Source organism: Phoca vitulina, unplaced genomic scaffold, assembly GCF_004348235.1.
Source record: "Phoca vitulina isolate PV1807 unplaced genomic scaffold, GSC_HSeal_1.0 scaffold2, whole genome shotgun sequence".
Taxonomy (NCBI): Eukaryota; Metazoa; Chordata; class Mammalia; order Carnivora; family Phocidae; genus Phoca; species Phoca vitulina.
This window is the reverse complement of record NW_022589705.1, coordinates 80,156,902-80,445,259: the sequence shown is the minus strand read 5'-3', so window position 1 is coordinate 80,445,259 and position 288,358 is coordinate 80,156,902. Positions and strand designations below refer to the sequence as shown.

The window sequence follows — 288,358 nt, the reverse complement described above, 5'->3', positions numbered from 1 at the left end:
TTTGCTCTCAGATTAATGTTCAAAAATCAGGCGATCAATATGAAGATACTAACTTTTTACTTAAATACTACTATTAACACCTCTGCTTCCTGAAAGGGTATTTTAACATCAGAAGAGAGGGAGGCTGTGACTATAGGATAAAGAGTAGTAACTTAAACTGGATAGGTTTTACTTTATGAAAAGTTCACACATTATCCTCATTTTTCTCAGTGTGTTGTAGGATTGTGAACCCTTTGTGGGGAGCGGTGTTTGGGAGCCCTCATGTTAGACAGTGACTATCTGGTCTCCAAACCCTGAGACTTCAGGACAGTGAAATAGGTTGTCTGGGAAACAAAACAAGCTAGAGGGTTGGGGGTCTTCTCCGAGTTTTCTAGGGCTGGAATAGAAAAGGCTAACTAACACCCTCTTGTGCCTCACCTACTTGCTTCCTCTGTTCCTTACGAACCACAGAAGAAGCGGGTGGAAGGCCCTGGCTCCCTGGGCCTGGAGGAATCGGGGAGCAGGCGCATGCAGAACTTTGCATTCAGTGGAGGACTCTACGGGGGCCTGCCCCCCACGCACAGTGAGGCCGGCTCCCAGCCGCACGGCATCCACGGGACAGCACTCATCGGTGGCTTGCCCATGCCATACCCGAACCTCGCCCCTGATGTGGACTTGACTCCCGTTGTGCCGTCAGCAGTGAACATGAACCCTGCACCAAACCCTGCGGTCTACAACCCCGAAGCCGTCAACGAACCCAAGAAAAAGAAATATGCAAAAGAGGCTTGGCCGGGCAAGAAGCCCACACCTTCCTTACTGATTTGATATTTTTGGTCATGGAGAAGGGTGGGATTGGGTGGGAATTGGGTGGAAGGGTGAGGGGGGAGCTAATGAACTAGGGAGAAAAACTTTCCATGTGTGCGGTCTCGTCTTTCAGAATGTCTCCTGGGGCCCTAACCGTGTACTATTAAAGCTGGGGAATATCCCATAAAGACCTGTCTTCAGAACACTTTGAGTGTAGAGCAGTGTTTCATATTTCCTGATAAGTAGGCTGCCCTGGCTCTTTCCCAGGCCTTCCATCACCTCCTTTTTCTTTTCTCCCTCGTTCTAGGAGCATTTTGATTTACAGGCGCGTTCCCTGGGAGGAGACTCCAGGCCCTCAGGTGGGATCTAGAGCCGTGGCGGTGGCAGCAGCATCACCAGCCTGTGGGGCCAGCAGCCTGATTTCTGTTGACTGTCCCTGTAAGTCCCAGATAGCGAAGGGGTTGCCGTGGATCCCAGGGCGATCAGAAGAGGGTTTAGAATTCTTCAGTTAAGCTAAGGTTTCAACTCAGAGATGTTTGCCTAGGTCACTGGTTTTGAGGTCTGATAGTTAGGCTTTTTTCTCTTTTGTCCTTTCTGTTGGAATGAGAACATTTTGATTTTCCTTCATCTGTGACCAGTGCCATAGACACAGATGGGTAGTTGGAAACTTACAGTATTGTTGGAACTTTACCTGTTTCTCTTGTCACATCTGAGTACCCTACTTGCCGAAGTTTCTCGTTTGATTCCAGAGTACTGTCCTCTACTCTCTAAAGTCTTGCTTTCCTTTTCAAGTGTGTTGTGAAGGCAATTTTTAAAGGATATGACCAGTTAGAGCAGCAATTCCAATTAAAAAGGAAAAGATTTTACTTTGCAAGTACCTGATGTCTTTAAGAGGACATTTTTAAATGTTGGTTCAGAGGCTCTCCCCTCCTTTACTGAGAGCTCTCATAACCCAGAGCTCCAGGACTGGGCCCAGCTAACAAACATAGGAGACGAAGGTAGCAAACAGTGATAGGAGCTTTGTACAGAGATTTGTACATTTGTGTAATAGGCCTTTTCACGCTTTATGTGTAGCTTTTTACCTGTAACCTTTATTACATTGTAAATTAAACGTAACTTTTGTCATTCGTGCCGTCTGTGACTCGGTTGCCATCCCGGATTCCCGCCGCCGTCAGGGCACGTTTGTCAGAGGTACAGTGGATGGACTTGGGAGGCGATGCTCTGGCCCCATTTTATTACCACAAATAAAGATGCCCCCTGCCGAATGTGGAAATTCTAATTAGAGATCCCAGTCCCCAGACTGAAGCCTCACTGAGCAAAGTGGGTTAAGAGGTGCCTGCTGCCCTTCATCGGGAGGCAGAACCGCACAACGGACGCGGGGCGCCAGGGCCTCGGGACACCGGTCCCTGGTGGGCATCGTTGCCTGGGCCTGGCGGCCTGCACTCTGGCTCCAGCCGCTTGCGTCGGGAGGTTTGTAGGGGATTTCAGCCAGAGTTTGGATCGAATGCGTGTGTCTTGCACACAGGACCTCATATGCAGGGATTGGCTTTGTGATGAAGATGCCAACTAGCTTCCAGATCCCTTGGGTTCAGAGTGCGGACTGGGGGCAGGAGCAGCCTGCGGAAGAACAGGGATCCTGTTAAGATCTCAGCTGTGTAAGAAGTTGACTTCTGTGAAAATGAGGGTCCCCATCTTACAAGGACACCTCCCTCGTACTGTAGTGAGGGTGACCGTTCGTGCTGGTCACAGCCCCTCAGCAAGCACCTGTCTACCCTGCCCACCATTTACGGCAAGTCATTTCATTTCCAAAGCCCTAAGGAGGGGCCTGTTTTTATCCCCACTTTAGAGGTGAGAAAACCGACAAAACAAACTTCCCTATGGTCCTACTATAGCAGAACTCTAGTCTGAATCCAGAGCCCGAGCGCGGGCTGACGCAGCCTCCGGGATGAGCGAAGGCGACAGATATGCTCGGCAGGCTGTAGCTCTGTTCATGGCTAGGTTTGTTTTGAAGTTAAAAAAAAAAAAAAAGTTTTCCAAACCAGATGACTCACTGAAGTTATGTTAAAGGGCTTAGATCTAGTTTAGGTAATAAACCCTTGGTGGCAAAAGAGCTACGCTGCATGATTTGGTTTCAGAATTGGAGTTGCGGGGGGAAACTTGCAGTGTAGTCTCAGAGAAGGCTCAGCAGAGAATATCCAAGCCTGCCAAGCTATACCTTTCCCTGTAAGGGCCCGTTTGACTTCAGTGGAAGCAGGACTGCTTAATCTGGTAGTTCCCTGACCTAAGGAGGTGTGTATGCGTGGAAACCTGGTCCCCCTGGCACCATCCTTCTGAGTCGTTCCAGTCAGGTGGTCGTGCCTCTCAGAGATGGGCAACTCGGAAAGGGGCTCGGTTGCCTCTCGCCCTTAACACAGCTCCAGACGGGCCACAGGTGGATAAGCCCCTCCTGTTCACCGCAGGACTGGCAGATGGTTACCACTCTAGTGAGCACGACGCTGCTGTGGGACTCAGCACCTCCCCGGCCTGGCACACGCACCCACCGAGGAGAAGCGACTGCAGGTTTCCCCAGAGTCCTGTGCTGGCTTGTGGGCCATCGGCTAAGGAGGGAGGGAATGACCCTTGTTCCCCTCCCCAGGGCGGGAGAGGGTGACGAACCCCGTGGAGAAGGACACCTGTTGACGGGAAGCGGCCCATTCCCCAGGTGTTCCCCGCTCAGAATCAGCTGTTTGGTGACAGCTTGCCGAAAATACGCCCATTATCTGCAAATCATAGAGTTCTAGAGTCCAAAGGACTTAGGAGATCCTGTCTGGATCCTTCATTTTGCTTGTGAGCAAACCATGGTAGTGGGGCCCCACTTCTTTCAACTAATACAGAAATGTGTGAGCTGGGCACACGGAAGTGTGCCACCCCGCCTGCAAGAGGCCTGCCTTCTGGAGGGAAACGCGCACTCTAGCGATGCTGTCACCTGCTGGGGGCTTTAGTGGAAGGATGGACAGGTAAAGACAGCTGAGATGGGCAAGGAGGTCAGGGAGGCCTCTAGGGAGATGACATTTGAGCAGAGCACTGAAGAAAAGTAGGGAATTGCCATACGGAGGAGCATGGATTCAAGCTTCTCAAGGCAGAGGAACCAGAAGGACCAGGGGATGGCCCACAGGGGGTGGAGGAATCAGAAAGGCAGAGGCCAGATCCCACCCTGTAAGCTTTGCTGGGGAATTGGAAAGTTTTGAGTTACCAGGAGACCACAGAAGGTGTTTTTTCCTCCTTACTTTAAAAAAGAAAAAGAGGGGCGCCTGGGTGGCTCAGTCGTTAAGCATCTGCCTTCGGCTCAGGTCATGATCCCAGGGTCCTGGGATCGAGCCCCGCATCGGGCTCCCTGCTTGACGGGAGGCCTGCTTCTCCCTCTCCCACTCCCCCTGCTTGTGTTCCCTCTCTCACTGTGTCTCTCTCTGTCAAATAAATAAAATCTTTAAAAAGAAAAAAAAAAAGAGGAAGAAAGAGGAAGGTGGAAGGGAGGGAGGGGAGGAAAGGAAGGCAGGAAGGAAGGTTGGCTTAGTAGAGACATGCTCATGTAGAAATACTAGAAAATCCAGAGCACGTGCATCTCGCCCCACCCCCACCCAGAGTCAGGGAGACTTCCTTGGGGGGGTTTCAGGAATCAGATGTTAGAAAATGCCCCTGGCGGGGGATGAATAAGGCTGTCCCTGGCCACAGGTGAGTCTCCCTGAAGCCAGGGAGACAGGCGTTCTAGTGCTCCCTCTCTCACAGTTTAGCAAACCTAGAATTAAGTCTAAATGTTGAGAGAATACGGAAGAAAAAGTTTCCAGTAATTCTGTCTTCGGAAGGGGGGGGGGCTCAGGGGAGAGGGTCCTGGAAAGCTTCAGAGGGGCGACCTTGGATGTTTTCAAGTGGCAGAGGGGAGGGCACGCAGGAGCGCGCAGGGACAGGGGCAGCCGCAGGAGCAAAGGGGGCCGGTGGATGAAAGTCCCCAGCATCCGATGGGGGTGGCGGGAAGGCTCTGGAGTGCTCACCTACTGAGTTCGGATGGCATCTGTCTCCGTGGAGTAAAACCATTGCCTGTTCCACTGGGGGAATTGGGTTCGGAGGCACCGCCCTCTGAACCGGGGCGGAGGTGCAGTTCCGGACTCGGCCAGCAGGCGGGGCCCCGCTCCCATTCTTGCAGCCGCTGTGGTGGCAGTGTGACCTCCCAGGGCGGCGGGCCGGTCGCCGAGGGGAAGAGGAGGGAAAGCGGTCTGGCTTTCTGTCCTGCAGCCTGCGGGCACTCGTTCTCCCAACAGCTCTGAGAGGAGGCCGGGAGAGCCCCATTTCACAGCTGGGGGGCTCGAGGCTCTGGGAGAGCACCCCGCCCAAGGCCACACTCTGGCACGTGGTAGAGCAGGGAGTCACACCTGCGCCTGACGTTCTGCACTCTGAAGGGCGCAGGGAAGCTCCTGACGTGGGTTGCTGCCCTGCCTGTGCCGGGGGTCTTTGAGAGACAGGAGCTTGGGCCCTTTCCGATTTTTCTCCCTCTCCACGTGGCCGGGACACGGGGGCGCAAGAGCACCCGGCTCCGGGGGTCCCATGCAGACCAGGTTGGACCACTGGCCGCTGACAAAATCCAAAGGCAGAGAGACATTGGTGGTGGGACAAGAAAGGGACTTATTTCAGTGAGGCTGACACTGGGAAGACAGGGGACTAGTGTCCTAAAGACTGTCTCCGAAGTGCTGAAAATACCTCCAGGTTTGTATTAGGAGAATGTGGGACACAGGCCGGAGGGTCCGAGCAGGGGGACAGTGAAGGTCAAGTGGGTCACTGTCTTGTCAGTCACGTGGGGTCTTGCTGCGGTCAGGGCCATCCCTATTGCTTGAGGGGGGAGTTGCGGTTCCCTTGGGGGACGCTGTGCCTGCAGGGTCTTCTGCCTAAGAGGTAAGCTGGAAGGAACTTAGTTAGAAAGTTTGGGGTCAAGATGGAGGTAGTGCAAGGCCCCTTTACCCCTTCCGTCTCCATCTCTGGTGCCCTTCGCGGGCTCGGCTATCTCCACGCCTAGGGCCCGAAGCACGCACACTGTTGCACCTTAGGCTGGGGGCAAGGTTACCCGTGCCCCGCAAGCGAGATGTGGGAGGAGCTCTCAGGAGAGACCCTCTGCTGCCCAGGTCTCCCGGCCGGCCTGCCTGCCTGCCTCGGCCCCCACCCGCCATGCCTCGGCCTTCCTGCACCAGCCAGGCCGCCACTGGGCACGGGAGCCCGTCTGCCCCCCTGCAGCTGTGCCCTCCTACTGACGGCCAAGGCCAAGGCCGCCCTCTCCTGGGCTCATTCCCGGCAGCATTCAGGCTCAGACCGCTCTAGACCTTCTCTTGATTCCATTTCCCCACCAGCTACTTCAGCTTCCTTCCGTTTCTCTGCTCCACTTTGCCGTCCCACTCCTGGAAAGAATGGTCTTATCTTGCTGTCTCAGCTTCCTCTCCTCCACTCGCTCTTGCATCCACCCCTGGCAGGCTTTTGCCCCAACACTCCATCAAAACCTCGCCTGCTTCCAACCTGGTCAGTCATGTCACAATCACTGCTCCGCCCAGAGTACTCCGGAGGCCCTTCATTACCTCCAGAGGAAGACCCACTCTTTCCACTGCAAGTCTGGCCCTACTCTGCACCCGCTCCCGTTACCTCTCTGTTTTCCTACCTCTCCCCGCCTTGCTGACTCTGCTGCAGCCACCTCGCGGGGGGAGGCGGGGGGCTGGCTGGTCCCCCAACCCTGCCCCTGTGGCTAGGACTCTTCCCAGATGTCAGCATGGCCCCCTCCCTCACTGCCTTCAAGTTGTGAAAGAGGAAAGCAGGCCGTGACCTCTAGGGGCTGGCCTGGCGCTCACAGCTGGGCCTTGGTGTTCTCCCGTCAAACAGTTTTACAGCAGGGGCGCCTGGGTGGCTCAGTCGTTAAGCGGCTGCCTTCGGCTCAGGTCATGATCCCAGCGTCCTGGGATCGAGCCCCGCATCGGGCTCCCTGCTCGGCGGAGAGCCTGCTTCTCCCTCTCCCTCTGTCTGCTGCTCTGCCTACTTGTGCTCTCTCTCTCTGTGTTAAACAAATAAATAAAAATCTTTAAAAAAAAAAAAAAAAACAGTTTTACAGCACATCAACATCAGACAAAGCCACGCTGCGTCGGTGATGAACACAAACAGCACCACTCTGTAATCATGTCTGAACCCAGACAAAACATGAACATTGCCCAAGCCCCAAGAAGGACCAACCATCTTTATGATGGGTTGACTTGTGGTTCCAAAAGGTATGTCCAACTGGAACCTCAGAATGTGACCTTCTTTGGAAAAAGAGTCTTTGCCGGGTAATTAAAGGATAAGGATTTCAATTATCTCTTGAAATGAGATAATTCTGGATTAGAATGGACTAAATCCAATGATGAATGTCCTTCTAAGGGACAGAAAGGAGGAGACAGACACACAGAGGGGGAGGCCGAGATTGGAATGATGTGTCTACAAGCTAAGGAATGCCAAGGATTGCCCGCAGCCCCCAGAAGCCAGGAGAGAGGCGTGGAACGGGTTCTCCCGCAGAGCCTCCAGAAGGAACCAACCCGGCCGACATCTTGATGTGGACCTTCCAGCCTCCGGTCTCCAGAACTGTGAAGGGCTACATTAGTGCCACTATAAGCCACCCAGTCTGTGGTGACGTTACAGCCAACCTAGGAAAGGAATGCAATCGCCCCCTGGCTAGTAGGAACTAAAGACATCTGTAACCTTGGCCTGGTCTCCCCTCCTTCTAGATAGAGTTTATTAGGATCCCCAGTGTAGAACTGGCCTGGCTTCCTGAAAGCATCCAATCTAGAATCAAGCCCTGCTTCCATCAGCCCTCCCAAATCCCCTACCCCAAGCTTGAATCCTACACCAAGGCCTTCCTGACTAACACCCTCTCACCGAGTCACCCGTAAGCCCTATGGAGCGTGCAGTCCCAGCTTGCTAACTGCCTTGTGTTCCTGGCGGTCTTTGGCTGGAGGGCATTGGCGAAGTCTTCACCCAAAGGCCATCATTTCCAGCTAAAATTGCGGCCTGCCCACCTCCCTCTTTCCTACCCCCTCCCCTTGCTCCGTTTCCCCACCTTGTCCCACACTAGGCCATCTTACTGACTTTCTCTTTACTGTTTGTGGTCTGTCTCCCCCCACCCCCCGCATGTGAATGTGAACTCCACTAGGGCGCAGGGATCGTTTGTCGGTTTTGTTTCTGGACCAATTCAAAATGGCGAGAACCTAGCCCTCCGTGGCCTCTCAGTAAAGATTTGTTGAGTGATTGAATCGGCGCTGGGCCAGGAGCAAGCCCAGGGAGCTCCTAACCAGTTTGGCCATCAAGAAAGCTTCCCTGGAAGGGCCCAGGAGGGCTGGGGCTGGGTGGGTAAACAGAGGTGATCCAGACGCAAGAGTGGGCTTTACGAGAGTATTCGGGCATGTGCAAAAAGCCTGGGGAAGCGAGGGGTTACTTCAAGACTGGGGGAGAGGGGCGCCTGGGTGGCTCAGTCGTTAAGCGTCTGCCTTCGGCTCAGGTCATGATCCCAGGGTCTTGGGATCGAGCCCCGCATCGGGCTCCCTGCTCCGTGGGAAGCCTGCTTCTCCCTCTCCTACTCCCCCGGCTTGTGTTCCCCCTCTCGCTGTGTCTCTCTCTGTCAAATAAATAAATAAAATCTTAAAAAAAAAAAAAAAAAAGACTAGGGGAGAATGAGCAATTCAAGGTGGCTGAAGAGGAGGTTCCGGAAGAATCAAGCAAGAGATGAGCCTGAGAGTTGTCAGGGGCCAGGTCATCGGGCGGCGGACAGTGCTGTGGAGCAGGTGAGGGAAGGCCAAGGGCGAGGCTGTCAGAGGGTGAAATGGCGTGAGCTGGGTCAGTGGCAGCAGGAAAGAAGGGGCAGGGTCCGGGGGAAGGGAGAAAGCCCAGGGTGAACTGGGTGTCTGCTCTGGGCATCTGGGTGTTCAGAGATGCCATTCACCGCAGAGGGGAACATACCCCTGGAGCTCAAGTTTGGGCTGGAGACTCCCAGGCTTGGCAGATGGACGCTGAGGCCTTGCAGCGCCGGATTCCGAAGACTTCTACGGGAGAGGCCATAGCAGGAAGGGCTTCAGGGAAGGGCGGAGGGAGGCCCACTTCCCTCCTCCTCTCTCTCTGGGGCCTCTAGAGCTTGCCTGGCCCCCTGGGTGGGGTCACTTGCTGGGACAGAGGTCTCCTGTCTCTGCTAATGAATAATGCATTGGAAGCAGGGCGGGGAGGTTCTGTGCTGCACCAGACAGAGGCAGCGGCTGCCACTCTGGAACCAGAGCCCCACCTGGAGGGGGAGAGGGTGGTCTGGCCCTGGGACTCTGGCCCCTGTTACTCTGGGAAAGCTCATTACTGGGGCTGATGTGGTCAGTCCCCAGAGGAAGTCCAGCCTCCAGCGGTCCACAGGCAGCAGGGCTGGGTTGGGCGGGGGCTGGCACACCCCTTCCCTGTCCCAGTGGCCCCAGCCACCTGCTCTTCCCCCCACCCCCACCAGAGCCAGAAGCAGCCCTGCCCATATGGGAGGGGCGGGTGCCCTAACCCAGAGCCCATGGGCTCCATCCCCCTCTCCCCATGCTGTCTCCTAAATGCCTTTCGGTCTGCCCACCCCCCCCCCCCCCCCCCCCCCCGGGGGGGGGGGGGGGGGGGGGGGCTTCCCTCCCCTCTCTGCGGAGCCCTGCAACCGGCCTCCTCAGAGCCCCTCCCTGCCTTCCACGCCCTCTTGCTCACCTCCACCAGAACCAGAATTGCTAAAGTGCAGGGCACTTCATTCAGTTCATCAGGGACTTGTTCCCAAAACCTTTGGGTTAAAGGCCAAACTCCTTTCTGGGGTTTCACAGGGCCTGTTCCCACTAGAAACTTCTTTCAGTTCCTCAGTGTACATCCTCCTCTTTATCTCTCACTCACCCTCAGCTCACCCATCACTTCCTCTGGGCAGCCTTCTCTGGTCCCCAGGCTGCGGAAGGGTCTGCTCACGTAACCCTCACCCACTGGGTTTTCCCTCACCTGGGAGCCAGAGAGCAGAGACTGGAGGCCTTGTTTAGCACAATTTCCCAGCAAACCCCCAGTGGGCCAGAAAGAGAGATGGCTATGGAGCCCTTCCACCTCCCTTCCCTCCCTGGATCCGTGGATCCTGCCCCATGGGGTGAGCAGATGTCAGTATGCTCCTTCCCAGCTAGAAGGAACAGCCTGAGTCCAGAGGCTGTGTCCCTTCGCTTGTGATGCCCCCCCGCCCCCCCCGCAGAAGGTGTCAGACCTGAACCCAGTGGCCTCCCACTGGTGCTGGGAGGAGACATCACCAACTGAAGTCCCATTTCCACAAGACTCCCAAAGCTTTGGGGAAGTAAGAGAATGAGGAGGCAGGGCACAGGTTCCTGTGGGAGAGGCACAAGAGAGGCTGAGGAAGGGAACTTCCCCTGCTCTGAGCAGCTTAGAGGGGTGGTTCGAGCCCTGGACCCTGGCTCAATCCTTTCCTGACTTCGGGACTTGGCGCACACTGCTTTACCTTTCTAGGTGGCAGTTTTCCCATCTGTAAAATGGAAAGAAGAAGATAATCTACACCTCTGGGCTTCTGGATGGCTCCTGGAGGGCAGCTGTTCACCAGAGAGACTAAGCCATGAGTAGAAGCTTAGAATTTTCAGCCTCTTTGGCCCCCACTTCTCCAGGGAGAGGAGAGGGGCTGGAAACAGACTTACTAACTGATCAGGCCTATGTGAAGCCTCCATAAAATCCCAATAGTACAGGGAGGTGGGTAAACACATCCACACCAGGAATGTGGTGCACCCCACACCCCACCCCAACTCCATGGAGACAGAAGCTCCCGCACTCGGGACCTTCTCACACCTTGCCCTATGTATCTCTTCATCTGGGTGTTCATCTGTATCCTTTATTACATCCTTTAATAAACTGGTAAGTGTAAGCAAGTGTTTCCCTGAGTTCTGTGAGTCACTCTAACAGATTAATCGAACCTAAGGAGTGGGTCGTTCTCCAATTGATAGCCAGTTGGTCAGAAGCATAGGTGATGACCTGGGCTTGCAACTGGCATCTGAAGTGAAGGAGGGGGCAGTCCTGTGGGACTGAGCCCTTAACTTGTGGGATCTGATGCTCTCTCTGGGTAGATAGAATTGAGTTGAATGGTAGGACACCCAGCTGGTGTCACAGAGAATTAGTTGGGATGAAGGAAATTTCTTGATAAGACGGGGTTTTTTCCTACACAGTTACCCAGGCAAGAAGGTGGTGTGCATTCTAGGCAGAGGGGATGTCATATACAAAGGTCCTGTGGTGGGGAGAAGTACAATACAATCTAGAAAAATGCTCCAGGTTTACCTTTTCAAGAATGTGAAGTAGAGGCATTGTATTTCCCTTTTCTTCTCCAAAATCACTCCCTACCCATATACACACACATACAGGATGAGAAGAACAAGAAATAGAAACTCTACCTTCTAGGAAGATATTTCTAGGAAGATACCTCAAACTATAATATTGTAGAAAAGCATCAAATGCTCTGTATTCCAGTATGGTTGGGATATTCTGTTTTATTTAAACAAAATATTCTGTTTTGAATAACAAAATTATTAAATAATTGTGTCTTTTCTCTAGTTCTAAGACTTGGCCTCCTTAGGCCAATAAAATTCCAATGTCTGGCCATAAGAATGAAAATCTTCCTAATGAACAACAACTATGAAAATAAGCCTCGGAAAGATGAGAAGGTAGCTGTCCTTTGTGCCCCGAAGCTGTAGAAACAGAAATACTATACTCCATCATATAAATGAGTTTAAGGATCAGACATGATAGGGGTCAAAACAAGAACTTTCATAAAAGTTATCCATCTTGTTTTCCTGTCCAATATGGGGGTTTGTTTTTGTTCGTTAAAAACACGTTACCTTTATTAATATAAATCTGTCCTGGGAAGGGTTGTTTGCACAAGAGAGTCTTTTTTTTTTTTTTTTTTAAGATTTATTTATTTATTTTGAAGAGAGAAGAGAGAGAGCACAAGTGGGGGAGGGGCAGAAGAGGAGGAAGCACAGAGCCCAACTGGGGGTGGGTGGGGGAACTCAATCCCAGGACCCCAAGATCATGACCTGAGATGAAATCAAGAGTTGGGTGGCTCAGTTGGTTGGGCGTCTGCCTTTGGCTCTGGTCGGTCGTGGGCCTGCATTAGACTCCCTGTTCAGCAGGGTGTCTGCCTCTCCCTCTGCCCCTCCCCACACTCATGCTTGCGCGCGCTTTCTCTCTCTCTCTCTCTGAAGTAAATAAATAAAATCTTAAAAAAAAAAAGTTTCAGCAGCTTATCCGACTGAGCCACCCAGGCGCCCCTGCACAGGAGAATCTTGAAAGATGACCATTTCAGGTTGTACAACACTCTGTGGAAGTAATTCTTAAGTCCAAAAATAAGCCTGTGATGGTAACTGGCTATCTTCATTGATAATTTGATCTGTGATAATTATGTTACAATTGTCATTTCTTTTTTTTTTTTAAAGATTTTATTTATTTATTTATTTGACAGAGAGCGAGAGAGAGAGAGAGAGAGGGAACACAAGCAGGGGGGGTGGGAGAAGGAAAAGCAGGCTTCCCGCGGAGCAGGGAGCCCGATGCGGGGCTCGATCCCAGGACCCTGGGATCATGACCTGAGCCGAAGGCAGACGCTTAACGACTGAGCCACCCAGGCGCCCACAATTGTCATTTCTTAGTTACTTTTAAGCCTTTTTTTTGGAGGGGTGGGTCAAAGCAGAAGACAATCCTTGGCAGCTCCCTCTTTCTCACATGATATGTAATGCCCATGAAGAACAGGATGACTCAAAAATACTATTTTTTTTTTAAGAAATTATTTTTAAGTAATCTCTACATCCAATGTGGGGCTCAAGTTCACAACCCCAAGTTCCAGAGTCATACCCTCCACTGACTAAGTCAGCCAGGCACTCCTCAAAAATACAATTTTAAAGAAGTTCTTGCAAATTAAAAATATAAAAGCAGAAACTATTAGAAGTAGAAGAATGGTTAGAAGATGAAGTCTGTGAAATTTCCTAAAAATCTCCTAGAATATAGAACAAGAGGGCAGGAGATAAAGAAATGGTTCAGAAGATACAACATATATTTAAAGGAGCTCCTGAAAGACAGAAAAACAGAAAACAAATAAACAGAAAAGCAAGGAAGTTTCTAGAACTGAGAAAAAATATCCACGGGTGCCCAGAAGCAAGAATGGAAGATCCACAGATGGCTGAGCATGTGCAATGAACATCAGGGACTGAGAGAAGGCTCCCAACCTTCATACTTAAGGGGACTAGAATAAGAATGACATTGGACTTCCTAATAGCAAACATGTTACTACAAGACATAGGAACCATGCTTCCACATTTGGGGGGAACATTGCTTACAACCTGCACCTTAATACCAGCCAGATCACTGCTGAAGGATAAACAATGCTGCACATTGGATTTAGGCTTGCTTAGAAACAGAGATAGCTTTTTTTTAAGATTGCGATAAAATCCATATAACGTAAAATTCATCATCTTTTTTTTTTTTAAGATTTTATTTATTTATTTGACAGAGAGAGAGACACAGTGAAAGAGGGAACACAAGCAGGGGGAGTGGGGGAGGGAGAAGCAGGCTTCCCACGGAGCAGGGAGCCCGATGCGGGGCTCGATCCCAGGACCCTGGGATCATGACCTGAGCCGAAGGCAGATGCTTAACAACTGAGCCATCCAGGCGCCCCTAAAATTCATCATCTTAACCATCTAAAAATTTTATTTATCTATCTACCTACCTACCTACATGTCTATCTATCTATTTATTTATTTATTTAGAGCATGTGTGTATGGTGGGGAGGGACAGAGGGAGAGGGAGAAGGGTGAATCTTAAGCAGGCTCCACGCTCAGTGTGGAGCCCAATGCCGGGCTCAATCTCATGACCCTGAGATCATGACCTGAGCCGAAATCAAGAGTCAGATGCTTAACAGACTGGGCCACCAGTCATGCCTAAAAAAATTTTTTAAGAGTAATCTCTACATCCAACATGGGCCTTGAACTCATGGCCCCAAGATCAAGAGACACATGCTCTTTCAACTGAGCCAGCCACGCACTGCCCATCTCAACCATTTTTTTTTTAAAGATTTTATTTATTTATTTGTTTACTTGAGAGAGAGCAGGGGAGGGGCAGAGGGAGAGGGACAAGCCTACTCTGCACTGGGTGTGGAGCCCCACGTGGGGGCTCAGATCCCAGGACCCGGAGATCAGGACCTGAGCCAAAATCAAGAGTCAGACGCTGAACCGACTGAGCCACCCAGGCGCCCCTCCACCATTTTTAACTACACGCTTCAGCAGTGTTAAGTACATTCACACTGTTGTATAGTCAATCCCCAGAACTTTTTCATCTTGCAAAACTGAAACTCGATCCTCTTTAAACAACAACTCGGGGCGCCTGGGTGGCTCTGTCGTTGGATGTCTGCCTTCGGCTCAGGTCATGATCCCAGGGTCCTGGGATCGAGCCCCGCATCGGGCTCCCTGCTCCGCGGGAAGCCTGCTTCTCCCTCTCCCACTCCCCCTGCCTGTGTTCCCTCTCTGGCTGTCTCTCTCTCTCTGTCAAATAAATAAAAGTAAAATCTTTAAGAAAAAAATAAACAACAACTCTTTATTTTCCCTTCCTGCAGCTCCTGGCAGCCACCATTGTACCTTCTTCCCTTATGAAGTGGACTGCTCTAGGTACCTCCTAGAAGTGGAATCGTACCTTACTTGCCTTTTAGTGACTGACTTATTTCACCGAGCATAATGTCCTCAAGGTTCATGCATGTTGAAGCATGTGTCAGGATTTCATCCTTTTTATGGCTGAATAATATTCCACTGTACATTTGTCCATTTATCTGTGGATGGACACTTGGGTTCCTTCCACCTCCTGGTTATTATGAATAATGCTGCCATGAGCATCGGTGTGCAAATATCTAGTTGAGTCCCTGCTTTCAATGCTTTTGGATATATACCTAGAAGTGGGGTTGCTGGATCATATGGTAACTCTATTTTTAATATTTTGAGAAAGAGACCACTTTTCATTTAACTTCTGCTGAAAGGAGACAGCAGACCCAGGCTGCTCTCCTCAAACCCAGAAAGCCTGATGTCCTTTCCTCTGCTCACCAGCCGAGCAGGTGTTGCAGTCCCTTTTTAGGGAGGAGTGAAGCCTCTGACTTAATGAGCAGGTGGCTTGGTTTCCATAGGGTCCCAGTTAGGAAGTACAGGGCCAGAAAGCTCTCTGGGCTCAAACCCACTTCCCCAGGCTGGAGGTCAATGGTTTCACTTTCTGGTCTGTTCTTTCCCATGCTCGCCCCCAACCTGAGACCTAGCCAGTTCCCAGGCCTGAGGAGCTCCTGCCCAGCCCCCCTCAGCAGCCCCTCTCCCTCCCCTCTTCCCCTCTTCCTCTCTCCTCCAGTCTCCTCGCCTCCCCTCCCCTCCCCTCCCTTAACCTCTCAATCTTCTGTCCCCTCCTGTCCCCTTCCATCTCCCTTCCCCTTATTCCCTCCCCTCCCTTCTCCTTTCTCCCTTCCCCTCCCCATCTCTGTCCCCTCCTTTCTCCTCTCCTCTCCTTCCCCATCCTTTTTTCTCTGCCCCTCACCTCTCTCACCTCTCTCACACCCTGCCTCTCCTCATCGTCCTCCCCACACTGGAGGTTGTGAAATTTCCTTTGCGCACCGCCCCCCCCCCCCCCCCCCCTTATAAGATCTAGAAGGCAAGGCTTGAAGTACTTTCTCATCACACTGAGCACGACAGCCCTTCAAAGCTTCACAACCAGCCCCTCGGTCCTCGTTGAGGACATAGGGAGAGTGAACATGCCTTTCCAGAAGTGAACATGTCTGTCCCTCCACCCTCATGGAAATCTGCAACGGTGGGGGGGAGCCTCCCTCCAGGATGGCCTCCACCGTGGTCTCAGGGAATCCTTGGCAGGGAGCTGTTTATATTATCCTTACAAAGCATGTTCTAGAAAATCTAGAAAACTGGGAAAAGACAACAGATCGCCCTTCACGTCCCCGGGGTTGCCAGTGCCGTGAGTGATTCTGGTTTCATTTGTGAGTTTTGGGCACTTGTCTCTGCTGACCTGGAGCGTGACAGCTTCCAAGCCTGAGCCTACAAGCGGGTGTGTAACTGTGCGGTGGGCGCCCCAAAGCCCACAGGCGCCTTGGACTTGGGAAGGGGCCACCTCAGAGCGGCCAGGGGGCCTGTGCCAAGGGGCAGAAGCCCACGGCACCAAAAGCCCCTGACTGCTATCGTGTTTTCCACCAGCGCCCCCCTTGGCCAACGGGCCATGCTGGTGGACATAAGTGGACAGCCGGACGCTGTCACAACCCCCGACAGATGCTGCACTCCCCTCCTGGGAAGGACCCCGCCCCTGGAAAGGCCGTGTGGGACCAGGTGCAAGAGTGTTTGGTGCCAGCAAAGCAGGCAGGGACCCAGCCCCCACGCCCCACCCCCAGTCACCTTGAGTCACCCTACTGCTGTGACCACCGGAAGCCTGGAGCCATTCATCCTCCGACACGGAAAACTGTGAAACTTATAGAAATGAGGAACTCCAGTTCTGGGTTGTGGCAGGCCTCTCCTCTGGCCTCCTTCCCCATTTCCCCCGGCCTGCCCGCCCCTCCCCCCCCCACCTCTCCACACCCCACTCAACTCCTGAGGAGCCAGAGATCCAGGCTGGTGCTCCGGGGCTGGGAAAAGTGCAAAGGGCTGGGGCCAAGGCTACCTCAGGCCAGGCCCAGCTTCCAATCCCAGTTCCTCCATTTGCATGCTGTGTAACAGCAAGGAGGACTGTTTCCCACTCAGAATCTCATTTTCCTAAACTAGAAAGCAGGGAATTAAGAGAAGTAAATGAGATGAGACCCTCAGAAAGCAATAATAAGAACGGATGTTGAGCACCTGGCACGTGCCCTGTGCCCATCACACTATCATTTCCACCAAGACCCTGCTCCAGCGAGTGCCCATTGTACAGAGGGGACCGAGGCTCAGAGAGGTTAAGGAGCTTGCCCAAGGTCACACAGCTAAGAAGTGGTGGAGACAGGCTTTGAGCCCAGGTCTATTTTCAAAGCTCATCTTTTTATTCTTCATCCTCTGCTGCATGCAATTCAAGGCCAAACTAAACCAAGCAGAAATCTGTCAGACTTACTTGGTCCGCTGAAACCCCTGGGGAAGAGATGAGTAACTGCCATGGTCTCCTCCAGCCTGCCTCAGAAGCCTTTGCCTCCCCAGGGCACCTGGCTGCTCAGTGGAAGAGCATGCAGCTCTTGATCTCGGGGTTGTGGGTCTGAGCACCACACTGGGTGTAGAGATTACTTAAATGAATAAATAAAAACTTAAAAAGAGGATTCCTAGCTTCCCCCACTTTCTTGTCGCATGATATCAGGCAATACTTTTCTGAGCCTCTTCTGAGCCTCAGTTTCCTCACCTGTAAAGTGGGAATGATAATGTCTGTCTTGCTTACTTGTAGAGAGGATTAAGTGAGTGTATGTTTGTACTGAGCCTGCTCAGAGTAGGTGCCCACAGAATCACACCTGCCAATGTTTCTGGAAACATAGAAATGCCCCCTCTGTCCCATCCCCTCTGCTTAGCATACCCTCCTCCTGGGCTTGTAGCCCCATGGCCCCTGGCATACCTCTGTGCCACTCTTCTCAGCTCTTGCAAGCATCCTTCCTCCTTTTCTTATTGGGTCCATTGGAGGCTCAGCAACATTTCAACATGACTGAAATACGCCCTCAGAAGATATAAACGCCAGATACCATTTGACCCAGAAATTACACTTCAGGGATCTCTCTCAAGGAAGCATTCTCCATGCATTCATTCAGTGAGTCATTAACAACAGCCATTTATTGAGCATCTATTGTTTGCCAAGCCCTGTGATATGTGATTGCTACACTGGGGAGCAAAGCAGACTGGTAGTCCAACCTCTGACCACCAGAAGCCAACTGTCTTTTTTTTTCAGTAAGTTCTGGATTAAAAAAAATTTTTTTTAATTTTATTTTGAGTAGGCTCCACACCCAAAGTGGGGCTTGAACTCACGACTCTGATTAACAGTGGCATGCTGTACCCACTGAGCCAGCCAGCAAACTCCAGAAGCCAACTGTCTAATTGCTGAGGAGACATTAAATAAACAATTACACATATAAATATATAACCGCAAAACTGTAACAGCAAGGAAATGTTTCAATATGTCGGTTGTAGAAGGCTTTTGCCTGCTAATTTGGTAGGTCCACTTCTGCGCCCAGGAATCTGGGAAAAGATAAAGGTCAAGGGCAGGGGAGGGTTTTAAATTTTTCTGTTGAGTGTTACCACTCAGGAGCTTCTCCCTGAAGGTCAGGGCTGGACCTGATGTCAGCTGGGTCATGGGGTGGGCAGTGGTGTCTGTAATGTTTATGCAAAGAAAGAAAAAGACAAAAATAGGGGGCGCCTGGGTGGCTCAGTCGTTAAGCGTCTGCCTTTGGCTCAGGTCATGATCCCAGGGTCCTGGATTGAGCCCCACATCGGGCTCCCTGCTCAGCGGGGAGCCTGCTTATCCCTCTGCCCCTCCTCCCCCCCCCACCCCCGCTTGCGCTTGCACTTTCTCTCTCTCGCTCTCTCTCAAATAAATAAATAAAATCTTAAAAAAATAAAAATAAAAGGAACCAGGCTTCTGGGAGAAATGGCCGCGTGTAGGGCTGGGGCAGAAAAAAGACAAGATGAGTCTGAAACATCTTGTAGCATCAGACAGTAAGGAAGTGCTCAGAAAGCAGAACAAGGAGGGCATGGCAAAGGGACCCAGGCACCAGGCCGAAGGAACTCCCAAAGCTGGAACAATTTGAGCAACAACAGAAATAACGTAGTATTAGATTATAAGTCAAAGTGTAAATACCCATGAGTCCATACTGACATAAACAAATAGTTGAATAAATAAATAAGTGGGGGAGAAGAGACACATCTTTCTTACAGAGGACTCCCAAGTAATTTATTTGGATGTTCCTCACTCCAGGAAGTGGGGCTTAGCTTCCCCCAAGGGTGGGATGCACTTAGCAACTTGTTTCCAAAGAATGGAGTACGGACAGTGGAAAATAGCAACTTTCCAGTGGAGAAACCCGGAAACACTGCCTTAGCTAAGCCATCACGGTTAACATCACAGTAAAAAGTCCTGTGCCCATGTCATGTGCCCCCTTGGAGAGGCCATGAGAAGGACATATCACCTTGGTAGTATCCTCCCAGAAAACCCATAGCCCCAGTCTAGTCATGAGGAAAATATCGGAAAAAATTCCAGTTGAGGGGCATTCTGCAAAATGCCTGACCAGTTCTCCTCAAGATTGTCAAGCTTAGAAGAAGAACCAGGAAAGGTTGAGAATGGGTCACTGACAGGAGATATGTGGATTAAATGCAGTAGGGAATCCTGGTTGAGATTCTGGAACAGAAAAAGGACATCAGAGAAAAAGCAGATAAAATCCAAATAAAGTCTACAATTTAGTTAACATTAATGTAGCAATGCTGGTTTCTTAGTTTTGACAAATGTGCCCAGGTAATGTGAGATGGTAGCATTAGGGGAATTTGAAACTAGCTGAGGGATATATGGGAAATCTATTTTTTGCAACTTTAGTGTAAATTTTAAAAAGTTTAAAATCTGCACACAAACAATAAAGAGTAGAAAGAAAAACAGCCAAGTGTTAGTAATAAGTATGTTGGAATGTCCTGTTTAATTTGTCAAGTGTCTTTAATTAGGGTTTATTCCTCTTATTTTAAACTTTTATTATTTCTTTTTTTTAAAAAAAGATTTATTTATTTTAGAGAGAGAGAGAGCGCGCGAGAGCAGGGAGAGGGGCAGGGAGGGGGAGGGGCAGGGGGAGAGGGAGAGAGAGCATCTCAGGCAGGTACACACCCCCCACCCCCCCCCCCCCCCCCTCAGGCGGAGCTGGATGCCATACCGGGACATCATGACCTCAGCCCAAACCAAGAGTCGGAGGCTCGACCGACTGAGCCACCCAGGCACCCCAAACTTTTATTATTTCTGATTAGAAGTCTATTACTTTTACAGTGACACAAAGTGAAATAAAGAATTTTGCGCAATACCTAAATGATCTCATTTAATCCTCACAACCAGGTAAGAAAATATTTCTTTGCCCCATTTTACAGATGAGGAAACTGAAACTCAGAAGTCAGTGATTTGTTTAAAGTTAGATACCAAGCAAGAGGGCTCTCGCCTAAGCAGATTTCTCTTTAGCCCAAGGAAGAAATTTTAACTAGAAATGTCCTAAGAGTCCTGGAAAGGTGGTGAGCTCCCCATCGGTAGAGGACCGTGAGTGTCCGGGAGAGGGAGTCAGGAGACCTGACACTGCATCTCTCTCCGCAGACGCAAAGGGCAGGGCTGTGTCTCTTGTGAGACCCAGAACTACACCAGGCCGGCCGCGTTTCCTCCTTCTAACTGGGAGGACGGCGGGGGCAGGTCGGGGCCGGGGGTCGGCTGGGGCTTCTCCTTCATCTCATCAGCGCCACCCCCCCCCCCCCCGCCCGCACCATGGGATACATCACAGACAACCCGGGACGTGGGGACCAGCCTTCCTTTAGTCAGAGCCTCCAGGCGTCGGGCCCGGATCTAGACCTTCGACGTCGCGCCGCCAAGGTGAGAGGTAGGCACTGCGGCCCATTTTAGGGCTAAGGAAACCGAGGCGGTCAGAGGGCACGGGCGAGGTCGCCGCGCCCCGAGACGGAGAGGCCCCGCCCACGTAGGCGGAGCGACCCCGCCCACATCGGCGCGGCGCGGGCGGGGCGGCCGGGGCGGGGCTGCTGGAATCAGAGCGCGGGCTGCGGTCACTCGGTCGGCGTCCAGCGAGCCGCGAGGACCATGGAGCCGGTGTCGCTGCAGGACTTCGTTTGCGCCCTGGACCTCGCCTCCCTCCCGCGTGTGCTGCGGGTCTGCTCGGGGGTCTACTTCCAGGGTGAGTGAGGGGCCGCGACCCCGCGACCCCGCGACCCCCGCCCCCGCCAGGCTCTGGGTGGGTGGTGCGGCAGGGGCGCTGCCCGGGCGACGGAAACCGAGCCACGCTGCCACTGCCCAAGCCCAAGTGTGACTTGGGGCCACAGTCAACCTCTCTGGGCCTCGGCTTTTGCTTTCGTGGAATGGGAGAGCGCTGATTGCCCCGCAGGGTGATGATGAGAAGTCAATGAGCTTAGACACTCAGGTGGGTGGAACCGAGCCAAGCGCGGGTGAAACCGCTGTGCGCACGGACGGAAGTCTGACGGTGGGAAAGCGGAACATCGGGGCTCGTGCCTGGTCAGCCCTCCCCTCCGCGTGCCCTCCCACTCCTCCCCCTTGACGCCTATCTACGCGCCTTCCAGCCCCCTTCGCCCTCGGCTTTGCAACCTGATCTATCAGCTCTTCCGTTCTCAGCTTGAATCGCTGCTCCCTCCAGCGCCTTCCCCGCTCGCCCTGTGCTCCTGGCGCACCTGCACATCTGCCTACGTGCTTCCCAGGGATGGGTACATAGCAGGGGCTCAGTCGCTAGTTGCTGCCTGAAGGAGAAGAAGGGAGAGATGGACAGGCAGTGGAGGGGAGGGAAAGCTGCTCGGAGGGTGAGGCGCCGGAGGAAGAGGGAACTTGGAGACTGGTTGGAGGGGAGAGGCTACTTCCTTAGAAAGCAAACGAATGCCGGGGTGCCCTGCCCGATCTCTTCCCTCTTTCTCTTCCCTTGCTTTGCCACAGCAGCCTCCAGTGAAGTGTTCTGAGGCTCCAAGGGGGAGTTCCTACACCAAGGGGGAGACACATGGAGGGCCACACAGGTGGCAGGACGTGCCACCACACACTGGGTTTGGCCAGATCCACTTGGGAATCTGGCAGATGTGGGTTCAAATGCTGACTTCTCCTCGGGGGCTCCCTGCAGGCGCCTCTGCTGTTTGCGCTCCTGCTGACATCCTGTGACTGCGGCCTGTCGCAATGGCTGCTTCCTCATTCTGCCTGACCCTGGGCGTGGGAAGTGGTGGACATTTGGTGAGAGAAGGCCCTGGGCGGAGGCCAGGGGGTGGGAGCAATGGGAGCTAGCTGGGTGGTGAGGGGTTCCCGCTGTACAAACACCCTGGGCTGGGGTCCCCGTTCTGCCCCCTTTGACCTGATCATCTGAGGACCCCACCCAGCCTCACCCGGGCACAGCTCATTATTTAGGACAGGGAACCGGTCCTCCCTCGGAGGGCACTCGGGGGTCTTTACTGCAAAGCACATCTGCAGTCCGGTGCCCAGCACCCCAGCTGCTATTTGCACCAGCCCTGAGGGGCCGCCCCCTGAAACTGCAGACAGACCTACAGTTTATGAGACCATGTGCGTTTTCCTGGGATAAGGGGTGGGATTTTCATCAGCTTCTCAGGGCCATTGTGAAAGCCGTGCTGGGGATGCCTTGGAAGTGTGGGGGTGGGGTGGGGGGGTGTCAGGTGGTGGCCTCAGGGCTGACCTATGTGCGCTGTCCCATCCCGCGTCAGCAGACAGAGCCTGTCCACCCCGTGGGGGAGATCCTTCTATGTTCCGGACACTGCTTTAGACACCTTTAGAATCGTTGAGTGGGGCCGCTGTGCTTGTTGCTGGCAGCCCAGAGCCCTGCCTCCTGCGCCCACCCTGCCAGTGGCTCTCCGTTTTCACCCGTGCTGCCTTTAAACACAATTCACATGAAGAAGAACGCACCAGCGCGGGTGTCAGGCTGTGTGTGACCTCCAGGCAGTCACTGCACTTCTCTGGGCCCGACGTGGTAGCCCTACGTAGGCAGCTGGGACTTAGGGCTACTTCCTCGCCCAGGACCTCAACACACGCCTAGAGGCGAGGCCTGTGGCAGCTGCAGGGGTGCTGGGACGGACCAGCCCTGCCCCGCCTGTGAGCTCCGCTTGGGAGGCATGGGGAGGGGAGCAGGCCAGAGAAGTGTCTCACAGAGGCGTCTGCCCAGCGCTAAAAGAAGGCACAGGCAGGGTTCCTGCTGCCTGAGTCCAGCCGAGCCAGGGGCCTCCGGTGGGGAAAGACAGGGAGGGCCACCCCGGGCAGCAGGAACACGTGCAGAGCGGAGGCACAGTGCGGCCTGTGGGGGCGCAGGGCGCAGGCCAGCCAGCACTTGGCCCTTGCGGACCCCCCGGGAAACTGGATCTCTCTCTCTGCAGGCTCCATCTACGAGATCTGTGGGAATGAGTGCTGCCTCTCCACAGGGGACCTGATCAAGGTCACCCGGGTTTGCCTCCAGAAGGTGGTCTGCAAGAACCCAGGAACGGGCCAGACCATGGAAATCTCCCCCAACTTCCCTGGTAAGACAGGCAGCTCTGTGTCCCCCCGTCCCCCCCAGGACACTGGCCCCCTCCAGCCCAGCATGCGCTCCCACCCCTCTCGTTTGCACCTGGGCTCTCCCATCCCCCACGGCCCTGCCCCAAGGCCAGGGATGTCCTCTGAGTGGTCTCACGATGCCCTTACCCTGGGGTGGCTGCCCCCTCTCCGTATCCATCTCTCTGGTCGCATCTGCCTCTCTGGCTGGGACTTCCTTTGTTCTAGGTCTTTGTCTCCGCGCTCGTGTCTGTGTTTGCTCACGCATCCCCTCGCCACACATTTACTGACACGTGTGTGCTCAGGATGCCCCGGGCGCGGGCCTCTGCAGCGGGAGCTTCCCGGGTGGCAGCAAGAGGAGGGCAACAGTAGACGCGGAGTTTAGAGACGGTTCCTGGCAGGAGGAGCCTGCCTCAGGGGTCTGTGCAGGCTTCCTGGAGGAGGCGGCACCTGAGCGGGAGGAAGGACTCCCAGAGGGAGTAACACGGGGAGGAGCATGTGCGTATCTGGCGCTCCAGAAATGACAGAGCTCGGTTCCTGCGGGGGGTGCGTAGCGGGCCGTGGGCCGGGACGCTGAAGCCAACGGCCTGGATGCGAATCCCGTCTCTAGCGGGATGACCACCCGCTACTAGCCGTGGCCGGGTCCTGGCACCGCTCTGTGCCTCAGCGTACTCTTCCAGAGCAGGGCGGTCAGGCTTGAGGTGAGGGCTCAATGAGTTGCCAAGAATGAAGGGCTTAGAACAGGGCGTGGCCCAGAGCAGGTGTAGTCCGAGGGCTCCTTCCTGTATGCCTTCCTGTGATGGCCTGAATGGGACGGCTGAGGGCTTGGGTTCCCGTGGGGGGCAGGCGGTGGGGAGGCAGGCGGGAAGCCGATTGCCAGAGGGCTTTGGGGGGCCACGGGCACAGCTTGGTCTTGGAGAGCACCGAGGAGCCAGTGAGGGTTTTAAATATGCAAGTGGTGTGCTCTATTTTGTATTTTGAGGGTTTTTCCTTTTTATTCTGAAATGTGTTCAAGTTCACAGAAGGCTTGCTAAAACCACTGTACACCCTTCATCCAGAGTTACCAATTGTTTTCCAGTTCACCAACATTTTGTTACATTTCTTTCTCTCCCTCTCTCCACACACATGCACATACATGAACATATATTACTATATGTGTATGTGTATATATGTATTTTTTCCTGGGCCATTTGAGAATGAATTGCAGACATGATAACCCTTTTAAAGGTTACTCCTTATATTTACTAATATTACTCCTAAGTACAAGGACATTTGTTCATAAAACTATAGTTCAGTGATCAAATTCAGAAAATTTAATATTGAGGGGCGCCTGGGTGGCTCAGTTGGTTAAGCGACTGCCTTCGGCTCAGGTCATGATCCTGGAGTCCCTGGATCGAGTCCCGCATCGGGCTCCCTGCTCAGCGAGGAGCCTGCTTCTCCCTCTAACCCTACCCCCTCTCGTGTACTCTCTCTCTCTAATTCTCGCTCTCTCAAATAAATAAATAAATCTTTAAAAAAAAAAGAAAATTTAATATTGATATAATACTACTTTCTAACCTAGTCTATTCAAATTCCAACAGCTGCCCTAATAAATGTCCTTTATTAGTCGGTTTCCCCTTGATCCAGAAACCAATCCCAGATCACATCGGTTTCTTTCTTTTTTTTTTAATAGGAATTTCCTTCTCCTTTTTTTTTTTTTTTTTTTTAAGAGAGAGAGCGCGCGCGTGTGAGGCGGGTTGGGAGGAAGGAAAGGGGGAGAGAGAATCTTTAGCACGTACCACACCCAGTGCAGATGTGGGGTTTGATCTCAAGATCCTGAGTTCATGACCTGAGTCAAAATCTAGAGTCAGATGCTTAACTGACTGAGCCACCCAGAAGACCCCAGATTACATACCGATTTCCTAATCTCCTTCAGCCTTTGTCTTGACATCAACTTTTTGAAGAGTCTAGACCGGTGCTTTTGGATGTCCTTCAGTCTGGGTTTAGTGTGATGTTGCCTTGATTAGACTCGTGTTGGGCGTTTTGGGGCAGGAAAACTCTGGAAGCGATGTCTGGATGTGGACTGTTTTAGGCTGGTACAGTGGCAGGAGGAGCGTGAATGGGGACAGGGGGAGAAGTGGATGGGGGAAGAACAGTCGGGCCAACAGAATTGGCAGACAGGATGTGGGGTGAAGGGGGGTGGTCAGAGGTCATTTGGCTAGGAGCTCCTGGGTTTCTCATTTGGGAGAGAGGCGGACAATGGCGCTGCCCCAGCATGGGGTGATGGGTGTTGGATGTATGGGATTGGAGTGGCGGTGAGGAATATGGAAGCAAAGCTGGCAGAGTCGGAGGTAGGTATGGTTTAGGAGGTAGGCAGATGTGGCCATTGTCAGTGTCTTTTGGGAAGTCCATCCCTGCTCTGTGGACAATCCCTCTGTGTTCTTGCCTCTCCGAGTAACGAGGAACTGTCCCCATCTCTGCCTGTCACTGTCCCTTCACACATGGTCACTGGCTGCTTTTTGCCCCTCAGCCCTGCAGCCTGGATGTCCAGATGCTTGGCGCTTGTCTTTGGGGGATTCTGACTGGGTTCTCTCCGGCAGACCAGGGCCTGGTATGTGTGGCCCTGGACCCAGCAAGGTGCCATCCCACCTTGACACCCTCTCCTGTGCCCCACAGGCCGCTTCACCCCCCTCACCGGCCCTCAGAGCTACAGAACCTTGGAGGAGTTGCTCTCTGCTGCAACCCAGCGCTCCAGGAAGCTGCCCATTGGCTTCATGTCAACACACAGAATCAGCACAGAGGCCAGGGTGGTGCCCAGGGACCAGCCCCTCCTGCTCGAGGATGTGGAAGCATACCATGGGACCTACCAGGCCCGCTGTGTGCTAGACACCAAAACCCAGCAGTTCATTCTACACCTGCCCCTCTCCCAGAAGGGGCCCTTCTGGGAGTGGGAGCCTGGTGCCCCTCAGCCCCTGCTCCAGGCCCTGCAAGACCCAGCCCTGAGCGACCGCCTCTTCACCTGCCCCACCCTCCCCTGGCGGTCCCTGATCCTGAGGCCCCAGTATGAGCTCCAAGCCATCATGCACAGTGAGTCGTCCGGGCAGGTGGGGGAAGGTTGGCGGGGCGAGAGAGGGGCCCCTGGGAAGCTGCTCAGATGGAAGGTACCCCAGGGACCAGGTTGATTACCTAGTACATAACAGAATAAAGAGTCCCAAATAGTGGGAAGTTAGTAAAAGGAGACAGGAAAATGAGGGAACTTAAGAGTGAGTTATAAAACTCTTTATAAAATTAGGCAAAAGTTAGATTGTGTGCTTGCTAGTAACTAGGACAAAGCGGCAGTTACAGAGTAAAACCGGGACCATTTGCTCAGGAGAAACAGATTTTCCTGCCTCTGGGGAGGACGGGATTGTTCCTCAAGGTCCCCTCCTGTCTGCGTGACAAGGGCACTGGGTGAATCCCTAGCTGTTTCATGGGCTGTTTCTGAGGACAGCTGGTGGCCAGAGCAGAGCAGGGCTGGTGAAACAGGCAGAAGCCACCCAGGTCTGGCCGCTCAGAGGCTGAGCCGGAGCGGAGCCTAAACGGGTGCCCTGGGGGACAGAGTTTGAGGTCCCGCTCTCTGGCAGTTACCGGGGGAGCAGATGCTCACGGTTGCTGGTGGGCTCCAGAGCCAAGTGGGAATGCTTTATCCTGATTTTTAAAAATCTTTGAAAACCATTATGGAAAAATTCAAACATACACAAGCAGAGGGGAGTGTAACAGACCCCATCACCTGACATCACAGTCATTAACTCAGGACCTCTCTGTCCTGTTTCATCTCTCCCCACCCTGCCCGATTATTTCAAAACAAACCCCAGGTATCCTATCATTTCTCATATAAATACTTCAGTGTGTCTCTTTTAAAAATAATTTTTTTTAACAGACACACAGTACCATCATCACACCAAAAAAATTAACAGTAACTCCCAATACCACGATTCGGTGTTTGAACTTCCTCTGCTGTCTGATAAATTGTTCTCCAGTGTATTCACAGCAGGCCCCAGGTAAGAGCCCCAAGACTGCTGTTGATTGTTCGGCCTTTTGCACCTGTTACTCTGTAGGTTCACCTTTCTTATTTTTCTTATAATTAATCTGTCGAAGGGACTCGGCCATTTGTCCTGTAGGCTCTCTCACATTTTGGATTTTGTTGCCAGCATCCTTGTGATGGAGCCAGCGCGCGTCTGACCCCTGGATTTCCTGTTGTGTTGGGCCCAAGGCCACCCCCAGGGGAAAGCAGGTGTTCAGCATCACGGGTTGTACAGGCTAAGGGACGGGAAACCACCCCCGCCAGGGAGAGGATGCTGGCGACACTCGCTAAACCACGTCCCCAGGCGCCAGCCGAGGACCAGCCTTGCAGGCAGGCTTGTCCAGGGTTAGAAGCCTCAGGCCCGCTGTTCGCTCTTTTCCGCACATCTGTAGACAGGCCCCCAGAGGTTTGACCAGACCCAGGAGGCAGTTCTCGTGGCTGCATGAGGTGTGGGGCAAGGAGTCCCCCCGCCCCGGCTCTGTGTCTGTCCCCAGCCTAACTTACAGCACCAACCTTGCCCCGTGGTGTCGATCATATGCAAGGGATGGGCCAGCAGTTGTGATGTGAGTGGCTGTTGCTGATCCCTGCCTAGATCCCTGATTGCCCTAGGAACCTCAATAGTGATTTTAATCCTAGTGTTCCTTCTTCATCTAGTAGTCAGGAAACTACTACAACCCCCCCCCCCCCCCCCCCCCCCGGCTTTGGTTAGCTTGTACGAGAAATATGGGACATTGTGTTTATATATGTCAAGGTCCCAGGGCACCATTCTCCCTCCGCTCTGGCAGACCTGGCCGGGTTCTGCCTGTTTCACCAGCCCTGCTCTGCACGCTGTCTCCAGCCTGTTTGGAAGACCGTCCTAAGAAATGACCTATACTTTGTTTACTCGTTCTTTTTTAAAGATTTATTTGAGAGAGAGAGAGTGCAAGTTGGGGAGGGGCAGAGGGGGAGGGAGAGAATCTCAAGCAGACTCCTCGCTGAGCGCAGAGCCTCCCTCGGGGCTCGATCTCACATCCCTGCGATCACGACCTGAGCTGAAACCGCGAGTCGGATGCTTAACCGACTGAGCCACCCAGGTGCCCGTTTACTAGTTTTTAAAATGAATTGGCTCCCTAGCATTCTTCAAGTATGATTATTTAGGGTTTTTTTTTTTTTAAATCATCATTATGAACTCACAGATGAAATATTTTCAGTGTTCCAATCCACTGGAATTATTATTGATGCTCACATTATCTCTGCCTTGGCCCGTGGGAGCCTTTTCAGTTTGGCTCCTGAATCCTTTTGACACACACCTGCATGGTCTTGAATAGATTTTTCTTGCTTTCTGATATAAGAGGTTCCAGACTGTTACATATTTCTTACCCAGGAAGTTATCTCTTTCCCAGGGAGCCCTGGCATCTTGTGGGAAATGGCAGTAAGAGACCACAGTCTGGGGAACCAGGGCTTTTAGTGGTGGGTCGAGTGTGGGGGCTGCCCTGGATGATGAGGCAGTTCAGGTAATTCATAAAGTACTTTGAAGGAAAAAACCAGAACAGTATAATGAACCCCCATGTGCCTATCTCCCAGCTGCAACCAGACATCAGCTCACCTGGCACAGAGCAAAAATCCCAGCACTGTCACCTGAGGCACGTCACCACCCGAGCCTCAGTCTTCCTCTGTGAGGAAGGAGGCCACTCCCCCCTCCGTCTTCCGTGTGGTACGGCTCAAACGCAGTGGACACGCTTACAGAGCCACCTCCTGAGTTTATAAACCAGGTACTAACCAATGCCCAGAGAGGAAACAAGTTGCCAAGGTCGTTAACCAGTGTTTTTATTTTTATTTTTCTTAAAGATCCATTCATCTATTTTAGAGAGAGAGAGAGAGAGAAAGCGCAAGCGGGAGGGGCAGAGGGAGAGGCAGAGAGAGAATCCCAAGCAGACTTGGCTCTGAGTGAGGAGCTGGACTCGGGGCTCAATCTCACGACCCTGAGATCATGACCTGAGCCGAAATCAAGAGTTGGACATTTCACTGACTGAGCCACCCAAGTGCCCCTCTTGATGCCGTTTTATCTCTTTATTTAAAAATGCAGAAAGGAGGGGCGCCTGGGTGGCTCAGTCGGTTAAGCGTCTGCCTTCAGCTCAGGTCATGATCCCAGGGTCCTGGGATCGAGCCCGCCTCTCCTTCTGCCTGCCGCTCTCCCTGCTTGTGCGTGCACTTTCTCTCTCTGACAAATAAATAAATAAAATCTTAAAAAAAAAAACCCAAAACCACAAAAATGCAGAGAAGATTTAGAAAGGTAGCTTATAAAATGACATTCAAAATTCAATTAAAGTTTAAAAAGTGGTTGAAAGAGGGGCACCTGGGTGGCTCAGTTGGTTGAGCGACTGCCTTCGGCTCAGGTCATGATCCTGGAGTCCCTGGATGGAGTCCCGCATTGGGCTCCCTGCTCAGCGGGGAGTCTGCTTCTCCCTCTGACCCTCCTCCCTCTCACGCTCTCTCTCTATCATTCTCTCTCTCTCTCTCAATAAATAAATAAAAATCTTTAAGAAAAATAAAAAGTGGTTGAACGAATTAGATATCTGATGCTATTAACAAATTATCAGCTAACTATTATCTAGATGTGCTAATGGCATTGTGGTTATGTTTTTGTTTGTTTGTTTGTTTTTTTAAGATTTTATTTATTTGACAGAGAGAGACACAGCGAGAGAGGGAACACAAGCAGGGGAAGTGGGAGAGGGAGAAGCAGGTTTCCCACAGAGCAGGGAGCCCGATGCGGGGCTCGATCCCAGGACCCTGGGATCATGACCTGAGCCGAAGGCAGACGCTTAACAACTGAGCCACCCAGGTGCCCCCTGTGGTTATGTTTTTAACTTTATCCCTTCTCTTAGAGACACACACTGAAAGGTCAAGATGACATGTGATTGTCCTGATTCAAAATAACCCAGTGGAGGGGGACAGACAGGGTATGAATGAAAGAAGATGGGCCACGAACGAAATACCGAAGCTGGGTGGTAGGGGGTTCGCTATACTATTCTACTTTTGTAAATGTTTAAAAATTTCTATCATTGCTTTTGAAAATAGGTTAAGGAAAAGAGTGAGCAAGGAATCTGATGCCATAGGAAAATGCTGGCAGAACAGAACAGGGAAGAGGTCAGCCAGCCCAGATATCTTTGCTGGGGTGCAGGGACACCCCTGGGCTGGTGTGTGGGGTGCCCCCTGAGCCGACCTCCCCTACCCACAGTGCGCAGGACCGTTGTCAAGATCCCCTCCACGCTGGAGGTCGACGTGGAAGATGTCACCGTCTCCTCTCAGCACATCCACTTCATCCAACCACTGCTGCTGAGTGAGGTCCTGGCCCGAGGAGGCCCCTTCCCTCTGCCCACGGAGATCCTGGAAACTCCGGGGGGGCCCCCCATCTTCCTCGGCCCGTGGGTAGGCTCCTTACAGAAAGGCCAGCGGCTCTGCATCCATGGCCTGGCCTCACCACCCTGGCGGATCCTGGTCTCAACCAAGGGCCGGAAGGTGCCCAGACACTTCGTGGTCTCTGGGGCTTATCAGGGCAAGCTGCGGCGGCGGCCGAGAGAGTTCCTCACGGCCTGTGACCTCCTGGGTGCTCTCCAGCCAGGCCAACCGCTCCGGGTCGTGGCCACAAAGGACTGTGAGGGCGAATGGGTAGAAAGCCCCGGGTTCACCTCCCTGGCTGTGGGCGACAGGCTGGAGGTGTTGAGGTCTGGCCAGGCCCAGGGGGCTGGAGGCCAGGACATAGATGTCTTGGTGTGTCAGCGGCTGAGAGACCAGGCTGAGGAGGAGGCGGAGGAAGAGTATGAAGAAGTAGAAGATGAAGACCAGATTCTGCTGCCCCTCTACGTCTCCAGTAGTTTTGTGGAGGAGATGAGTGATAATCGGCGCTACAGCCTGGAAGATCTGATGGCCCAGTTTTCACTGCCCTGCGAAGTCAAGGTGGTGGCCAAGGAGAGCAGCCATCCTGCTGACCCTCTGCCCTCCTTCCCAGGCCTGCGGCTGGAGGAGAAAATCATGGAACCCTTCTTGGTGGTCAGCCTCGACTCCAACCCTGAGATGTGCTTCGAGATCCCTCCCCGGTGGCTGGACCTGACTGTTGTGGAGACCGAGGGGCAGCCTGGCCAGCCAGCCGGGCCCCCCCCGGTAGCCACGGTAGAGGAGGTGACAGATGCCTTCTACTACACCCTCCGGCGGTTACCAGCCTTCGAGAACCAACCTCCTCCTCCTAGGCCCCCCAAAAGTCAGGGCCTCGGTGGACAGAAGAAACAAAGCGGCCAGAACAAAAGAGCCCAGGTACCAATATGCCAAAGCGGGCGGGGAGGGGACCCCGCCGGGGTCGCTGCGGGTCCTGCCCCTTCCTTGTCCTGCCTCTCATCTCGCTCTCAGTTGTACAGAGATCCTGACAATCTGATGCTGGTGTGATGATTCATATTTTACGGGCGAGACAGTGAGGACTCGGAGAGCCGGAGACTTGCCCAGAGTCCCAGTCCAGAAGTGGGAGGCCTGAGGCGGAGCGTGAGCTTCCCCGGCTGTCCCCTCATTCGGGCTTCCTCAGCGCTCACCTGAAGCGTGTCCGCAGCCCCTCCCCCGCCTGCCCACAGTGGTCAGGATGGCCTCCCAAGCCCTTCCCTGGTCATCGATGGGCCTCGGCCCCATCCTCTGAACCTTCAGTGGCTCCCCATGGCCTGGGGGTAATGTCAGCCTCCTAGTGTGGCGTCCAGGGAGGGTCCTTTATAGGCTGACTTCAGTACCCCCCCCCGCCCCCCCCAAGCCAGACCCATCTTCCTCCACCCGCTCTGGTCCACACTCAGCCGCAGAGCAACTCCCACAGCTTCCTCCCGCCAAGATTCCTGCCTCAGCACTTGCCGCGTGCGCCTTTTGCCAGAATGTGCTTCCTCTTTGCACCGGGCACGGCTCAGCTCAGGCTTCCTCTGGCAGCGCCAGCCTCCCCCCGCCCCGTATTCGCACTGCCACGCGGTCCGCGGCCCGGGGCTGCGGGTAGGGGTGCGGGCGGGCGGGACAACACCTCGTCTCCGGTGTGCTGCCGGAGGTCTGGGAGGACAGGGACCCCGCCCGGTCCCAGGCGGGCAGACAGTGCCAGTGAGCGCTGAACTGACCCAAACCGAGTCACAGGCACGGGGAAGGACCCGCTTGGGGCGCAGTGCACTCGCTGTGCGGCCTGAGCTCTCCGTTTTCCCGCCGGTGACCTTGGGGCGAGGTCACTCGCTCACAGCGCGGCCTTGGCTGCGGCCACCCGGGGGTCTGCTCCACGGCGGGCACGTCACCGGCGTCGCCCCCCACAGCTCTCCAGATGTCCCTGTGAGCTGGGCGCTGAGAGATGGCGCTCCCCACAGCGGGGAGAACAAGAGGCACAGAGAGGGAGGGTAGCTGGCCTGAGGTCACACAGCCAGCAAACGGCCAGCTGGGGTCTGACGCTGGGTGTGACGGCCCAGCCACCGAGCTGCGGGCTCCGCTGACGACAGATGACCCGCGGCAAAAGTACGGTGTGAAGTGTAGCAAGCTCGCTGTCTGGGGACTTGGGGAAACTCGTATCTGGTACCGCGAGGGTAGGTGGTGGGATGGCAGCAGAAGTGAGAAAGATGAATCTGGAGCGGTTTCGGCCCCAGGAGGGGCTTGCATGTGGGGAGGAGGGGGGAGGGCAGTTGTTTTCTGACAGAACAGAGAACGGACGGGGACATCTGAAACACAGGCCTTCCTGACAGCCAGGGAGAGAACCTAGGACAAAAAATTGAGAGACCTCAGTCCCCGCTTTTGCTCCTGTTGGAAGGGACTTGGGGCCCAGGCCCTGCCCACTGCCCTTGATCCTGCAGCTTTCCTCTGCGCATCAGCATTCCCCACCGCTGAGCAGGGGCCCCGCATCCTTTGCTTTCCAAGGCGTAGTGTGTGAGAAAGAGCCCGAGCTTTAGAGGTCACGGACATGGTCCTGGTCTGAACCCTGGCCCAGCTCGCAGTGCTGTGTGAGGCATGACACGGCACACTCTCTCTGAGCCTGTTTCCTCGTGGGTGCATCGGGAACTCAAACAGCTCCTCGGAGGGTCCCCTGAGGGTACACGGACAGGTGTGCATATGGCCTAAGGTGGGAGTGCAACGAAAGTCCTCCTCCTTCTGGGGCCCCTCTCGGCTCTGGCACTCTGTCCTGAGATTTTGTGACTGCTTTTTGCCCCTTCAGCAGCAGACGTGAAGGACACTGACTGAATCCCCTCTGTGGAGAAACTCAGGGCACCCTGTCTCTAGCCCCCAGCCCTTTTGTCTCTCATCCTGGCCTGTCTCCCCTGCCAAGAACATTTCATGCGCTAGAAACAAAAACACTTGGGGTCCCAGGAAGCCCTACCCTGAACAGGAAGTCAAGAGGGGAGCAGCGGAAGTGATATTTGAAGGAAATTACATTTCATGGACTCCGCTGCCCCATTTCTTGGTACCCTGCTGACTTCTGCTTTTTCTCCTACTTAGTCTTCTCAAGTCTCAGAACTGCCGCAAGCCTCTCTGCTCCCCAAACCCAAGATGAAGACCCTGCCACAGAGTGCCAAGGACAGTTCACATATATACGGCAAGGTTTCTGCCCACATGAAGGGCCTCAGGCACACTAAGTCCATCATAAAAGATCCAGGTGAGTCCCTGTGAGCCCCTGTTCACCCCTGTCGTTGCTTCTCCCCTGCTTACTCTGCTCCTGCTTGTACCTCTGACAGCAGCAAGGCCCTGCCCTCGAACAGACCCTTCTGCAGTCCCAGTTGGACAGAGAGGCTTTTAAGGGATGGGCTTGGGGCGCCTGGGTGGCTCAGTTGGTTAAGGGTCTGCCTTCAGCTCAGGTCATGATCCCAGGGTGCTGGGATCGAGCCCCGTGTCCGGCTCCCTGCTCAGTGGGGAGTCTGTTTCTCCCTCTTCCTCTGCCCCTCCACCCGCTTGTGCTCTCTTCCTCTCTCTCCCTCCCTCAGATAAATAAAATCTTAAAAAAAGAGAGGGGGTCCCTACTGTCCCTCTTCCAGGGGCTCCAGAGTCCTGGCAAGGAAAATGAGTTCATCTCCAACATACTACCCTCCCCGAGGCATGCAAGGGGAATATTTACACAGTATTCAGACTGAATAATTTGTAGTTTCTGGTCTAGCAGGGACTTTAGAGCATCCTGACCAACTCCTTCCCTGTCCAGTGCCCTAAAAAGGGGAAGGAACCTGCTTAAGGCCAAAGATCATCATTGACTTGAACTCTTTTGTAGGTAACGATGAACATGATTATGAAGAAATACTTGAGACATTTCAGAACACCCTTTAGATGCTGGAGGAACCCTGCTTCCTAACTGCTGTTTCTCAGGGAATCTCTGATACCAGCCAGCCGTTACAAGCCTTTACAAGACCTCAGACAAGATCTCATGAAATCAGACTGTGGACAGGAAATGGCTTCGTGGGGACCAGCGTGAAAAGGGATGGCCATTGTACCAGTGCTTTGCTCAGGTTCTAGGTTCCTGCCACTGAGGGCTGGCTTGTTTGGGCCCAGCACCTTCTGCTTGACTCCCTCAGCCTCAGAGCTTTGGTATACAGAGAAGCCAACTGGGTTCTGTTCAGTCCTGAGTCCCCAACATCCGTGTCTCACTGGTTGGTGCAGAAAGGAATCCAAGACCACCAACCTTGGTGGTGGCAGCACAGTGTTTCCTGCCTCTTGGTAAAGGGAACTCGATCCGGAACACACTGCCCTGAGAGCCTTTTCTTCTGTTTGCCACCCCCTCGCCCTCCTCCTCCCCCACCAAACTCTAAGACCCTGAGAGAGCAGGACTGTGTCCTCTGTGTAGGACGCAGCACGATAGTTGCACGTGACGATCCAGGATTTTTTCACTCTAAAACCATAGAATAAAAATGACATCCGGGCATCTGGAAAAATGGGAAGATAACCATGTAGTAGGGTCTGTGTGCCAGACCCTTTATAAACATTCTCTAAATCTTCAACTCTCTGAATAGACAACAGCCTGATTTTAAAGGTCAGAAAACTAGCTTGAGTGATCAGGTGCTTCAGGAGGGCTGACCAGTCGTGGGCCTGGGTTAGCATCCCAGCTCACCACCTATCAGCTGTGACTATGAGCAAGTTCTTTTAAACGAAGCTTCATTTCCTTCATATGTAAAATAAAACTAACGGTTATCTACCTCACAGGATTGTTCTAAGGATCAAATGCGATAATCTTGGTGAAGTATTTAGTGCAGGGCCTGGCACGTACCGAACAGTACGAATGTTAGCATCATTCCTGCTGACCCAGATCACGTAGCTGTACCTGTCTCTACAGCCTGTGTTCTTTCCCCACCCCCACACCGTCTCCCAGGCCTGGAATCCTTCCGTGTCTGGAATATACTGAGCTCCTAGACTGGACATGGTGTGTGCGCACTGGTTGGTGAGCCTCCCCATCCAGCGTAACAGAGAGAAACCTGTGTCTATGCAGACACTAACTCGGCTTCCAAGGTCAGTCTCGGCCTGTTCCATGAGGTGAGACCACAGGCCTCACTTCCTGGAAGTGGTAGGGCTTTGGTTTCTAGACGGAGGCAGTCACAGAACCAAGCACCGTGGTCAGCAGAGGACAGGAGATAGACAAAACGGTGACCGCAGTCTCCGGCTGAGGCGGGAGTGGAGAGTGGCGGTCTGGAGCTCCTGGATTCGAGGGAGCACATCTGAGGATGTCCTTCCTTGGTCTGCGGACACTCCACTGGGCTGTCCAGACCCACTTCACCTCCTAGGCCTCCTGGCTTCCATACCCCCGCATGGCGCTCTCCAGGCGAGCACCGAGCAGCTAACACAAGCTGCTGGCCAGTTCCCATGCCTTCCTCCAGACTGGCTGAACCGCCCAGGAGGACCCTGAAGAGCGTGCTCCGGGACAAGCAATAAATAAGAAAAATACAGAAAAGAGTTCCTCTTTGGCACAGGACCCCGAGGGCCAAGCCCACATGCAGAATGCCAGTAGTTTTCACTTCCACGACTGCATTTAATTGTGGCCCCAAATGGGGCAAGATCACAAAAGGGGGACAGAGGGGGCTACCAGCTCCTACAGAAGGGGGTTTCCGAGTGGCCAAATGCTGCAATGAGAAGCAAGCAAGCAAATTCATATATAGGAAAGCAGGGCTGAAAAGGAAAGCATGTTTGAAAACCACAACTGAATGTTTTATCACAGCAATGGGGGTTGGCAGGGACCAAAGGTGAATGATGCCCGTGGGGTGCTTTTGTCTTAACTCTGGAATAAGCCACTGGGCGGTGGGGAGGGTGTTATAGTGGGGCTAGGGGATCCCCCTGAGCAGTGGCCTCCAAAGCGAGCACACACTCCTGGTAATATACAAGATGTACACTGGGAAACAGAAAAGAATTATTAGTCCATGCCTTCATATTTATTTTTCCTATCTTTTCTCATTTCTATTTTTTAATGTTTTGTGATGTAGAGAACATGCTAACACAGGAACAGATGTAAATAACTGCTAAACAAATGAACATAAACTGGAGATGCATACTCAAAAATGGATCGAGTTCTGAATTTCCCTCAAATGCATTTTCAAGTTTTTTTTTTTTAAGATTTTATTATTTATTTGACAGAGAGACACAGTGAGAGAGGGAACACAAGCGGGGGGGGGGGGGGAGGGGGGAGAGGGAGAAACAGGCTTCCCGCGGAGCAGGGAGCCCGATGTGGGGCTCGATCCCAGGACTCTGGGACCATGACCTGAGCCAAAGGCAGACACTCAACTGACCGAGCCACCCAGGCACCCCTCAAGTTTTTTTTTTTTTTTTTTTTTAAAGATTTTATTTATTTGACAGAGAGAAAGTGAGAGAGGGAACACAAGAGGGAGAAGCAGGCTTCCCGCTGAGCAGGGAGCCCGATGCGGGGCTCGATCCCAGGACCCTGGCATCATGATCTGAGCTGAAAGCAGACGCTTAACGACTGAGCCACCCAGGTGCCCCGTTTTTTTTTAAAGTAATCTCTACACCCAACGTGGGGCCCAAACTCATGACCCCAAGATCAAGAGTCACATGCTTCACCGACTGAGCCAGCCAGATAGCCCTCCCTCAACTGCATTGTTTTTTTTTTTAAAGATTTTATTTGTCAGAGAGCATGAGCACAAGCAGGGGGAGCGGCAGGCAGTGGGAGAAGCAGGCTCCCCACTGAGCAGGGAGCCTGAAGTGGGGCTCCATCCCAGGACCCTGGGATCATGACCTGAGCCGAAGGCAGACACTTAACCGACTGAGCCACCCAGGCGTCCTGCTCAACTGCATTTTTTAAATAAAAGATCTATTCAGGGATGCCTGGGTGGTGCAGTCAGTTAAGCGTCTCACTCTTGATGTTGGCTCAGGTCCTGATATCGGGGTCCTGGGATCAAGCCCTGTATCAGGCTCTGCGCTCAGTGGGGAGTCTGCTTGAGGATTTCTCTCCCTCTGCGCCTCCCCCTGCTCACACACATGCATGGACACTCTAAAATAAATAAATCTTAAAAAAACCACCCCAGATTTATTCATCCACATCAGACACTAATTCTTACCTTCTCTAGTTAAACCTGATAAAGTACTACTATTAACCAAGGAGTCTAATTTCCCACCAGTATACCTAGAGATTCTCCTGAGAACAAGCTGGATTCATTGCTTGGCCGTGACCCTGGGGGTTTCTGAGAACACGGGGTGTGTTGCTGTTCCTGCTGTCTTAACAAACGTGCGAGAATACCGTATACTTGACATCCCGGGTGGGCACGAACACCCGGAATGCAAGAGCCTCCTGCTCCGGCAGGGCAGAGGCTCCAGAAGGCTGGTTTCGTTCTGCCGAGGAGGACCTGCCTGTGCTCGGAAAACACAAAGCCCCTGGGAGGCCGTGTCAGTGCCAAGCTGGCAGGGAATGCCGCGCCGCCGAGCCGCCACTCGGTGCTCCCGGCGACACGGAACCAGCAAGTCCAGGGACACGACCTGGCGTTTTGTATTTCTAGTACTTGACCAATGGGCTGCCACAGGAGGTATTCGACAAATACTTGAATTAAGTAGTTTGTAATTGCTGAATCCTAAAAGAAAAAAAAAAAAAGACTTCTACCCAGAATCACTGCTATTGCCTCACCGGTTGGCGAGTGCTAGCCTGAGACCCAGAGATGTCAACCACTCATAAACGTGTCCTATCATGCATTCCAAATCCAAATGTATGGTTTTTAAAAAAAGATTTATTTATTTTGAGAGTGAGCAACCACGTGAGGCGGGGAGGAGCAGAGGGAGAGGGAGAGAGAGAAACCCAAGCAGACTCCGCACTGAGCAGAGCCCGACATGGGGGCTCAATCCCACGACCCGGAGATCATGACCTGAGCCGAGACTGCGTCAGACGCTTAACCAACTGTGCCGAGGTGCCCCTCGAATATGTATTTTTTAAAAATTTTATTTATTTGAGAGAGAGAGCACAAGACAGGGGAGGGTCAGAGGGAGAAGCAGATTCCCTGCTGAGCAGGGAACCCGATGTGGGACTCGATCCCGGGACTCCAGGATCCTGACCTGAGCCGAAGGCAGTCGCTTAACCAACTGAGCCACCCAGGTGCCCAAATATATGATTTTTTAACCTGTTTTTAAGGCAGTGCCTTTTTTTTTTTTTTAAATATTTTATTTATTTGACAGAGAGAGACACAGCGAGAGAGGGAACACAAGCAGGGGGAGTGGGAGAGGGAGAAGCAGGCTTCCCGCGGAGCAGGGAGCCCGGTGCGGGGCTCGATCCCAGGACCCTGGGATCATGACCTGAGCCGAAGGCAGACGCTTAACGACTGAGCCACCCAGGCGCCCCTAGCCAGTGCCTTTTCTTTCAGAAAATAATCAAGAATGGACAGACTTGCAGATAAACATCCTGGTTGACTGACTTTAACCATCAGTCTAGCTCCCTGGATAGGAACCATTCTGTAGGTACAGAAACAACAACCAGACTTGTTCACTTTTAGAAACCAGAGGGTGGGGCATTTTCCACATGGCTGCTACTAGGTTTCATTTTGAAACACGGTTAAAGCAGTTATAGAATTTTTATTTGCATGTTACACCTCATTAACTTACCTCAGAATTAGTTCTCTTCTTCAAGACGTGGCTTACATTCTGGAGTTGTCAAAAACATCTTTGAGGTAGTTTGCTCTCCCATAAGAAACAACTGATTACGGTGGCCAAAGGCTGTAAGCCTTTAGACAGTCTCATCTTTTTTTTTTTTAAAGATTTTATTTATTTGAGAGAGAGAGTGAGAAAGAGCGCGCGAGAGAGTGTACACACAAGAGCAGGGGGAGCGGCAGAGGGAAAAAGGAAAGGGAGAGGCAGGCTCCCTGTGGAGCAGGGAGCCCAACTCAGGGCTCGATCCCAGGCCCCTGGGATCATGACCTGAGCCGAAGGCAGACGCTTAACTGGCTGAGCCACCCAGGCGCCCTTAGACAAGTCTCATTCTTGAGGTAAAACGGTAGGTTATCAATTCAGTTGTGACCACATATTGCTAGAGTCAAGATTAAGGTCCACTTTCTATCTACCAATGGCAATGCTAGATGCTTTGCAAACATTGTTTTACTCAATTTTCACAACACATCTATGAGGAAATGATACAGTTGTCCTCATAAAGAGGGAAATGGGAGGCCCTCAGAGCTGACATAGCCTGCTCAAGATCCTAACTAAAAGGGGAAAGCCAGGATTTCAAACCCAAGTCAAGCTATGCTACACGCCTTAGATGATAAAAGCAGTAATTATACCAGCTTAGGAAGAAAAGTAACATTTTCACACATTCTACAATAGAGCTTTTATTAAACATAGGGATGTACTTTTTGGTATGAAATCGAAAGAACATCTTTCTCCCCTCTGCCCTCATGAGGCCACCACTCTAGAACTTCATAAAAACACACTTTTGGCAGCAGTCATGACAAGGTGAAGGAAAGTGCAATCCTGAAGATAACACCATATAACCAACTAAAGGGGGGGAACAGAACCAGGAAGAGGTTAGTGGGTTTCTTGGCTAGCTCCCTGCTGAAGGCCCTAGTCCTGCTCATCTTCTCTCCACAGGGAACATGATAGGAGCAGAAGCTCCTGACTATTCTTTAAGTAATAACCGCCCAACTCCCTCAATAGCAGAGTTCTCCCACTTCCCTCTGTCCTAATGTTGTAAACACCTAATTTGTAACTTTTTTTTTTTTAAAGAGTTTATTTATCTGATGGGGGGGGAGAGAGAGAGAGAGAGAGAAAGCGCGCGCGCAAGAGCGTAAGCAGGGGGAGGGGCAGAGGGAGAAGCAGGCTCCCCGCTGAGCAGGAAGCCTGACTTGGGGCTCGATCCCAAGACCCCGGGATCATGACCTGAGCCGAAGGCAGACGCTTAACTGACTGAGGACCCAGGCGCCCCGATTTGTAACTTCTTTAAGAAAGTCCACTCAGGTTTACATTCTTGTCAAGTGCCCAAAATTGAGCTTCAAAACACAAAAATAACAACAAACAAAAAACCAAAGAGCAGTAAGTTTCAAAAGGATGTTAAATGAGACCCTTTCTAGATGAAACCCTAGAAATCAATTGGCCAAACAGATGCATAGCTGGAGACAACAGTTTATGAAAACAGATCCAGCTGGAAAATGCCTTGGGTACTCAATTAGATCCAGTTAGTCTGCATCTGTGGATTTAAAATGATCATCGTCCACAGTGGAATAGATGTGTCCCTCGTTGCTAAGAAAATCCACAGCTTGCCTAGAAAGAAACGGAAAAAAAAAGGCTCATTTTCAAACTGATGCAGAAGAAAGGAAACAGACTTTTGGATATGGCCAAACATAGATTTTGCTCACTTCCCACTCTCTACTTTGCTAAGAAGTCACAGCCATTTCGCTCACAGAGGGCTCGTACAGGGCGAAGTGCCATAAAAACTGCAGAAGTGAGATCGTGCATGGAGACTATGGCTATTAGAGCTGCCTTGGACCCCGGTCCCAAACTGTGTAAAGGCCAGAAAATAGAGCCTAACTCAAACGCCAGTCATCTAAAAATGCAGTCCAGCTTGCACATGGAACTCCTAGCATAAACAGCTATTTTTCAAAGTTTCTTCTCCTTACCCACCCACCAACCCTCTGGGAAGTAAAGCTCTAGGACGTAAAGGAAAGGAATGCAGGACAGAAATGGGAGGACACCTTCAAACCCTTCAAGACCTTCAGGATCAGTGTAACATATTTAATAATGTTTACTAACAGTAATTTAATAACAGTTAACATATTTATTTATTTTTTATTTTATTATTTTTAATAACAGTAATAATTTATAGAGCAACTACTACGTGACAGTGTTTCTGTACCTCATCATCACTGGATCTCTGGGAATTAATCCTCTGGATAGGATTAATATCTTCATTTTATAAAACACGAAATTAGACCTGAGCTTTTCTTTTCTGTGTAAACCTAGAATATCAACTGATTTATTTACAGTAACAAGTAACTATCAAAAGCACCAAAATACTCAGCTTGTTTGATTGGCTCATCAGAATCAGGAAGCTGCTCGTCTACCATGGAATCGGAAGGAGGTCGGAAGGACCGATAGGGTTTCAGCTCCAGACAACCAAATGCACATCTCCACAGTGGAAACAGTAACACCAATGGGACTGTCCATCTGAGGGCCAGGAGCTAAGGATCTCACTCCTCCACACTGAATTCCACAAGAGGTCAAATTTTATCTGGTCAATTTTGTTCAAAATTACATCCCCTGCACATAACGGGATCACTATTTGTTAAATGAACGACTGAATCAGTGATGTGACGGGTAGCATCATCTTTGTGAGTTCTTTTTCTATCTTCCATGACCAAACAACTTCCCTTCCGTCAATAAAGATGGCAGCTGACAGTTTTATTTTTATTTGTAATTCACTTCTCATTACCAGGAAACCCTGCTAAGGTAAAATGGGTACAATTCTGGAGCCCCAGCTGATGGAAACCAAATACTCACTTTATTGAGGCTACAGTCATGTGTTGGAGCTGGTTCTTGAGATCATGAAAGTTTAATCCTTCAGGTCTTGGACAAGCCTTAATCAAATTCAGCACCTGAAGATTCAAATGAGAAAGATTTGAGCAACTACTCTAAATCAACTCCCTTATGTAAACATGAGTGTCCCCCCTCCCCCCGCTTTTTTTAAGATTTTATTTATTTACTTGACAGAGACACAACGAGAGAGGGAACACAGCAGGGGGAGTGGGAGGGGGAGAAGCAGGCTTCCCGCCGAGCAGGGAGCCCAATGTGGGGCTCGATCTCAGGACCCCGGGACCATGACCCAAGCCAAAGGCAGCCGCTTAATGACTGAGCCACCCAGGCGCCCCTAAACCTGAGTCCCTTGATAAGAAAGAAATGAGTCAGGTCCTTAGCCTTAGAATCATTAAGGAAGTAACAAATTTAAGACTGTCTGTGCCTTAAATTTCTGAAGCCACTCAGTGTTTACCTGGTTTTGGGCCACAGTGAGGCCATTTGCTGGCATGGAGCTATTCCCACCAAAGTTCCCTGTTTCACCCATTCCTGGACTGCTGATAGGTGCTCTCCCTGCTGGGGGCTGAATTAAGAAAGAAGTTCACAGCATCAGAAAAATTACCAAGTTAAACACAGTCCTTGTTATTGTGTTATAGCCTATCAATAAGCGCTCACAAAAATAATTTAAGCCGTTTTCCCAATAACAATTGCTTACATTGGAAGGAGCAACTATCATCATTAATGAGTATTTCTAAGGAAGATAAAATGATTCTCTGAAGCATATATTATCAAACAGAGAGAGAGATACCTCCTAGCTCCTTGTTTTTGTGCTGTTGAGGGGAATCAAAGGAAAACTAGCACCAAGAAGAAAATCACCTGGAGATTTGCTATAATGGTATCTATCCTTGGTGCTTTATTATTCAAACATGCACTCGCTCACTCATTTATTTATTTATTTTTGGGAATTCTTACCTTGTTCCTGATTTTATTATTATTAAAAAGTTTTATTATTGAAATATAGTTGACACACAACGTTATATACATTAGTTTCAGGTATATAACATAGTGATTCAACAATTCTATACATTACCGGATGCTCACCATAAGTGTTCACCCATTTCACTCACCCCCCCACTCAGGCATTTACTGTCACCTAGGCATGAAGCATGACAAGGAGAGAAAAAAAAACAGTTCCCATCACTCTTTGTTCTTTTTTTATTACCAAACTTTTAACAACAGACTATAATCACTGTTTCCATTTCCTTTCTTCTTAGTCACTCCCCAGCCCACTATATTTGCACTCTCACTGAATATACCTCTGAAATTGTTCTCACCGAAGTCACCAATGACTTTTCAACCAATATACCCAACAGTCTCTTTCAGTCCTAACGCTACCTCTCAGAAAGACACGCTGACCACACTCCTCTTTAAATGTACCCACCACTCCCTAGGTTTCTTGATGGCATGTTCTTCTGGTTCTCCACTTACTTCTCAAACTCTACCTTCTCAGTATCCCTTACCAGCTTTTCTCTCTACCTATCTCCCAAAAGACTGATAGCTCCCCCAGGATTCCATCCCAGACCTCCTCCTGGGCCACAAATTCTTGTTCCCAGCCATGGACTGGATACGTCCACCTCTCTCTCTCACACACTCCGAAGTAAGATTACGACCCTCCCCAAACCTGCTTGCCCTGCTCTATCCCACCTCAGTGAGTAAAGCTAACCCAATCCTGCAGACTTCAGTCATCTGTGAGTCCATTCACTCACCTCCCACAGTCTGTCACCACAGCCTATCACACAAGCTTCAGCGTATCTCAAGTCCCTCTTCCTCCCCCTGGCCTCCCGATGGCATCTCAGCTGCTAGTCTCTTCCACTCCAGTCAACCTCCCTCTTTGCTACCACGTTAACAGCTTCGGATCCTGTGCCTCCTCTGGCTGGAAAGCTTTCAGGTGGCTCCCCCTGCCGGTGAAAAGATAAACCTAGACATTCAAGACCTACCACAACTAGATGTCAAAATCTGTCTGATTCTTGACTGTTCCTTCTCGACACACTTTACTCCCCAGCTGCACCTGGACTTCTTGCCAACTACAAACATGCCTCTGCCTCCAACATGTTCCCTGTCTAGAGTGCTCCTCCCCTCATCTGCCTGGTAAACACTGACTTCTCATCCTTCAAAGTCCAACTTAATCTCCACTGCCTTTGCAGAGCTTCCCAACACGCCCCAAGCCACGTCAGCCATGTTCTTCCTCCTTGGCTCTCACAGCAGCCATCACACTGTTCACCTGGCACTTTCCGCCACAAGCTCCTCCATTTTCACAGTGCCTGGTGCAGTATGTGCTCAGTCAATGTTTCATCCACTGGACTGAATAAATAAGGATGACAGAACATCAAACGTGTTAAGTATTCATAACAGATATAAGAGCACTGTGGAAGCTCGTTAGGAGAAATCCCATCCTGTCAGGAGACGCATTCATTCAATAAATGCTCATTAAATGTCTACTGCTTTGAGGTAATAAACAAAAATCAATTGTGGTCCCTGTTTTCAAGCCAGACGCCTTCATGTTGCCTGCTGGTAAAACAGAAGTCTCACATTTTATGATCCAGTAATACTGAACTGAATGCTATTTCTTTTTTTTTTTTTTTTTTTAAGACTTTATTTATTTGCGAGAGAGAGAATGAGAGACAGAGAGCATGAAAGGGAGGAGGGTCACAGAGAGAAGCAGACTCCCCGCTGAGCAGGGAGCCCGATGTGGGACTCGATCCCGGGACTTCAGGATCATGACCTGAGCCGCAGGCAGTCGCTCAACCAACTGAGCCACCCAGGCACCCCCATGAATGCTATTTCTTACCCAGATACTCCGCTGAAAGGGCATCATGCCCTGCTTCAGGTAACCCCACCTCACGTATCTTTCAGGACTTGGTTTAGGCATCACCTCCTCCAAAGGGTCTTTCTTGATGTCCAGGTCAGGACAGGAAACCCTTCACTGTGGTTCCACAACACCCTCTCCTTGCCACTTATCCTGTTTTTACTGCTTAAGTGATCTGAATCTCCACTGCTCAAACACAAACTCTGTGGGAAAGGGGTGTTTTATTTACTCCTCAATATAACTGTCTATACTTCCAGTTTCTACTCCCTAACCACCCATTTATTTATTTATGAAATATGTGATACATACATATATATGTCATTAAGTATGGTAATAAAATAAACACCCTAAACTTTCTATCCAATTCCGTTCTTTTTAACCCACTTCCCTCATCCTCTACTGAAGCCTCCCTTTTGAAGATCCAAGTTTCCAAATCCAGTAGTAGACGTCTCTCATCACCTGCCTTGACTTCAAGGCAGCATTCTACAGTTGATCACCTCCTCCCTCCTAAAATATTCTTTTCAGAATATTTCACAGAATCACATTTCCTGGTTTCCTCCTGCCAACTGGCAACTTTTTTGACTTCCACTGGCTCCTGTTTTACTCCAGACTTCTAAAGGTTACTGTGTCCCAGAGCTCAGGTCTCTGACCTCTTAACTCCCCAGTTATCTCATCTCATCTGAGGCTTTAAATATCACCTACACGATGACTCCCAAAGTTCCACCTCTAGCCCCGACCTCTCCCTTGGATCCCACCTCTACATATTCAACCATCCATTCTGTTCTCCACTTGGATATCTACCTGGCACCTCATACTTGGTAAGTCCAAACAGAACTCTGGATTTACCCTCCAAATGTGCTAGCTTCACTCAGTTGCTCAAGCCCCAAACCTAGAAGTCGTTTTTGAATCCTCCCTTTTTATATCCTATATTTGTAACCCACCAAGAAGTCCTGTGAACTCTACCTTCAAAATACATCAGAATCCAACCACTCCTTATCCCAGCTACTGCTACCACTCCCAGATTAATTCTGTTGCTATTCCTGGTGCCTCATCATCTACACTCCATACAGCAGCCCAGCCCAAGCGAATTTTTTAAAAGACATATCAGACCATGTCACTCCCTAGCTGAAACCTTCTAAGGGCCTAGAATAATGACTGGTACATACCAGGCTCAATAAATATTTCTCAAAGGAAGGAATAAATTAATGGATTTCTCTCTGTATCCCCGGTGCTTACCCAATTGTTTGGCACGGAATAGGATGCAATAGCATTCTTAGTGGCTCACGAGTTCTCTAGCCTCTCCTATTCTGTAACCAATAATCCTCCACCTGGGCACCAGAATCATCTAAGGACCTTTTTTTTTTTTTTTAAGTAGGCTCCATACCCAACATGGGGCTTGACTTCACAATCCCAAGATCAAGAGTCACATCCTCTACCATACCAACTGAGCCAGCCAGGTACCCCAATCTAAGGACATTCTAATACAAGAATAAAAAACTCTCTGTGTGGCCCTAGATGGACTGGCCAAATGGAATTTACACAGCAGAAAATAATGTTGAGAAATTTCAATATGAAGCAGGGAAGATAACTTCAGGGACAAAATAATGGTGCCTAATTTTTCCTATTTAGCCAACAGGTTAGAAGAAAAGCAGTAAAATGCTGTCCCCGTTGGAATATTTCTCTAAATATAATTCTGGAGCCAAGCACTCAGCCTACAATTATGTGTCTACACTTGAAGGTTGTCTCAGGCCTCGATCTTCCAAGTCAGTGGGGTTAGAGGAACCTGTAATTCTGAGAGAAACAAGAGTGCTTCCTTTGGAATAAAATAACATGGCAAAGCTCATGAAGAAAATGTTCTGAGGACTGAGTGAGGCCTTTCTTCTGGCTCAACCTTCAAACGTCAAGAAAATCAAAGCCAGAGAAGCCAGAAGCTGTCTATGTTTTTCCAGAGAAGAGGAAAAACTCTGAGAGTGAAGTTGCTCACCTGGCTGTTAGATTTGCTCAGGATCATGTGTGCATTGACAACTTCCAGAATATGTGTGGTGAACTCATTCATATCCTCCAGAGGCATGATCTTAAAGGCTACAAGGCTTTTTTTGTTCTAATAAAATAAAGAGAAAAATGTGAATAAAAGACGAGCACATTCAAATCAACCTTAGCTTAAAACACTGTGGCACTTGTCTTGGTTATAATATTTTGCCAATATGGAAAAAATGTGTTATATACTTAAAATTTTTAACTCAAGGTTAATCCTAATATAGTCATTAATGGGAGAAAAAAACAAAATCAGCTAAGAGTTGTTCAATAACTTGCCCAAGGTTACACAACAAGCAGAGTATAGTCTCCTGACTCCGAATCCAGTGTCCTCCCTTTTACCCCTAGTGGATGTCACTGATGGCGATTATAGATAGAGATCCTGTTCTTTCTCTACCATTCTATTAATTGTGTGTTTTCTCTTTCTTTCTTTTTTTTTAAAGATTTTCCACTGAATGTGGGGCTTGAACTCAACCTGGATATCAAGAGTTGCATGCTCTTCTGACTGAGCCAGCCAGGCACCCCTCCGTTAGTTCTATATTAAGCTAAAAACCCATTATTTCTCTTTGAAGAGAATAATGAAGTAATTTCAACCTAATTCCCATTTAACAGAAACACTTGGTTTCTGTTTCTAAGATTGGTTCAATCTTAAGTATCCTAAACTGAGGCATGAATCCAGAAATTGCTTTATGCAAATACATATGTTATATATTTTTTAGAAGATTTTATTTATTTATTAGAGAGTGAGCATATTTTCTGACTTTACCTGAAAAGATCTCAGATGGCCAGCTACTTTCACATATGTCTCTGGAGGAACCACTATGTTTTCACTGCTGGCATCCTAAAAGATAAATAGAAACATATCACATGAAGGTTTTAAGGATGTTGAGGAAATTTTAAAACAGCTAAAAAACAAAACAAAACAAAAAAACTGCTAAATTATGTACAGAAAGAGGGCATTATAAAGTAAGAGCACTAAAGGATCCTCATGTGGCACTAACTAGTTTGCCTGCCTTTTAGAATTTACCTTTTTAGAAAATCAGGCATTAGAATAAAAAGACCTCTAAAGATAATTTCTAGTTCCAAAGTTCTGTTATGTACATCATCGAAAAAGCAAACAATTATGCACTCTTGCTCAATGCTGTTGGGCACACAACTTTCTGGTGGATATACTCATCAGCATAGCAATAATACATTTAGGAATTTAAGGAAAAAAGAACATGCATTAAGATTTAGCTTCTTTCTTTCTTTACTTACTTATTTTTAAAGATTTTATTTATTTGACAGGGAGAGAGCATGCGTGCACGCACAAGCAGGGGGAGCGGCAGAGGGCAGAGGGAGAAGCAGGCTCCCCACTGCACAGGGAACCCAATGCGGGGCTCAATTCCAGGACCCTGAGAGCATGACCTGAGCTGGAGGCAGACGCTTAACCGACTGGGCCTGTCCCACAACTTGTGCTTTTTTAAGTGAAAATAGTATACAAAGTGCTTATGATCCAAATTTTCTATAATGATAAAATATAAAAAAACAAGTGATCTTTTACCTAATTAAATATAAAAAGAATAAGGGCACCTGGGTGGCTCAGTCATTAAGGGTCTGCCTTTGGCTCAGGTCATGATCCCAGGGTCCTCTCTCAGTCTCTGTCAAATAAATAAATAAAATCTTTAAAAAGGATAAAAAGTATAGGTTTCCTTTTAGTTTATTTTCTCCATGTTTATACAGATACATACATGTTGCTTTGCAAAAATGGGGTCATACCATGTATACCATCTTGTAACATGCTCTTTTCCTCTCAAGTTTATGGTAAACACTTTGTAACAGTATATCCATTTCTATATCACCTTATATCATAAATATATCATGGTTTAATAGTGCCCTATTGCTTGCATTTTGAAATTTTTTAAAAATAATTCTTTTCTTTTTAAAGCTTTTATTTATTTATTTGAGAGTGAGAGAGAGAGAGAGAGAGAGAGAGGGAGAGAACACAAGGGTGAGGGGCAGAGGGAGAAGCAGACTCCCTGCTGAGCAGGGAGCCAATGTGGGGCTCGATCCTAGGACTCCAGGATCATGACCTGAGCCGAAGACAGACACTTAACTGACTGGGCCACCCAGGCGCCCCTGAAATTTTTTTTTTTTTTAAAGATTTTATTTATTCATTTGACAGAGAGAGACACAGTGAGAGAGGGAACACAAGCAGGGGGAGTGGGAGAGGGAGTAGCAGGCTTCCTGCTGAGCAGGGAGCCAGATGAGGGGCTCGATCCCAGGACCCTGAGATCATGACCTGAGCCGAAGGCAGACGCTTAACGACTGAGCCACCCAGGCACCCCATGAAAAAAATTTTTTTTTTTAAAAAGATTTATTTGAGAGAGAGTGCACGCAAATGGGGGAGGGGCAAAGGGAGAGGGAAGCAGACTCCCCGCTGAGTGCAAAGCACAACTCAGGGCCCAGTCTCACAACCCTGAGATCATGACCTGAGCCTAAACCAAAAGTCTGACACTTAACCAACTGAGCCACCTAGGTGCCCCTGAAACTGTTTTTAATTTTTCATTATTATAGACAATGCTATGATCAACACTCTTACAACTGAATCTTTGTATATACATCTTTAATTATTTTCTTAATGTAAACCTCTAGCAGAGAAGTGCTAGATCAGCATTTTTATGATGGACGATTTTGATCACCAGCTGACTTTTGAGGTAGGTTATACCAATTTATACTCAAACCATCAAGGTAGGATGGCATCCATTTCCCTTGACTAACAATGACAAATCATTCAACAAATATTTAATTAAGTGCCTACTAAGTGCTAGAGGCACTGTGTTAGCTACTACTCTTACCAGAAGTGGACACTGTCATTCTTTTTTTTTCTATGCTAATTTAATAAATTAAAAATGGCAGGGCTCCTGGGTGGCTCAGTCGGTTAAGCGTCTCACTCTTAATTTACGCTCAGGTCATGATCACAGGGTTGTGAAATCGAGCCCTGCGTGGAGCCTGCTTAAGATTTTCGCTCTCCCTCTGCCTCTGTCCCACCACCCCTTCCTTCTCTTAAAAAAAAAAAAAATCCCTCTTCCACAGAGTTTGCATTCTAATGTCTCCTGTCACTTGCCTTTTAACTTTGCTTATACTATAGTGAAGTTTGGAACATTGTACATTTTTATGAATTCAAATGTATTAACCTTTCATTTTAGGGTTTCTGCCTTTGATGTCCTGTTTATAAATTATTTTTATACTAAGAAATTAAAAAGACCGAAAAAGTCCAACATCTCCAGAGTCCCAAAATAGCCCCACCCTAATTCAAAAATAACTGCTTACATCTGTGTCAACCCACTGGCGAACATCCATGGGTGCAGCCGTCATGTCATCTATTTTGTACACGATGTTGGTTGGGGCCTTTTCTGCATGTCTGATTATACCCACAATAGTGACCTAGAGCAGAAGAAAAAAGAAAAGGTTGGTTTTCCTGGAAACTAAAACAACATTTATGTATTTTTAAATAAATAATTTTTATTTCATTCTTCACATGATGAAGGGACTCTTCCACAAACTATTTTACTTACCTGTGAGATCTCAACATTCCCAATTTTGAACATTTCATCAACCAGAGTGGCAGAAAGCAGCTGAGATATGGTACAGGGTACAATGTGCTGGGCTCGGACCCTCTGAAAAGAAAATGTATAAATTCAATTAAGAAAATAATAATTACCACCCATTAACACATTTCATGTGCCAAGCACTTTACATACATCATAACATTGAATCTTCAGAATGAATCTCATCACCCTTGCTTCACAGAGATAGAAACCAAGATCATATAGCTAACAAATACCACACTTTAGAATTCAAACTAGGTGTGTCTGACTCCAAAGCTCCTGATCAATGGGTAAGTTTGTGTAGCACTATGGTTTCACTAAAATGAGCAGGCCAGAGTGGGGACAACATAAGGAAGGATGACCTGCTTCCGGGACAAAACTTACACTCCAGTTTTAGGACAAAGGCAAGCCAGAGCTGGCTGTTTAGTTCACCAATGACATGAGATGGTATTTGGAAAGGGTTTGAGAAATGGCCAGTAGAGACAGAACTTTGGAGTTGTTCTAAGTCTCATGATAAAATATAACAAAGTTCGAGGTATAGCTTTCTTAAGGACAGGTGCTCTGACAATCGGATGAAAGTCCTGGGGAAAATGGGATAAGGGCTTGGCCACACTGGACATCTTAAAGGGAAAGGACACGACATGTTGGGCAGAAGAATGTCCAATGAGGACATTGAAATCCCATTCAAAAGCAGCCTAACAACACTGTAAACTCTTATTGTCACCTACCACTGGCCAGGGCTTGTCTCATGCATAAAGATGAGAAAAATGGAATAGGATTTACTCTCAACACACTCCTACCTAATGGAGGCACAAATGTAAATAACAAACCGGTCTTGATATACTATAGAATGAGATGCACTACATGGGATCCCAGAAAAACGTACTGGCACTTTCAAGAGTTAGCATTCGGGCTCTACCCTGAAGTATGAAAACGTCGACAGTAAAAAAACAATAAGGGATGGGCATTTCAGGCTAAGGGTAAATATGCACTCTCACAAACTCATTTAGGAAATAAGTACATGGAAGAAAATGCACGATGGATTAAAGATTAGAGTTCTTCTTGTCGGAAATCAACAACCTAATAGCTATCTACATGTAAGACATAATAGACTCTTGGCACTCATGGGTTTAGCAGTTTCAGCTTTGTCCTGAAGGTCTATGATACTTGCAACATTTCCTCCTGCTGAAACCTCATTCTGAATGGTGAGTATTGCCAGGACGGTAAAAAGGAAGCACTGCCAACTAGCAGCACACATCACAAAAGGCGGCAGTGAAGCTTGAGGGTTAAGATATGGCTCTGTCACTCAGGAGCAGTGTGTTCTTGGTCATGTTTTTCAACTCATTTCTTAGTTTTCTTATCTGTAAAACTAGGAATGATAAAATCATGAAAAGTAAGTATATGGTGAAGCACCTAGAATAATACCTGGCGCATCGTAAGCACTCAAAAAATGTTAGCAAACGTTATTTGGTCAACTAGTGTTCCTCACCGTTTAGATCTGTAATGGCTTTTACTAAGGATGTGGGGTATCAACAACGCTTTTCAATTTTACCTTATGGAATTGGTAAAGTTCATATAGGTGAAGTCACATGCAACACTGGTATCAATAGATTTAAAATTTGCTGAGGTCCCATGTTTTAGCTCTCACTACGATATATTCTGTTTCCACCTATCACTGGTGAGCTTTTCATTGTATTTTCCGTGTAAGAAAACTAAGAACCACTATTGGGAACAGGAACAAGAACATGGGCTTTGGTGCCTCGCAGTCCTACAGACCTGTGTTCAATCCCAGCTCCATAGCTCTGGACATGCCACCACCTCTTCTGTCAAATGAGAATATCCACCTTCCAAATTGTAAACAAAACATATAATGGATATAAAAGTGCTAATGCTGGTTTCTACATGTAGTATGTATTCAACAAATACTATTACTCCTCAGATAAAAAAAAAGTTACATACGGGTAATGATTGAGGTATTAGCAATACTTTCAAATTCATCTCAAATCACAGGTATTTCTTGTTTTTTAAGCACCTATTATTATTCCAAGGAGTTCCTGGTTTGTTCCAAAGAGATTCACAGAGAGTGTGCCAGCATAAGTATATTTAATTTTTTTTTTTTTTTTTTAAGATTTTATTTATTTATTTGACAGACAGAGAGATAGTGAGAGAGGGAACACAAGCAGGGGGAGTGGGAGAGGGAGAAGCAGGCCTCCCGCGGAGCAGGGAGCCCGATGCGGGGCTCGATCCCAGAACCCTGGGATCATGACCTGAGCCGAAGGCAGACGCTTAACGACTGAGCCACCCAGGCACCCCATTAGTATATTTAATTTTTAAAAAATTCTTTTCTAGCTGACTATGAATCACAGGTTACTCTGACAGTATTGTATGAAACCACCATTTTTATGGGTAAAAAGCTGTCACTACTGAAAATTTCACATGGTTCAAGAAAATGTAACAGGCTTACGGTAGATAGGAAACCGTTTAGATAGGGTGTTTATCTAATTTACTGTGGAAAAGGCACTAGATTTAGAAACAAAAAGATCTGGGTTGAGTCTCTAGCTTACAACCATCATCACTCTCTGAAAAGCTGTCTTAATAGGGTGCCCAAGCTAGGGATCCTGAGAGAAAAATTCTATCTACTGGAATGAAGAGAACAGTTAAGCTCAGAAAAGATGAAAACCAATGATCTTTTGTTTTCTCCTTCACAACCTGAAGGAAGACAAAGAGTACTAAAGTCCCCCCGGTCTTCCTGGGAAAAAGGAAACTGCAAAAGAGAAGCTGCTCACCAGATTTTGGATTTGCTCAGCATCCTGTATGCATTATCTAGTTCCACTTACTTACTAGCTATAGAAGCTTAGGCAGTCCCTTCACCTCCCAGACCCTCTGTTGTACAATGGGATAAACAATAAATACCTTATGGGATTATATGAAATAATTTGTATGAAAAATATAAAGCAATGTCCAAATATATGGGAATTATCAATTCTTTCCCATTGACACACACCCCTGAATTAACAGTTTAGGTAAAAGCTAATCAACCTGTACAAAAAAAACAGAACCTGCTAATACTGAATCTTAACACCACATCTGAATGACACCTAACGAGTAGCCAAATCAACCTTGTATTTAAAGGATGCAATCAATAGCAGTTGTTAAATGCAAACTCTTTTCTGAAAGAGTGAATAACAAGCATTTGGACAGCTTTTTACAGATCACTTTCCTATATATTACATCACCTTAATATCAATTCTCAGAACCAGTGATGTACGTAGTACGGTACCATTATCAGATGAGAAAAACCAAGGGCCACAAGGTTCAAGTTGCTGTACTAAAGATACTGCCACTTAAAAGTTGATTCCAGACACTATCTATCCTGGCTCCAACACTCATGTTCTTTTTAACAAAAATATCTGGGACCAGGGGTGTCTGGCTGGCTCAGTCAGAAGAGCATGTGACTTGATATCAGGGTTCTGAGTCCGAGCCCCACGTTGGGTGTAGAGATTACTTAAATGAAAACTTAAAAAAATCTGACACCATTTATTGAAAGTGACTACAGGGCGTGCACTTTATATATACTATATATTAGAATATTAAGTCTCACAACAGCCTTGTAAGGTATGCATTATTAATCCCATTTAGTAGTAACCCCATTTGATTCCCGATGTTACTAAATTTGTCCAATGAAACCCTGTGTGTCAGAGCAATGGTACAACATCGATCTACCGGACTTCGAAGACCATGCTCTTTCCACCGCTTTTTATCACCTCATTACATTTAATTAAAAAAAAAAAAAAAAAAGATTTCGAATACATGAAGAATGCAAATACGCTAGTAACATAGTCCAGTTTTCCCACAAGACTGATTCATTAGCTATATTGGTAAATTTCAAAATAAAGCCAATTCAACGGTGGAAGTTAAAGTAGGAGAAATTTCATTTTTTAATCTTACAGCACTTAATTCTAAGATTCGGTAAGGCAATAATTGGCAATTATCCAATCAGTTCGTGTTTGACATGTTTCGCCGCATAAATTTTCTCTCAGGGGCGAGTTAGGAACTTCAGGACAGAATGAAATAAAACGAAATACTCTTTCAACCTACTGATTTCTTTTCAACCTGCGAAGGTGTCGGCGATCCAAAGCCCCCGGGCGACTGCGTGTAGCCGCCCGCTCCGCCAAAGGAGGAGCTGCTGTAGCTTTCAGATCCACCTGGTTTTAAACAACAGTATCAATGCCTGTGCTGCCTTCCAAGCTTCTGAACAACCCACAGGCCCCCTCAGACTTCACCCCACCGCCAACCACTCCCAGCATCGCCCTAATCTTCCCCACCACCTTGCCCTGGCCCCCCGCCCCTTCGCCACCCCTTCCCTCCCCCACTCACACCGTCACACGCCTCTCCGACCCCCGCCCTCCTGCTAAATCCTCCTTGCGACTCTCATCCTTACTAAACCACATCTTGGTCCCGACTCCCTCAGGAAAGAAGTCCAGAAGACGCCTGTCTGGTGAGTTCGTCTGACTCCTCAGAACCCTGCTGCGGCCGCAGTGTTAAGTCCACTTCCCGCTGGTGCCACAAACTCCTTCCCGCGAACGACGGAACCAATCAGCGTCCAGAACGCTTCTTGCCTCAGCCAGTCAATGCTCACGAACTCTACGCTTTTTCCTGTCTTACCTGGCCAAGCTTATGAAAACGCGCATTCTGCATCCGAGGGGGCCGGAAGCCTCTGCGGCCATTTTTACTAAGGGCAAAACAAGCTGCGCAAGCGGAAGCAAGGAGCGGCGAGAGGCTGATAGGGCGTGTCTCAAGAAAACAACCAATCAAAATGATAATTCCGAATCTCAGGTCGCATAATCCCACCCCCGTCAGTGAGCGACATTTTACAGCACTTCCTTTGTTTGGCGTCCTCCTGTTCCCGCCAAACTCTCACCAATCAGACGACGCCTTAATCTACACCGCTGCGGCAGAATTCTTGCTTCGGCGACTCCGCCTCGCCATCGTGCGGCGCTTGCGCATCTGGGGCCTCACCATGCTGTCTTCACTGCACGTCGTGGGATTGAAAAAAAAGAAAAAAGCCAGGTTTTCTTCTTGTATGAGCATTCCCTCGTCCTGATTTTCCCCAGTAAGGCTGTAAGGAACATACACCCTCTTCCCCAGGACATCCTTTCAAAAGATCTGAGGATCGCATCGCGCCCCTGCCCCCCTCCTCTCCCCAGTCTAATAGGGTTCTGCATCCCTGATTATTTAAACTTCTTCACGTAACATTGTTCTGTCCTCCTGTAGAGAGAACACGTCTGTCATCTCCTTCCTCTACATATCGCTAGGTTGTTAGGCTCCCCCACACCTCACTTATTTTGATAAAAAGTATTTATTGCTGCCTTTTTTGTTCCCGGTTCTGTGCTGGCCACTGGGATTCAACGGTAAATAAGATAGACATGGTCCCTGGGTTCCTGGGCCATTTTATTTTTCTCAAACTGTAGGCACTGTCTTAAATACTTTACATTTAGTAACTCAGTCCTGTGAGGTCGGTGAACACCGTTACTGTCCCGGTTTTACAAAGGAGGCAGCCAAGGCAAAGAGAGGCTAAGTGGTGGAAGTCTGCATTCAAGCCCAGGAAGTCTGATTTCATTAACCAGTGTAGTCACTGTACCTTCTTGAACATCCCAGAACTGGGGCACAAACTCAAGTTGACAACTGGGGTCAGGCAGGAAAATTGTAAATGTAGTGGGCTGGATAATAGAGGGAATTTTTTTTTTTAATTTTATTTTACTTTTTTCTCCACAGTGAGAAAAACAACCACACAAATACAATGGTAAATAGCAACTGACAACAAATATGGGTCCAGTGTTGTCGTCTATATATTTTTAGCAGACTCCAGAAATTTTGATTTTTGTGTAAAAATTTCGGAATTTTTCGTGTTTTTAAGTAAATTTAAAGTTTTAAAAACAGCATGTGGGCCAGAGAAAAGGTATCTGTGGGACAGACGTTGCCTGTCTGCCACCTCTTATCTATGTAAATTTTGTAAGCCTCCAAATCATCACTGAAGAATAAACAAGATACAGCTGAGGACAGAAATCTGAAGCATACCATGTTATATTAAGCATAAGGTGATTGAAATTTACATAGTCTAACAAATAAGACCATATTTCTGATATATAGGATAAAATGTTTGAAATTAAGAGTATTCTGGGAAATTTAAGATGTGGATTCACTTGGAGTAATTGGGTTCATTTGGGGTTCAATTAGTTATAAATTCAGCTGAGAAGATCATACATTTAAGGGATATGGGGCGCCTCAGTGGCTCAGTGGGTTAAGTGCCTTTGGCTCAGGTCGTGATGCTCAGTGGGAAGCCTGCTTTTCCCTCTCCCTCTGCCTGCCTCTCTGCCTGCTTGTGTTCTCTCTCTCTCTCTCATTTATTTATTTATTTGACAGATAGAGACACAGCAAGAGAGGGAACACAAGCAGGGCAAGTGGGAGACGGAGTAGCAGGCTTCCTGCTAAGCAGGGAGCCCAATGTGGGGCTCGATCCCAGGACCCTGGGATCATGACCTGAGCCGAAGGCAGTGCCTTAACGACTGAGCCACCCAGGTGCCCCAATAAAATCTTTAATAAATAAATTTAAAAAATAAAAAAATAAAGGAAATGATGACATGGCAGGTATAAAGGGTGTGACCAAAATTAAGGAGAGGTGGCAAGAAGCTGCAGCCCACACTGACCTCTCTTTTCCATGGGGATTTGTGTCACTCTGCTTGCGTCAGCTCCTAGGGAGATCTTTTACTTGTGATCACACCTTCAGAGTCGGAGCTGACTCTGCTTCCTGCTAAAGATCCCCCTGGGAGTTGACGTATTTTCTTTCTTTTTTTTTTCTTAAGATTTTTTAATTTATTCATTTGAAACACAGAGATACAGAGAGAGAGAAAGAGCGTGAGCAAGGGGGGAGAGGCAGAGGGAAAGGGCGAAGCAGGCTCCCTGCTGAGACAGGAGCCCGATGTGGGGCTCGATCCCAGGACCCTGGGATCATGACCCAAGCCAAAGGCAGATGCTTAACCATCAGAGTGACCCAGGCACCCCTAGTAAGTATTTTCTTATATAGGCCTGCAAAGGCTGAAGCTACCTGGTATCCAGGATGGGAGTGCTGGTAGCTCTATGTATATGTTTGTTTGAGGTTTTAATCAAGTTTTCAAGGAGTAAAAGAGAAAAAAAAACACAAAAGAATATAAATGAAATGAAAATGTCTTAGTTAAAATACTGCAAAATGCAAAACATCAAAATAAGATTTTTTTCACATCTTTTCAAGAGCTTGATGATCCCATATATTGAGCAGAATTCTCAATCAGCACTAAAATAATGGGCATTTGCCTTTTTTCTTTTAAAAAAAATTTTTTTAAATTAACATATAATGTATTATTTGTTTCAGGGGTACAGGTCTGTGATTCATCAGTCTTACACAATTCACAGTGCTCACCATAGAACATAACCCTTCCCAATGTCCATCACCCAGCCACCCCATCCCTCCCACCCCCCTCCACTCCAGCAACTCTCAGTTTGTTTCCTGAGATTAAGAGTCTCTTATTCCTTGTCTCCCTCTCTGGTTTCATCTTGTTTCATTTTTCCCTCCCTTCCCCTATGATCCTCTGGGCATTTGCCTTTTGTTTGTGTGTTTTTTGTTTTGTTTTGTTTTTATTTTTTTTCCATAGCCCAGTAGTTATACTCTCTCTCTTTTTAAAAAATTTTAAAATATTTTATTTATTTGTTTGCAGAGAGAGAGAGCGTGCACAAGCAGGGGGAGTGGAAGGGCAGAGGGAGAAGCAGGCTCCCTGCTGAGCAAGGAGCCCGATGCAGGACTGGATCCCAGGACCCTGGGATCATGACCTGAGCCAAAGGCAGCTGCTTAACTGACTGAGCCACCCAGGCGTCCCTTGTGTGTGTGTTTGTGTGCATATTAATGATTTCATCTCTCAAGGTTTACTTTTGTCAAGGTGAAGTCTTCCTTTTCCCTCTCCAGGTTACTAGGGAAATCTATCCACAGCAAGACTGAGGAGAAGTCATCCTTTAAAAACAACTTGGTGTTGGGGTGCCTGGGTGGCTCAGTCAGTTAAGCATCTGACTCTTGATTTTGGCTCAGGTTGTGATCTTGGGGTTGTGAGATTGAGCCCAGCATCAAGCCCTGAGTCGGGCTCAGTGTGGAGTCGGCTTGGGATTCTCTCTCTCCCTCTGCCCCTTCCCTCCTCAAATAAATGAAATTAAAAAAAAAAATAATAAATAATAACTAAACAAAAGCTGGTGTCACATCCATTTGGATGGCTACTATTTAAAAAATAGAAAACCCCAAGTATTGGCGAGGACATGGAGAAATTGGAAGCCTTGTGCACTGTTAGTGGGAATGTGAAATGGTGCAGCCACTTTGGAAAACAGTATGGCAGTGCCTCAAAAAGTGAAAAATAAAATTACCATATGATCCAGCAGTTCCATTTCTGGGTAGATATCCCAGAAACAAGGAGACCCCAAGGAACTGAAAGAGACTCAAACAGATACTTGTGCACCCATATTCATAGCAGCATTATTCACAATGGCCCAAAGGTGGAAGCAACCCACGTATCCATTGACAGATGAATGGATAAACTAAATGTGTTATGGACATACAATGGAATATTATTCAGCCTTAAAAAGGAAGGAAATTCTGACACCTGCTACAACACAGATGAACTTTGAGCACATTCTACTATGTGAAATAAGCCAGTCACTAAAGGACAAATATTATACGACTCCACTTATATGAGGGGCCTAGAATAGTCTAATACATAGAGACAGAGGAATAGTGGTTTCCAGGAGCTGGGGGAAGGAGGAATTGGGAATTACTGTTTAATGGGTACAGAGTCTCAGCTGGGGAAGATGAAAAAGTTCTGCAGATGGATAGAGGTGAGGGTTGTACCACAATGTGAATGTTCTTAATGCCACTGAACCGTTCATTTAAAAACGGTTATAATGGTAAATATTCTGTTGTTTTTTGACCACAAGTTAAAAAAAAAAAGCCCGCCCTGGTGTTTATTTATTTTGGGAGGGGGCTAATCAGCTTTTATTTATTTAAAAAAAAATTTAAATTTGAATTAAATGTAATTAACATATAGTGTATTATTAGTTTCAGAGGTAGAATCTAGTGATTCATCAGTTGCATACAACATCCAGTGCTCATTCCATCAAGTGCCCTCCCTCATGCCCATCCCCCATTACCCCATCCCCCCACGCACCACCCCTCCAGCCACCCTCCATCGTTCCCTACAGTTAAGAGTCTCTTATGGTTTGTCTCCCTCTCTGTTTTCATCTTATTTTATTTTTCCTTCCTTTGCTCATCTGTTTTGTTTCTTAAAGTCCACATGTGAGTAAAATCATATGATACTTGTCTTTCTCTGACTGACTTATTTTGCTTAGCGTAATACCTTCTAGTTCCATCCACGTCATTGCAAATGGCAAGATTTCATTCCTTTTGATGTCTGAGTAATATTCCATTGTGTATATATACCACATCTTTTTTTTTTTTTTTTAAGATTTCATTTATTTATTTGTCAGAGAGAGAGCGCACGTGAGGGAGAGAGAGTGAGCACAAGCAGAGGGAGCGGCAGGCAGAGGGAAAAGCAGACTCCCTGCTGAGCAAGGAGCCCGATGTGGGACTTGATCCCAGGACCCCAGGATCACGACCCGAGCTGAAGGCAGACACTTCACCGACTGAGCCACCCAGATGTCGCTATATCACATCTTCTTTATCCATTTATCTGTCAATGGACATCTGGGCTCTTTCCATATGTTGTCTGTTGTTGCTATAAACCTTGGGGTGCAAGTGCCTCTTTGAATCACTATGATTGTGTCCTTTGGATAAATACATCATAGTGCAATTGCTGGGTCATAGGGTAGCTCTATTTTCAACTTTTTGAGGAACCTCCATACTGTTTTCCAGAGTGGCTGTACCAGTTTGCATTCCCACCAACAGTGTAGGAAAGTTCCCCTTTCTCCACATCCTCGCCAACATCTGTCGTTTCCTGACTTGTTAATTTTAGCCATTCTGACTGGTGTGAGGTGGTATCTCATTGTGGTTTTGATTTGTATTTACCTGAGGTTGACCACTCTGGTGTTTATTGAGCACATACCACGTGCCAGGTACATGTATTACCTCTGCTAAATGCTTAATATACATTATCTCTTCATTTTTTAAAAAAGTTTTATTTATTTAGGTAATCTCTACACTCCATGTGGGGCTCAAATTCACGACCCTCAGGTCGAAAGTTACATGCTCTTCCAACTGAGCCAACCAGGCTCCCCTCTCCTGATGTTTTTGACTTTCCATTTCAACCTCTAATGTCATTTTGCCTCCACTTTATAAATGTACATATTTTAATCAGAACTGTCCCAGCATTGATGAATTTTCATTTAGACTTAATTTCCTGTTCAATTTTCTCTACAGTGAGATTTACCCATTTCTGATTTTTTCCATTTTTAATTTTACTAAAATAATTTTTGTGTGAATCAGTTCTTTCCTGGACAAATTTTATAAGGAGTGCTTAATTCATCATTCAAATTTGATCCATACCAAATGTTACTAATTTTTCACATCTGCCACCGTAGTTTTATGGGTGCTCATTATTTCTATCAAGTACAATTTGATTCAGGGGACTTTTTGAAGTTTTCAATGTTATATACAACATCTGATTCTCTTTTTTTTTTTTTTTTGGTCTAAGACAATTTTACTGGGTAGAATAGCCGTTTTCAGTTTTATATTGTACTGATTATTTCTAATAGTAATAATCAATATGAATTGGATAATACTGATAGAATTCTTTCTTTTTTTAAAAGATTTTATTTGTGGGCACCTGGGTGGCTCAGTTGGTTAAGCGACTGCCTTCGGCTCTGGTCATGATCCTGGAGTCCCGGGATCGAGTTCCGCATCGGGCTCCCTGTTCTGCAGGGAGTCTGCTTCTCCCTCTGACCCTGCCCCCTCTCATGTGCTCTCTCTCATTCTCTCTCTCTCAAATAAATAAATAAAATCTTTAAAAAAAAAAAAAGATTTTATTTGTAAGTTATCTCTAACTCCAAGATGGGGCTCAAACCCACAACCCTGAGATTAAGAGTCATATGCTCTACTGACTGAGTCAACCCGGAGCCCCCTATCGAATTATTTCAATATCCGACAGGCTTTTATATGTGAGAGAATACCCATAACTATTTCATGCTCAATCTATTCAAGTCTTATAGCTAATAAAACTTGAAATCAATCTTTGGAGTATTTAAACATTGTTTACAAACTTTATTAAATAACCTTAAAATTTTAAACTGCAATTAAATAAGTTTTGGTATGGCTGATTCTTATGAGTACTTCAAATATATATTTTAAAGATTTATTTATTTATTTGAGAGAGAGAGTGAACACTGTGCAGGGGAGGAGCAGAGGGAGAGGGAGAAGCAGACTCCCTGCTGAGCAGGGAGCCCGATGTGGGAATCGATCTCAGGAATCTGGAATCATAACCTGAGCCAAAGGCAGACACTTAACCGACTGAGCCACCCAGGTGCCCCCTTCAAATATGTTAAAAACAGACCAAACATACAAAAATGATGTTTTATTGTGAAGCTAATGTTTAAGCTTCAGGACTCCTTACCTGTTCACCTTCTTCCAGGGCCCCTTCTTTTTTCTAGATACATGCTTACTCTCATACCTTACTCAGCATTTTTCTTCTTACATAGGGACACACAAATTATATTTTACTTATTTTTTTAAATTAACTTTTTTTTGTTTTTTAAGTAATGTCTACACTCAACATGGGGTTCGGAATCAAGACCTGAGATCAAGAGTTCCACCCTCTTCTAACTGAATCAGCCAGGTTCCCTGGGGCATACAAATTGAATAAGCTTTAGGTCCCACAAAGTCTGGATCCTCCTGCCCCCTGCTTCCTTGGATCACTGCTTTATTTATTTTTTCATCCTCCTAGAGTTTCTGTAAGACTATATTTATTCCTCTCTGGGCTTTCAAAAATCCCATCAGACTGAAAAGAAAAAGAAATGTCATCTTAGTCCAGTGGAAGTTATTGGATCTGGGTCCTTCATCAATTGATTCTTGGTCAGGACTCAAGACTTGTTTGTGCAGTCCAAGGGGACTGTCAGCAGGCCATACACGAGCTTCTCTTCATTATGTCTCTAAGACTTTTGAAGTCATACTTCCGCAGAGGTTTGAGTGTTTTGCAACCTGATGTCCTTCCTCAAAATCATGGGCTTTCAGTCTCACTTGGGCACCATCCTACAACTCATTGTCCTGTTGGAGAACACTGATGGGGACTTCCGCATTTTTGAAATTCATGTATTCCTACTAATACGTTATTTTGTTATATTCACAGGGCCACTTGAAGGCTTCACTTCTAGAATAAGAATGAATTGAGTTCTGTGGAGTTAGCAGGACTTGGGGATGGTTGGCTAATTGGTTCTTGTTGTCCTCACCTACTTAGTCATTCTGCCCACGGTTCCCTTTGTCCAAACGATCTGACTCCTCACAGGCCTGTGAGTTACTTCCCTTATCCAGGTGGGAACAAGTGCACATGTAAACTTTATAAATGGACATCTAATTAATAAAAGAAGCAAAGTACCCGTATGGGTTAACTTATTAAGATTAATAAGTTATGGGATGCTAGGCTGGCTCAGTCGGTGGACCACGTGGCTCTTGATCTCAGGGTTGTGAGTTCAAGCCCCATGTTGGGTGTCGAGCTTACTTAAAAGAGAAAAAAAAAGTAAAAAGTTAAACGTATCCTATATCCTATAATAGTCACCATTCTTGTACGTTTCAACCAGTTTTTGTGCTCTTTTTCTATTTGGAACTTTCCTATTTGGGTTGTCATCATGAACTCATGGCCTTTCACAGATTCAACTTTTCCAGTAGCTTTGACAGCAACAGTAATAAAATAATCATCACATTGTTATGGATGTCACAGTTGTCGCATCTTGGCCAGTGAAAGGTTGGTTCCTTTGTCCTGTCAGCGCCGCTAATGTTATTTATAGCCTTCTGGCTTGCTGACAACAGGAGAGCGTGTTCCCATGCTATGCAGCCTGATTTTTTTTTCTTTCCGCAAGCTATGGACTCAGTGCCCCTCCTCTGGGTGGAGAAGGGCACGCATGAACCTTTTGAGAGTTGTCTGTGGGTAGGGGTGGGGTGGGGGGCTGCTGCTTTTGGGGCCCTCTCAGTAATCACTCAGCAATGACAATGGTAATTTTTTGTTAAGATTTTACTTATCATTTGAGAGAGAGAAATAGGGAGCACAAGCACGGGAAGCGGCAGAGGAAGAGGAAGAAGCAGGCTCCCTGCCGAGCAGGGAGCCCAACGCGGGACTTGATCCCAGGAGCCTGGGATCATGACCTGAGCTGAAGGGAGACGCTTAACTGATTGAGCCACTCAGGTGCCCTGACAATACTTATTTTTTAAGGTTAGGAGTTTGCATTAATTTTTCAATTTAACGTGGAGTGCTACTGTACCTTACATTTGTTACACCGGCAGATAATTTGTGGGTGGTTTTGTTTGTTTGTTGTAATCTTGGGGCAAGGGGCATCAGATTGGCAAAGACACAGAATCTGGGTGTGCCTCTGGGTCAAAAGGGCAGGATCTAAAGGTCCTGCTTTAGTCACCTAATCTTCACAACAACCAAATGAGGTAAGCATTCTTGGTATCTTCATTTTACAGATGAGGAAACCTAGCCTCCCAACCTTTTCCGTACCACAGGCACATGTACAAAATAATGCTTGTATGGCACCCTGGATTAAATACATGAGGCTGGCAGGGGCCAAAGGTATGGGGTGACCACTAGTCCCAGTTTGCCCAGGACTTCCCCAGTTTTAAAACCAAAAGTACCTTGTCCTGGAACCCCTTCCAGTCCCAGTCAAACCAAGATGGTTAGTCATCCTTGTGGAGGTGTCTGGCCAGGGGTCTCCAGCTGCCCCACGCCCAGCCTGCCTGGCTGACCTATGGATGAATACCTCCTTGCTCTTGTAACCTTTTAGTGGTACACTGGTGTGCCTGCCCATTTCAGGTGAGCCTGAGCAATCAGCCTGAGGTCACAGAGCTAGTAAAGAGAGGAACCAGGATTGAACTCAGCCCTGCATGACTCCCGAGCCTAACTCTTAACCACGATGCTTTGTCCTTCTGTGTCTCCTTTACGCCCATCCCCTCAGCCTTGTCAGTACTGCTTCATCCTCAAATACTCAACACTTTGAAACCAACAGAAGTAAAAGGGGCTTCTATTCACTTTTCTCAAAAATATTTGCAACTTTGAAGAGTGCCTCAGGAAGAGGAAGTATGCCCAAGAAGACAGATGGTAAGAGAGGTACCTACAAAGGGGTCAACAGTGCCTCATCTGGATGTCCTGCTAAGAACCTGACTTTTCCCTTTGGCCTTGGGGAGCCACTGAAGGTTTTGGAGCAGAGGAGTTACATGATCACTTCTAGGTTTTAAGAGATCTCACTGGCAGAGTGAGGGAGCAAGGACAGGCCAGGGGAGGCCAAGACTGGAGGCAGGGTGATCTGTTAGGAGGCTGGGAAAACAACCAAGATAGCAATGCTGTGGGCCTGCATGAGGGCAGGGAGTGAGAGAGGCAGAGTTAAGGCAGACGCTATAGGAAAGGAAAGGGTTTAAGAGGTCTGCAATTTATTAATTTGTTTTTCATTCAGTCTTAATTACTCCACCATTCATTTATTTAACATATTTATTTAGTGCCTATTAAGTGCCAAGAGCTATGCTAACCTCGAACTGACTCTAGTTTTGAATCTGGGTGATGAGAAACAGATCAGGAATTCAAGAGCAGAAGCAAGGCTCTTCAGTGAAGATTTGGCCATGCTGAGTTTGTCACGTATGGCCAACTTCAGAATTTCTCTCCGGGATCTTTAAGAATTGACCATCACAAAAAGCTCAGCTCAGAGCAGACACAAATTATATGCATACTTGGAGGCTTCTCATGTTTCATTATCAGATATTCATTCTTTTGGGTCAGTCACTGACGCTGCAAAGGGAAAACTGAAGGAATTATTCTATGATCTTTTCATGTTCTTGCTCCAAAGCCTTCAGTGATCCCCCATGACCTACAGGAAAAAGTTTGAGATCCTTTAGAATGGCATCCAAACTGGGCACCATCAAAGTTATAATTTCACGTTAATCTGTATGAATTTTACTAAGGCCTATTTCTCTCAGTGAACTGTAAACTATTATTTTTAAGATTTTTATTTATTTATTTATTTGAGAGAGAGCAGGATGCCTGGGTGGCTCAGTTGGTTAAGCGTCTGCCTTCGGCTCGAGTCATGATCCCAAGGTCCTGGGATCGAGTCCCACATTGGGCTCCTTGCTCAGCGGGGAGCCTGCTTCTCCCTCTGCCCGCAGCTCCCCCTGCTGGTCCTTTCTCTCTCTCTCTCTCTCTCTCTCTCTCTCTCTCTCTGACAAATAAATAAATAAAATCTTAAAAAATAATAAATAAATAAATCCTGGATTTAAATACATTTTAGGGGCCCCTGGGTGGCTCAGTCGTTAAGCGTCTGCCTTCGGCTCAGGTCGTGATCCCAGCGTCCTGGGATCGAGCCCCGCATCAGGCTCCCTGCTCCATAGGAAGCCTGCTTCTCCCTCTCCCACTCCCCCTGCTTGTGTTCCCTCTCACGCTGTGTCTCTCTCTGTCAAATAAATAAATAAAATCTTAAAAAAAAATAAAAAAAAATAAATTAATAAATACATTTTTAAAAAGAGAGAGAGCAGGCGGAGGGGCAGAGGGAGAGAGGCAAGCAGACTCCCTGCTGAGCAGGGAACCCAACACCGGCAGCCGCTTAACCAACTGAGCCACACAGGCGCCCCAGACTGTAAACTATTCTTGTACATTGTTGTATCATCAGCACTTGGCACTCAAATGAGTAAACAAAGGAATGTGTTTGCTCTAGAGTAAATGGACTGTCAACATTTGTGGGTTCTATCATGGCCTCACTCTTTTTTTTTTTTTAATTTTAAATTTTTAAAGAAATATCATTTTATTACCTTACATAAATACAGTAATAGTAATTCTTAATTCTAACAATGCATCCTTGATTTAATGAATAAAAAAGGTTGATTTTTATTTTTTATAATACATATTTTATTTAAATTTAATTAACATATACTGTATTATTAGTTTCACTAGCATCAATTAATTAACATATAATGTATTATTAGTTTCACATTAGTGTCAATTAATTAACATATAATGTATTATTAGGTCAGTGATTCATCAGTTGCATATTAACACCCAGTGCTCATTACATCATGTGCCCTCCTTAATGTCCATCATCCAGTTACCCCATCCCCCGACCCCCTCCCCTCCAGCAACCCTCAGTTTGTTTCCTATAATTAAGAGTCTCTTATGGTTTTTCTCCCTCTCTGATTTCATCTTGTTTTATTTTTCCCTCTCTTCCCCTATGATCCTCTGTTTTGTTTCTTAAATTCCACATATGAATGAGATCATATGATAATTGTCTCTCTGACTGATTTATTTCACTTAGCATAACACCCTCTAATTCCATCCACGTTGTTGCAAATGGCAAGATTTCATTGCCATTTTGATGGCTGAGTAATATTCCATACCACATCTTCTCGATCCATTCATCTGTCGATGGATGTCTGGGCTCTTCCCATAGTTTGGCTATTGTGGACATTGCTGTTATAAACATTGGGGTGCAGCTGCCCCTTCAGATCACTACATTTGTAACTTTGGGGTAAATCCCTAGCAATACAATTGCTGGGTCATAGGGTAGCTCTATTTTCAACTTTTTGAGGAACCTCCATACTGTTTTCCAGAGTGGCTGCACCAGCTTGCATTCCCACCAACAATGTAAGAGGGTTCCCCTTTCTCCACATCCTCACCCACATCTGTCATTTACTGAGTGGTTAATCTTGACCATTCTGACTGGTGTGAGGTGGTATCTCATTGTGGTTTTGATTTGTATTTCCCTGATGTTGAGTGATGTTGAGCACTTTTTCATGTGTCTGTTATCATGGCCTCACTATTGACCTTCTTGGACTCTGTGGACTTGAACCCCAAGACAACCACAGATACAGCCTGGCTTTCCAGAGGCTCTGAGGCCTGAACAAAGGGCATCAGTCACCTGAGGGCTGCCCCCACACCCCCAAGGGCTTTGCTACCAGGCTGTTTGCTTTATAGGCACTGCTGAGGTGAGCTTTTACACATCAGCTTTTCTCTAAGAGCAATGGGGATTTTCTGGAGATCACAGTTGCCCAGAATAAAAAAAAATGCTTTGGCCAATATGAAGAAGTGGAGCTGTTTTGTACTTAAGAAGGCAAAATCCTAACCTTTCAGATTTCTCTGCCTCACTTACCTCTTCCAGCAAACCTAGGTCCAGCAGGGGCTGAGTGAGGGCTGAAATCCCCCCTGGCTCCACCCTGAGCCCTGGTTGTGTCTGTCTGTGTCTGTCTGGGAGGGAGGCATCTTTTTCTAATTCACACAAAGGCCTGGAGGGGTGCCCCTTTCTACTTACACAGACACCTTATGGGCTAGCCGGGGGTGACAGTGATGAGGGCCTTCTGGGGACATTGACCAAAATGAAGCCTCTGTTGGGGCACCTGGGTGGCTCAGTCAGTTAAGCATCTGACTTGGGCCTAGGTCATTATCTCAAGGTCCTGGGATCGAGTCCTGCATGGGGCTCCCTGCTTAGCGGGGAGCCTGCTTATCCCTCTGCCTCTGCCCCTCCCCCTACTCATGCTTATATGCACATGCTCTCTCTCTCTCTCAAATAAAATAAGAATCTTTAAAATAAACAAACAAATAAATAAAAATAAAAGAAGCCTCTGCCTCCAGCAAAAAGCTGAGTGGGACTCTAGCAGCCCCTGAGATGGGTTTATAAGGAACTTCTAGGCCCCCTCAGAGCTCTCCCCCTTGTTCCAGTTTCAAGCCTAGTCATTACCAGCTCCCTGCTCAGCCCTGGGGAGCCGCCTACCCCAACCCCTTGCCTGCCCTCCTTCCCCACCCGTTCCATGGGTTACCTTCCAAGCGTGCTTGCATGTGGCCTAGATACTGCTCAGCGGTTCTGAATCAGGCCATAGGCTCAGGTGCAAGAAGTCACACTGCCTTATTTTTGTTAAGTCAACAGCAGTTGGTCTCTGAGCCCTCTTCCTTCTGCCCTGGCAGAAAGTTCGCTCTTGGCGGTTATGATGATGCCCTCTTCCTCCTTGGGATGACCCGGGGCCCTGGACACAGGCTAGACTTTACTCTTTGTTTGTGGCCCCTCTTAAAAAATTCAACCCATAAATTTGAAGTACTGATTGACTTCATTAAGTGACTCATGAATCTGGCAGCATTCCATCGACCAAGGAGCTCAGAGGAGGTGTACAAAATGGAAGGTTTTTATAGGAAGGAGGGTACGGCAAGGAAGTTAATAGCCAAAGAAAAGAAAGGATTATTTCAGGCAAGGTCATTTTCCCTTAGCAGGAAAGGAAAGAGCGGGAGGTCTGATCACACAGATTACCTCGTCTTCCTTTGTCAGGAGGGATAGAGAGGGCCATGTGACAGAGGACCTCATTGACGCTAACCAGAAAAATCCTGACTGACCGCTTAAGACTACATTTCTGGGGGGTGCCTGGGTGGCTCAGACAGTTAAGCGTCTGCCTTCAGCTCAGGTCATGATCCCAGGGTCCTGGGATCGAGCCCCACATTGGGCTCCCTGCTGAGCTGGGAGCCTGCTTCTCCCTCTCCCTCTGCCTGCCACTCCCCCTGCTTGTACTCCCTCTCTCTCTGTGTCAAATAAAAAATAAAAAATCTAAAAAAAAAAAAAGACTACATTTCTGGGGGAGGTTAAAACGCAGTTAGGTTGGGTATTGAGTCCCAGTTTGATGACTTGGCTCCGTTTTGGGCCTGTGGGGTTTTTTGTTGTTGTTGTTGTTGTTCTTTTTAAAAAAGATTTAATTTATTTATTTAGAAAAGTATGAGCAGGAGGAGGGGCAGGGGGAGAGGGAGAGAGAGAATCCTCAAGCAGACTCTGCGCTGAGCCCGACGCAGGGCTCGATCCCACGACCCTGAGATCATGACCTGAGCCGAAGTCAAGAGTCAGATGCTGAACCGACTGAGCCAGCCAGGTGCCCCTGTGGTTTTCCTTTTGAAAGCCCGCTGGCTGAGCTTGTACAGTTCCAAGGAGCCTGAGGTTCTGCTGCATCTCTGGCCCCTGGGCTTTGCCAGGCCGGGAGCCTTGCTGATTTATTTGTGTAATGTCCTCCTCTTCTGCTGAACGTAAGCTCTATGGGAGCTGAGGCTTTGTTTTGTTCAACACTGTGTCCCAAGGGCCCGGAAGCTCATAGACATCCAATATTGATTGAACCCAAGTAAATGTCCAAGGACCTCCTGTCTGAAGATCTGCTCCTTCCTGGAAACAGCCTGGACACGTTTGGCACCCAGCAGTCCGTGTCTGCTGTTCTGGCTGGGCCGGTCTCCCCTCTCTGAGAGGTGCTTCTCCTCCCCACGCCACTCTCCCATCCAGGAGGGCAGAGGACAAAAGCCCGGAGGTGGCTGTCTTCAAGAAGCTGTGGCCTTCCCCCTGGCCACATGCTCCCCCAAGGAAAGGGATCTTTGCTACCTGCGTGGAGCAGGGTTTAAAAAAATACAGCAAGAGGGGCGCCTGGGTGCTTAGTCGTTAAGCGTCTGCCTTCGGCTCAGGTCGTGGTCCCAGGGTCCTGGGATCGAGCCCCGCATCGGGCTCCCTGCTTGGCGGGAAGCCTGCTTCTCCCTCTCCCACTCCTCCTGCTTGTGTTCCTTCTCTCGCTTTGTCTCTCTGTCAAATAAATAAATAAAAATCTTAAAAAAAAAAAAAAACAGCAAGAATACAAATTAACACCTCAGCCAATGCCTCAAGCCACCGTCTGTTTCATTCTTCCTACTACTACTTACTAATTCCCCAGTGTAGACCCTCACTGCTTTTCACCAGCACTTCTCTGCTTCAGCCTCCTTGCTGGTCTCCCCCCAAATCCACCTTCCACAGAACCAGTGCAGTCTTCCTAAAATGTTAATTGGGCTGTGTCTCTCCCCTAGTTAAGACACTTCCGTGGCTCCCCACAACTCTCAGCTTGGCAACCGAGCATGGCCTGGCTCCCCCTGCTTCCCTGGCTCAGGATCCCAAACTCCCAAATCACCCAACACTGCTCCCTCAAATGTTTCAGCATCTCTGTCTTAGCCGATGTTGCTCCTTCTGCCTGGGACACCTTCTGCCCTATTTCCTCCTTCTCCGCCCTGTTTCCCCCTTCTCCTGGCTACCTGCTGCTTATACATCAAGATCAACCATACGGTTTATATGCCTTGGGATGCGGTGTCACAGGAGTGACACAAGACCACCAGAGAAGTCTCCTTGCCGACAAAGCAAACCTGAATGACATCAAACCTCTAGGTCTAGCCACCGGTTAACAGGAGATACGCGGGACAGATGAACACGTGAAATGACCACCACCAAGAAGCAACCAGCCAAATCCTCCTGAATGTGGGAAATGTAATAGGATAAACAACCAGGTTCCTTGAAAAGGAGAAAAGAACAAGGGGAAAGTGGGGAGTGAGGGGGGATACAGAGTAAGAGAAACTTAACAGACATCAACCAATTGGAATGTGTGGACCTGAAGTAGGAAAGCTGCAGGGACTCTGCTATTTGGGCCCCATTTACTCATGTTCCATAAATTGCCTCTGAATAAGCCAAAGAAGCTATGTTCCCACTTCAAAGGGGAAGCAAGAAAGTTAATCATTCTCTGAGTTTTGTCCTAGGTCCCAAACACCTAATTACACTTAAGAAGAGCCAGATCCCAAACCTATTCCAGAACAATAGCTTCAAACAAACCTCAGCTGACGCTGGCCTCAATACCCCCTACCTTCAGCAATTTCTGGAATCACACTATTTTTGTTCACCTGATATTTGCCTGTGATTGACCCTTCCCTGGATTCCTGGAGGAACGTGTACTCTAGACCCTTTTCTAATAAAAACCCCTAGCCCCAAGCAGCGACGAGACTCAGTCTCCATTCCTTTCCGAGTCTCCCAGACACACCTGTCTGCTATTCTCTGTCACTTCACGATTCAATAAACTGTTTTTACTTTCTCTGGCTTACATTTGATTTCTATCCTGTGTGAAGCCAAGGACCCTTTTGGCTGGTCTGGTGGGGAACCCTCCCCTGGGTTCTCAGACTCCGCCTGCCTGCGTCAGACCTGGTTTGGATCCTGATTTGAATGAACCAATTGTAAAAAAATATGAGACAATCGGGACTTTCAACATTGACCAAGTATCTACCTGGTGATCGTGAGGAGTTTCTATTTTATCATTTTGTTAGGGAAAAAAAAAAGGAGTCCTTATCTTCTAGAGCATTTGTGGGCAAAACCATATGATCTTTGGAATTTGCCTTAGAATAATCCAGTACAGTTGGGATGGGGGTACAAAGGAAGTAGACTGGCCATAAGTTCCCAATCACTGTAACTGGAGGGTGTGGGTGCTGAGGGTTCATGATCTATTCTACTTCCGTTTCTGTTTGGCAATTTCAATAGTAAAAGAAGAGATTAGGCCCATTGTCTCCCTTTCCTCAAGGGTTAGATTCCTCCTCTGGGCTGGTCAAGCCACGCAACACGCTAAACCGCAGTCCCTTGGTTTCCCTGGCCCCTCTTGGAGGCAGGGGCTGCCCCGGGTCCCCTCCGCCTCCTGGGGACATGGTTCCCGGCATAGAGGCATGTGTGACCTAGTCTTGGTTGGCCTGGGGTAGAGCACGTGGAGCTCCAGCTAGCAGTAAGTCCCTTTGACGGCCAAGGCCACAGTCATTTCAGCCAGGCCTGTTTGTTCTGTGGGGGTGGGGCAACGTAAAAGCTCGAGGAAAGTAGATGGTATTTGCCACTCAGTGACTGGGGCCGGGCGAGGTTCCGGACGATCCAGTTGCAGGTGGGACAGACGTGCTCTAAGGAACAGGCAGGGCGAGTGCTGCTTTCCGCAGAGTTCAAAGGCTGGGCCGATGCGTCTCCTTGGGCCAGCCCCGCTCACACCCAGACAGGCCAAGGGAGAGAAGCCGGGGGAGGCAGTGCTTCGGATCACTGGGCACACGGGGCACCAAGCCGGGAGGTTCTGCTCAAGCCCATGGCCACGAGCGCACCCAGATAGGAAACCTGCAGTGTGGGCCACAGCTCCCGGAGAAGCGCGTGGCTCCCAGGAAGTGAGCCCCAAAGATGAGGCTGCTCAAGCTGCTCCTTTTCCTGGCCCCCTGGGGAGTCGCCCGAGCTGAAGCAGGTAGGCGCAGGGGCAATTGCCTTTGTTTTGTACTATGAACTTGGGGATCCTGGAAGCGGCTCCCGCTTGGAGAGAGCTGAAAGTGCTGCTAAAAATAGCAAGGCAGGAAGCTAGGGCAGGGAGGCCCCAGGAGAGAGAGTGAGTGAGTGAGTGAGTGAGTGGCGGGGGTGCTCTTTGAGCCTGAAGATCTTAAGTGGAGGCCAGAGCTGGCCAGGGCAGGGACACTGACTTTGCGAAGACATGTGGGTACGTGCGAAGAGCCAGCCATCTGGTAGAGGAAGAAGGCGACCGGCAGATTCACGACTTCATCCAACAAACATTGGTCAAGGGCCTTCTGCATATCACGCACTATCCTGGGAACCGGGAATGTGGCAGAAAAGAAAGGAAACAAAGCCCCAGTCCTAGGGCAGCATTCCTTCAACTAGGGAGAAGCAGACCAAACGGACACTTGAACAAGTAAATGCATGATATTCCAGGAGTAATAAGTGTTGGGGAGAATAATAAAGCAGAAGAAAGGGGTGGGAGTGGGGATGGGGGGACTTACGGTGTGGCCAGGGAGTGACATTTGAGTAGAGACCTGAGGCAGTGAGGGAGGGAACTGTATGGGCATCCAGGAGAACATTCCAGCAAGAGAGCACGGAAAGCACACAGGCCCTGCGCCTGACGCTCAGGGGATGCATGTGAGGACAAGCCTGGGGCCAGAGTGGCTGGAGCAGAGCAGGCAAGGTGAGTGGGAGAGATGAAGTTGGGGACCATGGGGGTGGGGCTGGGGGGCTGGCACCAGCTCGCATATAAACATGTAGATGGTGTAAGGACTCAGGGTGGAATGGGACATCATTAGAGGGCTTTAGGCAGAGCCTTAGGGTGATCTGACTCGTGTTAAGTTTTAAAAAGGGCCCCTGGGCTGCGCATTGAGAAGAGACCATAGCGGATAAAGGCAGGTTGACCAACTTGTCTCAGTGTGCCCGAGACTTGCCTCATCTGAGCACCTGAAGTTTAGTGACCTGGGCGCACTGGGGTGGTTGGTCACCATGATAAAGGAGAAACAGCCAGACCCGTGGGCAGGCTGTTGCCATCCTCCAGTGAGAGGAGATGGAGGCTCGGCAGGATGGTAGGACGGGGCTGGCTGGAGACGGTCTGATTCTGGCCAAGACTTGCTGGCAGATGTGGGGGTGACAGGAGGACTCCAGGGTGACTCCAGGGTCTTTGCCTCCAGCTGGGAGGACGGAGTTGTCATTGGCTAAGGTGCAGGAGGAGGGGACGGCGGTTTGATTAGGGATGTGTCCAGTTGGAGATGCCTATTAGATTTCCATGCAGTGGAAGAGGAGTCAGTGGGCAGGCTGGACCTCTGGTTCTCCTGAGGATCCGAGGTTGCCCTTTCCTGGAGTCCTGGGATGGGACCTGACAGGGGATCCAACACCCTTTCTGTAGCTGCAGGAATGAGGCTGAAAAAGGGAGGGACAGGCTCAGGTCTCTGCTCGTTGCTTGTTCTGTGGGGCTCAGTGCTCCCAGGCTGGAGCCCGAAGGGTTGGTGGCCTCAAGGTGCTCCCCTGGACACTACCCAGGAGCAGCTGGGAGCCCATGGCACAACCAGGCATCTTGAGGCCGGCGAGGAGGAGCCTGGGGGCAGGAGACCAGAGCTAAATGCCCAAGAGGGACTGGGCTCCAAATGCTGTGACCCAAATGTGGAAATATTGCTGGGACGAGCCCTGAGAGTGTGTCGTTCCCTATGAGAGTGACCTGCCTGGCAGAAGGCTGAGTGGAAGTCCTCCTTCTACCCGGGAGGCAGACCCTAGTCCCCTTTGGAAATAATCCCTTTGTCAAGTAGGGATTATTGAGGTCGCTGAGCAGTAAAACACCTTACCCAAGGTTACACAGGTAGTAAGGTCTGAGTCGGGACATGAACCCAGGCTACTTCACCCTGCTTATAAAATAATGCTGTCAAAACAAACCAAGGGACACTGAAGGAAAGAACCAAGAAGAGCAAAAATTTATTTTTTGGGATTTATGATGGGCCAGACTGGGGCTAGTTGCTTGACATCTGCTGTCCTTTCAAAACCCACTTGAAAAATGAAAGAAGAAAAACCTCATTTGGTTTTTATAGTCCCTGTAAAGCAGGTACTATTCCTCTTATACCCATTTTGCCGATGAGGCAAGTGAAAGTCCCCAGGAAGCACAACACTTGCCCAAGGCCGCACAGCTAGGAAGTGGCGCGACCAAGTCTCTTCTCAGCTGCCTTACCCAGTATGCCCTTCGAAGGGTCCTCTTGGGATGGTGGGTTTTATAGGTACTATTTTTTATCTCTTTTCTCCAAACTCTCTGGAATGTATACATCTATACTTTAAAAAGAAATTAAATTTTATTTATTTTCTTTTTTTAAATTTAAATTCAATTAATTAACATATAGTGTATCATTAGTTTCAGAGGTAGAGGTCAGTGATTCATCAGGTGCACGTAACACCCGGTGCTCATGACATCACGTGCCCTCCTTCGTGCCCATCCAGCAGCGCCCCCATACCCCCACACCCCTCCCCTCCAGCCACCCTCAGTTGGTTTCCTATGATTAAGAGTCTCTTGTGGTTTGTCTCCCTCTCTGATTTCATCTTGATAAAAACAAAATTAAATTTTAAAAGAATTCCACAGCACCTGTAGGTTTTTTCAGACTCCGAGTCTTTCCTGAAGTGCAGGAGAAGGTTGAGACACCCGATCAGAGAGCAGTCATACCTGCTGTGCCTGAACTGTGACGTGTCTACTTCCACGGTCCTTAGCCAAGAGCCTGGGTGGGGTAGCAGCCTGCTGGCTCCCTCCCCTCCCACATATGCCCCGTGCAGCGCCGGGTTGTCCTTCAGCTTCTAACTCAGAGAAATGGACAATCCCTGTCCGCGGGGGTTAGCATGGTGGGCAAACATTTCCCTCAAGAATAAGCCTGTGGGGGGCGCCTGGGTGGCTCAGTTGGTTAAGCGACTGCCTTCGGCTCAGGTCACGATCCTGGAGTCCCGGGATCGAGTCCCACATCGGGCTCCCTGCTCAGCAGGGAGTCTGCTTCTCCCTCTGACCCTCCTCCCTCTCATGCTCTCTGTCTCTCATTCTCTCTCTCGCAAATAAATAAAAATCTTAAAAAAAAAAAAAAAAAGAATAAGCCTGTGGGGCTGTCGTGAAGAGAGGGCAGTCTACGTCCTTAACACAGGGCGTCAGTAGATGTTGGCTTGAACCAGGGAACCCTCTGTGTTTCGGAGGGCCTCAGCTTACAGAGGAGGTTATTGCTTAGGGTCAAAAGCAAAGGACTAAAATAGCGACCAAGATCGTCCTGCGGTGCGGGTTACACACAATCATAGAGGAAAGTCAGGAACCACTGAGCGTTAGAACTGGCAGGACCTTCAGATAACTTTGCGCAGTACTCTCATTTTAGGGTTAGGAAACAGAGGCTCCAGAAGAGGAGAAAAACCGAGGCCCGAGGGGCAGAGGGGCCCAGGGAATAAGCACTCAGGCTGGCTTGTCGGCCACGCGGCCGGGTGCTGCAGGTGAGATCGCTCCTCTCGTCCACACATCCACCCCTTTGCCACTGGCCCCAGGATTCCCATTTTACAGATGAGGAAACAGACTCAGCTGGGGAAATCTCTCATTCAAGTTGCCATTGCCAGTGTGGAGGAGCCCAGATTCAAAACCAGATTTCCCTTAGTCCACGTTCCATGCATGCCCTTTCCAAAACAATCTGCTGCCTTCAGCCAGAAAACCTGGGTCCTACCTTTTAACATCTATGTGACTTTGAGCCTCTATGTCACTCTCTATAAAATAAGATAGGAGAGTTTAAACATGATAGTTAAGCGAGATCACACACATACGTTGTAATGTGCTGTAAAAGTTTAAAGGACCATGTTTTTTTTTTTTTTTAATATCCAAGGTCAGGGGCGCCTGGGTGGCTCAGTCGGTTAAGCGTCTGCCTTCGGCTCAGGTCATGATCCCAGGGTCCTGGGATCGAGCCCCATGTTGGGCTCAGCGGGGAGCCTGCTTCTCCCTCGCCTCCCTGCTCTTGCTCTCTGTCACTGTCTCTGTCTTTCTCTCGCAAATAAATAAATAAATCTTTTTTAAAAAATAAAGTTTAAAAGTAAGTAAATAAATATCCAAGGTCACACTGCCAGCTAGCAACAGAGTAAAGTGCATCGTGATCTTTTCTGTTCTGACACGATGTGAATCATAGGTCTGCCACTGATTAGCTCACTTTCCTCATCTGTAAAATGGTACAATACTAGAATATATGTCATCATTTTGTCATGAGTAGAGTGTCATGGGTAGGGTGCTTGGCACAGCATCTGGCATTCAGTAGGTGCTAAAGAAATGGCAGGTGTCTTCCTGCCTGCCTTTTCTTGTTTCCAACCATAAGCAAGCTCAGTTTAAGACCTTCTTCGATTCTAGGAATTATTTTTGCAAGTCTCCCTCCTCCCATCAGGAATCATAGTTAAAGGATCTCATATTATATGACTTTAATAAAGTTTTAAATACATCATTGCTTTTAAAATAAATTATTGATTTTGATGGCATTGTTTTTCCTGAACTTGGGAGCCAGTGCATTTTTTTCCAGCCCCCAAACATGTCCATGGGTCTTACAAAGCTACAAGGCTCTGGGCCTTATATTTGTTGTCCCCTAGTGGACAAGGGGGTCTGGTGACCCGTTTGGTGATGGAGGAGGAAGACCAGGAGTGTTTTTCCTGCCCAGGGATGGGGATCAGAACTGAGCTCTCAAAATTTAAACTGGAGGGTGGACTGTGCCCACCAGCTCCAGGAGGGGACAGGATCTGTCTTCACATTGTTCTCAAATCCTGGCCCCCGGATCTGCACTTTATCTGCAGAGGACAGCAGCTGAGGGGACGCTGGGGTGACAGGGGAAGGTTGCAGCCACTCCCCCCTCATCCCTTCTCCCTCCATGGTGAAAGGGGACTTGCAGGACCCCCCAGGGATCAAATTCAGCCTACCTGCTGCTTTGCAATGCTGAGTGCCTTGGCATTATCTCCTGTTATCTCAATTAACCCTCACATCGACCCTAAGAGGTAGGGGGCGCTGTTGTCCCCCTTTACATCTGAGTAAACTGAGGCACAGAATTGCTCACGTTCCCACAGCTAGTGGGCAGTGGAGCTGGAATTTCAACCCAGGTCTGTGCTCTCAACTACTCACTGTAATTGATACCAAATTTATTCATATTCTCAATAATTAGTGAATAATAATGACAGCTAAGATTGGTATACCTTTTCTTAAAACTGAAGGAACACATGAATCCCTTCTTACTGTAAAAGATTCAAGCAGCATGAATATATAAAGACTCTTAATTTTTTAAGATTTTATTTATTTATTTGACAGAGAGAGACACAGCGAGAGAGGGAACACAAGCAGGGGGAGTGGGAGAGGGAGAAGCAGGCCTCCTGCGGAGCAGGGAGCCCGATGCAGGGCTTGATCCCAGGACCCTGGGACCATGACCTGAGCCGAAGGCAGAGGCTTAACAACTGAGCCACCCAGGCGCCCCAACACTCTTAATTTTAATGAGACCCCTGTGCACAGGAAAATCTGAGGAAGTCTAGTCTGAGAGAGAAGTGTTGAAGTGCCCGATGCCCCACACCTTCCCAGTCTCTCCTGCCCCAGGGGTAGCTGCCAGGGACAGTGGTGTATTGGGATTCTTCTCTACAGCCCTTTCTCTTCACTATCTTATTTGCTGCTCTCGGACAGCCGGCCAGATGTCAAACACCCATAGGCTCAGCAAGGCTAACGGGCTTGCCAGAATCCTCATCCAACACATGAGAGAGCCTGGACTAGAAGCCAGATAACCCACCTCCCTCAGGGTCCTTATACTCACCCCCTCCTCCATGACATTTTAGAGCTTAATTCCTCACAGTCTGTGACTAATTCCATAGAAGCCTGTGGCTCCCACTGTTTTATGGGCAACATAGGTGTTTTATAAAAGCCATCTTCTGGAGGCTCTGAGTCAACATTGTGTCTCATCTTTGGAGCCAGAGAGGGCTGGGTTTGAACCTCAGTTTCCGCACCTGTGAAATGGGCATAAGAATCCCACCTCACAGAATGGCTGCAAGGATGGAATGAAATAAGCATATATAGGGCACCTCGCTAACATTCTTTGAGGGCTTACTAGTCCCACCATCCTCCCCACAGCCTTGCTCATTCACTGAATATATATATTTGGGCATCTTCCACATCCCAGGCACTGTTCTAGGTGGTGAGGACGCAGAGATGAACAGGATAGGCTGCACACTCTCAGGGAACTGACATTGTAGACAGGGAAGATGGATGATAAGCAAGTCAACAAGATCATTTCATCACGTGAGAGCGCTCTAAAGAAAATAAAACTGAGGGAGGTGATAGCTAGTGACCAGATTTTGGCGGGGGGGGGGGGGGGGGGGGGGGGGGGTGGAACTTGAGAAAACGTAGTCAAGGAAGCCTTCTCTGAGGTGGTGACCTTTGGGCTGAGACCTGAATGAGGACAGAGAAAGCAGCCATTCGATCAATGACCTGGGGAGGATTGGGGAAGGCACCAGAGGAACCAGGAAAGAGGCCGTGCGAGGCGAATGAGTGCGGTGGGTTGGTCTGTGTGAGGTCTGTGTAATCTGCCTCCACAATGAAGACACCAGAGCCCAAGGAGGTGGAGCCCCCTGCTCTCTGCGCCATTCTTTCCACTATCCTGGCCTCTCTTGGAGTCAGGCCGCTGGGGCACACGCATGCGTAGACACACACACACACACACACACACACACACACACACACACCACTAGGAATCCGGGGGAGGCTGGAAGGAGTTTCAGTTCTATACTCTGACTAGACTGGAGCTTGTGGGAAGAGAGAAACCGACAGCTGACATGTGAGCCCGTCAGCGGACAAGGAGTTTCTGGAGTGAAGCAATGTTCCCTGAGTTCTTAGAGGGCTGACATCAAAGGGACAGAACTGCTCCCTCTTTATGGTTAGTTGAAGAAGAGCCTGCTGGAGGCAGGGGAATGGTCTCTGCGTGGTCTTCAGAGGAAGCCAGAGGACCGCACTCCAGAGAGAAGGGCTAAGGAAGGGCCTCTCACCCTATCTGACCTGGCCAGCCCGGCCTCAGGCTTGGAAGCAGGTGCGACCCCCTTCCAGTCTCCGGGCAGGGGCTCAGGAGAGCCCACCAACTCTGCCCATGTACCAGTTGAAATGGGGCAATTAGTTTCTTTGGCTTGGGATTTTGTCTCTGTAGGAGTAATTTCACATATATTGATCACAATTTGTATGACAAGTTTGAATTTCCCCAATTATAAACAAAGACTCTCAGTTTGGGTAAAAGAGAAACATGCCCGTAGAGACTGTCTACAAAAAGACATATCAAAAATAAAAAGGCAACAGTTTGGGGCACCTGGCTGGCTCAGTCTGTAGAACATCTGATTCTTGATCACAGGGTCATGAGTTCAAACCCTACATTGGGCATGGAGTCTACTTAAAAAAAAGAAAAGAAAAAAGGGTACTGGTTTTACCTCCTTAGCAATCACACCTTCCTGGGAGAAAATAGAGAGCCACAGGACCTTAACCATTTACTGTGTGATCTCAGGCATGTTGACCTCTTAGCCTTAGTTTCCTTATCTGCAAAATGGGGATAATGATCAGTACAGCTGACCCTTGAATGACGCAGATGTGAACTACGAAGGTCCACTCGTACACAGATTTTTTGATACGGTAAGGTAATGTATTTTCTCTTCCTTATGATTTTTCTTTTTTTAAAGATTTTATTTATTTATTGGGGGGGAGATATCACAAGCAGGGGGGAGGGTGGGAGAGGGAGAAGCAGGCTCCCCACTGAGCAGGGAGCCCGACTTGGGACTTGATCCCAGGACCCCAGAATCATGACCTGAGCTGAAGGCAGACGCTTAACCGGCTGAGCCACTCAGGCGCCCCCTTATGATTTACCTTTATCTTTTTTTTTTAAAGATTTTATTTATTTATTTGACAGAGAGAGAGAGACAGTGAGAGAGGGAACACAAGCAGGGGGAGTGGGAGAGGGAGAAGCAGGCTTCCTGCGGAGCAGAGAGCCCGATGCATCATGACCTGAGCCGAAGGCAGATGCTTAATGACTGAGCCACCCAGGCGCCCCCCCCTTATGATTTTTCTTAATAATGTTTTTTCTCTAGCTTACTTTATTGTACAAACACAGCATATAATACATATAACATACAACATATGTGTTAATCGACTGTTTATGTTATCAGTAAAGGCTTCTGGTCAACAGCAGGCCATTAGTAGTTAAGTTTTGGGGGAGTCATAAGTTATGCACAGATTTTTTTTTTCATCCAACAAGAAGCCATAACTTTATTAATGATAGAAACAGCACAAATTTCAAACCAAGCTGCAGTTATTCTTTTGAAACACCACAAAAAGTCCTCGTTTTCAGATGGTTACGTTGTTAATTCCATAATAGCATTTACAATATCATTACTGTTGTTCTTCAGGGCTCGGACTGCCTTTGCTCTTGATGCATTTGCTTGTGACGTGACCAATTCTATGTCCTTACCCTCTTCACCGGTTTCATCAACCTCTTCTTCTTCACTCTCCTCTTGCACAGTTGGAGTCTGTGTGTTTTCTTGAATGTTTGAGACAGCTTCACCTTGAACTTTGAGTTTCTCAGCAGCTGCTAGTTGTGCTTGCTGAGATAAATCCTCGATCTTGGCTTCCCCAAAAACTATGTAGGTATCTGAAGCTGGGCTCTTGTAGACATCTGGTTTTGTGATGACAAAGAGGATATTCTTAGATTTCCGGATAGTGACTCTTGTAACCACTGTCACCTGTCGAAGACCCAGTTTGGACATAGCCTTCCGTGCCTTCTTTTCACTCCGGCTCTGTTTTGCTTTACTGACTGGTTCTTCATCGATTCCAGCGGCTGCTGCCAGCTGGGCCTGTTGCGTGGTTGCCTGTGTGGAATCCTGTTCCTCAAGCTCTGGTACTGAGTCATCACTGTCAGATCCTGTTCCAGACCCCGTCTCAGCCTGGGGCCACATGTGGCAGCTCCCGCTCTGTAGTGGGGATGGTTTCTGTGGCTTCACCAGGCATTTCTGAAGGGAATAAAAAGGAGGCCTGAATTGACTGGGATCCCTTCTGCTGCCCAACCCAGAGTCAGATATTCTTAAAAACTTGTGAGGGGAACGCGGAACCAAGATGGCGGCAGAAAGAGAGCGAACCGGTTATGCACAGATTTTTGACTGTGTGGGTGTTGGTGCCCCTAACCTGCATTGTCCGAGGGTCAACTGGGCCTCCAGGGCTGTGGTGACCGTGTAATGACCTTGGGAGGGATCATGACTGACTTAATCAGTCATTTACACCTTAGTGTAAACAAGCTTCTGATCCTTTCCTGGGACCAGGTTTAGATAAGGAGAGGTGAGGGGGAGTCTTGGAGAGAGGATCAGGGGCTGGACTTTACCTTCAGGCCTCTCCTAGAGCCACAAGGAATGTCCTGTGGCTTGGGTGGTGCCGTGGCTATCTACCCTGAAAGCAAGCCTGGGAAGCCGGGGGCTTCCAGGCCCGGGCCGGGTTTCCTGGGCTGGGAGCGGGGCTGGGGGGATTGACTGTTGGCACTGAGTGACACAGGAAATGGAGGAGGAAGTGATGGAGGGTGAGGAAATCCCAGGCTTCACCCTTGTCTTAGCCAAAAACAGAGGATTTAGGGCAGAGGCCAAATCTGTTCAATAAGCATCGTTGAAACTACTTATCCGAGGCCCTGTGCTGGGTACGGATGACAAATCCACCCCATGTGGCCTGTTTCTTTGCTGGAATTCCTTTCTCTCGATCACACCAAGAGATTTTTTTTTTTTTTTTAAGATTTTATTTTTAAGTAATCTTTACACCCAACATGGGGCTTGAACTCACAACCCTGAGATCAAGAGTCACATGCTCGGGGCGCCTGGGTGGCTCAGTTGGTTAAGCGACTGCCTTCGGCTCAGGTCATGATCCTGGAGTCCTGGGATCGAGTCCTGCATCGGGCTCCCTGCTCGGCAGGGAGTCTGCTTCTCCCTCTGACCCCCCCCCCCCATGTGCTTTCTCTCTCTCTCATTCTCTCTCTCTCAGATAGATAAATAAAATCTTAAAAATAATAATAATAAAAAAAAATTAAAAAAAAAAAAGAGTCACATGCTCCTCAGACTGAGCCAGCCGGGTGCCCCTCGTGCCAAGAGATTTTTGGCATTTCGGCCAGCCTTGGCTGGAAGCTGAGACCAGGTTTCAGTGGACCGCTTCGGCAAACAGGACCACTCCCAGCTGCATCCAGAATCACCAACCACTACACACACGCGAGTTTCAGCCCAATCTGTAGTTGGGTCCCTCCTTTTCTTGAACTCCATCTTCACACATACTCCCCAGGTTTTTGTTGGTATTAATGCACAAGATCTTACAGTGTAATTCGTGTTGTAAGGCTCCTCTCAGGTCAGATTTTTTTATGTATTTCCCTGGAGCCTGAGAAGATCTGCCTCTAGTTCTGGGCTCAGCGAGGTAAAGCAACTCACCCAAGGTCACACAGCTTGTAGGTGGCTCCAGAGCCTGAGTGCTTCACCCTGGTACTCCCCAAACTTTGCTTTCAAACAAGCACTCCGCTTAGAACTCCCAAAGGATTCTTTGAGGGTCCTGAAGCCCACCCCCTCCCCCACCCCCGCCGCTGGGTCCCCTGAGGTGGGGAAATGGAGAGGGTCAAGGGTCACGGGTCAAGGTTCACAGGTCAGGGACAGAGCCAAGCTTTCTCTCTGCTCCTCTCAGGGCCTCCCTGGGCAAAGTCAGACCTGTGACTCTTTCTCTCCGAACCCTGGCTTCTGAGGAAACTGTTTCACGTTTGCAGCCTGCTCTCTCCCAGCCGGGCCTCCCCCCAGGGCTTCCTCCCCATCCAGGCTCGGGGAGGTCCCAGCATCAAAGAGGGTCTCCTTTCCCCTGCAGGGAAGTTCTGGCACATCTCTGACCTGCACCTTGACCCTGACTACAAGGTCTCCGAAGACCCATTCCAGGTGTGCCCATCAGCTGGCTCCCAGCCGGTGCCCAGCGCAGGCCCCTGGGGCGACTACCTCTGCGACTCTCCCTGGGTCCTCATCAACTCCTCCATCTACGCCATGAAGGTGATCGAGCCGGAGCCAGACTTCATCCTCTGGACGGGGTGAGAGCAACCACAAAAGCCACCCTTCACCGGGCCGCTGCTGGGTGCCAGCTGCAGACCTGGCACCCTCCCCACGTAGCTCCCTTGGTCCTCACACCAGCCTTGATTCAGAGAGGATGGACCTGAAGCTCGAGGGACACAGCCTGCCCAAGAAACTGTGGGCCTGGCTGGTCCCACGGTCCGTGCCCTTGCCTCAGTGTCTCCTAGCCTTGGCAGAACGCAGCTCTCTCTGAGGCTGGGGACACAGTCATGGCACATCTGGGTATGTGGACAACTCCTGGATTTTATTATTTTTTTTTAAGATTTATTTATGTATTTATTTGAGAGAGAGAGAGAGAGGGAGGGAGAGCAGGAGGAGGGGCAGAGGCAGAGGGAGAACCCCCAGCAGACTCCCCGCTGAGTGCAGAGCCCGACAAGGGGTTCGATCCCATGACCCTGAGATCATGACCTGAACCGAAGTCAAGAGTCAGAGGCTTAACAGATTGTGCCACCCAGATGCCCCAAGAACTCCCAGATTTTAAGGCAGGGGGATGAACACTGGGGCCACTCCCACCGGGGTTTAGCGATCCACATGCGGGGAGGGAAGAAGGTAGGGGGGCTGAAAGTGGTCCTGGCTGCCCTGGCCCCGGGGGTTCTCACTGGTCACAGCACCGCTCTGCCTGAGGATAGCTTGTGGGCTGGGTGATTTCTACTCAGCCAGACTCTGTTTCTGCATCTCATCCAAGGATGCAGCTGCGAGTCCTCCAACTTCCCTCAGAACTGGCTGTCCTTGCCCCTCGTGGTCCACCCTTCACTCACTGGCTCCTTTCTCCCTCCCTTGCTGGGCAGCCTGTCTTGTGCTCAGCCCTGGGTAGACGCTGGGGAACCGAGATGATACAAACCCAGACTGGCCTTCAAGGAGCTCCCCGTCTTGTGGGCGATGCAGACCACCCCACTGACCACTGTATCCCAGCAGGGAGAGAGGGTCACTGGGGGATGTGGGAGCTTTCCAGGGAACCTGACTCCATCTCACAGGAAGTGGTAATCAGGGGGCTGGTGAGGAAGGCTGGCTGGCGCGCTGACTTCCTGCTCACTGGACACTTGTAGAGGGCAGGATCAGGCCCATGATGCCCCCAGCTGGCCCTCAGTGTGGCGTGGGAGTGACCGGGAACGACCCTCAGATGGACCCTGCAATTGGCAGGAATCAGAGATGTGACACAACAGCTCGGGAATCCGTCTCAGAAGAGAGTGAGCTTTAGGCTCTGACCCTGAACTCTTGCTCCCAAGGGGGATCGTGCTCAGGGAGCCTCTGGATTTTCTGAGGAGGAACATTCTGAAAGACGGGATCCCTCTGGGAAAGGCGACTGCTTTGGGAAATTCAGGATCCTGTAACAGAAACATGATGTTTCTGGGAAATCTCTGGGACCTTGCAGAGACAGAGGACATTGACTGAGATGACCTCTGGGACCTTTTATAATTCAGTTTCTAAAAAGTTTGACTTTTCAGGGCGAGTTCAGTCCCTTAGGGGTAACCTGTAGAAACTGGAAGTGCTTTCTAAAAGAAAGAATTAGATCCTTCAAACTAGCAAAAAAGCGGGGGGGCGGGGGGTGGATTTTGTTTTGAGATCAAGAGTCAGATGCTTCACTGACTGAGCCATCCATGCGCCCCTTTTCTAAGTTGGATCCAGAAATTTAGGTTAGCTGAACAGGGGACTAAACGGTCCTAGGGCTGGTCCAGGATCTGCTGTAGAGATGAACTGTAAACACTGATGCCAGCTCCCAACTCCTTAGGACCCTTGGGGAACGGAGCAGGACTCAGAGATGGCTTTTCCACCCCAAACTCCCTGGGGACTTGCAGATGGGACTCGCGCCCCCAAGCTTCCCTCTTTACATAATAATACTACTTACAACCTAGCAGCTACTATTCTGCCTTTTATTTAATTTAATTTTTATTTATTTTTTAAAAGAGGAGAAGAATTTTATTGGAGCTCAAGTTAGGACAGCTGCCCGGGAAATACGCTCTTTACAAGGAAGAGAGTGGTCCCATTCGTCTGCATTTTATATATATAATTTCCCCCGCTTTATTAAAATCTCACAAATACTGTAGGAGTAGGTACCATTCTTATCCCTACTTTACGGATGAGGTAGTGGAGGCTCAGAGAGGTTAAGCAGCCAGCCCGGGGACCCACAGCAGGTCCCCGGCAGGGCCCGGGTTTGAACTCTGTTCTGCGTGACTCCCGCCTCCAGCCTGGCCCTTCCCTCGCAGGGGCTGCTGGGGGCCAGCTCCACGGCCTGTCTCCTCATGGCTGAGCTGTCCCTTCCTTTTCTCGGGGCCCTTCCTGAGCTGCCCACACGGAACCGGCTCGGTGGTGTTTTGCAGTGATGATACACCTCACGTGCCCAATGAGAGACTGGGAGAAGCAGCGGTGCTGGGAATCGTGGGGCGCCTGACCAGGCTCATCAGAGAGGTCTTTCCAGGTAAGCCCCCTGCCGTCGGGGGTCTCCCCCCCACCCCGCCCCCGCAGCATTGCCTGAAGCCCAGGGGGTGGGACAGCAACGGCAGCTAGAGGTGGAGAGAGGACCGTCCACCACGGAGGACGCCGGCTGCTGGCCAGGTCTCACAGTGACCGATCGCGGAACGTGAGCCATCCCTGGCCTGTGTTGCCACGCAGAATCCTATGGACGGAAACGCCTGACGTGTCACTGCTTTCTGCCCGAGCCTGTTTTACAGCGACTCACAGCCCCTTCTCGGGGCACCTACAGTTATTTATAGGCATCGTTCCCGGCTGGTCTCATGGGGACTCGTACGTAGCCCTATGTCCTGCTGTGGCCCCAGAGCTGCCATCCACCTCCCTTAAACCATCCTGGCTTCCCGGGGCCTCTGGGAGATGCTGATTTCCAGCCCAGGTACTGTTCTCGGTGCTTCCAAGGTCTTCTGAGCCCAGGAGAGCAGGCAGAGCCTGTGAGTGGTTGTGGCGGTAGTCCCATGGGACGTGACAGGGAGAATGGGATCTGCATGCCCCATCTAGCGCCCCTGAAAATGTCTTTAGGCAGGCTGTGCCGAACACAAGGTGCCAGGGACCGAATCAGGTCCTCAGGCTGTCAGCTGGGGACCTGTCAGAGCAGCCCGCTAGCCCCTACCCCCACCTCCTTCGGGTTCTGGAACAGGTGCATCCTCTAAAGGTCTTAGACATGGATCCGCAGGCCCTGGATATGGACTGATGATAATAAAAATAAATACTAGCACAGTAGTAACCACATGTATCTCTGTACTGAGTGCTAAGCGTCAGGCGCTGCTCTAAGAATCTGATATGCTGTAGCTCATTCTCTGTTGTGATGCTCCTGGAGAGAAATGCTATTACTATTTCCATTTTACTGGTGAGAAATGTGAGCCCGGGGGTCAAGCAAACTGGTCAAGGTCATGTGGCAAGGGCGGGGACACAAATCCTGGTTTGAGCACCACTGTGACCCACCACCCCCGCCACCACTCCAGGGGGGGCCCTCAGCTGCTGTCACCATCCCACATCTGACCTCGAGGCATCTGGCCTCCCTCAACGTGAATCATTTTATGCACCGTTGTCTGGACGTGTAGATAAGGCATGGATGGCTCAAAGCTAGTCAGTTCCTAGGGAGGGATTCAAACTCAGATCTGACTCTGAGCACTCTCCTCTGCTCCGCAGGGGCTTCTGGAATAAAAGTGAAATAATGGACAAGAAAATGATTTAAAGGGGCGCCTGGGTGGCTCAGTCGGTCAAGCGTCTGCCTTCGGCTCAGGTCATGATCCCGGGGTCCTGGGATCGAGTCCCGCATCGGACTCCCTGCTCACTGGGGAGTCTGCTTCTCCCTTTCCCTCTCCCTCTGCTTGCCGCTCTGCCTACTTGTGCTCTTTCTCTCTCTATCAAATAAATAAATAAAATATTTAAAAAAAAAAAGAAAATGCTTTACAACTATGAGTTCACATACAAATGTAAATTAGAAGATCCTCTCGTTTATAACACACTTGCACATTTATTGAATTTCCTAATATCCAAGGTGCCATCGACTGTTAGATGCATTATTATCTTATGTATTGCTAAGGAAAAAAGTGCTGTTAGAGTATGACGGTGCTCTCTTGTGGCCTCAATGAGAAGTCACAGCCCACCTGTAGAGATGTTAAAATAAGAATATATTAGAACTGAAAGGAGACATTATCTTAATTGAGAATTATAGCAACACAGGTCAAGTAGAACACTCTCCATTTTATAGATAAACAAGCCGAAGCACAGAGACGTCAGGCAAATCGCTGGAGAGGAGGAAGGGACCGAAGCTCGAGATTTTGGGTCCACAACATGTGTCATGTGTTCTTCCTGCCATGTGCCACCTGCGTTCCCCATCAGAGTCACTGTGAACGCTGGCCCATTTTCTCCAGCACGGCTGAGCGGCGAACGCAGGTGAACGCAGAGCCTGCTCCCAGCTCAGGCTCTGCCAGTTTTCCGGCTGGGCAATGCCCTGGAGACTCCGTTTCCTGTCTGCACAAAATGAGGAAAATCATGGTGCCTGACCGAATGGTTTTTGTGAGGATTAAGTAATCCACTCACTCATCTAGTCAACAAATATTTACTGAGTCTCTACTAGGAGTGAGATACCATTCTAGGAGGAGGGAACTTGGCCGTGAACTAGATGTCAGGTCGTGCCCGCATGTTTATGCTCGTAAGGGGCTTCTCACAGTGCCCGGCACAAAGAAGCAGCAAAAAAGGGGAAAGATTCCCTCCCTTCTCATCTGTCCTTGGAATTCCAGGGGTTTGTGTTTTTCTAAATGGATCCTTTTTTTTTTTTTTTAAGATTTATTTATTTATTTTAGGGGGGGAGGGGCAGAGGGAGAGGGAGAGACTCTCAAGCAGACTCCCCGCTGACTGCGACCCCAAGATCATGACTTGAGCCGAATCAAGAGTCAGACTCTTAACCGACTGAGCCACCCAGGCGCCCCTCTAAGAGGATTCTTAATGGCTGCTGGCATTTATATTAAAGAGGTGGTTTTTCCAGGCAGTGACAGAGGTGGTTTCTGGGTTGGCAAACAGTTCCTGATGGGATTCCGACCTCCTCCTTCTGCGGAGCTTTCAGCCCTCCCAGATCTTGTGGGCTCTCCAGGGCAAAAAGTTGGTGAAAACATCTTCCCCATTGGGAATTAGAGGCGCCCGCCTCCCTCATTGGTTCAAGGTCACTCACTTGCTGGGGAATGCCAAGCTCCTGTAAGGGCAAAACCCTACCCTGAGCTCAGAGGAGTTTTTGTTTCTTGTCAAACATTTATTGAGGAACTACTGCTCGTCAGACACAGACGTAAAGGAAATGATCTGATGGGCTCCCTCCCGCTGAGGGGTCATTCACAAGCCACACTTCCTTCTCTGACCCCGACTCCTACCCTGATCCCCACTTCCACAGCAAGAGGCTCTTCCCTTTTTTGTGACAATCCTCCCACCTCTAATTACTTAATACTTGTCAACCCTACTGCACTTCGAGGCCCCTGGGACTGGGACTGGGTGCCTGGTTCCGGGGTCTATGTGTTGGCCCACACGAGGTGTCAATAAACACCTGTTGAATCACGGAATGCGTGAAACTCCTAAGGCTCCCACGGTGAACCAGACCCCTTCCCCAACTGTAACTGCACCTGGAATGGACGAGAACGCGAAGCACTGCATTACCAAGGGACTCAGAAGGGATGGGAAGGTTATGTAGATCTAGCTTTCTTCTTCCCGTCCTCTGCTGCTTCCTTCCCACCAGGAAACTCTCTGCTGGGAATGGGGTTAGGAACTGGGATCGGAGAACTCACTGCTCTTCCTTCCCAGGTCTGAGCAATGTGCTGCCAGAATCTCCTGAATGTTGTTTTCTGTTTATCTCTGTATTTCGCTCATCCGTGCTACGGCTCTTCCCCATGGGCTCCAACGGCCAGGGGCAGCCTGAAAAGTACCAACTCCACTGAGCACTTTCACATAAATATGTTTATATGTTTCTTTTTCATCCCAGATACCAAAGTCTACGCTGCTTTGGGAAATCATGACTTTCACCCCAAAAACCAGTTCCCAGCAGGGAGCAACAACATCTATGATCAGGTAGCAGAACTGTGGAGACCCTGGCTCAGTAACGAATCCATCGCTCTCTTCAAAGAAGGTACCAGCACCATTTGCAAGTATAAGTACTTCCTTGTCTGCCGAGGTCTGATCGAATTTTGTCCCCACCACGACCCCAGGAAATAGGTACTGATTTTATCCCCATTTTACAGATAAGGAGACAGAGGCTTGAAGATGTCGAGTCCCTTGGCCAAGATCAGCCAGCTTAGAGGGGCCGACTTGAGAGCAGAATCCAGGGCCGACTGCGCTGCCCATGCTCTCAACGGCTGTAACGAGGATCCTAAGTGACCATTTCCTGAGTATTTACTGGGTGCCAGGCACTCCACTCGGCACATTCCAAGACTCCTCATGGAAATAAGGAAGGGGCAGGGTTTCCCACCCTTGGCACTGCTGACATCTTGGGCCAGATAATTCATCGTGGGGGCTGCCCTATGCATTGTAGGATGTTCAGTAGCATCCACGGATGCTGGATACGAGTAACACCCTCCATCGCCATAACCCAAAATGTCTCCAGACGCTGCCAAACGTTCCCTGGGGGACAAAATCAGCGGCTGAGAACCACTGATCCAGAGACACAGCCAGCCCAAGGTGACCCTGGCTACTCTCTTCCCTGTCCTCAGTCCCAGCGGGTCAAACCCAACCAGAAACCCGTTGATTTAGTCCACAGAGATCAGCTTCTGGGACAGAGAGTTGAGTGAACAGGGTTGCCAGTGGATCTGGAGGGGCAGACGCATCTTATCGTTCTTCACATTATAGAAAGGGAGAAACTGAAGCACAGAGCGCTGAAGGCAAACTGTTCCCAAGCTGCACAGCTAATAAGTGCTGGAGCCAGGGCTTGAGCCGAGGCAGCGGGCCTCCGGAGCCTCCGCTCTTCTCACCATGCCCCTCCTACGGGAAAGACGGGAAGGGAGGACACGAGGGCTGGAGAAGGGGGGAGATGGAGGGCCCCAGAGCCGTGTTCGCCCGAGGCAGGGACCCTTCAGATTCTCCCTGGCTGTGACACCTTAGGTGCCTTCTATTCTGAGAAGTTGCCGGGACTGAGTGGGGCTGGGCGAATCGTGGTCCTCAACACCAATCTGTACTACAGCAACAATGAGCAGACGGCTGGCATGGCGGACCCCGGCCAGCAGTTCCGGTGGCTGGAAGATGTGCTGACCCGGGCGTCCCAAGCTAAGGAGATGGTAAGGGCTCCCACCTCCACCTGCTACCTCTCTGGGGTCACTTCCTGAACAAGTCTCCCACCTCTGCACAAACTCAGCCACTCACTCAAGGGGCCCATAGTGATATCGCTGAGGGTCCTTCATCAGCCTGGCGCCTGCAGGCTCATCCTCACGGCAGCCTGGGAAAAAGAGAAGGGTACTCCAGGTGGCAGGCTTAGCCCGCGCGAAGGCACGAGGTGGGAAACCTGGTAAAATCATTGCTGGGGCCTCAGGGTGCTGGCATCTGCCTGGGGGCGGGCTTTGGGGGGACCTTGGAGCCTGTCTGCTTGCCTCTGGCGAGAGGGGCAGGTGTTGCGAGGTGGCAGTGAGGGGTCGGGGGGGCACCCCTGAGCCCCTCCTGGGCACCCTTTCCTTGCAGGTGTACATTATTGGCCACGTGCCGTCGGGCTTCTTCGAGAAGACGCGGAACAAAGCGTGGTTCCGGGAGGGCTTCAATGAGGAGTACCTGAAGGTGGTCCGGAAGCACCATCGAGTCATCGCAGGGCAGTTCTTCGGGCACCACCACACCGACAGCTTCCGGATGTTCTATGATGATGCAGGTACTCGCCGCGGAGGACAGCTGCCCGCCCACCCCCCTCCTCCTCTTGCCAGCCTCTCTCTCAGTCCCACGGTCTCTCTCCTGAAAGGTGCTCCCATCAGTGTCATGTTCCTTACCCCTGGAGTCACCCCATGGAAAACCACCTTACCTGGAGTGGTCAACGGGGCGAACAATCCAGGCATCCGGGTATTTGAATACGACCGAGCCACACTGAGCCTGCAGGTCAGGAGCCCTGGGTCTGCTGGGGCCGGAGGGGGAGGATGGGGAGGGACCTGAATGTATCACGGCCTTGCCTAACTCCTTCCAGCTAATCCACCCTCTTCTAGAGCTCAGGTTCCCTTGAGCCACTCCAAATCTGCAACCAAGTCAGGTCAATTCTTTGTCCCCAAATCTCCCTTCACCCTAGATCACAGCCTCCTACCTGGCCTCCCTACCTCTAGCCCTGCCCTGCTGTAGCTCATCTACTACATACTACAGAAGGCACTAATCTTTTTAAAGCACTTGTCTCTCTCCTGCTCAAAAACCTTCAATGGCTCCCCAGTACCCACAAGATAAGCTGGATCTCTTTGGCCTGGTGTTCAAGGCCTCCTGCAGTGTGACCTCATGCCCATTGCCCACCTCATGCCTACACCGACTAGGCCTCAGCCAAAGCAGGCCCCTAACTCATCGAGCAACCCCTCATTTCCTGGGATGGGCTTGTGATTGCTGAAATGGCAAAGAAATAGTATTCCTTAATTTATTCAACAAAATGTACTAAGCATCTACCATGAGCCGGGCCCTGTGTTGAGCTCAGGAGTTACGTAAGTGAACAGTGACTAAGTCACCGCTGTCCTGGAGCTTATGTTCTTACAGGAGACACACAATAAATAATAAGGAACATTAAGTATGATGTGGAGAGAAGCACTAAGGACAAAGCAGAGTGAGGGGGCAGGTGTGCCCGTTGTCGGGTGTGTGTGCACGCGCACGTGCATGCTGTGAGGTGGGTGGGACAGAAGTGTCACTGATAGGGTGACATGTGAATTCTGAGTAAACTGAGGGAGGGAGCCACTCGGGTATCCGGGGAAGGCGGAGGACAGAGCAAGTCAGATGTCCTGCGTGGGACTGTGCTTGGTGTGTCAGGCGAGAGTGAGGAGGTCGTGGCTGCAGAGGAAGGACAAGGGGAGGGTGGGAGGGACGAGGTCAGATCCCGTCAGCCGTGATTAGGACTCTGGATCTGGAGGGTTTGGGGCAGAATTAAATATTCTGACTTACAATATTACAAAATCACCCCGCCAGCTATGCAGAGAACAAGCTGTAGGGGGCAAGGGCAGAAATGGGGGGTGGGGGGAGGGTGAGTTAGGAGGTGACCACAATAACCACCGAGGGGCGCCGGTGGCATGGGCCAGGGGGTGGCAGTGGGGCAGCGAGACGCCCCAGATCCTGGATGTCTGCTGAAGGCAGAGAAGGCAGGATTTGCTGGTGGGCTGGATGAAGGTGTGAGAGAAAGAGACGAGCCAAGCTTTGGCCTCAGCGCCTGGAGGGGTGAAGCTGCCCTTTACTGAACTGGGATCACTGTGGGACGAGCAGGTTTCAGCGGGAAGATCAGAAGTCTGGTTTGGGACCTGTTAACTTGGCGAGGTCTAAGTGGCATCCCAGTGAAAATGCCCAGGACGAGGCAGCTGGGTATCAAGTTGGAGGCCCAGAAGAGGAGGGTATAGAGATTTAATTGGGTGATTGAGAGAGGACACTTAAAATCAGGGACTGGATGGGATGACCTAGGTCCTTGTGTACACAGAGAAGAGGTCTGAGGTCTTTCAAGAGTGTGGCCTGTTGTCCACATGGGCACTCAGAGGGCCTTAGCAGAGGAGTCACCAGCTGGTTCCCCATGCCCTCCACCCCCAACGTGCCTTCTCAGGAAAGGAGGCAGACAGGCCTGGGTTTGAATCCTGGCTCCACCCCTCATGAGATTTTTGACCTCTTCCTGCCTCTGCTCATCTGTAAAATGGGAGGAACAGTCCCTCACAGCGTTTGGAGAGCATGGAATGAAATAAGGTAACGTGCCCCGGGGGGAAGCTGCCCTCCATACATGGCAGCTCCTCTTAGCCCACGGCTGGTGACCTGAGGCAGGCCCACAAATTTAAGTGGAAAGCATCGGACAGATAAGCCTTTCCAGATTCTAGTTCTGAAGATGCATCTGATCCTAGGAGTCCTGGGTGTATCTCAAACCCTCCTCAACCACAATTCCATAACCTCTTTCAGCCAGGCACTCCCTGACACTTCTTTAAGTTGCTTTTTATCTATGAATTCTGTAAATATTTACTGAGCTTCTCTGCGTACCTGGGACAGAAAATGAGTAGGCCACGGGGTTAACAACCTGGATTCCAGGGGCACCTGGGTGGCTTGGTTGTTAAGCGTCTGCCTTGGGCTCCGGTCATGATCCCGGGGTCCTGGGATCGAACCCCGCATCGGGCTCCCTGCTCCGCGGGAAGCCTGCTTCTCCCTCTCCCACTCCCCCTGCTTGTGTTCCTTCTCTCTCTCTGTCAAACAAACAAACAAACAAAAAAACCAACCTGGATTCCAAACCTGCCTCTGCCACTAAACACCTGTAGGACTCTGGACAAATGAATTAACTAACCTCTTTAGGACTCAGTTTCCTCATCTGTGAAATGGGGGTAGTAAGTGCAGTTACCGCATCAGCATACCAGGCATACCCCGCAAGTGGGAAATGCTCACCAGCAGCAGTGACTGTTAGAGCTATAAAGAATCGGGGGGGGGGGGGGGCATGGGGTGGGGTAGGGTTGGGGGGGTGGAAGCTGCCAGCACCTCACGGCCTGCCCTCCTCACGCCCTCTCTCCAGGACATGGTGACCTACTTCGTGAACCTGAGCCAGGCGAACGCGCGGGGGACCCCGCTCTGGGAGCTCGAGTACCGGCTCACCGAGGCCTACGGGGTGCCCGACGCAGGCGCCCGCTCCATGCACGCGGCGCTGGGCCGCATCGCCGACGACCCCGGCGCGCTGCAGCGCTACTACGTCTACAACTCGGTCGGCTACGACCGCGAGGCCTGCGGCCCGGCCTGCCGCGCCGAGCACGTGTGCGCGCTGCGCGAGGTGGCCTTCGACGCGTACGCCGCCTGCCTGCGCGCCCCCGGCGCCGCGCCCGCGCCCCGGCTCGCGCTCCTGCTCGCGGCGCTGCTGGGCCTGCGCGCGCTGCTCCTCGCGCCCTGACCCGAGGGCGCCCGTCGGCCGCTCCCCCGCGGGGCCACCGCGCCACACGTGTCCGGCGGCCGCAGCGGGACCTGGCGTGGAGCAGCCGCGTCAGGAATGGAAGCGCCCAAGACCTCCCCCTACCCCAGCACATTTTTTTTCCAAGTTAAATCCAAAAAACAATGCTCCTGGAGCATCTTATTCTGTGCATTTTTCCTTTTCATATGTAAACAATGCTTCTGGCAACTCCCGTACAGAGTTACTGAACAGTTATTGAACGTCCCCCCACCCCCGGGCCCCCCTGCATTTGGATAATCGGAGTAAAATGAGCCCCCGGGAAGATGCGCCTTAGGGATCCCGTGCCCTCGTTCTCCCCGGCCCTCGCTCGAACTCGAGGCACACTCTGCGAAGTCCCGCAATCGGGGATCAGAACGGGCCTTTTTGTTTTGCCACAACGCGGACGTGAGGGGTCGCGGTCCAAGCCCGGGCGCTACTCCCCGGGCCATTTCCGTCGTCTGCGGCCTTCTTTTGCCTCAATTGCAACGCGAGGCAATTAGAAGTCGGCCGAGCTAAGGAAGGGCGGTGTGGCCGGGCCGGGCCGTCTTCGGGCCTGGCGGTCCTCGGGGCTCAGCGGGGCTGCGTGCGGGTAAGGGCCACGGCCGGGGGCGGCCTTCTGGGGCGCAGACGGCCAGGGGTGGGGAGCACGGGCGCCCCCAGCCGCGGGGGCGCGGGGGCCGCGGGGCCTTGCTCCGCCCCGGACAGGGCGGGACGGGGAAGTCCCGCCCAGGAGGTCCGGGCCCTGGGCGGCCCCTAGGGCTGCGCCTGCCTCCTTCCTGCTGCGGCGACCCCGGGCGGGGGGGGCGGGTCGGAGCCTGGAGGAGAGGAGGGGGCGAGGCGGGCGGGTCATGCCTCGGTTGCCCCGCGCCGCGCTCTTCTGGGACGTGGTCCTGGGCTTTTTGGGCACCGCCGCCTTCCTGATCGACCTGGGCGCCGACCTGTGGGCCGCGGGCCAGTATGTGCTCAGCGGCCGCTACCTGTGGGCCGCGCTGGTGCTGGCGCTGCTGGGCCTCGCCTCGGTGGCGCTGCAGCTCTTCAGCTGGGTCTGGTTGCGCGCCGACCCCGCCGGCTTGCACGCGCCGCAGCCCCCCGGCCGCTGCCTGGCGCTGCTGCATCTCTTGCAGCTGGGCTACCTGTACAGGTGAGCACCACGCCCTCGGGAAGAGGGAAACGGAACGGAGCCCAGCGGCACCTGCGGCCGGGCTACTAGCACCGGGGAGAGCCCTGACACCGGGAAGGGGGTGCGAAGGAGAGGATCGGGGGCCCAGGAGAGCAAGCTAAGCCCTTGTGGGCACTTGTGCTGACAGGTGAGCTCCGCCCCCGCCCCGCCCCAAAGAAAGAGAGGCCGGCTGAGAGCCCTCAGAGCCCATCTAGCCCTACCCTCCCTGGCACTGGGGAAGAAACTGAAGCCCAGAGAAGAAGAGGAGGCACAGGATTTGGAGTCAGACCTGTCTGGGCTCCCGTGCTAGCTAATTTACCATCTGTGGCCTCATTCCTGCGTTCTCTAGGCCTCAGTTTCCTCCTCTGTGAAAAGGCGGCAGGAACGTAGAGACCGGTCTGGCTGGCGGGCCTGTTGTGGGGAGTGAAGGCAAGAGCGAGTGTGCCTCGCTTGGTGCTTGGCTGTTGGTGGACTCTAGCGTAATGGCAGACCGGTGATGTGTTTCATACAAAAAATGTTCCTTTTTGCTGTGGGTGGAGCCTTGGGCAAGTCACTTGAGCCCTCTGGGTCTCAGTTTACTCATTGTTCTGGTGGGGATGGTTGTTGCGCCTGCCTCTGTTTGGTAGGGATTAAACGAAATTAAACGAAATAAGACCAGTAAGTTGCTTTGGCTCAGAGTAAGCCTTCAACAAATTACCGGGGTCACCCAGGAGCTTCAGCAGCCCTGACCCCCAGAGCAGAGCTTGTTCCCTCAACCCCTCCTCCCCTCCCCACCCTCTCGTCCCCAGAGCAAGCAAGAGCACAGCGATGGGGTCTGACTCATCCGTGTCCCCTGAGCCAGCCAGGGCTGGGCACAGGCTGGGTTCCAGAAAATCTGTGCGGGCTATACTCCTTCTCAGAACTGGCAGGGCCCTCTAGAGATGAAGAAACTGAAACCAAGGGATCAGAGTCAAGCGATGGAGTCAGGACACCATGTGGTCTGGGTTGGGATGGGGTGGCTGGAGCCAGGATCTGCTCTTGAATCCATTTTGCAGATTCTCTCCAGATCTTGCTTTGACAAAGCTGCATTGAGCCTCTAGGAGTGGACAAGAGGAGCTTTGAATGTTGCAGTTTTCCGTGAGGGACTGCACGGGCCTCGATAAAATGCCGAATGGGCAGGAAGGAGGGCAGAGGCTCCTGCTGAGGGAGAGCCCCAACCTGGGCCTGCCCCCCTGCTCCTTTAGTGTGTTGTCAAGTCCATCCAGGGGAAGTGACAGTAAATTTCTGATGAATGAATTGGCACTGAGTGAATGGGCTCACCTCCCAATAGCCAACTAAGAACAGTTCCGGGTGGGGGAGATCAGGGTGCATCTTCCAGTGCCCCCCTCATGCCAATGGGTCACCCGGGCCTGTCTGTCCAACCTCTGGGCTCCCTTAACTCTGTGTCTGCCTCCATGCCCACCACTCTGGACAGTCCTCTTAAATGGATCTTCCTTCCGGTCTTACCGCTTTTCCCCTTCCACTTCTCCACGGCCAGAGAGATCTTTCTACAGCACAATCTGACCTATCCTGCCTGTGCTCAGAAGCTCTCAATGGCCCCCTCCTCCCCCACAGGGTCCTAAGAAAATCTTAGGCTTGCTAAAATTTGAGAACTACCACCTGGGGCAGTTTCATAGTATGCCTTTGAAATTCACACAGCTTTGGGTCCGAATCCTGTTTCTACCATTTATTAGCTCTTTGGTCTTGTTTCCCCATGTGTCAAATGGGGGTGTTGTAAGGAGTAAATGGAACAGGGTTTGTGATGACCCCGGGACATCCTGGCCAGCCCGGGCGGTGGTAGTTGGTACCCATCCCCATTTTACGATGAAGAACGAGTTCGGCGAGGTTAAGTCACTCGTGCCCAGGGCCCCACAGCATGTCAGTGATGAGCTCGGACTGGAGCCCGCCCGCACCCAGGCCCGGGGCGAGGGGAGGTGGAGCGCAGCGGACACTAACCCGGCCCCTCGGGGCATCCATACCCCGCCTGCCTAGGTGTGTGCAGGGGCTGCGGCAGGGGCTCCTCGTGTGGCAGCAGGAGGCACCCTCCGAGTTTGACCTGGCTTATGCCGACTTCCTAACCCTGGACATCAGCATGCTGCGGCTCTTCGAGACCTTCTTGGAGACGACACCACAGCTCACGCTGGTGCTGGCCATCGTGTTGCAGAGCGGCTGGGCCGAGCCCTACCAGTGTGAGTGACGGGCCAGTGGCCAGGCCCCCTTTATGGCGTGGGGGGGCTTCCGACGAAGTGCAGGAGTGTTTTCACTCTTCGATCAAGGCTGCTTAGAAAACAGGAGGATGTCCCTTAGGCAGCTCTGCGTTCAATTTGGAAGTTGCTCCTTGGCCTTCCGAGTGAGGACGGGTGGTAGCGCGGGCAGCCGTGCTGGCTGGTGCTCCTTCTTCTCTCCACCTGACGCGAGAGGCAAGAGGTGCAGGGAGAAGTGATCTGCACCGGGGCACACAGCACTCGCTGGGCACATACTTCTGTTTGTCTGTTTGCAGCCGCAAACAGGTGTCTAGGGTCAGGGCTTCCTGGGGACGGTCTCCACTGTGTGTGTAGGGGAGGCAGGGAGCGAGGGAAGAGACAGATTTCCCTAACTTTTTATTTCGCGAACATTTAGTTAGCTGCTATCATGTGCCAGGTACTGGGCTGCTGGGGACCCCAAGGGAGCAGAATGTTTCGTACCCTGGAGGAGCTCAGAGACAAGGCAATAGAGAATGACTGTGTGCTAAGACCCCAAACAGAAGGGGGTGAGGTGTTACAGGTCCCCTGGCGGGGGGGTGACTCTAGGGGAAATTCTGGCTGGAGCTCACAGGGCACGTGCTCCTGGCCTACCCGATATTGTGGGCTAAGCTTGTCCAGGTCAGCGAATGCAGCACGCTAGGCAAACGGCAAGGATATCAGCCCCGCTGAGACCTAGTGTGGGCTAGTTAGAAAGGACGTTGCCCCAGATCTGCTTCCAGGGTGGGGGTGGCTTCCTGGTCCACAACAGGCTCCCAGTAAACATCTGCTGACGGACCGCAGTGGGAAAGGGCCGGGGAGTGAGCATTCTAGAGACATTCCAGTGCTGCCTTCACCCCGCCCTGGAGATCCTGGTGCTTCTAGTCCGGGAGGTGGGAGAGGATCTCCACTGTAAACTTCGAGTGTTGAAAAATCAAGACGAAGGCCCAGTCTGAGCCAGGACGTTCTATCTGTGTGGCAGGGCCCAGCCCTCCCGGCCTGGAGGGTAGCTTCCGCCACAGGCCGGTTGCCACCCCTGGGATTTCCTGCTTCCATTTCTGAGACTACACACAGGGAGCCGGTATTACTGATTTTCAGTGCCAAGAAAGGTTCTTCTGGGAAAGGATGGGTTACAGGGCCCTGAACGGTGCTCCGGGTGTGGCCAGGGGCCCGGGGCGCCAGATGCTGGGTGACAAGGGTGCAGATCAGGGTATGTAAGTCGCACAGCCCAACCCCCCCCCCCAATCCTGGAAGAATCTCATCGTGGTAGCACCTGAAAAGTTATGCCTTGCGGCGAAGGGCAGACTCCCTATCTGAAGCCTGGCTCTATTTTCGATTGTGTGAACAGATGTTCTCCAGTGCACTTCCCCTTCAGCTCTCGGGGGCTCTGACCCCCGCCTCGGGGTGGTACCCGTGCCTTCTAGGGAGGGCCAGGCAGGCTGCCCGCACGGCTCACCTGTGCCCGCTTCCTCTCCACAGGGGTCGGCATCTGCACGTCTTTCGTGGGCATCTCGTGGGCGCTGCTTGACTACCACCGGGCCTTGCGCACCTGCCTGCCCCCCAGGTCGCGCCTGGGGCTGGGCTCCTCTGTGTTCTACTTCCTGTGGAACCTGCTGCTGCTGTGGCCCCGCGTGCTGGCCGTGGCCCTCTTCTCTGCCCTCTTCCCCCACTACGTGGCCCTGCACTTCCTGGGCCTGTGGCTGGTGCTGCTGTCGTGGGTCTGGCTGCAGGGCACGGACTTCATGCCAGACTCCGGCTCAGAGTGGCTGTACCGGGCCACCGTGGCCACCATTCTGTACTTCTCCTGGTTCAACGTGGCCGAGGGCCGCACCCGAGGCCGCGCCACCATCCACCTGCTGTTCCTCCTGAGTGACAGCGTCCTCGTGGTGGCCACCTGGTTGACCCACGTCACCTGGCTGCCCAGCGGGATCCCGCTGCAGGTGTTGGTGCCGGCGAGCGGCGTCTGCTTCCTCCTGGGCCTGGCGCTGCGGCTCGTGTACTACCGCTGGCTGCACCCGAGCTGCCGCTGGGAGCCCGACCAGGTGGATGGGGCCCAGGGTGTCCGCTCCCTCGAGGGCCGTCCGCTGCCTCACAACAGGCGCTTGACCCACTTGGCTCGGAACTTTTTCCCCAGGGTTAGGGATGAGGCTGCTTTGCCACAGAAGGGAGAGGTGAATGGGGTCCTTTGAGGCGAGGCCCGAGCCGGCAGGCACAGAACAGATGGAATCAACTGGTAGAATGCAGAAGATAAGCTAATGATGCTGCTACGGGCCTGGATTCCCTCAGGAAGCGCTTGATGCCCGATGGGCCAGGCGCTGGAGACCAGAGTTGAGTAAAGACACAGGCCTGCCTTCGAGGATGAGAACGAGATGAGAACAGCAGGGCCCTGGAGAGTCAAGGGCTCCAGTTACATACAAGACACTTTGGGAGGAAAGAAGAGACCCCCTTCCCCACCCGACCCCACCCCCACCAACCAGTAGAGCTGGTACCCCAAAGCTCCTAGAGATGGTATTTTCACCTCCCTGGCCACCTCTAAAATAACAGGTGGAGGTGCTGTCCCACGGCTTGGCTCCCCGATCCTGGGCTAGAAGGCCCCGGATCCCCAGGATGTGTTCAGAATTCTTCTTCTCTGCCTCGCCTGTCATTGTGTTCATCCAACAAATGTTTACTGAGAGCATTCTCTGTGGCAGGAATATTCTCTCCTTGGAGGCTGGAACAAGATCAGCTGCCACCTGAGCTTTATCCCTTACCCTCTCCAGCTACCCCTGAGTGGGCTGTCATGCTGGAAGCCGGGGATGTCCAGCTAGTGGCCCCCGTCAGCCTCCCCAAGGCCTCAGTGCAGCCGGCCCAGCCTCTGGCCCTGCTCTCAAGCGGCCACCTTTCAACCAAGTGCTTGTGAGCCTGTGGTCTGGGCCATGGCTCAGCCCGTTGAGTACTTTTCTACTTTAGGCAGTACACTTTCTACCTCAGAGTCTATGTGAGAGGAAGAGAAGGTGTGTGCATATGTGTCTTTGCAAGTGAAGGACACGTATCTGTTGTTTTTGTTTAACAGTATTATTAGATTATTATTAAAACCTCATGAAACCCTCCAACCTAGTTGTGTCATTAATCTGCAGAGTTCAAAGACACCTGGAAAGAAGGGTCAGGGACATGAAGTCCACCCTTAAAATTGGTATGGGCCCTGGGACCAGAGAAGAGGGCTGGTTCTCAACCTTGTTTTCCAAGTTTTGGGAGCTGGTAAGCCATTGAGGGGTTGGTCGTCACCTGGTGGGCATCAGAACCCAGATCTGGGCCCACTCTCATGTGTGCTGCTAACCGGCTTTGCTGCTAGGCCTGGCAGGAGCCACAAATGCCTCTGGTACCAGGAAGTGAATCCCAGAGCCCGGGTGAAGAAAGGTACATGTGCTGGGAGCTCAGGGAGGGTGTAAGCGAAGAGGCGACTTAGGGGATGTGGATGGGGGCCACGATGCCAGGGGGGTGGAACTTTTGTTGCTCTGGAAGATCTGTGGTATGCGGAAACCAGGGAACAGGAAAAGGGCACTGGAGACAGAAGGAAAAGGTGCAATCCTCCCTGTGAGGGGGCCAGGATCGTCTCCGTTCTATTACTCATTTTAGTGGAGACACAATAAACAGGATAAGCAGAACTGTTTGAGATAGTGTAAAAGATAAAGTAGGGAAGGGCCCAGGGAGAGGGTGAATGCGTGTTGTGGGTGGGAGTTCCAGTTCTGTATGGCATGGCTCAGGAAGGCCTCCCTAGGAACTGATTCAGCCCTCGAGGAGGGAGGGCGAGAACCATGCAGATGCACTCTACCCCGGAACCAAATCAGCAGGGCCTGGCGGGGCTTGCGGGAGGGCTTGCACAGCTATGCTGGCCTGGAGCCAAGGATGACAGGTGGGGGAGGGGGGTGGAGGGAGCCCTGGGGAGATGATGCTGGTGCTTTTTGACACACAGAGAAAGGTAAGGCCGGAAGGATCTCCAGGATCATCCCATCCAGTGATTTCCAGACTTGAATTTCACGGACCAGTAAAATGGCCAACATGGCTGCTGACTTAATTTTAACAAAAAAAAGGCAGTAAAGCTGGAGTGGAGGGGGGGTGGGAGGGATGGGTGGCTGGGTGATGGACACTGGGGAGGGTATGTGCTATGGTGAGCCCTGTGAATTGTATTAAGATTGATGAATCACAGAACTGTACCCCTGAAACAAATAATACATTTAAAAAAAAAAGGAAGTAAAAACTACCAACTATTATCATCATCATCTCCTACTAGGATATAATGGCCTTAGAGAAAGGATCATTCCTTTTTCTTTTTTTTTTTTGATTGAGGTATAATATACAGTATTATAAAAGGACCATTCTTTTAACTGAATACATTTAAACACACATAAACACACCCATAAGTGAAATCATTATAGTTTCTCCCAAGTCACTGAGAATATCAAGGGTTGAGACCCCAGAGGGTGGGCTTAGTGCCCAACCCAGCCTCGGACATAGGTCCTAAGGGTTTCCCTAAAACAAATATTGGTGCTGTTGACTTTAACAAGCTTCCTGTCATACGTAGAGATTAGGTTCAGGGGAGATGGCATGTATGCTCAAACAGAAGACACAGTGTTTTAGGCAATTCCCTACTTTCCCAGAGAAAAATCCCAAAGATGTGTGCTTTTAATGTTTTGGACAAACGCTCGTCTGTAATCGCTAAATGAAATTGTCAAATGATGATAATATGTAATTAAATTGAAACAACATACAAGGTATACCACCTAAAATCTGTGGAATGAAGCAGTCGCTTCTTCATTTGTATATAAAGTTTATAGAATTAAGAGTTTTTAAAAGATGGCAGTGACATTATTTGCAATTAGAAATTTCAAGATTCCCATCAAGAATTTCTTTTAAAGGTCAAGAAACTTGTTTTTGAAGAATAAAACCATCCTGGATTACTAATTTTTACCTGCCAGCAAAAGGTTTTTGAGAAATGCGCAGATGTTATACTTACTATAGGGGAGATGGAGATGTTTACTCATAGGGCTTGAAAAGCAAATACTCCAGTATTTGTACTCATGACCAAGTTAAAGATGTAACAACTAACAAGTTTGCTTCAGCTATGATGTGGTTCGAAATATGTACCTTCCAACGAAAAAATTTAATGCCTAGAATACAAGGCAACCCCCTTTTCTAAGGAGGAATTAATTTGGAGAAAAATACATCTTAGAGTACTTGGAAGCTAGACCCGAATTCTGTCCTCCTTCATTGGAATAAAAGGCAAAGGGATTCTCGACTGTTTTCCAGACCAGTGAGGGACAGTCAGACCCAATCGGAAGAAATGAGCAGAAGTAGCTGACGTGACAGGAAATCAGGCCAAATCAAGCGAGGTTTGATATCAGTTTGTCAGTTTTATTGCTTTTGCATTTTAAGCTCATCACAGCAAGGTAGTGATTTCTCTTTAATAATTAAATTTCAGCACATTTGACAGCAAATGAGACCTCTTATCATTCCAGTCCTAAACTTTAAAAGGCAATAGATTTTAGAAACAATTAAGAAATAAACTTTCCCTTGCGAGTTATTTTAAAATATTTTTTTATTTCCCCATGTATATTTGTTTATACCAAATGGTTAGTCTTAATTTTTGATGAAATTAATGACCGGGTTATTGAAGGGTGCCATCTTTCTAATGAGCTCTAAAGATTTTTTTACAAAGCCCTACTTAGGAGCCTACTTAGCTGGGCAACTGGGCTGATCCTACTCAGAAAAGACACAGGAGCAAACTGTATAGAAAATAAAAACTTTATTTTTTCAAGTTTATAAGATAGTTCCCATTACATATAACATTATGGTCAAGGACTCTACACAGCCACGAATGCCCGCAGTCACATAAATATATCCGATCCACTCAATGCCTTTTCCTGCTAAATGAGGCATCTGAAGTCCAGAGGGTCACGTTTTGAGTAGAAGTTGTCCTTAATGAGATGGCTCCCGTCAGTGCATGAGGGACTAGCCATGGAGCCTTGCTTGCTGGAGCTGTCTAAGTCAGAGGAGAGGAAGGGACAGAGGGCCTGCAAATTGGGGATGGGACAGAACTACATTTTCTCTCATAGTTAAAGATATTTTAGAATCCCAGAATTCAGATTTGGCTTCTTTGTAAGTGTGAACATCTGGGGACTTCCAAGTTTTGGATGAAAAAGGAAGCCAATTTAGTGGTAAGAAGTCGAAACCTGCTTAAAGAAGGGCCCTAACTGTCCCTCTTGTACAGGAGTGAGGAGAGGAAGGCCCCAGCTCACCACCCTGGGCTTGGACCACCGTCCTCCCAGGAAGAGGAAGACTGTGGCCCTGCCCCTCTCCCCGTCCCCCTCGGTTCAGTGGCCCTGACACCCATTCAAGGTAGTGAACATCTAGATGCTCCATATGCTGCCGCTGGAGTTTGCCAATCAGATTCTACTTGGAGCTTGAAAAGTGAGTTTGTATAAACTGCGAACAAGCTGTGGCCCAAGTCTCCTGGGACACCAGCTTTGCCCCTCAACTTGCAGAGCAGACGACAGGAACATCCCAAACGAAATAAAAGCCCAAACAGGCATCGAAGTCTGGAACAGGCATCTATTCTCCTGGACACCACCAGCTGCCCTAGGGGCACCGGACAGGGTGATGCTAAGGCACAGTCAGTTTTACATTCGGAAGTCAAGCCACCTCTTAAACCCAGGACACATCTGACGACTCCAGATCCCACACCAGAGACAGTCCTCACCATGAAACGTGCAGACCCGTCTTACAGAACCCACAGTGCCCGGCTGGGGGACAGACTCATCATGTGGCTGATTTCATGGGGACACTTTCTAGTAAAGAGGGCTTCCCCTTGAAGAAATGACCCACGGTATCCTTTTGTCCTCAGCTTCCAAGAGCTCTTGGTGCTCCCCACTTATTTTCCTTTCCAGATCTTTGTGCTGGAACACAGGGTAAAAGAACGCTGTGTTCCTTGGATAACTCATTTTGGCAAAGAGGAATCGAGAAGCTCTCATTTTCTGTCTGTCCTATAATGAGGGCAGCAACAACCAGAAGAAAGCAGAAGTGCTCTGCTGGGTAGAGTTTCCTCACCTCTCTTCACCAATTTCAAGTTCCTTTTGCAAAGACCCAAGCTGGGGAGTCAGGGCCGGGTTGGGGGAGTGAGGGAAATGCCGTTGAAAGAGGAGTCCAACTCATAGGGATAAAGAGCTTCTCCCAAAGGGCAGGGAGAGGGAAGTGTTTGTGTGTGGCCCTGTGTGCGTGACGGGGTACCACTCCACAGCCTCACAAGCCTGAAGTACAGCACCAACCCGGTGGCCTATGTCCAGTGCAGGGAACCAACAGTTATACTGCCAGTATGGGGAGACCTTAGGGCCTGCAAGAAAGGCCCGTCATAGAGCTTTCTAAGATCAATTATCAAGCAAGGCAAAGCAGCATGTGGACAACTATGCCGAACACAGACCATGGAAGGCTGGCCTCCAACTGCACGCCCCATCTCTTCCCCACCTGCCAGAGGCGGCAGGGTCAGAGAGGCAGCTAAGTCATGAGCACTGACTTCGGCTCCTTCCCAAAAACCGCTTCCCTAAAATTGTGAGTAATGGAGCACTTTCTCAATCGGTTCGGGAGGCACGTGTCTATCAGTTTTTCTCTGCTGCCATTTGGGTGGTCTGGCGTCGGAAGGAGCCTGGCCCCTTTGTGCCGCAACATTTCTGGAAATGGATACCCAGAATCTCTGGGGGCGAGCAATTACAGCTGGGGTTGGTCAAGGGATGCCTCCTACTGAGGACCCAGACTGCACACCTGAGGTGCTTATATGATCACCTCTCCAGGCAGCCGGGGAGAGGCTCAACCTCCTCAGCTCTAAGAAGTTAATCCTGCCTGAGCAGACGCCCACGTTTGTCTTGGAGGGATGGAGCATCCACAACACAGCTGGGCTGTAAGGCTGGGGTTAGTTGCCTGGCACCCACCAATCTTCCTAGAGGTCAGGGTGAGAGATGTTCCTGCATTTAGCCCAGGATTCAATTTTCAGGCATGGGGTGGGGTCCCAGCACCCTCATTTAAATCAGCAAAGTCTTTCTGGCCTTCTGGTTTCCCATTTTAGAATGGGATTTGAGAAGCAGGAAGGGTGTTCCATGGGAAAAGTAGGTTTTGATCATAGCAATCTGTTCTTCAGTTTCAGGAAGAGATTTGGGTAAATATATGCCCAAAATACCTTTCTTGGCTTAAGGGCTTCAAAGGAAGTCAAATGTAGTTACGAGTCTGTTCTTAGATTTGATTTAACTTGTTGGGTCCAAAGCCGAGGGACTGGCCAGAGCTGCATGGAGGCGGATGTGAGGTACAGAGGGCAGGAAAGGGGCAAGAGTTTAGTACTGATGACTAAGAAGGAGGAGAAGGCTGTAGGGGTGAGCATCTGCTGGGGAAGGGTGCTTCTCTGCAGGAGGAAAAGGTGGAATCTTCTTGTTTCAAGAGCCAAAGAAGCAGAAATTCCTAAGAAGCCTTAGTCCTTTCCCTCCAGTTGGGAGGTAAGCCCTCTGGGACATAGTCTTTGAATAAAAGTCTAGCTGAAGGCTTAGAATTTACGTCTTAAGAGAGGGAGTTTCTAGGGCTGTGCCATTTGGTTGAAGGGGGACAGGGATTGGAAAGGGGACTAAGGCTTCTAGGATGGGAAATACCAAAGTCTAAAGTCAATCAGTGTCCAGTGCCCCACAGTTCAGCAAACTAGGAGATGGAAGCACGGGAAGGAAACCACCCTAGAGAGCAGACCGCTGAGGAAGCTAGAGGTGCTACTGTCACAGAGAGGTATTTTAGATATTTTAACTGCTATTTTCCAAGGAAACTTTACACACCCCTTTCTTGCTAGAAAAAGAAAGGAGGGAAAACCTGCTTCAGAGACCAGACCCTTAACTATAAAAATAACATATACATTCCCTGGGAATATGTTCTAGAGCTAAGGAGATTACAAAGACTGCAAGAGATGGTATCACAAAAGTCTGCCACATCTATCCTGTTCCCTCAAGTTCAGAGCAGTTCTCAAACTGGGCACAAACTAAGAGTGCAACTCTGCTCCAAGAACTTCCTTTTCTTTTCTTCATTTTTTGAAACAAAATAAAACAAAACAAAAAACAGAAGAATTAAAAGCACTGTAGCTGCGGTGAGTCTATTGTTCTCTCAATCCAACTGTCTCCTGCCTCCACAGGGCTGCAGCTCACTCTTAGCAAAAATAAGCTTCGTCCCTTGCAGCTGTTGGTTCTGATTGTGTTCTCGCCAGCATTCCATGGAGAAAGAGAGAGACACACACACAGAGACAGAGACAGAAACGGAGACAGAGACAGAGAGAGAGTTCCCAGATGGTTCCGGTCTCTAGCTCCCTTCAGGAGTGAAAAGGAGCTCACGGGGAAGGGTCTTCATTCCAGTTCTCAGAGAAAATCAAGCTCCAAAGCCTGGTGGAGGGACACCAGGTCTCCATGGTTGGTGATTCTCCAGAAAGGCATGTTGTGCTGGAAGAGAGGGGGATAGTTGATAGCTGTTTAACCCAACCTCTTTTGGGAGCTGACACTTACCTATATACCTCTTCCTCTCCCCGAGATACTTGGTAACACTCTCTACTCCTGCCCACCTTATAGGGCTGTTATTAAGGATCAAGTAAGTCATAGGTATAAGGACTTTGTACCCTATAGGACACTTTACAAATGTGAGAGATTTTTATCAGGTCTTCTGTGGTAACTGTGCTTTTATGATATATACTTGTTCTAGCCATTATACAGGGTCTTCAGGATCAAATAAAATGACCCACATAAGAAATTACTATTAATATATTACATTTTCTTACAGATGGTCAGTTTTCTATACGTTTCAGACAAAGTTTCTGTAAGTTTCTACAAAGCCTAAATCTTGTTCACCACTAAGATGCAGAATACACAGATCTAAGAAATAATAATCCCATTTACCATGTTGTCAAAATCATGTCCAGAATACTGTGTGCTGTTGTAGAAGCCACATTTTAAAGAAGGGATTTGAAAAATCCAAGTGTTGGAAACCATGTTCTATGAAGCCGAAGGGGATTAGCTTTACTGATCGTTTTGCTCACACTCCTTGCAAGTTACCCGAAATACTGAAGTCTTACAACAGTTCTTTTGGCAATAAGCTCAGTGTTTCTCGAGCATGCTGCTCACCCATAATATTTAAAAGTCTTTTAATACACAGAACAGGAAACAGACTTGTTACATCATACTCAGGACTTGGACCAGGATATGAAAGTTAGAGATACAAGTTTGAGTTCAGTGGAAGGAGGACCATCCTAACAGCTTGGATGACGCCACAGTAGAACACGACACACAGGAAGCAGTCGCCCCATCCTTGGGTTTATTCAAGCAAGGACTAGGAAGTCTTCTGGGAAAGGGGCTGCAGAAAAGGTCCCTCACAGGGTAGAGGCTGAACTGGATAGAGCTCTAAGGCATCTTCCAATGGGTATATTCTGTGGTAGATGATTACAGGCATCAGTTTAGTGGCCCCAACTCCGCTAATGACTTAATTGTTCTCTATCTTCCCGACTCCCTTCTTCAAACCAAGCAGCACTGTTGCCTCCATCCACTAGTGTCTTCTTCCCCCCCACCCCCGCCCAGACGGCAACAAGCACTTCAGAATCAAAGCCTCAAAGATAACACATGAAAAAAAATAAAGGTCCTTGAATTGCTACATAAAATAGTACATGAAAACATAATGAGGTAATAATGCCACCCGATTACCAATCTCACAGTTTATTAGTAGTTGAATATTTACATTAACTGAAGAAATCAGGACAGCTGGTCCTGGCTGGCAACCCTCCACCTCCGAACGTAAGAAATAGAGTTGCTGGAAGGAAACTAGGGCAGAGGAAAAGAACTTCTGTAGATCCATTTAATAAACGCAGATGAGGAAACTCAAAGAGGAGAAGTAAACGGTCCAAAGTCACACAGCTAATCAATGGAGGAGAGCTGACCCAATTTAATTTTAGATTCCACAGTCAAGACTCTTTCATCTACTGTTTCCTGTAGTGAGATGAGGTGGCCTGGAGTTGGGACCTGCACAGTGAGGAGGTTAACAGCAGAACAATCTTTTCTGGGCTCGAAAGCAGGAAGGACTTCATCTAAACAACTTTCACTTGATTGTACTGGCTTTTTGAGAATCTAAAGCCTGGAAAAATCAGACTGATTTGCCTTTTTGTAGTGAAGTCTCATGCTCTTGGGAAGGCACTGCCCTCTAAGATGAAGATGGCAGATAGGGCCTGTATCAGGTTTAATGATGGGGGTCCCTACAGCAGGGCTCAAAGATTTTAAGATTTCTGAGTGGCAGGGAGGAAGGGGAAAGGAAGGATCTAACAACTTATAGGGAAAACTCTATTTGGGGGAAAAATGAACATCTTTCTTTAAAGAAAAACAGGACAGAGAAAACACTATAAATGCACAAGATTGCTAAGATTTCTGACTTTTACCATTTTTCTAATTGTTTGCTGCATTCCCACATGGACTATTCTCTTTACCATGGTTACCTGTTTGGCTGCAATTTCTTCATCTCGTCCATCTCCAATCACTACATATGTGACTTTCTTTCCAAACCTAGACACAATTCTCTCAAAGCAGCTCTCCTTACCTGATGAGAAAAAGAAATTTCCCATTAGGACATTCTCCCCACCTTTTTTCAACACCAAAGAAAAGGGCTGCTGCTGGTTCACCTGCCTAGGCTTAGAAAAAACAAGTGACAGCCCATGTAGTTTGGTGGGGAGTGGGGGTGGCAGGTAGAGATCCAGCAGGCCCGCTGCCCAAAAAATGTGAGTGCTCTTCAGGTTCTTATTTTAATAAGTGTGGGGAATTTTTTGTTTTGTTTTTTAAGTAGGCTCCACACCCAGGGAGGGCTTGAACTCACAACCCTGAGATCAAGACCTGAGCTGAGATCAAGAGTTGGACACTTATGGGGCGCCTGGGTGGCTCAGTTGGTTAAGCGGCTGCCTTTGGTTCAGGTCATGATCCCAGGGTCCTGGGATCGAGCCCTGTATCGGGCTCCTTGTTCTACAAGAGGCCTGCTTCTCCCTCTCCCACTCCCCCTGCTTGTGTTCTGTCTCTTGCTGTGTCTCTGTCAAATAAATAAATAAAATCTGTAAAAAAGAAAAAGAGTTGGACGCTTAACTGATGGAGTCACCCAGGCGCCCCTTAGTGTGGGGAATTTTTATAAATAGGAAGCAAAGGGGCCTAGGCAGTGTGAGAGCTGGGATACCACCTCCCTCTTCCATATCTCCTGTACTTTATAGCTTACAGAGATATTCTTTAATGAACTCTCAGAATAATCCAGTGAGATGGGTACCATTCCCTATTGTAAAGATGAAAATGGGATTGAAAGAATTAGTTACTTGTCCCAGATCAAAAACAAGCTAGTAGCTACACTCTGGGCTCCAGGCTCCAATCTAATCACTTCTCAGCCTTTTGGCTAAGATCAAGTGCAGGCTCCAATCTAGGGTCAGGCTATCTTGCCATGATGAAAGGATGATTTCAGAGGGTAACTGTTTTACTGTAGGAAAAAAGAGTGGAAGCATAAGGTCCTGATTTCGTGTTAACAAGAAACAGGCAAACAGCCATTTTCCTCCAATTCTTCATTTTCCAGAAACAGTCCTAGGCTTGGGTCTTAGGTCTTTCAGTGGGGGGAACAGCCCCAGAGTACCAATGACTATGGCAGTAAACCTGTCACATCCAGAATGTCTATTATACGCCGTAACTGCAACTGAGATAGTGTATCTCTGAAGTTGACCTTGGGAAAGGGTGATTTCAATCCACTGCAGGCAGTTGAGAAACATGGCAGTGTATCAAAATTCAAATCGCATCTGGAACACACCAGAAACATGCACAGATGATAACTGCTGTGGGAAAGACATTTTATTTGCATAAATAAAAGGGAAATTATTTCCCTTGCTCTTTCTTCACCACTTATGCTTTATTTCCCTGTTTCTACCACCTTCCTCAGTTAAACAAGGTCCTAACTCTGCTTCCTTCTTCATCCTGCTCCATTAACCTTCTCATCCTTTCTTCTTGCCAGATCCAGTGACTTAGCATCAGGGTTCCTGTGTGAATAAGAAAAACGTGCCTCTTCCTCAAGGCACTTGACTGCCATCTGCTGGAAAATTGTTGTATCAATATATAAATACATGAATGAGACAACTACACCATAATTGACAAGAACCTAGCTACCCATACTCAGAAGTCCCACTTGACACGCCTGAGCAACTGCAAGTCTCTGAAATCCCTAGCCCAACTGGCACCTCAGCCCAGATGAGCTAGTCACCTGGACCAAACACCTAGGCCACTTTGGGCTTCAGTCTCCTGCTTGTAATAAAAAGCTTGGCTCAGGTGCACTTAGCACAGATCCCTTTCAGTGCTAACATTTTACAATAGCATCATCATGCCCAACATTCAAATCAGGCAATGCAGTCAATGTCTGCAGAATAAATGTATATTAATCTCATAAATGATTCAGTAGATGACTGTAGTCCATGTCTTGAGCCCCAATTCATATATTAAATAGTTCAACTAATAAATTCTTACTATGTTCAAAGTGTTGAAGAGTTGTTTGTCTAATTCCACGGCAAATATTACATCCTTATAATCTAAGCCAACCTCTGCCAGGCCCAATCTACTTTATGATCTGTCTATAGAAAAGAACCTTAAGTCAGTCAGGTTTTAGACCTTTTTCCTCAGACTTCATAAAGGGAATGCCTCATATTTATTTATTTTTAAAAAATATTTTATTCATTCATTTGACAGAGAGAGAGAGTGAGAGAGCACAGGCAAGGGGAGCGGCAGAGGGAGAGGGAGATGAGCAGGGAGCCCGATGCAGGGCATGATCCTAGGACCCCGAGATCATGACCCGAGCTGAAGGCAGACACCTAACTGACTGAGCCACCCAGGTGCCCCAGGAATGTCTCATATTTAGAGGACAAGGACATAAAAAGCTTTTCATTGTCATGGCATGTAATGATCAATGATGAAATACATTTAGGAATGTCTCCTCTAAGAGGATTAAGAGACAGGGAGAATTATTAACAGCTCACAGTGAAGAAGTAGCTACATAAAAAAATGACTCCCATATTGTTGGTAAATATATTTCCTCCATTTTACACTCTCAAAACAATCCTGAAGATGAGCTTTCCATTCAGGAGGATATGGCCAATGATCACTCAGCTTACCAAATGTCAAACAACTGAATCTGTAACTGTAAGACCAACTAATAAGCGTTTGGAGAATATTCGGTTTCTGGGCTTCCCCTATCAAAAACACTTCTGACATTTTCAGAAACAATTTTGAGAATTCTTTTTAATGTCCAAGATAACAGAGTGGCCACCAAGAACCGTAACTCTGAAATCAAATATTTCTTCTCCTTGCTCCCATTTCACAGTTCTATCAAAGAAAGCCTCAAGTCTCTCACTGTAGTTACCAAGGTGCCAAGAACCTATAGCTTTGCAAATTAGCTCTGGATGAAATGAGATTGAGAAAAATTACCAAATAAACACACGTACTGTTGAAGGGAATAAAATCATTCCCATTAGTTTGATGAGCCTTTGGGTGTCAGGGCTCACTATAACACGCACTACAGAAAATCTACCTTTCAGGTGTGGAAGGCTTAGTGCGTGCTCTCAGTTATGAAATGCACAGTGAAGCAGCGGCAGCGAGAGCAAAACATGAAGGGGGGTGGGTTCCTCCAACCCCTTGTAAATGAAAGTAATTCAAAATACAGAAAAAGGAGAATAAAAATAAATTCCTGTATACCTACCGCCAACTCACTTTTGTCAAATCGTAATATTTTATAGTTGCTTTAGATAAAAAAATAAGAATGAGATACCACAGATTTATTTGATTTCCTGTGTACCCCTACCTGTTGACCCTTCCTTTCTCTCTGAGTATATATATCCATAAACAATATATGGTATATGGTTGTGAACATTTTTGACCTTTAGATAAATGATACACACTGTACGTATCTATCTGCACTGTTTTTTTTGTGTTGAACACTGTTTTTCATATTAATCCTTATGGATGTATGTAGTTTTAGTTCATTCACTTTTAACTGCCATATAGCATTCCATTGTTCGGATACATCTATCAATTTTCTTTTCACGGACAGGTTTACAGAGAGGCTGTTTCCAATTACATTCTACAGAATGTAATTCTATGAACAATGCGGCATCAAAAAAATCCTCACACATCTCTCCTTGTGCACATGAGAATTACTCAAGGGCAGGGGTGGGCCAACTTTCTGTGTAAAGTCAGGTAGTAAACATTCCAGGCTTTGCGGGTTATATGATCTCTGTTGCAACTACTGGACTCTGCTACTACAGCGTGAAAGTAGCTATGGAAACAATCTGACATGGCTATGTTTCAATTAAAATTTTATAAAAACAGGCAGTGGGCAGAATCTGGCACATCGGTTATAGTCTGCAGACCCCTGCACTGAAGTGTATTTATCTAAAAGTGGAGTTGCTTGATCATAGGGTTATGCACACCTCAAACTACTAGACATTGACAAACTATTCTCCAAAAAGGGCTATATCCAGGGGTGCATGGCTGAGTCAGCTGGTAGAGCATGCAACTTTTTTTTTTTTTTTAAAGATTTTATTTATTTATTTGACATAGAGAGAGACACAGCGAGAACACAAACAGGGGGAGTGGGAGGGGAGAAGCAGGCTTCCCGCGGAGCAGGGAGCACAATGTGGAGTTCGATTCCAGGACCCCGGGATCATGACAGGAGCCAAAGGCAACCACTGAATGACTGAGCCACCCAGGCGCCCCGAGTATGCAACTCTTGATCTTGGGGTTGTGGGTTTGAGCCCCACGTTGGGTGTAGAGATTACTTAAAAATAAAATCTTAAAAAAAGGGCTACTTCCATCTGCAGAGTAAGTGTTCCCATTTCCTTGACAAACTTTGGCACTGTTAGACTTAAATTTCTGTCAATCTGATAAATAGGAAATGCAACACACTTTAATCTCCATATCCTTAATTGCTGAGGTTAAGGAACTTTCCACATGCTTACTGGTGACCTGATTTTCCTCTTCTGAAAATTGACTGTTCCAAGGTTTCTGCCTACTTTTCTTTTCTTTTTTTTTTTTTTTTTTAAGATTTTATTTATTTGACAGAGAGAGCACAAGCAGAGGGAGAGAGAGGGAGAAGCAGGCTCCGTGCTGAGCAAGGAGCCCGATGTGGGACTCGATCCCAGAACCCTGGGATCATGACCTGGGCCGAAGGCAGCCGCTTAACCGACTGAGCCACCCAGGTGTCCCTCTGCCTACTTTTCTAATATGTTGTTTGCTGCTTAATAATTTACAGTTCTTTACAGATTTTGTATATGAATTAACAAGCAAAAGAATTGCAAATATCTTCTCCCAGTCTGGTTTTGTCACTTTATATTTTCACTCGATATAAAGCTTCATCCAATTAAAATGATCATTTTTTTTGTTTTTTTCAAAACTGTATTTTGGGCCTTTTAAATAAGATTCTCTTCCACCTTAAGGCCATACAGATACTCTTCTGTATTTTCTTCTAAAAATTAAAGTTTTGCTTATCATGTTAAGTTTTATTTTATCCACCTGGAACTTATTTCTGCAAATAGCAAAAAGAAGGAATACAATTCTGCTTTTCTCCTCATATGGATAAACCAGTTACCCTCATACCGGTGAGTGACGGCAATTTCCATGAGAACAGAGGCTTTTGTCACTGCTCTATTCCTAGCGCCTTGTCAATGTCAGACACACAGGAGGCACCACTATTGTTCTTCCTCATCTAGTAAATCATCACCACCTGCATATAAACTTGATAGAATTTCTCTTAGGTTCAAAAATTCTCTTGAGCCCATATAACCCTCCAGTTACTACCTCATTTCTTTGTTCTTTACAATTGATCTAAAGTGTTGTCATATGGTTGCCTTCTCCAGCTCTTCTCTTCCCATTCTCTCTTAAACCCATTCCAATTAGATATCACCCCCATCACTCTGTTCAAACTGCACATCAAGTTTATTAATGGCCTCCATGTAGCAACCTTATTTGACCCAACAGCAACATCTGATTGAGTCGAACACTCTCCCTTTGTCTTCTTCTAAGACACCATTCTCCCAGTTTTCTTCCTACCTCACACATACCTCTCCTTCTGAAACTTCTGCTGGTTCCACCTTAAGATCCAAACATTTAAATATTAGAGGGACTCAGGGCTTAGTTCATAGACCTCTATTCTTCTGTCTGCATTCATTCCAATGACTTATGCAGTCATTTTTAATAACCACACGTACACAAAGAACTCCCAATTATTTATCTCCAGCCAGTACCTCTCCCTTGACTTCCAGACTCAGATATCCAACTGCCTACCTGACATCTCCGCTTGGATGTCTAATAATTATTTCAAACCTAGCATCTAAAACTAGACCCTTAATCTTTCTTACCACAGCCTTCTCCATCTCAGTAAATGGCATCTTCATCCTTTCAGCTGCTTAGGCCAAAATCCTGGGACACTTCCTTAACTTCTTTTTCTTTCACACCCCATATCCAAATTATTAGCAAAGCGTGTCAAAATAATGCCTTCATAATATATCCGATATTTATCATAGACATATCTATCATCATGTATGACTACTTCCCCATCTCCATTGCTACTACCTTGGTTCAAGCCACCCAGGATCTCATGCTGGATTGTTACAATAACCTCCTAATTTGACTCCCAGCTAGCCTCCTCAAGATCCTACACAGCAGCCAGCCTGATGTATTTATTTTTTTTTTGAAGATTTTATTTATTTATTTGACAGAGAGAGACATAGCGAGAGAGGGAACACGAGCAGGGGGAATGGGAGAGGCAGAAGCAAGCTTCCCACCAAGCAGGGAGCCCGATGCGGGGCTCGATCCCAGAACCCTGGGATCATGACCTGAGCCGAAGGCAGATGCTTAACGACTGAGCCACCCAGGCGCCCCCAACCTGATGCATTTAATGGGTAAGTCAGATCTTGTCAGTCTTCTGCTCAAAACCTTAAGATAGCATTTCATTGGAATAACAGCTAAAGTCTTTAAAATAATCTACAAGGCCCTGCAAGATCTCCCCACCCTCTCCTTTGATCTCTTGTGACTTTACTTCCCAACATTCTTCCTCCCCTGCTCTTCCCTGCACATGCCTCCAACCTCTTGCACTGGCTGTTCCCTCTCGTTGGCATGCTCTTTCTCCAGGTAAATGCTAATGGCTAACTCCTCCACCTGTTAGGTCTTGCTTAAAAGGTTAACGAAAGAAAGAGAAAGAGAGAGAAAGAAAGAAAGAGAGGGAGAAAAGAAAAAAAAAAAGGTAGCTTTGCCTTGAGGTCTTCCCTAACTACCCTATTTGAAACATGGCCTTCTTTTCCTAATTGATTTTTAGCTATAGCACTTACCACCATTTGACATATGTGGTTTGTTTTCCTTAACTTACTTGTTTACTGACTGTTTCTTCCTACTAGAGGCAAGGATTCCTTTGATCACTGCTGCATACCCAGTACCTAGAAGAATGCCTCGCACATAAAGGTGACCAATAAATATTTGGTGAATGAATGAAAAAAAATATATGTCAACAGGACCTGGTGGGCTTATGACCTCCACACGTCCTGGGGTGTGTGTATGGGTGTGTGTGTATATATATGTATGTATGTATGTGTGTGTGTGTGTGTATATATATAATTAGACCTACTTTTTATGGAGAAAGCTGATCAACAGACATGTAGTAGATTATTAAATAATGAATAACCACAGTTCATCTTCAAACTCTAGGACCCTCTCCTTTGCTTGGTATAACAGTGAAGTAGGAACTGTAAGAGTCTGGAGAGGTGAGGAGAGGGTTGTCATATTCCTCTTTTTCTGACCATGTTCAGCACACAAGAAGCAGAGTGACACACTGCTGCCATCTTAGTGGAACAAGTTGGTTTTGTATAAATCTGGTGCCAATTAATTAATTAATTATTTCAGCAAATATTTATTGAGTACCTACTGTTTCCCATACTTGGTACTGAATATAGGGGTTAAACAGTACCTTCATTTACATAGTCCCATTTGAGTTTCACAATCTCTCTGGAAGTTTCTCATTTTATATGAGAAAATGGAGGCTCAAGAGATAATTTGCCTAAAGTGAGAACTAGTAAGTGGGGGAGACAGGACTTGAATTCTAGTCCTTTTTTTCCTTTTTAAAGGTTTTTATTTATTCATGAGAGAGAGAGAGGGCGAGAGAGCACAAGCAGGGGGAGCGGCAGAGTGAGAGGGAGAAGCAGGCCCTGATGCGGGGCTCCATGCGGGGCTCGATCCTAGCACCCTGGGATCAGGGCCTGAGCTGAAGGCAGATGCTTAACTGACTAAGCCACCCGGGTGCCCTGAATTCTAGTCCTTATTCCTGTTTTTTTTTCCTTTTCAAAAAATTATACTAAAAACCATAAAATCTGCCATCTTAACCATTTTTAAATGTACATTTCAGCAGTGTTAAGTATACTCACATTGTTGTTCTAGAACTTTTCATGGTGCAAAGCTGAAATTCTATACCCATTAAACAACAATTCCCTATTTCCCTTTCCTCCAAGCCTTTGTTAATCACCATTCTACTTTCTGTTTCTATGAGTTTGACTAAGAAACACACAGGATTTGCCTTTTTGTGACTGGCTTACTTCATTAGCATAACATCTTCAAGGCTGATACATGTGGTAGTATATGACAAGATTTTCTTCCCTTTTATGGCACAATGATATCCCACTGTATGTATGTATATACCGTATCTTGTTTATCCATTCATTTGATGGACATCTGAGTTGCTTCCACCTCTTGGCTATCGTGAATAACGCTACTATGAACATGGGTGTGCAAATATTTTTTTGAGATCCTGCTTTCAATCCTTTTGGATATATACCCAGAAGTGGGTTTACTGATCATATAATAGTTCTTTTTTAAATTTTTTGAGAAACCACCATACTGTTTTCCATAGTAGTCCTACCATTTTATGTTCCCACCAACAGTGCAGAAGGGCTCCAATTTATCCACATCCTTGTCAACACTTGTTATTCATTTTCTTTTTTTATTTTTAAGTAAACTCTACGCCCAACGTGGGGCTTGAACTTACGTCCCATCAATGTGGAGAGTTGCACGCTCCACTGACTGAGTCAGCCAGGTACCCCAACTATTTTTTTTTTAAAGATTTTATTTATTTATTTGACAGAGAGAGATGGCGAGAGAGGGAACACAAGCAGGGGCAGAGGGAGAGGGAGAAGCAGGCTTCCCACTGTGCAGGGAGCCAGACGTGGGGCTCCATCCCAGAACCCTGGGATCACGACCTGAGCCGAAGGCAGCCACTTAACTGACTGAGCCACCCAGGTGCCCCTATTTTTTCTTTTTTTGACAGCAGCCATCTGAATGGGTGTGAGGGATTTAACCAGTTTTAAGTACATAGCTTAGTCTTTGATTTTTAATTTAGTGCTTTTTCTATTAGACTATATTGCACCACTCTCTCTGTAGAAAAGAAAAATAAATCTGGAATGAGGCAAAAGTAGATTTCCAAGCTATATATTATGTTCTTTCAATTATTATAAAAGGAAAGAGCATGATAAACTTTAAGTCCTACAAACCTGGATTTGAATCCGGTTTATGTAACTTACTAGCTGTGGAGCCTTGAGGAAGCTACAGAACTGTTAAGCCTGAACTGGCCCATCACTAATACTAGGAAAAGACTGCTGTGAGGATTAGAGATATACATAAAGTGTCTAATTAAGGGATTGGTAAATAATTAAGCATATCATAATTATGAAGTATTATGTAAGGCAAGTGACAAGAAAGAGAATAGAAACCATACCAATTTTGGTAGCACTATAGATGTTTTCAATAGGAAATATTTCTCCTAGCCCATATAGGAGAACCTTGGCCAGAGCTGGAACCAGCTGAGTTGTAGTGATCAGAACATTCACACAATTCTTTCTAGAAAGGAGAAAAAAGAAAAAGAAAAGGAAAAGGTGAAACTAAACCAACCTGAGAGCAAGAATTCAAATGGGTCTTCTCTTTAGAATCTAATTATTAAAAACTAACCTCAAAGGGCCTGATTTTTGTTCAGTGCCATGTTCAGTTGTTGCTCTAATTACCTCAGATTTATTTATTTCCCATATTAAAGGACACAGATTATATATATATATAGAGAGAGAGAGAGAGTGTATATATATATATATATATATATACACACACACACAGTGGGCACAGAGCAGCAACTTGATTCTTGCCCCATTTCCCTTATGACCATTCTAGCTCACTGCACTTGTTAGCAAATAAACCACCAACCCATGTCACTGATAGCACACTCTAGAAAACCAGCAATGAAGACTTTCAGTCACAGTGCTATTTCATCTGAATGCAACTCAGCTCTTAAATAAGATATGATTTAAGTCCTCTCTGCCTCTCACACAATAGCAACACAGATTCCAGAATACACCTTAATTTCACATGTCCTTTACCTTTACGGACATCTACCCCTTGGTGTCAGTTTTACTGTTTGCTCTACTAGGTTGTAGATCTGGAATTCCTACTTTGAGGGAGGAAGGAATAGGGTACTGGTGTAGACTGTATTTGACTATATTTATTTCCCATTCTAAGCTTCAAAAGCTGAAATCTCCTTAAACTGCTTAATTTTTCCTTTTCTTCTGAATCCTGCCTTCCTGAGTGGGCTTTGACACATTTCTTTAGAGCTTCCTGTACTTAGGGTATGTGATGTGTCTCCTACAGGGTTTCTTTGATGTGACCAAGCCCATTCCTGGGCTGGATATTATGGGTTACTGAGCTTTAATTCTGTGAGCGAAAAGTAAGGGGAAAGAAAAAGGCTTTCATATATAAATATTCTCTGAAAATTCGAACACGTGCTGTCAGCATAGAATGACCTCGCCTCCCACCAAACCTAAATGTTTGCTTGCATCCTTTCAACTCCTCTCACCCCTATCCCAAACCGGTGTTACAGAGTGGCCTATCCTGGACTGGGGTAGAATTGAGTGCATATAGGAGAGGATGAGACCTAAAAGTACCATTCCCATACCTGGACTGGATGAGAAGTAAGGACTTTAATGCAGTTCCTAACCAGGAATCTGTTAAAACTTCAATTTCTGCTCTTAGTCTCTGCAGTGCTTCCTTTCTCTGGGGACTGAGCAGACCTTTGGGAATAAAAGTAGACACATTTATCAGTTGACAACATATCCTTGCTGACACTAAGGAAGCAACTTCTAAATTCAATTTAGAAATAGTGTGAGTCACTGAAATATTCTAATGAGCTAACAGGTTTCTCTTCTTGGTAAAACCCTGGAGTAGTCTACTTAATTAAAATGCCTTTTTGACTTTCTTCATCAGAATGTTTTGCTAGGGGGGCCACAACCACCAGCACAAAATCAGCTGAAAGAAACACTGTGATGAGATTCTGCCAAAGCTTACTCTTTTATCACCAGCCAGTAACATAACTGGCAGACTGGTGGACCACACTTTGAGCAGCACTGCTGTAGATGTGACATCAAGAATCAAAGGGGGAGAAATGAGGGTTACAGCTGGAAGAGTCTGCAGCATTTCCAATCTCTCTAAAGAAACCGAAGCCCAGGGAGGAAAGGGGGCTGCCTAAGATCACACAGCAAGTTAGTGGCTTTTGGCTTCCGAAGCCTTTGCTCTGCCATACCCTGCTCCCATGGGGACCGTGCTCTCACCCGTTCGTAACACATTGACCTGAGATTCCAGGTTGAATGACCAACTTCATGAACATCATTTATTTGTACTGTACTTGCTGCTGAAACAACTCCAGCTAAGAGGAGACTGAAACACTGCTCAAGATCAGACAAGCATAGAACAAAACAGAATTCATCGGATGGGAACATGTTATCAGACATTTGAATTATAATATATAATATTCAAATAATAAATCTGGCCCTGTATTTTCTGTAGTGAAGGTAAAAGAGAAATCCTATCTTCTATTACAAATATTTCACAAAAACAGAAGGCATTTCTGTGAGGAGATTGGTATATAATTTGTTTTCAGATTGAAGGTTTCACAATGCAAGCCTAGAATTACATGACTCTCAAGGTCTCTGATAAAACAACAACAAAACCAGCACCTATATGTCATGTGTGGCATACACATAAGTACACATGTCACATACTTAATTAATAATACGATGTGGCACTTCTGTTAATTCCTATTTTACAAAATACAGGTGGACCTTACTTTTAATATATTCCCCAGAGTAGGCTCAGGGGATTCTCACAGAGGGTTATATCACTTCCTTCAGGAAACCAGGTCCTGGCACTCAATGAACAGAAAAAGGATCAGATACTCAGGTTGTATATGAAAACTAACAAAAGAAAGGCTAATGTGTGGAGACAGTAAAAGCAAAAAGATGGGAGTTGCCAAAATAAAGTACTGGCTCTGAATCATGAGAAAAAAATAGGCCATAAAAAGGGGAATCTAAAAAAAGCAAATTAAATTCCCAAAGCCCAGATGCCTGTGCTTTTTATCTGGTACTGGGGGCTCTAACAGAAATGAACCAAATTATCTTAAAGCCCTATTTTTACTTTCTGCACCACAATGTAAGGCAGCATGGTGCGGCAGGAATTGTTTCTTGATCTGGGATAATATACCTCTAGACAGTCTCTCGAATCCCTGAAACTTCATGCAACATTTTGTATTAGATCTTTGAGGGTGATGCTTCACAGCTTAAAAATTTTTTCTCATAAGGATACATCACTAAAACAGGAACTGCGTCAAGGCGCTTGGCTGTCTCAGTCAGTAAGCATGCGACTCTTGATCTCTGGCTCGTGAGTTCAAGCCCCATACTGGGCACAGGGCTTACTTTAAAAATAAATAAATAAAAATAAAAACATCTTTCATACTTTAAAAAAAAGTGTCCTGCATGAATGTAAAGTACACTGGATCAAGAGTTAGGGGATTGGATTCCAGCTGTGACCGTGGGTAAACTGTCCTCAGCACCCTCATGATAAACGAGCTTTCTCAAATGCAAAATGAGGGATTCAGATTAGATTTCTAATGTCTCTTCTAATTTGAACAATCTATGCTTAATTTATTAATTTTAAATAACAGAATTTTAGGCATAGTGACATCTGATATTTCAGATATTTCTGGGCAGAATTTCCAAGGTCCAACACATGGCTACTGCCAACCTTTAATTCTGGACCAAGTTTTCCACCCATTATAAATCTAGTCACTAGTTCTACCTCACTTGTTCTGATAGTTACATAAATCAGTCAAAAAACATGGCAACCTATTAACTAGTATTGACAATAGTTGTGACTCCAGAATAAAACATGTCATCAAACATAATCTTTGGAACACATTTCTTTAAAAAGGTATTTGTCTAAAAAGAACAAGAGAACTCTGCAAAGTTATGCTAAGAGAAGTCCATGAGAGATGCAGAGCTTCCTCCTCAAAGAGTTTCAATCAAACCTCAGTTTTTTTATACAAAGTTAAAATGTTATTGCAGCCCCAATTCCTAAGCAGTTGCCAGGGAGTTCTAAGGAATCCCTGGAAAAGAACACAGGAAATAAGAGGGAAACAGAATATCAGACTGGCTGTATGCCACACTTACCACCCACGTTGCTTTTATGCTTATCATAGATTTCTCTCACTTTTCGGTAGCGGAAAGCCAGCTTTCTCATCCAGTCCACACCTCCCTGGACACCCACAGAGGAACCATGGCTGCCACCGCCTCCTGACCCACTGAAACCATCTGTTGAGAAACTGTAGTTGCTGCAGAGAGAGAGGATGATGAAAATTAATATCTATACTGTATGGGCTTTTGTGCTGAATCCCATCTGGGACTCTCTGTCCTATTCCTGGCATCTGACATCAAGTCTAAAGGCTTTGAGAACCTTCTCCTTTAATCTCTGTGTGTCAGAGTCTATCTTCCATTAGTTGTCTACCTCACTCCTATTACTGCCATCAAAGAAAGGAGGGAGAGAAAGGAAAGAGAGGTAGAGCACATTCAAGCACTAGCATCCCCTAGAGGTTGTCTTGGGAATAGAGCATCTTTTCATTAATGAGAGAGTATCTTATAATGAAAAAAACAAAAACAAAAACCAGAATATCACATTTTCATGTACACACACACACACGATGGCAACTATGCAAAGTGGAGAAACATGTGAAGAAATAATGGAAGGAAATAACCCCAAATATTAATAATTGCAAGGTATAATGGAGATGTTCTTCAGAGATATGTTAGCTGGTTTATTAAGTTCATGGGTCATATGTCCATGGGTCATAAAATGTCCACAAATTCTTTAATACTCCTCTCTTCTAATTCTTCTCCCTGTGGGTATGGATTGCATTTATTTATTTATTTATTTATTTATTTATTATTTTTTTTTTTTTAAAGATTTTATTTATTTATTTGACAGAGAGAGACAAAGCGAGAGCAGGAACACAAGCAGGGAGAGTGGGACAGGGAGAAGCAGGCTTCCTGCTGAGCAGGGAGCCCGATGCGGGGCTCGATCCCAGGACCCTGGGATCATGACCTGAGCCGAAGGCAGACGCTTAACGACTGAGCCACTCAGGCGCCCCTATGGATTGCATTTAAATGTAAGCAGGATGTGGAAGAAGTGATGGTGTCAGACCAGAGAGACAGGCTTCTCTTGTCCTCTCGGAGCATTTGCTCTGAAAGAAGTCAGCTGTCACATGAGAACACTCGAACTGCCCCATGGAGAGGCATATATAGTGAGGAACTGATCAGTCACATGTGAGAGGCTACAAGCAGGTCCCCCAGCTCCCATCAAGCCTTCAGATGATTTAAGCTCCAGCCAATATCTTGATTTTAATCTCAGAGACCCTGATTCAAAACTACCTCGCTAAGTCACTTTCAAGTTCCTGTCCTACAGAAATTATGAGATGATAAATGTTTATTGCTTTAAGCTACTAAGTTTTGGGGTAATTTGTTACACAGCCATACAAATAAGTAATACAGTTAAACAGGCTGGGAGAGATGAACACTTCCTAAGTAAAGATATAAAAAAGTGACTGACAGAATTAGAGACAACTTGGTTCAATCAAAAATCAAAACTGAGTTCAATAAGTATGAGATTCTATTTTTAAGAAAATAAAGCTGTCAAGACATTTAGGTAATTACTGGTTAGCCTCATGTATAAGAGGAAAAAAACACTAGGCTTCAGGGTGGATCATAAACTGCTTCGGACCAGGCCCTTTCCTAGAAGGTCCGGTAAGATCTTGTTAGAATGGTATGCTCCACGGCTGTGCAAGCAACATGCACGACCGGACGCTGCTCCTCACGCAGGGCCTCGTAATCTTTCTCAGTACTACAGGATTAGGTCCTTCCTGAGTGATATGCCCAGTTCTGCTCTATGTTTGAGAATTCATGGATGAAACAATTTTAGGGTAGACACAGGGAAGAACCTATGAAAGGGACAAACACGAAAACAAATTAACATGAAAAAAATGTGACAGTCTTTTTTTCTGAAAGTCTTTAAATAGAAGCTAGATAAATTTTTGGATTATTCGCTAAGACTACTGGGCGAGAAGACAGTAGCCAAGACAGAAATGAGGAGATGGAGCAAACATTTGCCACCGAGATCCCCTTAGTGTAGCGTTCATTGATACAAGGTTTAAGGTTGTCTCCGATAGGGTCATTCCTGACACCAACAGACCCCCACAATTAGTTTTCCCTGGTAAAATTCCTGATGCTTATTTGTATCTAAAACTAACCAGTCTGGAAGCACACTCCTGACTGAAAATCTGGTCAAAGAGAAACCAGTGTATCCTTTACTTTGAAATGCTTTTTCCTCATCCGGTCATTGCCACCCACTCTTGAAGGCCATACTCAAAATTCTACTGCACTAAGAAGGCCGCTCCAATGCTGGCAGCCACAGCCACCACAGTTACTTTCTTTTCTGTGCTCTGTCACATTCTCTACTGTCACCTCTGCACACTGCAGTCCATCATTACCTCTGTTTGTCTCGGTCTCCGCTAACAGACTGTGAGATCTTTTACTTGTCTTTGTTTTCCTCTGAACCTAGACAGTGTCTCATGCCTAACAGATATACTGATGTTTAAGACATCACTGTGTCTATCACCTCAAGTCCTGGCCATTGTCATCAGAAGCCACATCTTCCACGTGCACCTGGTCACACTCCTGTTAAAAAACAAAACCACACACTATTTCAGTCCAGGGAGTAGAAGTGCTACCACCACCATGACATATTGTAAAAAGACCAAAAATAATGGCAGATGATGAAAATCCTTACAGTCTCTTATGTGTGGAGGATCACTCTCACCCCCCTGCTGTCCAACTTCTTTCAAGGCCTAATTCATGTCCCATGGTCTCATGAAATCTTCCTTACCCAGCCCGACCCTCAGGTATACTCTTCTCTCAGTAGTCATGGGTATAACCCAACAGCTCATGGGTATAAACACAAACTCCCTTACACTGTCAGGGATGTCTACGTCCTACACTAGACTGTGAAGTTCTGGTATAAACTGCAGCCCTCCTGTGGCACAACCGATATCCTACAGCTCCCTTGTACCCCTCCAGTATAGTCCTTACGTAGCATGTGCTCTTACGTAGCATGTACCCAATACATTTTTGCAGATGAAACAGATAGATGCTGGTAGAGTATGGTATCAAAATGGAGAATGACTGAAACAGAAATCTGTAAATCCAAACTTAGGAATTAGAAGTGGTCACCTAAGTTAATCTCCTCATGTTCTAAAAGTGAGGTGAAATGAATGACCCACGGTCACACAACTAGTGAGTGATAGAAAGAAACTAGAAAGTGCCTGGGCCTTCCAATTTGAATCCAAGGTTCTTTCCACCAAGCCCATGCTACTACGAACTAAATGCCACCCACTACCTAAATCTGAGAGATTCACTCCTCTGACACCACCTAAGGCAATGTTGTGAGGTCCGCCTACATCAGAATCCCCTGGAGAAGTTTTTTAAAAATGCGTATTCTTGGGTCCACCCCAGACCTACTTGAATCAGAATTTCTGGGTGTGAAGTCCTAGAATCTTCATTTTTAACAAGCTCCCCAGGTGATTCTTATGCCCCCTAAAGTTGAGAACCACTGACCTGGGGGCAGGAACATATTCAGGTCAAATTCTTCACAGAACTTTCAGTCCTGAGTGAGGTCTATGTCTAGAAAATCATTACAAATACAATTTGGCAATAATTATTGGCACAAAGTAGGTTTTCAATAAATGTTTGCTGAGTAAAAACTATGATGTCCTAATGTATCAACATGTGAAGTTGAGGAAGAGTAAAGCATTGTGGAGGTTAGACAAAGGTACTGGAGTTTAGAGACCTGGTAATTCAATTTGTTGGAGAACTGTCCATTGAGAAGAACTAGACTATATTTAAAAAGAAATAGGATTACTTTGTGTTTATAAAATGCTATCTTATTTTTAATTAATTTTATTTATTTTAAGTTATCTTTACACCCCATGTGGGGCTGGAACTCACAACCCTGAGATCAAGAGTCGCATGCTCTTCCGACTGAGCCAGCCAGGTGCCCCACTATTTTATTTTTTAACTTATAATTTTCACTGTTTTTAAAAACTAGGTTATATAAGTAGTACACAGTTTGAAACTCAAAAGGGCATGAAGTGACAAGTCTGCTCCTTCCCACCTCTGTGTCCCAGCAGCATATCCCCTTCCCCAGACAGAACTGTTACTAGTTTCTTGTGTAGGATAACTGCTTAACTGAGACCCAAAATGGGGAGGTAACTTTCCTAACCTGGAACTCACACTCTGGTCTTCTGACTTCCCAGTCTTGTGCTCTTGCCACTACACCATGGTCACCTCAAAGGTGAACTCAAATGTCAAAGCCAAAAAATTCACCAAGAAGCTCTCAGTGTTCCTGGTTTTCCTTGTATCTAACTATACAATGATTCTGGACATCAAGGTTAACCTATACATGGATAATAAGCATGTATAAATTATAATGAGTTAGAGCAGCCATTTATAGATCTGACAAATCAAGAGATTATATTTTAAGAAGGTAAAATCGAAAAATAGTCAAAATATAATTAAGAGTACAAAGAGTCAAACCCACCTTATTATACGTTATTTAAGACAGATGAATAAATAGGAATGTTGGTTTACACTTCACTGTTTCGTCTGAAGGGCTGGCATTTCCCCTAGAGCTAGATCACTTCCAAATAGGCTAACAAAAATCAAATTTTTAAACCAATAAAATTGAGGGCCAGTACCAAGACCGGTGACCTAGCTAAGGTACTGTTCTTATAGGACTACATAAGTGGCCAGCTGGCCTCTCCACAACCACCCCTTCTCACCACATTTCCTCTAAATACAATAAGCATAGGCTAGATAAATAGGTATTGAACAAACAAAATGTTTCACTGAAGCACAGAAACAATTTAAAATGCTTACCTCTAAGTCATTGAAAAATAGATGTGTATCAGCCACTTCAAAAATCATCTCTTCCATTGTTAAACCTGAGCCAATCACTACTGTTGGATCCTAGAAGACAATAAGAGAAAAATCTGTTTAATTTGGTACTAACAGCACAGGGTCCAATCTTATAAATATTTCGGAGTCATTCTGGGTCAAGGCCAAAACAACATAGGCCTGCAAAAGTGCTTCTAACTGTTACTTACGCAATTTCATTCAGTTAGAAGAATCTGGGATTGTGCAAAGTTAAAAATTTCAGGACTTAGTTTTTAGAAAACTAAACACACTTAAAAAAAAACAATTTGGGCGGAAATTCCCTGTTTTGTGAGAAATGCTAACTATTGCTAAAATATTACTAGTGTAGTACCCATTATCTCCCTTCAGCCTCCCCGCCATGCATGCGCGCGCACACACACGCACACACAGCATGACACCGGAAGTCAGTTATCTGACAATCTCAACAGCCCGGAAATAAGGGAAGAAGGCTGAAGAATCAAAATATTTGTAGGAAAACCAATGCATCTAGCTTTAAAGTGAACCATCAGGTCTTCACTTGGAGGATGTATGCTCTTATTTTATACACTTTTATAATCAGCTTATACAGTGTATGAGCTTATGTCAGCTTACCAGCCTAGATACTAAAAGCCTGTGGAAAGTACTTTTAACAGAAACATTAATACAATAAGAAATAAATGGGAATAGTAAGAAAGCAAAGGAGGTAGATATTTTTATAAAATTTATTCACAGAAACTGAAAAATAGAAGCCTGAAGATAATTTGGTATAGAAATATATAGCTTATCCCTCTATTAAAGCTGATGTTTAGGGCGCCTGGGTGGCTCAGATGGTTAAACGTCTGCCTTCGGCTCAGGTTATGATCTCAGGGTCCTGGGATCGAGTCCCACATCAGGCTCCCTGCTCTGTGGGAAGCCTGCTTCTCCCTCTGCCTTTCTCTCTCGCTCTGTCTCTCACGAATAAATAAATAAAATCTTTAAAAAAAAAAAAAAAAAAAAGCTGATGTTTAGGGGCGCCTGGATGGTGCAGTTGGTTTAAACGTTCAACTCTTGGTGTGGAGTCTGCTTGGGATTTTCTCTCCCTCTCCCCTTGCCCCTCCCCCATGCATGTGTGCTCTCTCACTCTCTCAAATAAATAGATCAATCTTAAACAAACAAAAAAAACCCCCAAAACCCTGGCGTTTATATTGATGACTAAATAAGTTAAATTCTGCTTGGTATATTTAGTGTAAGGAGGTATGTAATCTATGTAAGAAAAATATTTTAGACTTTATATATATTTTAAATTTACATATCTGGTATATACTCAGCTAAATAAAATGCTCAGTTTGGGCTGTTAAAAGTGACTTAAGGTTAACACATCAGTCTTTGGAATATATAATCCTGAGACTCCACTCTGTTTTGACCTTTATTCCCATATTTAGTCTTTATAAAATAGAACTCTTGAACAACTTCAGCTTACAGCACTGGTCCTAGGTCTGTCTCCAGCTTTATCAATACTGCCTGACATGTAGTCTGCTGTATAAGCCATCAGGTGAAGTTTTACATGGAAAGTGAAAGGCCAACAGGGTAAGATGGAGGTAGCAGAGAAAGTGAGTCAGGAGGAGGACAGTTACAAGAAAGGAAGAAAGACTCAAATTACCTTTCCATATTTCTGAGCATAGGATCCAGTAAGAAGAGAGTGAAAGATGATGATGGTTTCATCCAAGTCCCACAGAAATACCCGCTGAGGAAGGAAACAGAAAAAAAAATGAGTGAGCATCGTTTCTAAATATAATGGGATGGAACAAGAAATACGTAACAGAAAGAAAACTTAAAAATTCACAAATACATGAAAATTAAACAACACAATTTTAAACAACCAGTAGATCAAAGAAAAAATCCCAAGTAAAATTAGGGAATACCTTGAGATGAAGGAAAACAAAACACAACATACCAAAATTTATAGGCTGCAGTGAAGGCAGTACAAAGAGGGGAATTTATAGCTGTAAAATGCATGCCTTAAAAAAGAAGTAGGATCTCAATCAACAACATAACTGTACAATTTAAGGAACTGGAAAGAGCCAGCAGAAGGAAGGAAAGACTAAAGGTAATAATGGAGATAAATAAATCAGAGAGTAGAAAAATAATAGAGAAAAATCAATGAAACCAAAAGTTGGTTCTTTGAAAAGATCTACAAAATTGACAACCTTTAGTTAGATTAACTAAGAAAAAAAAGAAGACTCAAATTAGTAAAATCATAAATGAAAGTGGGGATGTTATCAATTTTACAGAAATAAAAAGAATGGTAAGACAATACTCTGAACAGCTGTATACTAACAAATAACCTAGATGGACATGGACAAATTCCTAGAAATACACAAAATGCCAAAACTGACTCAAGAAGAAATGGAAAATCTGAATAGACCTTTAATAGAGGTTGAAATCAGTAATCAAAAAGATACCAAGAAAGAAAAGCCCAGGACCAGATGGTTTCACTGTTAAATTCTACCAAACATTTAAAGAAGAATTAACACCAATCCTTCCTTAACTCTTCCAAAAAGTTGAAGATGAAGGAATACTTCCTAAATCATTCTATGAAGCCAGCATTACCCTGATACTGAAGTCAGATAAAGACATTACAAGAAAACTGCAGACCAATATTTCTTAAGAACATCAATGCAAAAAATCCTCCACAAAAATACTAGCAAACAAAATTCAAGCAGCATATTAAAAGCATTGTACATCATGACGCTGCGGGATTTGTTTAGAATGCAAGGATGGATCAACATACAAAAATTAATCAAAGTAATACGCTACCTTCAGAAAACAGGGGGGAAAAAAACCCAATGGTTATTTCAATTGATGCAGGAGAAGCATTTGACAAAATTCAACACACTTTCATGATAAAAATACTCAATAAACTAGGAGTAGAAGTGAATTTCCTCACATGATAAAGACTGTATATGAAAAACCCAGAATTAATATCTTACTCAATGGTGCAAGACTGAAAGCTTACATAAGTAACAGTTAGAAGCACTTTATCCTGGAGATCAGGAATAGGACAAGTATGCCTGTTTTTACCACTTCTATTCAACATAAGTACTAGAAATTCTAGCCAGAGTAATTTGGCAAGAATTGGGGGGAAAAAAGGTACCCAAATTGGAAAGGAAAAACTAAAATTATCTCTGTTCACAAATGACACGATCTTATATATAGAAAACTCTAAAGAATCCACAAAAAATTTGTTAGAGCTAATAAATAAATTCAGCAATGAGCTGTATTTCTATATACTTGCAATGACTAATCCTCAAAGAAATTTAAAAAACAATTCCATTTATAACAGCATCAAAAATAATAAAATAACTTGGGACACCTAGGTGGCTCAGTTGGTTAAGTGTCTGCCTTCGGCTCAGGTCATGATCTCAGGGTCCCGGGATCAAGTCCCACATCCGGCTCCTTGCTCAGTGGGGAGCCTGCTTCTCCCTCTGCCTGCTGCTCCCCCTGCTTGTGTTCCCTCTCTCTCTCTCTCTCTGACAAATAAATAAATAAAATCTTAAAAAATAATAAAATACTTAAGCATAAATTTAACTGAGGGGTGCCTGGGTGGCTCAGTAGGTTAAGCATCTGACTCTTGATTTTGGCTAAGGTCATGATCTCAGGGTCGTGAGCTCAAGCGCCACATCGGGCTCTGTGCTGGGCATGGAGCCTGCTTAAGATTCTCTCTCTCCCTCTGCCTCTCCCTCACTCTCTCTCTCTCTCAAAAAAAAAAAAAAAAAAGTAAATTTAACTGAGGAGGTGAAACACCTGTATACTGAAAACTAAAAAACACTGCTGAAGGAAATTAGATGGATCTAAATAAATGGAAAGACATCCCAAGTTCATGGATGAAAGATTTAACAATGTTAAAGTGACAATACTACCCAGATGACTTAAAATTCAATGCAATCCCTATCAAAATCCCAATAGTGCTTTTTAAAGAAGTAGAAAAACTCATCCTAAAATTCATATGGAATCTCATATTCCATGGCCTGAATGGCCAAAATAATCTTGAAAAAGAATGAAGTTGGAAGACTCACATTTCCTGATTTCAAAACCTATTACAAGGCTACAGTAATAATCAATACAATGTGGTACCTCCAAAAGGAAAGACACACAAACCAATGAAATTGACAAGATGACTCAGAAATAAACCCTTACATATATGGTCAATTTAAAAAAAAAAAAAGACTATTTATTTGAGAGAGAGAGAGCAGAGCAAGAGACAGAGCATAAATGGGGGGGAGGGGTAAAGGAAGAGGGAGAAGCAGACTCCCTGCTGAGCAGGGGGCCTGATGCGGAGCAGGGAGCCTGATGTGATTCAGGGCTCCCGATGTGATTCAGGGCCCCAATCCCAGAACCCTGGGATCATGACCTAAGCCAAAGGCACGCACTTAACCAACTGAGCCACCCAGATGCCCCCAAATACGGTCAATTTTTGACAAGGATGCTAAGACCATTCAATGGGGAAAGGAAAATATTTCCAACAAAAGGTGCTGGGAAAATTGGATGTCCATGTGCAAAAGAATGAAATTAGACCCTTACTTTACACGATATACAAAAATTAACTCGGGATGGGTGGCTCAGTTGTTAAGCATCTGCCTTCGGCGCAGGTCATGAGACCAGGGTCCTGGGATCGAGCCCCGCATCGGGCTCCCTGCTCCGTGGGAAGCCTGCTTCTCCCTCTCCCACTCCCCTGCTTGTGTTCCCTCTTTTGCTGTGCCTTTCTCTGTCAAAGAAATAAATAAAATCTTAAAAAAATAAAAGTCTCTTAAAAAAAATTAACTCAATATGAGAAAAAATTAATTCAATATGAGTCAAAGACCTAAATTTATGAGCTACAACAATAAAATTCTTAGAAGAAAACACTGGTAAATACCTTTATAACCTTGTATTTTTAACACTAAAAGCACAAGCAATAAAAGAAAAACAGGACTTCAACAAAATGTAAAACTTTTGTGCATCAAAGAATACTATCAAGAGAGTAAAAAGAACTCACGGAATGGGAGAAAATATTTGCGCATCATATATCTGATAAGTGATTAGTATCTAGAATATATAAAGAATTCCTAAAACTCAACAACAAAATACCAAAAACCCAATTAAAAACCGGGCATAGGATTTGAACAGCTACTTCTCCAAAGAAAATATACAGATGGCCAATAAATACATGAATAGATGTTCAACATTACTAGTCATTAAGGAAATGGAAATCAAAACCATTTCACATCCATTAGGATGGCTATTATTTAAAAAAAGGGGGGTAATAATAAGTGTTGGAAAGGACGTGGAGAAATGAGAACCCTCATGCATTGCTGGTGGAAATTGTAAAATGATGTAGCCACTATGGAAAACATTTTGTTGTTTCCTCAAAAAGTTGAACATAGAATTACCATATAATCTAGCAATTCTGCTCCTCAGTTTATACCCAAAATAACTGAAAAGAGAGACTCAAAGAAATACCTGGATAGCAATGTTCATAGCAGCATTATTCACAATAACTCAAAGGTGAAAAAACCACTAATGTCCATCAACAAATGAATGGGTAAACAAAACATGGTATATACATACAATGGGATATTATTCAGCCATAAAAAGAAATGAAGATCTTATACATAGATGAACCTTGAAAACATTACGTTAAGTGAAAGAAGCCTCACACAAAAGGTAGCTATTGTATCATTCCATTTATATGAGATACTCAGAATAGGCAAACTCCTAGAAACTGAAAGTAGAATAGAGGTTACCAGGGGCTAGTGGGAGGGGAGAATGGGGAGTTATTGCTTAATCGGTATAGAGTTTTTGTTTGGGATCATGAAAAAGTTCTGGAAATAGATAGTGGTAACAAACAACACTGTAAATGTACTTAATGTCACCAAACTGCACGCTTAAAAATTGGTTAAAATGGTAAATTTTATGTTATGTATATTTTACCACAATTTAAAAAAACTAAATGGGTTCTCAGTTTTTCCCAATAAATGTAAAAGGACTTTAGATTTTCTTTCTTTTTCGCTTTTTTTCTTGGTCATGAACAAAAGGAAAGAGAGTTCCCCAAACACAGCCTCAATTTACTTACGTCTTAATGCCTACCGATGAACTCATTTTTAAATACAGCATGCCCCTGCCCATTAAATGCTCATATTATAGAAAAATCTAATACAAAAACAAAAGCGTATAAAAATTCCATTATTATTAGCATTTTGTATGATTTTCTAATCTTTTTAATAATGAAGCCAAATGTATGCCCATAATAAATTCTTATAGTGCTTAACCACAAAATAAGTGCATACCAATCTCATTAATAAGTTACCAGATCTCGTCATGACAGCTTCACATAAAGCACTCTCATCTTCTCATGTTACTTTTAGATTTTTAAATGGAGAACACTATGACATTATTTGTGACACCCTGTGCTTTCTGAATATGAGGGAACTGTTCTTTCTGTCCTCCTCTGGAACACAGAGAACAGTTTGTTCTTTCTCTTAAAAAGTTACCTGGCTATCTAAATTCAAAAAAGCTTTTTCAATGCTTTGGTGAAAAGCATCTGAAAGTAATATGGTGAGTTATGGGCATGGAGAAATGTGTTTTTCCATTTCTCTCTTCACTTGGCCAATTTTCGTTTCTCTTGCCCAGGAATTGGGGGGGGGGCGGGGGCGGGGAGCAGAGCATTCAACAAAGAACTACAGTTTCTCCATGAGTTTCAGATATGTTATGTTCGATGAACTTAAAAAATGAGACAAAAAGCAGGTAACTCAAATGAGCTCCTTCCCATACTTCCAATTCACTGTCCTGGGAAGAGCTGGCATCAGCTTTCCTTTTGCCTCGGTTCTTGCCAGTCATGTTTTTTCTGGACTGGTCATCAGCATCTTTATTTGGTGTAGTTTGGGACAAAGATGGACTTGAAGAAGGGTCTCCTGGAATGAAAAGCAAGACATATATTGCCAGTAGTCACAGGCTATAAGAACCAGAGCTGGAAGAGGGTCAGCATGCTTTCTATCCTTAAGAATCATATTGCAGGGATAAAGGCTGGAAAATCAAACTTTACCTAATCAGTTTAGGAATACAGACCTAGGCATCAACATCGAGCATCAACAGCTCCTAACATCACAGAGAGAGTTACAATAGCATTTATATACCTGCCTCTCAATGGAAGAACACAGCTATAAAGTTGTTTTGCCAAAAAAAACTCCCAAAAAATCTGAACCTGTATCTGGTCAAGTTTCTACATCAGAGTTTTTCGACATGGCACAATTGACATTTTGGGCCAGATAATTTTCTGTTGAGTCGATGTCATGTGCATTATAGGATGTTTGGTTAAGCAGCATCCTTGGCCTCTATCCACTAGATGCCGGTAGCACTCCCCACCCACTGTGACAACCGAAATGTTTCCATACACTGCCAAATGTCTTAGGTGAATGCGGGAGAGGACATGGCACAAAAATCACCTTTAGTTGAAAACCACAACTCTACATCTATTTGCCAATTTAAAATGAAATACAGAAGGCAGCAGGAAATGCTGATCTACCCAATACAGAGATAATCAGCAAAATTCAGACTGGGAAATGGCATGAGATAAAACACTTTCTTCACAAATATAGTACATCAGAGAATAAAAAAAGAGGGGAATTTACAACTTAAAAGAGACAAAATATATATCCACCAATCCCAATGTACGGACCTTACTTTGATCCTAATTTAAATAAACTATATAAAAGGAAAATAAAACTTTTAACATTTATGAGAAAACTAGAAATAATACCTTTTAGTATTTTATGATATTAAGGAATTATTGTTGAATTATTTCAGATGGGATAATGGCATTGTGGTTGTGCTTGCAAGTATTTATCTTTTAGACATATGATGCCTGAATTCGGCGAGAGAACTAGATGAAGTATAGTTGAAATACGAGTTAATTGTTGAAGATGGACGATATACATAAGAGGTTCATTATACTATTCTGACAACTTCTAGGTTTGAAATTCCCTCTTATTAAAAAGTTAAAATTGTTATGAAGAACAGAGATATTTAGAGCTCTGAGTTCAAAACTAAGGCATCAACATGTGTAACTATTTCAAAGTTACATAAGTTTGAAGCAGTGACCATCTGTATGTCTATTTCCTTAGAAGACTAATGAAGGCAAGGTGCACAAAAAACTGCTTTAGTTGAGATAGAACACTGTTTTTAAAAATGCATCAGTACTAACAATAAACGGTCCTTCCTCCAGTTACATGATGTAACAGACAACCACCAAATTTTCCTGAATGATAGAGACAAATAAAAAGCATATATGTATGTTTATTTACTGAATGTGTGTATAAAGCCTTTATGTCAGGTTTTTTTTTTTTTTTTTTTTTAACCTGAACTTCACAACTCATCGATACATTTCAAACCAACCTAAATGTATAGGTTTAAACTTGTAGGTTAAACTTTATGTATTTCCTTGGTGGGGAAAGGACATAGCTTTCCTCAGGATCTCGGAGATCCATGACACAGAAAAAGTTAAGAACTACTGCTCTGAGGCCTCAGCAGGCATCCAAAATATGCACAGACTAAAATTGGAGTCCTTCAACTTTTACAAAATGTGCCAAGATTCTGAAATTCCCTGTGAAAAGCACATTAAAGCTAAAGGGCGGGGTGGGTGTCGCAGTCTTTTCATTCTTGGTACTTTTCTGTTCACAGCATCAGGTATTACATTCAGCCTGCCAATGACTCATCATATAGTCTGGTTCCAATGTTTAAATATTCCTCACCCGAGAGGGAAAGCCAATAGCACAGTAACAGTGACTTAGACCAGAACAAAATGATCTTTACTATTACATGTTGAATGAAGTGCCCTTAAGCCAAAGTTTTCAGAGCTACAGCGCTTACCCGAGGAAAGTCTCTGTGCTGTAGGTGCAGGTACCATGACACTAGGCTTCTCGGTCTGGTATGTGGCTGCCGCTAATGTGGTACTCTCAGTGTCACTGTTAGTCTGGCCTGTGCCTCCAAAGCTGGAGCTGGGGTAGCAGGTCTGGTACTGACTCTGACCAAGGATAGTATAGGTGGGATAGTCCTGTAGAGCAACATAATAAGGGAGGAAAACAAGACTCTTAGAAAGAGCAAAACGATGATTTCAACACAAGAGACTTTCATGTCTCTCTTATTCATAGTTATTTTCCTAAAACATTTATTTGATTTCTCATTTACCCATCTATAGCTTCCACCTAAACCAATGATTTTCAAAATGCATTCTGTGGAAACCTAAGAGTCAAGAGGAGAGACCTCAGGGGCTATCTTTGCCATGAGCAGGAGGCTGAGAGGGAAGGGTCCCACTCACTCTACACACAATGTCCCTTTTCTACTCTAATGGCTTTCTTTTTTTTTCTATTTTAGGTACTGAATTTCTGTATAAATTTCTGCACAGAATTCCTGAAGATTCTATTCTTTAAGAAGTTTATAAGCAACTGCACTAGATGCTAGTGCTTTCTAAGTACAGATGAGCTTAAACAAAAAAGCACATACCCTACATTAAGGTTTCCCAGTTTAAAAACTGAGTACTGGGGGCACCTGGGTGGCTCAGTCGTTAAGCGTCTGCCTTCGGCTCAGGTCATGATCCCAGGGTCCTGGGATCGAGCCCCGCATCAGGCTCCCTGCTCGGCGGGAAGCCTGCTTCTCCCTGTCCGGCTCCCCCTGCTTGTGTTCCCTCTCTCACTGTGTCTGTCTCTGTCAAATAAATAAATAAAATCTTAAAAAAAGAAAAAAACACAAAATACCCCTGAGTATTGGGGCTCCTGGGTGGCTCAGTCGGTTAAGCGTCTGCCTTCGGCTCAGATCATGATCCTGGAATCCTGGGATCAAGCCCTGCGTGGGGTTCCCTACTCAGAGGGGAGTCTGCTTCCCCTCTCCCCTTGCCCCTCCCCCCTCGTGCTCTCTCTCTCAAATAAATAAAATCTTTAAAATAAAATAAAATATTTGGAGGGAGGGGCGCCTGGGTAGCTCAGTCGGTTAAACGTCTCTGACTCTTGATCTCGGCTCAGGTCTTGATCTCAGCTCAGGTCTTGATCTCAGGGTCATGAGTTCAAGCCCCACTGTTTAAAAAAAAAGAAAATTGGAGGGAACTTCATGGGCACATACATGTCAAAACTTATCAAACTGTATGTACAATTTAAATTTATGCAGATTATTGTATGTCAATTATACCTTAATAAAGCTGTACAAAAAATGTGTATGATGTATAGCTCAAATACATACCTTGAAAAATTTCAACTTATACTGATGTTGGTAAGAAGTAGAAAGAAGCTCATCAACCAGACCAATTATAAAGAGTACTGAGCATCTATCATAAACCAAATACAACTCAGTCAGGGTGTGTGCTCATAAGCTGGAACATTTTAAAGAAAAGAGGTAAGTTGTACTGGCTGAACTCAAGGGAGTTAAAAGTCTAGCAGGAGAAGACAACAATATTTCCAATAAATTGGCAATAAATTATATGTCAAATGAGTGAAATACAGAGGAAGACAACTATCCCTGCAGACTGTGGTAGTCAGAGCTTTCTGAGATAGATAGACAGAGGGAATAAGAACATGAATAGGCCCTGAAAAGGTTTTATATTAAGGGACCAGAGATGTTGAGTCTGGTTGAAACAAAAGATCTTGCAGGCTTGAATGAGTCATGCAAGCCCATGAATGTGACTTGGGTATGGTGTATAGTTTGGCAATGGTGTATAGTTTGTGTGGGGGGCAGGTACTAGGGACTATCAAAATCAAAACAACAAAAACACAAAAAGATTCCGGGACAGGTGATTGACGGGATAAAAGTGGGCTTTTTTTTTTTTAAAGATTTTATTTATTTATTTGAGACAGAGAGAATGAGAGAGAGAGCACACGAGAAGGGGGAGGGTCAGAGGGAGAAGCAGGCTCCCTGCCGAGCAGGGAGCCCGATGCGGGACTCGATCCAGGGACTCCAGGATCATGACCTGAGCCAAAGGCAGTCGCTTAACCAACTGAGCCACCCAGGCGCCCTAAAAGTGGGCTTTTGAGAAAATTACTCAGATAGTGTTTTAAAATCTTTTCAAAAAAATATTTTTAGTAATCTCTAACCCTAACATGGGGCTTGAACTCATGACCCCGAGGATCAAGAGTCACACGCTCCACTGACTGAATCAGCCAGGCGCCCTCAGATGGTGTTTTAGGAAATGGTTAGGTATAGAGAAAAACTGGAGATGAGATGAACAGTTAACTGAAGTAATTCAGGATTAAAGGGGAAAAGCCAAAACATGGGAAATAATAGCAAAAATGGAAAAGAAAGAATTCTAGAAATGGCTGGATTAGGAATGGGTGAGGAAAAAAACTGAAAACAACTGGTTTGGTTTGAGGCCTAGCTTTATTTAAAAATGGTCTCATTGACAATTGAGAAGTCATAGGGAAAAGTGGTTTTACTTTTGGGGGCAACGAGACAAAAAAAGGAGGAATGAAAGCGTGGTTTTTGATATGATGAACTTAAGGATATAGCAAGACATTAAAGAAAAAAATGGCCATCAATCAGCAGGAAGCCTGTAGATATCATGAGGTCAGGACTAGAATGTTCATTTTGGAGGTAGTAAATGGACACTGTGAATGTGGTTAAACATTTCTGGGGATGAAGTAATAAGCATGTGGAAAACTACATACTGTCCATGAGAGAAAACAGGATCAAAAAGAAAACCTATGAAAGGGAAAGAGATAAATAGTACACTGACGAGTGCCAGGTGTATAGTAGAAACTCAGTAATTTGTGAACTATAAGAATGAACAAATGCAAAAACAAACATAAAAGATGAACCAGAACAGTAATGTTAATTACAGCCAGAAAAAGAGATTCACAGAGAAACGATTCATCGCTGCAGGGAAAACAACAAATAAAAACCTAAGAGCAAAAACAAAAAACCCTAAAACACTGAAGCTATTACCAGTGATCTAAACATAAAGAGTTAATAGAACAGTGATCAAGACCAGACCACAAAGAATTCACAAAGGAATAAGTGGCTAACTAAAAAAGTGGAAGGAACATTCATTCCACAAATATTTATTTTGTGTCTTTAATGTGAGAACCAGGCATTTTCTGAACTCTAGGAATATACAAGTGAACAAAATAGAAAAAGAAGTCCCTGTCCTCATGGAACTTACATTCTAGTGGGAACAGAGTAGGAGGTAGACACACAGAGTAGGTAAAGGAGCAGATATAGTCATATCATTCAGAGACTTAGCACAGTAATGAGAGAAACTGGATGGCAGCCTGAGAAACCATCCAGGGTCCTAGTTCTGGTTGTTTCTTAGATTGGAAAATTGACCATGGAGTGAAGAGAAGACCAAGCTTGATGAACCATATCAAATAGGATGAATGAAGTAGCACAGTACCTGGTTTGAGATGCTGGAAACTGCTGCTGCTGGAATATTGGCAATTGTAGATGAAGTGGATATCAGGCTGGCATTTGTGCTTGAAGCTATAGGATTAAGAGTGTTAAAAGATGTTAAAGATATCATGTAAAAGCCTAGAAGAAATGGAAAACATATTGTGCCTTATGCAAACAGATCTATAAGGAGATCAAGAACATCGTGCAAAGGAAACAAATACTGATTCTGCTCTTTTGCATGCCATACCTTACTCTAGTCTTGATTAGAAATAAAACAGTTCAAACATTTTTCTGTTTCAACTTGAGTTTTCAACTCTTCCTATTAAAGTCCGAGGAAGGGTACGTATACAATGCACTGGCTCATACTAATGATATCAATGGAATTAGAAGCTAAACCAAATCACTCCAGTCTATCTTCTGAGACCTTGAAAAATGACTCACCTGCAATGTGACCTACTGACCACCAACAGAAACAAGAGCTCTGGTAAATCCACATGTAAATCCTATACTGTGATATTTGTTGTCACTTGCCCCAAATTATGCCTTTCCTAATGCAACATAATTACTTTGAGAAATACAGCTGATCCCCCAAACGTGCTTGGAGTTGCTTCTTGGGCTCTACTCAAATCGTGGATTATTAATGTGGATCAACAAACATGATGATCTGGCATTTAATGATTTTGGAAAATCTTGGAAAATATTAAATATTATTCTGGTCAGGTAACAATGTACTCTGTAAGCTATTTAGGCTGCCTGTCTTGGGACAAGGAATTTGGGCCAATTTTTTCATACCCTCCCATCACAGATTCCACCACGGTTTTAGTGACTACTATTTGCTAAAGTGACTTTTTTCAGGTGGACAGTGTAACTGAGACTGTGAGGTACTGGTCTTGAACTCCTGTCCCTCGCTTATCATAAGCACATGTAGACATGGTTCTCACTGCTGTCACACATGCCATAAGGGTTCACCATCAGGCAGACCTGACTATCTGACTACCTATCCCATTAGCAATAAAGTCCTTTACAGGTAAAGTTCATAGGAAAACCTCCATTAAAAACAGAACAGATGAACAAATGAAGCAGAAACGTGAGAGTACTCATCAAAATCAGGGGAATTCTTATCCCTTTCCCCAAGGGTACTCTGCTTAGAAGAAAGTCTAGAAGAGATTAGAAGAGGAAGTCCAAGGAACAGCTATTGCTGCAACTCCAGCTTTCAAATGAACTTGGGACAAAGAAGAGTTAAGGTAATTTGTCTACTGTCATGGAACTAGTGGTAGTCATGATGGTGACTGGGATCTCCCAACTGGATGAGCTAGGGATCAGATTTCCTGACTATCCAGGGAGATTTTCTTTTCTACAATACTTCTTCCTCCAGGGGAACGAAAGGACTCTTCAGAGTTTACCTTCTTAAACACAACAACCAAATGAAATAGATTTTATAACCTCATAGATGGTATTTTCTTCCTACCAATATTCATTTTCTTCTCTACTATGGCTTAATCTATTTTCCCCCCTGACGGGGAAGTACAAGGAATTACTGTACAGTACATAGGCTTAGATGATTCTGTAAGTAGTTTTTAATCATTCTTGTGGGTAGAGATTTTGAGTGGCTTTCAGGTTTTATTACCAGTACATTTTGCTAGGCAACCATGCAATAAAACAGATAGAAGGACATAAGGTGATTTAAGGTGGGAAAGAAAATTAACAACTTACTTAATCTCTTAAATTTATCTCTACTAGAAAAGTCCATTTCTAGCTCAATTTTTCATTGGTCTTTATTCTAGCACATACTCCTCTTTTCCTATTTACCTTTAATTCTGTTCTACCTTCTTACTAACTTATAAACGGTTAGCAGTACAACCCATTCATATCTGATCTTCACATACATGGGGAAAAAGGTACTCTGACTGACAAAGTGGTTTTATAAATTTACCAATTTTCAGACCACTTATTGAATTGGGCTAGAGGTAAAAAGGCAGACCTTACAAACAACTGGGCATATACTCTTATTATCTCCACTAGGAAGTTTAATGACTTGATTGGCTAGTTGCTGATACTGATTTTTAATAAGTACCTTACTAAAGATCACAAACTACTTTCAGCAATAGTGACTTCTTTTATAGGAAATGTTGGCCTGCTGACCTAGAAAGTTTATAGCGTTCAGTAACACTTCTTTCTCCAACTCACTCAAATCATTTCTCATATGTGCCATAGTTCATTCATTCAGCAAACCACGGTCCACTATGCACCCAGAAACTGTTCCAGTCACTAAGGAATAGAGTAGTGAACAAGGCAAAGTCCCTGCCCTCATGGAGATTAGATTCCATTGACAGAGTTAGATGATAATTGAATAAATAATTTTTTAGGCTCTTGTAACCATCATTGAACCCAAGCTAAACTCACCTAAAAATGTACACACATCACTGTATGCCCTACCCTACACATAACTATGACTACAAAGTCACACATCTCAAAAAAGTACTTATCATTCTGTGCATATATATACACATATATATGTCTCAACAAATAATATTCAACTGCAGATTTAAAAAACAAAAGCAGCAGCAATAAAGTTGCAACAAAAAGTACAAACTTAGAGGATCAAATAAAACTCAAGTGTTCAATCCTATTGATATATATCTGAAGACTATTAGCTCTCCAAATGCCATGGCATGGCCAAATGTTTTTGGATAGTCTCCACTCCTGTTCTGACAATGGAGCTGTGACATAACAGAAAGACAAAGATTCTGAGAACCATGCCCCACTAGAGGTCCAATTAATAAATATGAAAAGAGGAGACTCAGTAGTTTCCTCATAGGTGTGTTGTGAAGAACCAGGCCCCACTAGAGGTCCAAATAATACAGTCAACATATATAGACAGCTTTAATCAGAAGACGGTGGTTATAGAACTGTGAGAGGCACAGACAAATTAAATGACACTGTCCCAAAGCCAGAGGGCTGACCTAAGGGTCAATGGTACATAAAAGTTGACACAAGATTTACTTTCTACCCATGTCTAATTTTATACATGTCTCTTTCTACCACCCTTGTTTCCTTGGCTTTCAAGTTATTCAAAATAAAGATGAGCTCTTTCTCACTTGAGCACCTTTGCAATGTTTCTCGCTCTGCCTGGATTGTTCTCCCTGGCCTGTCCCTCTTGCCCTCCCAACATGATGGCTCCTCCTCAGCATGTCTACTTCTTCAGAGGTACTCTCTTTGACCCCTCTATTAAAACTAACTCCTTTGGGCGCCTGAGTGGCTCAGTCAGTTAAGCTCTTGATTCTGGCTCAGGTCATGATCTCAGGGTCGTGCCATCAAGCCCCGCATCCAGCTCCACACTCAGCATACAGCCTGCTTAAGATTCTCTCTTTCCATCTCCCTCTGCCCCTCCCCACCACCCCCCATTTGCATGCTAATTAAAAAAATAATAAAATAAAATAAAACTCCTTGTTTTCCCAATCACAGCAATCTATTCTTTTTTTCTTTCAGAGAACTTTTCAAAATCTATTTAATTATTTACTTGCTTGTTTTCTGTTTCTTCCACTCGTCTGTAAGCTCCACAAAGGCAGAATCTTGCTATCTTATTCATTATCTTTAATATCTAGCAAAAACCTGACACAGAGTAGGTGATGCTCAATAAATACTTGTGGGATTCACGTCTATCTTGTAGACATGTATATTCCTGTATAACTTGTGGGATTCATGTATAGTATGTCAAGGTCATCAAAAACAAGAAAACCCTGAAAAACTGCATAGTCAAGAGGAACCTAAGTAGACATGACAATTAATGAAATGTGGTATCCTGGATGGGATCCTGGAACAAAAATGGACTTAGGTAATAATAATGTACCAATATGGGTTCATTAGTTGTAATATATGTTCCATTCTAATATAATATGTCAATAATAGGGAAAATTATTTGCAAGATTGGGGGATATATAACTCTCTGTACCATCCTCTCAATTTTTCTGTAAATCGAAAATTAATCTAAAAACTAAAGTTAAACAACAGAACAAAACAAAACTCCTGGTGAATGAAAGACTATCAAAAAAGACTATCATGTGCTACCAACAATATTAGAGTGCAAACACATTCATTAAAAGTCAAGACTAAGTTAAAATTAATTTTGAAATTTCTAAAATTAATTTCACCACTTGAATATTAACCATTTAAGCCATCTCAACTGAAGAAAATAATCAGAGACTGGGCCACATAGTTATACCCTAGGAAAAGACTAATATAAAGAAGCCAGATCTACTTAACCAAAGGGTTTTCATGAGCATTGTTGTATAAACTGAAGAAAGGGTTTTGATCACAGTTGATCAAGCCAGAAGTATAATTCTTTTTAGGTTGAAATCATACATTTTAAAAGAAACTGCAGTATGTTGACACACATTACATTAGCTTCAGGTGTACAACACAGTGATCTGACAACTCTAGACAACTCTATATGTTAATTGTAGAATGCTTTGGGGTATGATGAGGAGACACTGCTATTCTGACCACTTTTCAAAAATTGATAGAATTCTTCTTGTTTTTATTCTGTGGAAGGACTGGATAGTTACACAGGGGGAACAGAGCAGCCCTGAATAGCTAACAGTCACTATCCATGCTAAGTGAAATTAAAGGTGGGAGTGAGGAGAGTGATATTGATAGCAGACAACTCAGGTAATTTGACTCTGCCAATACTCGTATTTCATTTTAGCCAATTGTTTCAACTTGTATTCTACCATTTTTTTCTTCAGAATAAAGGCAAAAATTAATAACTTGATGGTTACCTTCTGCCTTAAATTCTACCCTCTGCCAAAGTTCTAATGAACAACAAAATGGGCCAAGAGGTTAACCAGAAAAAGGGAGGAAAAATAAACTTAGTTATCTGTCAGTAAAGGTTATCACTTATGGGAGAGTTGATATTGACATCATGATTTCAATACTGAAAATGATAAATATTGCACTCATGCTCTGAGGTCAGACCGCCCAGCTTACATCCTGACTTAATTATTTACTAACTGGTAAATGGATCAAGTAGAAGTAGTTCTTAATCATTTAAATGAAAACAAAACTGAGTAGCAAAATATTTTATTTAATATAATCTACATAAAAACACTTTTTCATCACCAAAGTTCGTATCTTACTAGTACCTCAGACCAGTTTTTGCTGTCCCATACTCACTCCTCTAGCACCCATTTTAAAAGGAATAAAATTTTAAAGCTGGGAGAACTCAGGAGAAAGGAGGCGGATGAGAAGCCAGGTACATGGACATTAATTTCCAATCTGGAGCAATGATGAATTGCCTGTGTTAGATTTGGAAGGGCAGGGAATTAATTCCATCGTGCCTTCTGAGTTTTTCTGTCTTCATTCCTAACAGTCCTGTCATAATTCTAACCTTTTAGAAGAACAACTCAGGAAGGCAAAGATGTTCAGAGTTCAAGCTTTAAGGCAATGCTTTTTATCATGAAATAGAAACAAGACTAAACTTTTTTTTTTTTTTTTAAAGATTTTATTTATTTATTTGACAGAGAGAGACACAGCGAAAGAGAGAACACAAGCAGAGGGAGTGGGAGAGGGAGAAGCAGGCTTCCCGCGGAGCGGGTAGCCCGATGCGGGACTCGATCCCAGGACCCTGGGATCATGACCTGAGCTGAAGGCAGACACTTAACCATCTGAGCCACCCAGGCGCCCCTAAACTTTTTGAGAAAGAAAAATGCTCTCACCAAGAAGCAGCAAGTGGGGGTGGAGGTATGACAACACGGTAGCAAACAAGCAGCACACAGCTCACTTCTGCCCTATGTGGACTTCATATAGAAGAAGTCAGCAAAGTTCTACCCCATGGAGTCTTCTGCTCATTTATAGGACAAAATGCCACTGAGAACAGACTAAAACAAAATCAGACAGGTTTTCTGGACACCAACATGCAAAAGGGAAGGCTTCAATTCTATGAAGCAGTTCACAGTTAAAAGGCTAAACTACTTACAAACCACAGTCCTGGGTTCTGGTTTGCCTAACACAAAAAGCATGCACAAATGCAAATCTCACCCCCTTCTATTTTACAGGACAGAGCTCCTGTATTACCCAATTTGTTTGGAGATACAGATAGGCTGAAAACAACAAAAACAACAATAATAAAACACACACAACCATGCCTATTTACCTTGAATGGGATAAGAATAATGTGCTGGGCTTGGCTGGCTTGTGGTTAACCCTGTAGTGCAGGTAAGAACACTGTGTTGACTTGGAGATGGAGTCTGAATTAAACCACTTTCAGGTTTCATACCTGGCCACAATGCACCTGAATCAGATAAATTGGACCAGTTACAAACAATACACTGGGACTGAGGAGCACGGTTATGCTTTCAAATATCAGCCAGTAGGTTTAAAACCTAAATCTTAGAACAAAAGTAAATTTGCTTGTAAGAGAAAATTACTGATTCTCCCACTCATAATATACCACAAGCAAATACAATTTCAAAGACTGGGGAGTGGGGCCACAGAAACAAAAATCTTGTCAAAAACCCCAATAATGATATATATATAAGTTCATTTCAATGGTTGAGGGAGACTGACCAGGGTTCAGAAAAAAAAAGCTACTGACACCCAACTGGAGTATTTATTGTAGATAGTGCCTGATGATCATGTACAGTGATAAATCATTTATCCATTGTCAAGGTGGGAGACATTCCACATAAGTTTAAAATTCACTTACCCATTAAACAAGCACCAAATCTTTCTAAAATGTATTAATTAAGTACTTTTCTGCTTTCTTAAGCTGGTTATTTTGTTACCTGTTTCTTCTGATTAGGAAAGACATACTTGCTTATTTTTATAAATTAAAAACATTACAGAAATATATAACTTAGAAAAAATAAAGTCATATATAATCCCAGCATCCAGACTTAAGCACTATTAACAGTTTGCAGAAGTCACTTAGATTTCTTCTATGTATTTACTAATCTTTTTTCTTTTTAATAAAGATGGGATGTTATACATACTGTTCATAATTTGCTTTTCCACATAATACCTGTGAAAGACATCTTTCCAAGTCAGAACATATAAATCTCTCATACTGATAAATATCATAGCTGTTCACTTTTATTTTATTTTTATCACAATGCTCCTGAATGACAATCTTTCTAAAATATATTTATATCCTTTCCTGCCTTCTTTGCAGGGAGGAAATAGTGAACGTACCTTTAGATTTTCTCAGAATGATTGTCACAAAGATGAATAGTGTGCTGTGCTATATATATTACAGAGACACCCCCAGAGGCTACTGGGATATTTAAAGACATTTGTTTAGTACTAAACAGAACTCAGTTATGGTTCTCTATCATTTTGGTTTTTTTCTCTGTGACTTGTCACTTGACAATCTCTTGCTTCTCACTTTATCTCCTTTTCATTTGCAGTAAACTAAGAAACCATAAATGAAGCTTTGATTCTACATGACAGCCTAAGGATGTTCATTATGGCGAATAGTTTTAGTGACAATTTTGGCTATGCAAAAATCTATCTATAAAAAATCTTACTGTCTGGTTGTTCACTGTGTTCTGAACAGCTATGGCTGGTGGATCAGTGCAGTTGAAGCTAATAATTAGGTCCAAGAAGGTTCATCAATCACATTCCAGGTCAGAAATCAATACCAAGGTCAGCCACAGCTTGAAATTCAATATTAACTCATTTCATTCACTTCTAATCTGATACTGAATTTATAGAAATATAATGCACTGATAATACAGCCCTCTGCTTCACCAGGGCACTGAGATATCTAGATGCAACTCAGATCTGTAAAATCTGTTGATTAGTAAATGTAAGGGAGATGTGAAAATCTCAAATTGACATGGGATGTGGTAATCGCCTTGTTCCAAACTCAAAACACACACAAAAAAGTCATATTCTTTTCTCACCTATTAAACACATGAAATAACTTATTTGAGGAGAATGAAGAATACCATCATCTCTAGCATGCATTAGGAGGGTTGGCCCCCATTCCATGCTTAGTTTATGATCATTAGCCACAGCTAAAGTCCTAACTAAACCTAAATTTCAACACTAAAAATATTGAAAGTGTTATTTTTTAAACATTTATGTGAAATTTGAATATCAGTGCCATGATTCTTCCTGGTTGAGTATCACATTTTTTAGCAAACAAATTGCCATTTCAATGTCACAATAACTTTCAGATTTATTGTAATCAGTGTGATTTTTTTTTTCTAAATAGGTTTTGAATCTGAGGTGTTGGATCTGTGAACACATTCAGATTACACTGTACGAAAATATAATCTTATTAATGAGAATAGTATTACCTGTAAATGTTTTGCCAGTCTCATTACTTAGTACATATTTAAGTTTCAAAATATACAATGTCTATGAACTGGCCCTTCTTTTAAGGTCAAAAACCAGGGCAAAATGTCCAAGGCAAGTAGGGAAATGGCTACTTATGGTAGTTTTGAATGTTTTGACCAGAAACATGAAGTTGATATTTAAAATACAATTATTTTACAAAGAATAGAAGAATAAAAGGCCATATGAATACCACCTCCGGCATCACGGTAGCCTTGCTCTGAAAGCATATAAACATCTTCCTTTAAAAGCGCCCTTCCCACAATTCCAAGTCACAGGCAGCATGACCAAATGATCTGACTGTAGAGCAATACTGCCCATAGTGAAGATGAAACCAAATCCTAGTTTCCCGACTCCTAATCCACTGCTCTTTTCCTATAACTACCAAGCTTATCAAGTAACTTTAAGCACCAAGGGCCTGATGTGGAACAACAGCTGGCCTAACAATGGCAAATGAAGCCTGTCTCTGAGCGCTTTCCTCTTACTGCCCCACACTGGGGTCTTATCACAAACTCTACCCAAGTTTCTCAGCACAAATACTTCACCTTTGGTTAGTCACTAACCAAACTAATCTGGAGCAGCTCAGTTTATAGCTATACATATCAGAGTAGTGGATCTTTAGAGAAAAATTAGTTTGGTTAGGAACTGAGGTACATGCCAATGCTCAGGAAAAAACATATGAAAGAATATCTTGGTTTGTTGATTCGATAGCTCACGGGAATGAGCTATTACAAATACTAAGTAATTTAATCTGAGTATTTTTCCTAATTATAAAGGGAGTAGATGTATGTTACAGAAAATGAAGAAAACATAGAAAGTAAAAGAAAAAAAATTGCATAGTCTCATTGCAAAAAAAAAAAATACAGGCAGTTCTTGCTTTTGTACGGGACTGTATTACCTGAAACCTGTGCATAAGGCAACTATGTCCTTGCCTTACATGGTTCTGTCATAACTGAGATCAAATCTGTAGTGCCCGTACTGGAACATTCACATTTTTCTTTCAAATTATTCTTTATGTACATATTTTTAAAAAATATTAACTTGGCATATTATATTGCTTTTAGTTTTACATAATGCTTTTTTAATAAACTTTTCTCAAGATGCTCAATATTCTTTAAGAGTGTGAATTTATAAGAATATGATTTCTAAGTTTTCCATTCTATAGATACATTGCAATTTAACACACACCTTTCAATTCAAAATGTAGCCTGCTTCCAATCTTTTGCTGTTATAAATAATGTTGTGATGAGTATCTTGGTTTGAAAATTTGTGGGTATCTCTAACTAGTTCCATAGGATAAATCCCTAGAAGTGAAATTGCTGGGGGAAATGGCATGAACATCCTTAAGGTTCTTAATAGTATTACCAAATCTCCATCTCACATTAGAGTTCTTTCAAAAGAAGCTGAACAGTGGCAGCTAAGGTAATCTTTTATGAGCTCCTAAAAATAAATGGGTGCCCCTTTCCTCCCACATGTTCACCGAGATCACTGGAAGTTAACCCTCGAATTCTCTTTCTGCCATTCCACTACATTTCTATGGAGCTCTTAAAAAGAATATGACCACTATTCCTTTACTTTTACAGACTGCTCACAGTATAAGCCTCCTAGATTTCCTCTAGTCTTTTCTTCTTTCATCAAGAGGAGGAACATTTTTTAATTTCAAACTCAACTCTGAGACACAGACTAAACTTATGAGCAGTTCTGGAATTAAACAGACCCGGGTTCAATTCTAAACCCAGGCATTTCCTAATTGTATGACCTCAGGCTAGTCACTTGATCCTTCTAAGCCTGTTTCCTCATCTATAAAAAGGGATAATGCTACTGCTTACTCCCTAGGATTGTTCTAAGATTAAATAAGAGAATAATGTAAAGTGTGAGGTATTTGTTCCCAGCATACTGCATGGTATATAAAGCATTTCATAAACATTAGATATTATTATAACGAGATTTCCCAAAGCCCTGTTTACATCTGAAATAAAACAACAGACTAGTTAATCTAGTTTTAGTGCTAACAGGCAGCACTAAGATAAAATTGCCAAATCTTCACAAGAAGAAATAGTATTTTATACTTGAGTGAACACACTTTTAAAAAAACAGCCATGTCTAGGGCGCCTGGGTGGCTCAGTTGGTTAAGCGACTGCCTTTGGCTCAGGTCATGATCCCAGAGTCCTGGGATCGAGTCCCACATCGGGCTCCCGGCTCAGCGGGGAGCCTGCTTCTCCCTCTGACCCTATCCCCTCTCATGCTGTTTCTCTCTCTCTCTCTCTCTCTCTCAAATAAATAAATAAATAAAAACCTTAAAAAAAAAAAACAAAAAAACAGCCATGTCTATAATTTCCTTAACAAAGTCTGAGAACATGCCACATCTATCATTCACATTACCCCAACCTAAGTCTCCCTCCAGTAAGCTTCATATATTACTTAAGAGTCAGATTTAGCTGATTCTCTTTCTTTGAAATACCGATAGAAAAATTTATGAAACAAGTCTCCCTCACTCCCAAATATTAAACAAAACCAGATTAATGAAATAGCCTGTTACTACCAATATTTCTTCACAATATAAACAGTTTCAAGTTTTTACCAAGGACCTATTATACAGAATTTTTTTTCTTTCTTTAATACAAGGGAAATGCAGTGATCATAAAAGATACCATAATATGCACATGGCACTATGTTAGGTATTCCATAATCTCAGATCAGAGATATAATAGAATTTTATTAAATACTGAACAGCAGGAATGACCAACAGTTCAACAATGTCATAAATGGCTCTGGGCTTGCTAATAATGAATTTCAATCAAAACAGAAGGTAAAAAACTGATATAAAAATACTTACTTTATACTTGCTAGCTTTTACTAGTCAGCTGTTGAAAAATTAGCTTTAACATATGCAAAAAGATATAAGCACAAACATATTCACAGAGAGTTCCATTTCCAAAAGGACTGCTCAGTCTTGGCTGGTTAAATATATAACAAATTTAAGATTTTAGTATACTGGCTGATACTGATGGGGAAACAAGAGCATTTCTGTTTGTTTTCTTCCATGAAGTTATCAACTACCACTATCATTAATACATAACCTCCCATTTTTGTTTCTAGTAGTTATCAGGAGCCAAGGCATGCTAACAAGCCTAGAACTAAGAAAGCTGTCACTAGCATAAAGGACTAGCCAAATGGGCCAGGTAAAGCAGGAATGTAGAAACCAAAAGCAGGCAACACTAATACATCCAGAATCTGTGGCGATCTGTTTAGAAGATCTGATTTCCAGCTAGTTTCAGTAAAGGCTACAGAGATATAATTTTATTAACATGCTGCATATGTGAAAATAATACAGTATTCTCTCAATTTTCTAACACTGGTTCTAGGACACCAGGAAAGGGACAATAAAGCACACTGCATATATCTATCAACTTACACACACACAGAGAAATCAGCACAGATATTAAGTGCTCAGAGTCTCAAACTGACTTCTGGTGAATCAATCTAATTCACAGTTCATGTCCAACATACCTAAAACCACAGAACAAACAAAGCACAAGATAAGGCTATATAAAATTGGGGATTCTCCTCATTCTAAGATCACTTGTTGGTTCAGCAGAGCAACAACTGATCAGTTTAGGGCAGAGGGAGGAAAAGAGGGAGAAATTGACCAAAAAAAAGGAGAGTACACTATAAGGCATACTCTATCTGGATATTTAGGTTACCAAGTTTTAACAGGAAAATGAATCACCTCAAAATATATTTATTATGCTTATCTAACCATGGTAACATGTTTTATATAAAGAAATAGTAATTCTTCAAAGAGTTTCCCAAACACTTAAAGATTCCAAGCTTTATAGTCAAGATTTAGTACCTTGGAAATGACTAAATTTTGGCAGATACACAAATGAGTATTGAAAGTTATGATTTTATTTAATATGCAGCAAACATACTATTGGAAAGTTACACACCCAACTTCTATCAAACTTGTAACTGAGTAGGTACTCTGTAAAGAACCACCCATCAACTTTCAGCTTCCTGATTAGGCATAGTTGATTTTTGGGGAAAGATCGAAGTTTCTGGGGGATAAAAATCAACACTCTTAGAAACTGCTTATAATAGAATGCCTTACCGAAAGGAGGTAGTCCATATGTTTGGGTTGCCTGAGGGTAGACAGCATAGGGTTGAGACTGCTGTAGTGTCTGGTACGGAGTCTGCCCAGGGTAAGCAGTTTCCGACACAGGAACTGAGAGGATATGTGCATAAGGTCTAGAAAAGTTCAAGAAAATAAAAACTTTCATGTGTGATTTATTTTTAATGAAAAATAGAGGAAATAGTTAATACCACTAAAAGCAAAATATCAGCAATGAGGAGACTAACCTTCCACATAAAATGTCTCTTACTACGGTCAGAAGGTAGAACTAATTTTTCCTTTCCAGATTCTACTATCACCTAAGAAACATCTTTATGGGAAATTCAGTAATTCCAAATATCCTCCCAAGGTCCAATTACTTTGCTACAACCATCTGTGATATACCACATGCAAACTTGTAGATAAACTTGTTTATCTACATGTAGAATGAACGCCTAATGTAACAGAAAAGTGGACAGATTGGGACTCAACAATTGGTTCTTATTCTCCACCTAGCCCTCTGGGCCAAACAAGTTCTAAGAGGGAGAGTAGGACTTGAGAGAGGGTTAGGCTGGTAGAGAAAAGGCAAGCGACCACTACACATCAAAGAACAGGGAGTAGGGGTGGGCCCCAATATCCCCAGATCAAGCCTACAAAACAGGAGCCAGATAACTAATAAAACCTGAGAAGTCCCAGACAGGACTCAGAATCTTCCCACTGATGTTTAAGCCAGAGTATACTGCCATGAGTTGCAGCCAACCACATCAGGTTTAGCTAGGGAATTTGAATTCAGCAGTAAAACTTCTGGGACTTTAGCTAGATGACCTGGTCATTTCATCCATGCAATAAAATGGTCCCACACTTTGTGCACTGAATTTTTAGATACCAGTTATTTTATTTGGTATTATGCTGCACTTACAATGCAAGCATTTTGTGTACCACATAAATATGAACAATAAAAATATTCGGAGAAAGGAATGTTTCAGAAGGGGAAAACATTTTTTTTTCAGCTTTGGGGAAAAGGAAAATGAAGTAAGGCTATAAAGAAGCAGTATGTGAGCTGAGCAAATAAGACGTGCAGAAATGGGAAAGAAAGGGTGTTCAAGGAAAAGAGAAAAACTCTGGCAAAGGTATAGAGGAAGGCAAACAAGGGCTTAAGCCTATAAGGAGCATAGATTATATTAAAGGACATATATAAAGTGAAGGGGAGTAGCAAAAGAAGGAAAGATAGCAAAGACCTCGAATACCAGGCTGAGTTCAGACCAATCTGAAACAATGTGAAATTGCTGAGCAAAGAGTGACAAGATCAGAGCTGTTCTTGAATAAAGATTAGTTTGACACTGCTTTGTAAAATGGGTTAGAAGGGGGAGAAAGTTGAAGTAGAGTTAAAAAATAGCTATAATGCAATGGTTCGTGTAAGTGCTAAAGACGTCTGAATTAAGATAGAATGCATAGCTAATAAGGTGTCCTGAACGCAACAGGTATGTAAATTATTTTTTGAATAGGCAGATGAATTTGGAATGCACCTCCATCTTCACATCTGTTCTTCTTAGCTAGATCTGAACCAAGAAATAGCTCAGGCTATAGCTGTTAATCAAGTCACATGGGAATAATTTAAAATCTTTGTGACGTCAAATGGATTGATCTCCAGATATGTTAAAGATCATAATATCCTTTTTTCCTGTAGTGTCTGTCTTTATAGCTCTAAGTATTTTCTTATTTCCTTCATAATGATCTCAAGAGAATAGGTTCAGTCATTTCACAGAAGAAAATCATATGAAAACGACTGGTCCAGATGCTATTAGTGTTAAATACCAGATTAGAATTTGGAGAACTCATTGAATTGACCTTTTAGTTATTTGTTAACTGATGAAAAATTCAAAAGGTATAAACAAGCACAAAAAGGAAAAAAAATGCCAGTTTTCTTTTTATAAACAGTCCCATAGGTATCAGTCACCTCTGTTACCAATTCCTTTATGTGTTCTGCCTATGTAAGCACCTGGGAATACATCCAACTTCAATAAACACACTCACATGTATCTAATGACGTATGTGCAGGCTTACTCTTTATCAACGCCCATTTGGTAGTCTGGCATACACCCAGTTCTGTACCTGCTCATCTTAGAGATGATTAGCTTGTGGATCTTAAATGCTGATCTTACCTGCTGAAGGCCCAAAACGTTGCCTCTTAGTGACTTCAACCCGCTAAGCCTAACTTCAAGCCTAATTCTACTTTGAGGACATTCCTAAAGCAAGAAACTGAACATAGATTAGGCTGAGAAGTCCCACTAGGAGGCTGGCTTGTGCTGTGTTTATTGATCTAGCAAGGTAGAGGAAAGAGAGAATGATCAGAGGTCAATCACTGATATGCTTTGATCACGAACAGTATTTTTCATTTTCAGTGGCCATTCATTTACAGCAAGCTCCTGGGTAACAGTGATCTATTCCAGGCAACCATCTACTTTTTAAAAGCATGTTACAAAGACTCTACATTTAGAGGGAATAAAAAAAGTAGAGTAGGGTCAGAAAACATGAGAGATGAAATGAAGTTAAATGTCCACTTAATAAGTTAAATATCAAATTAAATTTTGAAATGAACCTAGAGAAAAGGCATACAGATTTTTGAAATAATTATTGAACTTACTTTGCAGAATACATTTGTGAGGTATAATCATTGGATGAGCGAGGGATGTAATCGGTGCATGTCATAACTGAAAGAAAGATATCATCAGGTAAAAAGTTAGAACATTTCAAAAATGAAATGAGAAAATTGCATATCTCACTGTAGAGTCTTTCAAACTAAGTAACAGATTACAGCTTGGACATGAGAAATTTAGAACGACTAAGCAGTAGAAAATCCCTCTCTCTTACAGTAATGGGTTTAGAGACTTTTAGAGACAGTAAAAGAAGCCAGAATATGGAGGGTATGGAAAAGAGCTGAAGGTTAGTACCAGTTGATCTCTCTCTTTATCCATCACTGATCTAAAGCCACAGATGAAGTAACTTCCTAAATTTTCACTGTGCTCACAGGCAAACTTAAAAAGCAAGATCCATATCTAAGAAACCGCATTATACTTCTTCAGCTTATTCATTCTCTGGGTGCTTCCACTCATGTGAGTAAAAAGCCCTAAGAATGACTTGCAGGAAGACAGATTTGGGGGGGGTGGGGAGTATTCCATTTTATTAGAAAATTGTTGCTACTGCTGTGTACAAAAGATGCAAGTATGCTTCCATACCACTATTTTTTCAGCTTTGTGGTGAAGGCTTTCAAGTTTGGCAAAGCAAAGACAGATCTGAGGAACTGATGTGATGCTCTGATGAACCATCAAGTAGAGACTTTCATAACTAGTGTCCTCTTGACCCCTATGACTTCATCTAAAATAGCTGCTGTGAAGGCTTAACCCTCATGATTTTATCTGTAAATATTCAACTCAAGTCTGACAGGTAGCAGAATCCTATTCACTAGGCACTATTTCAGTCCATGCTGTAGACAGAGTTACATCAGAAAGAACTTGTACCAGACCCCTGAACTGTCCAAGTACTTCGTACTTCAACATCTGAAAAGGAGGCTGTTCTACTATTAATAAGGATTAAGAGTAAACCAACTAACTTTATGTCTAGCTGGGTTTCCTGAGTGAACTAAAAAGGGAATTCTGGTCAAGAGTACACAAGGGGCCAATTCATGGCCAATAGTAAGGCAAACTGACATCTTGTCCATTGCCATTGTTCAAGGTCTTTAAAAATAATTACTGGAAATTTGTAGACCACATTCATCCATAATAATTTTGACAAAAATGAAAGAGATCTCAATTAGTCTAAAGTTCTTCACATCCATCACAGAGAACATAACTTCATTTGAATACTGCATGATGGTTCCTTCCCTGCTGACAACTACTTTCAAAAACCCAAACCCTTTTCCTCCTCTGATTTAATTCTAGAAGAGATTGACAAAACATCCTGGGAGATTTAGGCTGATATTTACTTCTTTAAAGAATGAATGAGGCTTTATTTTTGCAGTACTTAGGAACCGTGAAAGGATTATAAACAGTCAAGGCATAATCTGCTATATTAGAACAGCAGCAGTGGAGATGAGGGGCAACCTTGAAATACATTCTGAAGGTAAAACAGGACATTCTGACGGATCTGTATGTAAGGAATGAGGAAAACAGGGGAATATGGGATAATTTCTATGTTTTCGGCTTGAGCAACTGGAAGAACAGTGAAACCACTTCCTAAGATGGGGCAGTTTGGGAAAAGAAGAGATTTGAGGGGGGCTAAGGGAATAAAAAGCTTTCCCACATTTTTTTAAAAGATTTTATTTATTTATTTGTCAGAGAGAGCGAGCGAGCACAAGCAGGGGGAGCAGCAGGCAGAGGGAGAGAGAGAAGCAGGCTCCCCGCTGAGCAAGGAGCCTGACGTGGGACGTGATCCCAGGACCCTGGCTGAAGGCAGACGCTTAACCAACTGAGCCACCCAGGTGTCCCAAAAGCTTTCCCACATTTTAAGTATGACTTTCCCTTCAGATATCTAAGTTGTGATGCCAAATAGGCAGTTGGATATACAAATGAAATCAGGGGAGAAGTCAAACTGGAAATATAAATTTGGAATTCATCAGCAATGTATACAATATTTAAAGTAATGTAGTGGATGAGAGGATGCAGAAAGAGAAAAGAATGCTGGACTAGAAATAAATCCTAAGGCCCAACATTCAGAGTTCAGGCAGAGGAAGAAGGACCAACAAAAGAGAAAGGTGGGAGGAAAAGTGGTGAGAGGCAGAATATGAGAAGAAACATCCACTAGATGTTCCACTACTCTCAGAATAACTGCAAGTTAACTAATGACCTTGAGAGGAGCAATTTCATTGTGAAGAGTGGTGACAGAAGCTAAATTTGAGAGGGCTGAAGAATGAATGGGAGGCAAGAAAACAAGAAAGGGCAACTCTTTCCAGAAGTTCCAATGGGTCATGGAACAAAGAAAAGGTCTATAACTAGTGGGGAACATGGAGCCAAAGGAGGATTTTGTTTGTGTTTTAAAATGGCAGATACAGGTGCCTGGGTGGCTCAACTGGTTAAGCGACTGCCTTTGGCTCAGGTCATGATCCCAGAATCCTGGGATCGAGTCCCATGTCGGGCTCCCTGCTCAGCGGGGAGTCTGCTTCTCCCTCTGACCCTACCCCCTCTTGTGCACTCTCTCTCTCAAATAAATAAAATCTTTAAAAAACAAACAAACAAATAAATAAATAAATAAAATGGCAGATACTCCTGTGCGCTTACATGGATCCTCAAAAGCCTTCCCTGTTCTTGAAGGAGGTTGGACCACAGGATTGCAGGCAAAAGAACCCCAACAATGAGGAATAGACGTTATTCCTGCATCACCACAAGCCAAAGAACAATCTAGTTAAAATTCTTAAAGGACGTTATACAATTTGCCCCAAGCTCTTATTGTGAGAAAACTGAAATCATTGCGACAATGAAGAATGGGGATCAAACATGTCTAAACCTGGATTCGGCAGATGTGAAAGAACTGATTCAAGAGTGGGAAAAACAGGTCAGCCAAAAGAAAAAGCAAAAGAAAGGAAACGATATCAAAAAAGCAAGAAAGTTTTAAAAGTTAAAAAATCTCAACATCCTCATCAAAAGACCACATAAGCAACCACTTTACCAACAAGTGTTTTGTGTTAAAAAGGTTCAATTATACTGAAATAATTGCAAAAGGGGATGGTGTCTTAATACATAAGCTTTTTTTTTTGACTAGAAAAGTTTAAGCATTGTTGTGAAAGCTAGAAAGTTGCTTTTAAAATCCAAATGTTAATAAAAAAAAAAAATGGCAGGTACTGTGTCATGTCTCTTTACTGACAGGAAGGATTAAGAAGAGAAGAAGAATGTGATGATGCAGGTGCAGTCTTAGTTACAACAATACCAAAGTCCTTGGGGAAGGTAAGAAAGGGTTAGCTATAGAGCCCAAATAAAAGGTCTTACTGTTGACAGGAGCAAGAATACTATTTCCGGGGGCACCTGGGTGGCTCAGTCGTTAAGCGTCTGCCTTCGGCTCAGGTCATGATCTCAGGGTCCTGGGATCGAGCCCCACGTCAGGCTCCCTGCTCAGCAGGAGGCCTGCTTCTCCCTCTCCCACTCCCCCTGCTTGTGTTCCTGCTCTCACTATGCCTCTCTCTGTCATATAAATAAATAAAATCTTTAAAAAAAAAAAAAAAGAATACTATTTCCGTCCTGGTAAGAATGAAGCAAGAAAACATGGGTACAAACACAGGTAGGCTTAATGATTTGGTGGTGGTGGGAGGATAAGGAGGTTTCTTGTCTGACAACTTCTATTTGCAATAGAGCCACTGGTTAAGAATGAGGAAAGGTAAGTGAGGATATAGGTACTTGGGAGAGGAAAGTAAGTGCTGTGAAATATCAAAAGGTAAAATTCATTAGGGAAATGTAGTAGGATTTCCAAGCATGCTGGGTGCCTAGTTGAGGCCTTGTGAGTAGTAAGTCAGCTAGGTATATAATTTATCCAGTAATGTTTAGCTATGTGAATGCACGAAAAGGGAAGATGGAGAGTATTAAATTAGGACTGGGGTTTAGCAAGGAGAGTACAAGAGGCAAAGTTATCGAAGGTACTTGTAAGGGAACAATTATAATAAACAGCCACAAGAATCCATGCGGAGTAAGAAGGGACATAAGGCAGACAGATATGATGACAGGTATTGGATAGGTCATCTACATGGATTTTGAAATCACCAAGAAGAATAAGAGTTTGGATGGAGAAGAAAACCAAGAAGACCTAGTCTTTAAAGAGCAAAATGACTAGGAGTTCAGAAAGGTAGAGGAGGCATAAATATAGACTTCAAAGGAACTGGAGTTTTTGGAGAGAAAAAGAGAAAGAGAAATGATCTGGAAGGAGCAAGAAGACTCAACTTATTTCCTGGCCCTGGAATATGTAAGAAACAGGTCTTTTTCTTGGGGATGAGTGGGACATTAAAAAAATCAGAGAGACTTTTCACTGATTAGAGCAGTTTCCCACAGTCTGGACAGTTTCTCATATGCATCAGAATCACCTAGCTATCTTCTTGAAAATATAGATTCCCATCCATATCAGATCTGATATGAATGATAATCTCTGAAAATGAGGCCAGAATTCTACATTACAAACAAGCACTCCAGATGATTCTTAAGTACACTAAGAGCTGGAGAACCACTAGAATAGTACCTTTGAGGAAATAATATACATAACTCAAAATACACTATTTCCTTTCTTCCTTCCTTCTTTCATTCCTTCCTTCCTCTGTCCTTCCTTTTTTTTTTTTAAGACATCATTTTCTAATACATGGAAGTACGTCAAGTTAAGTATAACCACTTTAAGAGCAGAAAAATTCCCTAAACAAGTGTCTTTTTAAAAAGTGTCTTATACAAATTTATTCTTTTAAAGTATGTGGTAAAATATGGAGAAGCACCGATATTTAATTTCAGGGATGACTGTCCTATGGAGGCAACCTGGGGGCGTATGTGGGTATACTAGAGAAAACTTACATCTCTGCAAAAAAACAAACCCAGAACACTCTACAAATTTTTGTCCATCATATGAAAGTATCTTTTATATAGGAGAAAGCAAGTTAGTGAGTGGAAGATGTATCTTATTGGGCTGGATCCCTCCCAGGGCCCAGTATCAATTTGGGGCTCTTAAGGGGATTACTTTTCTTTTTTGGCACAGATGGATAGGTAGAGTCATTTGGTTATTAGAAGGTGGAGAAACATCAGTGTCTCTGGAGGAGCAGTTAGAGGTTGGCCCACAGACTTTTCTGATTTTGAGCAACGCAGTAATACCTTTAGAACATCCAACTTCGGAACAAAACAAAAATAAAATCACCAAGTGTGACTCCTTAGGTAAATGGATTCCATGCGATTTTCTTCCTCAACTGGTATGTCAAATAAAGCTTATATGAGAGCATAAGGATGAAAACACACACATACACACACACACACGGACAGGAAAGGCTTCTGGATATATGGGACAAACAAGTCAATCAGTGAAAACCAATTATAAAAGAACCGCATCACCCATTTATAGGAATACCTCTTTCATCATGCATAGAATATAGTACTTACTTTCCTCTGACATGGTAAGGTTTGAAGCAAGGCTTGAAGTTTCAGGTTTCTGATCACTGACTTCAGGGCTGCTCACTTGACTTGAGAGAACCAAAATGAATACATTAGCCCCTCATGGACTTGCTGTGTTGCTAAAAGTGATTACGTCAAACCCATTCCTCTCCCTAGGCTATACAAGTAAGAGGCAAAGTAAGTCTTCTCCATGGTATCATTATTCTAAAACAAGAAAAAGCAAACCAAACTGCGCCATCACTTTGTTTCCAAAGTTCCACAGGAAAGTGGGGAGAGTCCTGATTTCAGAGAGGGGTTCTCATAACTACTTGAGAAGTTTTTTTCAAATTACACATGATTGCTTCCAAGAAGGGGGTTCTGAACCTTAAAATTGTTCATTCTACTGTACTTCTCTTTTCCTCCAATTAAAAAAAAATTTTTTTTAATTTGTTATCATATCCCCTGAGCAATATCTTTTTTTAAGTTATAAGGAGAACTCAGACAAATTACAAAAGGTAAATCACATAAACTGGGAGAACAAATCATTATGTTAGACACTTTAATGATGGCAAAATTCTCACTGGAATTCTGGAATGCATATTTTACTAACTTTCATCCCTCACAATGTCCTCCCTCTTCCTTCTACCTTACTTTCTACTTTCCAGTTATTCTCTCAATTACCAGGATAGCATAGTGGTTAAGGGTACAGATTTTTGAGCCAGATTGCTTGCACTCATATTCCACTCTGCCAAAACTAGCTTAATGACTTTGGGCTGAACTTCTTTGTACCCCAGTTGCAACTGTCAAAGAGGGACAATAACAGAGCCTAACACATAGGGTTGTTATACGGATTAATGAGTTAATATATGAAAAGTACTTAGAGACGAGAACAGAGTAAATGCAATATAACCACAGCCACTACTATTATATTACGACTTCACCCTAGCCCAGGCATCCTTCCCACATGCATTTTCCTTAGAAAGAAATCTGCTTTGCTATTCTATACTCTAGGGAGAAGTGAACACTGTACCAGGGGCTCCATATATCTCCAAAGATAAGACTAATAAAAGGTAAGAGTCGTTTCTACACAGTAAAATTTTTAAAAGAAATGTTATTTATATAAAAAATACACAGCATCAAAATTCTTAAAGCTCTCATCTCTTTTCTGAATGGACCTCTAACATTCAAGTATAATATCAAGATTTTCCCCCGATATATTCTGAATTTTCAGATACTACACTTGATCTTAGCCAAAAGGCCGAGAAGCGATTATTCTGAATTTTCAAACAATTTTTCCTCAGATGTAATTAACTTTTTTTTTAAGTTTATTTATTTATTTATTTTAGTAATCTCTACACCCAGCAGGGGCTTGAACTCACAACCCTGAGATCAAGAGTTGCATGTTCTTCTGACTGAGCCAGCCAGGTGGCCTGGTAATTAACTTTTATTTATTTATTTTTCTCAAGTAGGCTCCATGCCCAATGTGGGGCTTGAACTCATGAACCTGAGATCAAGAGTCACATGCTCTACCAACTGAGCCAGCCAGGCACATCTGTAATTATTATTATTTTTTTTTAGATTTTATTTATTTATTTATTTGAGAGAGAGAGACACACACACAGCATGAGAGGGGAGAGGGTCAGAGGGAGAAGCAGGCTCCCTGCTGAGCCGGGAGCCCGATGTGGGACCCGATCCCAGGACTCTGGGATCATGACCCGAGCCGAAGGCAGTTGCTTAACCAACTGAGCCACCCAGACGTCCCTCTGTAATTAATTTTTAAAGCTAAGTCCCCAGATGAAGTTCATCTATTTACTCAAATGCCTGTATTTTTGGAATAGCATTTAATGTACTCACCAAGATCTGACTATGGGAATTGAAGAGTAAGGGGAAGAAATCATACTGAGTAGTTATATCAACGTTTCCCAAACTGGCCAATTATTATAATTACCTGAATAACTGGTAAAAATACAGACTTCTGGTGATGCCTACTTAAATATGATTCACAGGAGAAGGGTATAAAACTAGACAAGAACTTCACAATCCTGACTACAACGACTGTTTTGTCTTCTATATATACCTGGATAAGTCTGGGATTCACTGTTATACCCACTGATGGAAGACTATTTCTAGAGCCTGTAACTTAGAAGGTATATTTGTATAATCTGGTATACAACGGTAAAAAATCCTATGGTCCTGGAATCTTATGTTATAGCAAAATCTCCTACGTATTCAACTGAGTGTCTAGAGATTCAATAGAAACAACAGTGCTAATGGGGTGCCTGGGTGCCTCAGTCAGTTGAGTGTCCGACTCTTGATTTCAGCTCAGGTTATGATATCAGGGTCCTGAGATTGAGCCCTGTGTCGGGCTCTGCACTTCGTGGGGAGTCTGCTGGAGATTCTCTCTCTCCCTCTTCCTTTGCCTTACCCCGTGCTTGTACGCTCTCTCTCAAATAAATAAATATATCTTAAAAAAAAAAAAAAGAACAGTGCCAATACAGCAAACTGACTAGCACTTTGTTAAACATTTAAAATTATTTTATCTAGGAAAACTATGTATTGTCTCAAAATTTAATTATTTTAAGTAATATAAACATAAATTTTGCTTAACAGCGTATATATTGGTGAAAAAAAAAATATGTTCCAAAAAGCAGAAACACCCAAACTCCAAAAAGTGAGCATCATGAATACTTGATTCTCATTCAGTAGAACTCTTGTCAATAATCAATACAATCAACCAATGCATGAATAAACAAAATTAGGTATGGACATATAATGGAATATTATTCAGCCTTAAAAAGGAAGGAAATTCTGATACCTGCTAGGACACAGATGAACCCTGAAGACACTGCACTAAACAGAACAAACCAGTCACAGAAAGATAAATACTGTATGATTTCACTAATATAAGGTACTTAGAGTAGTCAAAATCAGAGACAGAAAGTAGTATGGTGGTTGCCAGGAGCTAGGAGAACAGGGAAACAGAAAGCTATTATTTAGTGAATACAGATTTTCAGTTTGGGAAGATGAAAAAAGTTCTAGAGATGGATGGTGGTGATGGTTGCATAACAGTGTGAGTGAAATAATGTCATGAATTATACACCTAAAAATGAATGAAATGGTGAATTTTATGTAATGTATATTTTATCATAATAAAGAAACTGAAGGAGAGAGAAGGGATAACTGCAGGAAAAGATGACGGTGGTAGGTTCCATAATGTAACTGGAAGGGTCAGCCTTACATATAAGCAGAGGAATTAACTTCATTGTACAGAAGCAGATAAATGGGTAGATTTGGTCACAGGCAAATGAGGTAGTTCCTATCTAATTGTTTCTAATTTCTCTTTGAATTGGGGAGCAAGATCCCCAGCTGAGTGAATGGGAACAGAGTGGAGGGGAGGTGAGATGAAAGGAAGGGGAGGAACCAGGAGGCAAGGAGGAAGGGAGGGAGGGAGGGAGGGAGGGAGGAAAGGAGGAAAGGAGGCAAAGAAAGTTAATTTTAGAGACTAGGGAATAAAACACAGCAGGAAGGGTGGCTGGACCACCAAGAGTGTTTAAGTGCCTATTTGAGATGTAATTATAAATGAAAACAGATGAGTACAGTTTTGTGTTTTTCTCTCACAAAGTTCAGGTGATTGGAAATAAGCATGGAATAGTGGATAGTTGGTTTAACCAGGGTTGTGGTTTTGCTAAAGAAGCATGACACAGGGGAAAAGAAGTTAAAAGGAGAAGTCCCTCACAAAATGTTTGTAATGGACTGATTAAATTAATAGATCTTATAATTTAAACAGCATAAGAAAGATACCAAAGTCTTTTTTTTGTGTGGGAAGGGTCAATGGTTAAGAGTGAAAATATGATAGCTCATTTAATGGAAAGTGCACAGGAAGATAACATATGGCTAGTGTGGGAGTAGATACATGAGCTGGAATGCAGTGTGTGGTACTAAAATAGTAAGATTCTGGAAATTAAGATGTTAGAGGTGATGCAGTTACTGCTTCATAGACAAACAACAGGAAGTAAGAACTGTGGAAAACAAAACCATGGCGTTGTGGAAGCAAGAGTATGAGGTACAAAGAAGCTGCCTCTTGTCTAAAGGGAGTGGAGCTAATGATTAAGGCATCCCATATCCATTTGGTAATTAACACCAAATCCCTTGGATTTCCCTTATTTCTGCTTATTCTTCCCATCCTGTACACGGTACATCTGACTGAAGAATATTTACTGTCATGTCTCTTCCATATATCACAGGACCTGACAGATAACATGAGTTCAGGACATATTATTGAATAAATAATGAATGAATAAGAAAAAATCAGCACTTAATTTGTTTCAAGGACAAACTATTGGAAGGAAATTTTCATCTTAAACCAAGTAATTTCAAAACATAAAGACTGAGATGCTAAAATTAAAAAAGTGAGTAGTCAACCCAAAACCCATATACTAATCAGCATATGAAAAAAAAATGTAAGTAGATATTAAAAAGAAATTCAATTTTACATACCTTAAAGTTTGCTCTCCTGATTCCTGCATCTTGGCTTTTTTCACCTGCAAAAATAAATATACAAAGGCATCAATATAGTGATCTGCTTTTGAAATCATCTAGCTATTCAAATGGCAGGCCAATATTAATTAATAAATTACAGGGTGACTGTTTCATTTTGTTTTGCTTAGATTTATTTAATTAACCTTTGTTATATTTTAGAGTTAGAGATGGACTTGTTTTTCACATGAGCTCTTCTCTTTTTAATGCAAAAAGTGTTTTTCAGATTCAAGGTAAAATGTTTACCAGATTTTTACTTAAGATAAAATGTTTATCAGAGGGGTGCCTCGGTGGCTCAGTTGGCTAAGTGTATGCCTTTGGCTCGGGTCATGATCCCAGGGTGCGGCGATCAAGCCACACTGGGCTCCCTGCTCAGTGGGAAGCCTGCTTGTGCTCGTGAGCGTGCACACTTGCTCTCTCTGTCAAATAAATAAATAAAAATCTTTTAAAAAATGTTTATCAGAATCAAGTATCCAAACTTGGATACAAACTAATTGGTTTTAATTTTTAACAGACACATAATTATATTATCCAACAGTAAGCACAGCAATCTCAATATCATCTACTCACTTATTAATTTATTAAACAGGAATGTCTTTATACCTAAATTATTTACATGCCAAAAATAAAGATAAATTCTTACCAGGTTATGAGTAATTTTTTAAAAAGATTTTACTTATTTATTTTGAAAGAGAGAGGGAAGGGGGAGACAGGGGAGGGCAGAGGGAGAGGGAGAGAAAAAGTCAAGGAGAGTGCTCACCTCGATCCCACGACCCATGAGCTCACGACCTGAGCCAAAACCAAGAGTCAGACACTTAACCAACTGAGCCACCCAAGAGCCCCAGGTTATGAGCAATTTAAAAAACATTCTGCATCTACTGGGTATTTACCCCAAAGATACAAAAGTAGGGACCCGAAAGGCTACGTGCACCCCGATGTTTATAGCAGCAGTGTCCACAATAGCCAAACTGTGGAAAGAGCCAAGATGTCCATCAACAGATGAATGGATAAAGAAGATGTGGTATATATATACAATGGAATATTATGCAGCCATCAAAAGGAATGAGATCTTGCCATTTGCAACGATGTGGATGGAACTGGAGGGTATTATGCTGAGCGAAATAAGTCAAACAGAGAAAGACATGTATCATATGACCTCACTGATATGAGGAATTCTTAATCTCAGGAAACAAACTGAGGGTTGCTGGAGTGGGGGGTGGGGTGGGAGGGATGGGGTGACTGGGTGATGGACACTGGGGAGGGTATGTGTTCTGGTAAGCGCTGTGAATTGTGCAAGACTGTTGAATCTCAGATCTGTACCTCTGAAACAAATAATGCAATATATGTTAAGAAAGAAAAAAAGAAGAAGAAGAATGTAGCAGGAGGGGAAGAATGAAGGGGGGGAAATCGGAGGGGGAGAAGAACCATGAGAGACAATGGACTCTGAAAAACAAACTGAGGGTTCTAGAGGGGAGGGGCTTGGGAGGATGGGTTAGCCTGGTGATGGGTATTGAGGAGGGCACGTTCTGCATGGAGCACTGGGTGTTATGCACAAACAATGAATCATGGAACACTATATCTAAAACTAATGATGTAATGTATGGGGATTAACATAACAATAAAAAATTAAAAATAAATAAATAAATAAATGTAAAAAAAAAAAAAAAACATTCTGCATGCTATCGTTTTATTCCAGATTTTCATCTTTTCTAATTCCTTCTGAGGTGAAAGCATTTCCACTGAAACAGTTTAAGAATCCACAAACAGAAGATCAACATTTAACATTACTAGTGGATTTCCCTGCTTTCCTATTACAAAGAAGCTGATTTTAGAGCTCTCTGATTAGAATAACTAGTCATAGTAGAAACATGCTTATTAGTATGCTTAGCCATACAAAATTATGGATCCTTAAAAGTATTTCAAGCTAACAAAAGGCAGAAACACTGTTAAATAATTTTAAACAAAATATCAGGTGGGAATATAGCTATTTAATATGAATAAATTTAACATCTCTGACATTGTTTGCCTTGATTCGGGTAATTACGTCCCCCTGTACATCAGGAAGCATGTGCTACCTTGGCACCAGAGGCAGGTAAATGAACTCAAAGGATACAGACAGACTTCACAAGTACGGGTTCAAACAAAATAATCCAGAAACTGACAATGTAAAATACTATTAGCTACTTTGGAAAACAGTCCAGCAGTTCCTCAGATAAGGTAACTAGTAAGTACAGATGAATACAAGGCCCGTAACATTTCTCATGGACATCTATTCCTCATGAGAAAACATGACAAAATAAATAGAACCACTGGTTTCTTGCTTATGGCATACCAACATACGTTATATTTAATGCTACTTTAATTTTCATAGGTACCAATAAAGAGAAAAATCAAGAAAAGGGGGGCATTAAAAACAAAGCCCTCAGGGTGTCTGGGTGGCATGGTCAGTTGGGTGTCCGACTCTTGGTTTTGGCTCAGGTCATGAACTCAGGGTCATGGGATCAAGTCCCGCACTGGGCTCCGTGCTCACCTCCCCTCCACTCTGCTCCTCCCGCTCATGCGCGCTCTCTCTCTCTCTAAAATAAATAAATAAGGGGTGTCTGGGTGGCTCAGTTGTTAAGTGTCTGCCTTCGGCTCAGGTCATGGTCCCAGGGTCCTGGGATTGAGTCCCACATCGGGCTCTCTGCTCAGCGGGAAGCCTGCTTCTCCCTCTCCCACTCCCCCTGCTTGTGTTCCCTCTCTCGCTGTGTCTTCTCTCTCTCAAATAAATAAATAAAATCTTTAAAATAAAATAAAATAAATAAATCTTAAAAAAGAAACCCTCTAAGAATAACAGGCATAGCATAGGGCATATAGTCAATCGCACTGCAATAGCATTGTGTGGTGACAGATGGCAGCTACACTTGTGGTGAGCACAGCACAACACATAGAGTAGCTGAATCACTATGTTCATCTGAAACTAATATAACATGGTGTGTCGACTATACTCAAAAAAAAACCTTTTAATCCTCTAAAAATAAAATTACAAAAGCATATGAAGAAAAACAAAACAAATAAGAACCCTTGAGGCATATAAATTCTCACTAAGCATATTAAATTCCAAAGCCATAAAATAAAAAATAGATTTGATTATACAAAAATTCAAAACTTCTCTATGATAAAAGATACCATAAACCAACCAGGAGATCAAGGAATCCTAGGATGATATACGGACTTTGACAAAAGCATTTAACTTATTATAACTGTATGATATAACCCCACTGAAAGGGGTGAGAGATAAAAGAGCTACTTAAGAAAATAATGGACAACATTTTGACTGGAAATTGCAAAGTTAGACATAAGAAAAATTCAACTATCTAGTTTACCTGCCTGCCATAATTTCACAAATGACAAAATATATGCTTTTGTTATAAAATGTGCTGTCCTTCCCACCTAAAGATGATAGTATTTACATTAGGTCAGATGATAATGTAATTTTCCAATAGTGGAGATGAATTTATGTTTAGCTCACCCTAAGACTTTCTTTATGATCATGTATTCGTGACCTGGTAACCAAAACAGTCTACAGTTTCCAGTCATGCATACAAAGAAAACTGGAGCACTGAGGAATCTAACTTACCATAATCTTAATTTTATTAGAATCACAGAATAACAAATTTAGCTAATGAATTCCAAAAAAAAAGAAAAGGGCACTGGAGCAAAAATTTTAAATATACCATAGGGCCTTTCTTCTTTTTTTTTTTTCTTAAAGATTTTATTTATTTATTTGAGAGAGAGAGCATGAGTGGGAGGGGGGCAGAGGGAGAAGTAGACTCCCCACTGAGCATGGAAGCCCAACGTGGGGCTCAATCCCAGGATCCCAGGATCATGACCTGAGCTGAAGGCAACCATGTAACTGACTAAGCCACGCAGGCGCCCACACCATAGGGCCTTTCAAATTTTATTTCACTTTTTATTTATTACAGTGCCAGCCCAGTACAAAGAACAAGTAATACTAGAAATGGAGAAAATGTACCTAAAATCATATCTACCAAACAAAAAAGTTTGGGGGAAGAAAATGTGTTATCACAGCTAATTTTTTACCTTTCATGGCCCATTATTTGCCTTGACTTGGGCAATTATTCTCTCCTATAAATCAAGGATAGAAAGCATGCACTGCCTTGGTACTCCAGGCAGTAAACTAACTTAAAAGGATACAGACAGATTTCAATGGATTATAGAAGTATGGGTTGAAACAATACAATCCAGAAACCCATAGAATGTAAAATAGTGTAGCTACCTTGGAAAACAGTTTAGTAGTTCCTCAAAAGGTTAAATATAAAGTTACTATATAACCCAGCAATTTGACTCCTAGCTATATAACCAAGAGAAATGAAAACATGTCCATGGATGTTTATAACAGCATTATTCAAAATACTCAAAAAGTGAAAACAACCTCAATGCTCATGAATGAACAGATAAATGGATAAATAAAATGATAAAATGACAAATTAATGATAAATGATAAATTAAAAAATCCATATATTATTATTCAGCAATAAAAGGGAATGAAGTACTGATACATGCTATAATGTAAATGAACCGTGAAAAGATTATGCTAAGTGGAGGAAGCCAGTCACAAAGAATCACAAATTGTATGATTCCATTTACATGAAATGCCCATAAATCAGTAAATTTTTAGACAGAAATTACATTAGTAGTTGCTTAGGGCTGCAGGGGATGGGGGGGTTTGGGGGGTGACTGCTAATGGGAATGGAGTTTCCTTTTGGAATGCTGAAAATGTTTTAAAACTGATTCTGGTGATAGTTGAAAAACACTGTGAATATACTAAAAACCACTGAATTGCATACTTTAAAATGAATATGTGAATTATATCTGTTATTTTAAAAAATGACATAATCTTATGGGCATGTTATGACTAAAGATAACACAAAAAGAAGAACCACTGTCTCGCTGTGTCTCTCTCTGTCAAATAAATAAAATCTTAAAAAAAAAAAAAAAGAAGAACCACTGACAAATTCGTGAATGAGGGTTCTATTTGTGCCTCTGCTAAAAAAAAAAAAAAAAAAACATGCTTTAAACATAACAGAGCAAGGGAATACTAGTAACACAGTACATGAATTCAGAATATCCATGTTCTGTGGATCACTGTGATTTTTCAGATGATCAATGCTGGCTTTGCACTGATGTCTGAAAGTTTTAGGCTTATGGGATAAAACTGCTGTAAGTCTGGAGGAACAGAACTCATTTGAAATAACTTAGGTCCTTGCTTATACATATGGAAATAAAAAATATTTTTAAAAATTGAGGTATGCTATCCTTTACAGTTTATCCTCCTTCATAGAGAAGACAACATCAGGGGTTGAGTCAAGATGTTCTCTCTTCACCACCTGTTCCCACTCTTTCTTCTCCTTACCCTCTCAGCTCCAAACACAATTTTTTAAATCCTTTTTATTGTTCTCAAAAATGTTTCCCAAGCTTCGCTCTTTTCTATGTTTTATAGCCTAGGGAGTACACTATGGTTATAAGCATCTGCCACCTCTGTTGTCTACAGTATTAGGAATTTCTTTTAAAAATTTAAACACAGGGTGCCTGGGTGGCTCAGTCAGTTAAGCATCTGCCTTCGGCTCAGGTCATGATCCCAGGGTCCTGGGATGGAGCCCCACGTCAGGCTCCCAGCTCAGCGGGGAGCCTGCTTCTCCCTCTCCTCCCTGCTCGTGCTCTTTCTCACTATCTCTGTCTCTCTCTCAAATAAATAAATAAAATCTTTAAAAAATAATAAAATAAAAATAAAAATTTAAAATAAAAATTTAAACACAAAAGGCATGCTCATATTTTAAAAAATCCCATTCAGGTATGCATAAAATAGAAAAGATCTTATTCTGACCCATCACCTCCATGAAATAATCAGTATTAAGTTTGCTGTATATTCTTCTAAAAATTTCTCCTATGATGTGTATCCTTTAAAAACTTGAATTCGGAAAGCACCCCTGACAGCCATAAAGGAGTTTTTAAAGTGCTTCCAGCTTGCCAGGGACAGTCTTGGTTTATACCTCTTATCCCAAAACCAAGTCTGGTTAGTGTTCCCTTTTACTCTTCAAGAGTATTGTCCAGTTTGGACAATAATACAACTGCTTCAGTGTATCTGAAAAAGATGAAGACTGGGCTGCAAGAGGGGGGTGGGGAGGAGACTGAGTAATTTCAAGGTACCTGGTGACCACAGAGTGAATCATTTCTGATTGCAGAATACTGAAGACTGATTGGCAATAAGGGAGAGTGAAAGAGAGAACCCCCAGCTAGGATTTATGTTGCATTGTGAAAAATGACCTGAACAAAGCTTAAGATGAAGCAAGTTAAGTAGTAAAGAAACATGAAAGGGATAATTCAGTAGGAAAGAGACAAGAAGAGATAATAAGAATAACATAACTCCAGGTAATAATGCCCACCAGTAACATCTCTCTATGTATACAGGTAACGGTAGGGTTAAAACTCTTGGTTTTATTATCATCAATTTGGGATAGAACCATTCTTTCTACTCAAATTTTAGATCTCTACTACAGCCTGTGAAGACTTTTCTCCTCAAAGTACAATATTTACTCTTCCTATTCTAATTATTTTTAACAGTTCATAAATATTCCGTGTTTTCTTAAATTCTGTATTTGTTTATTTGGCATCCACTAATCATAGGGACAAACTACGGACCAAAGCTATGTACATCTCCCTTGTGATCTAGAGCCCATACTCTTGATGCATCTCCTTTATCCAACTTACACACCAAGTCAATATTTCCCCTGCTCTAATCACCCCACCCAGAGCTAGACACCAGATACCCAGTGAGAGCCACAATACCCCAAAAGCCCTCGGAATTATTCAAACAAACTAAACTTAAATTGTTTACCTTGCCTTGCCTGTGGAAACCCCAATAAAGGCTGTGGCCTCTGCATTCCCCTCGCTCCTTTCTGCCTCCTAACTGACATTGGTGCTTCCCCCATGGCCCTGTGTGGTGTGTCATGCCTTTCATTTCTAAGGACTGTAACATTAAACTTTTCTTTCAATGGCATTGACCTCCCCATGTTCTCACTCAGTTACCTTTACAAATTAAGACTTAGGCACAAATCAAAGTAAATGATACCCTGTGACAATTACCATTTACAGTCAGCAGAAAATTTGTTTTTAAAATGCTTTAATTTCGGGGTGCCTGGGTGGCTCAGATGGTTAAGCCTCTGCCTTCGGCTCAGGTCATGATCCCAGGGTCCTGGGATCGAGTGCCGCATCGGGCTCCCTGCTCAGCGGAGAGCCTGCTTCTTCCTCTCCCTCTGCACCTCCCCCTGCTCATGGTCTGTATCTCTCGGTCTCAAATGAATAAATAAAAAAAAGTTTAAAAAAAAATTCAATAAAGTGTAAAAATAAATAAATAAATAAAATGCTTTAATTTCTCACCTTCTTAAGTAACAATCCGGTTTTGCACATCATGTTACAGAAATTGAACAGAACAGCAAGGAAATGAAGCAGAGCAGAAAAGATGACTCACCAGCAGGTCAGCCTCACAATTCTCATTACATTCAACAAATAAGGAGTAACTAACAACAATACCCATTTCAATAGTGTATCAGCACATAAGTCTTTTGAAACTAGACCTCCGTCTTGCTACATTAAAAATTCAATGACATAATTTTCTTTGGCACATTTAATGTCGCTAATTCAGCTATTTATTCTCATAGTACATATCCTAGGAACACCGCTGCGATGATTTTTAGTTCTACCATTTCCCTGATTATTGCTGCCCCATCATGGATAAGGGATGACATTTCATATGTTTCAAGGTCATTTTACCAATTGCTTACGTCTTTCTAGTTTTTTTTTTTTTTTAAGATTTTATTTATTTATTTGACAGAGAGAGACACAGGGAGAGAGGGAACACAAGTAGGGGGAGTGGGAGAGGGAGAAGCAAGCTTCTCGCCGAGCAGGGAGCCCGATGGAGGGCTCGATCCCAGGACCCTGAGATCATGACCTCAACCGAAGGCAGATGCTTAAGGACTGAGCCACCCAGGTGCCCCTCTAGTTTTATACTTACCTTAAGTGAGAGGGCTAAAAGAATAATGGCAAAGTAATTATTAGTATGTACTTCTCAACATAAAAACAAATACTGAAAATGTATTAAAGGTCTTCATGCAAGCAGTGTCCATCCTTCTGTGATGTAAAGAATATATCTGGAACATGAAAAACATACCCTATTATCTGCCTGCAAAACTCAAGTTTTTCTAAGTTGGATTTTCATAAAGGTAAATATATATCATTGTACAGTCTCCCTTAATATGAAACACAACAGGCTCATTCAGGACAGTAAACTGCCTCAGAATTTATCTAACTTCAGAAAAAGAAATAACACAAAAGGAAAAGATTCTTTAATACAAAAATATCTTGAAAGAATGATTACTATTGCTTTCCTATTTTATTTTATTTATTTATTTTTTAAGTAGGCGCCATGCCCAATGTGGGGCTTGAACTCACAAACCAGAGATCAAGAGTCGGATGCTCTACTGACTAAGCCAGCCAGGAACCCCTGCTTTCCTTTTTTAAATGTTAAGAGTCAAAATACAGAAAGAGCAAAACAAACAAAAGGCCATGGCAAAGGCAATAAATCTGTATCACCTGGGGACATTTAGAATTATTTTATTTATTTATGTTAAATATTTAAAAGAAATTAAGAATCTAACCTAGACTTTAGGATCTTATCTGTTTTTAACAATTAGGTAGTGGTCAACCATTACTTTTTTAAAAAATTAAGTCAGTCAGAGAAATTTAGGTAAAGATAAAACTAAGTTTTCTGGCAAAATGGTATATACTGTTTTACTGGTAAACAGATGTCCTCTTTTATTTTCTAAAAACTGTAAGAATAGCCATTGGTGTTTTTTTCTTTTTTAATGACATTTCCAAATACAATACGTACTTTGTAATACTGAATTTTCTAAGCAGACTCCCTAGAATTAAGTTAACAAAATGTGAATTTAAGAACACTGTTTTCTTAGAAGGAAAGTATTAGGAAGTCTTTTCCTTATTTTTATTCTAATTTGGAATCTGTAGTGTAACTGAGTAATATTTAAAATCTTTTACAATTAGCTTTTCTATAAAGAACTTTAAATTGTTAAAGGAGACACTTACTGGTTGTTCTGGTAAGTCTTGCTCTTCTTCCATGAGGACCAGTATTCCTTCCTAACGTTTATGTGGCTGGATTGCGAGTGTCCGTCAGCAGTCTTCACTGTCTGTTTAAAAAGGAGGGGGGGGGGGGGGTGGAGATTCAAAGCTTTATGAACTCTTAAAGCATTATCATTGAGGCCATCGGAGAATAATTTTTTTTAACTTTTTGTTACTCCAAGCTTTCTACGTGAGTCCCAATCTCAAAATCTCAAACCCGCACGTGGCTTTTCAAAATTGACATGCTGCACCAAGTCAAGATAGGTGTACACAACGACCTTTATACTACCTCGCAAAAGCCAACACGTGGAGCCCCTTCTGCTGCACTTAAAACACGGTTACTATAGTGCCTAATGCACTAAACATTTTATAATGACAGCCATGTGCAGATAACTAAAACATGATTTTAGGATTATTGTTACATTAAAAAATGATAAAAACCAGCCTAGCAAGTAAGTTATGATAACATCTAACCTGCTTGAATGTGGAACATTTACATAACTGTTAACACAGACACACTGAATCACTTTAAATGGGACAAACTGGAATATCAATTAAATACTTTCACAACAAACTATCTGTATATATGTAATTAAAGGAAAATTCTGGATTTATTTTAATAATGCAAATAAATAAGTAAAGCAAAATCTGAATTTTAAAATTAAGGAAAAATCATGTAAAGCCAAGACCCAATTTTATTCTGAAATAACAAGCTCCACTAAATATACTACCTGGTCAATTTTTTTTTTCATTTGAGAGAGAGAGAGCGAGCGCACACATGGGGGGAGGAGAAGCAGACTCCCTACTGAGCAGGGAGACTGATGCAGGGCTTGATCCCAGGACCCTGAGATCATGACCTGAGCCAAATGCTTTAGGCAGATGCTTTAACGACTGAGCCACCCAGGCGCCCCACTACCTAGTCAATTTTTAAGCAAACTCTTTACCTTCTCAGACCCTGCTCTTCCTGTCTTGGTTTTCAAACTAAAAAAGAAAAATAGAGGACTCAAAGCCCCACATTTATTGGTATGAACATCTTACTGTGGCCTGCTGGCAAGAAAGAGACAGGTAGATATTAGTAAACTAAATACATTATAAAAACAAAAATTCCGTATCTATTTAACACAAATGAAACGGACACTTCTCCAAAACAGATGTGATCACTTATGATTTTAATGAAGGTCACACCTGTCTTTACTTCTACCAACTACTGTAACTAAACATATAAAGCTAAATCAAGTATAGAACCTTATTGCTGAAGTAATGAAAAGAGATAAAAAAAAAATGGAAAGGGAAATGAAAAACTTCAGTTATGCCAATATCACCCCTCCCCTTCTATTGCTCTGTATCGATGCAATACAACCCACTTTATTTTACAGCCACACTCCAGAATGGGAGAGAGGGAACACACATGGGATTAGATGCAAACCTGTCCAACTCTACCATGGCTTTACTCCCTTCCCTGACCTAGATGTCAAAAGAAAAATAGTTTAAAGGTCAGAAGCACTTGGTGATCAATACTCACGTGTAGCTCATACTGAGCCTCAAAAGCCAAGTTCTCCAACTACATGACGCAGGTAATTGGTGCTGCAGAATTACAGGGCGCAGTAACTAAAGCCCACAGGAGCTATCTTGCCTGAACTTGTTTTGCTCTCCTCAGAAGAGCACAATCAATGTGACGTGAAACGGATTCACAATTGTGAAAGATGAAACATTTTTATGTTTTACCAGCTTGTATCTATCTTCGATTTAAACTGAAATGTCTTTATTTTATAGGCTTTTAATACTGTCTAAATGTACAAATATAATTGCATCCCCAAAGAAGGAGGAAAATAGGGCCAAATCATGAGGGAAGTGTAACGCCTTTGATACCTCATTTGTTGGATTTTTGTGAGACCATCTCTCACCTAAACAAAAAGTTATAATATTCCATGTTTTATTTAATTGAAGGCCATATGTAATAATTGCAATCTCTAATTAGTAGATCCTCAGCACGGGAGAGGAAAGGGATATTCCTTCTCATGGGGGAAGGATTATAAAATCTACCTCTGCGCAAGAAGAAGGTAAGAAAAATTGTTTTAAAAAAAGGATACTCAATAACATGTGCTTTAATTTTAAACACAAGAATTTAAAAAATATAACATTAAAGGAGAACTTTTTTTTATTGATCAAAAGGGATCATGGGTTTTACAAGGTAAAAAATACTACTCTTAATTGTTGGGAAATAAATTCTCAAGTCATACAAAACTAAATGTTAAAATCTTGAATTTTGGGGGTGCCTGGGTGGCTCCGTCGTTAAGCGTCTGCCTTCGGCTCAGGTCATGATCCCAGGATCCTGGGATGGAGCCCCACATCGGGCTCCCTGCTCAGCCGGAAGCCTGCTTCTCCCTCTCCCACTCCCCCTGCTTGTGTTCCCTCTCTCGCTATGTCTCTCGCTGTCAAATAAATAAAATCTTTAAAAATAAAATAAAATAAAATCTTGAATTTATTTTAGAAATATGGCAATATAATAGTGATTTTATAATGAAAAGGAAAGAATTTTCTATTTTTCTTAAGACAAATTCTATGGTAAGTTGCAAGAAAACTTTAAGGGAAAAATTGGAAGACATTCTTTCTACCTCTATTTCTTCTTTGAAAATAAGCCCTGTTGTTTCCATCTTAAAAATCACCTTTATTTTCTCAGCTTTTCAATTTAGGGGAATAAAAGGAGCATAATTTCTATAGTTAGGAAAAAACTTTAAAAATCAAGTAACTGATCAATGATCACCAATAATTTTGATCATTTAAAACAAAAGCAGGGAGGGGCATCTGGGTGGCTCAGTCGGTTAAGTGTCTGCCTTTGTTTTGGGTCATGATCCCAGGGTCCTGGGATGGAGCCAGCATCGGTTCTCCGCTCAGAGGGGAGCCTGCTTCTCCCTCCCCCTCTGTCTACTGCTCTGCCTATTTGTGCTTTCTGTCAAATAAATAAAATCTTAAAAAAAAAAAAAAAACAAAAGCAATCTTACAAGGAAAGCACATGATTTATTACAGCATCTTCTGGGATTCTATTGGCAACATGTAAAACGCATAAAGTTGCAAACATACATTCTGGTACATTTGTGTATATAATATGTTAATGACTATAAATTATGTATTTCCATCAGAACATGCATCTAAGTACACTACTTTGTATCAATACAGTAGTTTTCCTTCCTTCCAATAATTTATAATTTGAATAACCTGAAATATAAGGACTTACTAAACACAAGAATGCAAGTATTTGTCACATTCCTAGAACTTCTCAATGTGCTAAAACTTTAATACTAAGATCTCACACCATTTTCTGTAAGTGACACATGCTTACAATCAAGTCACATTTACTAGTAACCAGACGGAAGTGCTGTATAACACAGCCACAGTGCTCTAGTACTTGATAACTTAAAAAGTACAGAATTACTACACAAATCTTAGTATTCTCATTCCATGTACTAGTTCTAGAATTTAATCTAATTGTGGGTTTTTGTAAACCATTAATGTAACCTGACATTATTGTATACTAAATGAAGTTCATCTTCTAAAATATCCAAAAATACAATGACTTGACATAGAAGTGGAAAGTGGATTCTTAATGCAACTTAAATGAATACAGTTACTTATAACTTAGTCAAACAGCCAGTGAAGTTACAAAACATGCTGTGAGTTAATCTTTTAAGTACCTTTAAGCATTTGGATAATAATGTCTTCTCACAATTTTCTAGTTTCAATTCTTACTGTTGCTTTCTAAATACACCTTTTTTATCACGAGAGTTTGTCAGTATCTAGATGCTTTTATGGACAGAAATCTAGGCAAATCTACAACTCAGAACAGAAACAGTATTACTTCTGAAGACTTTCCCTATCTGCAAATGCTGACAGTGAAAAAATTAGGAATTTTGTTTGGATTCGAAAAGGTCACACAATTTTAAATACTGTGATTTCACATGCTCATAAATAAAGTAGGATACTTTTGTAATATGGCAGCCATAATTTTTCTTTTTAATCGTTAAATATTAGAAGGGAAATAATTAGTAAATATTTTACTTCAAAATTCTAATTAGATTCCTACCTCCTAATTTCTGTTTTGTACCAAGTTGAACATAGTATTCACCCTGTAACTGTAAATGGCTACAAGCAAAAACCTAGGTAACTGCAATGTTATTACAGCTCTTACGTATAGGAAGGGGGAAAAAATATATATATATTCTACACACACACACACACGTATAAAGAAGAGAATACAGATCAAACTGCTTTCAATGAAAATAAAGTATACACTACTCTTAATTATAACATCAAGAGAAGTGTCTAAATAGAGCACAACACTCTGATTATAGGTCCTGGAAGGGGAACTTGCACGTGGCTAAGTGTGCACAGATTAACTGAATATCTTTGGTACAGTTCTAAAGAGAAAACAGGTAGCTCATAAATTTAATCACTGACCACACTGTATTTTAGAAGTCTACTTAATATTTCTTCCCAGGCCATATATATATATATATATATATATATATATATATATATATATATATATTTATAAAAATATGTATTTTATAAAAATATATATATATTTTTAGAACACGCTAAATAAAAGGCTACAGAAGTTTCCCTGGGGAAAATTAACAGCATCTTTCCCAAAATTAAATATATCTCAGCAATAATAGTTATAAACAACAGTAATCTAAAGAAGTATCAAAAAAGTGGTATATCATCACTTAAGATTATTAACATGTGGATTACTTTAGGATTTAAAAGTACATAATTAGAAAATGTCTACCATGGTATCCTCAAATATAATTATATGTATGCCTTGAAGAATGAAAACAATAAGCAAACTACCGTCTTTTAATGGCTTTAAGATGACTACTTCAAGTACTATTATTCAACAATATCTTATCTATTCTAAAGGAGATCCATAAATGAATTCAGAAACTAGTGCCCTAACACCCAAAGTACCAAACATAAAACCTAAAGATCTCTCTTAAAAATAAACTCTAATTTAAAAATTAAGAGGCCTTATAACGCAAAATCAGAAAAGGTGTCAGGAAAAATGGTTTCAAAATGTAAAAAAACATTTCTGTGGTTTCCTGCAGAACATTGCTTATCAGCAGCGTCAGCGGGCATGTAGTAATTTGAGCTTCATAATCTACTGAACTTATACATTAGTTTCAAACAAGAAGTGAACAAAGGTTTATTCCAATACCTACAAATGTCTTACGGAAATTAGGCAAAAATAATAATGAATATCTTGGCGGAGTGGAGAATTATTGAGGGAATTAAGGAAGATATACCCTACAACAGCCTTTAAAACCCATTACAGTGGGAAGGATGAGAGAGCAATCATTTACCAAGCATATATATCAAATATTTTTACATTTATTGTCTACCTAGTTTTATCTCCACAACGATCCAAAGACACAAGTGTTACCCTCATACTATGGACAAGGCAAACTGGGACTCAGAGATTTAAACAATTTGCCTGAGAATAACAGAAATAATGTTTCAGGTTAAGGAAGAAATATATCAAATAAAGAGACTAGAGGATGGTGGTGATGGTTGCACAACACTGTGAAGGTACTTAATGCCACTGAATGGTATATTTAAAGTGGTTAAAATAGTTAATTCTGTTATGTATATTTACCAAATAAAAAAATACAAAAAGACCCACAAAACAAGAAATACCAAAGCAATGATTAAATCTAAAAAATGCTTATAAAGTAGAATTTAAATAAAAACTTGAAACAAAACAAAGTGCTTTAAGTAGAGAAAATCAATATTTAAAAAATACTGCCAGAGGGCACCTGGCTGGCTTAGTTGGTGGAGCATGCAACTCTTGGTCTTGGGGTTGTGAACTCGAGCCCCACACTGGGTACAGAAATTACTTTAAAAAAAAAAAAAATCTTTTTTTTTTTAAAAGATTTTATTTATTTGACAGAGAGAGAGAGACAGTGAGAGCAGGAACACAAGCAGGGGAAGTGGGAGAGGGAGAAGCAGGCTTCCTGGCGAGCAGGGAGCCTGATGTGGGGCTTGATCCCAGGAGGGGATCCGAAGGCAGATGCTTAACAACTGAGCCACCCAGGCGCCCCTAAAAAAAAAAAAAAAAAAAAATTTAAAAAAAAAAAATGTATATATATATTTATTGCCAGAAAAACAATATCAATGTGGAGAAAAACATGACTAATTCTAAATAAACGAAGAAGAAAGCATTCAAGAAATTTTGGAGAAAGCAGATTAGCATATTTATCTCATCTGTGGAAAAGAGATAAAAATTGTGTGCAACAGAAGAAAGCATAAGCAACAAATCAACAGATCTGATTATATAAAATATACTTTCATGCAATGAAGAATAACAAATCTAAGATTAAAAGAATATAACATGGGGCGCCTGGGTGGCTCAGTTGGTTAAGCATCTGCCTTCAACTCAGGTCATGATCCCAGAGTCCTGGAATCAAGCCCTGTGTCGGGCTTCCTGCTCAGTGGAGAGTATGCTTCTCCCTCTCCCTCTACTTCTCGTGCTCGCTCTCTCTCTCTCTCTCAAATAAATAAAATCTTTTTAAAAAATTTAAAAAATAGGGGCGCTTGGGTGGCTCAGCTGGTTAAGCATCTGGCTTCAGCTCAGGTCATGATCCCAGGGTCCTGGGATGGAGTCCCGTATCGGGCTTCCTGCTCCAGCAGGGAGCCTGCTTCTCTCCCTCCCTCTGCTGCTCCCCGTGCTTGTGCTCTCTTGCTCTCTCTTGCTCTATCTCTCAAAAAAATAAAATCTTTTTTAAAAATTAAAAAAATAAAAGAATATAATAAATAGAAGCAACACCTGCAATAATTATGATAAACCTTAATGTCTGCAATATAAACCCACCCAATTCAACATTACAGATCATCTGTTATGTGGCAAACCATAACTAAATACACATTCATCAAAGGATACAAACAGATTAACCACCAAGATCAAATCAGCTCTTGGGAAAAAAGATTCTTACTACTAATTGAAAAAATTTTAATATTTTTAAGATACTACTTTATACCTAGGAAAACACCAAAAATAGATCTAAACAACAAAACTGAGTTTATCTGAGCAATAAGAAGATAAATATTCGGGCACAGCTGTAAAATCATATGTTATCGTCAGACTGTTCTCTGGTTAGAGTATATAAAACAAGTCATAAAATTGCCCGTGGCCTGATTAATTTTCTAATTTTTCCCCCCAAATTAAAGAGGGATAAAAAGCTAACTAATTCTGGGGCGCCTGGGTGGCTCAGTCGTTAAGCGTCTGCCTTCGGCTCAGGTCATGATCCCAGGGTCCTGGGATCGAGCCCCACATCGGGCTCCCTGCTCCGCGGGGGGCCTGCTTCTCCCTCTCCCACTCCCCCTGCTTGTGTTCCCTCTCTCGCTGTGTCTCTGTCAAATAAATAAAATCTTTAAAAAAAAAAAAAAAAAAGCTAACTAATTCAAAAAAGAGTAAATTTGTTCAGAGAAATGGAAACTCAGAAACAATCAACATGTGGAGAAAGGCTTACCTATGCTGCAATTTACTAATGAAACATTCTATATTAAAATGGAAACTGTAACCTATTTCAATACGCTCATTTTATTTTTTTTTTTATTTTTATTTTTTTTTAAGATTTTATTTATTTATTTTGACAGAGAGAGACAGCGAGAGAGGGAACACAAGCAGGGGGGAATGGAAGAGGGTGAAGCAGGCTTCCCGCCGAGCAGAGAGCCCGATGTGGGGCTTGATCCCAGGACCCTGGGATCATGACCTGAGCCGAAGGCAGACGCTTAACGACTGAGCCACCCAGGCGCCCCTCAATACGCTCATTTTAAAGGTGAAAGAAAAGATTTTACATTAATTATGGAATAATAACAGCTTAAATACAATTTGTTAAGAGTCAAAAGCAGACCCAAAGGGATACAATGTTAGATGTCTTAAGGTTTGTACAGTAAAATGTCTACGCACATTTTATTTTATTTTATTTTTTTAAAGATTTTATTTATTTATTTGACAGAGAGAGACATACCGAGAGCAGGAACACAAGCAGTGGGAGTGGGAGAGGGAGAAGCACAATGCAGGGCTCGATCCCAGGACCCTGGTATCATGACCTGAGCTAAAGGCAGATGCTTAACGACTGAGCCACCCAGGCGCCCCTACGCACATTTTATAAATGCTCCTAAAAAAGTGTTCCTCAAGACATTAAGCTAAAATTGGACACAAGTCCTCCATTCTTGCCCCACCCTTTTTCCTCAGGAAAAAAATGTCAACTTTGAGGGAAAAGCAATTTAAATTGCATTGATCCTGGGGTGCCTGGGTGGCTCAGATGGTTGAGCATCTGCCTTCGGCGGCTCGGCTCAGGTCATGATCTCCAGGTCCTGGGATGGAGCTCCAAGTCAGGCTCCTAGCTCAGCGGGGAGTCCGCTTCCCCCTCTCCCTCTGCCTCTGCCTCTCCCCCTGCTTGTGCTCTCTCTGTCTCTCTCTCAAATAAATAAATTTTAAAAATAATCTTTAAAAAATAAATAAATTGCATTGATCCTCCCTTACCCCAAATCTTAAAGAAGTTCAAGACAGTACTATAGGCAGAAAGATTCATTAAATTTTTTTGTTCCATTATCTTTCATAAGAAAGAAGCCAAGTTAGACCCTGCACACAATCCTAGAGTTGGTTCATTTTATGGTTCTGTACCAAAGCACTGAACTTCCACTAGTTAAATAATTTGATATCAGAAGACGTTTCACATTTGATTTTATCCTATTGGACAGAAATTGCTCACTCTCTGAATGCAAGAAATACATAACATTAAATGCTCCAAGGAATATAGATTTTAGAGGTAATCTTTATTTCAGGGTTGAGTAAACTAAAATCAGAGGTGAAGGCACTGCCTCATGAAGACTCTTAAGTAGCAGAACCAGAAGTAGAACCCAAGACTATGAACTCCCTTATCTGAAGCTTTTTTCCTTTCATGTAGAATTGAGTATATGACTCCCTTTTTTAAAACTACATTCCTAATATTAACATAGGCTATTTATTCCTTTCCTACATTAAATCTCTAACTATTCTGTTACATTACTTTGACTTCATGGTATAATAGCATAATTTTAAAATGTTTTAAATTTATAAATTCAAACCTTTTTCAATATGTTAACTGGCATCTTAAGGACCTCCCCAAAATCATAAAACAAGATTCTTTTTTTATGCTACTTTTTTAACTTCTTGTACAGTCTGGCAAAAATAACAATTTAATTTCTTTTTACAGCCTTAAGTCTTTAATTTACAATGTACAGACTGATTTACTGTCAATGAAACAGGTGATTTTAATTACAAGGTATATGAAAATAAATTCTTTTACTATTTCTACTCAGAGATAAGCATCATGATTTTAGAAAATTAAAATACCTCCTAACCTATTAAAACCTCAATGTTGTTAGTGAAAGAGCTCCCTGTTTATTAATAATTAAGAAATCTTCAAAACTCTTCCGATCTCTACTATGGTCTATAAGTCTGGCAGTTAACAATTCTGTTTATACCTTTGTTGTGTACTGACTTGTTATAATTTCAAATCCATGTTTTCCCAAAGCTTGTTTTGGACAAAGTTGTGGTATGAACTTATTTTGAATAGCTTGTTTTGATGGAACTGTTTTGAAGTTGGATAGTAGGGTTTTCTTATCGAACTTTTGCACCTGGAGTGGAAAGGACCGTTAAGTCACTATATCATGGTAAGAGCAGTGGTGTCCATCAAGTGATGGACTTTTAAACTTTAAAAACCAAGAGGTATGACCACCAACTCGACAGTGTTCAGTCTGGGCAAGGCTATTCTTTGCTGATCTACATAGCCCTCTGAAGATCTTGAGAAGCTTGCTCATGCTAAGGCCAGACTACCTGTGGTCAGCAGGGGCAATAAACAATGCAGCAGTCTCAGGAGTAGAAGGCACATCTGTTGTGGCCGTGGTGAGGCTGCTCCTCATAGGCAGTGGTTCCTGGAGTAACAACATTCAGAGCAGCCCACCTTGCTGTCAACACCAGTATTATTGTTTGCTAGCTAGCTATGTGCCCGGGCAGCAAGGAACCTGAGGCAGCAGTTGATACCCAGCTTTTAGTTGGAATGACTGACTCTACCAAGACCAGCTTGTAGAAAGGTACACTTCAACTAAATTTGGACTTTATTTCTTTCATCTCCCCTTTGCCTGGAGCAGTAGGGTAATTAATTTATTATTAGTTTGCAGTACGTTCTTTCTTTATTGGCTTATTACAAGACATTATCCTTTATGCTATTGGCTTGTAAAATATTAATATTATAAATTATAATTCCCATGAACCTGTGTTAAATAAATTATTGGCAAAGACAATCTCTGTCTCTGAGCATAATTTGCCCCAAACAAAACAACTACTAATTTTCCTTTGGTTGGTCCTAAGATTCCTATGGGATCTTGATCCTAAATTCCACAGTGGCAGAGACCACTTTCTTCTTTTTAGTATGTGACAGCACATTGTGGGCATTCAATAAATATTTATTCAATCAAGCACAATTTCTAGGCTCTTGATTCCTCTAAATATTTACTTAAAACCAGTTCACTAAAAACTTCAATATATTTAGAGGCACAAAAAATTCAAATCTTCACTTTTCCCATTTCTAACCAGGGATGTCTAAGTCACAACTTTAATTCTTTACAAGGTTTTGTTAACTGACCTGAGGAATATCATTTTGAAGTCTGGGTTAACTGAAAAGTTCCCTTCAAGTAAAAGCAAGGATGATATACTCTAAAATTTTTTTTAAAGATTTTATTTATTTATTTGACAGAGAGAGAGAAAGATCCCAAGTAGGCAGACAGGCAAGCAGAGGGAAAGGGAGAAGCAGGCTGATGCGGGGCTTGATCCCAGGGCGCTGGGATCATGACCTGAGCCACCCAGGCGCCCCAAGGATGATATACTTTAAATCAAAATTTTAAATCACATCCATAACAAGGAATCATAGCACAGGTACTACTCATATAGAAATTAGGAGCCCTCAGGTTTCTCTCCCTTAACAGACTAAAGTTTAAAGTTAGAAAAAGAAAAAAAGGGCGGGGGGAGGGAAAGAGAGAGAGAATCCCCTTCCCCAAACACATATATACATAGAAAATAGATTTCTGGTAAAAGACAGGTCGACACCTTAATCCCCAGAACCAACGAATGTAACCTTATTTGGAAAAAAAGAATCTTTGCAGATGTAATTAAGGATTTTTAGATGAGAAAATCATCCTGGATTATCTGAGTAGGTCAAAAATGCCATCTCAAGTATCCTTGTTAAGTGTGAAAATGAATAAAGGAAACCTCATTTAAAATGGAGATGGAAGGCCTTGAAGGGGGTGCTCTCAAGCCTACCAACTTGTCAACTGCAGACCCCAACAGGAAGAAGCATACCTTGCATTTTCCAACAGGAAGAAGCCTACTTTACTACCCCAGCGGTAAGACAGAAGATAACCTCCTAGCCCAGTCAACGAGAAACCATCACCACCCAGAACTCACTTTCCTCCAATGGACTTTTGTTCAAAACAGCCCCTCCCTACTTCCTCCTTTTCTTCTATAAAGTATGGGCATAACTTGCTGTGTTGCACTTCACTTTACTGCACTTCCCAGATACTCTGATTTTTACAAATTGAAGGTCTGTGACAACCCTGTGTTGAGCAAGTCTATTGGCACCATTTTCCCAACAGCATTTGCTCACTTTGTGTCTCTATACAACATTTTGGTAATCTGGCAATATTTCAAACTTTTTCAATATTATTATATTTGTTGTAGTGATCTGCAATCAGTGATTTCTGATGTCACTACTGTAATTGTTCTGAGGCGCCACGAACCGTGCCCATACAAGATGCTGAACCTAATCGATAAATGTTGTATGTGTTCTGACTGCTCCACTGACCAGCCATTCCCACATCTCTCACCCTTTCCTCGGCCTCCCTAGTCCCTGAGACACAACAATATTGAAATTAGGTCAATTAATAATCCTACAATGGTCTCTAAACGTTCAAGTAAAAGGAAGAGTCACACATCTCTCCCTTTATTTTTTCAGTGTGACCTGTTTATTGAATTAGCTGGACTCAATAGGGTGCCTTCTCACCAGGTCTCCTCTTTCTCTTTTAAAAATTTTTTTTATTTGGGGGCGCCTGGGTGGCTCAGTCGTTAAGCATCTGCCTTCGGCTCAGGTCATGATCCCAGGGTCTTGGGATCGAGCCCCACGTCGGGCTCCCTGCTCAGCGGGAAGCCTGCTTCTCCCTCTCCCACTTCTCCTGCTTGTGTTCCTTCTCTCGCTGTGTCTCTCTCTGTCAAATAAATAAATAAAATCTTTAAAAAAAAAATTTTTTTTTATTTGAGTATAGTTTGCACACAATGTTACATTAGCTTCAGATATACAACACAGTGATTCAAGATCTCTATAAGTCATGCTATGCTCACAAGTGTAACTACCATCTGTCACTACACAAGGCTGTTACAATATCATTAACTATACTCCCTATGCTGTGCCTTTTATTCCCATGACTTACTCTTTCTACAACTGGAAGCCTGTATCTCCCACTCCCCTTCAGCCATTTTATCCTTCCCTCTGGCAACCATCACTTTGTTCTCTGTATTTATAAGTCTGATTTTGCTTCCTGTTGTTTGTTTGTTTTGTTTTTTAGATTCCACATATGAGTGAAATCATACGCTCTTTGTCTTTCTCAGTTTGACTTATTTCACTTAGCATAACACCCTCTAGGTCCATCCATGTTGTCACAAATGTCAACATTTCATCCTTTTTTTTGCATATCTCTCACTTTAAATCAAAAGCGAGAAATGATTGAACTTAGTGAGGAAAGCATATCAAAAGCCAAGGTAGACTGAAAGCTAGGCCTCTTGTGCCAAAGAGTCAAGTTGTGAATGCAAAGGAAAAGTTCTTGAAGGAAATTAAGTGTACTCCAGTGAACACATGAGTGATAAAAAAGCAAAATGGCAAGGGCACCTGGGTGACTCAGTTGGTTAAGTGTCCGCCTTCAGCTCAGATCATTATCCTGGAGTTCCGGGATCGAGCCCGGCATCTTGCTCAGTGGGGAGCCTGCTCCTCCCTCTGCCCCTTACCCTGCTTGTGCTCTCTCTCTCAAATAAAATAAATAAAACCTTAAAAAAAAAAAAAAAAGAAAGAAAGAAAGTAAAATGGCCTCATTGCTAATATGGAGAGTATGAGTGGTCTAGATAGAAGATCAAACCAGCCACAACATTCCCTTAAGCCAAAGCCTAATCCAGAGCAAGGCCCGAACGAACTCTCTTCAATTCTGTGAAGGGTAAGTGAGGGGAGGAAGCTGCAGACGAAAAATCTAAAGTAAGCTGAGGTTGGTTCATGAGATTTAAGGAAAGAAGCCATCTCCATTTCATAAAAATGCATAGTGAAGCAGCAAGTGCTGATGTAGAAGCTGTAGCAAGTTATCCAGAAGATCTAGCTGAGATAATTGATGAAGGTGGCGACCCTAAAGAACAGATTTTCAATGTAGATGAAACAGCCTTAAATTGGAAGATGCCATCCAGGACTTTCATAGCTGGAGAGAAGAAATCAACACCTGGCCTCAAAGTCAAAGGACAGGCTGACTCTCTTGTTAGGGGCTAATGTAGCTGGTGACTTTAAATTGAAGCCAATGCTCATTACCATTTCAAAAATCCTAGGGCCCTTAAGAATTATGCTAAATCTAGTCTGCCTGCACTCTGTAAATGTAACAACAAATCCTGGATGACAGCACATCAATTTACGTTGTGGTTTTCTAATTTTTTTTTTTAAAGATTCTATTTATTTTAGAGAGAGTGTGTGAGCATGTGTGCGTGACTGGAGTGGGGGGGCAGAGGGAGAGGGAAAAGCAGACTCCATGCTAAACGTGGAGCAGAGTCCGGGCTTGATCTCATGATCCTGAGATCGACCTGAGCCGCAATCAACAGTCGGACGCTCAACCAATTGAGCCACCAAGGCGCCCCGGTTTTCTCAATATTTTAAGCCCACTCCTGAGACCTACTGCACAGAAAAAAAGATTCCTTTCAAAATATTACTGCTCATTGACAATGTACCTGGTTACCCAAGAGCTCTGATGCAGATATACAATGAGATTAATGTTTTCAAGCCTAGATTATTATATTATTCCAAAATTAAAATTATACCAAAATAATTATTCCAAAATAAAAAGCTTATCTTTTAAAAAAGGGGTATCATTACACACTAGCATGGCTGAAATAAACAAGGGAAAACTAGCCATATCAAGTGCTGACAAGGATGTAAAGCAACTACAATGCTCATGCACTGCTAGTATGAATGCAAAAAGGTACAATACAGAGACTGTGGAAAAGTGGGTAGTTTCTTATAAAGCTAAACATACACTAACCATATGACCCAGCAATCCCATTCTGAACTATCCATCTAAATGAAAACTTATGTTCATACAAAAACCTGTACATGAATGCATATAGTGGCTTTGTTCACATATACAATGAAAACTGGAAACAACTTAAATGTCTTTCAAACTGGTGAATGAATAAACTATTGTACATTTATAGGATGGAATATTATGCAGCAATTCATGGAACAACTTAGATGAATCTCCATTACACTAAGTGGAAGAAGCAAAGCTCAAGAGTCTACATATTGTATAATTCCATTCATATGACATTTTTTATATAAAGACAAAAGATCAGTGGTTGCCAGGTGCTAGGGATCGGGGAAGGGACTGGCTACACAGGGTTACCAGGGAACTTTGTTGGGATGATGGAATTGTTCTCTATCTTGATTATATTGGTTGTTACAGGATTGTATGTATTTTAAAACTCATAGAATTGTACACTTAATACGATGACTTTATTATATGTGAATTATACCTCAAACAATTATAATAGGACTTGTTTACATGTTTAGAAAAAATTATATATGAAGTTGAATAAAATTCTGTAACTGTAATATATGCAATTGAAATTATAAACATAGTTGGATCAACAGTTTATGAGTACAGAAATTGAAATGTTGGTTAATAAAATTATAAACGTAGTTGAATCAACAGCTCATGAGTACATGAAATGGCAGTATTACTTGATATCATCTTAACAGAAGAGTTTTCCATTACATAGATGACTTAAATAAGATCAAACTGTATAAATTTTTAATTTAATTTTATTTTTTAAAGATCTTACTTATTTATTTGACAGAGACAGACACAGCGAGAAAGGGAACGCAAGCAGGGGGAGTGGGAGAGGGAGAAGCAGGCTTCCTGCTGAGCACAGAGCCTGATGTGGGTGGGGCTTGGGATCATGACCTGAGCTGAAGGCAGACGCTTAACGACTGAAACACCCAGGCGCCCCTAAATTTTTAATTTTAAATGTGACTACCTCCAAATAGACGCTCCTTCCCTAACTAAACTGGAGTGGTGGAAGAATTCTACCCCTATGCTAAACCATTAAAGGTAGATCTATAATATAATCATTCAGAAGCAATTAACACCTAAAATAGAAACTGGTATTTGGGGCATCTGAGTGGCTCAGTCGGTTAAGCATCTCCCTTCAGCTCGGGTCATGATCCCAGGGTCCTGCTTTGGGCTCCCTGCTCAGTGCAGAACCTGCTTCTCCCTCTCCGTCTACCCCTCCCCCTGCTTGTGCTCTCAAGCACTCTCTCTGTCAAATAAGTAAATAAAATCTTAAAAAAAAAAAAGAAACTGATTATTTACTCAAAGACAAAAACACAAAGTAGGGGGTACTTAAGAGGCAGGCAATGAACCAAAGATTTCTGCAAAATACATATACATTTATCAAGCCAAAAGAATTACTCCACAGCAAAATACTCTGCAAACCCAATGATACCATGAAAACATGTGTCTGACAAAAACAAAGAGAAAAAAAAAAAATCCCAAAGAGAATTCTTTAGTTGGAAGTCTTAGAAAAGTCACATAAAAGTCCACATCATTTCATCATCTCCTGGAGTGTCATTATGGATGTTAACATTGTACAGCACTGTTTTCTTTAAAAAAATATTTAAGGGGCTTATAGGTATAATACCAAAAAGGGTGCAAAAACTTAAGCAAGCTTGCTTTAAGACACATGTTTCTAAGAAGTTTGTGACCAAGTTTTTACAAAATCAATCATTCCAAATGCTTGCTTAATTTAATGAGGCAAATTAATACAAGGGAAAGAGATGGAATTCAGAGTCAAAGGGTTTAGCTCTGTTAACCTTTGACCTGGGGCAGGTCAGTCTTATTTCTCCTATAAATATAGATTCATTTTAAAATTCAATGAATACTTAGAAAAAGAGTTTAGTATAATTCATGTGCCTAACACAAATATAGGTACCCCAAAAATGTTAGTCCCCTTTGCATTCATAAGTGTCTTGCTATGTACCGAGAGTGGAAGAATAAATAAGGTAGGACCATTTCCACAGGCTATTCACAGTCCAGTGGATTTCTTAGGTATGAAACCACTACAAATCCACAAAAGAAAAAAAAAAGAAGAAGAAGAAGAAGAAATCTGACTTCATCAAAATTTAAAACTCCAATCTTTTAATTTGTATTCTGGTTTTATACCACTGTAAAATGTTTTCTATGGAAATTAGAGTTAATTTTTCACTAATGGTCTTTTCTCAGTCCACATATGTGTGTGTATGTCCTACAGAGTAAGCTGTTTATATTTTTCTTCCTTTTTTAAATTCAAGTATAATTAACATACATTGTTATATTAGTTTCAGGTATACAATACAGTGATTCAACAATTCTATACATTACTCAGTGCTTACCAGGATAAGTCTCAATCCCCTTTATTTCACCATCCCTCACCCACCTCCCCTCTGGCAATCACCAGTTTATTCTCTGTAGAGTTCTCTTTTTTTTCTTTGTTCATTTGTTTTGTTTCTTAAATTCCACATATGAGAACTTGAGCTCTTTAATACTGCATTACTGCTGAATTACCTTGAAATGTAAAGTTGATACTTTTTGTGAGCTGGCACATTGTTCTTCCTCTTGAATTTTAAAATTTGACTTTGCTGAGGGGAATTTCATTTTCTCTCATCTGAAATTACAAACAGATCTCTTCTGTGCCAGAGTTAAGCATGAAATTAAGGTAATTAAAGATGAGTAAAGCTAAAAGTTCCCTGAGCAAAATCAAAGCAAAGGAAAAAAATAAAGACTGTCGTGACTGAAGTAGCATTACTCATAAATCCTCTGGGGCTTGTGCTTTTGTTTTTGTTTTAATTTTTTCCCTGTTTTCTTTTTCAGTGTAGGATTAGATCAAAATTTGAGACCAAGAGAATGGTCAGAAAGGATTGCAAGCAGGTGGATTATTGCAGTGGTCTTTTCTTCATTTCTGTAGATGCTTGCTTTTTTGCTAGCAAATGTTTATTGTGTGCCTGTAGTGTCCCATTATACAGTACTAAAATGCCAGTGCATCACATTTAGGGAAGCAGTTGACAGTTTATGAATTCCTAACTTACCACTGTCAGTGCCTTCAGCCAAAGACCACCAGGAACCACCTTGTTCAAGTTGGGTTTATTACTCGTTGCAGTGGGAAAGAACACACAGCTTGGGGAACCATGGGGCACCTCAGTAAGAGGGATTTACAAAGAATCTGCTAAAGGATTTGGGCTTGGATTGAGTGATTTGAGAGAAGGTATAAGGAAGAATAGTTTGCCCTAGACTGGATGCTGTTAGAAAAAGAGAGCATTTCTCTGTTTGGGTGTTTTGTGGGTAACACAATAACCGTGTTTTTTGTCTGTGCTTAGACAAAATTATGAAGTGGTCTTGCTCTGTTTCATTTTATCATTGTCTCAGGGTGACCTCATCTGAGGTTAGAAATTGTTTATTTCCAGCAGGAGAATAAAATGACCTCGCTGTGAATGTGAGACCAGCTTGTAATAACATTAAGGTCTACCTGTGAAAATCAGATCAGTTTCAGATGTCAGGAGCTCTTTTTTCCCCCTCTCCTCTCCTGTCCCCATCCCTCCCCTCTCCTCTCCTTCCTTGCTCTCTCTTTCCTCCCCAACACCCCCACCCCCTCTTTCTCTTTCTTTTTGTGTTTTCTGTTTTGGCATGACCAGGAATTCTCCTTTCTGGGTACAGCCCCCCCCAGACTCACTCTGTTCCTTCAGGCTGCTTTGCTTACAGCAGCTCACTTACTACCCTTGCCTCTGCTGCGGCCACCTGCCCAGGGACTCCTTTCCTGCACTGTGACCAGTGCCTAAACAGGGACAGAATCAAACCCCTTTCACACTGCCTGGATCAGGTGAGGAAACAGGTATGCTGCAGGCATACCTTATTGGAACTTAGAGGGTCCTGGGCATCCCTAGCTCCTCTTTCTCCCTTACTTCCCACAGTTCATCAATCTCAAATCATCATTCATTCTACAGACTTACTATCATCGTCTTCCAGTCCATCTCCATTGCCAATTCCGTAGGCCAAGCTACTGTGCAATTTCATTGGCGGTATTAGCCACCTGTCTTCCTGCTGTCACTTTTGACCCTTACAGCCCCTCCCCTGCACTGCTTCCAGAGTATCTACAAATGCAAATCTGAGAGTATTACTGCTTACCTTTAACTCTCCATGACATTTAAGACAAAGACCAATCTCATTACAAAGCTTGCCAAGATGTAACCTTTATATATCTTTTCAACATGTAGCTTTCTTTCACTTTATCTCCAGTACTCTAGCCATATTGCAGGTTTATCTGCTACTCAAGTGGGCTCTATGTGCATATTTGCTCCCATGTCTTGACCTTTATACATGATCTTCCCACTACTTAGAACTCACCCTTCCTCCTTCTTCCCTCTAAGCTCTAATTTACATCTAATTTGCCCTTAAGACCTCAGTCTAACGCTGCCTTATATAAGTCCCAGCCTCTTGTTGAGTGCTACCATAGCATGTTGCAGTTCCCTTCATAACACTGTCTCCCTTGATTATGAGCCCTGTTCAATGTTTTCTTTGCCCAGAGGACTGTGTGTTGCATGATGATAAGGAACTTATTGAATTCTTCACAGCTATATCCCACTGCCTGTCATGTGGTGAATGGTCATCAAAACAATTATTGACTATTTGAACATATTAATCAATTAATTGAATTTGACACACAAAAAAATGCTACAATAAGTGCTACTACATTATATATATCACTGTTAATACTAAGGCTTATTTTAATTTTAATAAACAGAATTATATAGGCTGTCTAGGGAAATTGATTAGTATGTTAAATACAGTTTCCTGAGAAGATGTGTCCAGAATTCTGGACAAAAACCTCATAAATAACTTTCTGTAACACACCCAATTATAATAAGTGAGCTGTCCAAGGGGTTCCTGGGTGGCACAGTTGATTAAGCATCTGATTCTTGGTTTTTGGCTCAGGTTGTGATCTCGGGGGTCCTGAGAACAAGCCCTGCGTTGGGCTCTGGGCTCAGTACAGAGTCTGCTTGAGACTGTCTCTCCTGCTCCCTCTGCCCCTCCCCTTCATGTGCTCTCTCTCTCAAAAATAAGTAAATCTTTAAATAGGTGGGCTGTCTATGATTTCTCATGTGTTTTTATATTAAATACTGTTTTATGTTGTGCCATTTAATTTCTATATTTTTTGTTTTCTATCTCTTCAAATAGGTCATGGGAGCCTTAAAGACAAAGAATGTATCTCTCATTTATTTTGTATTTTCCACAAATCCAAACAGTTTCTGACACATACCAGAACTGGAGTAAATGTTGTTCTATTAGATTTGATTTCTGCCTTTAATAAACTGGGCATGTTTAATAAGATAATCAGTTTCCATGAAAGGAATAAATGACATCTGCCTTCAAAAAAAAAAAAAAAATTCCACATATGAGTGAAATCATATGGTATTTGTCTTTCTCTGACTGACTTACTTCACTTAGTATTATACCCTCAAGGTCCACCCATATTGGTGCAAATGGCAAGATCTTTTTTTTTTAATGGCTGAATAGTATTCCTGTGTGTGTGTGTGTGTGTGTGTGTGTGTATACACATGTACCACATCTTTACTTACTCATCTATGAATGGACACTTGGGTTGCTTCCAGAGCTTGGCTATTGTAAATAGCAATAAACATAGGGGTGCATATATATCTTTCTGAATAATTAGTGTTTTCATTTTCTTTTGGTTAACTACTCAGTAGTGGAATTACTGAATCACATGGTAATTCTATTTTTATTTTTTGAGGAACCTCCATACTGTGACTGTACCAATTTGCATTCCCACCAACTGTGCACGAGGGTTTCTTTTTCTCCACATCCTCGCCAACATTTGTTATTCGGCGTGTTCTTTGGAAAAATGTCTATTCAGGCTTCTGCCCATTTTTAGATCAGATGATTGTTTATTTAGTGTTGAGTTTAAAGTTCTTTATATATTATATATTTTGGATATTAACCTCTTATCAAAAGTATCATTTGCAAATATCTGCTCCCATTCAGTAGGTTGCCTTTTTGTTTTGTTGATGGTTTCCTTCTCGGTACCAAAGCCTTTTATTTGGTATAGTCAGTCCACATCTTACTTGTATTTTCTGCATTATGATGCTGACTGCACCCTCTGTACTATATTCCTTTTAGGATACCTGAAAAATGCCTTCTTTACCCACAAGGTTAAGTACTTCTAGCCCTTACACACACATGTATATATATGTGCGTGTATATACATATTTTTTTCTCCTAAGTAGTTCTGCTTCTCTCATGAACCCTAACATCTGCCAGACTGAAAGAACCCTGACAATCTACCCAAAAGATTGCAATCATTAATACCCACTTCCCTGTGCCTTAACCAGCACCAAGTACCGTCAATCTTTTAAAATTTTTGCCTAATTCAACAGGTAAAACATGATCTCAAATTGCATGATTTATATCTCTAATTGTAAGTGAAAACAAATTTTTTCGAGATGTTTGACATTTTTTCTGGTAAATCTGCCTACTCATATCTTTTGCCCAATTTTTATGGAATTGTTGATCATTTTCTTAATATTTGTTATGAGGTCACTGTAAATTTTGGAAATTAGTTTTCTTACTTATACATTTTCTTTCACCTTGTCATTTATCTTTTAACTCTACTTATGGCATATTTTGCAAAATATAAGCCATAATTTTTTTTTTTTTTAAAGATTTTATTTATTTATTTGAGAGAGAGAGAATGAGAGAGAGCACATGAGAGGGGGGAGGGTCAGAGGGAGAAGCAGACTCCCTGCCGAGCAGGGAGCCCGATGCGGGACTCGATCCAGGGCCAGGATCATGACCTGAGCCGAAGGCAGTCGCTTAACCAACTGAGCCACCCAGGCGCCCTATAAGCCATAATTTTTAAGAAATAAAACTTGCCAATATTTTCCCTTTGAGGTTTCTAGGTTTTAAGACCTATTTAGCCTTCCCCAAGTCCAACTTATAAATACACTTTCATGGCTTTATTATTTACATTTACATATATGCTTAGAGAGGCAATAATAGCATAGTGATTAAGAGAACAGATCATCGGGGGGCACCTGGGTGGCTCAGTCGGTTAAGCTTCTGCCTTTGGCTCAGGTCATGCATGATCCCAGGGTCCTGGGATGGAGCCCTGCACAGGGCTTGCAGGGAGCCTGCTTCTCCCTCTCCTCTACCCCTCCCCCCTGCTTGTGCACACTCTCTTTCTCTCAAATAAATAAATACAATCTTAAAAAAAAAAGAGAACAGATCACGGAATCAGACTGCCTAGATTCAAACTCTACCTTCTGCCACTTAATTGCTGTGTGATTCTATGCATCAATCTCCTAAACTATAAAATGGGGAGGCAATAATAGTATCTGTCTCACAAGGTTGTTGGGAGGATTAAATGTGTTAATAAATGTGAAGAGCTTATGATAATAACACTGATGCATAATAATTGTTAAGCATTAGGTGTTATTATTTGTTTCATCTACCAAATGCTTAGCCAGTTGCCCCAACAACACTTACTAAATCTTGCCTTTTTCTACAATTATCTGAAATGCCAATTTTATAATAAACTAAATTTCTGTATATAAACTGTTTAGTTTTGCTGATCAATTTGCTACTTCCTCAGAATTTAACTTGCATTATTATAATTTCATAACATGTTGTAGAGGCTTTCTTTTTTTCTTTCAGTAATCTCATGTTTTAATACTTAGAAAGGCTAATCTCTCTTCTTCATTCTCCATTCTCAGATTTTATGCTTTCCAAATGAACTCCAGAGCAGTGTTGTCATGTTTTCAAAAACCAATGATATTTTAATTTAAATTGCATTAAATATATAAATTAATTTAGGGGAAAATGTAAGTTTACAATATTAAGCTCTCCTAAATAAAAGCACAATATGTATTTCCAGTTATTCCTTTTTAAAAGTATCTCTTAGTAGACCCTCTCCATTTATTTATGTTCCTATTTTATCTTTTTGCTTGTTATATTTTTCAAAAAAGTTACTTTGTATATATAGGAAAGCTATTGGTATTAGTACTTTTGTAAACTGCCACTTTACCAAAGTCTCATTCTTTCTAGCAATGAGAACAGTAAGACAGTTGATTGTTGAATGTCAGGTATATATTTTCCCCTGCTGCATAAAAGTTGTTTCCTTCCTCTTTCCCAATATTAACCTCTTTATATCATCTTCTTGCCTATTGGTTTATACCTCTACTATATATTTTTTAAAGATTTTATTTATTTGACAGAGAGAGTGAGCACAAGCAGGGGGAGCGGCAGGCAGAGGGAGAAGCAGGCTCCCCATGGAGCATGCAGCCCAATGCAGGGCTTGATCCCAGATCCCAAGACCCCAGGATCATGACCTGAGCCAAAGGCAGAAGCTTAACCGACTGAGCCACCCAGACTCCCCTATACCTCTACTATACTATAAAGTAACAGTACTAAATGTTGGGCATCCTTTTCCTGTCTTTGACATTAATGAGAATACTTCTACCATACCACTACTAAGTGTGACACTGATCTTGGTTTGAAATAAGTTTTTCCTTAATCATGTCAAATAGGAATTCATCAATTTTAATTAAATGGAGAACATTTATCAGGAACGGATATTAATTTGGTCAAATGCTTTTTTGGCATCCAAAATGATGACCATATGGTTTTTCTCTTATCTATTAAAACATGTTAATAGATGTTCTAATATTGAGCCATATACGCATTTATTTCAGAAATCAAGCCCTTGGCGGGGCACCTGGGTGGCTTAGTCAGTTAAGCGTCTGCCTTCGGCTCAGGTCATGTTCCCAGGGTCCTGGGATTAAGCCCCACATTGGGCTCCCTGCTCAGTGGGGAGCCTGCTTCTCCCTCTCCTCCCCGCTCATGCTCTCTCTTACAATCTCTGTCTCAAATAAATAAATAAAATCTTAAAAAAAAAAAAAAAGTCAAACCCTTGGATTATAGAGTATTATTTTAACATACTGTTGAATTCTATTTTCTAGTACTGAATTTTTTAAAGATTTTTACATTGATACTTGTAAATTCTTCCATAGTTTCCTATTTTGTGGTGTTCATGAAGTTCTAGAATCAACATTTCATTGGCTTCCTTTTTTTTCTTTTAAGATTTATTTATTTATTTGACAGAGGGCGAGTGAGACAGCTAGAGGGAACACAAGTGGGGGAGTGGGAGAGGGAGAAGCAGGCTCCCAGCTGAGCAGGGAGCCCGATTCGGGGCTCGATCTCAGGACCCTGGGATCATGACCTGAGCCGAAGGCAGACACTTAACGACTGAGCCACCCAGTCGCCCCTTTCATTGGCTTCCTTAAAAGAACTATAAATTTTCCTTCTTTATCCATGCTCTGGAACAGAGTTATCTATTCCTTGGCTATTTGAAACAACACACCTACGAAAACATCTAGGTCCAACAGTTTTTATGGAGCAGTCCTTTGATAACTTTGATTCCCTTTACTATTGATCTCCTGAATTTCTTTCTTCTGGGGTCAAATTTGGCAACATTTTCTAAAATATCTATTTCATGCAGATTGTCGAGGTTATTTGCATAAGGTTTTACACCATAATGCATGTGTGTAGTTCTTTCATTCCCTTCTTTAGAATGAATTCTACCATAAAACCTCCCAAACTTCAACCAAATCAGTTTACTCTCAGTGAACTTCCTATTGATCAAAATCAGTAATCAGAACATTCTGGCTCATGAGAGCTGACGAAGCATACCCATTTATATCCTCTCTCTCCAGAGATCCACCCCATAAAAATAACAGCAAAGGAATGAAACAGATAAAATACACAACAACAAAGAAAATAAAAACAGTGGGGCGCCTGACTGGTTCAGTTGGAAGAACATGTGGCTCTTAATCACAAGGTTGTGAGTTTGAGCCCCACATGGGGTCATGAGTTTGAGCCCCACTTAATCTCTCTTAAGTAGAGATTATTTCAATAAATAAAACTTCAAAATAAAATAAAGCAGAAACAGTGACTTCAAGGGGCAAAAGACTCAACAAACTTTTAGAAGACAGAAAGTACATCAAGGACTGATACCGGAGTCATCCGTTTACTCATCATTTCAAGAAATATTTAAGGGGCACCTGGCTGGCTCAGTTAGTGGAGCATGCAACTCTTGATCTTGGGATCATGCCCCATGATGGGCACAGAGCTTACTTAAAAAAAGAAAAAAAGAAATATTTTATGTACTAGGCATTGTTCTAGGCACTGGAAATAAAGCACTGTGCACAGAGTCCCTGCTCTTAGTACATTTATATTCTAATTGCAAGGAAGAGACAGATAAAAAGTAAATTATTATTCAAGCAGCAGTAAGAAATATAAAATAGGACAAGGAAATACAGAAACTAACTCTACAGAAACTGGACTTTTTGTTATATGTGGCCACTGAGTCTCTGCTGTTAGTTTAATGGTCAGCTAATGATTAGACAGAGATTTCTCTAGTCCCCTGGAACCAATAAATCTCCCAGTCCTTACTGATGGGCTTTCTATATATATTATGGCACACCTTTAGCACTCAGCCAGTCAGTTTTCAATTTTGCCTTAGCCTTACTATCTGTAGGCACAGAGCCTCAAGATGAACCAGAACTGAGAGCTTAGGGCTTTCTCAGGTCCTTCCTAAACATGCTGACTGCTCAACATATGTGCAACAGCCTTCTAGAGTCCCAGGAATATATCAAAGCTTTACAAATCCCCTATGGACATCTATTCCCCAGCTTTTCCTTTTAAACTTTTTTGGTTAGCCTGTTTGCCCCAACTGCTATTCACTACCACAGGCAGCTGAGATGTTCAATAATTGCCTCTAATTGTTTTCAATGAACACCCTGGGTGGAAAAGGCTCCAAGTCAGGTCAAATACATACAAGTTTGCAAATGAAGTCTTTTAAGGAACTACCAGACGTCAGTAACAACAAATAATGACAGGTCAAATTCAATTGACAATTCTCTGGGAATGGGGCTTCGAAGAAGCTCCAATCTTGTTCTGTCACTTCCAGTTGGCTTCTAGGCTGCTAGTTTTCACCATGATTGGGGGCTGTTGGTTTTCAAAGTTACTGTGGAACTGGAGAGAGGAGGATGGCACTTGGGCAAGTTAAACCGCTACAAAGTTCACTGTTTTTCCTGAAATGTGGCCATTTTTCTTGAATAAATGCTCCCAGTTTGCTGCAAGCCTATGGTTAATTTTCAGAGTTCCGAAACCGTTGATTCTATGTCTGTCGGTGTTCTCATCGCTTTTATGAAGGCGAGAATTTCAGAGGTTCTTATTCTGTCATTATTGCTGACATCTTGCATTTTAATTGAGAAACTCCTTTAACTCAGTTTTTTGGGGGTTTTTTTGAGAGAGAGAGAGTGCCTGAGTGGGGAGGGGGTGGGGGCTGAGGAGAGAGAGAATCTTAAACAGGCTCCACGCCCAGCATGGAGCCCCACATTGAGCTTATCTCATGACCCTGAGACCATGACCTGAGCCGAAATCAAGAGTCGGACGCTTAACTGATTGAGCCCCCCGGGCACCCCCTACCTCAATTTTTATACTTATTATTTTGTTATATCTGCTATTTGATTTTTCTCTTTTTATTTATTTTTATTTATTTATTTATTTATTTATTTATTTATTTATTTATTTTAATTTGACAGAGACACAGCAAGAGAGGGAACACAAGCAGGGGGAGTGGGAGAGGGAGAAGCAGGCCTTCCACGGAGCAGGGAGCCCGATGCAGGGCTTGATCCCAGGACCCTGGGATCACGACCTGAGCTGAAGGCAGACACTTAAAGACTGAGCTACCCAGGCACCCCTGATTTTTCTCTTTTTAAAACTTCAACATTTACATTTATTTCATTATTTATTTCCTCTGAAATCACGGAAAATGCTTATCTTTTAAATCTCCTTCAGTTTATACTATTCACTATTTCCTTTAGTGCCAGTTACATTTGACTCCTCTCTTTCATAGCATTAATTTTCCTCAAATGATTAAATCTAGATTATTAGAGTTCATTTTTTTAAAAAATTTTATTTATTCATTTGAGAGAGAGAGCACAGAGGGAGAGTGAGAGGGGGAAGCAGACTCCCCACTGAGCAGGGAGCCCAACGCGGGGCTCGATCCCGGGACCCTGGGATCATGACCTGAGCCGAAGGCAGATGCCTCACTGACTGAGCCACCCAGGTGCCCCTAGAGTTCATTTTTGTATGGGAGTTTTAACTAAACTTTTTTTCCTCAGAGTGGATGGGAATCTTTGTGTATCTGTTGTTATAGGTAGGTTCTAGTTACATATGTTCACTTTCAGTGATTATGCAGAGGGGTGAAATATACAGTTAGGCCGTGTCTGCAGGTAACCTGCTTTCTGGATATGAACCCCTGTCTCTTCTGAACATCACAAATTATTAGGGATATATCTGGCCTCTTATGCTAAGACTCTCACTTTGGAGTAGCTATCAAAGCTTTATCCTGGGGAGAAACACTGGAGTTACCTACTCACTTTGCTTTTTGCTTCCTCTGCTTTTGTTATAGCAGTTGATAGTTACTTCAGGCTCCTCATGCTTCTTTCTCTAATCTCAACATTCACTCATTCATTTATAAAATACTTATTGAATGTCTACTATGTGCCTGGCTTTAGTTTAGATATTGGAAATTCAGTGATAAACACAAAGTTCCCAGACTCAAGGAACTTATATTCTAATAGGAAGATGAACAAATATATAAGGTAATATAATTTCACAAAGTAATAAGAAATAATGGAAAAGAACACAAAGTAGTAAGAAATAATGGAAAAGAACATAAAAAATAGAGACTGACTACAAGGGAGCTATTTCAGATAGGGTGATCATTTCTCTGAGGTAGTAACATTTCAGCAGAGATCTGAATAATGAAAAGGAGAGAGTTAGAAGAAGATGCAAAAGAAAAGGTTTCAGAAGGAAACAAGTATAAAGAAACTGAAAGGAGGGACGCCTGAGTGGCTCAGTTGGTCATGTTCCCAGGTCATGTTCCCAGAGTCCTGGGATTGGTCCCACATCCGGCTCCTAGCTCCTAGCTCAGCAGGGAGCCTGCCTGCCTCTGCCCAACAGGTCCTCCTGCTTGTGCTCTCTCTCTCACTGTCTCTGACAAATAAATAAAATTAAGAAAAAAAAAAAAGAAACTGAAAGGATAACATCTTGTCATGTTTGAGAAATAGCAAAAAGGCCATTGTTAGGAAGTGAATGAGTGGTTGGAAATGAAGACCGAGAAGCAGGCAAGGGCCAGATGACACACAGCCTTGTAACACATGATACGGAGTTTGGGAAGGCAACGGGTACTTCAAGCAAAGGAATGACATAATCTGATTAATATACACTAAACACCATGGGGAGAATAGACCATAGGGAAATACATGCCTTCCCCAAACAGACTGTTCAATGTGTCTGGAAAGCATTTCTCCAGGCTTTATTTTTTTTTTTTAAGATTTATTTATTTACACAGACAGAGATCACAAGGGGCGGGGGGGGTGATGACAGAGGGAGAGGGAGAAGCAGGCTCCCAGCCGAGCAGGGAGCCCAACGCGGGGCTCGATCCCAGGACCCTGGGATCATGACCCAAGCCGAAGGCCGACTGAGCCACCCAGCCGCCCCTCTCCAGGCTTTATCCAAGGGACAAACACCAGATGCTCAAAATCAAGAGCAAGGGCCAGGAAACTGATTTATGCTCCAAGCACCCTTCATTTCTTCGTAATTGTCTACTTGGAATCTGATAACATTTCTGAAACTTCTACATATACTTTCAGCTGTGATTTCTTCTCCTAGTCTCTACTGATCCAATCTTACTGTTTCTTATCTTTTAGAAATTCACCAGTCTCATCAACTGATGATAACTTTTCTCAGTATATTACCTTTCAAAAAACATCTAACATATCTAACATGTTACTCAGAGTCCTTTGTATTCAATGTCCTGCTGAAGTAGACACAAATATCCAGCAGACCTATACTCACCTGACCTACCTTAAGACTGTCTTTCAAGGGACCCTAAGAAAGCCTTTTAGCTCTCACAATTCAGGCATCAGCACAAATCACATTTCCGTGGCAAAAAAAAAAAAAAAATTGTAACCAATTACACCTTCCCTGCAGAACTGTCTGTGGATAGACAAAAGCCATCACCATGCTGATGAACTCCTTCCATAAATAAACAGCCTAGCCAACTGACTGTGGTAAAGTTGGTGAATTCTTCTGGTTACTTTATTTGGGAGGTATGACTGACCAACATATCATGGTATCGTCAGTGGCAGGAATATTTTAGTGACTTTATACTTAACAGAATACTATCAGAACTTACTGAGAAAGAATTTTTTAAAAATACATTTAGGCTGTACCAAATTCTTAATAGGAAAAATACTTTATCAGGAATAGATTCGCTAAGAATTGTTCTTAAAATTTCTAATATTATTTCTTGGAAAATCATCCTTTGAAGTTGTCTATAAAACAATCTTTAATAAAAATTACAAAAACTTTTCCCCACAAGCTTCCAATAAAATAAGGAGATCTGTTCTACAAGAAAAATTCCAAAACCACAGTAAAAAGTATTGAGAAGGAATGAGTTAATCTGAATTATATTTGTCAAAGTGAGCTTAATAATAATCCTACAGTTCTACTACATTCTTTCCAACTCTCCTTGTTTTTAGTAACTTGTCAGTCACAAGCTCAAGAATTTAACGTGTAAAGATCCAGACTCCATGGAACTCAAAGCCTCCAAAATTTTATCTTTATCTTCCTTTAATCTGTGACGTTAACATTTCTAAGAGAATCACAATTTTTTCTATAAGTGCTATAGCCTGATTCATGGTTTATTCCAACATGAATATCCTATAAATGTGCTGTTTCCAGTTATATAGAAAAACTTCCTCCGCCTTCAAAAGTCAAAACTCTTTATCACATTCTATAAATCTATCTATCTATATATATATCACATTTATACATCAGTTAGCTCTCCATTATTCAGATAAAATTTATCTTACACTATACTAACAGAACTAAGTCTTCTGAAATGTATGTCTTTAGCTGTCAGAACTATAAAATCTACGTTCAGTTCTTTTATTAATATTTTATTTCTCCAAACTTATTTACTCCTTTGAGAATCCACCAGCCAAAAAATTCAGTGCTGTCATTTCAGCACAGATTGAGGAACAGTGAATTTTTCCCCATATTTTAAAAATTTTAATTCCAATGTAGTTAACGTACAGTGTTGTATTAGTTTCATAATAATAGTGAAGTTTAAACACTTGTTATTTTATTTTACTCTTTTCAACATAATTCACCTCTGTAAGAGGCAGGTTTGGCAAGCTTGAAGCATTAACTCTGGAGCCAGACTACTTAGGTTCAAATCCCTACTCTACACTGATGAATGGTGTGGGAGTTTAGTTATTTAACGTTCCTGTGCCTCAGCTACTTCACCTGTAAAATGGGAATAATAATAAGTGTCTTTGTCATAAGATTTAAATGAGTTAATATTTGTGAAGCTCTCAGGATAGTGCCTGGCACCATAGTAAACATGATATAGCTATTTGTTACAGAAAAATAAAATAAATAAATATCTTACACATAAGATAAATTCAGGAAAAAAATCTGGTCTTGAGTGAAAGTCAATTCAGCAACTAGTTGTCCTTAGTTTTTCAAAGGGAAAATATTAAAATTATTAAGGATAAGGTCCAAATAACAAGAGATTCCTATGAGAGATTAAATAAGTTGGACTGGTAGCTTTGCCTTTCTCATTTGGCTTTGATTCCAAATACCCCACACGAAAACTTTCCCTGTAAGTCCTTTGCAAGGAAAGGTGTTTTCAAGTTCCTGGACAAGAAAACATTGAATGTCAATCACATCCTGTTACTTAGCAGATATGCAGAACTCATCATGGTCACAAACACTTTCAAGAAATCCAACTGTGAGTTGTGAGTTAATAATGGCTAACATTTATGGAATGTTTTTTATGGGTCAGACACTATTCTAAGTACTTTACATGTATAACTCATTTAATCCTCTCAAGTCTATGATAGGTACTATTTATTATTTTACCATTATATTACCATTTTACAGACGAGAAAACTAAAGTACAAGAGAGTGACTTGCCCAGGGTTATTTACCTAGTAAGTCACCAACCTGGAATTCAAACCCAGGCAGCCTAGCTTCAAAGCCTGAGGTCTCAAACCACAGCTATGTGCCATTCAATATGGAACATCACAGGCAGTACTGATGACTTTAGAAAGCTCACCGAGCTAAAAATGCATGCTATGCCATGCTATACTCACAAGTAGCCAGAATTCACAAGCCAGATAATAATACTGAGGCAAATTTTCTTCTTTATCCTCTCATTCTCATTCTCCCAGGCCTCCCAAATGAATGAGTGAATAAAGTGAAGTGCTTTATTATTTTTTTAAGACTTATTTATTTTGAGAGAGAGAGAGAAAAACTGCATGAGCACAAGGGGAAGGGGCAGAGGGAGAGGGAGAGAGAGAGAGAATCTCTAGCAGACTCCTCGCTGAGCGTGGAGTCCCACGCAGGGCTCCATCTCATGACCCTGAGATCATAACCTGAGCTGAAACCAAGAGTTGGATGCTTAACCGGCTGCACCACCCAGGCGCCCCAAGTGAAGTGCTTTAAATAGTGCCTTTAACATAGTAAGTGCTCATTAAGTGTTAGGAGGTGATGGTGATAAAAAGTAGAGTATGCTGCTGACCCTGCCTCACTTTAATGGCTACAATATGCTAGGAACTGTTGATATCTCTACTATCTTTTCCCCTTTGTGATTACAGGAAAGGAGTTGGGACAAATACATACATTACATAACATGCGGTCCACTCTTCAGCCATGTTACTTTCACCTGATCATCTACACAGAAGCAAACTGCTTCACTCCTCAGTTCTCTTTTTTGGTTTACAAAGACTGGATTGGGGCCAGAAGAAAGCAGAATAAAGCAGTTTTGTAAACTTTTGACTAGTTGCCAAGAACAGAAGCAAAGTTTGTGAAAAGCAACTTCATCGACTTAAACTTTGACTATTATTTGGAACCTAGCAAAGGATTCTAATGACAGAAGTTCAGCATGTGACTGGGCATTCTCAACCTCCTGATACTGTATTACTTAAAAATAATGTGCCTAGATGCAGTAAAGAACAAAGATGACAGCCATGACAACCAGGGCAATAGGGTCTCCCTCTCTCAACTGTTCTGCATAGTTATTTAGATTAAAAGCTTAACAGAATCAAGATACATTTCAGAGAAAAAAAAAAAAACTAACAAACCCAAACATTTTCAATTCCAAAAAGACAATATTGGAAAAAAACTAGCAGTCATTAGAATTTTCCAAATTGCAGGTAAAACTCATTAATATCTTATTAAACTTAGTAGAGACCAACAGTTTTGAATGAAATACAATAAAACAAAATAGAATAAAAAATATTACAATTCATCACCAGTAGTAAAGATAATACTGTTTCACAAAACTCCTGTTTCAATTTTAAACATTAATATGTAAAAGTACTGGATAATGTACATATGTGTGTAAGTACTGGGTAACAATGAAAAACTGCATCTTATAGTGGGTCATGATCAAAAAAATTTGAAAGCCACTTTATCAGAATATAAAAAACTGGCCAGAGAAAAGGAGGAAAATAAACCACTTCAAACTACACAGGAAATAACATTCAGAGTTTTGGTGGTTCTCTAAGTTACAGTTTTTTAAAGGCAATCTTCTGAAAAAGAACAAAAAAGGAAAAGGAAACTATCTGCATAAGAATGAACAGTTTAACAGAGTTATTCCAAATAAACAACAATTTCACAGAATGTGAGGTACAGACACTAAATAAATATATACTAACAGGAGATACACAGAAATAAGATAAAGCAAAGATTTTCAGTTCATCTAGCTATTAAATGCCACGCCAACATTAGAGATGGCTTCTCTTTGCAAAATCTCTCATTCTCCCTCTCAAGAACTCTTATTCATCAGTGTTATCTAATCACTGATTCGGAACCTACAGCAAAGATTTGGTAAAAAGGAAATGAGGATTTGAAAAATTCAGTGGATTAATAACACACTGATTTCTAGAGCATGTTTTTTTAAAATAAAACATGTATATACTATTTTTTTATCCTAAAATGTTCTCTAAATTCCTAAATTTTCTAAAAACCAAATCATATAGACATTATTTTGGATTATGCTGTCAATAAAAAGAGAGTGAACCTAGTGGGGAAAAAATTAACATCATTGTGCTAAATTAAAATTCCCTCTTATTTTGAAAAAAGGAGGAACAACAGGTGTATCTGACCTAAATCTTTTTCAACTACTATGGAAACTAAAGAATAAAGTTCAATTCCACCTAAGAGCTAATCATTCTAATTTATTCCCATAGTAACAGTGCTGATAGCAATAAACAATTTTCCTAAATTCAGTAATTGCTACATTATTAAATTTCAGGTGAAAAAAAAACTATTGAATTTTAGAAGATAAACTGATTATCAAACCCACATATAAAAAAGAGTTGCTTTTCAAACAAAAATTAAACATTTAAACGAAAGTAAAAAACATTCTAAATACCAATAAGTAAATCATCATAGCAAAGCTTAGACTTTTCAGCTCCATAACAATATTTTTCCCACCAAAAAGAAAAAAAAATCAAGACAAAAGCTACTATGAAAAATGGTGTACTTAATTAATGTCTGAATTAATAAACGGAGTTAATATATAAGAAATAAGCTAAGTAGTATCCCTAAACAAGTGTCACTTCTTACTAGAAATAACTGTAGTGTTTTTTGTTAACCAGATCCCATGATTTTCAATTGTTTTTATTTATTTTTATTTCTTTAAAGATTTTATTTATTTGACAGGGAGAGAGACAGCACAAGTAGGCAGAACGGCAGGCAGAGGGAGAGGGAGAAGCAGGCTCCCGCTGAGCAGGGAGCCCGACGACCCCAAGATCATGACCTGAGCCAAAGGCAGACGCTTAACGACTGAGCCACCCAGGCACCCTTCTCAACTGTTTTTAAAATATACAGAAAAACCTCTTCTCATATCTCAGTCCCAGACCCTTACATTAAACTACCACCTCAACTGATATAAAATCATCTCCTTCCCTTAGAGATGCAACAAGAATTTTTATATTTGGGAATAATAAAAGAACAAAAGAATAATATTAATATGATTAATAATATTCTAAATTATTATTTGCAAAGGAATTGATTTGTGAAAGTTCTCTTCTTTTCTAAGTAAAACTAAAAACACTTAATTTTGCACAAATTTCCAAATTTGAAAATGAGATACAGGTAAGTCACAAATTTCAGTTTTAACTTTGTTTCATATTTCAAAGTTGTTAAATTAATATTGAGGACATTAAGATTTCAGAGTTTGAGACTATTACATAAATTTGCTTAATACTTTGCAGATCAAAGAAAGGAAAAATATTAAGATCTAGAGGTAAAACATGTTAGTAATATAAAATGCATTTTATTAAATAATACTGCCTTTTCTCCAAAAACTCAAAAGTAACCAACTTCCACAAGATAATTTTTTTAAGAGGGAAAGATCCGGTCCTGTTTTCCTTTATTAATACATAATTTTTGCCATCTAAGAAACATAGGTAGTATAGGGTTTGCAATTCGCCTTAAGCCAGCATTGGTAAAAAGACCATGTAAAACCCCTCTCTAAGGTTCCCAGCCAAAAGTAGTATTCTTTTGTTTCAGACAAATTGGATTTTTTAACCTTAACCTATAAAGGAAGAAATCACTAAACTAGTAGAACTCTGTACAAAAAGGTCATGAACTCTGAAGCAAGAAAGACTAAATTCAAATCCAGCTCTCTGGCTAACTAGCTTTGTTACTTTGGGCAAGTTATGTAACTTCTCTGCCTTGGCTTCCTCCTTTGTAAAATGCAGATAAGAACAGTGCTTACTTCACAGGGTTGTAAAGATTAAAGAGTTAATATATGTAAACCACTTGGAACAGTTCCTGGCACATACTAAGAGCTATGCTGCTTTTATGTTTACTGCTTACCATTACCTTTTTACAGTTCAGTTGTGAAGTTTCCCAAATGAAATTTATTTAATTGTACCTATAAAGAACATGATTTTATATTAAACTGTGATGGAAATTAACACAAGAACCTTAAACTCATTTAATGATGAAGAATCAAGGTGTTTTGAAAACAGAAAATCATAAAATCTAGCTTAAAAAAATCATATACCATTGTCACTTTCTTAGGATTAGGCTTATTTTAATTCTAATTATGTTGTCTGCTGCTGCTGCTTTTTTTTTTTTTTTGCTAGCCCCTGGTGATGTAGGTTATATTAAATTTTATAGTTTAATTCAAGTATGTACAAAGAAAGCCAAATTCAGAATTTAAATGTAAATGTCAGCCTTATATAATGTTACCTGGTTTACATGAACAACCTATATATGTATTATTAAAACTGAACATAGTAGGCACCTAAAATAAATTTGCTAAAAGAAATGTATTACAAAGATTATAGCTTATTATTTTCTAAGGCAAATAAAAGCAAATCTACCTAGTACAAATATTAACCAAGCTAATAAGTTAAAGTGCATCCAACACAATCTGTAGTAAGATCTTTAAGACATTAAGCACTGACTGCCTTGGGGGAGGATCTGTTAACTTACAGTAAGTCAGCACTATTTTTTAAATTTTTCTTTCTTTTTAAATTTTTCTACACAAGTGTTAGAGTTATTTGTTTCAGTTCTGTGAAAAATGCCATTGGAATTTTGAAAGGAATTGCACTGATCTGTAGACTGCTTTGGGTAGTAGGGACATTGTAATAATATTAGTTCTTCCAATATATGAGCATGGACTATCTTTCTGTTCATTTGTGTCATCTTCAATTTTTAAATCAATGTCTTATAGTTTTCTGTGTACAGGTCTTTCACCTCTTGATTAGATTTATTCCTAGACATTTTATTCTTTTTGATGCCATTGTACATGGGATTGTTTTCTTAATTTCTCTTTCTAATAGTTCATTATTGTGTAGAAATGCAACAGATTTTTGTATATTGGTATTTTGTCTTGCAAATTTACTGAATTCATTAATTCTAACAGTTTTTTGTGGAGACTTTAGGTTTTCTACATGTAGAATCAGGTCACCTGCAAATAGTAACAGTTTAACTTATTCCTTACCAATTTGGATACTTTTTCTTTTTCTGCCTAATTGCTACAGCCAGGACTTCCAATACTATGATGAATAAGTATGGTGAGAGTGGGCATCCTTGTCTTGTTTCTGATTTCAAAAAAAAAAGCTTTCAGTATTTCACTACTGACTACGTTTGTGATGGGTCTGTCATATATGGCCTCTATTATGTTAAGATATGTTCCTTCTATTCCTACTCTGTTAAGAGTTTTTAATCATGAGTTTTATGATTTCAATGGATGTGGAAAGGTCAGCACTATTTATACATTTCCTTTTTTGATTTAAAATACTAATACAGTGGCGCCTGGGTGGCTCAGTCGTTAAGTGGCTGCCTTCGGCTCAGGTCATGATCCCAGGGTCCTGGGATGGAGCCCCGCATCAGGCTCCCTGCTCCGCGGGAAGCCTGCTTCTCCCTCTCCCACTCCCCCTGCTTATGTTCTCTCGCTCGCTGTGTCTCTCCCTGTCAAATAAACAAAATCTTTAAAATAAATAAATTAATTAATAATAAATAAAATACTAATACAGGGGTTCCTGGCTGGCTCAGTCGGTAGAGTATGCGACTCTTGATCTCAGGGTCGTGAGTTCCAACCCCATGTTGGGTGGAGAGATTACTTTAAAAAAAAAAAAAAGGTAAAGTACTACTACATATTTAAAAGGAGAAAACAGTAAAGATAAATTTTATGAAGCCCATATTTCTAATAACTTTTTAAAATATACTATAAATAACAAAGAAAATACTCTCATTATTTTTACATTTAGTAATTAGATACCCTAAGACTTAGGTTGATGGGACCAAATAAAAATATTGAGATGATGATGTAGTTGCTGTTCCATTATATGTTCTCTGTCAATAAAACATATTCACAGCTTAAGCCATATATTCTGTATAAGAACATGCACCTGCATTTTTAAGTTAATGAGCAGATAGAAAGTCCACCTATTTTCAACTTTATTCCAAATAATTAACCCCTTGATATAAATGAATGTATGAGAGAATAAACTGATCCTAATATTCTTAAATACATTTTGAACTATTTCTATGTTAAACTAGTCTACGTTAACTATTTTGAACTATTCTTCCTCCATTTAAAACACACATAAGTTAAAATATCCTGCTGTTATATGCAGAACACAAAAGTCTTTTATTTTTTTATTTTATTTTTTTTTAAAGATTGTATTTATTTATTTGAGAGAGAGAATGAAATAGAGAGAGAGCACATGAGAGCGGGGAGGGTCAGAGGGAGAAGCAGGCTCCCTGATGCGGGACTCAATCCTGGGACTCCAGGATCATGACTTGAGCCGAAGGCAGTCGCTTAACCAACTGAGCCACCCAGGCGCCCCACAAAAGTCTTTTAGACAACTACAAAGAAGAAGTTCTATCAGCCTTTTATCTGAAAGCAAAACAAAAAGAATGAAGTTATGAAGTGGCTTAGGCAGATCACAGAAACCATCACACCGCAAGGTACAAATGGTAAGGACATTGGTGTACTTTGTTTCTTGAATTTTTAAAGCTGCATTTTCCTTAAAATATATTCCAGGGTTCAAGAATAAAAATTAAACCATGTAAAGCAAAGCACAGTAGCAAGTAAAATGACAAGAAAATAACATTCAAAAATAATTAAGCCAAATAAAAACAGAAAACTGGCAGGCATAAACTAATATGCAGAAATTTATTTTAAATTGAGCCCTCAGGGTTACAAGCTAAGACTGCCAAACTAAAGGAGAAATTTCTATAGAAAACCTACAGCGATTCCTCTCCCGAGCATTACAAATATCCACTAAGCTGTCTCTAGTGATATTTTTGTTTGTTTGGAAGCTAGGTAAGACATGGCAGGCTTTTCAGTAATTAGCAAATCTATCAGGTTGGGTAGGAAGACCAGGAGCATGAACACAATTGCTCCCAGACCATAGGACGTTCATTTCATGTAAGGGCTTTTACGTAGCATTTATATCATAATAAGCTAAAGTGATTTTAGAAGAAAAGAGAGAGAGAGAGACTCCCTAAGACTTTTCAACTTCTACTTCTGCACAACACAATTTCTTTCTAGAGTCCATTTTGAAGGCAAAATGACTTTAGCCTTGAATTTAAAAATCTGTCATAAATTTCTTACCCTAAAACTCATTCCTGTGACACAAATGTATTAAAATGAACCATTAAATGCTATATTGTGCCCTCTGACCTACAACTTTGAGGGAACTAAAACCCACTTCTGAGTGCATGCACAAAACTTCTTTATTTGTAAAAACTGACCTTGGAAAAATCACCAATTCTTTAAGTCTTGATTTCCTTATTTGTAAAATGAAGGGGTAAGTTTGAGCTCAATGGTTCCCTCCAGCTGTAAACTGTAGAAATCCATCTCGGTTTAGACTTAGACATGCTCAAGAAATAAAAAGTTCAGAAATGAAAAAGGTTGAAAGGGGGCCTTGAATCAATCCAAATATAAGTCTATCTATGGAGTTAGTTTTCAAGGATGCAGAAATGATGAGGCCAGGTTGAACAGAAGCTAGAGTTTCCAGTATAGGTGCTGGGGAAGAGGTATGGGTAAGGAGCTTTCAAAGGGTCTTCCCTCAGCAGTTAGATACGGCCTGAACACCAACCAGAAGGGTCCTTCTCTGTGGCATCTAGGACTAATATGGCCAAGCTCCAAAGTCCTTTGCTAAAAATAGCTGAAGGGAGCAGCCCAGTTCTGGAATGAGCCAAGGTCTATGCTATGCTTGTGTATGTATCTGTATCATATGAAGAGAAACTTTTCTGTAACTCACCAGTCAAAAGTGAAGCAGACACAAAGCTGTATTTAGTCTGTTCACTTAAGCACTAAATTTCAGAGCACAATTTGTATCTCAGAAGCTGCTCACACAAAAACATTTGCAATCAAATGCTAGACACCACCATAAACATCACAAAAATAAAAATAAAAATTATCCAACCCTGTGTCTCAAAATATACCTCAGATCACAAAATTTGAGAAACGGGACACTAACCACTATTAAATCCAATCTCTTCATCTTAGAGGTGACTAAAAGCCATTAGAGAAATTTAAGAAATTTAAGAGAAACCCAAGTCTCAAGTGAGAAAAAGGTGATGTTAAGACTAAGGTGGAGGGGCACCTGGGTGGCACAGTCAGCTAAGTGTTGGGACTCTTGGTTTAGGCTCAGGTGGTAATCTCAGGGTCGTGAGATCCAGTGGCATCAGGCTCCAATCTCAGCGGGGAGTCTGCTTGAGATTCTCTCTCCCCCTCTCCCTCTGCCCCTCCTGCTCCTGTTCCCTCTCTCTCTCAAATAAATAAATAAATAAATCTTAAAAAAAAAAAAAAGACTAAGGTGAAAATAGTAAAGAAAAAATAAAAGAATAATAGTTGAAGTAATAATGTAGTGTAATGGCTGGCTTATGAAGAAACGGGAAGAAAAATAGAAAACTTGTCAATACCGTAAAAATGAAGAAACAATTTGTAAGAGGTAAGGATAAAGATACATATGCACACTGAGTTCAAGTAAAGAAATTGTACTTTGAAATTCCTATAGTGCACTCCTTAGCAGAAAACATTTCAGTAACACTAAAATTTTTGGCAATAAGCTTATAAATCTGGGGCTAAAAATCTCCCAAGAAACTGTCCTCTGTCATAGCAACTGTCCTGGAAGTAAAGCCTATGCAGAAAACAAAGGTGATCGTCCCAAGAATATCTGCATTTTTGCCTCAGCTGTGCACATCCATTCTCATGGGACAGAGAACACAAAAATGACAGGACGTCCTCAGGGCCTGTCAGTTAACAAGACCACACAAGCCCAATCTCCAGCAGTTCCGTGTGCCTGCCACCTGTTAGCCCTCTCCAGAGAGAGCCCCCCACACTGTGTTCCAGCAAAGAACTGGGAACGCCTTTGTTGTTCCCTAACTACAGAAGCTACCAAAGTTGAGTCTAACACAACGCCTCAAGGCAAAACTTCCCCCAAGACGGATAAATCGGCCCAGATTGGGGCTTTGGCTAAGCCCTCCTCTAGCTAAGAAAAGGCGGGAGAACCCCAGGCGAAGCACAAATGCCACCTATTAGTCCCAGGAAGGGACAGGGGTCGAAGGTGATGGAAGTTGGGGGACGGGACCTAGGACCCCAGAAAGGCTCAGTTTCGCAGTGGAGGAGGGGAAGCACAATGAGGAGGTGGGCAGTCCTGTGAGGGAAAGAACGGCGAGATACCAGGGAGGTGCTAACGTGAGAGGAGGGGAAAAGCGAGAGGCAGGGGTGAGGGAAGCGCTGAGGCAAAAGGCAAGAAAACGGGGCTTGTAACCGGCGGACGAAGACGAGGAAAACAGCCAGGCGAGAAGTGCGCGGCGACAGGCAAGGCTAAGGGGAGGTGAAAAGAGGCGAGGCCGGCGAGGGAAAGGGCTAAAGTGAGGGAAGCATTACAGGGACAAGGGACAGGCAAATAGAACCCCCACCCACAGGGACCGGGACAGAACTTTTGACTCGTCCCCTTACAGGCTGCAATCAACCTGCCGCATTCAGACCCTGTCGCGGCGGGTACTCACCCTAAGGCTGCAGAGGCCCCAAAGCAGGACATGGGTACTGGTCCAGACTCACAGCAGAACCAAGCGGATGGAGGAAACCGCGGCGTTAGCGTGACCCGGATGAGCATCCCTAGGAACCGGAAGTCAGCAGCCAGGGTCACCTCACAATCCACACCTCGTTCCACCAGAAGCCTCTGGGCGCATGTCAGGCCTCACGGGGCGGGGCGAGGAAGGGCCTAGACCCCGCCCACTCCGCTCTACCGGGAGCCCCGCCCCTAGTTACGCCCCGCCCCTGGTTACGCCCGGCTGGGAGCCTGGACTAAGCGTGCGGAAAGGCTGGTTCTTGCTGTTAGCGGGCGGTGGTGCGGCTGAGGCACAAGCAACCGGATAAAGAATATTTCAGCATTCATATTTTTAGAAGGTCTTTTAAAATTCGTGTAATGCCTGCCTCCTCAAAGCGATCGTGAGAAGAAATGCCGGATGTATGTGATAGATTTAGAAAAACCGTGGGAGAGGGACGCCTGGGTGGCTCGGGCAGTTAAGCGGCTGCCTTTGGCCTGGATCATGATCCCAGAGTCCTAGAATCGAGTCCCACATCGGGCTGCTTGCTTAGCAGGGAGCCCGATGCGGGGCTTGATCCCAGGACCCTGGGATCATGACCTGAGCTGAAGGCAGACGCTTAACCGACTGAGCCACCCAGGCGCCCCTCAAATAAATAAAATCTTAAAAAAAAAAAAAGAAAAGAAAAACTGTGGGAGGAAGAATGGGTGAGAAGTTTTGGAAGACACTGGTGGGGAGGAGAACCAAGGGTGGTGTTTTAATCCCCAATATTAGTTTATTTCTAATATTGTAGTAATCTTACAATGACTTCTATTTCGTGCACATTATTTTATGTGATAATTTTGTCAGAAACAATATTTATTAATGCTTCACTAACTAAATTACTACCCAAATATGGGCAAGGAGCCGGATTGAATTCAGGTATTGTGGGGGCTTGAGATTTATTCAATTTGAGGGCCCTGTTTAAAAAAAATCCAAAATTAGAAATACAATATGAGGTATGAAAATGAATCTTTGGAGTGAAAAAAGAAATCACAAATTACAAATTTTAAAAACTTAACAAATACCACAAAATCCAGAAAATTTACACACTATTTTTAAACTGCTTGATACACCTCTAAAATACTTTTTTCTTTTTTTCTGTTTTTTTAAGTAGGCTCCACGCCCAGCGCAGAGCCCAGTGTGGGGATTGAACTCTCCACTGTGAGATCAGGACCTGAGCTGAGATCAAGAGTTGGATGCTCAACTAACTGAGACACCCAGGCAACCCTAAAATACTTTCTTCCTACATTTTTGGCTGTATATTCTTTTTTTTTTTTTTTTAAGATTTTATTTATTTATTGGAGAGAGAGAGAGTGAGAGAGAGCATGAGAGGGGAAAGGGTCAGAGGGAGAAGCAGACTCCCCACCGAGCGGGGAGCCCGACATGGGACTCGATCCTGGGACTCCAGGATCATGACCTGAGCCGAAGGCAGTCGCTTAACCAACTGAGCCACCCAGGCGCCCTGGCTGTATATTCTTTGATCGCCTCTTCCTATGACAATTTATTAAGTAATGTCATTTACTAAGATCCTTGACTCCTCTCACACCCCCAGGTCGAATTCATCAGTGAGTTCTGCAGAATCTGCCCATCAAAATTTGTTCAGAATCTGACCATTCACTGCTCCTCTTGGTAAAAGCCACAGACTATGTGTGACTGCTCTTTTTTATACCCTTACTTTTCCATGATCTATTACAGCAGCAAGCTTCTGTTAAAACCTTAACCAGATCATGTCCCTTCTCCAATGGACTCCTATTTTCTTTTTAATTTTTTAAGATTTTATTTATTTATTTGAGATAGAGCAAGAGAGAGAGCACGAGCAGAGGGCAGAGGGAGAAGGAGAAGCAGACTCCCCCCAACCCCCAGCAGGGAGCCCGGCGTGGGGCTTCCATCCCAGGACCCTGAGATCATGACCAGAGCTGAAGGCAGATGCTTAACTGACTGAGCCACCCAGACGGCCCTGGACTACTATTTTCAAGTGAAAACAAAAAATCCTTAAACTGGTCTAGAAGCCCCTCAACATGTGACACCTCCCTCCCCCCACCCAAGTACAACTAACCTCACCTCCTACTCTCCATTATCCCCCCACCTCAAGATATATTGGCCTCCCTGCTATTCCTCAAACCTGCACATAAACTCAGGCCCTTCGTGCTTGCTGATCTCTCTGCCTGGAATGCTCTTCCCCCAGATAACTGATCATTCACCCTGTCACCTCCTTTACATCTTTGTTCAAATGTTACCCTCTTAATGAGAAGTTCCCTGCCACTGTATTTAAAACTGAAGCACCACCACCCTCTCTGCACTTCCTAGCCCAATTCTTCACTTATTTTTTCTCAAATAACATTTATCCCATCCAACAATTTGCTGGTAAAGTTGGTTAAATGTCTTTCTCTCACATATACACACCAAACTGTAAGCTCCAGGAGGGCACAGGTGTCTGTGTTTTTTTTCACAGATGTATTTTAGCACCGGAACAGAGCCTAGCACATTGTAGGTGCCCAATTAATGTTTGTTGACTGAAAAGATAAATTGCCCATTTACTTTGCTTTTGCTCCTCTGAAACCATGCAAGCTGAGCCACAATTCCACCAGGGGGAGCCCATGAGTAACCAATGTGCTATTTCCCAGAACCGTTATTCCTAAAGCATATACATGTACATAATTCTAGAACAGGGCCACAGAAAAGCACACAAATTCCTCCCGAGGGCAAAGTGTGTTGTAACTACTAACAATAAAAACCCTCCAATGTCTCCACAGTCCCTTAAGAGTAAAATCTGAAAATAAATAAATAAATAAAATCTAAGCTCTAATCTATGGTCCACAAGGCCCTTCTTGACCCATTCTCCCTAACTCTCAGATGTCATGCCCAGCCTCCCTTCCCCTCACATACAGTTCCAGCCATCCTGTCCTTTCTTCCTGCACAAGCTTTCTTACCTCAGAGCCTAAGCACATACTGTTCCTGCTCTCTCCAACATTCTTCCCCAAACCTTCCAATGACTGATTCTGCTACTCTCAGTTAAATTCACCCCTGAAGGCTTCCCACAGGCCTCCCCTGGCCTCCTGTCTGCTGTCTAAAGTAGCTCCTGCATCCCCTTCCCATACCTTTTCCTCAGGGTTGCTAGCACTATCTGAAATTACCTTGTTTGTTTATTGTTTATCACTAGCAAGTAAGCTCCACAGGGGTCTTTTTTTTTTAAGATTTTATTTATTTATTTGACAGAGAGAGAGACTGAGAGCACAAGCAGGGGTAGTGGCAGGCAGAGGCAGAGGGAGAAGCAGGCTTCCCGCTGAGCAGGGAGCTGATGCGGGGCTCGATCCCAGGACCCTGGAATCATGATCCGAGCCGAAGGCAGGTGCTCAACCGACTGAGCCACCCAGGCACCCCTATAGTGGTCTTTATCTCTCTTGTTCACTGCTGAAGTTTCAGTACTAGAAGAGTGATTGGCATATATTAGGTGCTCAATAAATAAAATAAGTAGTTACTAATATTTATTCAAGCTTTGCTCTGTGTCACTTACTGTACATAGTAAATATATGTGTTCATATTTCTCTTTCAATCATCCCAACAAACTTGGGAAGTGTTATGATTATCTCCATCTTACAGATGAGAAAACTGAGGCAAAGATAGGTTAAGGAGAGGCGCCTGGGGTGGCTCAGTTGTTTGGGTATCTGCCTTTGGCTCGGGTCATGATCTCAGGGTCCTGGAATCATGCCCCTGTCAGGCTCCCTGCTCAGCAGGAAGCCTGCTTCTCCCTCTCCCTCTGCCCCTCCCCCACCACTGCTTATGTGCACTCTCTCTCTCAAATAAATAAACAAAATCTTAAAAAAAAAAAAAAAAAGGATAGGTTAGGGAGCTTGCTCAAGACCACACAACTGGCAAGAAGCAAACCCAAGACTTGAACCCAGGTCTGTGTGACTTCAGAGCCCATGATTTCTCTCAAACTACAGGAAGAGCTTATGTAGCCACGTATGAATTCATTTTACTGGCTAGTTTCTTTTCTCTGATTTCATGAATCTTTACTTGCTGTCACAGTCAGTAGAAGTGGAAATGTTTATTGTTTTTTTTTTTTTTTTCCTGACCTACTGCACTACTCTTGGGGACAGATCTAAAGAAATTTGCCAAAAAATATGGTTTTATTTGAGTTGGGTTTAAGTAGATATTTGTTATATTATTTTCTGTAGATTTGAAATATTTCAAATATTTCATTCAAAATTTACTACAAAAGAAAGGCTATTAAAATAGTCTAAAAATGGGGCACCTGGGTGGCTCAGTCGGTTAAGCATCTGCCCTTGGCTCAGGTCCTGATCCCAGAGTCCCAGGATCAAGCCACACATGGGGCTCCCCCCTTGGCAGGGAGACTGCTTCTCCCTCTGCCCCACCCCCTTCTCGTGCTCTCTCTCTCTCTTTCTTGCTCTCTCAAGTAAATAGATAAAATCTTTTTTAAAAAAACAATAAAATAGTCTAAAAATATTATAGCCAGGTCTTTTTTTAAGTTTATTTATTTATTTTTAAGTAATCTCTACACCCAGTGTGGGGTTCAAACTCATGACCCTGAGATCAAGAGTTGCATGCTCTTCCAGCTGAGCCAGCCAGGTGCCCCTATAGTCAGGTCTTTCTAAACACATCCAAATGTAAATCAAAACACAAGCCTAATTACACTGAAAGTATCTAAAAATAAGATCTGTAAATTATATATCTCCATTTAAAAAAAAACCATAATGAGTGTATGATCAGTATTTTGTTAACAGTTATCAATTTAAACTCTCCTGATCAATATATCTGAAGCACAATGGTCTGGGTTTTGTTTCTGTTCACTTCTCTGTTGTATTTAAGACAATATCTTATTATACACATGACAGTTGAACCCCAAAAGCAATCTATAGTTGGTGGGATAAAAAAGGATTACGGTATGATCCAGCAATCCCACTTCTGAGTATATATCCAAAAGAATTGAAAAGGGATATTTGCACACCCATGTTCGTAGCAACATTAGTCACAATAGCAAAGAAGTGGAAGCAACCCAAGTGTTCATCAGCAGATGAATGGATAAACAAGATATGGAATATATGTACAACAGAATGCTATGGAGCCTTAAAAAGGAAATCCTGTCACATGCTACAATAGGGATGAATCTTGGGTGGCTGGGTGGCTCAGTCGGTTAAGTGTCTGCCTTCGGCTCAGGTCATGATCCCAGGGTCCTGGGATTGGGTCCCACATCAGGTTCCCTGCTCATCTCTCTGCTCATCGGGGAGCCTGCTTCTCTCTCTGTCCCTCCCCCTATGTAATGCGCACGCACGCACGTGCTCTCTCCCTCTCTCTCACAAAAATATATAAATAAAAATATTTTTAAAACAAAACAAAAAACAATAGGGATGAACCTTAAGGGCATTACGCTAAGTGAAATAAGCCAGTCACAAAAGGACAAATACTGTATGATTCCACCTACAGGAAGTATCTAAAGTAGTCAAATTCATTAATATAGAAAGTAGAATAGTGGTTACCAGGGGCAGAGGGGAATTGTTGTTCAGTATACACTAAACTGTACACTTAAAATTGTTAAGATGGTAAATTTTATGATATGTGTTTCTTGCCACAGTAATTAATTTTTTAAAAAGCAATCTAAAATAGAACTACCCTACGATCCAGCAATTGCACTACTAGGTATTTATCCAAAGAATACAAAAATACTAATTCAAGTGGATACATGCACCCCAATGTTTATAGCAGCAGTATCTACAATAACCAAATTACGGAAACAGCCCATGTGTCCATAGATTGATGAATGGATAAATAAGATGTTACACACACACACACACACACACACACAATGCAATATTACTCAGCCATAATAAAGAATGAGATTTTTGCCATTTGCAATGACATGGATGGAGCTAGAGAGTATTATGCTGACACAGGAACACTTCCATCCTAGTCTATTGGTCAAAGCAGCCATAGAGGTCATCCAGATAGACCTAGCCATTGTGAGAGTAACTTACCTATTGCCTCTACTGTAGTCTACCTGATGTTCACCGGAAGAGCTCCTGCGTAAACATTCATTTTGATGTGTAGCTACCTATTTATTTTGCAGCTACTTTGTAATATTCTAGGCTCTGAGGACACAGCAGAAAACAAATCAGACCAAACTCCTGCCCTTGTGGAGCTCACATTCCAATCAATCTGTGGTCAGAAATGTTGTGTGTTGCATATGTTCAGCTGGGGCTCAATATCCATCCCACTTCTTTCTAGTGAGCCTTCCTATACTGCAGAAGGGAGAAGGTTAAAGATGGCACTTCTCAGGCTCCCTGACAGCTAGGGTTCTGGATGAAAACTAGGCATTGCCAACTAGAGGCACTTGGGTCAGATTTACAAAAGAAATGAGAAAGCGGCCATTTTCCTGCACTTTGGCTGTTTCTACTGGTCAATAGGATCATCACTGGAGATGTGGGGTTTTTCTGTGACAGTATTTCAGTCTCTATCTCTAGCTCCATGAGTTAGAAAGGTAGTTGTAGCAACAGAGACCAGGAAGGCAGTTCCCCGGTCCTAGCTTTCTGACTCCTGAACCTTAGTTGGAGAGGTATGTTCTTGAGATCAATAATCCCCTGGTTGGCCTCCTGATGCTCTCTCCTTCAGATTTTCCAATGGTTTTCTAAACATCTATTTTCCTAAAATAATTGCTTTCTGCTTTAAACACCTAGAATGATTTCTTTCCTACAGGGAAACCTGAGAGGTATAACATTAAAATAAAAAATGCTCAGTTCCCACTATCTCTGCCTTCTAGGTAGACCCTTCCATACTTACCTGATGACTATAGTAGAGTCCCTTTAATGGATATCTGAGCACCTGATGTCCTTGCCTTTAACTCCTCCCAGACAGCCTAGAGTTCCAGACAGTTCTACAGCCTTCCAGGACCTGGGTGAATATGACCAGTCCCAGGAATCACTGGAAGCTTGGAAAGCGCAGTTGTTGCAGGGCCCCCAGTGGAGGGCCCTGGGGCACCATCTCAGTAGGAACCCTTCAGAAGCAGAGTCCCTCCTCTGCTGGGTCCCTCCCCTCCTCCCGCAGCAGTGTGCTTTCCAGCTATAAAATGGGATTAAGAATACTTTTCCTGGGACGCCTGGGTGGCTCAGTCGTTAAGCGTCTGCCTTCGGCTCAGGTCATGATCCCAGGGTCCTGGGATCGAGCCCCGCATTGGGCTCCTTACTCGGCGGGAAGCCTGCTTCTCCCTCTCCCACTCCCTCTGCTTGTGTTCCCTCTCTCGCTGTGTCTCTCTCTGTCAAATAAATAAAATCTTTAAAAAAAAAAAAGAATACTTTTCCTGATTCAAGGAGTTTTGTAAACTATACAGTACTACCTAAATATAAGATGCTACATATTATCTGGACCAGTGGTTCTTCAAGTATGGAGGTCTCCAAGACACTATCGGGGAGTGAGTGAAATAAAAAATTATTTAAAAATAATACTCAGTCTTTTACTTTTTCACTCTTATTCGCCCAAAAGTATGGTGGAGTTTTCCAGAGACTATGTGATGATGTTATTGTTCTGATGGCTATGGAATATGTATTCAAATATGTGCTTTTGCTTTTAAAATTTCTGTTTTAATTTGTAAAAGAGCAAATATTTATAGCTATAACCTATTTAAACAAAAACTCTTTGGGGTTCACAATAATTTTTAAGAGTGTTAAGGGATCCTAAGATCAAAACATTTGAGGGGCACCTGGGTGGCTCAGTGGTTAAGCGTCTGCCTTCGGCTCAGGTCATGGTCCCAGGGTCCTGGGATCGAGCCCCGCATCGGGCTCCCGGCTCAGCGGGGAGCCTGCTTCTCCCTCTCCCACTCCCCCTGCTTGTGTTCCCTCTCTCACTATGTCTCTGTCAAATAAATAAATAAAATCTTTAAAAAAAAATTTTTTTTGAGAACTGGTGACTTAGGCCATTGTAATACCCAGTCTTGTACTATCTACAATGGTCCCCCCTTTAACCAGTTCTGGATGCCGGCTTCCCAGTCATGGTCATATCCCTACCATGTCCAACACTCTTCTACCAGGATGCCTTTCTATTTTCATTCACACACTTGAGATAGTATCTTCTTATACAGATGTCCAATAGCAGCTGTCTTGGTACAGCCTTGAAACTCCACGTAATTGTGAGCGGGCAACAAGAGACCCACAGACCAGCTCCTTCCCTTACTGGTACTGGATCATCCTTGCTGGCTGGATTCATCTGGAATACCTGGTTTCTGCTCCTGCTTTCACTGTATTTAACATTAGTCTGACCCACCTTGACCTCCTATTCCCACTCTGGGTTCCCCTCTTGGCCACTTGCCCACAACTAAGCTGAGTCATCCTCACCCCTTATCCCTGTCCAATTACAGCCTTCTCCATCCCTTATTCCAATCTAGAGATGGGTCAGACTGAAGCCTCTTGGAAGTTTTCTGCCAACTAGATAATATATTAATATTTGTTTTTAATTATGTCTGTGTCCTCCTCCAAGAATGCTGTTATCTGTGTATTTGTACTCTCTTAGATTTAAAATTAAAACATAAACAGTTAGCAATGGATAATTCTTGTGGATAAGGATGAAGAAGACTATTCATTTCTATGTTATACATATCAGGCAAGTTTGCTGGGGTTGTTTTGTTTCTGTTTGTTTCTTTTTTCCTAAAGTGAGAATGTGTAGAGATTAAGAACAAGGCCGGGAAATTGGAGGGGGAGACGAACCGTGAGAGACTATGGACTCTGAGAAACAAACTGAAGGTTCTAGAGGGGAGGGAGTGCGGGGATGGGTTAGTATTAAAGAGGGCACGTTCTGCATGGAGCACTGGGTGTTATACGCAAACAATGAATCATGGAACACTACATCAAAAACTAATGATGTAATGTATGGTGATTAACATAACATAAAAAAAAAAAGAACAAGGTCTCTTTAGAGAAATTGTGTCTGTTCTCCCAGAATTTGCTGGCTCTCCCACTGAGCGTTGTATGACATCACATGGGTCACATAACCTCTCAGTACCTCATATTTCGCACTTATAAAATGGAGATTTTAAAAAGCTATCGAAGAAGGAGGAGAAGGAGGAAGAGGAGGGAAAATGTCCTTATCTCATAGAGTTGTATAAGTATTAAAAATATGTAAAGTGCTTGGAATTATGCAGATACATACCTATATAAATGATTAAAAATCAGAAAAGAATGAATATATGGAGGCTATGCTATGAAGCTTTCATGAGTTTAGAAATACAGAAAAAAAATTGTAATAGACCCTAAAATCCTATCTTTATAAGGAAATTTGAGAAGGTGAGAAACCATTAATCCAAGTGCTTTGAAGAATGCCAAGCACTGGGTTATCCATTCTCCTTTGTTTAGAAAGCTAAGAAGGGGGGGTGCCTGGCTATCACAGTTGGTTAAGCATCGGACTTTGGATTTGGGCTCAGGTCAAGATCTCAGGGTCGTAGGAGCGAGCCCCAGCATCGGGCTCCTTGCTGAGCATGGAGCCTGCTTGGGATTCTCTCTCTTCCTCACCCTCTGCCCCTCCCCCCTTGCTCATGCTCTCTCTCCTTCTCTCTCTTTAAAAAAAAGAAAACAGTGGTTATTCACTTAAAGCTGTAAACTATGTTTGTTATGGAAGGTTAATTTTATTCCAGTTTAATGATAATTTTTTTCTTTTGTAAAAAAATATTTTATTTATTTATTTGAGAGAGAGAGAGAGAGTGCTCGCAGGGAGGAGCAGAGGGGGAAGGAGAGGGAGGGCGAAAGAATCCCAAGCAGACTCCACGCTGAGCAAGGAGCTCAATCCCACAACCTTGCCACTATGACCTGAGCTGAAACCAAGACTTAGATGCTCAACCAACTGAGCCACCCAAGCTCCCCCTAGTTTAGTGATAAATTAAACCACTGATTATGACCTTGCTGAGTTAGATCTAACTAACTTGACCAGTATAAAAGTCTGGGCAGGGGTGTCTTGGTGGCTCCGTTGGTTAAGCGTCTGATTCTTCGTTTCAGCTCAGGTCATGATCTCAGGGTCAAGAAATCGAGCCCTGCATTGGTCTCCTCACTCAGCAAGGAGTCTGCTTGAGATTCTCTTTCTCCCTCTCCCATGCCCCTTCCCCCCGCTTGCACATGTGCTCTCTCTCTCTCTTTCTAAAATAAATAAATAAAATCCTCAAAAAAAAATCTGGGCAGATTCTCTTCAATTTAGTAATACATCCAAATACATTCCTTTATGTGAAAAAAGTTCTAAGAAAATAAATATAAGACTTTAATAGACTGAAATAGTATATGTGCTATCAAGGCAAACACACTGACAGATTAATTTTAAAAAGCAATGCAGAAGGGCACTTGGGTGGGACAGTTAGGCGTCCAACTTTTGGTTTCTGCTCAGGTCATGATCTCAGCGTCATGAGTTCGAGCTTTGCCCAGGGAAGTAGAGTCTGCTTCAGATTCTCTCTCCCTCTCTCTCTGTCCTCCCCCCCCCAAAATAAATAAATTTTTATAAAAATAAAAAGCAACATAGAGAATAAAATTTTGGTACATGCTACAACATGGATGAACCTCGAAAACATTACACCAACTGAAATAAGCCAAACACGAAAGGACAAATATTGTATGATCCCACTTGATGAATTACCTAGAATAGGCAAATTCATAGAGACAGAAAGTGGAACAGAGGTTACTAGAAGGTGGGGGAAGGAGAAATAGGGAGTTACTGTTTATTAGTACAGAGTTTCTGTTTGGGATGATGAAAAACTTCTGAAAATAGACAGTACTGATGGTGTATGTAAAGCCACTGCCTTGTACACTTAAAAAAAGGCTAAAACAGAGGAGTCTGGCTGGCTCAGTCGATTAAACATCTGACTCTTGATCTCAGCTCAGGTCATGACCTCAGAGTCTTGAGATTGAGCCCCACATCGGGCTCCGGGCTCAGTGGGGAGTCTGCTTGGGATTCTCTCTCTCCCTCTCCCTCTGCCCATTCCCTCTGCCCCCACTCTCTCTCAAATAATAAATAAATCTTAAAAAAAAAAAAAAAGAATAAAGAGACCCAACAACCAAGTGCAACAAGTGAACTTTGATTTGACCTTTAATTTGAAAAAAAAATCTATAAAATGCATTCTTATATCAATTGAGGAAATTTGAACATGAAATTTCTGTAAGATATTATAGAATATTTATTAACTTCTTTAGGTGTGGTAATGGTATTGCATTTACATAGGAGAGTAGTGTTATCCTCGGGAGATACATGAAGTATTTAAAGGGTAAAGGGCCATAATGTTTGCACTTGTCAAATAGCTCCCCAAATTTAAAAATGCAGAGCGAAGTTAAAACAAATGTAGCAAAATATTAGCATTGTGGAATTTGGATGGACATATAAGTGTTCATTGTTTTCTTCTTTCAACAATACTGCATATTTGAGAACACTTGAAAAATTCTGAATCTTGATATTTCAAGACAGAGAGAATAGTATTTGCAGAGGACACCTGTTATTTGTGTCCACCCAGCATACACACCACTCTTCCGGTAACAGCACCTCCACTTACCTTCCGAGAATTACTCTCCCTCAGTGTCTGGTCACTTATTATGAATTTCAATCAAGGTGCCCTCTCCTTCTCTGAACAAGGGGGTAGGTACACAACACAACTCAGGTCAATCAAACAGTCTCTTGGAAGAATTTAACCTTGGGTAGATCAACACAAGGTACATTTGATAGTTCCTGGAGAAACTGCTCATCACTTCCTACTACCTAGATCCCTGGAGCTACCCTGTATGCTTTTGCTGAGGCTTGACTGCCAGGCTTCTCTTCGGTGAGCTATTCCGTATCTTCCCAATAACATATTTTTGTTGTTATTGTTGTTGTCATTACGACCAGAATTAGTCACTGATGTTTTTAACCAATGAACCATAGCTGATCCAATGTTTTGTCTACAAGAGACATGGGGCGCCTGGCTCATTCGGTTGGTAGAGCATGCGACTCTTGATCTCAGGGTTGTGACTTCGAGCCTCATGTTGGGTGTAGAGATTACTTAAAATTAAAAAAAAATTTTTTTTAAAGAAAGTGGTATAGAGAAAATTCCTGGCATGAAAAATCTCATGCTTTTATATGACAGTTAAAATCTTCCAGGCAAGGGCGCCTGGGTGGCTCAGTCAGTTAAGCGTCTGCCTTCGGCTCAGGTCGTGATCCCAGGGTCCTGGGATCGAGTCCCACATCAGGCTCCCTGCTCGGCGGAGAATCTGCTTCTCCCTCTCCTTCTCCCTCTCCCCGCTGCTCGTGCTCTCTCTCTCTCAAGTAAATAAATAAATCTTTAAAAAGAAAATCTTCCAGGCAAGAGACAAATCACAATTGTGAAATGAGCTGTGAACCATAAAACCAATAAAAAGCTTTCAGAGTGTGAAGAAAGGAAAGAGGCATTAAATTTACTCCCTCATTGAACTACAGTCTCACCTACCAAAGTAGGCAATGAGAGTGAAAATAAGTGGAAAGTAGAAAAAGCCTTACCTGCTCCACGGAGGATGAGATCTCACAGTAATATGGCCGCCCTTTACCAAGAGCTCAGGATCCCAGGCACTGGGTTAGTCCTTCGTATCCATCACCTCACTGAATTCTCCCAATGACCCAATTATCACTTATTATTTGACAATATATACTCTGATTATCCCCACTTTACAGAAAACTGGGGCTTAAGGTTGTTAAGTCACTAAGCCAAAGTCCCAGGAGGAGGAAGGGCAGGATCCCAACACAGGTGTGAAGCTCCCGCGCTCTGGGGTGGTAGCATCTGGAGGACCACGGAGCTCCAGCTTCCTGGTCCAGCCTCATAGCAGCATCCCTGAGGCCTAAGCCCCTACCCATCAAGTTCCTGAGGCAATCTGGAGAGAAGTCAATGGATATGACAGAGACTCTGCTTCTCTCCACTCACTCTGGTCCCAAGAGCTTCTTCCACAGCGTTCAACTGCTGGCTCCCAAGTCTCCTGAGTCACCTCTCCTGCCCCAGAGAACCGGGTCTGGGGGAGCCCTAGCCACCCCAAAGCCACACCTCTCAAATTATGGCACTTGCAACCCCCCACTCTGCCCTGTTAACTTCATTCACAGGAACTAGACTTCTCCCACCCCTATTCTCCTGGAATTAGTAAAGCCCAATGGTTAAAAGCAATGGCTTTGGAGCCAGACACACCTAGGTTCAAGTCCTGCATCACTACTGCCTCCTTGAGTGTAAGTTTCTTCATCTTCAGGCTCCCAACTTAAAGTAGGAATGTTAATCCTACCTTTTTAGTTGACGTGTTGTGAGATTAAGATGCACTAACTATAGAAAGCGTTCTGGTCCTTTGTAAGCACTTGGTAAATAGTGCTTGCTTTTTTCATGGCTTTCGTTGTTAACCCCATGCCTCTCAATCCCAATTTTCTAGATTGGGGCTTAGATCTCCTGCCTTCTCTTGTCATTTTTTTTTCTCTCTAGAAATGAATCCCAACCCTAGGATGGGTCTCAGAGCACTGGTGGGTCTTCTTCATTTAGACATATTTTCCACAAACAAGACTTTAGCCTACTTGCAGTTTTCATTTATAAAAGTTATTTCCAGGTGGAAGTTTGCTGCAACGCCCACCAATTTTCATCTAGAACTTCAAATGTAGGTGATATGCCCCCTGAGAGAACCAGTAAAGCCTGGGGCGTCCTGAGGTGGGGCGAGGACATGGGCTCTCAAGTCAGCTGGGCCTAGACCTGCATGCTCACTGTCTCTCACCTCTGAACTTCAGTTTCTTTAGCTCTACAATGGGGGGTCTTGCTTTTAACCTGAAGAGATGTGATGAGAATTCCATGAGGTAATGGCGGGAAAGCCCAGGTTCCTGAGGCAGAGTAGGGATGGATGGTGTCAGTTTCCTTCCCTCTGGGAAACCATCACCATCTTGAAATATGGCCATCAGCATCCTAACAGAGAGGTCCCACCCTTAAGGAAATAACAAGGCTCCCCCTCTCCTATTGACCCTTCTACCTTCTTTCTAGATACCCCCTCTTTTATTTCTCCAAAACTCTGTCATTCTGAAGTTGGGGTGGGACACAACAGGGCAGAGAGTCTCTCCCTGGGGTTTAGGCAGCTCCACCAAAGCAGCCCTGCTCAGATGCCATTTGGTCAGGAGCCAGATTTGCTACTTAGAAAAACACATCTGTTCTGGACACCACTACTGAAAAGGAAAACTCTGAGAAACGTCACAAGCGGCAGTCAAGATGATTAAAGAGTTCAAGAATAGGGCCGTTGGTTTAAGGAAGTGAAGGCAGGATGGGAAGGCTAGGCTGCTAAGAAACAATTTTCAAAGAAACAGAGCCAAATAAAATACAAAAAAAAAAAAAAATGGTGAGTCTATGCTGTAGTTGTAGGGCTGAGTGAGGGGTAGTGAAAAGGTCTTGGCAGATCCATTGAGATAGAGGCCAGAAGGGATGAGACCTCTTTAAGAAAAAGAATACAGGGGCGCCTGGGTGGCTCAGTCGTTAAGCGTCTGCCTTCGGCTCAGGTCGTGATCTCAGGGTCCTGGGATCGAGCCCCGCATCGGGCTCCCTGCTCGGCGGGAAGCCTGCTTCTCCCTCTCCCGCTCCCCCTGCTTGTGTTCCCTCTCTCGCTGTGTCTCTCTCTGTCAAATAAATAAATAAAATCTTTAAAAAAAAAAAAAAAGAATACAAAACTCCCTGGGCCCTTCCTGGGCTTTGGAAGGGTTATGAGCAGGTGAGGTACCCTGAAACTTAAGCTCTGGGGATTTCACAGTATATTCACCTCTAATCTAAAAAACAGATGGTTAGCAGAGGGGAGGTGGGTGGAGGGATGGATAAAATAGGGGAAGGTGATTAAGAGGACACTTATCCTGATGAGCACTGAGTCATGTATAGAATTCTTGAATCAGTATATTGTACACATGAAACTAATGCAACACTGTATGAACTATACTGGAATTAAAATTTTTTATTTTATTTTTTTATTTTTATTTTTATTTTTTTTTAAGATTTTATTTATTTGCGAGAGAGAGAATGAGAGACAGAGAGCATGAGAGGGAGGAGGGTCAGAGGGAGAAGCAGACTCCCTGCCGAGCAGGGAGCCCGATGTGGGACTCGATCCCGGGACTCCAGGATCATGACCTGAGCCGAAGGCAGTCGCTTAACCAACTGAGCCACCCAGGCGCCCCAAGGAATTAAAATTTTTTAAAACTTTTGCCTTTCCTCAAGGCTGTGACAAGTGAGCTGATAACAGGTTTGGGAAATGGACACAAAGCTCCACTGTTCTGCACACTTTGCCTGGAAATGCCTTCTCTTCCTTCTTCCCCAAACTAACGCCTTCTTAGCCTGCCAATTGCAATGCAAGCCCGCGCTCTTCTCGGACGTCTTACCAGAGGCGGCCCTTCCCGCCTCCGTGGATGGATGGCCCACGATCACGTGTACACCTCTCACACACTGGGCTTGTTTGTACCACTCCCCTCGTGTAGGAGTTATCCATTGCTGCATGACACAGCTCCCCAAAATGGATTGGCTTAAAACCACATGCATTCTTCATCCCACAGTTTCTGTGGATCAGGAAGCCCGGCATGGTTTAGCTGAGTCCTTGGTCATCTTCAGGCTCAACTAGGAAAGAACTGTTTCCTAGCCCATGTGACTGTCGGCAGGCTTCGGTCCCTCACAGGCTGCTGGACTGAGGCCTCAGTTCCTCAAGAGCCACTGGCCAGAGGCCTCCCTTGGTTCCCTGCCACATGGGCCTCTCCGTCAAGCAAGCACGGTGGCTGGCTTCATCAGAGCAAGCAAATGAGAAGGCCAAGACAGAGTGCTGGCAAGGTGGATGTCACAGTCCTTCATAACCTAATCACCGAAGTGACATTCATCACTTTTGCCACATTTTTGTCACTAGAAGCAACTCACTGGGTCCAGCCCATTCCCATAGGCAGGGAATTATACGGGCATGAATACCAGGAGGTGGGGATCATCTGGAACTCTGTCCGAAGCTGCCTACCACAATTGTTACTCCTTCCAGTCCACGGTGTCATACCTGTTGTCCTGTCTGTCTCCGCCATTTCATCAGGAGCTCCTTGAAGACAGGGACCACATTTGACTCACCATTTAATGCCCCTGGGTGCTTAGCACAGCCTCGTGGGCTTCTTACGTGAATGGATCATGAATAAATGAATGGCTGGTTACTCACAGTAGCAGAAACAGAACCAAAGGCAAGTGTATCATTTTACTTAAGAGAGCATACTATTTACCACCTTTTGACCCCGTCATTTCATTTCCAGGAAGTTAAGGAAATAATCAGGAATGTCATTACAAGGATATGTGCAGAAGTTTACAAGTTAGTTTCGAGGATGTTCCGTGGAATTGTTTATAAGAGCAAACCTCCCCCCTTAAAAAAAAAAAGAAAAGAAAAAGAAACCAACCTGTAAACTACCTGAATGTCTGATGATAAAAAACTGAGTAAATGCATGATGTTATGGTCATACAGTGGATATTTTGCAATCATCAAAATGAAAACTGTTAAGCAAGAGGACGTGTCAGGGAAGGATGCTTACGATATTGCACGTGATTTTAATGTTGTACACTATTGCACATTATTGATTGTACATCTGGAAAGCAGGTTGTTGTAAAGCAGTGTATGTATTTTATAGCTTTACAAAGTAAATATGCACATAGAAAAAGTCTGGAAGGATTTCGAATGGCCATGAACTTACGAAGATAAGCCAGTTTTAAACTGCTTCAACAAACAGGTGTTTTTGGTTTGGGTTGTTCCCATGTAACAGCAAGTCTGAAGGCAGGCAGCCTCTGGCCTTGGTTCTCTCTGGCTCAGCCTCACTGCAGTTTGCCGGCATTCCCCTTCAAGCGCGCCCCCCCCTCCCCCCGGAGTCCTAAGATGGCTGCCCAGCTCCAGGCAGCTCGCCCACATTCAAAGGAGGAAGAACAAGTAAGGGGAGGCTCCAGTCGTGGCTCTTTACTAGGAAAGCAAGAGCTTTCCCAGAAGTCCCCCACTAGATTTCCCTAACACTCTCACTGGTTGAATCACAAGGACACTCCCGGCTTGGGAGGTTGGGGACACTAGAAATGGCAATTTCATGATTTGCTTAGAAAATCGTGATTGACCCCCTAGTGTAACAAAATGGGCCCCACATTGAGTATGGAGATTACTAAAAAAAAAAAAAAAAATCAATAAACTTAGAACAAAACAAAACAAAACAACACAGGCTGCTGGGGCCTACCCTAGAATTTCTGATTCAGGAGGTGTGGTGTATGGCCCGGGAATGTGCATTTCTAACAAGTTCCCAGATGCTGATGCTGTTGGTCCAGGGACCGCATATGAGAACCAGTGCTTTAGAGTAAACACATCAAATGACTCACCTCCAACTACCTTTCATCCCTGCATGTCTCCACTCAAGCTTCAAAAGCCTTGAGAAAGTCTAGTTGACTTAGAGTTGAGTCATACCTGTGGTCAGGGAGGTAGAGTCCTGTGATTGGCAGCCCTGCAAGCATCACATGGGGTGGACGGAAGTTCCCCCAAAGGAAAGAATGGTGGACACACAAAAATAGATGTCCTCAAGGTGGTAATTGGCCAAGCTGAATGCACAACTCCTCTGGAGTGAGACCTGCTGCAGCCACTTCTCCTCTTGAGGCAGAAAGTTCCAGAAGAGAGAATTAAATAATAATAATAGGAGGGAGCAGGTGGACTCCTGTGGACCATTATTTCTATTCAAACCTCATTCTATTTTCCTGCCAAGAGAAATAAAAATAAAATAAAATAAGGTAAAATAAAATAAAATAAAAAGAGGAGACTCCTGCCTCCAAGAGGCCAGTGATCAATTCCACCCCTGCCTTGGTGACTTCCAGGATCCCTGAGGAGGCGTTAGACTTTGCAGTGAGGCTCATTTTGACCAATTAGGCCACCAACCAAGACAACTCGTCATCATGCATACTGTAGCTTTCCTAAGACTCAGAGGGATTGATACCAAAGATAGTTCCTAAAAAGCCTAAGCATCTCATTTTTGCATCATATTTTATATGCTCACAATGAATGAGCTTCAGGAAAGCTTTGCAGAGGGAGAAAAAAAATCTGTTCACCTAAGTAACCAAGCCTATAGTTGTATAAGTCTGGATTGTCGTCTATCGAACTTCCTTAAAATGAGGCCCACCTGAGCTTATAAACCAAGATGATGATTTAACACAGCAATCTGGAATGTGTTAAAAACATCACGGTAATATTTACACAGCACTCAATGGAATATGCCATATTAAATATGATAGTCTCAAATCAGGCTTATTCTGTTTTATTGCTCTTGGCTTCACTGCACTTCACAGATAAATTGAAGGTTGGTGGCAACCCCGTGTCAAGCAAGTCTGTCGACACTGTTTTTCCAACAGCATTTGCTCGCTTCATGTCTCTGTGTCACATTCTGGTAATTCTCTCAGTATTTCAAACTTGGTCCTTATTATTATATTCGTTATATAAATATGACTCACTGAAAGCTCAGCTGACGGTTAGCATCTTTTAACAATAAAGTATTTTTTAATTGAGGTCTGTGCATTTTTTTTTTTTTAGACATAACGCTATCGCACACGTAATAGGCTCCAATACAGCGTGAACATAACTGTTACACGCACTGGGAAACCGCAAAATGCACTTGACTCACTGTATTGCGATATTTGCTTTATTGCAGTGGTCTGGAACCAAAGCCACAGTATCTCCGAGTTACGCCTGTAGATGATAAAAAGCATTTGACAGAATCCAACGCCCTTTCATGATAAAAGTCCTCAACAAATAAGAGTACAGGGGAACTCTCTCAGCCTGATAAAGGGACATCTACAGAAAACCCACAGCTAACATCACACTTAATAGTCAAAGACTAAATGTTTGCCCTTAAGATCAGTTGTGAAGTCGCCGTTAGGAGCTGGAGGAGAAAGAAATAGGAAGTGACTACTAATGGGTACCGACTTTCTTTTGGGGATGATGAAAATGTTCCAAAATTAGACAGCAGCGATGGTTGCACAAACTTGTGAATGAATATCCTAAAAACCACCAAGTCGTGCGCTTTAAAATGGTAAGTTTTGTGATATGTGACTTATATCTCAAATAAAATTGTTATTAAAAAAATATATTTACACAGGTGCCACTCGTTACGGTGTAGCTAGAAGGGGGGAAAAATCCCCACAGTCCCTGGAAGTTCGAGACAGGAGGATTATGTTTTATAATATTCTCTTGAGCTTCCCCAAAGCAGGTGGGAAAGGAACCCCCCCCAAGAATTTAATTTTGTTAGGGAAAAACACCCTCAATTTTCAAGCATACTTCGTCCTTTGTTTCGAAGGGCATGTTAATGAGTATTCAGTGGGTCAGCTTCAGCCTGACCTTTAGCCTGGGGTCTGGTCCAGAGGAGAAAATCCTTTGTGTTATGGAGTATGAGAGGTTTCAGAGTAGACTGCACCAAACTGGAGTGGAGCTAGGGAAAGGCTCGAGGACATGGAGTGAGCTGATTCCCAAAGAGGGATACAGCCAGAAAGAAATTCCTCTTGGCAGTAATGGCCCATGAAATTTTGGGACAGTGATGTCTTCTAGATCATTTTAAGTTGGTGCCCATACTGTCCTGAACTTGTCCTGTTTCCCCCAAACCTCAGTGGAATCTGCTAAGTGCTAGTGATACTCGGATGAACAGAGGAATCAGGAATGTGTCCAGAAGTGTCTGAGAGGGCCTGTGAGAAAAAATAGCACCAGAGGAGCAAGACTAACTGTGAGAAACACTGTGCCTTGGGCCACCCAGAAGTTGTCACCCCACAGCCATGCTATCCTTTGCCAACATCACAGGAATTAAGGGGAGATGGCTGGACACCAACTTAAGGATGTCTTTGGAGGTGCCTGGGTGGCTCAGTCGGTGGAGCATGTCACTCTTTTTTTTTTTTTTAAGATTTTATTTATTTATTTGAGAGACAGAGAGAAAGAGAGAGCGCATAAGCAAGGGGAAGGACAGAGGGAGTGGGACAAGCAGACTCCCTGCTGAGCAGGGAGCCCAACGCAGGTCTTTTTTTTTTTTTTAAAGAATTTATTTATTTATTTGACAGAGAGAGACACAGCGAGAGAGGGAACACAAGCAGGGGGAATGGGAGAGGGAGAAGCAGGCTTCCCACGGAGCAGAGAGCCCGATGTGGGGCTCGATCCCAGGACGCTGGGATCATGACCTGAGCCGAAGGCAGACGCTTAACGACTGAGCCACCCAGGCGCCCCCCAACGCAGGTCTTGATCCCAGGAGTCAGACACTTAACTGACTGAGCCACTCAGGCGCCCCAGGAGCATGTCAGTCTTGATCTCGGGTCATGAATTTGAGCCCCACGTTGGGGGTAGAATTTAAAAAAAAAAAAGGGATGGGGACATCTGGGTGGCTCACTCAGTTGAGAGCCCGACTCTTGATTTCAGCTGAGGTCGTGATCTCAGGGTCTTGGGATCAAGCCCCACGTAGGGCTCCACGCTCAGCAGGGAGTATGCTTGAGAGGCTCTCCCCCTTTCCCTCTACCCCTCCCCCACTCTCTCTCTCTCAAATAAATAAATAAATAAATAATCTTTAAAAAAAAAAGGAGGGATGCCTGGGTGGCTCAGTCAGTTAAACGTCTGCCTTCCACTCAGATCATGATCCCGGGTCCTGGGATCGAGCCCCGCATCAGGCTCCCTGCTCAGCGGGGAGCCTGCTTCTCCCTCTCCCACTCCCCCTGCTTGTGCTCTCTCGCTGTCAAATAAATAAATAAAATATTAATAAAAAAAAAAGGAGGGCTTTGGCTACATGTCATAAAAAAATCAAACTCCAAAAATAATTAACCAATAAGGAAATTTTATTTTTTCACATAATGAGAAGGCCTAAATTAGATGGGGTCTGGGGTTGGTTAATTCAGCGGTCTAATGAAGTCATCAAGGGCCCGATGTTCATTGCCTCTCATTACTCTACTATCCACAGCTTGTTGGCTTGTCTTCAAGCCCCCAGAGATCCAATTACTCTGTTTGCCTATTAAAGTAAGTCCATGTTTTGGTGATCAGAATTTTTTTGGTTGCAAATGTCATAACTCCAATCTGCACCAATTTAAGGAAAATAGGAACCCAGTGGGACTTCAGGCATGTCTGGATCCATGAGGGCATCGAATTCTCTCTTATTCCATCTTTCAGGTTTATTTGATTCTGTTTGGCTTTGCTCTCAGGCAGCAAGATGGCTGCTGGAGTCTTCAATGCCATGTAACTCATGCTTTGTGGGGTTGCGGGGTGGGTGGGGGAAGGGTTGGGGGAGGAAGAGAGAGAGAGATTTTCTCCCTTCTAATGTCCATATGACAAATTTCATGAAGGGATTCTGATTAAGACACAGGATTAATCCAACCCTGGACGAATCACTGGTGACAAAAGACACAGACTTTGGATTGACCAGCCTTGTGTCTTCTGCCACTCCTGGGACTTAGGGTCAGGACCACCCAAACCTCAAAGACTGAGCTGAATTTAGGGAAGGAAGAATGATTTCCCAAAGGACGACTGGCTGAGGAACTGGCTGCAGGGCATGAGGACACGAGGATTCCAAAGCAAACTGAGGCTAACAGTCACCTTCCAAGAAACCAGAAGGGAAGAGTGAAAGAAACTGGAATTCTTAGAGGGCCTACTGTGTGCTTTCCCTAGGTCACAGAGCTAGGACATGACAGAGCCTAGATTTAAATCTATGCCTTTTTAGTTCCAAAGTCCATGCACTTATGGGGTGCCTGGGTGGTTCAGTCGGTGGGCTCAGGTCATGATCCCAGGGTCCTGGACCAAGCCCCACATGGGGCTCCCTGCTCAGTGTGAAGCCTGCTTCTCCTTCTCTCTCTGCTTGCCGCTCCTCTTACTTGTGCTCTCTCTGTCAAATAAATAGATAAAACCTTAAAAAACAGAAACAAAAACCGAAGTCCATGCACTTAGCACTGAGGGGACTGCACAAAAGCAAAGGAGTCAAGACAGGGAAGAACTATACTATTGTGAAGAAAAGATGTCCAGCAGACACCCTGGCAGAGCACTTAGCCCAGCCTGGGAGCATGAATCAGGGAAGTCTTTCTGAGCAGGAAACACTTATACTGAGGATTGAAGGACTACGGGTGTTTGTCAAAAGAGTAAAGGAGAGAAGCAAGAAAAGAGGTTGTCTGGGTAGGTGGGGGAGGTCCCAAAGGCCAGAGTTTCAGCTTTGGACAGGCACTGTCTCCGTGGGGTGGGGGCTTCCTCGTCCTGCCTCCTCCCAGCTCTGCCCTGCGCCATTGCGCCACGACAATTTTTCTGAGCACAGTTATTCCCGTGGGGGTTTCCAGAAGCATTCTCACAGTGGTTGAGGCAGTGGCCTGCATTCTGCCAACTACTCTCTGTATGACTATTGGCTATTCACTTCCCTCTTTGGGATGGAGAAATCCATAAAATTATAGTCAGCAAGTTGACTGTAGTGATGGTTGTACGTATCTGTGATTATACTAGAAACCACAGAATTGTACACTTGAAACGGGTGAAATATATGGTATGTGAATTACATCTCGATAAAGCTATTTTTAAAAAACCTGTATTGGGCTAGGTGATGGAGCGAGTTGCTGAACTACTGCAATCAAGGCTTTGCTACTTTCTAGCCAGGTGACCCCGGTACTTCGTTTTACTTTATCTCTCTGAGCCTCATTTTCCTTGTTGTAAAATGGGAATCATATCCTTACCTTGTTTAGGTAGTTAAGGAACAGGTGCAGCGTGGTATTGGAATGTCTGGTTAGAATTCTGGCTCTATCACTAGAGTCTCTCTGTGCCTCCACTTTCCCATCTGTTCAAAGGGGATAAGAGAACCTGGTTCATAGCATTATTAGGAAGATTGTGTGGATACCTATCCAGTTCTTGGAACTATGCCTGGCACATGGTTCAATAGTTCAATAAAAATAGTACCTCATTGATTATATTCGTTTCATATCCTGGATTCTGTTTGGGATCTTCTTTATGAGGTTAAACTGCCCACCCAAACCTAGTACTGGATTCCCTGAGAACTGAGGATTCCCCACACCTGAGTCCTGCTCTCAAGGCCGTACACAATTTTGGGGGTGGTCTGCCAGCCCGGGCTCCTCTTCTCTGAATATGCCTTTTCCATACGTGTGGGCTTCAGCAGTTCCCAGCCATGACCAAATGGACAGGGGCAGACCCCTCACCCGAGCTGAGTCACCTTCTTTCTCCTGGAAATTTGGAGTTAGGACCCTGGTATGTGTTAGCAGGTGGCGCTGGAGCTGAGAGGTGACATGGTTTCAGGCTAGGGCAGCCATTTTGTGCCATGTGAATGGGGATGCCTAGAAGCCAGGGAGGAGCCAAGGGACAGAGCCACAAAGAATGATAAGAAATCCCTAGCCTCAGAGGGAAAAGGAGAGAGTGGTTCTGCCTTGGACCCTGGTACATTTCCATTCAGTCATTTAACAAATTTATTGAGCATCTACTATGTTCCATGCCCAGGGATACAGCAGTGAACAAGAGGGACAAATTCTTTCCCTCAGGTATAATGGGAAAACAATGAAAAGTTTTGTGCAGAGAAACATAATCTCACTACATTTTTAAAAGATAGGGGCACCTAGGTGGCTCAGTCAGTTGAGCATCCAACTTTTGGTTTCAGCTCAGCTCATGATCTCATGGGTCGTGGGATCATGCCCCACGTCAGGCTCCAAGCTCGGTGGGGAGTCTGCTTAAAGATTCTCTCCCTCTCCCTCTGCCCCTCCCCCATGCTTACTCATGCTCTCTCTCTCAAATAAATAAATAAATCTTTAAAAAATAAAAGATTATTTTAGGGGCGCCTGGGTGGCTCAGTCGTTAAGCGTCTGCCTTCGGCTCAGGTCACGATCCCAGGGTCCTGGGATCGAGTCCCGCATCGGGCTCCTTGCTCAGCGGGGAGCCTGCTTCTCCCTCTGCTGCTCCCTGCCACTCTGCCTACTTGTGATTCCTCTCTCTCTCTCTCTCTGTGTCAAATAAATAAATAAAATCTTTAAAAAAAATAATAATAAATAAAAATAAAAAATAAAAGATTATTTTAGAGGGAGAGCGCATGCGCACGAGAGAGCAAGTGAGCATGGGAAGGGGCAGAGGGAGGGAGAGAGAGAAAATCTCAAGCCGACTACATGCTGAGCACAGAGCCCTATGCCGGGGCTGGATCTTATGACCCTGAGATCATGACCTGAGCCGAAATCAAGAGCTGGATGTTCAACCCACCGAGCCACCCAGGCGCCCCAAAAAAGAAATCTTTAAAAAAAAATCACTCTGGCTGCTGTGTGAAGAATGGGTTGTTGGGGAACAAGGGGAAATCGGAGAAAATATTGCAACAGCCCAGGCAAGAGATGATGATGGCTCAGATAAGGGCAGTGCAGAGGGAGTGGTGAGCAAGAGGGGAGTCTGGATCTATTTTGAAGTTTCTAGTTCCTGGTTCTAGTTCCTCATGAGACCTGTCTACTTCCTGCCTGTGAGTTCATCCAGATTTCCCCCCTTTCCCTTCTCTGACATGTTTTTCTTGCTTAGGCTCGTGTGCACCATGGGTTCTGTTATTTGCAGTGGAACTATCCCTAAGTCACCTTGGCTCTTCAGGTTGGTTTAATTCACCACTAGCTAGGGCATGACCGGTTTCATTTTCCCTGCATTAAGGAAAGTGTTTTCTCTGGGGCGCCTGGGTGGCTCAGTCAGTTAAGCGTCTGCCTTTGGCTCAGGTCATGATCCCAGGGTCCTGGGGTCGAGCCCTGCATTGGGCTCCCTGCTCGGCGGAGAGCTTGCTTCTCCCTCTCCCTCTACCTGCCGCTCTGCATACTTGTGCTCTCTCTCTATCTCTCTGTCAAATAAATAAATAAATAAAAATCTTAAAAAAAAAAAAGGAAAATGTTTTCTCTTATGAGTCATACATATAGGAATTAACAGCCTTCCAAGGAAAACTCTTCTTCTGGAGAACTATCAAAGGAAACAGTCAAAGAAGATTTATTTCATGATATGGGAAAAATGCTTATGATGTATCATAGGCTGCCTCCTGTTATGCCTACAACACCAGATAAGGGGAACAGATAATAGTAACACTTGCTAAAATGTTTGGCTATTGTGTGCCAGGCCTTGTCCTAAAAGCTTTGTATATATATTTTTTAAAGATTTATTTGTTTATTTGAGAGCGAGCACACACACATGCACAGGCATGGGTACACAGGGGGAGCGGCAGAGGGAGAGGGAGAGCAGACTCCCCGCTGAACACGGAGCCAGATGCAGGGCTCAATCTCATGACCCTGAGATCTTGACCTGAGCCGAAGTCAAGAATTGGATGCTTAACCGACTGAGCCACCCGGGTGCCCCCAAAGCTTTGTATATTTTAACTCACTTAAGCTTCAAGACAACCTCCTATGAGGTAGGCTTTCATTGTTCTTATTTTACAGCTCATTTCATTGCCCTATTTTACAGATGAGAAAACTGAGGCACAGAAAGGTTCAGTAAGTGTTTAAGATCCTGAAACCTAAGTGGTAGATCTGAGATTCAACCTGAGCATTTGAGCTTCATGCTTTCAGCTAGTGTTTCTCAACTAGTTCTGATGGCATTTTGGGTGGGATGATTCTTGTTGTACAGGACTGTCCACCTCGTCACTGTGGTTCATTTACTATCCCTGGCTTTAAAGACGTTCACTCAGTTTAATCCTCCCCACAATGCTATGAGTCAGGTGTTACTATTTTCATCCCCATTTTACAGAAGAGGAAACTGAGACCCAGGAGATTAAAGAGCTTGCCCTGAGTGATCCAGTTCATAACGTAGGGGGGGCGGTGACAGGGGGTGCCACTAGTGTTTATACCCAAGCAGTCTGGCTCTGGCTCTTGCTTTTAACCATTTTGTCATCCTGCCCACTAAGAGTTAAGAGAATAGATGAAGGCATGGAGTGCCCAGGTCAGATAGCACCTTTAAGTAGAGTCCAGCAGGCCTTTCACGGTGGGCTCAGGAGCTCAAGGGAGCAACTCCAGTCTGGAAAAGCAAAGACTTTGCCAGGAATCAGTGACCATTCCTTTTTTTTTTTTTTTAAGATTTTATTTATGTATTTGTCAGAGAGAGAGAGCGGCAAGCAGAGGGAGAAGCAGGCTCCCTGCTGAGCAAGGAGCCCGATGCGGGACTCAATCCCCAGGACGGTGGGATCATGACTTGAGCTGAAGGCAGACACTTGACTGAGCCACCCAGGCACCCCAGTGACCATTTCTTCTTGCAGGACTAACCAGCTGGTAAAGGGGGAGGGAGATGTGGTTAGAAAAAGCCCATAGACCAGGAACTGGGGATAATCAAAAAGTGGGATTCAGGAATCCATAGTAGAACAAAGCCAAAGAAACATCTGGAACACTGGCCTGCTGGGTGGGTGCCTTGTCTTCCCCAGCTGTTTTTTCTCCAGCTCCTCTCCCTGCAGCTGTTCCTTCCTTGAAAGGTATCATGTTGCCTGGTGGCATCCTGGGCACTCCTTTGTCTGTAACTCTGCCCTTTTATGCCCCAAGATACGCCCACACGTGGCTAATGGCAAGGCCCATTGGCCCCACTTTGGGCAAAGCCATTGGTAGCGGATAGCAAATCAAACCTATGACTCTATAATTTCACTCCAAAAATAATTCAGCAAAAGCCGAAGGCCGAAGGGCTAGAGATAATGGTAGCTGCCCTCCCAGACCTTGCACTTTTAAGCAGCAGAGTTTAGAAGGTAAACTTGTGAAAAGCAGGAGTGGGCCACTTCCCAGGACACAGCCTCACTTCGAATTCAACCTTCTAGTCTTCAGTTGCTGTTCAGCTCTGGGGCCATGGCCTGGCCCCATAACTTTGTCTTCATTTTTTTGCCCCATTTCGGACCTTTGAACTTGTCGGGGATTTGGACACAGACTCTTTGCTCTGATTCCTCTTACTCCTGCCTACTTCAGAAGGAGCCCCCCATCCCGGCTGAGATCATTAGGACCTGTGCCAGTAGGAGAAACCCACTCGAACCAGTAAGAGGGAAGAATTTATTATGAGAAACCAGGGGTCTTACAGAACCCAAGGCAATAATTGCAGCCATGTAATAGGATGTGGAAATAGGGCCTTTCCCTGCCTCTGTTTGTACAGAGATGCCAGGACATAGATGTCATGTCCCGAAGTGAATGTGAAGTCACCTCCGAAGCAGAAGTTAAAAAAGCAAAGTATAGAACCTGTTTTACCACTTTTGGACCTCTGGGCTGGATCTGCAATATTAAAAGGTGGGCAGAATGTAGAAAGGGGAGGGATTAGATGAAGAGAGAGCTTTGGAGAGAGCTTTGTCCGTCCTGTTGTTCCCACCATCTTACCCCTGCCCCCAGAATGGCAAGGGAGAGAGGGAGAGAGGCATAGCACACACGATTTCAAGCCCAGGGAGCAGTTCTTCAATGACCGGGGAGCCTCTCCACACTGTGGCCCCGGAGAGCTGACTTCTCCCTAATCCATCCTGAAGATAAGAGAGGGCTCGCCAACTACTTTGACAACTCTTATCAAGACCTTCATGTGCTGGGAAAAAATATGCAATGGAAAAAAGACAGTCTCTTCAATAAATGGTGTTGGGAAAGTTGGACAGCCACGTGCAGAAGAATGAAACTGGACCATTTCCTTACACCACACATAAAAATAGACTCAAAACGGATGAAAGACCTAAACGTGAGACAGGAATCCATCAAAATCCTAGAGGAGAACACAGGTAGCAACCCCTTCGACCTCAGCCACAGCAACTTCTTCCTAGAAACATCGCCAAAGGCAAGGGAAGCAAGGGCAAAAATGAACTATTGGGACTTCATCAAGATAAAAAGCTTTGGCACAGCAAAGGAAACAGTCAACAAAACCAAAAGACAACTGACAGAATGGGAGAAGATATTTGCAAATGACATATCAGATAAAGGGCTAGTATCCAAAATCTATAAAGAACTTATCAAACTCAACACCCAAAGAACAAATAATCCAATCAAGAAATGGGCAGAAGGCATGAACAGACATTTCTGCAAAGAAGACATCCAAATTCCAACAGACACATGAAAAAGTGCTCAATATCACTCGGCATCAGAGAAATACAAATCAAAACCTCAATGAGATACCACCTCACACCAGTCAGAACGGCTAAAATTAACAAGTCAGGAAACGACAGATGTTGGCAAGGATGCGGAGAAAGGGGAACCCTCCTACACTGTTGGTGGAAATGCAAGCTGGTGTAGCCACTCTGGAAAACAGTATGGAGGTTCCTCAAAAAGTTGAAAATAGAGCTACCCTATGACCCAGCAATTGCATTACTGGGTATTTACCCCAAAGATACAAAGGTAGTGATCGGAAGGGCTATGTGCACCCCAATGTTTATAGCAGCAATGTCCACAATAGCCAAACTATGGAAAGAGCCAAGATGTCCATCAACAGATGAATGGATAAAGAAGATGTGGTATATATATACAATGGAATATTATGCAGCCATCAAAAAAATCTTGCCATTTGCAATGACATGGATGGAACTAGAGGGTATTATGCTAAGGGAAATAAGTCAATCAGAGAAAGACAAGTATCATATGATCTCACTGATATGAGGAATTCTTAATCTCAGGAAACAAACTGAGGGTTGCTGGAGTGGTGGGGGGGTGGGAGGGATGGGGCGGCTGGGTGATGGACATTGGGGAGGGTATGTGCTATGGTGAGCCCTGTGAATTGTGTAAGACTGATGAATCACAGACCTGTACCTCTGAAACAAATAATACATTATATGTTAAAAAAAAAAAAGATAGTAGGAAGGGAAAAATGAAGGAGAGAAAATCAGAGGGACTATGGACTCTGAGAAACAAACTGAGGGTTTTAGAGGGGAGGGGGGTGGGAGGATGGGTTAGCCTGGTGATGGGTATTAAGGAGGGCACGTATTACTTGGAGCACTGGGTGTTATAAGCAAACAATGAATCATGGAACACTACATCAAAAACTAATGATGTGGGGTGTCTGGGTGGCTCAGTTGTTAAGTGTCTGCCTTCGGCTCAGGTCATGATCTCCAGATCCTGGGATTGAGCCCCACATCGGGGTCCCTGCTCGGCAGGAAGCCTGCTTCTCCCTCTCCCACTCCCCATGCTTGTGTTCCTGCTCTCTCTCTCTCTCTCTCTCTGTCAAATAAATAAATAAAATCTTTAAAAAGGGGGCGCCTGGGTGGCTCAGTCGTTAAGCATCTGTCTTGCGCTCAGGTCATGATCCCAGGGTCTTGGGATCGAGCCCCGCATCGGGCTCCCTGCTCCGCGGGAAGCCTGCTTCTCCCTCTCCCACTCCCCCTGCTTGTGTTCCCTCTCTCACTGTGTCTCTCTCTGTCAAATAAATAAATAAAATCTTTAAAAAAAAAAATCTTAAAAAAACCCCCAAAAACTAATGATGTAATGTATGGTGACTAACATAACAACAAAAAAAAGAACTTCATGTGCTAGATACTGTTCTAGGCACTTTACATGTATTAACCCATTTAATCCCCCCAATAACCCCGCGTGGTAAGTGCTGTATATTGAAGCCCTCACCAACATGTTGTAAGTATTTTCCCACAGTAAATATTCTTTCCCATGTCAATAAATATTCACATGGATTTAATGGCTGGAGTCTTCCTCTGCAAAGCACCATGGTTAAGCACGTGGACTCTGGAGTCAGATTGCCTGGTTCAAATCCCATCTCTACCATTTATATATGGTTCGGGACCATTTTTTATAAAAGAAATGAATACATGGAACCGGAGGTTGGCCACCTGCCTGACCCCACATCTCCAGCCCATTGGGGTCACCTTTTACTCCATTAATATTTCTGAAACACCCAACATCTTCCAGAAACTGGAGATACATCAGTGAATGAGACAGATGTAGTGCTTGCTTTCACGGAGTTTATATTCTAGTAAGGGAGACAGACCTTAACCAATAAAAATGCCAAAGACGATAAATGCAAAATAATGCAAATGATAAATTTAATACAGGAAAAAAAAAAAAAAAGCCAAGGGCTGCTGGGATAGGGAAAACAGTCTTTCTTGGGAAGTTACATAAAATTGGCTTGAACTCCCAGAGCCTGGAGGGTGGGATATTCAGAGCCGCTCCCTGTACGTCTAGGGATGCACCTGATTGGAGGTGGAGGACAGTGAACCTTCAGCTTCCGGTCTCCCTTGGCTCCACTTCCCTTCTCTTGCATTCTTAACTCCCTGCCATTCTCCAGGTTCCTGGGATGAACAGGCAGGACATTGAGAACCACGATGCTGCTTGGTTTTGGCTTATTTCCTCCTCCCCCTAAGAAGTGTTTGTTTGTTTGTTGTTTTAGAGAGAGGGAGAGAGCATGTGTGCACAGGGAGGGGAGAGGGGTAGAGGGAGAGAATTTTAAACAGGCCCCCTGCTCAGCATAGAGCCAGCCACAGGGCTCGATCTCTGACCCTGAGATTAGGACCTGAGCCGAAATCAAGAGTCTGATGCTTAACTGATTGAGCCACCCAGGCGCCCCCCTCCCCCCGCCCGCCCCGCAAGACATGTTTTACCAACCAAGTCCTTGCTGGTCTTAGAAGGCCCATGAAGTGGCTCCCTTTCCAATGTAGGGCCCTTTGGAGATTACCTGATCCCAACCTCCCTCCCATTTTACAGATGGAGAAACTGAGTCTGGTCACCTTCAATAATCTTGTAGAGAAATATAAGTTTCTCCTGAATTGGAAAATTGTCATGAGAAAATGCATGTTCAAAGGGACATTGGGGGCGCCTTGGTGGCTCAGTCGGTTGAGCGTCTGCCTTCGGCTCAGGTCATGATCCCAGATCCCTGGGACTGAGGCCCGCGTCAGGCTCCCTGCTCGGTGGGAAGCCTGCTTCTCCCTCTGCCTCTCCCCTCATCTTGTTCTCTCTCTCAAATAAATAAATAAAATCTTAAAAAAAAAAAAGGACATAAAAATTGGTCTGAAGTTTCATCAAAACGTATTAAATCATCATCACCTTTCGGGGCATTTCCACATTCCAGACCTATACTCGAAGTCGAGGGAACTGAACAAGATGTATAGAAATGGATGTTTCAGAAAAGAGAAGTAGCAGCAGTTGACAGGAAGAACAACATCCTCTATTTTCAAGATATTTACCAAGCGTGCATATGCTTTTTTCTAAGTTCCTTCTTCAAAGAAAAAGTATCCCTCCCCAATTCTAATAAACTTTTACTTATTGGCACACCCTGTTCACCTTTGCTGTCAAAGGGACAAAAACTAAGTTAATTATGAGAAACCTCATATAAAACTTTAAAAATTATAATGGTTGGTGCTGGTGAAGACATAACAAAACCAGTATTTGCACAATTTGCTGGTGACATTGTAACTGGAAGAACCCTTTTGAAAGCAATTTGGCCATATATTTCAGGAGACAGTAATTCCTCTCCTGGGACTTTCTCCTAATTAAATCAAATTAAGAGGAAATGAGGTAGAAAACTTTGTGGCCAGTCCCATGTTGTACACTTGACACAGATGATCTCATTTAATCCTTAAAACACTTCTAGGCAGCATATGCTAATTTACCCCTCACACAACAAGTGGGAAAACTGAGGGTATGGGAAATACTGTAGTTTGCCAATGGATCCACAGAGTTAAAGCTGAGATTTGAACCCAGGCAGCCTGCTTCCCGGATCCCATGCCAACCACTGTTCTGTTGTCTCTACCCAATCGCTGACACCAGTGACCTGTTGCGCCAGTGCAGTTTCCTGTTCTCAGGCCCAACCCCCCAGCACAATGCTGATATCCTGATCTGATAATAAGTTTATGAAAAGCTTCAAGCAAGGGAAGGGATGACTTCAGTGGTTAGGGAGTAATGATGATCCAGAACTCCTTTCTCCTCTGCGGTGGAATGGGGAGGAGGGGCAGTGGACAGCCATTTCTCCACGCCATGCAGCAGGCTATGGGTAGGTCATTTCATGAAATCCTCCCAACTCCAAGTAGGGGATCATTAGCCTCCTTGACAGGTGTGGAAATTGAGACTTGGAGAGGTGAGGTGACCAGCTCAAGGTCATACAAATTAGTGAAAATGGTCCCAGAATCCTAGCCCAAAGTGTCTGATTCTAGAACCCACACTCCCTCCCCAGGTTGGCTCTTTGACAAAGACTCAAAATATAATAACTGCAGTCAGCTTGGGCCTGGGGAACGTTGAGCTGGTAGAGGTGGGGAGGATGTTGGCAAGATGGGTCTAGGGGTGACCCAGCTCTGGCGACACATCCTAGATAGGAAGTCAGGCAGTCCCAGGTTTGGGATCCAAGAAAAGGTAGAGAACTTGATGTGGCCTGGGCAGATGCTTGACTAGTGCAGCTAAGAAGAAGGCAATATGCAAAGTCTGAAGCTATGTTCATGTGCCAGAACTAGGTAGGGAAACCAAGACAGAATCCCAGTCAGGGACTGGGCCAACATGGTAACATCTTGGGACCAGAGATTTATGGGTCCTCAGAATCATCTGCCAATACTATTCCATGTCTACAACTGTTTTCCTCACAGGCGAGACGGGGCTGGAGAGGGACAATGACAGCAGCTACCTTATCTCTGGAGAACACTCTCCTGCCTGTCCAGAGGCAAACGGATGCAGGAGACAAAACTGGCTCTAGAGCTTCCCACCCAACTTACTCATACCTCCCGCCCTTGGTGGGCTTGGTCCAGGGGCTGGGCTGGGTGGGCTTAGAAAAGGGGCCACAAAGGAAGGAGCTGGGAGGCTGAGGAAGCCAGCCCAGAGGAAGAAAACCTCCCCATCGTGGCCTTGTTCTCCACCCCAGAATGTTATCACACGAATCAAGAATTTCCTGTCCACATCTCCAAGCCGCTTGCTTCTGTCCTCCTAAGCCAGTGGCATATCTTTCTCCCTTCCTTTGTAGCTCCCAAGGACCAGGAAAGGGACAGTGAGAGCAGGGGACAAATGACGAAGACTGGGTTCAGCTCTCTGTCCCCTCCCCTCAAGGGCTGCTGTGCCCTGCACCACTTCCCTAGCAATGAGAAGATCTAGAGTGCATCCAGAGATGAAGTCTTCCTGGGGGAAGATACCTCAGGATCAAGGATTCTGAGTGCAGAATGAGGGATCGAGATGTGTGGTTCTAAGCACTTTGTTGGAGTAGATCAGACTGACCTCGGAAAGAGGCCAAATCAAGCTGTGAGCAAGACCACCCACACCAGGAGCACCATCTCCCACACTTGGTCCCTGTCTGGCCAAGGTGAGTGAGTGAACGTGGTTGAAGTCTGAGGTAGGAAGGACAGGAAGCGTGCAGACACTGAGTACCTGCCTACAGTGTGCCAAGAGTTTTGCTCATCTCATTTAACCCTCCCTACCACTCTAAGTACTCAAATTCTCAACTGTCCTCATTGCACAGGTGAAAAAAGATATTCATTTAGCTTCTTTGCATTGGAATCAACAATCCACTGAAGTGAGTTTTTCCTGAAAAGGTGGAGGATTAATTTTAAGGATCAAAGGGTGTGACCTGAAATCCATGGACATGCATAATGATAAGTAGTGCTTACTTAGTGCTCACCATGTATTAGACACTGTTCTATGCACTTTTATCTAATCATTATGGCAACCCCATAAAGTAGGTACTACTACCATTCCCACTTTACAGACGAGAACCGGGCACAGAGAAGCTCAATACCTCAGCTGGGGTCACACGGCTAGTAAGTGATAAAGCCAGAATCTGAACCCAGGTAGTCTGAAACAAGAGATTATGCCCTAAACCATTACACCAGTAGTTACCTAGCTACCTACCTAGCTGTCTGACAGGTGGCTGGGCCTAAGAATTAATCTGGAATGAGGGCTTTATTCCTCTCTCCTGCCATAGACCAGCTCTCTCTAGCGGAAAATGGCCATAGCCACCCCCTGAGTTCCTATCTCCTCCATTTAAGAGGCCAACCAGGCTAAAACTGGAATTCCAAATTCCTGGAGAAGAGACTCTGATTGGTCCATTTTGGGGCCAATTCATACCCCTGGATCAGTTGAGATAGGGTCGAGGGAGGGGTACAGGGTCACATAATATTAAAAGCCTGATCACATTACATGTGTGAAGATGGGAGGGACAGTTACCAGAAAATGGAAAGATTGCACTGAGAAGTGACCCCCAAAGATTTCCACTACAGGAAACCGAAGCTCAGGAAGACTGGGGAATTTGCCCAAGTTTACCAACAGTCGATGATGAAGCCCAGATTCTAACCCAGGTTGGTTTGTCTCCAATCTAAGTCCTTTCCTTCATAGCATACAGGCTCCTCATAAAAGTAAAAAGCCTTGGCCAGATGCATAAGGCAAGTTCACAGTGTAATTTTCACTTAGCCACCTGATACATAACAGGTGCTGTTCTAGGCAGTGGGGTTCCATGGTGAACAAAACAGACAAAAATCCCTGCTCTCACAGATCAGACACTCTAGGGATACCATTGAATGCGCACAGAGGTCCATCCCACAGGAAAGCATTTTTCTGGGGCCCCAGGTGGTGTGGAACATGAGAAGAACTTGGAATTTGATGTCTGCCATGACATGGGCTCCTCGTGGTGGCACACACCATTCCCTCTGCGGATTGCAAAAATGGCACCAATTCTTCACCTTTCCCTATATCCATGCCCTTTGCCACGAGAGTTTGCAGTGCTCTCTCACTCTGATGCTGGCCTTAGTCATGTGACTTGTTTTGGCCAATAGAATATTAGCAAATGTGATACAAGCTGGGGATTAAAAAGCCCTTGTGTGATAGGGTCTGCTCCTCTCGTGCCTCCACCATTACCCATGAAAATGTGTCAGAACTAGCCTACTGGTAGAACAGAGCCAGAGGTCCTTGTCTTCCCAACCAAGATCAGACTAGATCAGCCAGCAGCCAACAACCTGCAGACATGTGAACAAGTCCAACCAAGAGCAGCAGAGCTGCCCAGCTGACAAGCAGATGTATGAGCTTATCGCTGCATGCTTCTGACACATGTGATTGTCTAATATGCACTGTTATTGAAATGATTGATAACTGGCATACTGCCCTCCCTCCAATGTATTAATTTCCTTTGTGGTCTTGATGGAAGAGTAACTCCAAATGATCCATTTCACTAAAGACGCCATATGCTTCTTCTTGCCCTGGAGGACAGGGACATCATGGAAACTAATCTCTTCAAACACCTTCTCCTGAGAATTTGAGTTTTGAGACAGTGTGGCCAAGCTAGGAGATCTTGTTGGAGGTCATTCATGGTGGTGGTGGTAGCAGCACTTGGGCATAAATGTCTCTGCAACCTAATCCTGGGCCCTCTACCTCTCCTTTGGTTCCTGTATGTCCCCAAACTTGCTTCTCCAGCTACCCATAAATTCTTTGAGCCCTGCCCCCATCCTTTCAATAAATTCCCTTTTAAATTCCCCGAAATAAATTCCCTGAAAATTGGCAGAGATGGTTTCTGTTGCTTGCAACAAAGAACCTTAATTCCTACTCCACCATCTAGACTCAGATTCAGGTCACAGCCCTGCTACTTAGCAGCTGACTATCATCCAGGGACTTGATGGATAGGTGACCTCTCAAGAGGTCCTTTGGCCTTTGTGCCACCCAATAACCATAGGGAAATGAGGGCAACAGGGACAGGAGCTCTGAGTGCCAACTCCCATCCTTTCCCGAAAGAGAGCAATTACTTCTTTCCCCTGCATCCAGGCAGCTGGAGTCTGGCCAAGTAACCAACCAAAGCTTGGTTTATGGGATGCTCCCACATGGGTCTTTGAATCTTGAGGGACAGTCTCAGAGACAGAGGGATAGCTGGAGTAATCACAGTGGGGACAGTGGCCGTGCCAGTGCCCATGGCATTGATCTCACAAGCTAGTTCCTAGAGTATGGACTTGGCTCCTTTAGTTGTCCACCCTCCTGTTTCCTGAGGCTGATTATCCTCTTTCCTTTCAATCCTGGGATCCATCAGATGTCCTTCCAGTAAATTCCATTCTAGAGTCAGTTTCAGTTACTTGCATCCAAAAAGTCTGACTACTGCAGTAAGCATAATGCCCATTTTAGCGAGGAAGAAAGCATATTGGGTTAAAATTTATTGACTTGACCTAGAACTCTAACAGACTAGATTTTGAGCACTTTGAGGAGAGAGACTGTGGTTGATTCATCTCTATGTCACCATCTTCCAGAACAGGGTCTGGCAGTGAGCAGGAACTTTGGGCATATCTTAGAAAGTAGGAAGGAAGAAAGGAAGAGAGGGAGGGAGATGGGAGGGAGGAAGAAAAGAAAGAGAGATGTAAATGAGAGAAAAGGAAAAGGAGAACTTCCTCCCACCCCTGAAAGGTCAGGCAAACTGTCATTCTTTTCAGATCCCTTCCCAAAGACTTCAGGAATCAGATAAGTTTTCTAGAGCTGCACACCCAGAAGTGGTACAATCCCAATCCTTTGCCCATCTCAGAGAACAGTAGAGTGAAAAAAAGGAGAAGGCAGTTTCAGGAGGCCGATTTGCAGTCTACCCCCCCTGCTGCTTGTATGACCTTGGGATGAGCCTTGGTGTCCAGATCCAAAAATGAGCATGTGCATGCATGGTTTTAAGACACATTAGATGCCTACAGAACAAGGTGCTAGGGATTTAATGGTGAACAGACACAGACAAGGCCCTTGCTCCCCTGGAGCTTACAAACTAGTAGTGGTTGTGTTGGGGAGAACAAGTATTAATCAAATGTGTACACAAGTAAATGGAAAATTAGAATTGTGTTAGCACTACCTAGATGAAATATACCATCTATAATGTTTGTAATGGAATGCAATGAGAGTTTATAATGGGAGAATATGATCTAGTCCAGGGACACCTGGGTGGCTCAATGGGTTAAGTGTCTGCCTTCGGCTCAGGTCATGATCCTAGGGTCCTGGGATCGAGTCCTGCATTGGGCTCCTTGCTCAGCAGGAACCTGCTCTTTAAAAATGTATAATAATATGATCTAGTCTAGGAAACTGAAAAAGGGTCTATGGGGATATGAGGGTTGAGTTACAGGTAATCCACCAGACTGCACAGAATATCCATGATTAAACAATGAGAGGGAACATGGCAAGTTTGAAGAAAAGAAAAAAGGTAAAAGACCAACAGAAAGTTGATGGAAGGCAAGACTAGAGAAATAAGAAGCAGACCCTCTCTCTCTGCCTCTGTCCCACATAAGTCAAGATTTCTGTCACTTGATAATCAAGAGAAACCCCATCATATATATGTGATGGAATATTACATAGCCATAAAAAAGAATGAGATCATGCCATTTGAGACAACATGGATGAACCTAGGGGATGTTATGCTAAGTGAAATAAGTCAGACTGAGAAAGACAAATACCATATGATTCTCCTCATCATGGAATTTGATTCCACAATGAGTGGAATCAAAACACCTCAAAACCTAATGAATAAATAAACAAAAAGCATATCGGACCTCTAAATAGAAAAAACTAATAGTTGCCAGAGGGGTGGGGGGTGGGCAAAATGGGTGAAGGGGAGTGGCAGATACGGGCTTTCAGTTACGGAATGAATAAACCACTGGAATAAAAGGCACAGCATAAGGAACACAGTCAATGATCCTGTAGAAGCAACGTAACAGGACAGACAGGAGCTACACTTGTGGTGAGCACAGCATGATGTATAAACTTATCAAATCACTAAGTTGTACCCCTGAAACTAATATAACATTGTGTATCGACTATACTCAAATAAAAATTTAAAAAAATTTTTTTAAAAGAGACTCCACAAATACCAGGAAAAAATGTGAGGTCACAGAAATCCAGGGATGAGAGAGTTTTGAGAAGGAAGTGGTCAACAGAGTCCAATGCTTCTGAGAAGTCAAGTAAGAAGACTGAAACTATGTAAAAGTATAAATCATATAGCCCATAGCAGGTGCTCAGTAAGAGGCAGCTCCTCTCCATTTATGTCTTCCATGCTCCATCCAGCAATATTCGGATAGGTTAGATTCAGTTGCGTATAAAGAAAACCCAAATAACAGAGACTTAAACAAGAGAGAATTTTATTTCTTTCTCCCATAAAAGTGGTCCAGAGGTAGGCAATAGACAGTGGGAATAGTACCCCACCAATATCATGGCCCCAGGCTCCTTATATCATTCTTTCTACCATCACAGCAAATAGTTTCTATTTTCTTTTCTTTTTTTTTTTTAAGAATTTATTTATTTGACAGAGAGAGCGAGCACAAGCAGGGGGAGCGGCAGGCAGTGAGAGAGGGAGAAGCAGGCTCCCCACTGAGCAGGGAGCCCAACGTGGGGCTCGATCCCAGGACCCCGGGATCATGACCTGAGCCGAAGGCAGACGCTTAACCAACTGAGCCACCCAGGCGCCCCAATAGTTTCTATTTCCAAGGTCCCTTCAAGGTCAAAATGGCCGCTACAGCACCAAATTCCAGACAAGAAGGAAAAAAGGAGGGAAAGGCCAAAGGGGATCACTTAGCTGAGTCAACTCTCTTGAAGCAGCATTTCCAGATCTAGCAATTCTCACTTAATATCTCGTTGGCCAGACTTTAGTCACAAGGCTACCCCTAACTGTAAGGAAATGTCATCTCTAAGCTAGATGCTTTGTTACTCCAACTAAAATAGGGGTTATTCTAATTTGGAAGAGGGAGAGAAGAGATATTAGGCAACCAGCAATATTGCCGCTCACATCTGATGACACATGTAATGGCCCCTGACAAATTACAAATGGTTTTCTCTTCATCACCTCCCTTGAGACTCCTAACACATCCGTGCAGTCGTTGTCATGATCTTCATTTTTACAGGTGGGCAAACTGAGGCTCGGAGATAGGCATTCAGTTACCTCACACCAAACCCCCAGTGATGACAGCCCTGGGAGACAAATCTAGCTCCAACTCCGAGGCCCACGTCCTTCCCCATTCCGCGTCTTGCCTTGCTGACTGAATTTTGCCGGCTGCTGGAGCTGAGGTTCCTTTGTTGTGAAATATCCAAAATGTGAGGAGCCACTATCAGGTCATAAGGTTGAGGAGAAACAATGAACTGTGGAGAGCAGTAACTACCTCCTTCCTTTCAAGTCTTCCCCTTCCTCTCCCCAGGGTACATAATAAGTGCCTGTGAGTTATTTCTGGACAGTTGCTTTCTCTGGACACCAGCCCGGGGCAACATTGCTGCCAACTGAGGAGAGGTGGGGAGGGGTATCAGCAGTTATCTGGGGCTACCCAGGCTCCCTGTCATCCAGGGAACAACCAACGCCCCATCCTAAGTGTCAAATTACCCTCTTGCAAGGAAAGGGAAGAGAAAGGAACTGGTGTTTATTATATTCCTTTTACAGAGAAAGAAACTAAGGCTGGGGAGGTGATTCGCCCAGGATCACAGAGCCAGTGACGGAGCTGAGGTTCAAAAGATTTGTAGCATCCGCTCGTTTCTGTGGTAGAAGTTCTCCCAATGGGGCTGATTTCAAGCCACCAACATGACAACCGGCCGTGGCAGCCATTGAACAGTAGACATAAGGCTCTGTTGCATTTTTAACAAATCTGCCACTTGCTGAAGTGTGAAGACAGAGACTTTTTTTTTTTTTTGACTTGTTCTCACAGCCCATGGCAGAGTGCTACCTATTAACAAGGAATCTTTAAACATTGGTGAAATGAAGGAAAGACGCCCATTCTCTTTTCACTGGGCTGGGCGGCCTCAGACAGCCACACACACCAAAGACATCACATGGGTGCAGTCTGAGGGACTAAGCTCTCCCACACACAGCAGCTCAAGTAGAGTTGATTGAATCAATGGTAGGCAGCACCACCTTGAACCTGGTGGGCTCACCCTGAAAAAAGGATCCTTTGGGAGTCAGAGTTTCTCCCTTCTCACCCCACTTCTTCCTACCCTGTCCTCCCTTTGTTTAAAAGGGTGTGTGTGTGTGTGTGTGTGGTACCATAAAAGTTACCATTTCAGTTTAAGTATTCACTTCAGTGGCATTAAGTATATTCATATTGTCGTAAATCATCCACACCATCCATCTCTAGAACTTTCTCATCTCCCCAACTGAAACGCCATACCTGTTACACAATAACTTTCCACATTCCTGGCCTCTTCAGCCGTGGCGCTCACCACTCCACGTTCTGTCTTTGTGAATTTGACTGCTCTAGGCACCTCCTCTGTGTGGAATCATCTGTCCTTTGTGTCTGGCTTCTCTCATTTATCATAATGTCTTCAAGGTTCATTCAGACTGTAGCATGTGTCAGAATTTCCTTCCCTTCTAAGGCTGAATAATATTCGATTGCAAGTATATACCACCTTTTGTTTACCCATTCATCCCTCAAGGACCCCTGGGTTGCCCCCACCTTTGGCTGTCGTGGATACTGCTGCTGTGAACCTTAAGGTTAGAGTCCCTGCTTTCAATTCTTTGGAGTAGAATTGGGCAGAGCTGGAATTACTGGGGCACGTGGTCACTCCGTGTTTAAGTTTTTGAGGAACTGCATACCGTTTTCCATGGTAGCTGCACCATTTTCCGTTCCCCAGCAATAAACCTAAGTGCCTTGTCCGCTCTTGTTTCCTGTTTTCAGCTCACTGTGGCTTTGATTTGCATTTCCCTAATGATTAGTGATGTTGAGCATATTTTCGTGCGCTTGTTGGCCATCGGTATGTGTTCTTTGGAAAAATGCCTGTTCAGTCCTTTGCCCATTTTTTAAATTGAGTTTTAGTTTTTTATTGTTGAGTTTTAGGGGCTCTTTCTATATTCTGCATATAAATCCCCTGTCAGATATATGGTTTGCAGACAATTTCTCTCATTCAGTGGTTTGCCTTTTAACTCTGTTAATAGTGTGCTTTGATTACCCACCTTTTCTTTTAAGGAACTGAATCATCACTTCCTTCTGAATGCCAAAATCCCCTGACTCATGCATGTGACAATTCTTAAAACATTCTCTGAAAGACCTTTAGAATGACCTGGGAAGTTAAATAAGAAAGCCAGACTAGTTACATTCTGTTTTCTCTTTTATGGTTTCACATTTCTGAGGAAAATTCAGGGTTACACAATATGAACTTTATGAGCAGGGGTGGGGAAACATTATGAGCTGGAATGAACAGAAAGCCTGCGTGAAGAATGACACAATCTATCCAGACAAGACATGACATTTGCAAGTACTTATTCCATGCTGGGCACTATTCTAAGAAATTTTAAATCCTTGAAACCATCCTATTATGTCAACAATAAAATTATTCCCATTTTACAGTGAGGAAACAGAGGTCCAGAGAGGTGAATATCACAGACCAGGTAAAGCCAGAAACTGAACCCTGGCAACGTGGCCCCACTAAGAGGCCACTTTAATGATCACTATGTGATACCAGGCAGGCTTTGGAGTCGGAATGGTATGAATCCCAACTCAAATGGCTAATGAGTACATGATTACCAACCCACTAATGGTCTGAGAGAAATTCAAACCAAAAACAATATTTTACTTAATACCTACCAACAATTTGAAAGTGGAACAATGCCAAGTGTGGGTGGGGACTTAGAGACATAGAAACTCTCCTGTAACTCCGAGTGCGAGTGTAGACCAGTGCAGCTGTTCCAGAAGTGATTTGGCAGGTCTAAGTCTTACGTAGGAGTGAAGCCTCTGCCCTAGGAATGTCACACCTGGGTATTCATCCCAGAGAAATTCTCATTGGTCCATAGGGGAGCATCTGGAAGGATCTCCTCACAGCATTGTTTATAGAAAAGGGAGCGGAAGACAACCCAACTGTCCATCGCCAGGGGAACAGGTAAGTCAAACGGAGACGCACACAAGGGAGGGCCAGGCAGATGTTTGCAACAGTGAACCCCATGTGCTCGCTTCACCATGGTTAAATTGTAAACATGATGCTGAGTGGGACAACTAGGAGACACAGAAGGAGGTCCATAGCCCAACCTAGGTAAATTGTGCCTTTTGTGTAAATTCTAAATGAATATACACAGAGGATAACACTACATTTTCCAAGGATACATATAAAGTCAAAGATACTTATTGAGCGCTCTTGAGCTGTTGTGGGGGGTGAGACTGAAGGATGGTGGCAACAGAAAATAACAGGCATTCAGACAGAAAAATGCACAAGGGAGGCATCCGGCAAAACACAGGTGGAAAAAGGATCTATGCTTACTCCACCATAAAAAAGGATGAGGTCATGCCATTCTTAACAACATGGGTGGAACTAGAGGGTATTATGCGAAGTGACATAAGTCAGACTGAGAAAGACAAATACCATATGATTCCACCCATCAATGGAATCTTAATAAAATGAATAGACAAACGACAAACAGAATCAGACCTCTAAATACAGAGAACAGACTGACGGGCACGGTCCATGTCACGAAAGGAGTCTACAGAGGAGGTCAATGTGCTAGAATGAAAAGCGCATGACCTTTGGAGCCAGACAGACCCAGCTGTTTACTGCGTGGCCTTGAGAATCACTTCATTCTTTAAGCTTCTGCTTTAAGTAACGTGGTCAAGGGCAGGCATCACTGAGAAGGGGACATTTGAGCAGTCTTGATGGAGGTGAGGGAGAGAGCAGGAAAGATAGATATCTGGGGAGAAAAGTAATGCAGGCAGAGGGAAGAGTCAGTTTTATCCCTAGGTGATGATGTAAAGTTCCCCTCACAGGGCCTGGTGCACAGTAAGTGGTCAGCAGCTTCTGAGTGTTCACCCCTTTCCCTCCTCTTACAGAGACGGCAGGATCCAAGTGACCGCTGAATGCACCTTCTAGCTTTAGCGACAATGACACTCTGGTTTCAGAAGTTCTTTGCAACACTGCATTCATGTGCAACATCCACTGGCAGGAGAGCCCCTCACTGACGCCAGGAGTCTCAGCCCAAAAAAAAATCCTTGCTTCCGGGGCTTCAGCCTGCATGGGGAGCACAAAAGCCTTCAAGGAGGAAATTAGAAACAGCAAGGTGCGGCCCTCACCAGCTGCTCTTGCCCTCAAGAGACCTCTAACCCAGCACACACCAAAGCCAGGACAGTGCTTACAGGGACTTGGGCAAGGGTACAGTCACATGGAGGGGAGGAAAGGAGGACAGGGACCCATATTTACTAAGGCAGGTCTGGGTTTGAAGATTATTCCACCACTTACTAGCTCTTATAAATCACTGGACCCCCCTGAGCCTCAATTTCCCCATCTGTAAAATGGGCATGAAGATATCAATTCTGTCCAGAGGTTATAAGGACTCATTGAGATAAGACTTATGAAAGTGGCAAGCAAATATCTGGGCTCAACAAAAAGGAGGTCCCTTTCCTTTTATACCAAGTATCTAGGGGGCAGCCACTGTCTTATTCAGTCAGTCTTTATTTTATTCATTTCTATGGGGATAAAATCAGCTACCTTTCAGTGGGGACTGTGAGGTTTCATTAAGACAACAGATAAAAACTGTGCTTCGCATAGTTACTGGACCAAAATAGGTATGTGTTTTTTTGGATAGCTGGATGAATGGATGGATGGATGGATGGATGGGTGACTGGGTAGGTAGGAGGATGACTTGCTGGCAGGTTGTCAAGGGAAGCAAGATTTGTATTTCAGCAAAACTAAGTCTGCACGAAAACCAGGTGTTTTACAAGAGGGTTTTGTTCTGTTTGTAGCCTTAGGTCTCAAGGACAAATATAATATAGATGAGTAAAAACAAGCATAAATATTCTCAGTTCTCGTCAACTGTGCCCTACACTTACCACTCTTGTGTCTGTGACTCATCTTGCCTCAATCAACATTCTCCAACTGAGATCACTGGTGTGAGGCTGAGGTTAGGGCAGGACGAGGCCTTCTTGACACACAAGATGGCTTGGAAATCCTGATTGGTGGTGTTTCATCAAAAGAATTACAACTCAGGGGCGCCTGGGTGGCTCAGTCAGTTAAGCGTCCGGACTCTTGGTTTTGGCTCAGGTCATGATCTCAGGGTCTTGGAATCAAGCCCCAAGTGGGGCTCCGTGCTCAGCCTGGAGTCTGCTAGAGATTCTCTCCCTCTGCCTCTGCTCCTCCCCCAGCCCATGCGTGCGCGTGCACGCACACGCTCTCTCTCAAAATAAATAAATAAAATATTTTTAAAAATAGTTACATTTTATGTTTATGTTCATCTCTTATGTGTGGAAGGTGCCACTGGTTTTCATTATAATTTTGTTATAAAGCATCCTTTTAAATAAAGTTTTATTTTTTTTCTTTTCAACTTTTTATTTAAATTCTAGTTAGTTAACATACAGTGCAATATTGGTTTCTGGGATAGATTTCCATGATTCATCACTTACATGCAACACCGGTGCTCATCATAACATGTGCCCCCCTTAATATCCAATCACCAGTCTAGCCCATGCCCCACCCCCCATCAACCCTCAGTTTGTTCTCTACCATTAAGAGTCTTTTATGATTTGTTTCCCACTCTCTTTTTCTTTTCCTTTCCCATATGTTCATCTGTTTTGTTTCTTAAATTCCACATATGAGTGAAATTATACGGTATTTGTCTTTCTCTGACTTATTTCACTTAGCACAATGCCCTCTAGCTCCATCTGCAATGTTGCAAATGGCAAGATTTCGTTCTTTTTGATGGCTGAGTCATATTCCATTGTGTATATGTACACCACATCTTCTTTATCCATTCACCAGTCGATGGACATTTGGGTAAAGAGATAAAAAGTGACTCAATTTAGAGCAAAACATTTATTAAGTAAACATACAGATGGCACATGGGTATTGAAAAATTGTGTATGGGGGGTGTACACAAATGACTGAACTGCAAGAAACACTGTGCTTTAGCATCTAAGCATTCATCTTATTCAGAGACAAGATGCAAGTCATAGAGAGTCATTCAAATAGGCTTAGGCAAAATAAGAGAATGCATCCTGACAGAACCCAAAGGAAGGAATGCAGATGTTGGGCTTTGAGAGGGCCTGGCCCCGGAGGAAGAGGGCAGCAGGCCCCGGAAGCACCCGCCCTCCTCTCTCCAGACTTCTGGTCTCCCTCTGGTCTCTGCTTTGCTCTACACATTTCCATCTTCTCTCTGAGCAGGTCACCCACCCTCCCCTGCCCCACCTCATACACATAGAGGGGCACACACATGTAGACACACACACACACACACACAGTCACAGCTCTAGACTTGTATGTCTTCAGGTTAGTGACCTGCAGAGCCTGAAATAGCACCCCTGAATCTGGCTGCTTATTCCTGAGAGAGAGAACCTGACTGGCCCACCTAGAACTACATGCCCGCATCTCATCCGTTCAGCTCTTATCAGAGGATCAAGGGGAACGCATTCTCAGAAAAAGGGAGAATCTGGGATGAGCAATCACCCTGACCAAGAGGTATCTGCCTCAGCATTCGCCACTCCTAACAACCCTATAAGGTAGGAAATTCAGCTCACAGTCCCTTGGTAGGAAGTGACAAAGCCAAGACTTGAACCTGGGTCTGTGTGACACCAAAGCTCAAAGTCTGCTGCACTCTCCACCTAGTCACCATCAGCTGAGTTCAGCCCACAGCTACCATTCCAGACCCAAGCAGGTTACTGGCCCATGGAGAAGCATTTATCAAAATCAGCCCAGTAGACAGGAAACAAGAATCTCACTCTACGGGGATTGTGGCTGGAAGGGAGGAAGATGTCTCAGAAGGACCACGGGGCTCCAAGGTAGTCTCCTCCAAGCCCTTGGGTCTGTGGCTGCCAGATTCACACCGCAGGTGCTCAGGGTGTGAGGAAGCTCATCTGAATATATTTGCCGAAAATCACAAGGAGGCATCTAGAGATCTTCAAGAGAAGCTGACACCTCTCTTCTGCACCCAAAATTCAAAGTGCCTCCTGGCCCTTGGGATTATAACTGCTCCTCTCACCTTCTGGAAGCTAAATTAGGAGGGCTCCCCCCCGCCCCCCCCACCTCCCTGCCCCAGAAAGCTAGGTGGTAGATGAGACCTGACAGGCTCCTCCCACTCGGGAGGCCTCACCCACACACAGATCTTCTCCACCTAAGTGCCCTTTCTCATGAAACCTCTGAGCATCGTGGTGCCGCGGATGCCCCCAATTTGGCTTTGAGGGGCCCCTGCCCACCCACAGTGGGGAGCTGCCCAGCGGGAGGTAATTCACCAGGATCCACTGTTGAGACAGATGGATGTGGCAGTTGTGTCCCTCCCAGTCCCCCAGAGCTGACCCAAGGCCTATGCAGAGAGATACATTTGCCTCAGGAGACAACCTCCCCATCCTAGCCTTTGACCTGAATATGTCTTACCCTCTCTGGCACCATTCAGGACAGGTTGTTGGATGAGTGGGAAAAGGTTCCACTGAGCCACGTCCCCTAAGAAGTGTCACAAAGATCCTGTGCCTCTAAATGGAGACAAGATGGCACTATCCTAGCTCAAAAGTCTCCCCCAGAGACACCACCACACAACCAGGGGAGGATCTCTTTCCCAAAACCCTCTTCTCTGCCTTTATAGTAGCAAAGGTAGTTGTTGCCCAAAACTTCAGGCCATACTGGCTCAGGGCAGCTGCCTTGGTAGGGTGAACAGGGTGGCTCGGAGTCTATCCCCAAGGTCTGCCCCAGGCCCTGACATTCCCTGCAGAGCTAGCAGACTCAGGTATTCAGGATGAGGTTGCCAGCCAAGGTTACTATGCATGTGCCCCGAGGTGGCCGACAAAGCGCATTCAAGTCCTGGACTTCCCAGCAGTCTGGCCTGGCCATCACCCCCACCTTGGTGAAGTAGCCTCCATACTTAAAGAGCCACTTGTGCCCAGGGAGGAGATGCCCAGACCACAGCAGAGACCCCTTCATCCCCCAGGTCAGTCTGTGATGTCCATGGAGGAGAAGCCTCTGGGCCTGGCCCCAACAATCAGGGACTACTTTTTGAGGGAATGGACAGGGAGGTGGTTGAGCGGCATGACCATTTCAGTGCCAGTCTCCAAGGTGGCCCGGGAGCATTTCTGGCTGCTGCGCATGCTATAGAACTTCTCACTGAGGTGCTTGCGAAACTTCTTGGTGAGGAAACAGTAGATGATGGGGTCTAAAACACAGTTGGTGCTAAGAAGGCAGAGAGTGACCTGATGGGCATCGTTGATGGCCTGGTGGAAGCTGCTGTTCTGGAAGCCCAGCTCAGCCAGGGTCCAGGGCAGCTGCACGATGTGGTGGGGCACAAAGCATATGATGAACACAGCCAAGACCGTGCAGACCATCCACAGCGCGCGGCGCTTGACTTCTGCGTTGTGCTGCAGCTGCACCGGCTGCATGAGCAGCCTGCGGATGATGACCAGGTTGCAGAAGAAGATGATGAGAAATACAAGGAAGAAGCTGAACACGAGGAAGACGTGGATGATGAGGACGGGCACACTGCCCTTCTCGTAATGCTCAAAGCAACGTGTGATGTTGCCTGAGCCGGTCTTGTTGGGCTCCACGTTGGTGGAGTCCAGGATGAAGAAGTAGGATGCTGCAGCCACAATGGCCACCCAGATGACCAGGGACACAGAGAAACCACGCTTGCGGGTGGTGTCCTGAGCTGTCTTGATGGGCCGGGTCACTGCCTGGAAACGGTTGTAAGTGATGACAGCCAGGAAGGCCACTGAGCAGTAGGTGTTGATGAAGAAAAAGCAGCCAGCCAGGTTGCACAGGAATTCGGGGAGAATCCAGTTGCCCTGGTTGTGGTAGTAGATGATCCACAGGGGCAGGGTGACCAAGAAGAGCAGGTCAGCCACGGTGAGGTTCACCATGAAGATCTTTATCTCGTTGAGTTTCTTGGAAGGGTACAGGCAGGCAAAGACCCATAGCACATAGCTGTTGGCGATGACCCCCAGCACAAAGATGATGCTGTAAACAATCGGGAAGAGGGTATATCGGAACTCAGAGTCCACACGAGAGGAATTATTTGCCCCGGTCGCCATGGTTGGAAGGGGCAGCTGGTGGTAGAACCCTGTTGCGCCTGGAAGACCACACAGGAATTCTGGTTAATGAAGGGTCAAAAAGGGCCTGTCTTATTTAATCAATTCCAAGACTCTCATTTTGCACATTTTAAAAACTCTAAAATCGGCGGTATCTTCCAATTAATTGGCAGTATTTTTTTCTACATAAAATAATGGTGTATTTTTAAAATGAACAGCATCTGAGAGTCAATGAAATCAATGGCAATTCAGTTTCTTTTCTCTTGTTACATTTTAAAACATACCTTTTCATTCTGCGGCTTATTTTGATGTAAGGTTTAAATAATCTATTTCTGATGAGAAAATATATGAAAATTTATATCATGAAATTTTTAATTTTCTAACAACTTTTAAATATTTTTCTATTGATGAAATTTGAAATGTAAATTTTGATGGTGGATGTTCTATATTAAAAAATAATTGGGCACCTGGGTGGCTCAGTTGTTAAGTGTCTGCCTTCGGCTCAGGTCATGATCCCAGGGTCCTGAGACTGAGCCCTGCATCGGGCTCCCTGCTCCACGGGGAGCCTGCTTCTCCCTGTCCCACCCCCCTGCTTGTTTTCCCTCTCTTGCTGTGTCTCTGTCAAATAAATAAATAAACTCTTTAAAAAAAATAATTGTGAGTGATGCCCGGGTGGCTCAGTTGGTTAAGTGTCTGCCTTCAGCTCAGGTCATGATCCCGGGGTCCTGGGATCGAGTCCCACATCAAGCTCCCTGCTTGGTAGGGAGTCTGCTTCTCCCTCAACCCCTCCACCTGCTTGTGCACTCGCTCTCTCTCTCTCTCTCTCTAACAAATAGATAAATAAAATCTTAAAAAAATAAAAAATAATTTATGGGAGTGCCTGGCTGGCTTAGTTGGTAGAGCATGTGACTTTTGATCTCGGGGTCAGTGGGTTCAAGCCCCACATTGGGAGTAGATTTTACTCAAAATAATAATAATTAAATGATATTATTATTAAAAGTAAATTTGGGGCGCCTGGGTGGCTCAGTCGTTAAGCGTCTGCCTTCGGCTCAGGTCATGATCCCAGGGTCCTGGGATCGAGCCCCACATCGGGCTCCCTGCTCAGCGGAAAGCCTGCTTCTCCCTCTCCCACTCCCCCTGCTTGTGTTCCCTCTCTCACTGTGTCTGTCTCTGTCAAATAAATAAATAAAATCTTTAAAAAAATAAAAAAAAAAAAAAATAAATAAAAGTAAATTTATTATTATTTTTGTGCTCATACAAAATCTGGAAAATACAGAGAATTATATTAGGGTGACCCAAAGATGAAATACTAGCCAGTCATTAGAAAGAATGAGTTATATCTGATTGTACTGATGTTGAAAGTTGTCCCTGGATAATATTTTTAAGTAAAACAAAATTTTAAAAATCTGTGTGTCCCCATCATATATGTGTATATGACATCTAGAAAGTGATCTAGAAGGATATAGCTTCAAGAGTAGACAATGATAAGTAACCTTTGGGAAGGTGAGATGGGTTTGTTGGGAAGTTTACCTATTTATGCTTCCTTTGTTTGAACTTTTTAGAAGCATTTATTGCTTTAGTAATTAAAAGAAAAAAATTAATGAAAAGAAAAATATAGGGGCACCTGGCTGGCTCAGTTAGTGGAGCATGCAACTCTTGATCTCGGGGTTGTTAGTTTGAGCCCCATGTTGGGTATAGTGATTACTTAAAAATAAAATCTTTTAAAAAAAGAAAAGAAAAAGATGAAGAAAAGTATACAGTGGAGAAACCCAGTAGACAACACTTTTTTTTTTTTTTAATTTGATTTATTTGCCAGAGAGAGAAAGAGAGAGCGCAAGAGAGCTTGAGAATACAAGCAGGGGGAGCACCAGGCAGAAGGAGAAGCAGGCTCCCCACTGAGCAGGGAGCCCGACGTGGGACTCGATCCCAGGACCCTGGGATCATGACCTGAGCCGAAGGCAGACGCTTAACGAACTGAGCCACCCAGGCGTCCCCCCAGTAGACAACACTTTAATCAAATGATTAAGATGCACTCATCATTAGTAAGACATATATCAATATCAGGTACCCTTGATTTGAAGCACTGAAAAGACTATAACATCATTTCTGTGGTTTTCTTTCCAGAACTGCGTAATCTCAATGTAGTCATGAGAAAACATCAGACCCAAATTGTGAGACATTATCAAAATGACTGATAAAAAATGTCAAGGTCATGAGCGATAAGGAAAGACTGAGGAATTGCCAAAAATCAGAGGCTATTAAGGAAATGTATGACAACTAAATACAATGTGGGATCCTGGATTGTATCCAAGAACAAAAAAAGACCGTTTAGTGGAAAAACTGGTGAAGTTCAAATAACGTCTATAATTAAAATAATATATCAATGTTCATTTCCTAGTTTTGATCATTGTATTATGGTTTTGTAAATTGTTAACATTAGGGAATGTGGAGCAAAGGGCACACATGCACTCTTTGTACTATTTTGCAACTTTTTTGAAGGCCTAAAATTATTTCAAAACAAAAAGCCTTTCTTGGTTTTGGGATCGTACTACGGCTATGTCACCATTGGAGGGCTCAAGAAACTATGTTCAATTTTTACAACTTGTGAGTCTACAATCATTTCCAAATAAACAGTTAAAAAAGCAAAAAAAAAAAAAAAAAAGTATATTAAAGGTGTGCCTGGGTGTCTCAGTCAGTTAAGCATCCTACTCTTGGTTTCAGCTCAGGTCATGATCTTAGGGTCATGAGATCGAGCCACATGTGGGGCTCAGTGCTGGGCATGGAGCCTGCTTGGGATTCTCTCTCTCTCTCCCTCTGCCCCTCCCCCACTCATGTGCGTGTTCTCATTCTCTCTCTCTCTCTCTCTCTCTCGCAAAAATTAATTCACTAAAAAAAAGAAAGATTTTCCTTCTCCCTTTGCCCCTCCCCACCACCACTCGCTCTTTCTCTCAAAAAAAAAAAAAAAAAAAGAAAAGTATATTAAAGAAGATGAAATTAACCCTAATCCCACTACCCACAGTCTGGTCCGTTTTCAACAGCATCTTCACCACCATCCACTCTCCACCAGAACCAATTGCTCCCTCCTCTCTTGTTCCTTGAATTCTGTTGCCAGCACATGAGCCTGGAAGCCCCTCTGATGTTTGTGTTGCAGCTGGGGGTGGGGGGGGTTGATGGGAGGGCAGGAGACCCAGATGGAGTTGAGCAAGGCCCCAGACTCATCCTACATCCCAGAACAGTGAAAAGAGAACAGAATTGGGAGTAAGACGCTCCTTCGGAGCCAGGTGCTTCCTGTGCACTACCTCATTTCAGTCTCACAAAAGCCCTCTGAGATAAGAAGTAAAACCCCGTTTTACAGAATAGGAAACAATCTAATGTGTTTATGTGATGGTTCAAGGTCACACAGCTGTTAAAGGATGGAGCCAGAGTCTCAAATCCAGCTCTGCGTGCATTTGTTCATTCACACGTTCCGCCAACAAATACTTCTGAGCACCAAGTGCATGTCCAGCCCACAGAAGATACAGGGTGGACGTGACTACACAGGCCTGCACTCGGGGAACTGACGGTCTCGTGGACAAAAGCAATGTAAACAAACAGAGTTGCTATACAAAGAAAAGGAGGTGCTGATATGGAGAATACAAAAAGTTATACTTAGAAAAGAGGTGACATTTCCTTTGAGACCTGAGAGAGGATGAGTGTTCCAGGCAGAGTGATCTGCATGGGTCCAGGACTGAGGCAGGAAGGAGCAGGGTAGGTTGTAGGAACTGAGAAAAGGACCACCGATGGCCCTCACCCTGACCTCTAGCTGCCATTCCATCCTCTCCTCCTGCTATCTTCCCACCAGGGTCCAGTCAAAATGGAGCTCCCAGTGGGTCTTCAAACATGCTCAGACCTTTCCTGCCTCTGCCTGCAAGCATAACACCCATGCCAATGCTTCGAACCCTCCTCCCTAACCACACCCCACTTCCACCCGGCCATTCTAACTCGTGCTTCAGACCTTACCTGAATTTTACTTCTACAGAGAGATCTTCACCAGGCCAGGTCACGTCCTGCCTCAAAGCCCCCTGTACTTCTTTGTAAATCCTAAAGCAGTTGTGATCATATTCGTGTTTGTGTGATTCATAACACTCTCCTAGTTGACTGAGCACCAGAAGAATAAGGGCCTTGTCTGTCTATTCAACGCTATTCCCAGCACCATGAACCAATAAAGGAGTGGGTGATAAGCCTCGTTGATTACAACCATCTCTTTGGGAGCTCTGAAGCAGTGGAAACACTTGAAGAAGTCTCTAGATACTTACAGGTGAGTTTAAAGAACCAACTTGCTCTGGAACCAGAAACAGACCCATAAATAAAGGGAACAAGCCATGGTTGCCAGAGGGGTGGGAGGTGGGGGGATGGGAAAAATGGGTGAAGCGGGGTGGGAGGTACAGTCTTCCAGTCATGGAATGAATAAGTCACAGGGATGAAAGGCACAGCATAGGGAATATAGTCAATGGGACTAGAATAGCGCTGTAGGGTGACAGATGGTAGCTACACTTACGGTGAGCACAGCGAAACACAGTTGTCAAATCACTATGTTGGACACTCAAAACTAATGGAACGTTGTGTATCAATTATACTCCAATTGAAAAAAAAAAAGAAAAAAGAAGCAACTGGCTCTAATTGGAATTTTGATGATTGAGAAAATTTTTATGCTTTGCCCCAGTTAATGTGGTGGTGGTTTGTCTATGCTAAATTAAATAAATGTAGGTTTAATTATTCCAATAAATAATTGTGATTCCTTTAAAACAAAAAACTCAGCCTCAAGTCACATTGTGAATTACATAGTTGATTTGAATTACATAGTTTTAGGTTGCTTCCCCAGAAGCGAAATTGCTAACTTTTACTCGGCTGGGATCTTTTCCACACCTAAACGTAGTCCTGCCATCTGATCCCAAGACTCTAGGATAATACTTCTCAAAGGGTGGTCCACAGAAATGAGGGAGGAGAAAGGAATATCTCTGAGAACTTTCAGAGGACCCATGAGGTCAAAACTATTGTCACAGGAGGGCCTGGGTGGCTCAGTCGTTAAGCATCTGCCTTCAGCTCAGGTCATGATCCCAGGGTCCTGGGATCGAGTCCCGCATCGGGCTCCCTGCTCCGCGGGGAGTCTGCTTCTCCCTCTCCCACTCCCCCCTCATGTTCTCTCTCACTCCTGCTCTCTGTCTCTCTCTCTCTCTCAAATAAATTAAAAAAAAAAAAAAAAACTATTGTCATAATTATACCAAGACATTGTTTCCCCTTTTCACTGTGTTGACATTCGCACTAATGCTACAGAGTGAACAAAACTGCAGTCTCCTTAGCACAGATCAAGGCAGAGGCACCAAATGGGAGGAGGAGCTGTATTTTTCACAGCCAGGCCCTACTCAGGGCAAAAAAAAAAAAAAAAATTCCTTGATAAAGCAAGGAAATTATTAATTTGATTAAATCTTGAGTACACATCTTTTTAATATTTTGGGTGTCAAAATGGGAAATGCAATGCTTCTGCACACTGAAGTCAGTGGTTGTCTTCAGGAAAACCGCTTAAGTGACTTGAGTTATAAGCAGAACCTTTTTGCAGATCGTCACTATCACTTGAAAAAATGACTGACCAACTATGGTTTTTCAGACTTGGGTATCATATTTGCTCAAATATGAACAAAGGAAACCCAACGCTTCAAGGAAAACAAATAGCAGTTATTTGTTGCCAATGATAAAATTCGAACTTTGGAGAAAACTAGTATCTTCGGAAAAACTGTATCTGCCAGGATGAGTTTGACAGCTTCTTAATCCTTAAAGAATTTTCTGATGAGATTGGTGGCGATACTAATGAATGTAACTTTTAAAAAATCCTTTAGTGAAAGGTCCATGTTTGGAAAACCTGCATAACTTAGTGAACCGACATTTTCCAAATGAGGAAGGCCAGTTTCAAAATTATGCATGGGTCAAAGAATCAAAGGGCGAGACAGATCAAAACATTGCTACACAACAGATTATAGAAGGTTCATTGGTACGACTCGGGTTCCACATTGCAACTGACTTTTCAGAAACTACTATTTGTGGAGCTTTGTTGTAGTATCAAAGAAGAACATCATCTTTTTCAGACATTAAAATATCCCTCCCACTACAAACACATATCTGTGTAAGGGCAGATTCTCTTCATACACTTCAACCAAAACAACATACCACGATAGATTGAATGAAGGAGCAGATAGGAGAATCTAGTTGTCTTCTATTAAACCTATCATTAAAGATATTTGCAAACAAATGTAAATCAAAGCCACTCTAAATTATTTATGTTTTGAAATTGTTAGCTAATTTTTGCTAACAATGTTATTTATGTTAACATGGAATGAGCTTAGGGGCCCCTGGGTGGCTCAGTCGTTAAGCGTCTGCCTTCAGCTCAGGTCATGATCCCAGGGTCCTGGGATCGAGCCCCAGCATCAGGCTCCCTGCCCAGCGGGAAGCCTGCTTTGCCCTCTCCCACTCCCCCTGCTTGTGTTCCCTCTCTTGCTGTATCTCTCTCTGTCAAATAAATAAATAAAATCTTTAAAAAAAAAAAAAAAGGAATGAGCTTATTATTGGGTTTTGTATTTAAAAACAAAAATGTTTTGAAAGGCTTAGTTTTAATTTTGAATATGGAAAATACTGATGGGGGTTGGGGGGAGGCCTGGGTGGCTCAATGGGTTAAGTGTCTGCCTTCAGCTCAGGTCATGATCCCAGGGTCCTGGGATCCAGCCCTGCATCTGTTTCTCCCTCTCCTCCTGGTTCATGCTGTCTCTTGCTATCTCTGTTGCTATCTCTGTCTCTCTCTCTTTCAAATAAATAAATAAAATCTCAAAAAAAAAAAAAAAAGAAAATACTGATGGATATAACCCATGTAAACAAAAGCTCTCTGGGGCCCTCAATAATTTTTAAAGATATAAAAAAGAGGTACTGAGACCAGATTTAAAAATTGCTGCTCCTCAAGAGGAAGGAAAAAGAGAGAGAGAGAGAGACAAACCAAGAAAGACTCTCAACTATAGAGCACAAGCTGGTGGTTACCAGAGAAGAGGTGGGTGGGGGATGGGTGAAATAGGTGATAGGGATTAAGAGTACACTTAGGATGAGCACCAAATAATGCAGAGTTGTTGAATCACTATATTGTACACCTGAAACTAATATAACACTGGATGCTAACTATACTGGAATTAAAATTAAAAACTTAAATAAAAAATAAATAAATAAAATCACTGCTCCACAATCAGCCCGCTCACCTTTCCTTTGAGCCCAAGATGCCCATTTCTCAGGGACTGGCCTTCTTTCTTTCTCCTGCTGGACCTTAATGCCTTGGGGGACCCTCTGCCTGGGACCTCAGAAAGGAGGGGAGGCAGCCCACAGCTGGGCAGTGCATGGTGTTCACTCTGGGTCTTTGAAGAAGTCATGTTCCTACCCATCCTCACCATCCAACCCCCCCCCCCCAAGTAAGTCCCTTCCTCTTCTTGGGTTTAAGCTCCAGCTTAGTGGGGTGGGGGCAACTCTCCACTAGAAACAGTCTTTTTTTTTTTTTAAAGATTTAATTTATTTATTTGACAGAGAGAGACACAGCGAGAGAGGGAACACAAGCAGGGGAGGGAGAAGCAGCCTTCCCGTGGAGCAGGGAGCTCGATGCGGAGCTGGATTCCAGGGCCCTGGGATCATGACCTGAGCTGGAGGCAGACGCTTAACCACTGAGCCACCCAGATGCCCAGAAACAGTCTTTCTACAGCCAGAGTATTCAACCCAGTATATCTGCTTGGGCCCTGTCCTCTGTGCCATGCCTGTCCTGGCCTGCTGAGGAAGCCTTCCCACCAGGACCTGGACTGGGGTAAGGCTTGTGGAGGAGCTCACCTAAGCGCAAAATGTAAGGGGGTGCTGAAAACCTCAGTGATCAAGATAAATAATATTTTAATGCAATATCTTCAAAAATCAAAATCAGTCTTCCTTTTGCCTCAGATTCTAATATTGCTCTGCCTGGCACTATTATGATCCTATCTTCATTTAAGATTTTGGTATTTGTTCATCATGAATTTTTTTGCATTAATTAAAAATTTTTTTTCTCACTATGTGACTGGGGCACACACACCCAGGTCAACCAAACTCACCCATTCAGTCCCTCATCCATGCATTCACTGGACAAGCACTCACTGCTCCAGGCCCTGGGCAGAGTACGGAGGCCTCAGAGAACAGACCCAGTCTCTGTCCTTCCACCGCTCACAGCCCATTTTGCAAAGGAGAGATTCAGAAGTAGACAATTGTCAAGTGTTATGATGGTGGAGGTTCCAGAAGTCGGGGTAATTCTGAGATGGTGCCCCTACCCAGACCTGAGGATCAGGAGTGACCCGCCTATGTGGAAGGACAAGAAGTAGTAAGCCAGATGAGGAGCCCCAGGCAGAGGGGTGGCGCATGCAGAGTCCTGGAAGACGAGGAGCACATGGACCTTGTGCTCAGGAAGCTTGAGACACCTGGTCTAGCTAAACCTTAAAGTGTGTGTGGTGGGGGTGGGCGGGGATGGTGAGGAGAGACAGGGCCTACAAAGTTAGTATGTATTGGTCAACTTAAGAAAGGTCTTGAATATTAGGCTAAGGATTTGTAGAAAATGGGGAGTCACTGAAGGGTATGGAACAGGAAAGGGACAACACTGGATCTGGGTTTGGGAAAGAGGGCTTTGACCGCTGTGTACAGAACAAGCCAGAGGGGCTTCAGACCAGAAGCAAGGAGAGGGCATCAAGACAATTGCAATTGTCTGCAGGGCCAAAGGAGGCTTGGAGCATGAAGGGGCAAATGGAGGGAAATGGATGGTTGTCAGAGTTATCTGGGAGGTTGAATGGATGGAACTTGGTGACAGATGGGAGACAGGTTGATAGAAAGGGAGGAGTCAAGGACTGCCAGCTTTCTGGCGCAGATGATTTGGGCTGGGGGTGGTACCCATCTTCATGGAGATGACACTGAGGAGGAACAGTGTGGGGGTGCAGAGGATGAATCCAGCCGGGGACACATCTGGAGTGCCCTGAAATTCCAGAGGATCCAGAGTTCAATCCTGAAGAGCCCAACATTCCCCGGAGAAGTCAGAGGGGGAGGAGAAACCTGTGAAGGAGGCAGGGACAGGACAGAGAGGTAGGAGAGCCATGCTGGACAAGGTTTCAAGAGCACGGAAGTGGGGGCCAGCAGCGTGGAAAGCCACACGGAGGGATCAAGTACGATGCAGACAGAAAAGCAGGGGCCCCTGGGTGGCTCAGTTGATTAAGCGTCTGTCTTCAGCTCAGGTCATGATCCCAGGGTCCTGGTATCGAGCCCCAGGCTCCCTACTCAGCAGGGAGTCTGCTTCTCCTTCTGCCCCTCCCCTTGCTCATGTTCTCTCTCTCTCTCTCAAAGAAATAAATAAAATCTTAAAAAAAAAAAAAAAGGGCGCCTGGGTGGCTCAGTCGTTAAGCGTCCGCCTTCGGCTCAGGTCGTGATCCCAGGGTCCTGGGATCGAGCCCCGCATCGGGCTCCCTGCTCGGCGGGAAGCCTGCTTCTCCCTCTCCCACTCCCCCTGCTTGTGTTCCCCTCTCTCACTGTGTCTCTCTCTGTCAAATAAATAAATAAAATCTTTAAAAAAAAAAAAAATCTTAAAAAAAAAAAAAGAAAAGAAAAGCAAACACAGCATGTGGCAACAGGGAAATCCAGCTCCCCGTCATCAGGAGAGCAGCGTCCAAAGCATGAGTTGAGGAATGAGGGAGAAGCAAGGAGGTGGAATGTTAAATTCTCATTCAAGAAGCTTAGTTGAGCAAATAGTTGTGAACCTTGTTTGTATCCTGATTCAAAGTAACTATAAAAACTAGTTTTTAGACAATTGGAAGAACTCAAACACAGACTCAGTATGAGCTGGAATTAAGAAATCAATGTTAATTTTGTTAGGTGTGATAATGATATTATGGTTCTATATTTTTATATGTTTTAATTCCTTATCTATTAGATACACATCATGAAGTATTTATAGGTAGAATTATACAGTATTTGACTTTGCTTTAAAACCGTTCAGGAAAAACATTCCTACATGCTAATCTCCATTTCAGAGTCAGCTTCTCTGTGAACCCAACCTGTAATCAGGTCTGTCTGGGCCTGGAGCATCCCCAGTCCACATAGCCCCCATAGGAAGCCCAGTGCAGGCCTCTTCCTTCCAGGTACAGAGTCAGAATCAGTGTGGGGGTTCTTGCATGAAACCCCTGCCTTTGCCCAAAGCCTTGCCCTGGGTGCCTCCCGTACCCATCACCCTGACTCTTCCTACTTCTGCTGTCTTCCCAGATCCTGGTCTTCATGTGACTCCCACCCCCTTAGCCTTCATCCCAAACTTAGCACCCAGCCGTCCCTTTGCGTCAGTGGAACCCTTTGATGTCACCCACAATGTAACCAGCTGAGTCTCTTCTGGGCCTAGGGGCTCAGACCTCCATGCCTTTGTTCATGCTTCCCTCCCTCACTCTGCCTGGCTACATACTGGTCACTTGAAGACTGCCCCGGCCTCTCTCCCTGCAGCTAGTTCTTCCTAAGCCTCCCTGCCTCTCTCACACCCTGCTCTGCCCCCAGACCCGGTTAAGCGTCCATCCTCTGAGCACCCATAGCTTACAGCATCTTATACCATTGAAATTATCTCTGTGTCCTCCTGCCACACTAGACCAGCAGCTCCTGGAGGGCAGAGGACATGTCCATTCATTCACCTGACAGGTATCAATATCCCACTGGGGGCTGGGCACTTTTTTGGGGATACTGCAGGAATAAAACAGGCAAAACCCCTGCTCTTGAGAAGCTTACACTCTTGTCAGGGAAAACAGACCAAGACAGAGAGGGAAAAGAACACAATAATTTCAAATTGTGATGAATTCAATAAAAGAAATAAAAATCGTGACATGACGAAGCTTGGGTAAGGGGCTGCTTTAAATAGAGTGACCAGGGAAGGCTTCTCAGAGGAGGTGACCTATAAACAAACCCAGAGGAAGATTTACCATGAGGCCAATGAAGTGTAAGCTTCAAGGCGCCTTTCTAGGTCTTGTATCTAATTGTGTATTTGCAATTTGGTCACTTTTCTTCACGAGGACCCCCCAAATTGTACAAGTTGTAGGGTCCTGTGAAAACCCATATCTTCTCCTGGCTGAAATCTAAAAAGCGAGAAGGAACAAGTCAAGAGAAAATCTGGAAGAAGAGTATTCTAGGCCAAGTGTCTCATGTGCAGCGGGAGTAAGTTCATCGTATCATAAGATAGGAACAAATGCGTCGTGCTCAAGGAAACGTAGGATTCATGTGGTCCTAGGGGAGTGAGAAATGGGAAGAACTGGATGAGATCTGGGGGCAGCCGACCCCAGATGGCTCCTAAGCCGTGGTGAGGAGGTGGAATTTTATTTTCTGAGCACTGGGGAGCCGCTGGACCATGTCAGGCAAGTGAGTAACATGATCGGACTCCCTGGCTGCTGGACAGAGAACAGATAGTAGGGGACAAAGGGCAAGCAGAGAACCCGTTCTGGAGGCAAGAGGGGGTGGTGACATGGACCACAAAGTGGCATTTCCAATTCCTCTCTCCATCTCCAGCACCTAGCACACGTGTGGCCGGAGCAGGAGCTTGGTAAGCGTTTGTTGAGTCAACAGATGTCTGGCAAACAAAAATTTGAATCCTTGTTGTGACCTCGTTGTGCGAGCTGCAGGAGGGCTGACCCAAGAAGAAGGGCAGACCCGAGGCCTGATCTACCCCGTGACAGAAGAGCACCAGGAGCTGCCTGCTCCCCAGAGCAGTCTCCCTACGAGACGGAGTGAGCCCTCTACAGCCTCACTACTCAAATCGAGGTCCTCGAACCAGCAGCATCAGCTGAGTTTGTCAGAAATACGGACTCTCACGCTCCACCCCGGACTGCTGCATCAGAATCTGTATTTTCACAAGAGTCCCAGGTGATTCGTGGGTACACTGAAGTTTGAGAAGTACCGCGCTTCAGCACACTGTCAGCCACATACTCGACTAGTCTACCACCTTCCATGGCTCCCCATTGCCCAGGATCAAATCCAAGCTCCTTTCACACCTCATTTCCCTCCAGCCTCTTTTACTACACACCCTGTATTCCAGCCACACTGAACTTCCTGCTGCTTCTCTAAAAACTCTGTTTCTTCTCAAACCTCTGTGCTTTGCACATGCTGCTACCTCTCTGAGAGTGCCTTCTGCCTCTTGTTTTACCTAGCAAACTCCCACTCTTCCTTGAAGACCCAACCTAAAGGGACACCTGGGTGGCTTGGTCGTTAAGCGTCTGCCTTTGGCTCAGGTCATGATCCCAGGGTCCTGGGATCGAGCCCCACATCAGGCTCCTTGCCCAGCAAGGGGCCTGCTTCTCCCTTCCCCTGCTTGTGTGCTCTCTCTCTCTCTCTCAATCTCAGATAAATAAATAAATAAAGATAAAAATCTTAAAAAAAAAAAAAAGACCAATCTAAAGAATGCTTCCTCTAGGATGTCCTCCCTGATTGCCCCAGGCAGAATGAGTTGCCTTCTTCTCTGGGTCACCATGGTTCTGGGCACATTCCTCAGTACAGCACCAGATACAATGTGTTGTAAGTATTGATTCCTATGGCCATTTCCTCACCAGCCTGGAGCTCCTAGAGGGCAGGGACTAGATCTTTTTCATTCTTTATCCCCAGTGGCAGACACTGAGCACTGAATGAATGAATGACCAAGCCCCTGATGACTATTCAGCAGAAACTGGTATGAAGGAAACGTGTCCAGTCTCTCTGGCGGAAGCACAGTAGGATGGGGAGAACAATCCCTTTCTAGAGTCAGAAAGACCTGGGTTCATACATGGCTCTGTCATTTACTTGCTGTGTGACCTTGGGCAAGTGAGTTCACCTATCTGAGCCTCAGTTTTTTCAGTTACAAAATTTTACCGTTCTAACAGTGGTTCCAAAAATAAGCATGCAAACTGGTCACAATGGCCAGGCCTCCCTCTCCCCACTGGCTCTGCCACATGAAGTCAGGGGAGGGGACTATGGTCACCACTGTCCCAGGGGCTCTAACCCACATACTGACTTCCCTGTCAGCTCCAGACAGGGCCTTAGGCGAATGCCAACAGATCTCTCAACGGGTCAGGAAGGGAATGAGCATTTGGAGGGAAAGAAGGCAGCAGCAGCTCAGACCAATCAATCTCACATGAGGGCATAGTTCCTTGATGCCTCAAGTCTGGGCGGCAGCCCAGGCCCAGCTCTCAACTAGGGGTAGGCAAGGGGAGCCATAAATATTCATGGAGACAGAAGAATTCCGCCATCTGGATATCCCATCCTCTACTGTGCATAGCATTCAGTCCCAACCCCCTACCATTCCCATACTGTCTGAGAACATCATGCCCCTAGGGTTCCTGGGCTCCCATTTTCAGCTGAGCAGTCAGAGGGGAGGGACCACCTGGATCTGGGCAGAAGGAAGTATGTGCTGGTTACTTCCCCAGTGTGGACTGTGGGTTGGGAAGTTGGGTTTACGAGTCAGCCCAGCTCCTAACATTTGTGGGGCCATGCGGGGTCAAAAGTACACGTCAGTGCACTGGGGTGGCTCAGCTGCTTGAGCATCTGGCTCTTGATTTTGGCTCATGTCGTCATCCCTGGGTCGTGGGATTGTCCGGCCCCCAGCCTCCCCCTCTTCCCATAAGGCTGTGCACTCAGTGGGGAGTCTGCTTTTCTCCCTCTCCTTCTGCCCCTCTGCCCCCCTCACAAGAGCTCTCTCTCTCTCTCTCTCAAATAAATAATTTTTTTAAAGTACAAATGTCTAAATATTTATAAGCTATAAATTACTCACATTCAAGTTCATGCGATCTCATGCACCAGCAGCTCCCTGCAGAGCTGCAAGCCTGGAGGTACAATCACTGACTCCGCTCAAGCTAGAGGTGGGGTGTGGGAGGAACACAGGCTCCAAGCGGACATTTACACGTGCATCCAAATGCTCCTTGCCTCGTGTGTAGGGCACGACAGGAGGGGAGTTGCAGCCAGCCTACCTAAGTTCAGGGTACTGGATTAAATACACAGACACTACATACCCATGAATACATTTCCTCAAGTCAGCCTTGCAAGGTGAGTTTTACAAAATGCCCATTTTTCCAGAGAAGAAAGTGAGGCCAGAGAGGGAAACAGACTTGTCCAGTCACACAGCTAAGAAGTGGCAGAGGGCGCCTGGGTGGCTCAGTTGGTTAAGCGACTGCCTTCGGCTCAGGTCATGATCCTGGAGTCCCTGGATCGAGTCCCGCATCGGGCTCCCTGCTCGGCAGGGAGGCTGCTTCTCCCTCTGACCCCCCCCCCTCTCATGTGCTCTCTCTCTCTCTCACTCTCTCAAATAAATGAATAAATAAAATCTTAAAAAAAAAAAAAAGAAGTGGCAGATATAGGGTTTTGAACTCCAAGACCCATCCTATCTCCTAAGCCAAGCCAAGGCCCCTGTTAGAAGCAAACCCTCATTGGCCACCTTACCACTCATAGACCTGTCCTGTGACCCAAGAACAGGAATGGGGCAAAGGGAGGGGAGGATCTGCTCTGCATCCATATCACTCCTACCAGGCAGCGCTGGAGCTGGAATCAAATTCTGGTTCAAACACTAAACTCATCCCATGACTCTGACTCTCTGTGTCCTCATTGGTAAAATAAAGATCTAAAAATGGGTCAAAGAGGGGCGCCTGGGTGGCTCAGTCGGTTAAGCATCTGCCTTCGGCTCAGGTCATGATCCCAGTGTCCTGAGATGGAGCTCCAAGTCGGGCTCCCTGCTCGACAGGGAGTCTGCTTCTCCCTCGGCCCCTCCTCCTGCTCGCACGCTCTCTCTCTCTCTCTCAAATAAATAAATAAAATCTTAAAAGAATAAAAATAGGTCAAAGAGAAAAGGAAATTAAGAATACAATCCCATTTATAATGGCATCAAAAAGGATAAAATAGGGGCACCTGGGTGGCTCAGTCATTAAGCATCTGCCTTCGGCTCAGGTCATGATCCCAGAGTCTTGGGATCGAGCCCCGCTTCGGGCTCCCTGCTCGGCGGGAAGCCTGCTTCTCCCTCTCCCACTCCCCCTGCTTGTGTTCCTTCTCTCGCTGTCTCTCTCTGTCAAATAAATAAATAAAATCTTTAAAAAAAAAAAAAAAGGACAAAATACTGGAAATAAACTTAACCAAGGAGACAAATGACTTATACACTGAAAACTACAAAGCATTGCTGCAAGGAATTGCAGAAGATACAAATAAATGGACAGACATCCTCATTCATAGACTAGAAGACTTAATACTGTTACAGTGTCCATACCTGCCGAAGCCATCTACAGATTCAAAGCCCTGTCAAAATCACAGTGGCATTTTTTGCAGAAACAGAAAACAAAATCTTAAAATTCAGATAGAATCTCATCTCGAAGGACACCAAAGAGTCAAAACACTTTTTTTTTTTCCAAAGATTTTATTTATTTATTTGAGAGAGAGAGAGTGAGAGAGATAGCACATGAGAGGGTGGAGGGTCAGAGGGAGAAGCAGACTCCCCGCCGAGCAGGGAACCCGACGCGGGACTCCATCCAGGGACTCCAGGATCATGACCTGAGCCGAAGGCAGTCGCCCAACCAACTGAGCCACCCAGGGGCCCCGAGTCAAAACACTCTTGAGAAAGAAAAACAAAGCTGGAGGCCTCATACTTCGTGATTTCAAAAGATATAACAAAGTACAATAATCAAAACAGCATGGTATAAACATAAAGAGCAATATATATATAGACCAGTGGAACAGAACAGAGAGCCCAGAAATAAACCTCCACACATATGGTCAAATGATCTTTGGCAAGGGTGCCAAGACTACACAATGGGAAAAGGAGAGCCTCTCCAACAAGTGCCAAGGGGAAAACCGGAGATCCACAAGCAAAAGAATGAAGATGGACCCTTCTCTTATACCATATACAAAAATGAACTAAAAACAGAATAAAGATCAAAACATAAGATCTGAAAATGTAAAACTCCTACAAGGAAACATAGGGGGGAAGGCTTCATAACACTGGAATGAGCCATAATTTCTGAGCTATGACAGCAGGAATGCAAGAAACAGAAGCAAAACTAGATGTATGGGGGGACATCAAACTTTAAAACATCTGTAGCAAAGGAAACAGACGAGGAAAAAGGCACCCTAGAGAATGGGAGAAAAAATTTGCAAACCATATACTGCATACAGGGTTAATATTCAGAATATATAAGGAATTCTTACAACACAATAACAACAATAACAAAATAATAATAACTGATTTTAACATGGGCAAAGGACGTCAATAGATTTCTCCAAAGGAGATACGCAAATGGCAAACAAGCACGTGAAAAGATGTGCAACACCACTCATCGTCAGGGAAATGCACATAAGCACCACAATGAAATAGCACCTCACACTCGGCAGCATGGCCACTATCAAAAAGGCAGAAAATAACAGGTCCTAGTAAGGATGTGGAGAAATTGCAACCCTGGTGCATCGTTGGTGGAAATATAAAATGATACAGCCAGGATGGAAAACAGTACAGTTTCCTCGGAAAATTAAAATAGAACTACCACATGACCCAGAAATCTTACTTCTGGGTATACTTACAAAAGAATTGAAAACAGGATCTTGAAGAATATTTGCACACCCACGTTTATAGCAGCACTATTCACAATACCAAGAGGTGGGAGCCACCCAAATGTCCATCAACAGATGGATGGATAAACAACACGTGGTGTGTGTATAACGGAACACTATGCAGACTTCAAAAGGAAGGAGATCCTGTCACATGCTACAGCACGGATGAACCTTGAAGACACTATTAAGTGAAATAAGCCAATTACCAAAAGGCAGATACTGAATGATTATATGAAGTACCTAAGGTCATCACTTATATGAAATATCTAAAGTCATCAAACTCAAAGAATCGCAAAGTAGAATGGTGGTTGCCAGGGACTGGCGGAAGGAGAAATGGAATTGTTGTTCAGTGGGTATAGAGTTTCAGTCAGGCAAGATGGAAAAGTTCTAGAGACCTGCTGTACAACAATGTGCATACAGTTAACAATACTATAATGTGTACTTAAAAACTGTTACAAAGGGAAATTTATGTCACGTGTTTTTAGCACAATTAAAAAAATGTTTTCTTGGGACGCTTGGGTGGCTCAGTCAGTTAAGCGTCTGCCTTTGGCTCAGGTCACGATGCCAGAGTCCTGGGATCGAGTCCCACATCTGGCTCCTTGCTCAGCAGGGAGCCTGCTTCTCCCTCTGCCTGCCGCTCCCCCTGCTTGTGCTCTCTCTGACAAATAAATAAAATCTTTAAAAAAAAATTTTTTTTCTTAATGGACCCAAGCAATGATAGATTTGAAAGTACGTTGTATATTCTTAACTTAGAATCATAGGGCTCAGCTTTAAGACCTACTGCTGTGCAACTTTAGTAAAATTGTTGACTGTCTCTGGGCCTCATCTGTAAAATGGGGACAATCACACCTGGAGTTTTTGTGAGCATCCAGTGAGATAAAGGATACAAAGTGTTTGGAAAGAACAGTGGTTAAGACCACAGACTCTGGTCAGACAAACAAGAATTCTGCTTCTATCCTGTCCTAGCTTGTGACCATCGCCAAGCACATCACTCTCCGAGCCTCAGGTCCTTCCTTTGTGAATGAAGCTGGGGATATTCCAAGCACATATCTCCCCAGAGTGTTATGAATATATTTTTTTAAGATTTTGTTTATTTATTTGACAGAGAGACACACAGCGAGAGAGGGAACACAAGCAGGGGGAGTGGGAGAGGGAGAAGCAGGCTTCCCGCCGAGCAGGGAGCCCGATGTGGGGCTTGATCCCAGGACCCTGGGATCATGACCTGAGCCAAAGGCAGACGCTTAATGACTGAGCCACCCAGGCGCCCCAGTGCTATGAATATTTGATGAATAATGTGTGTAAAGGGCTTAGCACAATTCAAGATATTCACAATCAACAGCTCTACAAAACTGTATCTACAGGAAATCCAATTTGCTAATTAGATCAGATCAAATGTCCCTCAAAATAGCAGCACAGTCATTGCAACAGCTCACATCGAGCTCATGCCAGCCTGAAGCCACCTACATCAGGCTTCCAGATGTATCATTAACTCTGAAAGCTTCCAGGAACCAGTCACATCTTTTCATGGCAGCTAATGACAGTTGGCAAAATGCCATCAGCTGATTCTTACCCAAGATAATTAATTTAACCTCCAATGGGCCTCTGTTTACTCCTCTGTAAAAATAATAAGAAGAATACTTCATAGGGTTGTTGTAAGGATTAAATAGAAAATGCTTGATCTATAATCAAAGCTCAAGGAATGCTGGCTACCATTAGTCTGACTTCTCAACCCAGATAGAGTTAGAGATGCTGCCTGGGGTTTCCATAACACAACGCATCGCACTGCATTATAATGGCTGTTGGTTTCTTTTTCCTTTGGGTTGGGAATTCCCTGGGTTCAAGGCTTCTGGCATCTCACCAGTGGGTACCACAGGGCCTCCTCCACAGCAAACACTCAAGAAATATTTACTAATAGGGGCATCTGGCTCAGTCAGTTAAGCGTCCAACTCTTGATTTCAGCTCAAGTCATGATCTCAGGGTCACGAGATCAAGCCCAGTATTGGGCTCTGTGCTGGGCATGGAGCCTGCTTGGAATTCTCTCTCCCCTACCCCCAACTCGTGTGTGTGTGTGTGTGTGTGTGTGTGTGTGTGTGCCCACGCACGCGTGCTCGCTCTCTCTCTCAAAAAAAGAGACATTTACTAATAGATAAACACACACACACACACAGTCACGTTGTCCCTCATCCTCTACTTCCAAACCCTCACACACCAGCCTCAGTCACTCCCAGCCCTTAGATTTCCTGAGACCTCTCAAACACAACAGTTTAATCATTTCTCTTCTGTGAGTCCTACTTTTCTCATGTATAAAATGAGAATAATATCAACATTGATCTCATAGGATAGCCTGAGGTTGAAGGCAGGTAAACTTCTAAAGTGCCTGGCATATAGTAGATGCTCAGTCAGTGAGTTACTCCTATTCTGACCTCCCCTGTTGCTTGGCATTTGGGCCCTGGCCTGACCATGCTGGCCAGACTCTTTAAAGATTCCACTCATGGAGTGCTTTCACTACCATTTCTCCAAAAAGCAGAGGGATTTGAGGGGGAAATGGAGGGAGCAAGTATCTTGACCTCTGGGGAATTCTGGGCTCCCCACAGTTTCAAAGACAAGGAGTCCAGCGCCATGCCGGGCACATTCCTGGGTGGAGAAATGGAATTCTTTGTCTCGGAGAGGTCAGGACAAGGTCTAGGGTTCTTGAGGTGGGAGTGGCCTGGGAACCAGATTTTCCCAATCTCCCTTCTCACAAAGGGCCCTTCCCTGACCCCAGGAATATATATTGCCCTGGTGAGACTCGGTCTCTGCTCAGCTGGTCTAGGACATCCCTGTGGAGGTGGGGGACCCTGAACCTGGCCTGGGTCTTTCCTTCTGGCTCCCAAATACCCAGATGGTATTTGTGGGTCTCATCCCCCCTCCCTCCTCCTTCTAGGAAGTAGGCCAGGGCAGGGAGGAGGGAATGGAGAGGCACCTCTTCCTGTGGGATTCTCAGTGCTGGGCTTACCCCTCCATTATACCCAGAATCACACCAAAGGACCATGCCTTCCAGCCTGGGAACTCCTGCATCCTTCCTGCTGGTGCCCTTGTGGGTACCCAGAGCCCAGCCCAAGGGAAAACGTAGGGTACAGGGCCTAGGCCTTGGGGTCCCACAGACCAGGATCCACACGGGACTCTGCTCTTCCCTAGCTGCTCTTTGGCTCTCAGCAGCTCCCTGTCCTCATTTGCAAAATGGGGATAATAAAAGCTTCCTCACCAGGTAGTTGTAAAAGCAGAATGAAGCAGTCAGTGCAAATGGTTATTGCTCAGTAACTGTGAGCTCCTCCCGAACCCTCAGGAAACATTTGTTGAAGGAATGAATGAGTGAACCAATCAGCCGTGCACCAAACCAGCCGCCACCAGCGAGAGCTGAAGAGAAATCACAAGACGTGAGATCAGAGCATCAGGACTCTGGGTCTCAGCCATGCCCCCCACCACCTTGAGTGAGGGAGCTGCCACCGACAAAGAGGAGCACCCCCTTCTCCTCAACGAGGCCTTGATCACGGGCCTAGGGTGGGGTGGAGGGGTCCCTCTATAAAGGTCTCCCTGTAAAAGGACAAACAGGACCCCAGCTTCTCATCACACCCCTGCCCACCCCAATACCAATCAAGAGCAGGAACTCAGTCCTGGAGGCTGATTTTGTCATTAACGCCATAGACTATAATTCCTTACCCAAACCTTCATTGGACAGATGGAAAAACTGAGGCCCAGAGAAGAGAAAAGATTTGCCCATGGTGACAACAGGATCGGGAGCAGAACTGGGACCAGATGCTGGGCCTCTGGCTTGCTGTCCATTCTCTTTTAAGTACAGCATATTACTTTATCATCCATCTATTCAGTTCATATTCTAAGATTATACTGCTCACCAAACACTGTGCTAAGGGTAAGGATAAAACAATGAACAGAAGGAATCCCCCCCGTAAGGCATTTACAGTAAGGATTACAGTGTCAATATTAGTGGTAAGACATTGTGCAGCATCTCACCATTGACAAAACATTTTCCCACCTGGCCTCTTCCTTCATCCTCCCGCACAAACCCAAAGGTCAGGACTTTATTCATTTTTTTTTTTTTAAGATTTTTATTTATTTGTTTAACACAGAGAGAGCACAAGTAGGCAGAGCAGCAGACAGAGGGAGAGGGAGAAGCAGACTCCCCACTGAGCAGGGAGCCCGATGCGGGGCTCGATCCCAGGACCCTGGGATCATGACCTGAGCCGAAGGCAGACGCTCAGCTGACTGAGCCACCCAGGCGCCCCTAAAGGTCAGGACTTTAAACCCTAATCTACAAAAGAGGAAAGTGGGGCTCCTGAGTTGCCAACATCCCAGCCTATAAACTAGAGCTAAGGTCAAAATCCTGCCAATCGTGAGGTGCCCACCTCAGACCCAGGGCCATTTCCTCACGTCCAGAGCAGACTTCTTTCTTTGGCTGGGCTGTCAGTACCTAAAGGTCGGAACATCTCTGTCTTTTGTTTCCATAGCACCTCCACACACACACACACACACACACACACACACACACACACACACTCCAAGTACCTGGAACACAGCTGCACGTTCAAACAGATCTAAATCAGAGTTGCCTAAATGCTTTACGGAGAGACTCTGCTGGCTCCCTCATTCTCCACAGGAGAGCAAGTGTCTGCACAGCGACCCTGGTTCAGCTGGCCCACCCAGGACCTCCTGCCAGCAAAGGACAAGGGGAGACCTGCCTGTGCCCTGTCCCTCCCACCTGGGACCTGTTGGGGGGAACCCGTTGCGGGCCAGGCCCTTTGTACCAATAACCTGGTTGTCTTCATCATCCCCCAGGAACACCCGGCATCTCATGAGGTCCTCAGTGCCCAGCCCTGTACCAGACCCCGAGCTTCTCCCGACGGTCCTGCTGGGGAGGCAGGATTATCCCCATTCGACAGTGCAGGAAACTGAGCTGCAGAGCGGGAGCATAACTTGGCCAAGACGCCATAGGCAGCCAGTCCAGCAGATGGCATTCAGCCCCTGACCTCTACGTAGCCCCCTCTCATCACCATCGTCAGCTCCGAGTGAGATCTCGGGGCTCACTTTCAGCTCGGCCCGGGCCTCAGACAACCAAAGTGGGGCGCTGCATTTCCTGGCAAGTTTGGTCACGAGGAATCCTTTCTAAACACTGGGCCTGAGGAAGATGCCAGAACGGTCCCTTCAGACTTTGGTCTCCTGAGGACCTTGTCACACACCTCCCCCTTGCCCAGCCAGCGCCGGGACCCCCCCCTTCTTACCTGAATCAGGGAAGGCTGAGCGGGCTGAGTGGCCGCAGCAGCAGCAGGATCTGAGTGTCTGTCTGTCTGCAGACCCAGCCTCCGTGCTATCTGGAAATTGCAGAAGTGAGGAAACAGAGTGTACCAGTGCCAAGTCACCCCCGGGGAGGAAATGCTGTGACCCTGGGGCTCCTCCAACGGCGGGCACAAGAACCTCCAAGCTGGGTGGCGGGGCCCTGACCACTGCTCAGAGGGTTCTCCCCGAGCCAGGGCCGGGCTGGGGCGTGGGCAGGGGCCGGCGAGTCGGGGAGCTGGGGATGCAAGAGAGAGAGCAGAAAGGGCGAGCGTGCACTCGAGGAGAGAGAGAGAGACTGAGCGCGAGAGCCAGGAAGAGAGAAGAGAGATGAGGGACCGAGAAAACCAGAATAAGGGGGCCGGGGGTGGGGTGGGGGGGCAGTCAGGAAACAGTGAGAGATGGAGGGAGAAAGGCACCCGGAGAAAGACAGACGTAAACACAGACAGAGAGCATGAGAGGAATGGGCAGATGGGAGGCCAGACACCAGGGAAATTAGAAGAGCACGCCATGAGGCGGTGAGTGTGCCCCGGACGTGCATGTCTGTGTAGGGGCGTGAGAGGAAAAATGAAAGAAGGGACACAGAGAGGAGAGAGAGGGGAGGGAGAGACAGCGAGAACATGAAAAGGATGAGAAGAGGGGGCGCCTGGGTGGCTCAGTGGGTGAAGCGTGGGCCTTCGGCTCCGGTCACGGTCCCAGGGTCCTGGGATCGAGCCCCACGTCGGGCTCCCTGCTCCGCGGGAGGCCTGCTTCTCCCTCTGCCACTCCCCCTGCTTGTGCTCATCCTCGCTCTCTCGCGCTCTCTCTCTCTTAAATAAATAAATAAAATCTTAAAAAAAAGAAAAGGATGAGGAGGAGCTCAGAAGAGCCGCAGTGGTCAGCGGGGTGACTGGGCCGGGCAGCCCCGGTCACCAGGCAGCGCGGAGCCGAGGAGCCGGGGCGGGAACGAGTGAGCGTGAGCAGCAGGTGTGCGCAAGCGGGGGGGTGAGCGCAGGTGCGTTTGTGAATGTGAGCGAGCGCGTGTGCGAGGAAGCCCGTTGGCGGGAGGCTTTGTGTGTAAAAGTGACCGACGGGCCAGGGCTCCCTGCCTCAGCTTCCAGTCATTCCACGAGCAGACATTTATTAAGCACCACCAGGCACCGAGCACTGTAGTCAACACTGCCTACGAAAGCAAGGTGTCCCCATGTCCGCCGATCCGACACCCTTCTACACGGAGAGGGGAGCGGGTCTAGCAGGTCCCAAGCAGAGCCAGGAGTAGAGGCTCCTGACCACCACCACCACCACCCCTTCAGGGTCCAGCCTCGGCTCTGCCCTGCATGTCTGGGCTAGCCTCCTCCTGCTGAATGGGACCCCACTCCTGACAAAAACGGATCTCAAAGGGAAAATCACTTTTTTTTTTTTAAGTAGGCTCCACACCCAGCATGGAGCCCAACACGGGGCTTGAACTCACAACTCTTGAGATCAAGACCTGAGCTGAGAGCAAGAGTTAGGTGTCCACCTAACTGACCGAGCCACGCAGGCACCCCCAAATCACTTTTTTTTTTTAAGATTTTATTTATTATTTATTTGACAGAGAGAGAAATAGCGAGAGAGGGAACACAAGCAGGGGGAGTGGCAGAGGGAGAAGCAGGCTTCCCGCTGAGCAGGGAGCCCGATGCGAGGCTCGATCCCAGGACCCTGGGATCATGACCTGAGCCAAAGGCAGACGCTTAACAACTGAGCCCCCCAGGCGCTCCCCCCAAATCACTTTTAACATGTGCCTCAGCCTTGAAGAGCTAGGGCCAACGTTCTGCCCCTGCCCCAGCTCCACCCCCATCACACACAGGCAGACGTGTTCGAACCTCTTACATGTATAACCCTTGCATGGCCACATACACTCAATGCACACTATCATGCAAACACACCCACTCACAATCACATCCCTCCACTCACATGTACGCTCACACACTCAAGTGCCCAAATCTGTCACCCCTTACTCACATCCACCCAGTCACCTCCTTCCTCCTGCCCATTCACTCACACTTTTCCACACTCACGCACCACACCGCACACACTCTCCTCACATCCCAACATGCGGCCCAGGCCTCCTGTGAGGGACTTCGAAGAGGCCTGGTTTGGTCATCCCTCCCCAGCTCTCTTAGAGGCATCTTGAGTCTTGAGTGCCCTGAGACACAAGAGAACATGGTCTATTCATTGTGTTTAACCTTCCAGCTGAAAAGCCAAGGCCCTAGGTCTGTTCCCCAGCTTGGATCCTCTTTCCCCAAATTGGCTTCACCTTCTCAGCCACCCTCCAGCCACCACACTCAATGAGAGGCAACAGCCTGGAGGGACCTCCGGGATCCACCAGTCCTCATCTGACCACAGACGCCAAGGACACTTGTCTCAAATCCAGGACTATTGGGCTCAGCCTGTTTTTCAGTAGTCCTTTACACATGTTCTTGGAGTAGGGGTGTTTCAGTACCTCTTTTGAGATGATCAACAAGCAGCGTAGTTAGGCAGAGATTATCAACATTTTACTTCTCCTTTCTGTCACACCCACATCCATTCTGTTAGCCAATTCGGTCAGTTCTACTCTAAAATATATCTAAATCCGAGTCTAATCAAGCCTTGAGGGAAACTAGGTATGGGTACTTGGGACCTCTGTGTACTACCTTTTTTTTTTTCTTTTAAGTAATCTCTACATCCAACATGGGGCTCAAACTCACAACCCCAAGATCAAGAGTCAGGCGCCCCTTCAGTGTACTATCTTTGCAACTTCCCATGAATCTATGATTATTTCAGAATAAAGGACCAAAAAATAAATATTCACACCCACACAAGAACACAGTGGAAAGGGACTCAAGAGGAATGAGTTCAAGGAATAATAAAAGTGCTAACCATAATAATCACAATGCTGTTTAACACGTGGTGAGCACTTACTGTGTTTCTGGCCATTGTACCCTATGTAATTGCTTTACAGTTCCTGTAAAGTTAGGTGCATGTATTATTATCTCCAATTTAGAGACAAGAAACTGAGGCATAGAGAAGCTGAGTAGCTTGTCCAAAGTCACACAACTATGTGGCAGAACGAGGATTTGAACCTAGATAATCTGGCTTCATAGCCCACTCTAGATCTTAACCACTGTGCTGAAGTGGGAATAAATGGGAACAAGAAAAATGTTTAAAAGAAAAAAATAAAAGACATACGTATCAGTTAGGGCCCTGAAAAGAGATGCACACTCGAATGGGCCATCTGAGGACAAAGGGACACTTAGGGAGGTGAGGGCAGGGCTGGAGAACCACAAGGAATAGTGTAATACTCCAAGGCTGCCAAGAGTGGGCGCCCTTACCATCTGAAAAGCTCAAGAGAGGGAGAAGTTACTGGAACTGAAGAGTAGCTATTTGGAGAGGGCTGCCTGGCAGGAGGTGTGAGCTTGGTTAGGAAGTTGCAGCAATCTTTGTTGAGCTGGTGGAGAGGGAACTGGGAAATAAATACCCAAATCTCTCTCTTCATCCACCCTCTGATGTCTTACCAGGGCCAACCTTGGCTGAGTTCAACCAGAAGCAAGGGACATGGGTAATATAGTACATACAGATCAGCTTCCAAGAGCACAGAGTAGGGTGGAGAAGGGTGGTGAGAAGATCTGGAGGGGAAAACAGATGATATCCAGGACAGACATAGTTGAGAAAATCAGGGAGAATTTAATATGGACAGAATTTTAGATGATTCTAAGGAATTATTAATTGTATGAAGTGATAATAGTCGTGTGGTTATATAAGAAAGTATCCATATATATGGAAATATTTAGAGATGAAGTTTACAAGGAATTGCTTGAAACTATTACAGCAAAATAAGGAGAAAGAGAGAAAGAAAAGGGAATAGAAAGGATGGAATGGAGGAAAGAGAAAGGAGAAGGAAGGATGGAAAAAAGGAAGGAAGGACAGGAGGGAAATCATGGGACAAAATAATAAATCTAAGTGA

At 44.3% G+C, this 288,358-nt stretch overlaps 7 protein-coding genes and 1 pseudogene across 15 annotated transcripts in view; 4 read left to right on the top strand and 4 right to left on the bottom strand.

Annotated features, from left to right (window-relative positions):
- PPP1R8 (protein phosphatase 1 regulatory subunit 8) overlaps nt 1–1,908 on the top strand; it is a 19,094-nt gene extending 17,186 nt beyond the window's left edge. Inside the window, exon 7 of the mRNA XM_032390177.1 lies at nt 451–1,908. Within this exon, the coding sequence (XP_032246068.1) occupies nt 451–804 (354 nt within the window). The 3' untranslated portion in view covers nt 805–1,908. The remainder of the gene's footprint in view (nt 1–450) is intronic.
- An 18,704-nt stretch (nt 1,909–20,612) lies between these two features.
- THEMIS2 (thymocyte selection associated family member 2) lies at nt 20,613–36,559 on the top strand. The gene is made up of 6 exons (XM_032390164.1): nt 20,613–20,722; nt 22,917–23,057; nt 25,726–26,136; nt 30,330–31,402; nt 33,581–33,737; nt 34,341–36,559. The coding sequence occupies exons 1-6, from the start codon at nt 20,629–20,631 to the stop codon at nt 34,394–34,396; spliced, it is 1,932 nt and encodes a 643-aa protein (XP_032246055.1). The 5' UTR covers nt 20,613–20,628; the 3' UTR covers nt 34,397–36,559.
- Nucleotides 36,560–40,398: 3,839 nt separating this feature from the next.
- On the bottom strand, nt 40,399–55,258 carry RPA2 (replication protein A2). Of its 4 annotated transcripts, none has more exons than XM_032390132.1 (9): nt 54,975–55,258; nt 54,632–54,738; nt 50,501–50,602; nt 50,256–50,369; nt 47,710–47,784; nt 46,894–47,010; nt 42,519–42,626; nt 42,032–42,126; nt 40,399–40,795 (listed from the first exon to the last, which is right to left on the bottom strand). In XM_032390132.1, exons 1-9 carry the CDS (start codon nt 54,982–54,984, stop codon nt 40,711–40,713), a joined length of 813 nt encoding a protein of 270 aa, XP_032246023.1. In that variant the 5' UTR covers nt 54,985–55,258; the 3' UTR covers nt 40,399–40,710. The 4 variants fall into 4 exon arrangements, with proteins under 4 accessions (XP_032246023.1, XP_032246038.1, XP_032246045.1 ...); XM_032390147.1 differs by having other exon boundaries at nt 55,199–55,258; XM_032390154.1 differs by lacking the exon at nt 54,632–54,738.
- Nucleotides 55,259–72,742: 17,484 nt separating this feature from the next.
- Nucleotides 72,743–94,991, top strand: SMPDL3B (sphingomyelin phosphodiesterase acid like 3B). The gene is made up of 8 exons (XM_032414995.1): nt 72,743–72,803; nt 83,733–83,946; nt 86,305–86,402; nt 89,925–90,068; nt 91,037–91,209; nt 91,607–91,787; nt 91,875–92,008; nt 94,623–94,991. Exons 1-8 carry the CDS (start codon nt 72,743–72,745, stop codon nt 94,989–94,991), a joined length of 1,374 nt encoding a protein of 457 aa, XP_032270886.1.
- An 857-nt stretch (nt 94,992–95,848) lies between these two features.
- Nucleotides 95,849–101,507, top strand: XKR8 (XK related 8). The gene is made up of 3 exons (XM_032417754.1): nt 95,849–96,168; nt 98,197–98,393; nt 99,903–101,507. Exons 1-3 carry the CDS (start codon nt 95,876–95,878, stop codon nt 100,610–100,612), a joined length of 1,200 nt encoding a protein of 399 aa, XP_032273645.1. The 5' UTR covers nt 95,849–95,875; the 3' UTR covers nt 100,613–101,507.
- A 2,295-nt stretch (nt 101,508–103,802) lies between these two features.
- On the bottom strand, nt 103,803–214,876 carry EYA3 (EYA transcriptional coactivator and phosphatase 3). Of its 5 annotated transcripts, XM_032390098.1 has the most exons (18): nt 214,612–214,876; nt 174,505–174,605; nt 165,304–165,347; nt 160,816–160,895; nt 155,352–155,418; nt 152,708–152,844; nt 146,411–146,548; nt 140,264–140,349; nt 136,759–136,942; nt 134,665–134,804; nt 129,515–129,598; nt 127,840–127,929; nt 125,525–125,583; nt 123,028–123,188; nt 120,483–120,597; nt 119,262–119,383; nt 109,942–110,042; nt 103,803–107,911 (listed from the first exon to the last, which is right to left on the bottom strand). In XM_032390098.1, the coding sequence occupies exons 2-18, from the start codon at nt 174,535–174,537 to the stop codon at nt 107,831–107,833; spliced, it is 1,722 nt and encodes a 573-aa protein (XP_032245989.1). In that variant the 5' UTR covers nt 174,538–174,605; nt 214,612–214,876; the 3' UTR covers nt 103,803–107,830. The 5 variants fall into 5 exon arrangements, with proteins under 5 accessions (XP_032245989.1, XP_032246014.1, XP_032245986.1 ...); XM_032390123.1 differs by lacking the exon at nt 146,411–146,548; XM_032390095.1 differs by lacking the exon at nt 103,803–107,911 and having other exon boundaries at nt 109,104–110,042.
- Nucleotides 161,974–162,076, bottom strand: LOC116627224 (annotated as a pseudogene).
- Nucleotides 214,877–260,454: 45,578 nt separating the features above from the next.
- On the bottom strand, nt 260,455–284,518 carry PTAFR (platelet activating factor receptor). Of its 2 annotated transcripts, XM_032390085.1 has the most exons (3): nt 284,346–284,518; nt 282,314–282,465; nt 260,455–262,472 (listed from the first exon to the last, which is right to left on the bottom strand). In XM_032390085.1, the coding sequence occupies exon 3, from the start codon at nt 262,432–262,434 to the stop codon at nt 261,400–261,402; it is 1,035 nt and encodes a 344-aa protein (XP_032245976.1). In that variant the 5' UTR covers nt 262,435–262,472; nt 282,314–282,465; nt 284,346–284,518; the 3' UTR covers nt 260,455–261,399. The 2 variants fall into 2 exon arrangements, with proteins under 2 accessions (XP_032245976.1, XP_032245981.1); XM_032390090.1 differs by lacking the exon at nt 282,314–282,465.
- Between the last annotated feature and the right edge of the window lie 3,840 nt (nt 284,519–288,358).

What these genes read in the sequence shown, in the direction of transcription:
- THEMIS2 (XM_032390164.1), top strand. Translation starts at nt 20,629, where the DNA reads ATGGAGCCGGTGTCGCTGCAGGACTTCGTTTGCGCCCTGGACCTCGCC. An exon ending in CTCGGGGGTCTACTTCCAGG is followed by an intron (nt 20,723 to 22,916) that starts GTGAGTGAGGGG and finishes CTCTCTCTGCAG; the next exon opens with GCTCCATCTACGAGATCTGT. An exon ending in GCTCCAAGCCATCATGCACA is followed by an intron (nt 26,137 to 30,329) that starts GTGAGTCGTCCG and finishes CCCTACCCACAG; the next exon opens with TGCGCAGGACCGTTGTCAAG.
- RPA2 (XM_032390132.1), bottom strand. An exon ending in CGCAGGTTGAAAAGAAATCA is followed by an intron (nt 50,603 to 54,631) that starts GTAGGTTGAAAG and finishes TTTTCTTTTCAG; the next exon opens with AGGGTCCGAGCCCAGCACAT. An exon ending in TGAGCAAATCTAACAGCCAG is followed by an intron (nt 42,627 to 46,893) that starts GTGAGCAACTTC and finishes TTCTTAATTCAG; the next exon opens with CCCCCAGCAGGGAGAGCACC.
- SMPDL3B (XM_032414995.1), top strand. Translation starts at nt 72,743, where the DNA reads ATGAGGCTGCTCAAGCTGCTCCTTTTCCTGGCCCCCTGGGGAGTCGCC. An exon ending in CATCGCTCTCTTCAAAGAAG is followed by an intron (nt 90,069 to 91,036) that starts GTACCAGCACCA and finishes GTGACACCTTAG; the next exon opens with GTGCCTTCTATTCTGAGAAG. An exon ending in CGTCCCAAGCTAAGGAGATG is followed by an intron (nt 91,210 to 91,606) that starts GTAAGGGCTCCC and finishes CTTTCCTTGCAG; the next exon opens with GTGTACATTATTGGCCACGT.
- XKR8 (XM_032417754.1), top strand. Translation starts at nt 95,876, where the DNA reads ATGCCTCGGTTGCCCCGCGCCGCGCTCTTCTGGGACGTGGTCCTGGGC. An exon ending in CAGCTGGGCTACCTGTACAG is followed by an intron (nt 96,169 to 98,196) that starts GTGAGCACCACG and finishes CCGCCTGCCTAG; the next exon opens with GTGTGTGCAGGGGCTGCGGC. An exon ending in CTGGGCCGAGCCCTACCAGT is followed by an intron (nt 98,394 to 99,902) that starts GTGAGTGACGGG and finishes TCCTCTCCACAG; the next exon opens with GGGTCGGCATCTGCACGTCT.
- EYA3 (XM_032390095.1), bottom strand. Translation starts at nt 174,537, where the DNA reads ATGGAAGAAGAGCAAGACTTACCAGAACAACCA. An exon ending in AAGACTTACCAGAACAACCA is followed by an intron (nt 165,348 to 174,504) that starts GTAAGTGTCTCC and finishes TTATTTTTGCAG; the next exon opens with GTGAAAAAAGCCAAGATGCA. An exon ending in TTTCCAGCATCTCAAACCAG is followed by an intron (nt 136,943 to 140,263) that starts GTACTGTGCTAC and finishes GTTGCTCTACAG; the next exon opens with GACTATCCCACCTATACTAT.
- PTAFR (XM_032390085.1), bottom strand. Translation starts at nt 262,434, where the DNA reads ATGGCGACCGGGGCAAATAATTCCTCTCGTGTGGACTCTGAGTTCCGA.